At 42.2% G+C, this 202,113-nt stretch overlaps 9 protein-coding genes across 20 annotated transcripts; 4 read left to right on the forward strand and 5 right to left on the reverse strand.

Annotated features, from left to right (window-relative positions):
• The first annotated feature begins 2,679 nt into the window (after positions 1-2,679).
• On the forward strand, positions 2,680-6,110 carry faim2b (Fas apoptotic inhibitory molecule 2b). 2 transcript variants are annotated; one of them, XM_076110973.1, is made up of 12 exons: positions 2,680-2,694; positions 3,211-3,259; positions 3,575-3,642; positions 3,724-3,788; positions 3,880-3,933; positions 4,019-4,069; positions 4,182-4,221; positions 4,314-4,351; positions 4,462-4,549; positions 4,651-4,746; positions 4,949-5,002; positions 5,085-6,110. In XM_076110973.1, exons 1-12 carry the CDS (start codon positions 2,680-2,682, stop codon positions 5,232-5,234), a joined length of 768 nt encoding a protein of 255 aa, XP_075967088.1. In that variant the 3' UTR covers positions 5,235-6,110. The 2 variants fall into 2 exon arrangements, with proteins under 2 accessions (XP_075967088.1, XP_075967089.1); XM_076110974.1 differs by having other exon boundaries at positions 3,214-3,259.
• Positions 6,111-8,617: 2,507 nt separating this feature from the next.
• Positions 8,618-33,063, reverse strand: LOC142970512 (RNA-binding motif, single-stranded-interacting protein 2-like). 2 transcript variants are annotated; one of them, XM_076110803.1, is made up of 14 exons: positions 32,948-33,063; positions 24,503-24,663; positions 20,246-20,304; positions 19,682-19,773; positions 16,518-16,675; positions 16,327-16,406; positions 16,100-16,209; positions 15,871-15,914; positions 15,569-15,662; positions 15,302-15,352; positions 14,893-15,003; positions 14,639-14,719; positions 13,208-13,295; positions 8,618-12,462 (listed from the first exon to the last, which is right to left on the reverse strand). In XM_076110803.1, the coding sequence occupies exons 1-13, from the start codon at positions 33,017-33,019 to the stop codon at positions 13,215-13,217; spliced, it is 1,194 nt and encodes a 397-aa protein (XP_075966918.1). In that variant the 5' UTR covers positions 33,020-33,063; the 3' UTR covers positions 8,618-12,462; positions 13,208-13,214. The 2 variants fall into 2 exon arrangements, with proteins under 2 accessions (XP_075966918.1, XP_075966919.1); XM_076110804.1 differs by lacking the exon at positions 14,639-14,719.
• Positions 33,064-46,533: 13,470 nt separating this feature from the next.
• On the forward strand, positions 46,534-130,600 carry LOC142970245 (low-density lipoprotein receptor-related protein 1-like). 2 transcript variants are annotated; one of them, XM_076110341.1, is made up of 89 exons: positions 46,534-47,152; positions 59,792-59,914; positions 70,799-70,936; positions 75,410-75,529; positions 76,031-76,159; positions 76,275-76,538; positions 83,858-84,020; positions 85,347-85,569; positions 87,478-87,667; positions 87,789-87,932; positions 89,088-89,324; positions 89,803-89,983; positions 90,939-91,161; positions 91,762-91,951; positions 92,111-92,236; positions 93,261-93,401; positions 93,840-93,965; positions 94,058-94,174; positions 94,266-94,358; positions 95,335-95,502; positions 96,830-97,012; positions 97,101-97,298; positions 97,436-97,681; positions 98,589-98,786; positions 100,331-100,535; positions 100,719-100,883; positions 100,997-101,241; positions 101,448-101,579; positions 102,457-102,684; positions 103,030-103,204; positions 104,917-105,011; positions 105,112-105,261; positions 105,452-105,592; positions 105,801-105,926; positions 106,046-106,177; positions 106,309-106,443; positions 106,780-106,909; positions 107,095-107,221; positions 107,329-107,480; positions 107,580-107,704; positions 107,875-108,249; positions 112,209-112,398; positions 112,511-112,715; positions 112,900-113,092; positions 114,200-114,325; positions 114,517-114,645; positions 114,744-114,863; positions 114,970-115,083; positions 115,190-115,339; positions 115,608-115,730; positions 115,835-115,951; positions 116,344-116,472; positions 116,604-116,726; positions 116,850-116,990; positions 117,371-117,558; positions 117,648-117,831; positions 117,913-117,998; positions 118,103-118,222; positions 118,386-118,573; positions 118,825-119,030; positions 119,117-119,305; positions 119,395-119,543; positions 119,635-119,728; positions 119,802-119,918; positions 120,015-120,134; positions 120,525-120,647; positions 121,526-121,651; positions 121,741-121,857; positions 122,571-122,677; positions 122,772-122,904; positions 123,009-123,131; positions 123,229-123,351; positions 123,558-123,698; positions 123,784-123,921; positions 124,043-124,162; positions 124,313-124,578; positions 124,723-124,904; positions 125,031-125,137; positions 125,390-125,509; positions 125,643-125,819; positions 125,954-126,094; positions 126,182-126,355; positions 126,582-126,743; positions 126,879-127,062; positions 127,154-127,261; positions 127,351-127,424; positions 127,533-127,626; positions 128,585-128,729; positions 128,824-130,600. In XM_076110341.1, exons 1-89 carry the CDS (start codon positions 47,056-47,058, stop codon positions 128,962-128,964), a joined length of 13,683 nt encoding a protein of 4,560 aa, XP_075966456.1. In that variant the 5' UTR covers positions 46,534-47,055; the 3' UTR covers positions 128,965-130,600. The 2 variants fall into 2 exon arrangements, with proteins under 2 accessions (XP_075966456.1, XP_075966457.1); XM_076110342.1 differs by having other exon boundaries at positions 94,278-94,358.
• LOC142970251 (somatostatin receptor type 5-like) lies at positions 109,016-110,068 on the reverse strand. The gene has a single exon (XM_076110351.1). It carries the CDS (start codon positions 110,066-110,068, stop codon positions 109,016-109,018), a length of 1,053 nt encoding a protein of 350 aa, XP_075966466.1.
• A 71-nt stretch (positions 130,601-130,671) lies between the features above and the next one.
• Positions 130,672-141,749, reverse strand: dtx3lb.2 (deltex E3 ubiquitin ligase 3L b, tandem duplicate 2). 4 transcript variants are annotated; one of them, XR_012959261.1, is made up of 10 exons: positions 141,648-141,749; positions 141,297-141,343; positions 140,754-140,937; positions 140,553-140,644; positions 139,246-140,397; positions 138,931-139,148; positions 135,046-138,827; positions 134,687-134,893; positions 134,313-134,359; positions 134,116-134,169 (listed from the first exon to the last, which is right to left on the reverse strand). XR_012959261.1 is itself a non-coding variant. In XM_076110345.1 (8 exons), the coding sequence occupies exons 2-8, from the start codon at positions 134,343-134,345 to the stop codon at positions 131,053-131,055; spliced, it is 1,893 nt and encodes a 630-aa protein (XP_075966460.1). In that variant the 5' UTR covers positions 134,346-134,359; positions 134,687-134,788; the 3' UTR covers positions 130,672-131,052. The 4 variants fall into 4 exon arrangements, 1 of the variants encoding a protein (XP_075966460.1); XR_012959260.1 differs by having other exon boundaries at positions 139,246-140,400; XR_012959262.1 differs by lacking the exon at positions 141,648-141,749 and having other exon boundaries at positions 139,246-140,400; positions 141,309-141,343.
• Positions 141,750-142,293: 544 nt separating this feature from the next.
• LOC142970246 (uncharacterized) lies at positions 142,294-159,637 on the reverse strand. Of its 2 annotated transcripts, XM_076110343.1 has the most exons (54): positions 159,457-159,637; positions 159,131-159,282; positions 158,591-158,967; positions 157,584-157,625; positions 156,475-156,609; positions 156,294-156,367; positions 156,112-156,184; positions 155,864-155,953; positions 155,662-155,717; positions 155,356-155,476; positions 155,060-155,236; positions 154,768-154,850; positions 154,486-154,534; positions 154,292-154,381; positions 154,098-154,193; positions 153,532-153,603; positions 153,355-153,441; positions 153,096-153,245; positions 152,805-152,918; positions 152,530-152,706; positions 152,316-152,401; positions 152,182-152,230; positions 151,886-151,975; positions 151,704-151,799; positions 151,531-151,602; positions 151,321-151,407; positions 151,055-151,201; positions 150,627-150,733; positions 150,360-150,537; positions 150,061-150,246; positions 149,852-149,934; positions 149,482-149,530; positions 149,309-149,398; positions 149,031-149,126; positions 148,628-148,699; positions 148,118-148,204; positions 147,875-148,021; positions 147,674-147,792; positions 147,355-147,481; positions 147,175-147,269; positions 146,916-147,039; positions 146,487-146,663; positions 146,308-146,390; positions 145,822-145,870; positions 145,635-145,724; positions 145,346-145,441; positions 145,184-145,255; positions 145,004-145,090; positions 144,766-144,912; positions 144,516-144,658; positions 144,058-144,189; positions 143,832-143,934; positions 143,493-143,542; positions 142,294-143,002 (listed from the first exon to the last, which is right to left on the reverse strand). In XM_076110343.1, exons 3-54 carry the CDS (start codon positions 158,954-158,956, stop codon positions 142,975-142,977), a joined length of 5,496 nt encoding a protein of 1,831 aa, XP_075966458.1. In that variant the 5' UTR covers positions 158,957-158,967; positions 159,131-159,282; positions 159,457-159,637; the 3' UTR covers positions 142,294-142,974. The 2 variants fall into 2 exon arrangements, with proteins under 2 accessions (XP_075966458.1, XP_075966459.1); XM_076110344.1 differs by lacking the exons at positions 159,131-159,282; positions 159,457-159,637 and having other exon boundaries at positions 158,591-158,981.
• A 208-nt stretch (positions 159,638-159,845) lies between these two features.
• zc3h10 (zinc finger CCCH-type containing 10) lies at positions 159,846-164,541 on the reverse strand. Of its 3 annotated transcripts, none has more exons than XM_076110349.1 (3): positions 164,199-164,541; positions 161,831-163,138; positions 159,846-160,764 (listed from the first exon to the last, which is right to left on the reverse strand). In XM_076110349.1, exons 2-3 carry the CDS (start codon positions 162,995-162,997, stop codon positions 160,252-160,254), a joined length of 1,680 nt encoding a protein of 559 aa, XP_075966464.1. In that variant the 5' UTR covers positions 162,998-163,138; positions 164,199-164,541; the 3' UTR covers positions 159,846-160,251. The 3 variants fall into 3 exon arrangements, with proteins under 3 accessions (XP_075966464.1, XP_075966463.1, XP_075966462.1); XM_076110348.1 differs by having other exon boundaries at positions 161,831-163,058; positions 164,199-164,540; XM_076110347.1 differs by having other exon boundaries at positions 161,831-164,541.
• Positions 163,797-165,791, forward strand: LOC142970252 (dnaJ homolog subfamily B member 9-like). 3 transcript variants are annotated; one of them, XM_076110354.1, is made up of 3 exons: positions 163,797-163,899; positions 164,837-165,080; positions 165,380-165,791. In XM_076110354.1, exons 2-3 carry the CDS (start codon positions 164,846-164,848, stop codon positions 165,694-165,696), a joined length of 552 nt encoding a protein of 183 aa, XP_075966469.1. In that variant the 5' UTR covers positions 163,797-163,899; positions 164,837-164,845; the 3' UTR covers positions 165,697-165,791. The 3 variants fall into 3 exon arrangements, with proteins under 3 accessions (XP_075966469.1, XP_075966468.1, XP_075966467.1); XM_076110353.1 differs by having other exon boundaries at positions 163,799-163,949; XM_076110352.1 differs by having other exon boundaries at positions 163,820-164,053.
• A 533-nt stretch (positions 165,792-166,324) lies between these two features.
• On the forward strand, positions 166,325-171,920 carry LOC142970250 (sorting nexin-6). The gene is made up of 14 exons (XM_076110350.1): positions 166,325-166,709; positions 166,897-167,007; positions 167,125-167,232; positions 168,164-168,224; positions 168,384-168,508; positions 169,772-169,855; positions 169,942-170,016; positions 170,149-170,179; positions 170,380-170,467; positions 170,572-170,611; positions 170,710-170,796; positions 170,907-170,996; positions 171,207-171,272; positions 171,376-171,920. The coding sequence occupies exons 1-14, from the start codon at positions 166,704-166,706 to the stop codon at positions 171,511-171,513; spliced, it is 1,110 nt and encodes a 369-aa protein (XP_075966465.1). The 5' UTR covers positions 166,325-166,703; the 3' UTR covers positions 171,514-171,920.
• Positions 171,921-202,113: the final 30,193 nt, after the last annotated feature.

The raw sequence follows: 202,113 nt of genomic DNA on the forward strand, positions 1-202,113 counted from the left end.
ATGCTCCAGACAGCACGAGAAGACGTCACCACTGCTACAGTCTGCTTGAAGGCCTAAGGGAAAAAACCTATTAGTATGAATGTTTGGGAACATTTTGAGTCATTGTTTGCTATGAGATGGACAGATCCAGTCTGTTCACGTCAGTCAGACGTCCGATTTGAGATCTATACATAGATGCCTTAAATTACTGCTAAAATCACACAGACATGTACTATTTGTAATAATAGGGATACGTGCTAAAATAAATATCCGCTCCTCGTAATTATATTGACTAAGGTTCAGGAGAACATGTGACTCATCATATGAATAACAGGAGACACATATCCACCATATGCATATGTATTGTAATTCAGCAATAAGCAATAAATCACCTCTGCATCAGGGGATTCTCTGGCAGTAACACTAACTCTAAGCAGTAGCACCATATGAGTAGCCCTCGGCTCACTGCCCTTCATTTATTTCAACACAGTCAAACTTTTATTCTCAATGCTGCAATAGAAGAAGAAAAAAAACACCGAAAGCCGTCTCTCTGCTGGAGCTGAGACCAAACCAGTGTTCCAGTCTTTTCTATGTTTCGCCCATGTGTCGAGGTCTTCATGTGCCACCTACTGGATAGGATTTTAACAACAGCCCATTTTGGCCATATTATGTTGTTGTTAGTGGACACAGGGATGAGTGAAACCAAAAGTCCATTCTGTCAATCAATATCACCCATCATCGCACAACAAACGTAATGACAACAATGAGTCAGCGTCTCCGCGGTGGATCAAAGTGCATCCCAAAGGACTTAGACCAGGACCCGCATACCTGAGGTTTTAAAGTTCATTCTCAGCTGAGAAAAAAACAATCACATGGTCCATTGAGTAGCTGATCTGGAGCTTTTTATTATATCACATGAGCAGACAGAGTTTGAGCAGTCATTGCAAATCTTCTAATTTCCATTTTTACAGGAATCTCGTTGTATTATTAGGGACCGACATCATTTCTCGGAAGTGAGTGTGGCAGATGTATTGTCACCAAATATCCTTTTGCTCCACTATGAGAAGTAAAAGAGACAGAAGAGGGTCGTATCCCTCTGGTCTGCTTTCTTTCCCGAGTAAAAAAAACAAAGGACAAAGGTATTTGAGTGTAACGGTTCATGCCTACTGTGTGTCTGACACACAAACACTGACCAACATACTCTTGTCTGCTGGTTCCATCTAGTGGCTACAAGAAGGAAGTGGCAGTAAAAGTTTTATGGACTGAGGATTGGAGGAAATACAAAGCAATGGAATAAAAGTCAGTTTGTCTGTATGAATGAATGAAATAAATGAATGAATTATTGAATCAATGAATGGATGGAAACACCGACATTGGTTTCAAACAATGTCTTGCCAGAGTAAAAGATTATTATTATTTCCCGCTAAACATGAAAGGAGCGGTATTTAAAATGATGAGCATTAAAATAGCAGCAAACATCTACAGTCTATGTAAAGACATAGTGGAGTAATGTCTACCTGCATGCATTGCTCTCATAGGCAGTTGTAGCTCAGTCAGCACTTTCGCCGTATTTTGCACTGTTAGTGCTGTTAGCACTGTTAGCTATGAGCCGCCGACCTGCCGTCAACATGTTGAGAGCCGATGAGAGGCATTAGAAATGCTCCAGACATTGTATCACACTGGATATTACAGCACTGTGTCACTACACAGCACACTTTCCACATTCATTTGTATTGGCCGTCAATGAAATGTGATCAGGGGTTGTCTTAGGTCCTCACTCTACGATCTACACTGAGGCAAAACTAATTATGAAATATCACATTTCTTCAGAGCCCTGTATCCTGTCGGAGTTGTTTCTAATTGTCTTCTTGGCAAAGCATAACAAACGTAAAATCCATGAGTAAACGTAGGTCAAAGATGGCCGTATGGTACATCTCATTATTTGTAAAGGCTGTGTGTCTGCTCCATAATGTTCTTAACTTAAATCTCATTAGTCTGATGTGCCTGTTACAAAACTCTTACACAAAAGCATGATGTCACACAGTTCAAGAGATCACTGTTGTGTTGCTAAAAGCCAGTCGACGTGTTATAAGCATCATAAGCTTGTGGGTTGTTGGTTGTGTTTTGATATTATAATCCCACACAATATGAATATATGCAGATTATCAAATATCATCTATGTCTCTGCCCCTCATTTTCCCCCTTAAGTGGAGAAAAATAGTTATGTAATGCATATGTAATTCAGATATATAAGTCCTTTGAGTCTAATAGGATGACTAACTGTCCTGGTACACTGTTGAGGAGGTTTGTGCCAGCAATGGGAGACATAAACGACACCCCCGTTTAGCAGCAGCAGTGGTACGGTCTGGAATTATCTCAATGTTTTGGGACTACCTGGACTTTTCTAGAGTGACCTCATTGGTCCGAGGATAGGGGTGGCGTGGGATCAGGGTTAGAGAGAGATTAACCGCATGGAGGCCTATAAAGCTTCAGTGTAATCCGCACACTGGAGACAAATTCAGAGCAACAACTAATCTACAAAACAACCTTTTGTGGTTGCAGCTCGCAGTGTTTTGGACCACACAAACCCTATTAAACTGAGATCTTCTCATATTTTGGATTTGAAAGACAAGAAAACTATTTTACTTGTGACTTATCTTCCTCATCATCAGCAACTCACAGGTGTAAAAGGGAAAAATCATGAAGAAGGGAAAGGTATGTTCTTAACTTTCTGGCTTTAAAGGTCTACTACAGCTTTGTAATACATACATGTAGTGATTGTTTACAAAGAACAATTACATTTTAATGCAAGTTTGTTTGGCACAAATTATAAAGTCGTGGCTTTGAGTCGGGATAGTGGAGATATGATTCGTCTGTTTCAACCAAATAACGACGTACTGTGTGTGAAAGAGCTCATATAAAGAGCCCTGTACTTACACTATAGTGTTATCTATGCCGGCTACGGAAACATGGAGGCCCATCACATCCGTCCTAATCCTAATACTGGAGGCTGTTTTGTGGACAAATCCGTGATAGAAAATTGTGTGCCGGAAGCTTTAACAGTAAAATCAAATGTGTTAAACAATAAGGTGAAAGCAAAGTCAGCACTGTGCTGGTTTGTGAGAGTACACACATTTATTTTGAACTGCACAGTGAATGCAAAGACCGTGATGCTTATCATGCATCTGACTAAAAATTGTAATGAACCTACAAAGTGTATTTCCATGCCAGCAGGTGTGTGATGATCATGAGCCCCCCAGCTACCAGGAGGCGACTGCAGGTAAAAACTGATCTCTTTACTCACGTCCACCACTTACTACATACAGCATATGCATGTTTGAGTCAAAGGATTCTTCTTTTATTATCATTACATTTATTGTTTCATTTCCAATTTGTAATCTCGACTATATAACCCTAACAACATTGCACTTGTTTAAGTTTAAAAGTTGTGAGAAGTTAGTAGAAGTCAAACCTGCCTTGTGCATAGGGACTTAATATGTCCGACTAATGCTGCAGTATCATTTTAAGGAACCATATGTGAATACTTGCTCCAAAGATAAACCCTCCCGTGTCTCCTCCTTACCTCGTTCTTCAGGCTATGGGGAGATGGAGGCCCAGTTTGCGTGGGACGACAAGAACATCCGGCGGACCTTCATCCGGAAGGTAAACGTGTGACACCAGCACAGAACCAACATCACAGCTACTCTTCCATTGCTCTGATACTATGTGTGTGTCTTCCTGCAGGTCTACGCCATTCTCATGGTCCAGCTGCTAGTGACCGTGGCAATTGTTGCTCTCTTCTCATTTTGGTAACGACTCTTTCGGTAACTCAAAAGTTCTACTTTCCACCACTTTGATTAATATATGAATTGAATCCATATATATTTTTGGTCTCTACAGTGCACCCGTGAGGTTTTATATCCAGACTCATCCAAGCTTGTACATGGCGTCTTAGTAAGTGAAAACACAACTCACATTAGTCTTCTCTATGACCTTATTTACTAAGCTTCATCATCTTCATCTTCCCTTTTTCTGACAGTCTTGTGTTCTTTGCCACCTACATCGCTCTGTCCTGCTGTGGAGAGCTGAGGTAATGTAACGTACCCGACAACCCAAACATTAATCAAAGCGCACACATAATGTTGTGTGGATGTGCATTCGCAAATGAAAGTGGCTTTTCTTTTTTTTTTCTACCTAAACAGGAGGCAGTTTCCTTGGAATATCATTTTGTTAGTTCTCTTTGTGAGTATTCCTCATCATGAAAACAGAATATGTTCTTCTTTACGCACACACTCAACACAACTGTGGTAGTAATCTTCCCTTTTTTCCCTCAGACTTTGAGCATGGCCTTCATGATGGGGTTTGTGTCGAGGTAAATATTGTCGATGTCGGCGTGTGTGTGTGTGTGCGTGAGTGTCTAAGACGTTGAGTGCAACTCATCCGAGGCTTTCCAGAGTAAAACGACTCCTTCTCCTTCTCCAGCTTTTACAACACCAAGTCAGTGGTTCTGTGTCTGGGGATCACATCTCTGGTGTGTCTTTCCGTCACCATCTTCAGCTTCCAGACTAAGGTGAGAAGCAACTGCTTCAACTACACTTCAAACTGCTGTCAGACGACCAAACAAGCGAAATAAATCCATCATCCGTTTATTCTCTCTCTCACCTGCTGCAGATTGACATCACGTCCTGTCAGGGAGTGCTGTTCTCTCTGTGCATGGTCATGCTTCTCTGTGCCATCACCTTCTCCATTGTCGTCCCTTTTGGATACGTAAGTTCACGCGCACCTTTCGAGAGGAAGTCCGAGCTGTGATTTGTGATGAGTTAAACACCAGTTTCAGGTCCTGCTGGCTGTATGTGAGCGTTACTGAGAAGGGATTAGCCTCACGGATAATCTGCTCTGTTTTTCTTAAATTAGCATTCCGGCTGTGCTTCTTAACGGTGTTTTGTAACGCTTTTATTTTGCACCGCAGGTTCCCTGGTTACATGCCCTTTATGCCGTACTCGGAGCCATCGTTTTTACTCTGGTGAGAATCACATTATGAAAACCTCATTATTGTCCATCGGAAGTTTCTACTATTACTTACCTACTCTCCTTGTTTTCTCCAGTTCCTAGCCTTCGACACCCAGTTGTTGTTAGGAAACAAGCGCTACACGATAAGTCCGGAGGAATACGTTTTTGCCACGCTCAGCCTCTACCTGGACATCATCTACCTGTTCAGCTTCCTGCTACAGATCATGGGAGGAGGCCGCGAGTAAAGCATCTCTCCTCTGCTTTTCCCCCTAGAATGTATATTCACACTGTATATATGTCTCTCAGCTCAACTCTTAACCTCAACAATCAACTTGGATTCATTAGCCTCATTAACAAGATGACATCAGGGCATTACATTTCTTCATGAACCACTATTTTAAATGTTTTATTTCCCCCGTCATGTCTCTTAACTCACTGTGCTCTGGCTATTCCTGTGATGTTGTATCGCTCTCGGGTCTACTGTAATTACACCATCCACCATTTAAACAGTCATTAGGCTCATAAGTGGACAGCACATCAAAAACAGAGTTGAGTATGATCAGTTTGTGTGTTTATTCTTCGTTGGGCCAAAAAATAAGGTTCAACTAATCGGCACTTTTAGGTTGAGTTTGCTTTAACAACTGTTTCACAAGCTATGTACAGTAGATACTGTTTGTTTTTATACTGCTTATACTGCTTTTAATGCACATTATCATAGATGAGAAGTTTGAAGATTTACTGTGAGTGTCTATGATATTTCAGTACATTTTAGCATGGGTGTTGTTGTGGGGGAAACACTGTTTGAGTGAAACCTGAAGGATTTCAACTTAGACTTTTAAAGCTAAGATGCAACACCAAACACAAAGGGAAAATGTGTGTGTGTGTGTGTGTGTGTGTGTGTGTGTGTGGCATCAGATACACTTCAACAACATACTTTAGTTACTAGACATCAGTCGCAATTTCTATTGTAACTCTAATGTGGCCTTTGTGATGTGATAGAAAATAATGTAAACAGGTTGATGACGAGAACACGAGTGTTAGAAACGTTCTAACTGTACAGTGACCAAAACACATTGCATGTTGATATTGGTTTTCTAAGAACAATGAGCTGTGTCCGTTTGATTCTGGAAATATTAAAATAAAAGTGAAAAGTTCTGTGTCTTAAATGTGTAAGATGATGAGCGGTGGTAATTAGGATTAAGTGTAATTATAGGATTTACGGATAATTTCCTGCGGCTCAAGTAACCTGTATCGTAAAGAAAAATGTAACGCCTGCACACTACTCCATGACACAGTTGTATTGACTTCATCCACAGTAAAACAGTAATACAAAAACCATACTTCCAAATATCAAATATATGTTCTTTACCAAGTAACCTGAATCCTCATAAACAGCCCTGATACTATACTTCTACCATCTACTCCTCTCGTACAATGTGGTAACTGCTGTCACCTTCCGTGTTAGCCCTCCACACACACCTCTAATCGTCACACTGACATCTAATCTACTCGGCGCTGATGAATCATCGTAGAGCTTCAGCGATCACTGCTGCATCACATAACTTTGCTGAGGATTGGATCTCAGCCTTCACCCAGCGTGGACGGGATGACGGAGAAGTGTTACAAACAGAAACACTCGGCTCCACTGCCTCAGTAAATGTGGAAAGCTCCATGTCAACATGGACTGCAGTCCACACTGTCCCCCAGCCTGTGTGCAAACATGTAGTGTGATGTCAGTTTGTAGGATATATATATATATATATATATAGCTCCAGGTAGCTTATTTATTAGGAGAAAGGAAAATGTGTGCATCGCGATAACATATGAAGATATGAATAAGGGAACATTTTATGGTTGTCCTAAAAAGCTATTATTCAAATGTTCCTCCAAAACTGGACACAGAGGTGACTTGCCAACATCAACTGCTTATATCAAGCTTTTTAACAATGATTAAGTACTGGTAATCCATCATCTTTAAAAACACACACACACCAATGGTCACAGCTCCTATGGATTTATATAAGTTACTAAAACTATTGTTTAAAGAGGTAGAACTACTTGATCTGCGTTCACAATCAACTACAGACCAAACAAACATGCACAGAAACACTCAGCCTTATTATTTCCACTTACTTTCTGTCAAGAATTCATGCAACTTGCCAAGATAAATCCTACATATGATTTTGTGTCTGGTGCAAACACACCTCACACATCAAACACATAAAGTCAGATGTCTTCACGGTGCACCGGTAAACTTCACAAAGGCAAACTTTAACAGCACCTGCACTGTGATTAATAAATGACTTTAAAATGTGATCTATGCACACTGGTAAATCACTGCAGCACCGTGTAGTAGGCTCAATCTGTTGGTGAATTTCTTTGATAAATCATAACAATTTATCAAATCTAAATGACTGTAAAGTTACTTTACCTGGCACCTGTACCCCCTTCAGGCTAGCATTAGCTTTCCAATTAAATTAGCCCAAAGAAAACAAGTAAGCTGTCTGACCTTAAAAGAGTTGTGTGTCTGGTCTTCCTCTCCATGCAGAAGCTCCACCACATAATGTTACAAATATCCAGGGCACAGCTCTGAGTTGCTTGTTTCTTTAGGGGGCAGCTGTCACATTAGCAGGATTAGCTTAGCAGCTATTGTAATGCTAGCTTTCTCACACGGTCTCGCTGTTTTCTGCCCCCGATTTGGCCTCAAAAGCTGTGCTTTCGTCGTCTTCTTTGGTATTCTTGCTGTAGTTGTTTGTTGCTTAAGTTTCTTTTCTTTTGAAAAAGTTTTCAAGTTTCGCTAGTCTTGGTGATGGCTAATCAGTAATCAACCGGTAGGAGCGCAGTGTTCATTACGCCATGTTTGTGCAGCAGCGCCCCCGTGTGGCGGGGAGAGCTACACAGAATAGCACAATAATATGTGAGAGCTAAAGTCTTTAGTTTTCTGCAGTAAGTATCAGGACAGCTCTCTTTTTTTAAACCCAGTGCAGTGACCAGCTTTGATAGATAACAGCATGTGAGCGGACACGTGCCTCTCTGTCACATACTTGAGAATAAGCACTCATCTGTAGTGTCAAATCAATTATTTATATCAATCTGGCAAATAACACATTGTTTTGAAATTGGGCTTTCCAAATTAATCATTATATTTTTATTATTTCAACATGTAAATTGCTGTGATATTTATATTATTATTGATAAAAGAATGTCACTTTGCATTTACCTTTTGTCGCTACAGCCCTCATACTGTATTGCTGATAAATTAATAAAATAAAAATAATAAAATAAAATTAGCATCTTTACTCAGCACAGTCCTTTACTGCCTTATCTTTGACACGTTTTTTTTCTTTTCTTCAAAAACTTAAAATGTGCAGACGAGTTTGCAGTATTTTCCTCTGAGAGGAATTTACACCTTTGGACTTCAGTCCCTCACAATCCGTAACAAAAGGTGGATTTAGAAAATGGACAGTCAGCTTTGACCTATTGAGATACACACGCCCTCTGAGTTATGATGACACATGCCGGCACAGTAACTATCAATACAGCTGAAGCAGCAACAGCAGGTAATGACCCAGATGATGTCAATAGTGCATCTTACAGTTACCGTACATCAAAAACACAGTTCACCGAATCACTGAAACAAGATTTTTATTTAAAAAAAAGGGAAAATGACATATTCAAATTCAAAGAGAAAACCAAAAAGGAAGGAAAATCTTATCTCAATCAATAAAAAAAACACAAGTTACAGACAATTTAGCAACTCTGGCACAGGAAGACAAAAGTAGCCAAGTGGCTTTGCAAAATAACCAAATATCAAAACCTATTTCCTCTTAACAAAACTGTACAAAATGAGTTCTTGTATAAATAAGATAACTGTTCACAAGCAGGGAGCAAGATGAGCCCGTCAGATTCTCAAAATGTCTGGTATTCACACGAACATGGTTCATACAGTGTGGAGCAACACGTTTTTATTATTTTGTATTACAAAATGTCACCATAAGACAACATTCACGAGTTTTAATAATGTCAAATACAACTTTAACTGCTCATTAGTAAAACAGAATTAAAATCATGAAGTTATGACTGAAAATCAAACAAATTAGGGATACTCTATATTAAACAAATTAAAATTAAAAAGGGACATTTTGAAAATTCTGAGTGGGCAACATCAAACCACCTGTTTGGAAATCCTTTTTTTTTAGCAGCAAAACATTTTGAAGCTATGAAATAAGACATCAAATCTACATTAAAATGGACACAAAGAGCATTTTCAAATTGGTAAATAATTGGTATTCAAAAATAATAAGTGCAACTAGATTTTTCTATTTTCAAATATTGTGTGTAGAGCACACCGTTGATCTCAGTATTTCTACAGTTTAACTGTAACTTCTATACTTTTTATGATTCTAATACATTTTGGAGCAACATGACTTCCTGTAATATTATCTTAGCTGACAAGTTTGTAAAAAAATTAGAAATAAAATAAATAAACACGTCATTATAACAAGTGGTCATTTCATAGTTTCAAAATCCTGTTTTTGTATTAACGTGATGGCTAATACATGGAATATCATTTCTCTGAACATATAAACAACATCCATGACATTTCCTTCATGGGGCACTGAATCTGAAAACCTTGCAAGTCACTGTGTTATCTGGACAGGATATAAATCATTAAAAAAATAAAAACACACACAAAGAAACAAACAAGAAAGTGGAAGAAAAAAAAAAAAAGACTATTTACAAAATTAGCTCTCGTGTCTGAGAACTGTCACCATCGTAAAAGCTCTGGAGGTCTCCTGGGTGTCTGCAGAGGCCAATAAAGTTCACAATGAGTCTGTTTACACACGCACCAACACTCCATTACGTCTACGGAGGGAAACTCAGCTTAATTAACTCATGTCAACAAAACCAGATCATTTACATGGACTTTACTATACGACAGATAGAGTAGTGGCAAAAAGTTCTCACAAAACCTTAAACGGTGGTCTTAATGTGGAAAATTGTGTGCACGTCACCACCCTCGTTGTGATATTTCCCTTTCTGAATCTGTCGGAAGCAGAAAAAAAAAGGGCCTTTCATCCAGCAACACACACGACACACGACCGTCTACAAATGAGAGCAGTTTAACTGTGACAGAGAGCTAAAAGACGGGTGGCTACAACATCTTTGGTTGCGGAAATAAACAATAGAAACACACACACAGCAAAAAGTTGACGTGTGGGAAAAAAAAAAAAAAAAAAAAAGAGTTAGAAACAGAATCATCAAACTGCGAGCCTTAAGAAAGACGTTTTCACACTGTGTTTATCACTGGACTCAAACATGGATGGTTGAAGCTCCTCGTAGCCCTACAGCTAACTCCACCGACGTGACGACTAACTCGATGGCATTCAAACGAGCCTATTGCCATTTCTGTAGTATATACAACTTAGTGTCAATCCTATGAGAGGTCAGGCAGTTCATCCAGAGAAAACAATTAAGGCTGAGCTAAAACTTGTTTTTGCAGAATTTTGGATCACTCCTAAAATCATTCAGGCTGTCTCACTAAAGGCTGTAAGAATCGTCTTTAATGGCACTTCCATGGTCTAGTGAGCAGTCCTTTGTTAAACCATTATTTCTATTATCTACATATCTACAGTTTTTGATGTCTGCATAAATTAAAGTTCAACATATTTGGATGCACTGTGACATGGGCTCCACTTGGTAAACTGAAACATATCCGGGGCTTGTGTGCGCGAAGCCTCTTTGAGCATCACCACGGATGCAGCATCAGTTTGAATCTTTTGGATCAGCACTATATGAAGGTATTGTTTGGTTCAACTGTCCACTCTGAAAGGCTTTCTACAAACAGGCCCGACACAGTGCGAGGACAGACGACACAAGGTTTGGAACGGAAATTCGAGTGGAAAAAAAAAAAAAAAGAGAAAAAGTGATGTGCACAAGAAAACAGCATCGATCCCTACGCAGAGACAAAAGAAACTAACGTCTACTCTCTGTAAAAAGCTAAAAACCTACAGCTAAAATCTAATCTACTTCAAAGATAAATTCATCAAAAATAAGGCAAATTAGCTCAAAAAGTTTTCAAGTGACAGACAAAAGAAAAACAGAAACATTTAACTTTCTACAAACTAAAAATCACTGACAGATAATCAAACTCAAGGGACAACAGCAGCATTGAAAAAAGACTTACAGCTCCCTCTCCTTCCAAACTAATTATTCTCAGGGATCGTGTTAGTCTCCTATTTGATTTCCCTCATCGCTTTTGCTAAGCTACATCTTAATTTAGTAACTGCATTGTTCTTTGTACACATAATCTTTCAGTAATCGAACTGCTCAGATCTAAAGCACGCTCATTTCATTCCTCCGACAGAGGATGAATTTAATGACACCTGAAGGTTTGCCAAAGCAAAACCGCTTAAAACCACTTCTCATGGACACGGACGTAACATGGAGTTACATCATAACAAAACAGGACGACTATTAGTTTGAACACTTAATGGTGCATACGGGACTTGAACTGAATTGAAAGTCATCAAAACTGCCAATGAGCCGAATATTAGAGCTCATCGTTAATGCGCAGGGTTAAGTCAGCTTCACCACGTCTTTATAGACTACAGTATTAAATAACTTATTTTCAAGAAATGTTTGTTCCAATGATCTCAAAACTCTCAAAAGAAAGAAATATTACTATAATTCAAATATAAATAGAAATAATTGATTGTCTTTTGTTCACTTATGGAAGAATGTAAAAAAAAAAAAAAGAAGAAGATTTCGACTAAACTATAAACATTGTTATAATCATCTGTGCGTGAATAGAAATCTCTGCAGCAGTTACAGGAAGAAGTAGCTTTAAACGGTTTGCCTCCGACACATCAGACCAGCAAAAAATGTTCTTTTTAAGTTTTTGAATCTGTACAAATGGATTCCTCCGCTGCTGCAAATAGAACGTCAAACAACAGACATCAGGAAATAAAAATAAAAAATTTGCATATTTTACAAAAAAATAAAAAGACACATTGTATTTCAACTCTTCTTTGAATCACCCTGAAATGTCCAGAATGCTTTTTTCGTGTTAAAAATAAGAATTTGTTATATTACGTGCACAAAAATAATGCTCTGTGTCTTTCCTCCTCTCTTAAGGTTTTATTTTCTTAGGTTTCTTTTTAACTTCTTGTTATGTTCCTTTTTTTCCAGATATCAAAATAGATCAAAGCTTCTGTAAAGAAGATTCCCACCTTTGGTTGATCAACTCTTGAGGATGTGAGCAGGAAAGTCCAATGACATAAGTGTTGTCCTTTTTCTTTAAAAAAAAAAAAAATACAGACACACACACACAAACAAACACAGACACACACACACATGTTCCTTTTGTTATCCATGTTCAAGTCCGGGTGCTTGGTGATGTATGGAGCACAGTTCAGCTGAATCCTGTTTGGTTGGATTCATCTCGTGCTCTCAGCCCCACCCTGCTGGGAGCTGCAACACACACACACACACAACTCAGTTCAGATGCAGTTACACCACAGCTGTAATGTTGCTTTCCACACACACACACACACACACACACACACACACACACACACACACACACACACACACACACACACACACACACACACACACACACACACACACACACACACACACACACACACACACACACACACACACAGTGAGCAATTTATTACAGCAGACCATTCTCGGAAACTGTTCAATCTTATATTGGCTAAATGACCTTCGTTTGGAGTTTCCTCAGTTTGTGCAATAATACAATTAAATGCATTTTGTCAATATACTGGATTGAGTTGGACTTGTGTATGTTTTTCACTAAATCTGCTACTGACTCTTACAATAAAGCAGCCATGGCCAGTTTAAGCAAGTAGTTTGACATTTTGCTAATTCGCTTTCCATCGTTGGATTAGAAGATCCACACCACTCTCGTGACTGTCTCCAGCTATCGGCCAGTTAGCTTAGCTTTGCATAAAGACTAAAACACGTGATAACAGCTAGCCTGGCTCTAGCCAAACTAAATCTCAACAATTGTGCCTTCATGTGCGATCGGGCATACATACACACACACACACACACACACACACACACACACACACACCCATCCATGTTATCTTACCCCAACATCACTTTGCAGGTTAGATACTTAAAAAACATCAGCCTACATGTGTGTAATCAGCAGGACAGAGCAGAGAATCCGTTGCTGTCCTACCTTAGCTTCACTTGGTGTGTTGGTACGAGTAGTTTGTGTGTTCTGCGGGAGACTCCATAGCAACCTGTTGCTGTTGACCACCATTCTCCTAAAAAAAGAGGACAAGTCTTTAGAAGAATACTCTACTTGATGGTTAATAATAATGTGTCAATTAAACAGGTTTCTATCAAAGACACAAAGAAGAAGACAGCCTGTATTTTCCCACTGCCCTCCCCACCGTTTCAAAGACATCATACGTCTTTGAGTGGATGAACTAAAGAACATCCAGACTTTACAGGTCTGTTAACTGAAAGCCAGTGCATTCTGCAGGACGCATTTACTAAAAGACATGCTTAACATTGACCCAATTCTACCTTAACACCCGTCACTCTACTCCCCCCTCTCTTCTCCTCTCCCACTTGATCTCATCCATCCAATCACAGCCAGACTTACTGCTGGGCCTCTTCCCATTCATAAACCTGCCCCTTTTTTTTTCTCATTCACCATCTTGCTCATCCTGTAGGCTCCCACCACTATCACAAGAGCTCCACATTCCAACTAATGAGTCAAGACTTCCTGCAGGCTCAGCAGCCCTCCTGCAGAGCGCTCAGTCAGGAACCTGCTTCAGCACTAAAGCACACAGACTGTGGAGCCAAACGTCTCTATGACATGATTGTGACTCTCAAAGGCTCTTCTAGCTGAATAATGGAGGAGCTAATTAAGATCTATTATTTTGGACAGCACGCTGCTATTTGACAAGAGGAAAATGTTATTAACATTGATAAATTTGTAATTAATAGATTATCATAAATTATTAAACGAAAAAGTGAGAATGACAAAGATATATTCTTAAAACAATTCAATACAGCAGGTGCAGTGAGAAACTTTCTATAATACAAATATTTGAATAATTAATTCATAAATATTTGAATGTTTTCTGAAAACAGCGCCTTCTGTTACAGTAAAGAAAAAAGCAAACACGGGAGTGGCGTGACTCTTCCTCGTACTATTTTTGCTCTTTCATCTAACCAAATTAGAAGATGAATAGTTTTTAAACCACATCACTGTCTGGCATCTGAATAATAAAATCCTATCCTTTGATGTAATATTAGTTTTGTATTCATAGAATACTACCGGAGTCATCAATGCCACTACTCCAGCGTCTATCTGTCATAAAATACAACACACACCTCCGAGGCAAATAGATACTGTCCAGCTCAGTAAATCAGTCAGTTGGCAGATTGAATAGTCACCTCCCCTTCATGTGTGCCTTTACTCTGCCCCTCCTTAAAATGCATACCAATGAGACCTGGCATGCTAAAAGCAGAAGCTTTTTTAAGCACACAGATGTGTCAAGTTTTAGCAAATACGTCCCTATGAGAGTTAAATATTATTCATCCCCTTCATGGAAATATAGAATATAACCATCTGAAGTTGAGGCTAGCTTCATACCTCTACTGGGACACTGGAGGGAGGCACTGGGGTGTACTGGGGGATGTAGGTCCCCTGCATAGTTGTGTTGGCCGGAATATACTGTAGGGAAGGCAGAGAGGAAAACACAAATTGCGTGTGGTATTTGACATGAATAATAAATCTGGTAAATTTCAGGACAGTTAGCTATGGGGACAATGTTCTACCTTGCGCATCGTGTGTGTGTGTGTGTGTGTGTGTGTGTGTGTGTGTGAGAGAGAGAGAGGGGTACTGACTGTGCCCGTGCTGCCCATGGACAGGTGGCTTAGCTGCTGGGCGAGAGGTCCCATCATGGACGTAGGCTGAATGGACATGGCGTGATCCATTGTTGGGGTAAGAACTGTACCCTATGGATGCATAGAGACACACACAAGAGAGACACAGAGTCTGATTCACTATCACTAACGGAAGGTGTTTAAAATCCATCACAAGTGAGCAAAACATAAGTCAGGACTGTCACTACAGTTTGGCTATAGGGAAAGGTTAACATCTCAACATTTGGCTTGAATTCAATTCAGACCACCTCCCAAGGTCTTGCATGCTTCATGATCTGCTAATGGATAGCTATCCCATCCGCCCAAGGTACATGGAGTGGCTAATTGGGTATATGAGGGGAGGAGATGGTGGTGAAGGAGGTTTACTCACAGCTGGCTGCATGAGGTATGACTGATGGTGCATCCAGGACGGGCTGTGTACCTAAAGATCAGGAAACATGTCATCAGACTCGTTATTGTAATGTCATTTGTAATGAGTTGCTGTTGCATGCACAGTCCCATCAGAGCCCTTATTATGTAAGTTTGCAGAGAGAGATCCTGAAAAAAAACATGATCAGTCCTGTGGGATGTGGTCCTCCCTCAGTGTCTGTGAACTTACATAATGAATAGTGAAAAAAAACATAATGAAATGCCCCACCTGGTAGGATGAGACAGGAGAATGCATGTAGGGTGAGAGAGAAGTCTGGGCGATCATTCGGTTTGGAGCCAGACTGTAGGGTGAGGAGTAGAAGCTGCCGAACAGATGGAGAAAAGGAAAACGCAAACATGAAGACAGCCACACCATGTCAACAATCTCCAGCATTTCTCCAACTACATCAGCAGCATTTCTGTGTTCCTGCAATGCCCAGCAGAAGGCAGCACTTCACTACAGTTCGAGTACCACTCTTGGTTTACTGGAGGGTTGGGACTGTTTTCAGTCAGTCCACGCATACCACTCACCCATTTTGTAAGGCTGTGGGGTCATACGCAAGCGTCATTCCTCCCTGGGAAAACAATGCAGAGGATTCAGAAACAGTGAGGTCATGCAAACACCGGTGCAGTCTGTGCTAAAACAGTCATCTGGCGCAGAGCGAGAGTGACGCTGTTGCTTTAATTTCCAACAGGAAATGTAACATATTAACACAGGAAGTTCCCTTTAAGACTGACGAGTTAAAAGTGGCCTTCTTACTGCATCTCCATCTCTAGCCCAGGGCCTTCCATTGTGGAGGTATTTCCCCTGGTTCTGCCTCTTCTTCTGACCTCCATCTGCAAACTTACATAATAAGGGCTCTGTGGGCACTGTGGAAGCAACAGATCAAACAAGAGAGTGAGTTCAAAGGTCACAAAAACACTGAGCTCTGGCACCAACAACAACAATATCAGGTTCCTTTAACACCAAACACACATTCCACGCACCAGGCACTCCCGGTGGAGGCTTGATGAATTTGCCATTGAAATGCTGAATTATGGCCTCGCACTTCTCCGTGGATTCCATTCTGAAACACAGTCAAAAGGCAAATTTAATCCTGCTTGTGGAGTGCCGTTTATATTAGGATCGTTTACAGCACAAACTGTACACCACCGTAGGGTAGTGTATTATGTCTGACCTGGCAAAGCCCACACCGCGGCTGGTCCCGTTGGCATCTCGGAGGATGCGTGTGGAAATGACCTGGCCAAAGGACTTGAGCATGCTCTCCAGCTCTTGTTCATCCATAGACACTGGCAGGTTGGAGATGTAGAGGTTGGTGGGGTCCTGCTCCTGTTGCTGTACAGGAAGTGGACGTGAAAGTCAGTTCACATACAGATCTTCTTTGGACTTGCACGAAGAGATGTTGTCGTTTGAGATTGTTTTTGTTTCATTGCCAATTCATACCAATAATTGTTGGTGCAAAAGACATCTAAAACCATTGCTTTATTATTAGCTACTCTTGTTTACAACTTCACTGCTTTTCAGGCGCGACACATGAGCCCAAAGTACTTCAATTAATAACGTACTTTAACTAACTTTTTTCCTCTTTTTTTTTTTTAAAGGCGTAATATCAAATTTAGCATAACACTTTCAAACATATTTGCTGATGCAGTTGCATTTGCAAATGGAATTTGTTTTTAAAAACACTTTCAAAATCTTTTTCCCATTGCAGAAGTTCCCGTGTAGGCAGTAGTGTGACCTGTCTTTACGTCAGCACCTGCCATCGCTCTTGGCTCATTAATACTTCATCATATGCGTGCACCAAGCTTCATTTTGTAACGGGAGCCGGTACGGATAGAATGTTTTTAAGCAATTAGTACCAATCAACTGAAACCTCGGATACTTTGTCACATCCATCATTGCCTCAACTACAGCTGTCTGGTTTTTAAAAATACACACACACACACACACATAAATATACTGACACACGCAAATATGAATTTGTCTGCAAAGATTGCGTCAGATATTTAAGTTTAATTAAGAGATCTGGATAGCGGCAAGTAATGAGTTAATTCAGAGACTTATTTTGTGGCACTAGCTTGCAAGTGAAACCTTGTGTGACTGTGCAGAAGCAGACAGGAAGTCAGCCATGAAGATAAGGAGTTCAGAGAGCAACAGGAGCCTGGCAACCGGGAGAAAAGGGGCTGGGCTAAAGGGAGAGGAAGGGAAAACAGAGAGTGAAGGAAGAGGATAGAGCAGAGGGAGGGTGGGAGAAGTGAGGAGCTTAAAAGGCTGATGTTTTGTACAGAAGAAGGGAACTGACAAGATAGGAAGTAGTGGGAGTCTCGAGTAGTTTGGGTAATAAAAGAGGAGGATGACAGAAAAGAGGATACATGAGTGCCTGCTGATTAACAGGCTCTTCTCTTTCATCAAAATATCTTTTATTGCTATCATTTTCCATTTTGTCCCTTCTTCCTAACACTCACTGCTATCAGAGAGCTCTGCAAACCAGTTTTTCACTTGTGCATGAAATTAACTGTCAGGCGCAAGTCAACGAGCTTTCTCAAATGAAGATTTACTGCCTTTATGATTAGCCTCCGTCCTCAGCCGTGAGCCACCTGGCAAAGAGATCTTCTGCGATTGTCGTCATTTTGGGTGCGGCGATACGTCTGTTATGTAACACAGTGGCACAGTGCAGGGGGTCAAGGGCCAGATGAAACTAATGGAGTTAAAGGCTGCATGACAGAGGAAGAACTCACTCCCTTTTTATACTTGTATTTACCCTCAACCTCAGCTAGCACACATGACATCTCATTTCATATCCAAGCAAATATTCACATCACCTGTTGTTGATATGAAAATGCTGTTGGACCGAGACCAGGCACATGTGAATGGGATTTGCTGAGGCGTCATAGTGCTATTTTTCGATGCCAAACCCTAGGTAAGCCATGTCTGTTGAGGTGTGTCTCTGTGTATTTTCCTGCTTGTATGTTGTGCTGACGTCTGAGTTGGAACAGGGAGGTGCTGGGAAATAAGAAGCGATCTATTTATAACTCTGCCGTGGTTCTCCTACCCCGTGTGCACTCCTCTGGGCCCGCAGCCTCAGGGCTGGGGTGGCCCATTCGGGGACTGAGCATACTCTGAGGACGGCCAGTGCGAGGTGTGGCTGATTCTGTTTGTGAACAACACTCTGCAGCAGCCATGGTGAGGGTGCAAACAGGAGAAACTGCACTTGAGAGTTTGATATTAAGCTAATTTTTGACTAAATTCTTGTTTTTTTCTGACCTAATGTGACTCAGTGACTCTGAAGCAGCTGTGTATATTTAGGTTTTTATAGTAGTTATCAACACCTCTGACTGAGGCCATGTTGTCTGGGTGAGTCAAGTCTTGGTGTCCAGTTGCACAGGTCGGGTAGAGATACACAGGATTGTGTGGCACTCTTACAGAGGAGGTGCAGAGAACTTAGACTCCGGGTTTAGTTGCACTGGACCGGCTCAGGTCAGCTGGCAGCGGGGATCTGTTACAGTTTTCCGGGGCTAGGCTTAGGGAGACCCTGGTGTTACATTGCAGTGGGTCTGTTTGGGTGCAGGACAGGGGAGGAGGGCAGGGACACTGGTGGTGGAGTGTATTAAGTGCTAGTGTCAGCCCCAGGCCTTGGCCCAGACGATGGACAATGCCAGCCCATTGTGCCTGTCCCATTGACAGTGGGTGTAGTGGCACCCTCCCCTGGGTTCCCTCAATAGGGAGCCTGAGAGCCAGAGGGATCAGCTTAATGGGCCGACAAGAGTTGCTTTGACTGCAGACACTTGGACAAAGACCTCAGAACAAGCACTACAACGGGAGCAGGTTAGCAACATACACAGGGACGAGGGTGCGAGGGGAGAAGAGAGAAAAGGTGGCGAGGAAGGCGATGAAGGAGGGCGAGGACGAAAGAGGAGAAGAAATTAGGGATGAAAAGGAAGGCAGTAAAGGATTAACAAAGCAGCAAGAGTAGTGAAATAACAGAAATTGAAAAAGGGAGTCATTTTGAGTTTAACAAAAGTAGTCTTCAATCAAGCCAGACCTTATCCTTCCATCAACTGTCGATTATTGGCACAGGATCACACTACGAACACACGCCTCCCTATAAAGAGCTAATCTTGCACCTTTGCCAACAGGGCACCCGCTGCCAATCTGGCCACTGCATGTAACCTTTTACATGACAGAGAGGGAGAAAGAGACTGTGACTCTCGTTGGTCAAAGTACAGCACGTGGCTCTTTGGAAATCAATACAGTTTTGAGAAGTGCCTGACTAGTTTAACCTGATGGTGATGGGTGACTTTGGGGGCAAATACGAACTTAACAGAGCTGGATAATTCTTACTTTGGCCATCTGAGCCTGGACCCCGCTGGACTTCAGAGCTGTAACAGCTTTCTGTGCTGCTGCTGGACTGTCAAAGTCCACAAAGCCATATCCTGTAAAATAGACAAAAACATATTAAAATAGCTGTTTTGTTTTGGAATTCTGTGCTCCATACCACTCTCATATATGTCTATTAAATATGAAGCTAAAGCCAGACAACAGTTAGCTTTAACAGCCGACTCTGTCCAAAGATTTTTGTACGGTTTAAACAAACGCAATATCACATGTTAATGTGAGAGCTTTTGAGGTGCTGGTGGGAGGATTTTTTGTAACTTTTGACGGAGCTAGGTTAGCTGTTTTGCCTCGTTACCAGTTTTGGAGCTAAACTAAGCTAACCTTTGCGGGCTGTAGCTTCATAGTTTGCATCATATATGAGAAAACAATCTTCTCATCAAGAAAGTGATTAAGTGCATTTGTCAAAATGTTGAAATACTCCTTTAATAACCAAACATCCCAAGCCACGGGGATAAGGGATGGCATCTCAACTCTCAATCAAAAAATAGTTAAAACGACAGTTTAACTCACCTTTACATTTGTTGGTGGTTTTATCCAAGATGGCCTTGGTCGACACAATCTTGCCATACCTGCAGAGATGACAGACAGGACGACAGACAGAAAACAGGGTCAATGACAGGTGAGGTAAATGAAGGGCAACAGGAGGAATCTGCTCCTTCCTCTGCATACCAATCCTACCACACTTCCTCAAGCTGACAGACTACAGGTGTTAACATGAACACGTACTCCTTCGTGCAATCGATTGTGTCTTTTTAACGCGATCTTGAGTGTCACGGAATACTTTGTCTGCCTCCGCCCTTCTGTCTTTGTCCGCTGCTGGTGAAGGATGTACACTAACCCTGCTCCCTGGCGCTGTTTTCGACAGACAGTAGACAGCACCCTGGGGCTAAAGAATATTTGGGCTGGGCTTGTCTGTACCACCCACCCACCCACACACACACACCCACACACACCCACACACACACACCCACACACACACACACACACACACACACACACACACACACACACACACACACACACACACACACACACACACACACACACACACACACACACACACACACACACACACACACACACACACACACACCTCTCTACTAAATTCAGCTCTGCTCTCGCTTATTTTGGGCTCAAATTAGGCTTTAAAGTGTTGTCACTAGCAATGTCTGACTCACAAATAGAAATATTGACTTTCAATAGAACAGAATGTACGTATGCGTGATCCATTTAACACACAGAAGAAGTCAAAAGGGTGTATGAGACATCAGCCAGTGTCTTAACCTGTTATTTCGGTCCACGGGTGTCAATAGAAAAACATGACAAAGGCCGATCAGTAAAAGAGGAGTTTAAATTAAAGCATTGATGCAGTAGCATGAGACATCCGTCCTATATGAAAAAAGCAGTGTATGAGAAGTGCTCATAAGACGTGGAGACTAATGCAGTGTTATAAGTGGCTGCATCAGCTCTACAGTATAATAGACCTGTCCTTGTCTGGTGAATTTAGCCAGTGAGTTGCTCTGTTTGGGCGACATGGCGTCTGGGCGGAATGTACACTGTAACCTGATGCTTCACCCGTCCGCTCGCCTTCCTTCCCCCCACATCCTGCTCCCTCTCTCTGTTTTTCCACCCTCACATTGCAGCGCACCGCTGGGTCCTACACTCCCGCCTAGTTGTTCAGTGTACATCTGCCCAGATGGTCGTGGCAGAAACCTGTGTAACGACTGACACCGGAGTCTGAACTATAACAGCTAAAATGTTGAGGCCTTGTCTCCTCCAGGTCTGTGAAATGTACATATACATTCAGACCATGCATGTTTTTGGGAAAGAAAAACAGTAGCAGATGTATATGTGAACGGCAATCTCGATATCAGCTTTAACAAAACGCCACAGCTGGATTTGTGCATTAATCATTTGTAGGAAGTTAGCACTGGGGTATTTACTGAGCTATTCTATATCGTAGAACAGAAAGTTAAAACCAGACTTTTAACCAAAAACCCATGAAAAAATAAATAAATATAAAGACAAGGAAAGCGGAAGTGCAAAACTAATTTCCATGTTTTCGGACTCATTCCTGCAGCCCTCAATTACCATCAGGACAGATACATTAAAAAGGACAAAAATTTATAATTCATCATCCGCTGCCACATAGCCAGATGACCTTTCCATAAGCTATGTTTATAGTTTCCCACTCCCATATAAACAAGCTTCATGTAATTTAACCCATTCAAGCCCAACTGAAATCTTACATATCCCTGAGCTTCTTGAGCATGTAGAAACATGCACACACAGTGTACTGTTTATTGTTCAAAAACTGTAAAGAATGACAAAATACATTCCTCTTAACTACTATGAGGCATACATTATGTGAAACTGACTTGCACAACTTTGCTAGCAGTGCATTTCAGGAATAATCTCTTTTAAGTGATATTAAGCCTCAGAACGCACTTGAAAGATCTTGTATTGTACACACAAATATTTTTCTCTCTTTTTAGAGACACTGTTCCTTCAAGACCTATCACTTAATGTACTTTGATGAGAAAATTGGCAGAATATTAAAAAATGAAGAAATGAAGGGACCACCTTGGTAGCCTAGTGGTTACATCACATGGCATATACGCGCAACGTCCCCGTTTCAATTCTGGCCGTGGGACCTTTTTCGCATGTCTTGCTCTTCCCCCATTTATACGCCTTCCTATGTTAAATAAAGGCACAAATATGATACAATAGATCTTCTTTGGAAAAAATAAACAAAGAACTGCAGAGCACAAACAAACGTTTGGTTGGTTGTTGACGATATACACAAACAATACATACACTATGAATGCAACTCAAAATATTTAGGTTGAATATATCTCATGGTTATTTTATGATTTTTTTTGTTTATTCCTTTGTCCAATAATCAAAATATCAATAAATGTTTGGAAAGAAAATATATCTCGTCAAAAAACAAAGAAATGTATCAAAGCAAAAGTTTGGCCTGCTGATTTTTCTCAATTTAAGCTCATACCTTCAGATTGAAAAACACTGAAGTCCTATTGATCCGTTTGACTGATTAGAAGCGCGACAAAGAAAAACAGAAGCTGTGTTTCATGATTCACCCAATCGAGACACCGGGAGAGTTCACAGGTCTGATGGCAGCGACTACGTGACCTTCCGCTTACCTCAGTCCCTCTGCAGCAGAACAGCAGCCCACCACACTGTGGAGGCCACAGAGACTTAAAAGACAACTCTGACCCATATACGGCTGTCTGACATTCTTTCCCAGCAGGCCGTGCTACTCTTCCCAGAGGTAGCCCTCCCACCCGCCCTGAAAGCCTCCGTCCTCTCTCATCTTCTCTCTCAGCCCCACAATGACTCCTCTGTCAGTCCCCTGCTTTTACTCTCGAATCGCTGAGGTTCACATTCCAACCGTAAAGTTCAGATTTTCTTTGATTGTTCCTGCTTTGACAATGTGTGTGTACACTCAAATATTATCAGATGCGAGCTGTGTACATTTGCGCTGTGGATTTGATGTCTCTGAGGCTTCCTTGTGTAGGGTCAGAGTGGCTAAACTGGAGAATGACGCAAAAAAACCTCAGAGAGAGGGGCTGTGGTGTTTGTTCTCGTGCTTGTTTAGGGAGGCGTGTTGTTACTGTGAATGACCCGTGGAGATGTATGGCTAAAGTTCACAAATCCCTTCTGTGACATACAGCACAGCCCTGACCTGCGGCAGGCCAAACCAGTTTGTTTGCTTTATTGCTAGTTTTATCAGAGTGTGCGCATGTGGGCCGACATATATAGAGGGTTGACTGTTTGTCTCGGGGTAAGTAAGTCTGAGTTCACTGCTGTGGAGCCGATTCAGCCTGAAAGGTTAGATCAGGACAAGCTGTACCCTTCTCTGGCCCCTTCCTTCCTTCTTTACCGCGTCCTGTCCTTCTCCCAACTCTCTGCATTCGTTCCCTCTTTCCTCTAATTCCCTCTAAGGCTCGACCATTTTGCTGTCAATTTCTAGTGTTTCCTGGGAATGTTAGGATTTAATCAAACGGACTTCAGTTGTGATAATTCAGCATCCTTATACAGAAATCACTTTTCCTTCCTTCCTGACTAAACGGCTCCTTTTTCTGAACATCAAATTCTGTCCTTAAACAATTTAATTTCATGTGTCCAACAGATGAAGAGCATGCTCCAGACAGCACAGATGTTATCTGCTCGCAAGAGGTCAAGTTACTACATGACTCTTTCTACAATTTAACATCAAAGGTAACTTGTTCTAGTTATGCTGGACTAAAAAGTACTACCTGCTATAGTCAGACTTTACTCAGACAATAACATAAGATAATAACTTACAGTGGCTCAACCTGCAGTGTGTAAAATACGCTGTGTGATCTTAACGTTACACTGCGTGACGTTGCGCTGCGTGACGACTCATGACTCACTCCCAACCCGGAGGGAGCAATCCCCCATTTTCCAGCAGAGAACCATGGCCTCAGACTTGGAGGTACTGACTTCAAGCATAACGAGGTTCCAGTCTTTATGCTAAGAGAATTGTCTCCTGGCTCTATCTTCATGCACAGACATGAGAGCGACACAGATTTTCTTATATAACTCTCTGAAAGAGAGCAAATAAGTGTATTTCCCAAAATGTTCCACTAATCACTTCTAAATTAGACTCATGATGCGGAATTCTTGAGGCTCAATCCGCATAATAAAACACGTTTGTGTGACATTAGGTCTGTGTGACATTACATCCTTTCCCATTTCCAATTTTTATTAAAAATAACTCACGGTTGGCAGAGCTTGACCAGGTCTTGGTCCGTGGTCCCAGGATGAAGGCCGCGGATGTACAGGTTCGTTTTACTCAGCTGTTCCCCTCCCACACTGCTGTTGCTGCTACTGTTGTTGTTGGGACTTGGGGGCGCCATCTGATGGCCGGAGGACACATAAGTCTGCAGCAATAAGAAAGAAGCCAAATTAGTTGACCGTGCGTGAACACACAAAAGAAGTCGTTGTGAAAATACATAAAATTCTTTAACACCAACATTCGGACAAGCGCAGCATTGGAAAAGCGTGAAAACTCAAAGGAGCGTTGAGACATTTAGAGACATGGAAAGTAGTCCTGCGCCGAGACTGATGGTTTTGTGGAAGCTGCGAAAAATAATGTCGTACAGCCCTCATGTCAACACTCACCAATAGTGCTTTCTGAGGGGAATGTGGGGCCTACTCCATATAGTGAAAAGAGGCCCCTTATGCTTAAGTAACTCCTTTTTTACTTTTGGAACCACAAACAAAATCTTGCGGTGCAAATCAAAACCAAAGCTCTAAAGATGTAAAACTAACATTTAGTCAGTCTGATGATGCATAATTAAATATAGAGACTAGATGTGAGCAAGTTTTATACTCCAGCTGCTGCTCTCATATTATTTTACTTGTAAAAACAGGTATTTATAAAATCATTTGATCAAGCTTGAATTTCAATCGTCCTTAACGCAGAAGAAGGTTCAATACTGTCCTTCTGACATTTCCCTCTCAAACAGTATCTGAGGTTATCAGCAAACAAGATCACGAGTAGCACAACGGAAAAACAGGGGTGAGTTCAGTCCACATAACATACAAAGTCCATTGATCAAAACAAGGAGAAATTCAAAGAGACGTGTGACAAAAAGCAAACGAGGACTTTGTTACTATGACAATACATAGTAACACGCTCATGTTGCGACCATCCGTCATGATCTGATATAAACCTCTACTACAGAACCTTCTTCTTATTTTCTATTTCAGGTTGTTTAGTTTTAGTTTAGCGCCGGTGAGTACTAGTCGTAAACTATGGCAGTCAACTAATCGATGACTCACCGCTAGGAACATGAAAGGCTGTTGCGCAACAACCTCCTCTCACGATTGGGATTGTGGCTCTGTTTGGAGAAATCAAAGAAAAGGTTGCGTAACCGTGCAGAGGAATATTTTCTTTTAATGGGATAAATTAAAATGAATCTTTCCAGGATTAGATCTACTGGCTGTTTTCCAAAACAAAAAGGACTGAGGCAATAAATAGCAACACTTGAGTGCAGATCAGGCTTGCCAGAACTTGACTTGAATCACAATAACCTAACGTTTTCATTCAGTGTTGCACATGAATTAATAAGAATAAATATATCTGCATAGACGTGAGGACGGAAGAACGTCTCATTTGAGAGAGCGATTGGACGGAGGACAGAAGAGGACAATGGGTTCATTTCAGGGGAGAGGAGAGGGCCACTGAGCAGACTGCTGGTGTTTAGGAAAAGCCCCGCAGGAAGTCAAGGTCACACCAGGACCACCAGCAACGTCAACCAATCCCGCTAATTAGACGCCATCTATAAGGCAGGGAGCCCCTCTCGCACAGCCCCTCTGACCTCCAGCAGCCGCTTCAACAAGAGGCTCTCTAAAGATAATCCCCTCTTCCTCTATTGCTGAAGAAACCACAAAAGTTTGCATGTGTTCGTTTGTGTTAAGTAAGATGGAGACACCTTGAGGAGAGGATATATATATATATATATATATATATATATGTATGTGTGTGTGTGTGTGTGTATACATGATGGTAATGGTTGGATGGATGGTTGGAAACACGACAAACATAGAAATCAACCTATTTTATGACTGCATTATCTTGTGCAAATGTTTCTTCTATCATGTCAGTTGTCCTTGGATTAGCAGATCAGTAGTTGCTGACAGAGCAACAAGAGCTTCGAAACAAAGAAGTCAAGTATCTAATCTAGGACCGCAATAAACTAAGTTCCCACCTCTGGGAAATTATGAGGGGCCAAGGTGATGTCTTCAAATTGATCGTTTGGTCCGAGCAACAGTCCAAAATATAAAAAGATATTAAATTTACAGCGACAGAAACCACAGAGCAGCAAATCCTCACATTCGACAAAATACAAACAGTGAATCTTTGGCGTCTTTGCTTAATAAATGACTTATTGTCTGATTAACCATTAATGATTTAAAGCACTAATCATTGGAGCCTATTTACCAGATGTGTAGATCATTAATCAAACATTCCCTAACCTCAGAAATCTGTTTTAGCCAACTTCATCAAACTAAAAAGAATAAATCTAATGAGTTCCATTAATTCTATATTCTAATGACAACTGATTAAAAGGACTTTCTAATATTAATCGATAGTCAAAGTATTACAATCAGGTATTTCCTACCACTGGCCCATTAGAAACCTGAAGAGACAATATAAGGGTTTTGATGGATGTGTCACTTTCCTCCTCTGCTGAACCGCTCCAGCTTCATAACAAAAGGCTAAATAGAATCTGAGTGGATATTTTTAGGACCAAACTTAAGATAGAAATCAGGAACACTTCTATAAATAAAACCATTTCCTCTACCTTGATGTAAACTTGCATCAATAATCTGAAGCTGCCAGGAAGTGTCTTTCTCAATTACAGCATGTTGCGTTTTCATCTCTCAATACATCAAAAATGTGTTATAATCTTGTGTTAAAAGTTCAAATAAGCTATCAAGAGTAAGTCATTCACACGACCACTTTAAGCGCCTGCTACTGTATCTCTGCACAAATCTGTTTCGCTGTCCCAACCCTCTTTTGAGTCTCACTCCACCTCTGTTTTCATCTCCCTCTCTCCCTGTGGGGGCTTCTCCCGCCGACCCCAGTTTGAACCACAGAATTCCATTGATTTCCTGGATGTTGGGGGGTCTGCTTGCCTTCCCGCGTCCTGGCTGCCCGTCTTCTCCTCAGGCAGTAAAAGAGCCATGGCTGTCTGACCAGCTGACGCACTAATGCACAGATTTATAGCCCTGGCTGAATGAGGGCGCAGCTTCCGGCTTGGATGGAGTTACGACGCTGAGCTGCCGCTTTGCACCGGCTCCACTTTAGGACTGACAAGGAAAATGAGTCATGGGGAAAAACAGTTTGACGCTTTAAAATCTTCACTTCTCAAGCATCGGCAAACATTTTGCAAAAGCTTTTTGAATTCTAAAACCACAGCCTTTCCTGTTTGCAATATTGATAAAAAAAATAATACGGATAACATAATATTAAAACAACGTATTTATCATACTACTAGATATTTTATGGAAAAATGGGAAATAGTCTTTTTACATTAGGCCGAGGGTTAGGTGAGGACTGTGTGTCTAGCAAAGCGGTAAGCTGCGGTACGGCAGCAGGCAGGAAATCCTCTGTATCTGCTCCTGATCTTATCACACAGCCATCTGAATGAGGAGCTCTGCATTCCAACCAGGTGACAGGGACACCCAACTCACGTCCAGACTCGCTCCCCAATCCTCCTTCCTATCCGTCGCCAACACTCCCCCTTCCTTTTGTCTTTTTATAGGCACCTTTTAAATCCTCGAACTGTCTGTCTCTTAAAGTTGCCGATCACACGTTGAGGCACATGCACAGCGCAAATTGCACATGCGTGCCCCGGCTTTTCAAGCTATAGGTCAGGTGGCCAAAGCCGTGGAGCTTGGAAACAGATACCTACAAACAGTGTCCCCTCAGCTCAGCTAGAGGTCTAGCAAACTGTGAGGCACACCGAGTGTCTGGCATCACTGCAGTACTTGGCATCAGATTTCTGACAGCTGTGCTTTCTCCAAGGACTCTGACTCTCTCTCGCTCTACCTGTTCACCTTGGCCGGTGCAGGCGGACCGGACACTATAAACGAAGAGACAGATAAACATATAACTGGCGGAGGGCCAGAAGGACAAAGGTGACTGTATAGGAGAGTTTACTGAGGACAGAGTCACTGCAGCAGAACAGCTGGTTTAATACACACAAACGAAGAAAAGTAGCCCTGTAGACAGCAACTTGTGTGTGTTGTGTATTTCTTGTTGTGCGTTGGTAGAAGCATGCAATTATGAGTTCATAATTTTTTTAAATCTTGGTACGGATCCTTTAAATGTTTTTTTTTTGTATTATTGTGAGCAAGAAACCTCCTGAATGGGACACATTACAGCCTAAAATCATCTCGTCTGTGCTCTCTGGTGGACGCAATGGAGACACTGTTTCTAAATGACCTCAGACATATCGTTGACATTTCTGTATCGCATCTTCTTCTTACTTATCGACCGACATTTCCTTAAGATTCAACTCTATTGTCCAAACTCTAAAGGTCATTTGAGGGGTTGAGATCTTACCTGCAGGGTTGCATGTTATCTGTTACTGCTGGCAGTCGCGCTGCTGTTTGATGCAAACAGCTGCCGGCTGATGCTGGAAATGGGACGAACGAGAGCCGTGAGACTCAACCGTGCTAGAAGTGCACCGCACTGCAAAACCGATAAAGTGACTAAAACGTGTTTTCAAAGCAAGGTGGAACTTAAAAGTGACAGAATATCCGTCTTTAACTTTTAACTTTTAACGCAGCATTGATCTGAACTCTAATGAATTGAAACACACACGTTATTCAAAATAAACCGTTTGTTTCTTTATTCTCCTATTATTTTCATCCCATTTGTTGCAGATGTCATGTTAAATATTGCTCGGGATTTAGCCAACACTCACTTAAGTTCATTTCATTTGATTAACCTGTTTTCAAGTTAAAAGTGAATTAAATGTTAATAAAAAAAAGGAAAATGGCTACACCACTAGCATTCACTTCATTTCTATATTACTGTTTATCACAATGAAATATGATTCAAAAGTCTAAATTCTTCACGCTAAATTTTTATTTAAGTTAACCAAACAATAGGAAAAGATTTATTAATAAATGCAGTTTCACTGTAGGTTGCTTGTGTAGTTAAAATGCTGTTGGCCCCAGTGTTGAGAGCAGAGTGATTCATCGCTGTCAGCTCCAAATAAACCCTTATGATTGGACAGTTTACATGTGAAACATTAAAGTGCATGAATTGATTTACCAAAGCATTTTGTAATTTCTTAGTAAAATTATTCTGGACTTTTTTAGACTCTATTTATCATAATCAAGGTGTTTATGAGATTAGAAAAACCACAGTTCCTAAATGTTTTACCTGTATGTCAATGTGTTTTTAAAAAGCCTTTTTTGTTTGGAAGCATTTTCTAAATTAAATAAATTCCACTGCTACCGCACATAGCAGTCAAACTCTGACGGACAAATTCACAAAGAATGGAACGCGGCCGCTGATAGCACCATGAATTGCGCATCACTTGCAACGGATATATCTGCCCGTGTCTTAAGGTCCGCTTCCCAAAATATATTGGACGGTGTGGGCGTGACACCCTTTATCAATGCGCTTCAGTTACCAATGTCAATAAAGTTAAGAATACTCAGCATTGGCAGGACATCGGAAACACTGGTGACGCCTGAAAGCTTGTGGAGTTGAAAGTGTGAAATCACTGATTTCTGCCATGTTGAACTGGCCTTTTTAGTGAAACCCGTCACACCCGTCGGACAATTTAATGCTCCAGTTGATGTGTTTCTTTCAATTCTTTTTTTTTTATATCTAGCTGTGTTTTGATCCAATAGAGTATATGTGTTGAAGCATCGAGATCTATAAATCCCAGCAGTAAGTTGACATTGAAAAGGACTCCCGCCTCCATGAGAACAAAAGTCTAATTGACGAGTATAAAAAACAAGCCATTGGATGAGCCCTTGAGCCACACGTGCGATACCTCGAGGAGCGACAAGCCTCCTGTTATTTTCCCCTCCAGGAAGCTTTACACGGAGACCGACCAAATTTGATTTGAGGACATTAATTCTATTTATTTGAGGGAGGAAATGAGGTGCTGAGTCAGGGGAGGAGCAGCCGGCTTTAAGCACAACAGAAACCAAAAACGCCTCGGCAATCACGGCGCGTACACCCATCGGCGTGTTCATTTTGTGATCGGCTTCTTATTTTGTGTACTCGTGCAGCTCAGGTATGGCTGAATGTGAGCAAGAGATAAAGAGAATGAGGAGGAGGAGGTGGATGTGGATGTGGGAGGAGGAAATGTTAGGAATCACAACACAGGAACTTGACCTCGCTGTGAACTTCAGCTCCACAAAATAGAGAAGCACTAAAACAGCTGGAGGAGCAATTTTACATTCGTTATGTCAGGCCTTTTTTCCTGCTTCATTTGTATGTAGTGCATGTTCATAACATATATAGTCAGGTCAAGTATTTGTTTTCTTATATAACTCAAATTCACAAATTTCCTTCAAAGTGCATCATCAGTCTTCTCGTCTAACTCGCAGCAAGAAAGCAAATAAATGTATTTTCCAAAATGTCAAACTTTTCTTTTAACTCACCCAACTTCTGAAATAAAAACCAGTGAGTGGCCCTATAGGCTTATCGGGCAGCAACTAACAGTTGTGGTCATTATTGAGTCATCTGCTGATTATTTCCTTTGATTATTCAATTAATCGTTTAGTCGACGAAATATTAAAAGTAGTTTCAAAAAGCGTGCATCACAAACTCCCAAAGCCCGAAGTGGGGTCTTCAGATTGCTTGTCTGGCCATCATTCCAAAACACAAAGATATATTTACGATCATCTACGACAAAGGAAAGCAAGAAATCCGTACATTTAACAAGCTGGAACGAGCTTATGTTTGGCATTATCAAAATAGTTGCAGAATGCTATTTTTTTATCGAATAATAATGGGTTTATCGCCTAAACTTTGCAGCTCTAACACTTATAAAAACGTGGATGATATTGGGAGAGGCGTTGATGCTTAAAATGAGGACAGCTCATTTAACACTTAATAATTCAAGACACTGCCTATATTGAACGGTTACCTGGACAATGGCCACTTTATCTATACTATACATGTATAGTACACATAGTCAGAAACAACAGGGACCAATTCAAAAGAATGAAACCGCAAGTACTGACACTTAAAAGACGGCACTCCTGATTGCTCATACAGTGCACTTCCTTTTACAAAGTGACATTTAGCAGATTATCGGTCCCTCATCAGCTAAAATGGCTTACTCTGATCGTTTAAGGAAGGATGTGTTTGTCAAATAGTCTCCTCATGGCAACATAATGAGGAACTGCACATAAATGTATATTCACTCAAAAATGCAATGAGAGTTCATTCAAATTAATTGCAAATGGTGTATGTGCGCAAGTAAGTGTAAAACAAACAATTCAAACTGTTTTCTCCAGACTGGCACCGGTGTTGACATTAGATCTGGGAGGGATGAGCAGCCAGGCGGTGCCCCAAGATCACAGAAAGACAATATGTCAATATACTTCTTCCAAATGCCAATTAAGAGTTCAGGAGCTCACAGCTTCCCAGATTGAGAGAAGCCGCCCGAGCAGAAGGACAGGAGGAGCTACTGTGAATCCAGTGGATGTGAAATCACAACATGATGCCGACCATGTATAATGAAGGAGCTTTTATCATCACTTCTAAGCCATTGTGGTCCATAGAGAGAAGACACACGATACGGGGCAACCTATCTCATGCACCACTCAGGAAGAAGGATTATGAAGCCTTCTTGAAATGCAGAAAATTCAGCTTTGCCATGTAGCTAATAAAAAAAAAGGGTATTTTATTCGTTTTCCCACTGCTGTAGGTCTACACCACATCTTGTTAAGACGATCCTTCCCTCACGTATCGGTTACAATAGTAACAATGTCAACATTGAATGTAATTCTGAGAATGTAGTCACAATGGGAAGGTGGGATTGTTCCAAGGGGTGGGGCATATTCCGCTTTCGGATGGGAAACGAGGAAAAAAAAAAAAAGAAAAAAAAAAAAAGAAAAAACTTTGCGAACTTACGCGGCAGCGGAGACAATGAAGAGCTGATTAAACAGCAGATACGATTGTCCGGAGGAAGAGGCAGAATTCGTTTTGTACCATGTTCCCCTCAGCCCCACCGCGCACCCTACCCCCACTTCCACAAAAACATCCAGGCCCCGGGACGCGCTGTCCCAACACGGTACAGTTACCCATAAAAGTTGCTCTCCACCATTGACTTTTTTTTTTTTTTTTTTTTTTTTCAAATGAGTGATCAGAGCGGCATCGACATCCTTTACTGTAGTACACACGCACAAATACTACGAAATAAAACCCCAGGCGTCCAACATGACAGGACCGGGCGGTACGTACCGACCCACCTACACAGACCGCGGAGCACGGCGGCTCCATACGCGGCGTTTTCACTCCACGAAGTCTGAAGTTAAATTCAGTACGTTTCGCTTTTCAAGGACACTGCAGCTCACTGTCACAAGCCCCTTTTTTTCCTGCCGCGACAGACACGGGCGTGTTGCCCTGCAGGGCGAAACAAGCCCAAAATGAGGGGGGAACCCGAAAGCGTTTACCTTTTTGCTGTTTCTGCTGTTATAGCCGTTGTAAGGGTTGATTCCTGCCCTTGGCGGTACGGAGAGCAGCATTTTTCTCGGCGCTATGTCCGGAGCGGCGAGCACAGCCCTGGCTGCCAGCTGACGTCAGCAGCTGGGGAAGTGAGTGCCTGGAGTCCCGCTGCTTGACTGCGAGTGGTGCTGCTGCTGCAGCAGGACAGGGGGGGGGCACTGCTGGCCCCTGGGCTCGTTTTAGGGGCCCTCCACACGGCCTACAGGGGGGTCCGCAGAGAAGAGGGGGATTAGCTCGACTTCACTCACCGCACACTGTTGTTTCTCTCGCCGGGGGAGAATGTGGAAGAAGAACTCAAATTTAAAAAAAATGTCTCAAAACTGTGACTCTTAAGCCGAAACCAGGTTATGGCGTGCTGTGTTTTTGTTTGGGGGGTCTTTAATCGGCTCCTTGACCCCACTTCACTTCATTAGAGATATTCATTTTGTCTTGGCTTTGTCGCCTTAAACAAGAAATAAATCATAATCACTTTTATTTGCATTCAAATATCACAGAAAAAACCTTAAACTTTATGCAATATCTTATATGATATGACATCACATTGGGCTATACATTTACAATATCCTATAGCTACTATTTAACTCATTATAGGTATATAGCCCCTGCAAAGATACGTTTTTGTAGCAATCTGTTCGTATAAATAAACCAACTTTGCTTAAACACAGGGCTCAGTCGACGTCATTTTATAAATGTGAATACAAATCTCCCAATGGTTTAAGCCAACATATAAAACTACTAATTTCCAAGAGTGTAAGGACATTCATAATTTAATGCCTCCTATTGGAGGCATTAAATTATTGCATTAAAATATTGGATTTTTGCTAAATGCTAAAAATGCTGATGACAGCATAAGACTCCTTAACTGTGTTAATACTACAACACCTCTACCACCCTTTAACCCAGCCAGAGAGTGTGAAGCTTCTTTGGTTTTGCCACTTTGCTCATAGATATTTGCTACACAAACAATAAACAAGCTGTAACAAGTACTATTCCCAATAAACATATTTGAACATGACATTTCAGGCAGTTCATAAAGCAAAGCCAGTCTTTATTGGAGCACTTCCAATACAAAGATTAATTAATCAGTAACAATTCTCTGCTTTCTATTTAATGGCTTAACAACACAACAGAATAAGATTTATGAACAATCAAACTTTGCCAATGAGCAATGAGTGCCGAAGTGTATATCACAAATCATTCTGGACAGCCAGTATTGTTTTCATACATATCTTCTTCAATCAACAACACATTTGAAAATGCATTTTAATCTTCAGTGTACAGAAGGTATTAAACACTTAGCTGCTCCAAAAAGGAAAGGAAAAGATGTACCGGATGTTTCTATAATGAATGTCCATGAGAAAGCCGCCCCATAATAGACAACATTAGATTAGTGTCCCAGACCTATTCAACAGGCCAAGAAATAACTGAATAGAAACAATGACATCATTAAGGTTTTCCTTCACCACAGCCTCTTCTGCTCCAGTCGTCCCCTCATCAGTACCTTTAACATACAAATGTCGCCCTGGGGATGAATAAATTATCTATCTATCTATCTATCTATCTATCTATCTATCTATCTATCTATCTTAAAATGAAAATCAAGCCAGCTACAAAAAACACATGCAGCAGATTGAGGTCGAGACATATTGAGCAATTTTGGTCATGTGTGGAGAATGCGTGTGGAGATATGACCCACTTCTTGTTTGTGTTGTCATGGTCAACTTGCCTGCAATGGATGACACAGGTTGTTTACGTGACGAGGATGATGAAGATGATGGTAATAACAGGACTAAAACCGCCTGTATTTTCACTTTGTCTGTTGAAAAACTCAAAAAGCTGTATTTTGGTAATCCAAAACCCTCAAATTATATACTTGTTACGTGTAGTGTTTACAAGTATCTTTGTAAATACACTGATTAATTTGGGCTTCCAAGCAGAATAATACTGTAGCTTGGACTTTTCTCTGGGATTTTGCCTCGTCTAACGTACTGCACAGGAGCAACCGCTGATCAAAAGTCCGTCATATAGTTTGGTTTCTGCTGCCCTACATCGGACTTAAACTGCTGGTGATCCTGCTGCCTTCCTACCACACAGACCATTATTTCTTCCATTAACATCGTGTGATTAATTATGCAGTGTCACACTGGTGCAAAGCAACTTCACACAAGATAAAATGAGTCAGAAGTGAAAGCTCTTGAGGTGTAGTCAGAGGCAATCATCAGCCAAGCCAACCTAAAATAAACATCTGCATGATGCAGCGATGTGGACTGGACTCATTGTGTGAAGCAGTTGGTTCAGCACATCTGGTGCCCACACTCAACGTGTCCTGTTCCTCTGAAGGTCACAGACGAAAGTTGTTAAACAGCAGACACACACACACACACACTACGGGTACTAAACGTAAACATTTGCCATCGGAGTGGGAATGAGCTCTGTCCTGAAGTTACCTTTCACTTCTCATCCTCGTCAGTGACTCTGGCTTCTTATCTACTTCTTCTGCATTATATACTGTATAGCCATTGGCTGGGAGATGTTTCCCAACGATGCTGAAACTTGATGCCTAAAATGCAGAGGCATTCAAAGTAATCAGTGCTGGTTACACTACAAAGCACTGGGTATTAATTACACGACAAAGCATTTCTGCTATCTCGGGGTAGCCTGAAGTAACTTACAAGTCATATGCTGTATCAATGCCACGGACTGCTCACTATGAATAGCATTGAATATCATTTCATGAAGTATGCCCAAAGCGTGAATCAGTCTTAACTTGCTCTCAGAATCTACGAGCCTGTAATTCAAATGAACAAATGAGCTGGATGACTTTGCCAAGCCTCAAAACCTAGGTTTGCCTGTAGCTCAATACAGATCAAAACAAGCATTTTATAATGTAGAGGATTAATGAATCCTGTAAAAAGTCCTCAAATGAACAGTGATACTTCACATCATTTGTTGATATTTTTTCAAAAAAATGCAAATTATAGTTTAGGCTAAAAAGTGGAGAAATATCGTCTTCTGCTTAGTAAAATAAACAAAAATTAAACCAGTTGCAGAATTAGCTAAATGTATATGTCTCTGCCCTGTCTCCTATGAGCACAGCTGTCTCAGTTTTTCAAAGACTGATACTTCTTTAGCTGTGAGCACTGCATGCCCTCTGCATGGGCCGTAAAATGACAAATACAGGGGTGGGAACAGCATTTCTATGAATTAGCACTGCAAGCATTTTTGCGTTGGTTTCTGTGTCATTCAGTCCGGCAGCCTGTCTGTTGGCTCTGTTCCTCTGTCTGCGTTTAGGAACACACCGGTGACATTGTTCAACTCAGCAGAACCTCAGTCTGGCACAACCAGCCACTTTGACGACATGAACATTGTTTGGACGTCAACAAGCTCGTTGCTAAGTAACCCCGCCCCCTCCATCCCAAGTGTTCTGGCCTGTGAATCCATACTTATTACCTCTAGGGTAGCAGTGTATATGTGTGTGACGTGTGTGTGTGTGTGTGTGTGTGTGTGTGTGTGTGTGTGTGTGTGTGTGATCACTCTTTTCAACCCATCTTTTCTCTACATATTTTACTAACAAGTTTGTGTGTGTGTGTGTTGGGGGGGGGGGGGGGGGGGGGGGCGCAGACAGACCCACAGACAACAGCGTCAATGCCGTGGGGGTGAACCTCTGTCATCAAAGTGGGCTGTTGTTTGGGAGGAAGGGGAGTCTGTGTGAGGAGGAAAGAGGTTATGAATGGCCTGGAAGGGTTCAGGGAGTTCATGTGTGAGTGAGGGTCTCGGTCATTGAGATTGTTGCTGTAGGGTTCAAGGTCAGCAAGGCTAACAGAGGGGGATGGACGGTAAACGGTGGTTGAACATAAAGGAGCAAAAAGAGGATAAAAGAAACTGGTCAACCGTCATCTGCATATATAAGAACTCTGCACACACATAGTTTGAGTAAAACAAACTATGCATTTTTAACATTATTAGACATTAACCATCTATACTTCTCGCATCATAAACAACAGTAGTTTTGTTTTGCATTTGCTGACTGGTTAGTGTCAGAAATAATAACGTGAATATCACAATAAACTATTTTTAAAGGTAATGGTCATATTGTACGCAATATAACGTATAACATAGGTCTCACAGAAAGTAGCTGAAGATGTACGATAGTTTTAATAGGTTTTTCTTTTTTTATATAACAAACTGCATATGTTTAATTGTAATTGTGCTTGTGCTCAACAGGGATGCAGCAGGGTATTTCAGCACTGTTCACATCCCTGTTATATTTAATGAGAAACGGTCAAATGATTCATGTTCCACAGCGCAGACAGACAGATGTATGTATGTGCTCGCTTTACGCGAGGAAAGTTGCTCTACACGTCTGCTGAACAGACCACACACACAGACACACACCCTCACACACTCAGACAATCAGTCAGGCATTGCCTGTGGTTGGAATGTGTTTTTGAGGGAGAGTGTGAAAGAAGAAGTTTTAGTGAGGAACATTTGATTGAAAACGAATAAATGTGAGTAGCCTATGTGCACATAGATGAATCCCTATTGTATTCATTTCGATTAGGACTGAACCTACAGAGCCTACAAGGTTTATACATCCAGTTTAATGACTTTTGTCTATGAGATCTATATACATTGATTCTCTGAGGGTTCTCTCTTAAAAAATGTCTTTCCATCACGAGACGGTCCCTGTTGCTCAAAAGGTTATGTGGAACCAAACCATCTCAGGATATCATTAACAGGTTGTCACAGAGAAACCATATTTGTAAATAAAAGGCACACAAATTCTGTCCCTAACACCCCTTCTGGCAAAGCGTCGCAATCATTTCTATCAAGTTCAGCAAAACCTGATTGGTAAAAACCTCAAGATTTCTTTTGTTTTCTTTTTGTAAATTGCCTTTCAAGAATCTCTTGAGTGCGCTATTTACTCTATGCTCCAGCTGGAAGTAATCTGAGCAGCAGATTTGAGAGTAAAGAGGCAGAAAGAGAGCTGGGTGATGGAGTAGGAGGGAAGGAAAGAAGGGGACGAGGGCAGGGGGAAGGGGGGGAGAGAGAGCTAAGCGGATGGGGGAAGGGCTGTTTGTGCATGCTTCAAATTCCTTAGGTGTTATCAGCATTGCCCGCTCCATAACTGTTCCTGTCGAAGAGGGAAAAAAGTACAGAAACTGTACGAGATTGTAAAACTTCCTCTCCATTTGAAAACCGAAAGGCGGGCTTTGTTGTTCTTGCATGGTTGGAGATAAAAATCAAAGATAATGTCTGGCTCTTTCTTTTAAAATCATTTTATAATTAATAATGCATTGTCAACAAAATAAATGTTCAAGATTTGAATAGAACCGTGACTATTTGTCATGGCTTTTTTATTTTAATGTTATAGCTGATATAGTTCTCTAAAAGTAAAAAAAATAATACTTATCCACGTTTCTATTTTCAACTTCTTATGGATGTACATAGACTTGCCACAACTTATCTAAATCCTAAATCTTTATAAATGTACTTGTACTTGTCAATTTTTATAGTTTTGAATTATTTTATTAATTTAAGTGGGTTCTTTACAGCAACCGTAAAAGGTTACTGACATCCATAATGTGTCAAGGCCACTCAACGCCCTCAACCCTCCCCCCCCCCCAGACACTTTGATAATGCAATTATCTCAAACAGTGTTACAGAGTCTTTCGTGCAAGAGCGAGATTAGCAGTTTCCTGTGCGACTCCCTCAGAATGAGCAGATGAATAGAAAGGAATGATAAGTGATTACTTGAAACATTTTTTAGGGGGGTTATTAGAAAATGGCTGCAGTGAGTACCTCACACTGTTTTCCTACTGAATGGAGACACTGCATTGGTGGGACACACGCAGGACGTGATTCTGGGAACTTTGATTGATGAGGTAATCCATCTGGCTCTGAAGCAAGGGAGGGGAGGACGAGAGGACCAGCGGAGGGAGGGAGAAAAGCAGTGTAGAAGATGAGTGATGACGGAGGTCCGAATCATGATGTAGTTTAGAGATTTATGAATGTGTGTGTAGGCAGATTTATGTGTGAGTATGTATATATGTGGGTGAGTTTTAAATGAAATGACCAGATATTGATATTAATTCTTTAAATTGCCCATACTTGGGGAGTTTGTATTATTAGAAACATCATGTAGCTTTAAAAAAATTCAGTGTGAGAACCAGCACTGACCTGTTTCTCCTCTCTGGACTTCAACCTGGCTTCCCTCACAGCTGCAGGGATCTGGGCGGAGGGGCATCACGGGCCTTAGCTGTGGATGAAAGAATGACGCATGAAATAGTTGCTCCAGTCATGACACAAACCAGATGAATGGTGTTTTCACTTACTCCGACAGTGAAATCGCTCTGGAAAGAAACTCAGCAGCATCTCAGGAGTGGTCTTTTTATCCGGAGACTAATAACCAGCAGCTCTCTGATCATTTAGACTGAGACGTGAAAATCAATCTCACAAGGAGAGGAATAACTCAGTCAGTGTCTATCTTTTGAGATAGATTGTAAAGAGAAAGTGAGGGATGCTTCGCTGCTGCGCTTTTGCTCAATGATCCCATACTTTAATACATCTTGTCTTAAAAGATATTGGGGATTATTTACATCTCGCAACTGGCTTTATTTTTAGATAGGAATGTTATTTATTTCACCTTTCACATTGTCTCCGTGCTATTCAGTGTTTTTAAATACTTTAATTTGAAGACATCAAGGGAGGTATATCAAAGAAGGCAAGGCTATCACGGTACAATGATCTGACTGGCAGTAGAGACACTCTTCCTGACAAAGAGAATGCATTTTGTCCAATGACGCGTATCTAAATCCTTCAAAACTGCAGCGTAACACTCTCACTCTCTATCGGAGTCATTCAACAGATAGAGTATGATGTTACACCATGATGCTGCAGAGGCACAGATCAATACACCAGAGCTACAGAGAAAAGAGAAAAGTGCCAGAGATGGATGAGTAGAGGCATTAATGCTGCGCAACACGTCAGTATAATGAAAGCTATGTATACATAGTATCAATGAGTCACCTTCGAATGACTGCAGGGTCAAATATCAGCGTACGTCATCAGAGCTGATCTCTCTCCCTATGTCTCTCTTTCAAACACACACACACATACACACACACACACACACATATACACACTTACTTGTTACTAAAACGTGAGGAGAAAATATGGCGTAAAAGAGAGTGATCCTGGGAGGTGGATGAGATAGCCACTTATGATCGAACGTTAACAATCTTCTAACATTCTCAGTTTTCATTGTGAAGAGGCAAGAGGATCATAAGGAGATATTAATGAAAGTATTGTCATCTATAGAAGACATTGCATATAATGGGTAACATTAACATTCGTACAGATGTACACAAAGTACATTTGTAATTTTCATTGCTTTGCTTTTTCTCTTTCATTGCTTTACACATTTTGTGAAGCAAAGAGATTGTGTTTGCCGAAATATATCAAATTGAGACTCAAATTCAGTTTACATATTGTTGGATTATGCACAAGACTGATGCCTGACTGTTGGAAATTAGATTGAAATGAAAGGGACGTTTGTAGGGGCCCTGGACGGCGCTCCATCAGGATGTCTGTTGTCTGTGTTATGCTTCCATCTGCTGGTCGATCGTGTTGAACATTTCTCCATGCCTCATACTCGGATGAACATTTCACTTTCAATGAGCCAAAAAACAAACAAACAGCAGGATCATTGAGTTGTCTTGTGCTCAGTATGTGTTACATAGCTTCACACAATCAATCATTGCTTTAAGTCAGTGGTTCCCAATTCTTTTTTTTTTTTGCATGTGACTCCTTAATATGAAGTCATGTCTACTTGTGACTCCTCGACACAGGCCGTGCTCCATGTCCATGAGTGGTGGACTGTTCAATCAAAGGCTGATTTTCCCCTTTTAGATTTGTTTCATTTGAATAATCGTTGTGAAAAGGCAAACTGACCGAATACCATATTTAAAAAGAAAAAGCAAAGCTTAAAGATTGTTTGAAAGAAAGGTTTTAAAAGAGGGTCTGAGAGGGTTCCAAATGGGATGAAAACTGAACAGTAAACACTACTGATAGTAACGTAATGACATTCTCACTGAATGGTGGAAGTGTTGTGAAAACGGAAATACAGTAAGAAAACAGCGCCACCTTGTGGCAATCAGATCACAGAATTAAGCAAAAGACCTCTGTGCAAATGAGTGTGCATCACACATGTCTGGTGGTGTGTTGTTCGTGTGGGTTTGTATGTTTGATGATGTCTACTCTGTTTCTTTTGAGCAATTATTTTGAAAGTCTTTGTAGTTGTCTTTCCCTTTTCTTCCACTGAATGTCTGTTTTTAGTTTAGTAGGGTTGCGTAAAAGCATTTGGTATGAGGACATTATGAGGACATTTTTGGACTGGAACTCAACATGTGATATGTTAAGAATTAGTGTTGTGGGACTGTTGCTATGTGAGCCATGCTAAAACAACTAAATAAAGCACTTCAAGTCTTGCCAATCAACTCAGTGCAAATAAAAACATTAAAGGATGAAGAGAGAATTGGGGAAATATCTTACAATCCTGATTGAATCGACACAACAAAGCTGTTTCTCTGTACGCTGCCTGCAGTGTGAGCTCAACAGATGTAATGATGGCGAAATAGTTACAATAGCATTCTGTTTCTCAAAACCGCTCTGTAAAGTGTTTTGCTGGATAAAGTCTGTGATCATGACTCATTTTTCTCTTTTGTATTTCACCATAGTAAACAAATCTCTGAGAGAGAACAAACTGAACACATTGCCTTGAGAGATAGAAAACAACAGTGTACTTAGTGGTCCTGTTCACCACAAAGTCAAAATATACATATATTTTCCACTTACCTGTACTGCTTTTTATCAATCTAGATTGTTTTGTTGTGAGTTGCAGATATCACCATTACAATGGGACTATATGGCACATTGGTGGTGCTCAAAATACCAAAAATACATTTGAAAGACTCAACAGCAACGTCTCTTTCCAGAAACCATGCACTGATTAGTCAATAAAATCGACACACATCTTTGTGAGCAGTTTCATGCAGGAACTATGGTTAAAAGAAAATGTTTACCCAAACATTCTAGATTGATAAATAGCACTACTGATACGGGGACAATTTCTGTTTTTGATATAGGGTTGAATTGTCCCTTTAAGACCAAAAATCAATTTGGTGCTTTGTTAAATAAAGGCCTTTTTGACACAAACAACCTATTGTTATTTAAACTGAAATATTGGCAGTGTAGACCCACTAGGTGTCAGTGCTGTGCAGCATTTCTCAGACAGGTCCGGTTGGCCGTGGTGGTTATTCTTACACGACCTGGTATAATCACACTAAACTGATGAATAAATAAATAATATACGTGTTTACATAATAACAGTGTATGTCAAATCTGCAAGACAAGGAGGCTTCTGAATGTATATGTGATGGTGTCTGTGTCTGGAATAGAATTACCTGAAAAAAAAAAGATTTTCACTTGTGCTTTCTTGAACATATTAGAGATGTAGATATGATTTGACTGCTGCCTGTTCTTATTGGCTCAAGAGTTCCAGAAGGGGACAGATTTTGGAAGGTCATAATGGAGTTAAAAGATATAGTCGCGCTTGCTGTGTCACATACTTTCACAGATGATACTATTCAGTACATGGCTTGCAAGATTGCAGATCACAGGCAGCTTCTTCGGGAGGTCTTCCCTAACTTGCTGTTACGGCTGAAGCATCATTTCATCGTGCACTACCCTCACCTCATAAAGTGTTTTGGACCTTTGGTGCATCTTTGGACAATGAGGTTCGAGGGAAAACACAAAGTTTTCAAGAAAATTGTTCGCCACGTGCAGAACTTTAAAAACGTTCATAAAACCATGGCAGAGAAACACCAAAAATGGATGGCATTCTACATGTCATCACCAAGATTTTTAAAGCCAGCAGTCCAGACTTCAAAAGTGGAATCTGTCTTTGTACAGTCTTTGCCCACAGATACACATGCACTTATTTTGAGCATCACAGACAGCAATGGTGTATATACTACAAAGGGGGTAACCATTGATGGCATGGATTTTGTGGCTGGCATGTTTGTATGCACTGTGGTACGCGCAGCCTTGCCTGAGTTTTAAGGAGAGCAAAAACATCTTACTGATTGGCAGTGAGATCTTCTTTGTACTGAAAGCCTTTATACTTGGTATGTTGAGCATTTGCGCTCATATGAATTGGTCGTTAACGAAAGAAGGGGCCATACAGTCAAACCTCTGTATCAGCTGACTGGTCAAATGCCGTTGTTGGCCTACAAAGTGTCAAGCAAACTAATCCTCACGCCTAAACATTTCATTTTTAGGCCGAGTATCCCTATGGTCCTTCCTCCTACCATGGCCCTGCTGACTCCAACTGCTAATATCACTTTTATTATTACTCGCATTACTATTTCATATTACCGATACCATTAATGCACATTATTGACCTGCTTCTTCACCAGAGTCTCTGTGCTTTCTCGCCTCACAGGTTCCTGTGTATCCGGGTTATACCTGGACCAGGTCTTGCCTCCTGCCGTGGTTCTGTCATACATTGAATGTGCTGTAATTACATTGAATGTGTTGTAATTCACTATCCTGTTTGACACATGACATCTATTGCACTTCTGTCCATCCTGGGAGAGGGATCCCTCCTCTATTGCTCTCCCACAGGTTTCTTCCTCTTTTCTCCCCGTTAAAGGTTTTTTTTTGGGGGAGTTTTTCCTGTTCCGATGTGAGGGTCCTGGGACAAGAGGATGTCAAATGTGTACATATTGTATACTCAGAGACTTTAAAGGCTAGTGGTCACTCCAATTACTTTGTTAGTATTTATATTTTAGAAGCGTTTTTTTCAGTGTGGAAAACACATCATGACATCTTTAAGACTCAAGGCGAGGAATTGGGTTGTGACTCAAAGACATAACTAAAAACAGTACAATACAATGGGAGCATTCACTTCCACCATCTCCAGGATGATTTAAAACAATGTTCTTTCAGATGGCTTGTTTATGATTATGTCTTGTCACATAACATGTCAAAGAATAATACAACACAAGGATAAGCGTCTGCTTTTTGTGATAAGTACTATCAAAACTAGCAGTATGTAACCTTGGCCTTTTCTTACAAGCTGTTCGCCAAGGCTTTAAAAGGACCCTCATGTATCTGAGCTTCGAGAGAAATATGATCTCATTTTGGCCTTATGTGTGTAAACAAACCATTTATGTGGAAAGACATAATTTGGTGTCTGCAGCTCTGATCCAGCACTGTTTTACTCTAGATTCATGGTTTGGCTTTAACTCACATCCCCACTTATACTCAGATGGATAATAGACTGTATATAAAACTATAATCAAAGCAATTAGATCAATCAAAGCATTTTAAATTTCCAACTTTATAGCTGTAACTTCATATGCTCTACTGTGCATAATGGTATACCTTTCACAATGATAATTTTTAGTTAGAGACACTTGTGTAAATTAGAAGATCCAGGATCATTTCTAGCACTGGAGGAGACATTTATAGGTGGAAAAGTTTCTTCTCCCCAGAGTGCTCTTTGATAAACTTTTTGCAAATTTGTGTTCCTTAAATCATCCAAGAGTTGCCACCTGCTACCATTTTCTACTCTTTGCACACCAGTGCAGTACAGTATATTGCATGCCATCACTCAGTGGACTGGACTTGCTTCTCTATACTGCACCCTACAACAACAATCAGCTTGTACATGGTAATGTAAAGTGATGGGGAATCTATAATAACATCATTAGGACCCTGAAGAATCTGCAGACTCTGGCCAGGAATCTTAACAGTGCACTGCAGCCGACTTCAGAGGATAGAGAGTATTTCTGGAAATGTCTTTCGGGAGATTTAGTTTGGAGCCTAACCATTTACCAGAATATGTTTGACCAATTTCGAGAGCTGTTCAGAGAAGGGTAAATGGGGTATGGGACGCAATTGTGGAGCTACTTTATTGTACAAACTAGAGAGCCTCAGTCTTTAAGCAGTTCAGTTGGAAGTATCTGCACCTCATTGTAGTTTATATGTATACTTTGGTGTCATCAGCATAGCAGTGGAGAGATAAGATGCATTTGTGGTAGTAGCATCGCTGATTTGATTATATAGTACATTACAAAAATATGTTCGTAGGTGGGAAGCCAGTGAGGGATCCTTGTGATCAGGTGTTGCTGTATTGGTGACTCGTACAGGTTTGTCATGGCACCTACATGGATGAGGGTTAGTATCTGGCACCTTTTGACAGGATATGGACAAAATCAATATGGAGTCCTTATTTTAAGATCATGTGCATCATAATAGGTAAATAAAGTCATTCCTAAAGCTCCTTCAAATGTCATGTATTTGAGCCTTCTTTTGCCAGAATTTGAAAGACATTCCTAGTTATAGTCATCAATATCCAAAATTCTATTTGCATACTGGTCACTATAGTTTTGGTCCTCTTGAGACTGAGGGCAGGATTTTGTGATGATGCCATCTGGAGTCCTCTGTGGACGCTTCACCTCATTTGGGGCGAGGCTTTCCTTCAGCGAGAATAATGTCCTCTGAGGCCCACATGAAGGCTGCATCCTTGGAAGGAGACAGTCCCTGAAATGGGAGCCAGATTGCTGCTTCACATTATAGTGGCCTTTAAAGAATTAATAAGTCATTCAAGCTTAATGGATCCACCACTACCTACAATATTACGGCCAAATGGAAGCGTAAATGGGGATCCAGGTGGTAAATGCATATTGAATGAAGTATGCACCCTTCACTTTTCATTATTAAACGGTGTGGTTGAATTATTTTTGAATGAAGGAACTGGTTGTCCTATTTTTTAGATGTGTACTGAAATTGACTTTGTAAATTTCTACCCTGGGGATCAAGTCTTCTTGATTGGTCTCGATCAAAATATTTCACTGTATCAATTAATGTTCTTTTAATTATTCTTTGAATCGTATGTTTGCATTTATTTTATTATTCATACATCAACTGTTAAATGTAATTTGATTAATTTTGTATTGACAAATCTGATGAACAGCTAATTTGATTAGGCTACCTTTTGTTTTTACATGTTCAATACGTTAATTGCCCCCCCCCCCCCCTTCTAGTGTCTATATGAATACAGATTTTAGATGTCCTCTAACAATTAGCAAAGCTCTGGAGGGGAGAAGCAATCATCATTTATTGTTATTGTCATTATTATTATTATTATTATTATAATTGTCATTGTTGATTAATTATAGTAGGCTGAAATGTAACCATGATCACCATTAGCACAACACACACAGTTGCAAACTACTTGCAAGTTCAATGAAAGAGAAAGAACAATAAATACATAGAGGAATCATTGAATACGCACTTAATAATTAAGCCTGGGGCTGAGGCAGAATCCGGAGCATTGTTGCAGTAAGCTTACAGGAGAGTGTGTGGTTTGATGGGGGTGGATTGGGGGAGTGTGGTGCTGGAGAGAGGGGAGGGCCAGGCGAGCTACCGCCGTTGCGACGTCACTCAGACCGCTGACTGACTGAGCTCCGGCTTCAGCCTCAATCTGCGGCCAGCAGCAGCAGCAGCAGCAGCAGAGGTGGTGGGGAGGAGAGCGACGTCTGATCCACTACTTTGTTTCCTCCTGTGTCTTCCTTCACTCGGGCAGGGAGAACAAAAGACGGACAACTGCATGATTAGAGGCGCCAGCTCTCCTTCATCTCGACTGCAAGCCAGGCTAGCTTGATGCTCAGTTCAGCCTGCTAGCCTTTGTGGCAGGGCTGTCCATGCATCCAAGGAGCCCCTAAGCAACCCCGGGCTGGGAGAAGCCTCGGCTTGTTTTTGCCTTGACAGTCTGCACAAAAAAAAAAAAAAAAAAAAAAAAAAAAAAAATTGTCTGAGTGGGCAGACAGCAGCATCTCTGTCAGCTTCATTGCGCAACCAGAAAGCGGGTTTCCAGTGAGGAGCATCCCCGCCTGGGCACGGTGACACGTCGTCGCCTGTCTGCAACCTCCAGCTTGACAGGACCAAGAGGCGATTGATGACTAATATTCTTTTAAGATAGACTACAATGTTGCGCACCGCGGCCAACGTGTTGGCAACAGGATTGCTCTTCTTGGGATTGTTGCACAGTTTGGAAGTATTCGCTCCGACGCGGGCTATTGATGGTAAGCAGGGCTGACTTAAAGATAAACACAATACTTAAGACAAAAAAAACCCAATAGCCTGTAAGTGTGTGCATGCCGATTGTCACAGGAGTTAATGTGTTTTGTGTCTGCATGCGAGACGAGTAGACTGTGCCCTGAAGGAACCGCCGCTCGGCTGAGTGAAGCAACGTGGAGCGGGTTGAACCCGAGGCGAGACAATTTAAAGCGGTCTTTTGTTTCTGTCTCCAAGTGCCACATGTGAATATTGCAATGTCACAGCTGCGAACGCACATTCCCTCCCGTCCCTCCGCTGTATACGAGCGCTCTCACACATTCACGCTGACATTCAGTGATGAGAATCGTAGCATAGGCCCCAGTACCTGCTTAATAAAGCACTTGTTTACAGATCGATGCGTTCATATATATATTATTTTAAAGCAGCAGCAGCAATCAGATGCGTTACTTTTAATTGCTCCAGTGGCAGAGAGGCAAATACATGATCGGTGTCATGTGTGTTTTTATAAACGTCAGCTTTCTGAGCTGTAGTGTACATAATGTGTCTGTGCTTTTAAGTCGGTTCACGTTCAACAGATCTCACTGAGCGGTGTGCTGATGTGATGACAGCAGTATTCCTTAACAACACAACACTGTGATGTTTACGTCTATCTATATATATATATATATATATATATATATATGTCTGGGGAAGTCAAAAGGGGCTCTGTGCTTTTGATCTCTTGTTGGAAAGTGTATGTGACTGACTGCTGCTTTATTGGATCAACTGCATGATGCTTAATTGGAACAATACACCCATCTATGGGGATTTTATGCAAGTAAGTTTCCTCTATAAGCTCAGATGTTTAGTGCTGCCAGCACTGCGTCATTGTTGTGTGATTGTTCAGTTTATCACCTCCTGGGCTACATAGGACCCCCCCCCCCCCCCCCGAATGCCGACAGTCATACTGTGATCTGCAGTCAGATAGTGAACCTTTCAAAACAGCTCCCTCCTACGACCCCGTGAACACATACCACCACAGACTGGAGCCGCTTCTGGAAACTATTAAGCCTCACAGTCCAACTCACGCGCTCCTCTGTTTGGTAAGAAAGGAAACGGGCGTTATCAAAGGGGGGTTGGTGCAGACAGATTTGTTAAATTCTTTGCAGGTGAAAAGGGAATGTGGGTTTATTTATTTTTGCAGCGATATAATGCCTCTCATTCATCTTGGGAATGTCTGACCTGTGAATGAATGCTAAGAATATTTTTAGACGACTTTTACTGCCAGAAAGAAATGCCTCCAATAGAGCACTAGCTGCTGTAAAGATAATCAGGGTTCTAAATTTGACATTTCATTAGATTCAGTAGGACTCTAACATGCATGACTGACTTAAACCACAAGCTGCATTTTGTGAGATTCATGGTGGAGCCATAAAGGCTTCCCTCTGCCTTTGAAGTCATCTCATTGCACTTGGCAATCCAGTGCTGTGAGGTTCTTAGGGAGCAAAATCCATATAAATTACCACCTTGGAGATAGACTCGGATAACCTGTAGTTTCTCCCTCCTCTTAAATCTACAGCAACTGCTTTAAAGCAAACAGTTTGTGCCTTGACATATACTGCTATTGTTTCAGTGAAATTTTCCTCCCTCTTAGTCTTTAATGCCTTGATTTGATGAGTCAGCCTTGTGCAGTTTACCAGAGGACATCACTAAACCTTAGCTTCACTTGAAAACCCAGTGGGACGCAGAGGCTGCTGTGCTTGTCAGAGCGTCTTGAGGAAACAAACTGAGATTTAGATTAATCAGTGAGACTGAATGCGAAACTTACTCAATTCCTTGGATTTTACTGGGTGCCTGCCTGTAATTGTAACATTTTGAAGCCAAACTCACCAGACCTCAGCCAATATGTCACTTGTTGTGTAGGAAATTAGACTGCATGTTACTCCCCTTCAAACACAGCTAAATTACTTTTTTAAGCCCTCTTTGATTGCCCGTTTTAATTGTTTAGGCCCTTTGAACCACATATGTTGCTAGTAAAGTTTTTTTTCAGACTTGCCCGGAACTCGCCTTTTTCCATTTTCTAGACCTCTAAAGATTTTCTCTCTCTCTGTCTCTGTACTGGAGCCAGAGCAAAGACCCTGGGCCACCAACAAACCCTGAGTTTAATTGGTTCTAAACTGCTCTTTGTTTCCCAGAGGAGACCTCCACGGACAGTCTCAAATTGTTCAGAAGGCGCTGCTAATTGGGGGCCCTGGTGGAAAAAGGCCCTAATGAAAGAATTTGCATCGTTTCTCTTCATGAAAGTCCTGTAACGTCACTACAAAACAAGATCACTAGTCCTCAGAAATGGACAGTGCTGTCCTTCAAGGCTTTAAGTGGTGTTTCCGCGGAAAACGTCTATTTTTCTCATTCAGACAATCATTTAAATGTTTGTTTTTTGAAGTGAGCCATCTCTATCTGAAATTCCTGGCTCCTCACGTTTCCTTAATTTCCCTGCCCTAAATGTTAATCTTATTCATTAAGTAGCACAAGCTCCTTTTTTCTTAATTAACTTGCCATGTAGTGCTTCTGCTGGCACGTTCCCCCTGTGGACGTCTCTGCAGTAGCATTTGGTGGAGGCCTTAGCACTGGCCCAGCATTTGGTTGTTATTGGGGTAATACTGCCATCACAGCGACATCCACATGGCCGAAAAGGTTACCACTTTATTGTTTACTGACAACGGAGGGCAATATGGAAAACAGAGTACATTTGTTTGGTCCTTGTCACTGTTGACCTGAGTTAAAAGCAGTTAATGCAAATAAGTTTCTACAACACTGCTATAGATTCATGGTTTAGATCGGCGCATAACTGAAGGAGTGTTGGTTGCTGCCTAAAAGCCTCATATGACACACTGAAAACCACTGCATAGCTGAGCAGATGTAAAATCCAGTACTTTGGTCAGCAGCTTTTCCTGGGGAAAAGCAACTCGGAGGCTGTAAGTAAAGTTCAGTCACATTGTTACACCGATGGTTTGTGTGGCTGAATAGTAATAATGAAATTGTCTGCAGCCATAGATTTCCAACTGGCACACAAATGAGAATACAACTGCGTCCCACCCGATGTGAAATCTTAGTGCCTTGAAGGTATTTATTTGTAATGATCTTTGAATACTCAAAGCATCGGTAAGTGCTCCTCTTATTCCTTTTTTTTATTCACTTTCTCGTCGAGAGATCTGTTTAATATGTAGCCTGCCAAAAAAAAACCTAATCTCAGCATAAAGACCAGAAACAGCCTGAAGTTATCAAAATCCACCTTCCGGCACCTCTAAAGCAATCCGAGCAGAATACAGGAAGTCACTGCTCACAGCCTAAGAATAGTCCCACACATAACCCAGAGTCAATCCACACATTTTTGTTTGACACTTTGGTTTTTGTACAGACTAAACAATGATATAACATGTTAATCAGTGAAGAGATGCTTTATGCTAAGCTAAGATAACTGTCTCCTGGATCCAGCTTCACGCTGAACGGACAGATTTATTAGATGGATAGGTACAGATCTTCTCAGCTGAACAAGAAAGAGAACTTTAAAAAAATATAGTCCCAACATTTTTTCAAAATGCGCTCTTCATCTCATTGTACTGTATCAAATTGTATTCATAAAAAAAGAGACCTTTTTCATAATTGCCGAAAAACACTGCTGAAGTCTTTAAAAGCTGACGTGTATTATAGCTAAAGTGCTCTGGGTACATGTTGCCAGGCTTTGTCAGAACAGCCCTATAACCCACTCTAGAGTAGTGAGCCACTGACTGAGATACACTATCTAGAATAGATGGAGCTAATTTAGGATTGGAGATAGAACACGGTCTAAGGAGGCCCTCTGAAAGAACATCAGCAGAAACCTCATGAACGTGTATATTCACTATACATTAGCCAGCAACTTCAGACATTGCAGATATCAATACATGAAGGCAAGGACAGGGGGGAAAAAATCACTCACGCAGGCTCAGAGAAATGCTAAGCCCTGTATACCTGCCTGAAGGCTTTGATTTAGCTAAGAGCGAATGCTGAGGTGGAGGCTGTATTGGCTGGAAAATCTGTCTTACTTAGTGGTTATTCTCTCTCTTGGGACAAAACGACAGAAATCCATCCTGCATGATGACTTTAGGTTTAACATTACATATTTAACAACAAGGAAGAGATGCCATTTTTCTTTCTCCATTGTGAAGACTAGAAATAACTGTATAACTGAGTAATGCAGAATACTTCTAGTGAGAATAGAAAAGGAGAGATTAACATTTATGTGCAGTTTTTGCAACTTCCCACCTGCAAACACTGATAATTGTATTTGACAGGCCACAAGGCCAAGCCCGGGATTGAACGCCAATCCCCGTGGGGCCGGGTTCACCCCTGCATCCTCTGGTTGCACCACATTTTTTTAATTCAGAGTTATTATATCTGTCTTTGTGGCACAGTGTGGGGAAACACTAATGATAGCTTTCCATTCTCAGCTGTTCAAAAATGTTTTGTTAAAAAAAAAGAATTGGGTCACGACTTTTTGTTTGACTGTGGAAATGTTGTCTAGCTTCAATAATAACTACAAAAAATCTATATATTTACCTTATTCAGGTTTGTGCTTTCTAGTGAGCAGATGGCATTTTTTTTATTGTTTACCAACAACAACCAGTTGACACGCTCGCACTAATGTGCAAGTTTCAGCTTTTAACCTGCAATAACCGATGTGTTTTTGCCGCTTGGGGAAGCAGAAACCGGCTGTGAATACTACACCGACAGATTGTCCCCTTTTAAGTTAATGTGTCAAACCGTTGCCTGCACGGGCACCTGGTTATGTTTCAAAATTGGGGAGCAAACTTGGAAATTTTGGGGGGGTGTCTAAAAAAACAATAGTAATTTAAGACAAATTTTGTGTGTTTCGATACCACCTTAACTCTTGGATAAACCTTTCACTCCAATCCCAATCATCAGGGCAATGCAAAATATGAATTGCCACATTACACTTAAAAGAGTCGAATCTTTGACTATATATTATACACCTAAAGTAACTATTCTATATTAAAGAATCAGAAACCCGTGTTCACCCTTTAACGCTGAGGCCAGGCAGTGTCGGGGTCAAGTTGCATGATTTGCGTTGAGCCGTTCACACCAACAGCACACATGGGATTAACTCGCTCCACTGTGTCAGTCTGAAAGGGCTGTTTGTGTTGGGAAATGCACAATGGAGGATATATATTGCTCATTGTTGCTGCATTAGATTGAACCTGTCGATTCAAATAATTATTGATTACATGAAAAATCCCAAGCGTCATTTTACTTTCCTGTTGCAAATAACGTTGATTTTCCATCCCAGCTCCAGATATAAATCGTCTTTTGTTTTTTGTTCATAAAATGTTTCCAACATCGGTTCCTCCACCAGATAAAATACAGTCTATTTTCAGCATCAGCCCACACAACAAATACATTCATTCACATCCATTTAAGCCATTGCTACCGGCTTTTCTGGGACAAAAGTGTGTCAGAGCAGACTCGCACCTATTGTAGATTACGTATGAATTCATTCATTGTAGGATGAAAACTCAACATCTTCATTAGGAGTCCCCACATCTGACATTTTCAGATACGTTACACTTGCAAACAATGCGTTTTTAATGACACACACGCTCAGCATCAAGGTCGCTATTCATGCGACCGTGTTTTAGATTCATTCCCAAACTACTAATCCTAAACACAAAGTCCCCGACCATAACCTTAACCTAAGCCTAATTGTAACACTAATCCCTCAAGCAGGCATTCACCCTTCGCTTAGTGGCTGAAATCTCCTCACATGAACCCACAATCATTATTTCGGCCTTCCGCCTGAGCAAAAACACAGCATGGGTGAGAGATTGTTTGTAGTGAATACTTGCCAAGCTTAGCTAACCCGCTGCGGATGAGAGTGCTATCGATCTTCTCATCTTTCACTCGTGCCAGGAAGTGAAACGTTCAAAAAAACTCTTTGACTGAAAGTCTTTAGCAGTGCCCAGGTTACTTTAGCACAAGCGTAGGGAATGTGAGAGAACGTTCCAGAGAATCACTTCTCGTTCCAACCAGCTCCTGCGTCACACTTGAAACTTGTACCGGTCTTATGAAAAGGCACCAGAGAATTTCACATAATCTTCTTTAATATGTTCCCCTCGGCTGCATACTAAGTAGGCTTAATTGTCATTTTTCTCCCTGTGCAGCTATACGTTCAGCGGGTGCTCTGGCAGTGGTGGGGCAAAGGGATTTGTCTAAACTGACTAACTTGATAATGGCGGATCACACCTTGTGGTTATCTGCTTCGTCCCCAACTCTCCTGCTGAATTTGGTAAATCCTTACGTGGAAGTGAAGGAGGTCGTAGCCCCCTCCCTCAGAGCCGCCACACTCCCTCTATACAAATAGCAGTCGTGGTTGATTACCACTCTGGGGCCCGAGACTTGGTGAAATCTCAGCCAGACATCCAAATAGCTCTTCATTAAATTCACATTTGATTACTCTGCTTGGCTTAATAGGTTCTGCCTCTCGCTGCCACGGAGGCTCGTGTAGATTGACTGTGTTTGTGCTCAGATCTGACCGTCAAGATTCAAATAGTTACAGGCAGGACTGTGTTATCCTGCATGACGGAGCCCCATTTTACTTGGCTACTTTCACCAGACATAAGCACATTCCTGATGTTAATTCTCCCCAGGTCACAGTGCAGGTACAACACACACTTACATGGACTTGCAAACACACAGACTGTCTTAGAAACACACAAAATATCTCATAAAAACATGATTGAATTATACAGTCATCCAGAGGGTGAGCAGTCGAGCGGCTATGCACGCAGACAGAAACATCCCCGAACTTTAACTCTTGTAAATAAAATATACGCTTTGTCGTCCATTCTCTGTGGTAATCACGTCGGAATTCTGTCTGCACTTTTGTTTAATTTGTTCACGGCCCGACTGCCTCAGCTCCTCCAAACTCGGCCGGAAAGGTTTATTTACGAGGCACAGCTGGGGCCCCTTTTTCTCTGTTTTGTAAAATGTCAAATTGGAAAACTTTTTTTTCCCTCCCTCATCTTTCTTCTCACTCTCCTGCATTACAAAATCCTGAAGCGTTGGTGCCTGGGCTGTGGAGGAGGATGACGAGGTGGCAGGCCACAGCCAAATAGGCCAATATAGACACTTCACTTGTTTCCTGGCCTTAGCCGGACCCCCTCAGGTCAGCCCAAAGGTCAGCAAAATAGTCCCCCCCCCCCCCCCCCCCCCCCCCCCCCCGCTCTACATCAGTCTCTACCTATATGTCTTCCCTTTTGGCTTTGTTGTGGGAGCTTGCTCTCTGACTACTGGCCAAAAGTGTGTTTTGTTTTGTTTAAATCTAAAAAGAAAGTTAATCAGGACTGTAGTGCTGCTGAACACATCATATTAGAAACATTTCTCACTTGATATTCTTCATGAACTGGTCCAAATTGTTTATTATTAATTTAAACCTACAGCTTTTCTGATGTTTAATTATTTTGCATTCTGTGACGAAATGTAGCTTTGAGTCGATGTTAAACTGGCTGTGTTGCAGTGGTATTCCAGTCTGTGGCCCTCTGAACAGATATAAAGATTTGGCCAAGTGGGCCTCAATGTCGAGATTGATTACACACAATTCAGGTTGTTTATCCTGCCCTTATATAAACCTCCCTTTCCTAAATATTTGAAAAGATAATGAAGCTTTATCATGTCTCACGGTGAAGAATATTTGGGAGAGTGGAATTGTCTTCTCCGCTTGAGTAAAAGTGTTTTATTATTGCGAGTACACGCTATCTTCAGTAGTCTAAACGACTACTTCCCTCAGCAGACATTGCAACAGTCCCTGAAAGCGTCTTGGAAAAAGTTCACGATGCATTTACTTTACCCAACACACCCACCTGGTGCTTTTGTTTGGCCTGCCATCTTTATTATTCTCAATAGTTTTGGATGAATCAGTGCCAGCTACAAAGGATGACCTCTTCACATCTGAGCAGATGTATCCTGAGGAGGTTTTTTCCTGTGTGTGTATGAAGGAAAGCAGCTGCTGTCATGTAAAAGCATTAACTTTATGCATGCGCAATTAAAATTCCATGCCTGCATTGTATTTCTCCACCTCTCAGTCTCTAGACTGACATATACGTACAAGGTGTGCGTGTGAGTGACTTAGGTTCACAAAAGCACTGGGGAAACCCTGAGCCAGGTACTGTAGAGTCCAGGGTTATGAAACGAGGCTTTAGTAACATCTTAACTAAAGACAATCATCCATTGCGCAGCATTCTGCAAAAGACTATTAGATTAGCCTTTGCAGCCGTGCTAGCAGCATGACTCTACGGAGGGCAATGTCTGTCAGTCGGTTCATCCAACACTTTGGTGCAAATATCTCGACTATTTGACGATTTGCTACATACATTCATGGTTTCCAGTGGAAGCATCCGGATGACTTTGATGATTCTCTGACTTCTCCTCTTGCGCACCATGAAGGTGAGCTTTGTGGCTTTAAGTGAAATGTCTTGTCAACTATTGAATGGATTACCATGAAATGTTGTACAGACATTCATGTTCCCATCAGGATGAACTAATTGGATTGTAGTTGACTTGTCATCTAGCTCCATCATCAGGTTAATCAGGTTAATATTTTACTGCTTTGCTTTGTGTTTAGTCCTAATGAGCAAATGTTAGCATGCTAATACGCTAATATGATGTTAGCACTAAGCTCAAAGCACCGTTGTACCTATTTTCAGTCTCACAGAGCTGCTAGAAAGGCTGCAGATTCTTTATCTTGTTATACTGGGACAGATTGATGAACAGGGTTTGCAAGTTCGCAGATATTTTAACTGATCCCTGACATTCTGGTTTGTGGTCTTCCTCTACTGTAAGCACCGGAAAAGGTACGGAACAGCAGCCATGGAGCTGGTGCAGATTGTTTTGCTCAAAGGCACTTGAACAGTGGAGGTCCAGTTGAAGGTGCGATACCTTATGCGGCCGGCTTCGAAGAACGGATTCCATACTGCTCAAGCTCCCTTTCAGCACCACTGTTGACAGCACTTTAAGTCCACCTTCACCCCAACTGCTGTTGAGTGGTGCGTCATGAGGCTCTAGTCTCAGTGTCTGCTGGAGCTTTGTAGTGGCCTGGCTGATCTCAGAGGGCAGGCCTCCAACTTATTTATAGCACTGTTGTGGGTGTCAGAGGAAATGGGGCTGGGGCTGTGGCTGGGGGGGGGGGGGGGGGGGGGGGGCAAGGCTTGTGTTTGCCTTAAAAGAGGACTCTTCCTCCCAACCGGACTGAGCTCATCTTGGAGGACCATCAGACAGCGGCGGGGGCAGAGGGCAGTGGGCATTTGTAATCCGGCCCAAATGGCGATGACCCAAAGCATTTTCACTCAGCCACCACTTTGGTAAACACACAGGCAGTTCATTGATAGCATGTGTGACATTCCTCCATCCCATCTCAGGATCCCAGCCCAGCTCAGTCTGTTCTCAGATCTTCAGGCCTGCCTCCAGCTGTGAGAGCCCTGCCCCCCTTTGACGTTTAGACCCCCACACCCCCCGCCTCTCCATTTGCTCTCATTAGCCGAGTTCACCCGGCTTGTTCTCTTATGCCATCCTGTGTGATACCCATCTGTTTATCATCTTTTTTTCTGCTGCATCCTCTTCCTTCCTGCATCATTTCCTTTTTATAACAAAAGACAGACCTGTTGAAATCGGACGTATTATGCACACAGTTCACAAAAACGTCAGACAGACAACTAAAGCCTTATTTAGATATTTTTAGCGAGATAAATCCTGATTGAGTCGAGCACAGATTGACTTTAAAGTGGCATTAAAATGTTTGTCAACATCTGTTACCAGAGATGTATTGTTGGTGACCTGCTTGACAGGCTTTATAGGCATGAACGTTTCAAGAACAATGGCCAAATTATCATAATACAAAAGTATGTCCACCAACCCAAAGCAATAACATCCATAAGGTATGGATCTGCTCAGGAGCTTTGACCCAAAAGTAATTGTGCCGCTATACGAGGTTGACCTGACATTTTTCAGTAGTCATTGTTGGTGTGCGAGTATATACTTCCAAATTATTTATTTTTATTCATTTGTTTAGAATATCTGGATAAATGTTGACTGTAGGTCTGATTAAAAAGGAAACCATAAACAACTTTAATCATTCATCTTTTTTTCATTATCTGCCATTTCAGTTTTGAACCTGCATTACAGACAATATTAAAGTCATTAAAGGCAGGTGAGCCTTGTTTTGCAGCATAAATACATTTTCACCATAAAGTTGATTATTAAATCTTTTAACAGAATATTAAGAAAAGCAGTAAGCGAGATGCAACTGTTTGCCACCTCGACCACCAGTGTGCTTTGTGCCAAGAAAAATGGCCCGAAAAAGATTTTTATTACTTCTGCCTAACTGATATAAAACAATATTCGACATAAATGCAACTATGCCTCCTGTATATTATTAGAAGTGGTGTTGTGATTGGATGGCCCGAGGCTGACTCTGAACATCGTCTTTGTCTGCTCCCCCTTTGCGTCTCTCTAACCCTCACAGCCAGCTGAGCCAGAGGTAACCCTTGTCGTTGCCTTCCTTCACCCTCAGCTACCTAACCTCCTGACCTACTTCCTATGGCCCCTTCTATGTTTCTGTCAGCAGCATCCATTATCGTAACGCGAGTTAACAGCATGTCGAGTAAAAGCATGTCTCAATAAACAACAGACAGATGCACGCAAAAAGCTGCCTGCTGTGGCTAGTGGTGACACCTCAAAATAAACAAACAAATAAACACGCACAGAAGAAGAAGGATGAGGAACAAAGAGGAAACACTTTAACACAAGCCTGGTTGCATTTCATGAATAATTCAAGTCCTTGTGGTGCCCCTCTAGACACACACACACACATGCACAAAACCCGCCCACCACCCACTCTCTCTCTCTCTCACACACACACACCGATCACAGCGGTACACAGAGGAGGATAAGTGGGGAGTGTGTGTGAATGTGTGCAGCAATATGTCAGGTTGAATTCATGGTATTTGGGTTGAGCTCCATTTCAAGATTACCTTCACCGCTGGAGTCGGAGGCTAGCATTAAATGTAAATACAGTCATCCTGTTTATCCTACTTGATCCCATCATCCACCCCTATCAATGCCATGCTCCCCCCCCTGTCCTATTCATCATGCTATATGCCTAAATAATCGAGAGAGTTACAATAACATCACCGTCTCCAATCTGTGCTTCATATTCTGACCCGAGTAGCTCAGAAAGTATCTGTACAGGGGAGACGTCGACGCCACCACACCTGGTATTCAACGTGATGACAGAAATAAAGGAAAGGGGAGTGCATATAAAAAGATGTTTAGAGAGGCACGGAGAGAAACAAGAGCTCGGATGATACGAAAATCAGTTCAATCACAGCCCGGTGATGAATATTTAAACCCTGAAATATCCAGTGAATTCTTATTGCAGTGTAGTTCGGGATCGCCCGTTGCTCTCTTTTAAATGTCAGCCGGTGAAATGTGAGTTTTGTTTTAATGAATTAATAGTTTTGGAAGAATGTTTTATGAAAGTAGCACTTAAAGAAAAATACTTCATTCGATTTGTTTTGTATTCGGTTGATGCTTTTGTCCTTTAGTGTCCCCGTCTGTTGCTATACACCCACAATATGACAAGATCCTGTGTGTCCTCACTACTGTTAACTCTACGTTACTGTGACATATGACCACACATCGTATAATAAGGCCTCTGTTTGCTTATTAGTTCATTAGACATTTCAATTATTTAGTGCACAATAACTCTGGGGGGTCATGGAAATAAAAGGACAACAGGACAATATACTTTTCAATGACGGCTCAACACCTGCTTACTGAAAGACCGTTACGAGGCTGAGGTCAGCTCTTATATTCTCAAATAGAGTTCGTAGAATCCCGAGTACACAGTTCAATGTACTCATTTACATCCTGGACGTTTGTTTTTCTTACTTTTAGAAATTATTTTAGTTGCACACTAAAATAGTTAAGTACACAAATGTCTTTCATTTTTGCTATGTATTTCCCAATCAGCAGTAATCAACAGTGTATCAACCTCCACTCAGAGCTTCCCCTGAATTCCCCCGGGTGACTCAGCTTTGTCGCTTGTTCGTGTGTGTTGTCAGAGTGTTTATGTGTTGTTCTAAGAGGACTTGAGTTAGTGTGGGTTTGAAAACGCTCCCCCATTTGGCTGTGGGGAGCAGTTCTTCCCCCTCTCTTTTTGAAAGGTTAGAGAGTGAAGGGGAGATGGATGATAGGGGGGCAATTCACAGAACAAGATGTTCTTTTATATCCTCCAGACATGTTGCATCACTGTTAGTGGCCTGGGAACGCTGACCTGGATATTTAGGTGCAGCAAGTTTATGCAAAGCCTGCATGAGTGTGTGTGTGTGTGTGTTTGGGTTTTGGTGTATCCGTTTTCTAACCCCTCCAGCAAGTAGTTACTTTCCAAGACCTAATTAGGGCCAGTGAGGGCCACTATTGACTCTGAATCCAGCAGACCCTGGTTGCTAATGAGACCTCAGGAATAGAATAGAATCACAGACACAAAAGGAGCTGTTTTTTTTTTTTTTCAGAAACCTTTTAATTAATTCACTTTTTTCTTTGTCTCTTTTCAGCTCCAAAGACCTGCAGCCCAAAGCAGTTTGTGTGTAAAGACGGGGTGACTTGCATCTCTAAGGGCTGGCGCTGTGACCGGGAGAAGGACTGCCCAGATGGGTCTGACGAGGAGCCTGATGTTTGTAAGTCTTATAAAGACAGTACACTATATATATATATATATATATATATATATATATATCTTGTATTGACACTTATTATCTTCTTGTGTGTGGGATCCTGCTGCATATGACTTTCACAGCGGAGTGAACTTTGGCTGACATTTAAACCATTCAGGGAAGATAATTGCAGCCTTGAGAGGAAATGCTTTTCAGCTTACTGTATGCAGATCTATAAATGTATGATAAGCACTCCTAGTCAAGTGGGGTTTGGACACTTCTGTTTTATGTGGTAGATTTATTTTTTTGCTCATTTAAGTCTATGAATTGTGTGTCAGTATGTGGGATAAAAGCTCTCAATGCTTATCTTCTCTGATATGAATACAGGAAAATCAAATATTAGCTGAACCTTTCGTTTTATTCATCTGAAAAAATACAAACTTAGTTGGTTGATGTAACATCTTCAACATCTCTGTGAAGATGCTCTTTTGGCAATGTGGGAATTATGTAGATTAATTTGACTTGAATATTATTCAACAGGTGCAGTCCTTATGTAAAACAACCCCAGAAATAGATCAAAAACCTGCTGTCCTGACATTTTTTTTGGTATGCTGATATTTCACTGGAGCATTTGATCCCTCCACACACGTTCTAAATGCAGTCTTCAGACTGAGCTTGTTGGCCTATTCGATTTATTTGGCAAACCACAGCCAGGCTGGAGAAAACAATGGGGTGTTTTATCAGCGAGTGAGAGAGGTCATTCTGCCTTTAAACAGTCCTGTCATGCCCAATTAGGGGATTTACAAAGTTAGTCTTTTATGATAGATGTGATTTCCTTCTGCATTCAGAGCCACAGAGGATGCAGTCATGAGACAAACTGAAAGTAGGACTGGAAAAAAAAGGCAAAAAAAGCTGTCATTTCAAAGTCTTCATTAGAGTGGAGATGCTTTGAGAGGCTGAATCCCTGGGGAGGGGATGAAAGCAGCAGTGTCTTTTTGGTCAGCCCCTCCGACTAACATGCCTGTAGTTTTCAGAGGGCTTAGGGTGGGTAGGGGGGGACAGTACTGTGTGTGTGTGTCTGTGTGTGTGTGTTAGGGGGGGTGTTTGGCTGGAAGAGAGTGAGTGAGGCCAGGGTGCTGTAGCTGCAGTCTAGACGCAGAGACTGTATGAGCGTAGGTCTGGAAGTCATTAGAGACTCGCCCAGAGCAATGGAGAAACCTGCTGTTTTTTCACAACCTGCTCTTTCTCCCCGTTCTCATCTGTGGGCCAGCCTCCTTCCATGTCTCTATCTGGGACAGGAACAACAGTGACTCCGTATTCTGTCTTCTGCTCGCTCGAGCTTATGCCAAACTCCTTCAAAAACAACAGTTATAGGACCTGTGCTGTACAGGGACCTGCCTTTTCACAGTGTCACGGTGGAAAACCCAAGAATGAGTCAGAGAGACAAAAATCCTAATCTTAGCTTCCTGGAATTAACGTGTTTTTTTGAGACGGTTATTAAAGAACGTGGCAGGTAAAAGTGCATTACAAACACTTTTATCTTTTATCTGAAGTTGAAATAGTCTGTCAAGGGGCTATTCATTGGAATTGTGACTTTCTTTTTTATTGGATTGAAATTAAAGGAAAAGTCTGTTGATATTCTGTATAGTTTTGTTTTTTCCAAGAAACCTCTTGAAAAGACCAAAAACAGTCAATAAATCCTATTAACAAGTTTTGCCTAAGTAGCCATAGACCTTTGTTGTAGTGGCATATTACTTCATCACAAGGAACATGGGCGGTGTAGTTTATTTGATTCAGTCCCACGTACACCGTCCCGCAATTTAAAAAGTCTCCAACAAACACACTATTTACTCCTTTTTAATGTTTTTTTTAAATAATTAAACATTTACCTCTCCATCATTCAATTCAGACCTTTGTAGCATGTCTAGCCTCTCTTGCCCATGTTTCCTGAGGATCTCTACTGTCAAATGATCAAAAATTAAAACAAAATGCTATTTGGAAAGCAAAGCTTAAAAATATGATGTCTGGTGCAGAGCAGATGTTGAGTGTTGAAGCTGTGGAGCACTGAATGAATATCAACCCACTTACAAATAGCTGGTTGATTCGCATTTTTGTAACTCATTAAATGTATACAGTATATAGAACAATAAACAGTAATCTACTTTTCTGAGCTGGAGAGGTTGTCACAAGGACTGAAAATGAAAATGGATTTAAATACCATATTGTCATAGGTTTTATGAGCATGTATCCCAAACTGTATGTACACCACCCATACACTGAGTAGTATTTGTAGTTTTATTGTTGAGATAAATGTGCTCTTTAGGTGCTTTTGCAGATGCTTCTGGTTGAAAAGATGCATGAGAGGTTTATTTATTCACTCGTGTGGATGGGGCTTTGTTAGTGTGTTGGCTATTGCCAGTGAAGTCAGTCACTGTCCAGTGCAGCTGCTTTGCCCTGCTGTGTAACCCCCACAATGCTGTTCTTTGTGCCCCGGGGTGCTGGGTCAGACTGGCATAGAGGGATACTGAAAGAGTAAAACAAAAACAAAATGGTTGTTTGGGCATATGACCTTTTCTACAGCGCTTTGATCTCCATTGCTAATCAATGAACAATTGAAACACGGGAGATACATGCGGAGATTATTTGTCTGGAGAGCCCTCAGGTAGGGTGGAGGCTCTGGTAGAGCTGCCATCTCCTCAGGCCGTAGACTTTATTGGGGTCCTGAAATATTCCCAGGTGTAGTGAGTGTGCCCTGGAAACACAGGAAGTGTGTAACGCTGAAATGATGTCCCCCTGCCCCTGGCCTGTAATAAGGGCAGTTTTACAGACAGTTCCCACCTATAGGCTGCAATTAGTTCTTTAGGAGATGAGGACCTTTTGTAACAGCCACTTTCAGAGTGGAAAACACAATCATTCGTGATGTAATGTGCGTCTCGCTGACTCCCATCAAAACAAATGAAAGACGGTCTTGAAAAGAAGTTTTTATATTTTGTACACTTGCTCAGAAGTTTGAGCCACAGCAGTTGTAATGAGATCGAACAGGGATTTATTGTTTGCTGTATATTTGTTCAGTGGTGTCATTTACCAAAAAGTCAGTGTTTATACTGTTCCGATATAGAAGAAGTGATGTGTTTGATCCTGCTGCTGTCTCCTAAAAGCCACCAACGTGACGAGGAAAACAACCTTTGCTGTTGTAGAAGTGTTGCCTTGCAGCACCTTGTCCCTAAAAGAACCTGATGCAGGTGTGAGAGCATGTGCACAGTCTGCTCCCCGTCTACACACACACACACACACACACACACACACACACACACACACACTTCATTTCTCTCACACACATTTTACCTTTCTAAAAAAGTTAAAAGATGCTTCACACTTTGTACTTCAAAAATATTCATGGAAGCAATACATCAGACACTAACAGAAGAGTGTACACTACTCTTAAACCAGCTCCCACTTCATGAGCTAATGTGTCTGCAATACCGAAAAATGCCATACATTTCAGTAGTGAATGTTTTTTGCACTAAATATGATACCATCCCAGTTGGTTATGTGTTGTGATGTTATATGAGCTGATGCAAGGATGTGCTGTAGATTAATTATTATTTCACGTGAAATTTGGGACAAAAGATAAAATGCTGTAAACTGACATATTATCGCGTTGGCTACCTTGTTATCAAACAATTGCCTGCTTACACATCCAGCAGGCACAGAGCAACATTGACTTAATGTCGGGGTCAATGTAACAGTAATATTCACTCTCTGTTTAGCTCTGTTTAGGTCTCCATCAACCTCTGATGAAGATATTTGGCTTAGTTGCTGAATGCTCCACTATATAGTTAGCTAGCATAGTTAGCTAGTTGTGCACTGTCTTTTTGCAGGTAGTGTACAGTTGGTCTATCAAAGGTTTTCCCTTGAAAACAGCCATGTGTTGTGTCTGGAAACAATGCTAATGAGAGCAGTTAGACTGAAATGAAACAATAAGGTTTCAAACTATGACCGGAAAGATGTTAAAACGTTCCATAGAGCTGAGGGGAAATGCAGAGGCAAGGGGATAATTCTCTCTCAGTACACATTTTTTCCATTGTTTGAATTTAGTTTATTATTGATGTTTCCGCCCTCAATTTCAAATTTCAAAACCTATGACTTTTGACAAGGATAGGAGTAAATGAAAACGAAGGTATCCTTCGTTTGAGCACCTATTTCCACCAGTGCAAACCCCTGCAAGGGTCCCAATTTATTCCAGACAGAGTGTGTGCAACAGCAACAGTAAAGACAAATAGAGAAACTGCAGGAATGATCTATACATGTTTTATTTAAGGGTGCGGTGAGGCGGATGTGATCCACAAGCCACCAGTTGGCCATTTTTAGATGAGGACTTGAGGCTGGGGCATTAGAGAGGGCAAAGCTGGCCCCTTGAAGCAGAACGAGAGAGCCGGCCTGTGTTCAGCCAAGAAAAGCGTGTCAGGGGTTTAAATTTTAAAAAGACCATTATGTAATCTCAGCAGGGCTCTCTCAGAAGGGAGTGGGGCGGGACAGAGGGACCCTCGTGGGGGTGGGGGTAAGGGAGGACAGGGAGCATAGCTTAGAGCAGGGTTTATGATGTGGTAGAATGAGGGACATAAACAATAACAATACAATATGATAATTGAAGTGATAATTAGTCGTCTGTCCTTTGAATTGGTCTTCTAATGCCCTACGTAACAAATGAAAACGGCTGTCGGAAGAGGGGCTTGACGCTTAATTTCTGATGAATAAAGCTTGTCTGGCTTTCTGGGTAAGAACTCTAAGCCAAAACAGTCATTGTGGGGCAGCAGCATTGCCCCCTCTCGGCTCTTTACGAGAAAAACTTGCACAATACTAATAGTTTTAAAGTTAATCCTCGGCCCACTGTGAGGAAATAAGAGGCGAATGAATCAAATAATGAGTCTTTTCAATCTGAGAAATAGTCACTACGTAAGAACCTTATTCAGTCCGCAATAGATCTATTTTTCTTCTTTCATCTGTGTGTGTGTGTGTGTGTTTGTGTGAGACAACGGGAGAAAGAGAGACAAAAATAGTTTGTCTGTGTGTGTTATTTGAACTTTCATCTTCCCTTTTATGCACAAGCTTAAGGAAATAGGTGTGCACCAATGGATGATATAACTTCTTGAAACTCCCCCTTTGATTTCCTTTGGGTGTATTTACTTCCTATTTCATAACCAATACCTACATAGGCTCAATCTATTTATTTGGTTGTGCTATCCGGTTGTGTTGTGCTGAATGAATATTGTAATTCACTTTGCTGATAGAACTGTTTGCTTAGTGGGTTCTGTGCCCTTAGGGGCAGCAGTGCTGCTGTGTTTGGAGAAGGCTCAGTTTGTTGTGCTTTCGAGAGCTGGATTTAGACCTTCCTGCTTTGCTTGTCGCCCTGCCAGCCACCCCAGAAGCCCCCCCAGGAAGCAATGAAAATGTGGTGTTGATATCTTGGAAGGAATGGGGTGAGCAGAGAGAGCCAGAGACCATCAAGTGCAGAGAGGGAACACAGTCTGCCACCAGGGTGAACGCCAGAGATGCTTATAATAAAGAGCATTCATGCTGTCAGTTTGTATAAAAACATTGTTGAACTGAGGTGTGAACACCTGGACAAAGGGAATTCATGTAGCTGTAAATAAACCCACTGTAGTAGTTGTAAAGGCCCTCACAGGTGTGGTTGGAGTGGCAGGTTAATGTGGTGTTTTCCACCTGCAGAGTGAAGTGTTTATGGGCTAGCTGTCAGAAATAAACAGTGTTGTTACCAAAAAACAAATGTTGCCCTCTGTGCTCTGCGGGCTAGCCGTGGCTGTGCCTGCTCTTTTGCTGCCTGTGATCTTTTTCACAAGACTGTGTTGAGTAGCAAAATCAAAATAACACACTTCCATGGCAGCCCATAAGCCTCAATGGAGCTCTGGTGCTGTTGCGTCTTGTTTTTTTTTTCGGTGTCCTAGTTGTTTGGAGTTTCGTTTCTTTGGCAGGGCAGACGGCGGATGGAGGTCAAGGGGCGCCTTGGGGCTGCTTGGGCAAGATTCGGGTGCTCTGTCCAAGAAAATGTCATGTTCACAGGGAGGGCCAGCCGGTTTGTGGGGACATCAGTGGTCCGTGAAACCCAGTATTTGTATTAAGAGGTGCTGGTGTGCAACACTATTTATTCATGAGGTATATTTATGGATCAAAATGTTAAATTATTTAGCTATATGTGGATGGTTGATGTCTGTGAAAATGATTATTTTTAATCATCTTGCTTGTTAGCAGGATATGTAAGTGTATTTCTGCCATTGTTTATGCTGAAATAGTAACCTTGTTGCTCTCTGGAGTTGGCCTCATTCTGGCCTACATAGGGTCCCTTTTATGTTTTAGCACTGGCAGTGTCTTGTTATTTCTTTGTGTGTTTGTTATTGGTTGACGAAGCATTGTGTTGACTTGCATATGGAGTGGAGGCATGAGCTAGTGAATGGAAAATCCCCACAGCCTGACAAGCTTTTGGGCACAGGGACAGGCCTGATCCAGACCCAGATCCTGACTCCTTCTCAGTCAGCTGGACCTCCTTTCTACCACTGGAGAAGAAACACAGATCAAGACACCGTTTCCAAGCTGAATAATTCTGAAAAAAAACATTACTCATGAAAGAAAAAAGTCAAGAGTCGTGAAAGTATAAGCGGTCCTAGGCGAGCAAGGAAAGTGTGTCTTAAAATATTAATCCTAAAACAGCACATAATTAGAAAGTGCCAGCTCCCCTTTCATCACTGTGACCCCGTGGCCCTTGCCATGTTGCCGGCTCTCCCCCTCCAGGTGACCGTGCTACAGCACAGATCAGGCTTAGCATGAGACGCTGCTTACAGCACTGCGGCTCAGCCTGCTTTGTAGGGGGTCACAGCCGATTTGTGTGATCCGAACAATGGCCTTAGTTTTCTTGCCCCCCCCCTCCATCGTTCGACACCCCCTCTGCTCTCACTCCCTAGCACTGGAAAAGTGCATGTGATCTACTTCTATGTGTACCGGCTTAAATATTCCACTCGTGCAAGGTGTCTGAAATCCATTACGCTGTCTTGTTTTGATGGATGCTCGGAGAAGAAAAGCTTTGTTTGGCTCTAATGGTGATTTGGTGGACTGCAGAAAAGTATCCATCAGGCGTTCCTATTGAATAGGTTGATATTGAATAGGTTGATATTGAAGGTCGACGCTGTTTGCGTCTGGTTGTACATCCTCAAACAAATTAGTTGCAGCAGACAGGCCTATGGAAGAAGTGAATTCTGTCCTGGTATCTGCTTACGTCTTTATGACGTCTGTAGCGGAGAGAAGTGAAGCCTTGGAACGATCTCAAGCTCTCCATAGGAAAAGAATAGTTAAATCTCCACCCTCGGTTTCACCCACTGCCTCTGACACAGGGATAGCCTGTATGGGTCGATGATGGGAACACCAGGATGATTTTCCTTTTCCTTGGGCACTCTAATTGAGCTACAGAACAGAATAGTTGAAGCTGTACCCGCCAGCTTGTGTCGATCTTTCACTGAACCGTACAACAAGCTGTGTAGAGAAACCGAGCAAATAGAAAGTTCTCAAAGAGAAAACGGTTTGGGCCTGCTAACCTGGCTCACTCACACTAGAGGAATGTTGAATAAAATACCCTGTTTAATTCAAATTAGCAATGCCTTTTCCACCGCCGACCGCTGCCAGCTCGCTTAAGAATGAAGCCTTGTGGGGCTCTGTCCACTTCCTGTGGATGAGGTGTTCCACTCGGTCGTCTATGTCTACTCCCTCACTTTCTCTTTCTCTCTCTTTGTGTCTCACTCTGTTTCGTTTTCCACACACTGCCCTCCCTCTTAAACACTTTACTGTAAATGGGTCAACAGATGTCGGAAGAAAAATTATGGGAGGAGATAGAGAAGGAGAGCGAGTGAAGGCCAACAGTTTGACTTAGCACATGGGCTGAGAAAGATGAGCCCTTTAGAGGAGCGATCTGTTTTCAAAACAAAGTCCATGCATCAAAAAAAAGAAAAAGAAAAGAAAGGAAGACGTTCATGCACTTTGTTTGCATTTTAGCAACTTTTTAGTTATAAAAGAAAGAATTATGCTCATTTGCTTTCCTGCTGAGAGTTGGATGAGAATACCAATACCGCTTTCATTTCTATTCGCTAAACATGAAACTAGAGCTAGCAGGGGATTAGCTTAGTTTATCAGCATAAAGACTGGAAGCAGTGGAAAACAGCTAGCCTGGCTCTCTTTCCAAAGTTCAAAAATACACCTACTTACTCCTCTAAAGAAGACTAATTAACAGGTAATCATGTTGTATATTGGTTGTTTAAACCATCAGCCATTGAGACCATTGGCCAATTTCAGGGACCTCGAGTCTTTCACTGCTAGGTTGCCAGGCAACTGGTCACCAAGAAAGAGTTCAAGCACGCTTTCCACTTGAAAAGAGAAATAATCGTTTGTACATTTCTGTTTGTATATGAAATAAACACACAACATCCAATGAGGTAATAGGGGAGCTTTAGCAGTACCGGTAAGCAGATTATTGAACCAGGGTGGCTGTGTGCTTTATTTGTGCTTATTGGGCCAAAATACAATCACTCATCAGTCATCTCACAGTCCGTAGACTTGGACAGTGTTGACAGCAGTTTGGACATACAGAACTGAGTTGTTGGCAACACATGGACAAGTTGGACTTAAGGACAGAAGTTGTGCTGAGTCATTAGTCTTTTTGTGGATGAAAGACTGGTCAGAGTCACAAGGCAGGGAACCTCATCCAAAAAAAAGAGTTCAGTCAGGCCATGAAGTCAACAAGCCTTTGCTGCTTGTGCAGTGATTTTAGAAGTACATTCACTTCTATATCGAGTTAAAGCTGCATACATTTAGTGTCTTGGAGGGAGCAGTTTTGGATAAACTCATATTCACTCAAGATGAATATGTTTTTTTACCCCCCAGGGATCCCAAAGTCCTCTCTTAGCACATACTACTATAATACCAGGCTGACACGCCACTACACTGGCGTGCTTATTGTTTTGCCTCTGGGATGGTTGTGTGCATGCTGTGAAGGTAGTTATTTAGCCAGTTCCAACTAGGATAATGATGTGTTTGTAGTTCCTGCTAGTTTTCTCTCGTGGCCATCTTTTGCTGCCACAACAATGGTTCTTTGAATTTCTGCCTTGTGGTTTTGCCTGCTAAGTTGGCAAGTGGAAAAGATGAATATAAATCCATGATAGATGAGAAGGGGAATGCTGAGCTGTTGTGAAACAAGGTAAAAGAACAAAACAGCTAGCGTTGGGAAACGGGGGGGGGGGGGGGGGGAACAGAAGCAAACAAACATGCCGGTTTCCTTGAACAAATCATTCAGATACATGCAAATGATTGGGATTTTCTCACAGACACAGTTTATGAACGTTTTCAAAACGTGCTTGCAGACGTGGTACAATAGGAGCTCACACAATCTATAGCGTATAGCGTATTCCCAACATCACGACACGCAGCTTTGATTAATTACTGTAAAGTGAACGTTCTCTGCTGAGTCAGACAGATTTATTTACTAAGTGAAGGTTTATACAATTGCCTTACTCATTAAATATGTGGCCTTCATAGTCCATCTGTTGCTCAGGAATGTCTTTAAGACCATGATCATCTTTGATAGCCACATGGAGAAATGTCCCGTGTTGTTGTCCCGTACTTGACTGATGCTATTTAAAGGTTTTTCCAGTTCATATGCCACTAAATTGGCCTATTTATTTGCAATAACGGTGAGCATGAGGGCTCTTTGTGTGATCTGTGTTTAGTGTGTTGATAGTCTGATTGTTTGCGGCACACCCACTGCAGGTTACCTCTGTCTTGTAACTGGGTGCCTGATGGTTTGTGATGAGGCCCACCACAGTGGTGCCATCCACAAAAATGAAGTAAACAGATTTGCCCTCACAGGGGCAGATGTTATTGAAATATTTCTGTGTTGCTTCAGTCTGAGAAATATGTTGTTAGATGCCCGTAGTCGCGCTGTCTTTCAGAAAATCTGTCATCCACTGGCAGGATGAAAGGGCAGTGTTTTATAAAGACTGATTTGAAAGCATTTCTACTTTACCGATCAGTTTGTAGTCGGGACAAAATGGATGAAAGAGAAAAAGGGAGCTGGCAAGGATCCCAAGGTAAGATCCATCTCAGGAAGTACATGTTGCTGTACTGTACGTGCCGACATGGCTCCAAACAAACCCATTTGTAACTGGGTGTGTGGAGTTGCACAGCTGGAGCTGTGTTCACAGATAAGGTGCTACAGTGCAATTTTGGTATCCATTTTGGCATGACAGTGCACTTGTGTTTCTGCCCGCTGAGAATGGTTCTTATTGCAAATCCACTCAGAAAGAACCATTTTAGTGACACACACAGACCTCTCCAAAGACAAACCAGGGCAAATTAAGTTTTGCATTACTTTGATGTACTGCACAACCTGAATCTAGTACACATCCAATATACATTAATCTAAAGTTAATAATGCTACTGAAAAATACTTTTTGGGTTAGATTAACGGTTGGTTTGAACCAGTAATGTCTTTCTGTTTCAGTTGATTTTATATGTGTAGCCATTTTTGCAAGAATCATACATACATGGACTATCTATAGTCTCTAATTTGATTGGTGCTATGAATACAATTATGCCCAGCTCAAATGGCCTGTGTAAAATGAATAGATAATTATATGATCAATAATGGGAAACAATAACAGAACCAGGGCTAAAGCACATTTTTGAAAAGTTACCACTTTTCTTTAGAAGATAACATATTTGTCTCATCTGTACTGTTTCTGTAGTTTCTGACAAGATATTGAGTTGCAAAACGGACATTTATTCATATATACAAAGGATTATTACACTTCTTCATTTTCAGTCAACCATAATTGTGTGTGTCATCCGCAGGTCCTCACAGTACCATATCACGGTGTCCTGCCAATGAGTACCAGTGTGGAGGAACAGATCTCTGCATCCACATGAGCAAACTTTGCAACGGGGTGCCAGACTGTACTGACGGCTGGGATGAGGGACCACACTGCAGAGGTATCACTGTCGCACACGCACACATTTAAGGGATATGCAATATGAATGTAAAAGAGTGTTCTGGTAAATAATACACTTCTTGCCGTAGTGCATCCTGACTGTGTGAAAGATATGGGTAGTGTGGAGTCTGGCTGGATTTCTCTTCTATTTGTTGCTTTCGTATTGTTCAGTTCTCTCCCCTGGAATCTTCACACTGAAGTCACAGTAACTGATTGATTTATCACACCAATGTGAAAATATTTATTTTGTTCTGTATGCTGTTTGTACAGCCTTGGGCAAAAGTTTTGAGAATGACACAAGTATTGGTTTTCACAAAGTTTGCTGCTTCAGTGTTTTTAGATCTTTTTGTCCGATGTTATGGTATGCTGAAGTATAATTACAAGCATTTCATAAGTGTCAAAGGCTTTTATTGACAATTACATTAAGTTTATGCAAAGAGTCAATATTTGCAGTGTTGACGAGAAGTTGCTCTCGGAGGATGTTTTGGTACCATTCTTTATCCATGGCTGTGTTCTCTGGCGACATTGTGAGTGAGCCCACTCCCTTGGCTGAGAAGTAACCCCACACATGGTCTCAGGATGCTTTACTGTTGGCATCACACAGGACTGATGGTAGCGCTCACCTTTTCTCCTCCGGACAAGATTTTTTCTGGATGCCCCAAAGAATCGGAAAGGGGATTCATCAGAGAAAATGACTTTACCCAAGTCCTCAGCAGTCCAATCCCTGTATCTTTTGCAGAATATCAGTGTGTCCCTGATGTTTTTTCTGGTGAGAAGTGGCTTCTTTGCTGCCCTTCTTGACACCAGGCCATCCTCCAAAAGTCTTTGCCTCACTGTGCGTGCAGATGCACTCACACCTGCCTGCTGCCATTCCTGAGCAAGCTCTGCACTGGTGGTGCCCCGATCCCGCAGCTGAATCAACTTTAGGAGACGGTCCTGGCGCTTGCTGGACTTGTTGGGCGCCCTGAAGCCTTCTTCACAACAATTGAACCTCTCTCCTTGAAGTTCTTGATGATCCGATAAATGGTTGATTTAGGTGCAATCTTACTCGCAATTCATCCGATCACTCTTCATAACATTCTGCAGTATATGCAAATTGCCATCATCAAAACTGAGGCAGCAGACTTTGTGAAAATTAATATTTGTGTCATTCTCAAAACTTTTGGCCAAGGGTGTAGAGACAACCAACTGGCCCGGCAATGTCAACAAAGCAAGGAGAAGCTCGAATTATAACACACAGAGTGAGAGTAACTTCATTCTCATTACTCCACTATATCTTTAATAGCTGTTTGCTGCTGAATGCACTGAATTCATTCTTTTAACAGAGTAAATTAAGGAAGTCATCATTTTGAAATCCTAAACTAGGAAGTAATTTATGATGACCCAAAAGAATGTCATGCCCTTTACCAGAATGTGCTGATCAAGTTGACCACACTGAGTAAAAACAGAACTTGATTAGCAAAAGCCTTAAAATCTTAAAATCTTCACCGGATAGATGGATTATTACAGGAAAGGACGAAGGTCTAAAAGGAACTGAGGACTTCCTCTATTTGGGAGTCATGTCAGTTAAAAGGTTAGCAAAGGAACACCACTGATGATAGACACTCAAATACTGTCCGTCATGCTGCTTTGTGTCCTATGACTGGTATAGCTAGCAGGCATCATTACTGCTGCTTCACTACTAACCCTGAAGTATATATAATGATGGATTTCCAAAACTGCCTTTCCCAACCTGTACAAAATCCAACAACTAAGAATCTTACTGGCCAAAGTAAAATGTTGAATGATAATTTCATCCCTAGACTCTTAGATTTAGATTGGTACAGTGTGCAGAATTAAATATCTAATCTTCCTCTCCTGAGTGTCAATCTTCTCCTTTACTGAGGCAGGCACCTGTATTTTCTCAAAGACCAAATATCTATTGTTTTCATCTCCCCACTACACCTTCAGTTAAAGAATGTGTTAGGATAAAATGTCTATTAAACAAACACAGCGAGAGGCTTGGGAAAGGACATCAAGCTTTCATGTACTTTCAGGCTTGGCTGGACTTTGAGGTGGGAGTGGACTTCTGTGTTTGTGTAGGTGTGTGTGTGTGTGCGTGTGTGCGTGAGTGTGTTTGTTTTGTATTCACCACAAATATCTGTCCACAGGTGGGTCGCGCACCAGCTTTCTGGGGACAAACATGGGGTCCATTAGTGTTTTTGGTTTCAGGGTTAAGGTTAGAACTAGGTTAAACGGTTTGGGGGTTTTGTGTATATATATGTCTGTAATATAAATATCTCTCGTTGACATCTTTTGTTTTCTAAGAGGTCATCTGATTGATGTGAGTGGTGTGCATTCTGAACCAAAACAGAGCAATTTTCTGTACTTTTATTTGCTCGAAATAAATATTTTGTGGTGTGTGTCACTGTTGGTTGTTTACATTGTTGCCCATGTTGGTTTTCTAAACACATCTCAGTTGTTCAGTGCTCAGACTTGTTTTGGAAAATTCCGGGCATGTCTGTAATTTGAACTGTGGTTGTCCCAGCAAGCCTTTGGAGAGCAACAGGAAGACTTGTCTATAATATTCAATGCACTGTATGGATGTTTATTCCCATATAATGCAGATCACTTAAATGTCTGGGATGATAGCTGAAAATGAACAGAGAGAAATTTGCTGATATGAGTGGTTTAGCTTTTTCTTGCTCAGCAGTTATAGCTGTTTGGAGCAAGTTCAAGTTTAATTGTATTATTGATTTAGGAAACTCATTTAGTGCAGAAATACAACATGCACAATACAGTACCGCAGCAAAAGTGTGGTCTTTTGTCTCTTTAATCTTGAAAGTGTGGTGAGCTTCTCTTCTCTCTCCCCGGAGGTGCTGTGTAAGTGTGAATTGTCTGCCAGTGTTTTCTGGGCAAAGTGAATCACTTGTGACTGATAGATCTCCTCCTGGTTTGACATGACTGTGTCTGTTTGACTATGACTCACTGCGTCTTGATTTATATCTCACAGGATGTGCAGTGCACTGTTGAAAACTCTGCTGAGATTCCATTATGTGTCGGTCAGCTGACTGGAGGGTGGGATTGTAGCGGGTTGTGTTTGTGCCCTTCTTTGTTTGATGTGCGTGTAGCCTTGGAGATGGTCTGGGTCAGCGGGGAGGTATTGATTGTTGGTGCAGGGCTGAAGTATTTGTTGATTTCTGTTGTTGCCTTCCATTTACAGACTTTGTATCGAATATTTGTTTTACATAAAGCAACAATCCACCTTAACATCACTTAACAGGATGTCATATTTTGATGATTTAAAATATAAAAGTGAAAAACACATTTGCTGTCACCAACTCAAAATCAAAAAATTGAAAGTATTTCTTTCTAGACTCATATTTCACTTTGCTGAAAAGTCAGCAATTGCACGTGTAACTCATTTAATAATGGAAACAGTGTTATTAGTGGCTATATATAATAAAACTATTTATATAGCACCTTTCAAAACAAGGTTTTAAAGTGTTTTACAGAAAACATTAATAAAAGTAAATAATCCAAAACATATAAAACAATCCAAAATAATTTGAACTATTACAACAAACACCATCACTTACAAAAAAGCAATGAGATTAAAGTGAGTTTTGAGAATAGATTATAAAGGGGCTACTGAGAAATCAGAGAAAAGTCTTGATGAACTGAAGTAAATGAGAGGCGCAACATTTAACAACAGTAAAACTATATCATACTTTACGATATACACATGGTTGCACGGATGTTTGGACATCGTTTTGATTTTGTTAAACGCCACCGTCCCCATTTACTCAAGTTGTTGTGTTTCGGGTGAAGTATTCCTTTAATTGGTGTGATGATGCATTAGCTAGTTTTCCAATTCTGAACTCATCACTCATAAGTGACGCATTCATTCAATAGATGTTTTTTTTGTTTGTTTTCCGGGACAGTTTAAGGAATTCTGAGAGGCGGTTTGTTTCTGAAAGTCACACTACATCCAGCCACACTTACTGTAGATCACATCAGTTCTAATGCTGATGATGAATTGATGGGTAACTAATGTGACGCTAGATGTTTTGTACTTATTATTTATATGCTCCTCATCGTCAGGAGGAGGCCGCAGAGAGTATAGTTCAACAATTTAGCTTGGCGCATCAAGTATTAATGCCCTTCAGCACCCTGCTAAACTGTAAATATTCCACAGAAAGTGTACGATGGCAGTTTAGTACCCAGCAGGGTGAATGAAATGTGTGATCACAGTATAATCTGTGGGTTTATAGTGGCATGTTGAATGGATTATTACAGAATTATGCACAAATACACCTTTTTATTAGAACCACTGATGCAGTGTTTTTAACTGAATAACAATGTCGGTAACAGGAAAGAAATAAACGCCTTATGTCTTAAATCACTCCTTTATACAATGTCTTCTTTTCATGTGCATTCCTCCAAAATCTCACTCCTGTCTTCGGTTTGCCTCGCCTCTTTTGTCTCCCTCCAGAGTTTATTTCCAACTGCTCGCTCATGGATTGTCAGGAAACCTGTGCGGTGACTCCAGCAGGGCCTGCTTGTTACTGCAAGAGTGGTTATGAGATCAGCGCAGATGGAAAGACATGCAAAGGTGAGTTTGTCTAATGGCCACCCTCTGTGATACCTGCAAGTCATAAAAAAAATAGAAAATATTTGTATTTTATTCCTGGCGAAATGAGAGAAATGAACTCGCTTACCTTGTCCGGTAACAATGTTTACTCAGGTTCTGGAGAAGCTGAATTAAGTGCAGAGCACACAATGGGTAGTTCAGGGGCCCTGGGAGTGTGGTGCATTTCCCACAAAAGACTGTTTAGAAACATTCATATCTTAGCAGGCGTTGCGACAACCTCGCTGATACAATGGCTATTTTATGCAACACATGACCTTTAATGAATCACTAACTTGATCGGACAAAAATAAACTTAACAGGAGACACAGAATTGTTGGTTTTTAATAAGTTAAATAAGCATTTTTATGTCTTGTCCGCAGATATGTTTAGGTTTTTATTGTATTTTCAGTTTGTGAAAATTCTGAACTAGAAGTTGTTTTTTGCTATACCCTAATAAGACCATCTGTGGCTTCTGTGGTTCAGATTTTGACGAGTGCGGTTTGTATGGGACCTGCAGTCAGTCCTGTACCAACACTGAAGGCTCCTACGCCTGCTCATGTGTGGAGGGCTACTTGTCGCAGCCAGACAATCGCTCATGCAAGGCCAAGAATGGTAAGTAAGCCGACATCGGCAGCACTGAATGTAATCCAGTTTTGACTGAGACTGTGCGAATGTTCTGTTCATATTCCTCCTGTCAACCGGTAGTTATGTTCATGTCGCGTTTCAGTGCCAGTAGACCGTCTACCTGTCCTGCTGATCGCCAACTCCCAAAACATCCAGGCCACCTCCCTGAGCGGCACCACGGTCCACAGCCTGCTGTCCACCAGCACCAAACAAACCACAGCCATGGACTTCCTTTACGCCCAGGAGACTGTCTGCTGGATCCATGTAGGAGACGCCCCCTCATCCACATACCTCAAATGTGCCAGGATCCCCAATCTGAAGAGCTTCACAGAGGAGAGAGTCATCAACATCTCCCTCAGCCTGCACCGTGAGTACACCACAGCAGCATAGAGCTTCACCCAGGTACATTTAGCACACAGCAGGATGTTACAGCCCCGTTCTCCACACGTAATACTTCACACGACAGCAGAAAATATTGCCTCACTGCTGAATTCATTAGGTTGTGTGGCAAGGCCGGAAGAAAACACTGGACAACACCTGTGGATTCATAGCAATCTGACAAGCATTTTGTCAGAGGAGGAAGCGTGTATTTGTTTAGTATTTCACTCATTCCATACTTGCATGTAGGTCTGGCTAAAATGAGGCAGAGACTTGATAGCACAGATGTGCTATCAGCACAACAGACATCCATTTTTCCCACAGCTTCTTCAGCACATGGACCTTGAAACTATCAAATACGCTGACTAGAAGTTTGTTTCGACACACGCACAATTTAAAAAAAAAACACTAGAAATAGGCCTTTACATAGCCAGGTAAACGCAGTAAAAGCACATTGAAGCAAATGTTTTCAGGTTCGTTTTTTGGTTTAGTTGCTATCTGGAAATGAATGCAATTGGATTTAGATGTCTGCTTGAGTGACGTTCTTCTAGCTAATCCGAATTTTAAGTAATTCTAAATATCCTTTGGCCTTCCAAGGTCTACCCCCACCTATCAGTAGCAAAGCCCAACCTTTGACTACAGGCCTCGGCTGATCCTCACCTTGAATTATTATGTTTGTCTGGTTTGCATCCTTTGAAGATGGCGATTTGGCCGGGCTTGATGGTCTGAATTCCTTCAAATGTGTTTCACTTTAAAGTCAAATTTAAACAGGTGGAGAAAAAATGTCCAGAAATGTGGCCAAAACTGAACTGAGCATCAATACCGACGTGCTTGTGCTCAGCTTGTGAGTCAGAAGTATCGTGGCAGCACATTAAAAGCAGCTGTGTTTTTCCATGGCTTAAGTTTCGTTTCAGAAAGAGTCTGTTCTCCTATAAAAAGGGAACTAAAAGACAGACCTTGGAGATCTAAGGCGCACGAATGAGTGCAGAGGCTTCTGCTGGTCAGAAGCCTCCGCACCCACTTCTCCTCCCTCTGTTTATCTCTTCGTTGCTTCAACTTCCTAGCCGTGTTGCGGCCTGGTTTTCGGGCTCCATGTCTGCACTGCGAAAGGGAAAGAACAGAAACAACACATTAATCCACACAGAGGCAGCAGGAATGCTTCCTTTTAGGAAGTTGGTTGACAGATGGTTTATAACTATCTGCATTGTCATTCTAATCCGCAAACATTCTTTGAATGACTTTGCCTTGAATTAAAACAGCGTTGCCTTTTACTCACTCACTCTGTCATTATGTTCATATTCCCTGCCCACGTGCTTCCTGGTTCTCTCCACAATCCCTTAACTCCACTTTTAAACACTGTACACAGTACTTGGGGTGTAATGCAGACATGCTTTAATTGTCTTGAATCATATAGCTCAGCTTTATTCCTCTCCTTTCTCTGTCTTTGTTGCGTACTTGGGTGCAAGTATTGTGACCTATCGCATTCACTCAGCATGCAGCGGCTCCTCTCTATTGACGTCCTTTTTCCATGCGACTAAAGAATGCATTAACATGACAGAAATGACTTTCTCAGCACAGACCATCGCAGGAAATGAATAAGCCGAATCACGACAGTCGGGCAGCTCTGTCTTGCACATGCTCGCACAGTGCGGTGTAGCTGTCATTTGGAAATATGTTCATTTCAAACCAGATAATATCGGGCAAGCTTCAAATGATGAAAATTATGCATGAGGCATTTCGGTGTCCCTCAGTATTAAGAGGAAGATTGAGCCCGGTGCACTTCTCCGTCTGTTTTGAAGCTTGCTAACGCCACATCTGTTATTAGCAAATTATTTAGTACAACCCTTATTTAATCAGGCTCATACAGGAAAAAAGACATCATAACAGCCTCCTCGAAATTACAGAAACATTGCCACACTGATATGGAGTTTTCCTATAAGGAAAGATATGTATTTGCGCTTAACATTATGCTTTAAGTAGTATTATCACTGTTGCTATAACCATGCAGCTTTAACCAGGACCTCACTTAAGGACCAGAGGAATTTGCAGGAAATTCCAGCAGCTTCAGCTGGTTTCTCCACAGCCGCCCCCCACACACACTGCAGCTTGGACAGGATGTGCATGACTGATGAAGTAGGATTAAAGCTGTATTGCTGAAATAAGGAAGCAATTGAAGGGCACTGCACCTCCTGTAGTGACATTGTTATTACTATTTTTGTGTCGGTATGAGTAACATGAGAAGAACATGTCGTTTGAAGACAAATTGACGGAGAAAGTTAAGTGTTGGGTGTTTCCTGGCGTGACGGTTTTGCACAATAAACCATATCTCAGGTGTAGACAGGTGCTAGATATGACACAACACATAGAAAAGAGAATAAGCCTTTTTATTTGTGATGACTCAGACAAACAATGTCAGCAACAAATCTGACAACGCAGAAGACCCCAAATACTTAACGTCAGCACAAAAAATATACAATGCAAAATGGCCCATTTTTCTCATCTGTTCCAGTCCCTAATCTGGAGCGACTTCCCAGACAGCAGAGTTGCTCTTTTGGACAGGCTGCTGGCGTGTGAGCATGACAGAATAGGAGGAGCAGGTTTATGCTTACAGTCAACAAGTGAATGAGCCAGCATCGACCAATGGCAGGGGTGAACATACAGGAAATGATGCGCGTGTGGTTGGAGTGACTCATGACCTCAGTATGCCACAGATGAGTTGTCCAGATGTGTCCCCCCCAACACACACATACACACACACACACACACACACACACACACACACACACACACACACACACACACACACAGACTCTCTCACTCTCTTCTGTCTCGCTCCTCCTCTTCCAAATTTCATGAAACATACACTTACTCTCATTCTATATTTGTCAGTGTATGTTTCTTGCCATGGCTAATTATACCAGTCACTCACTTCATACAAAAGTCGCAATGTAAGCACCACGTGACTATGACATTTTTTTCCACTACTTTTTAAACAAAAACATGCTCACAATAATAGCGCTAACATGCTGCTGGTTTGCAGGCATCATGTTTACCATAAACTAATTCAGTTTCATGTGTTAGCATGCTAGCATTTGCTAATTAGCACCAAATATAAAGTACAACTGAGGCTGATGGGAACCAAACGCTAGATGAGGGATGAAGGGATCCTCAAAGTGATCGCAGACCATCCTAAAGGGAACATGAATGTCTGTTCAAATTACATGGCAATCCATCCAAAAGCTGTTACGATATTTTAGTCTGGACCATGGATAAAGATCCAGATTAAAATTAGATTATACAAATACCCCTTGTAGAGCAAACACAATGCATCAAAGACATTTGCTGTTGTTTTAAATTCCTTTTAGGGACTCTAGCACATGAACCATATCTATTTTGCATATTTTAATAATTAGTGAAAGCATATTCTGAGCTGCGCTTGTCAGACGTCATTTATTGTAAACTGTGGTGACGAGTCTCTTATTGCAGCAGGAAACAACCATGAAATACCAATAGTACATACAAATATAGGTTTAATCAGTTGTTTCTAACACATGGGTGCTGAGAGCTCTTCCCAATGGGAAACCTAGCAATGAAAGATAGATTAACATTCAGTTGTACTAGATGCTGATGCTCCACACTGTGCACAGGAGGGCTGATCCTAGAGCAGTCACTAAGCTTCCCTTCCCTGCTTGTACTGTAAGAGCTACAGTCCCTGCTCCCCCTGCGCAGTGAGCTACAGTGTGCTGCTTAGCACAGACACTGACCTGAAATCTCCTTAAGAGGTTATGTGCTGTTAAAAGGCAAGTCAGTCAGCACATTTTCAACTCTTCTCTCCATTCAACACTGCTGAGCTTTAAACACCTCTCTCTCTCTCTCTCTCTCTCTCTCTCTCTCTCTCTCTCTCTCTCTCTCTCTCTCTTCACACATTAAAGGTACTATATGGAATTGTCAGAAAATCCTTGTTATTAATGTCCGCAGTGGCCGTTAAGTGAACTGCTGTCAGCATTCTGGTGCATTAGTTAGCCAAATGGGGGGTTTGGCTGGACTGGCTTGGTCTCAAGAACACTTTTTGAAGGTCTCTTCTCAGAATCGGTCCTGTGCTGTCCACCGTCTGATTTATTAGTCAACATCATCACTGAGTTTATTAGGACATTCCTTATATACATACACACATGCAGCATATATGGCATTAAAAGAGGTGAATGGCTCAGTTTTTAGGTTACATTACAGTCCGCTCACACATTGACGTTATAAAGCGATTTTTACCTTGAGCCATGAAATACATTTCAGTCACTCTACACTGTTCAAAATATCCAATTGTATTCCCCCTCTTGCCTTGTGTGGCCTCTGGATCTTAACTGAACCACACTTTGTTTTTTTGTTGTTTTCCGATTCTCCCCCTCGCCTGTGTGTTTCTGGTGTGACGTCGTTGCCAGATGCTTGAGGGAGTGTTTTGGACTGCGGGAGGTTGGCGAGGGGAAGTGGGGGTTGGGGTGTATGAGCGGGTGGTGTTAAAGTTTCAATCACAGTTTAAAAGTGACAGTTCTGAGGTATCAAAACCATTTAAAAGTAATGCCACCGATATAACTACACTATTTATCCCCCTGCGTAGTAAGCGCTGTGGGTGCCTGTGAAGATGCATGCCCCTCACTTGTCCTCCTACACACAGTTGTTGGAGTGAAACTCTGCCTAGCATTGCTCCATTTAGCAATGCACTTTAAATACATTATCTAGACATTCCCTCGGCTGTTGTTTTTCTGAGACCAACAGGGAGCAGAGAAAGGAGACACGTAGAAAACAAGTTGTTTAGAGAGAGTAGGAAAAAAATGAAGAAGGCGGTCGGTTGTGTTTTTTCAATTATGCTGTGTTGTTTTTTATAGCATAGTTTGAGACGGACAGAGCTGCAGTTAATGAATCCAGTCTGTTTTCCCACCTCTGGGAAACAGACAAAGGGGAGGGATAGGGGGATGATGCATTGAGGAGGAGAAGGAGGAGAGAGAGAATGGGAGGAGATTGAAAAGTCTTCATTGGAGCCATTTCTGTTCAGCAGAGGTGGAGGAAAATGGAGAGTGGGTGGTGTCAGAAAGCAGGGGACGGATATTTTTCCAGTTCTTTCAGTAACCCCCCCCCCCCCCCCCCCCCCCCCCCCACCCACCCACCCCCTTTGTTTACCCATTGCTTAATCAGTGAATCAGAGTGTTGTGGGGCAGCTGGAAGCATTTAAACAGAGAACTCTGTGTTAAAAATGAAGAGTACCTTTGGGAATATGGCCCCTGATTCCCATAAACCTCAGAAATGCTGCAGCACAATGGCCAAGTTTCCTTAGTGGAAATCAGATCTCTCTCTCCCTCATTCTTTTCTCTTCTGTCTTCTTTCTTTTCTTCTCACTTTTTTCTTCCTTTGCTCTCCTTCCGTCTGCATTTTCCACTTTTACTTGAACCAAAATATTTGGAAGTGATCCATCTCGCTCCCTTTGCTAGCTGGGCTCTTCAGAAAAATGTGTCAGTTTATCTAAATCCAGAGGGTTCCTCTGGACTTGGTGTCAGATTTATTGGTCCATAGCTGGTAAGCTCTCACTATGCACACTTTTATTACGCTCTTATGCCAAGGAATCTGCTTTGTCATTTCCCCGCACTCAAGCTTTTCTTTCCGGGTTGGAGAAACCGATCCTCTGGTCTGTCTTAAATCATCACAGTGACCTGCTCACCCTGGTAAACATACCCCCATATTAGACCTCCACCCTTAGCTCTGAGCACTGCATGTCCATGGATTCCTGCAGCACGACTTTGGCCCTATATCTGAGGTGTTTGTGTATGTGTGTCAGTAGGTGTGTGTGGATAGTTCTGTGGAGAGCAGAGCTCGTGGCAGCTGTGAAAATACAAGTCTTGTGGTTTGTGGAACCCTCCTCCCAACTCTCTCTCTCTCTCTCTCTCTCTCGCTCTCTCTCTCTCTCTCTCTCTCTCTCTCGCTCTCTCTCTCTCTCTCTCTCTCTCTCTCTCTCTCTAGTCATGCAGACATATAGTTTTCATTCCCCGTGTTAAGAATAATATTTATAGGTCCGACAGTCAGTCCTGGAAGAGGTATTCAAATGTTTACTTATATAAAAGTTGCAATACCACAATGTGGAAATACTCAGTAAGTAAAAGTCTTCATATTCTTCAAAATGCTGCTTAAAGTGGCTATATTCAGTATTTTTGTATTAACAATGGATCACAGGACTACTGTGTGAAAGGGGTCACTTGTAGTGACGAACTAACAGATAATTGTCTCTGACTCTGAATTCTCCTCAGCTTTACGGAGCGTCAGCTTTTAGCGTCTTTCAGCTCTTTGTTTTGGTTTTCCGGCTGCGACTTTACTCTCAGTTTGCAAAGTAACGAGTAACTACAGCTGTTAAATGAATATTGTGGAATTAAAAGTACAATATCTTCCTTTGAAATATAGTGGTGTACAAGAATATAGTTGCGTAGAATTAGCACAGTACAGTAAATGTACTTTCCATCACTCACTGCAGCAAATATCCTCACATTTCCTTTCCTTTAGCTTTAACAATAGCTTTCTGTCTCTGATCCTTGGCTCAGCCTCAGTGTGGCTGAGCTGCTATTTGAGGAGAGGAAGGAAGAGGAGGGAAAGAGGGAACCAGGGAGAGGGGTATATTAGTGTCTCATGTTATTCTTTTTTTACAATTTTTTCTGCTCTCACAGACCCTCGCTGTGTGGTCCTGCACCACATTCAGGACAGTTTGTATAGAGCAGGGGTATTCCAGTGTTTTTCCCTGTAAAACTTCCATAAAGTGTGTGCTGCCATTTGCACGCGTCTAGGTGTTTGATTTTCATCGTCGGGTGGGGCACCGGTCTTCCCCGTGATCTGAGCCTCAGGAAAATAAACGCAGCGGAAACCGCACGCCCACTGTCGCTTAGCTACAGCTACAGCAACATCTCACTCCTCGAAGCAACAAACAGCCTGTCTCATATTCTGTCTGTCTGAGTGACTGACCAAACCTGGACTGAAAATCTGGACCGTGTGTGATGAGAGAGGGAGAGAGGGAGAGGGAGAGAGAGGGAGAGAGAGAGAGAGAGGGAGAGAGCTGTTGAAGCTAACACACAGTATTGCTGACTAATTTACTTCATCACACGACTATGAGTCAAACCCTCTTACCCATCTGCTACAAGTATGCACGACAACAACACATGCTCGAGCTCTTTATGCGTCAAAATGAATCAATTCAGGTACTGAAAACACTGTGTTGGCCTCCCCCTGCACCTCCTGTGTCTGTGCCCCTCCTTACCCCTCCACCCTTTCTCTGTCCAGATGTGGAGCAGATGGCCATCGACTGGCTCACCGGAAACTTCTACTTTGTGGATAACGTGGACGACAGGATCTTCGTGTGTGACAAGGATGGGCAAACATGTGTCACCCTCCTGGACCAGGAGCTGTATAACCCCAAAGGCATTGCCCTAGACCCCACCATGGGGTCAGTTTGATATCTTACTTTCTGTGTAATGCATAAACACACTGCATGCAAATTCATTTTAATCCCATGAGAACAACTGGAGTCAGACTCCTGTCGTGTGCCATTGTTACCCAACTTTAAACAGTGAGGTGAAATGGAGGGAAAAGGCTAAATGGAAGTTTGGACGTTGGAGTAATTGAGTGCAGATGTTCTGTTTGCACTGTGGTATGCTGACTGTATAGGTTTTGAATGTAAAAGCAGCTCTTTTGTTCATGACCAGACTTTCCAACTGAATTCCTGAATGTGTGTGTGTGTGTGTGTGTGTGTGTGTGTGTGTGTGTGTGTGTGTGTGTGTGTGTGTGTGTGTGTGTGTGTGTGTGTGTGTGTGTGTGTGTGTGTGTGTGTGTGTGTGTGTGTGTGTGTGTGTGTGTGTGTGTGTGTGTGTGTGTGTGTGTGTGTGTGTGTGTGTGTGTGTGTGTGTGTGTGTGTGTGTGTGTGTGTGTGCGCTTGTAGCTTCCACGCAATTTCCTTGGCCGTAATTGTTTTTTCCAGTAACAAGGTCAGGTAGATTCACTGTAGCTGCTTTTTTGTTGTTGTTGTGGTCTGCAGTGTCATTAGAGGGGGAGAAAAACACCACTAACAACAATATAACAGCAAAATTCATCCTTTGTGGTGCTGTTAAATTAGTTACCACGAATCTTTCAATATATCCGACAGTCACTGTTTACTGTACTGAACCTCAAAAAAGTTACTGTTTATTTTACTATCACTCCACTATGACGGGATTTTGTGAGGGTTAGTTTTGACAGGGAATCTGACAGGGAAATATGTTTTCCAGCTCATTTAGCACATATTTTACAAAAAGAGATGTTGCTTGCCAGCACCTTTTCAGGGACTGTGAGCGTAATTTGTTATTTGAAGCTTTAAATAAGTCACTATTTTTGCTTTGGCAGCTGTGAAACACTTAAATAATGATTTTACAGTGTAAATGTGTTCCTTCAGAATATAGCTGGTCTTTAAAATTACAGCTATTCAAAAATAAACTCCCAATGTTAGGTCTTGTGGTATAGGAGACTTACTGAATCCAAGACTTCAGACATCTTTGTTTTGTCCAACCAGCAGTCCAAATATATTTCGCAAATATTCAGCATTATATTGCTGTTTAGGGATGTCTCCTGCTTCTTTTACCGTACTGAATCTAGATTAGTATTGTCTCCCTGTGATGGAAATAAGGGCGATCAATCAATTATAACAAAGCCAGATGGGCGGAAAATAATACTATTTTCCGACTCAATTGATCTTTTCATCCGTCTGTCCTCAATCAGGTCTGATCCTTTGTTTACACAGGAAGGTATTCTTCACAGACTACGGTCAAATCCCTAAGGTGGAGCGCTGCGACATGGATGGCCAGAACCGAACCAAGCTTGTGGACAGTAAGATTGTGTTCCCGCACGGCATCACGCTGGATCTCGTCAGCAGGCTGGTGTACTGGGCCGATGCCTACCTGGACTACATTGAGGTGGTGGACTATGAGGGCAAGAACCGGCACACCATCATCCAAGGCCTGCTGGTGAGAACAGCTGCACAGGATGCACCCCACTCCCATTATTATCAATTAGCCGGAAGATAATCTCCCTTAAATTAGCTGTCTTTGTGTATGCTATTCATAATGCTCTAAAAACTCCAGAGTGCTTTATAGTTCCCTATATATCTATAATAAACCTTATGTTTCTCCTGTGTACTCCTGTAATGCGTTCTTGCCCAGTGAGTTATATGCACAGATAAGACCGCGGACATTTGCCTTTTCATTAAAGCCGCTGATTAATAGTGTCTGATGCTGAGGCTGTTGTTGATGTTGCAGAGCTGATGAAGCACAGTGGCTCTTAAACCTGTTACCATGGCTTTTACTGTGATCTGTGGAGAAGTAATAGCTTTCATTTACTCACTGAACCTAAGGGCACACACACAGGTGCACACACACACACACTAGCATGTCTTGCTTTGTGTGTGTGTGTGTGTGTGTGTGAGCACCTGTGATAGGGCAGAAGTACATTCACATCCTCCAGGTAAAGGGTAAACGTGTGTTATCGATGGTGCTGAGTTTGGGCTGTGCGTGTGTGTTTACAAAGGCCTGACATGCTCTCGTAAAGCTGCACGGGAAACTCATTTGTTTAAAAAACAGTTTTTAAAGTGCAGAAAAAATGTCCATGCTTGCTCATAGAAGACCCTTTATATGCATTCGATTTGGAAAAATTCAGTTCTGATGTTGATGTTTTTCTTGGCTGGATCTGTGAGTAAAGGTGACATAGTGCACAGTCATGTTTCCTTACAGTCTGATGCTAATAGGCATCCATTCACTGTATAACCTCAGTGGGCATTGCCCTTCAGCCTATGACAATAACCCTTTTTATCTTTCTGACTGTGTCTGTCTGTGGCCCAGCGGGCTCCACGCAGCCTGAGATAGACCACAATGCCATCTCAGGTTTTATGCTGCTGCTGCTGCTGACGCAGCCTCTTGGGGCACTGAGTCACTGGCCTATGTTTGTCCAGATCTGAAAGCGTTTGCTTTGCTTTTCTTCCTGATTTTGTCAGATAAAAGCTCATTTGTCCACGAGCTCCAGCTATTTTGAGCAGTGGAAGTGTTGCTGGTTCTTCTCAGTCACTGCCGCTGCTGAACACTTCATTTCACATCATTTTATAACACCACTTTGTACCACAGAAAATACTAGTTTCTGAACCAAAGCCAGGTGGCTGTTAGCATTGTGTATCAGGACATCTCAAAAAGAGGGTAAACAGTTTAACCACCACTCAACATCACAGCACATGGTTTACTAAAAGTAACAATTTAAACATCAACTCTACTTTATGCTACATTACCAATTACTCACTCACTAAAACTAACCATGGAGAAAAAATGACTAAAGAGAATCTGCGAAACCTGGAGGATATTTCGGACAGAGCCGTGGTAGAAGCGCGGTAATGGACTCGGAGGTTTTCAGATGTGTCTTACTGAAATAAAATGCCCCGCCACACTGAATCATGGTCAATTATTTTCGTATGCGAAGGCACATCATCATGTATTACTGCTTGCATAAAGACAAGATACTGTATTAAGGTGAGGCAGGGGTGTGCTTCAGGAACATTTGCACATCCAGAGTGAATAAATCAATGAAGAAAAATTTGAAAATAATTGTCACCAGACTTAAACGCAAAACGAATGTGTTTTTGCTTACACAGCCTTCATCAGAGCATTTAAAGCTCTTTACAAGCTCAATAAATATAGCACTGGTACAGTATTTCTGTAGAAGCACATATTTATCTTATTGTCATGAGGCACAGCAAACCAGTGACTGTGTAACTGTTCTTAACTAGACTACATGTGGGATTGTACATTGGAATTAATACCATCTTCCTCTCCTTTACTCTTTCCCTCATCCCTTCTATCATCTCTCCCACTTTCCATTTATTTCTCTTCAAGATTGAGCACCTGTACGGGCTGACTGTGTTTGAAAACTACCTGTATGCCACCAACTCAGACAACGCCAACATGCAGCCTAAAACCAGTGTGATCAGGGTCAACCGCTTCAACAGCACAGACTACCAAGTAGTGACCAGGGTGGACAAGGGAGGAGCGCTGCACGTTTACCACCAGAGACGCCAGCCTCCAGGTAGACTATACACACACACACACACACACATACATACACTTTTATATCATCAGATATCATCTGAACACTGTATTGATGCTTCTAGTTTTGTGACTTTATTTTCCACCTTCTTGGTGTCCAGTACGTAGCCATGCATGTGAGGTGGACCAGTTTGGGAAGGCTGGAGGCTGCTCGGATATCTGTCTGCTGGGGAACGGCCACAAGACCCGAACCTGCCGCTGTCGCTCCGGATTCAGCTTGGGCAGTGATGGCAAGTCCTGCAAAAGTGAGTTGGACTATAAGTGTTATGAAAAAACAATTACGTTTCAGCGGCCGCAAATCAACAAATGATCTAACTAGGAATAACTAGCTCAAGTAATTTGAAAAAAAAAGGAAGTACAATTTAATCTAAATATGTAAATATTGAGTAGGCTGTAACACAACTGAAACTAGTTAGCAATCTTATATTCAGAGAAATGACTCAGCAAGGAAGCAAGGAAGAAAGCGCTGAACCATCAGCTTAGCTAACGGAGCTAAAAGTACTATTTTAAATACAGGGTTGAAACTGATAACGAACTATGAATTCAAAAGCATAGTAGGAATAGTTATCTAAACGCAATGACTAGACAGTTGAAATTGTTAGCGGGGGGTAGCTTAATGGATACATTATTACAATAGACCAAACCGACCTCAACATTGACAGTTCAGATGTATGAAAACATTATTGTAACAATATCTTCTTTTGTATAATTTTAAGTATTAAATACCAGTTTAAAAGTTGGGTGCATTTGTCACATGGCTGGTTGTGTCAATGAGCCCATCAAGCTGTGGAGGTACATCCGACAAAAAAAAGTTTGGTAACCACTGCACTGTAGATTCATTACAACTGTGTGCGTGCAGCCAGCATAACTGTAAGTATTAAGTAAGGAGCCACAGTGATTCAGCTTTATAGACCTAAAGCCAAAGGCAGCCAAGGTTGGACCAGGGATGTGCTTCTCCCCTGGGCAACAGACCGGGGAAGGGCTGAACAAAGTAGCTGAGCAACACATAACTTAGTCTGACTCTCCAGCTCTCTGCTGACCTCCCCATAAAGCTTTGAGCCTGATTCAGCTTGTTGAGAGAAGTGTTTTGATATTCTATTAACCAATAATAGCATTGTATTGATCTGCCTCCTAACATTAGACTGTAGTAAAGACGACCCCCTCCTCCTCCTCCTCCTCTCAGTTAAGATAACTTAATTTTCACTTTGGGCTTTTGCCGATCTTACACCTTATTTACGTGTTTAAATCAATACACATTATTTGGGGAAACAAACAGTCATGAGTCAGCGTCTGTTTAAAAAAAATATTTTTCAACAGAAATTGTAAAAGAACATGATATAAGTGAATTGTGTAGATATAAATTCAGCACTAAGCTACAGACTTGTGTTTTCTTGCTGCAGAACCCGAGCATGAGCTCTTCCTGGTCTATGGTAAAGGTCGCCCAGGAGTCATCAGGGGCATGGACATGAACGTCAAAGTACCAGATGAATACATGATCCCCATAGAGAATCTGATGAACCCGAGAGCTCTGGACTTTCACTCTGAGAGCGAGTTCATTTACTTTGCCGACGCCACCAGCTACATCATCGGGCGACAGAAGATTGATGGAACAGAGAGAGATACCATTGTGAAGGAAGGTAGGGTAATGACAACTAATTTGACAAAGGATTGTGAAAATTAAATTCCATTCCTATGTGATTTCTTTCCCAGGTTACACATGCACACTCACATTCAAGTTATAAGGATTCTGCCCAGGTTTGGGCTGTAAGACGTTGGGCAAACATTTTCTCTTGAACAAAAATGCATGCATGAGATTATATACAGGTTTAAATATAGAGGTGATAAACAACAAGGTTATGCCATTGAGTACGAATGGACTACTTTGAAGTGTTTCCACAAATTTAAGTTGGCAAACATTTAAAGGTCTCCATGATAACAATACTTTTTTCAATGAGCTGTATGAATCAGCAGGCAGCAATCCTGTATCAAATCAAGGCTGACATAAAAAAGATATAAAAAAACGTAAATCCCGGTTTACACTTCTTGAAAGAATATGCAGTCAGTAGTGGTTTTATTGCAGCAGCAATAGGCACCAACAGTCTGTGCTTGTCTCAGGAATCCACACAGTGGAGGGCATAGCTGTGGACTGGATGGCTGACAACTTGTACTGGACAGATGACGGGCCTAAGAAAACCATCAGTGTGGCTCGGCTGGAAAAGGCTTCACAGACACGCAAAACCCTCATCGAGGGAAAAATGACTCACCCTCGAGCCATTGTAGTGGATCCTCTGCACGGGTAAGACAAAGAGATGGGGTGTGGGGGGGGGGGGGGGGGGGATGGAATTGGATGTTTTTGTTCCAAAGAAAAACAATACAGATCGTTGAACAAGGTGAAGAGTTGAGAGGTGATGGCAGCAGTTATAATTTGACTTTGAGGTGGCAGTATGTATGATGCATGCATGTCTGTCTGTGCTTATCTGTGGTCAGGCAACATACGGTGAAGGATAATGATTGGTGGTCATTTCAGATGACTCAAGTGCTTGGTCACTCACGTCTCAGCAAAGTCTCCCCGCTCTCTTTCTGTCACAGCTTCCCTTATCTCTTGTGTATGAGCTGTTTATTGATTTGACAATACACCACTTGCATCACTTTTTTTCCCCTCTTGTCTGTGTCTCTTCACAATTTCCAGCAGAACCACCCTGAAATGTAACGTCCCTTCTGATTTCACTTATCACGCGCTATTTATTAAAACAGATGGTGCATTACATGGTAGATTTCCTCCCCAAGCTTATTAACAGACACCCATATCTGTCTCGTACTGTTTCAAATAGTGCTTAATCTTGCCGTGTATGAATGTGTCCTATTGATAATGACCTCCTGGGCTGTGAGAAGCGCACGCTCATAAACACGCACACACTTTTGGGATTGCAAGCGGCAGGGTGATGTGTGTCCACACACTCCCCAGGGGAAAGCCACTCGCCTCCACTAATGCCTGTAATCAATCAGGCTCAGCGAGTAGAGGGAGGAGAGGGATACATTCACAGAAAGAAAAGGAAGAGAAGCAGACAGATGGAAAACAAACTATGAAATGTTGAAGCTAATGTCAGTCATATTCCTGCGGGGGGGGGGGGGGGTATAGTCTTGCACAGTGTTGTAGACAGTCAGTACTCACAGGATGAGCCTGGAGCAGTCTTACTATCACATTTCATTCAGTGCTTGTACCCATGACAGTTCTCTTGTTGCCTCCTCAGGTGGATGTACTGGACAGACTGGGAGGAGGACCCTAAGGAGAGCAAGCGAGGGAAAATTGAGCGGGCTTGGATGGACGGCTCCAACAGAAACGTGTTCCTGACCAGCAAAACTGTGCTGTGGCCCAACGGCCTCAGCCTGGACATCCCTCAGGGCCTCCTCTACTGGGTGGACGCCTATTACGACCGGATTGAGATGGTTTACCTCAACAGCACCGAGCGCAAGGTCAGCACTCGCTCACCATCATCGGGATTATTTTACTGCAGCGTGGTTCACAGGAATCAAGGTGGAGGATTATTCTGACATAACGAGCTGTGAGCGAGCTGCAGTACAAAGGAATGAGTTTTGCAGCAATGGAGGACTGTGGGTGGTCCATCACAATGCAGTTCATAGTCTGTGGGCTTGAGCCCTTATAATACTGGTCACTCCTTGTGGCCGTATTGATGCTATTTTGTTTTCACTGGCCTGTGTGTTGGCTTGGTGGTGTTTTTTTATAAAGCATTAAAGATTTCTAATGTTATGGTTGACATAAAATTAATGAAATTTAAATATTTATTTGCATACTCTGAATACCACAGAAAAGGTTATTTTAGGGCCACATACTGTAGATTTATGTTCTGCTTTATACTACCACCATTGCTTTGATGCTTATTATTTTTTAGATTTGCAGCATAATTAACTCAAATGTTAATCGGTAGAAAACAAAGAAGTTCCGTCAAATGAATACAAACATGTTTTGGTGCAGTTGTTCTGGATAGACAGTGCTGTAAGTCTGCTTTTTCAAAAGCATACTTTACCATCATGTTGCTTTTCTTACATCATCAGACGGTGTATGAAGGTCAGGAACTGAACCACGCCTTTGGTCTGTGCCACTATAAACACTTCTTGTTCTGGAACGAGTATCGTAGTGGAAGCATTTACAAGTTGGACACCACCACTGGCACCGCCACTCTGCTGCGCAACGAGAGACCGCCCATCTTTGAAATCCGCATGTACGATGCTCAGCAGCAGCAAGGTGACTGGAAATGCATTACAAATAGATAATTCATCCATCAATCCATGTTAATCAAGAAACTATCACTGTCCAATGTGAATATTATTGAGGCATAATTTGTGCTAATTTGTGTTTGCATTAACTTTATGTATCTGCATATTCATGTTTGTTTATTCGCAGGCTCTAATGCGTGTCGTGTGTACAATGGCGGCTGCAGCAGTCTGTGTCTGGCTATACCAGACGGCAGGCAGTGTGCCTGTGCAGAAGACCAAATACTAGACCCAGCTGACAACACCAGCTGCAAAGGTAAATTCAAACATGAATGCTTTGTATGTTCTACTGAGTATGTTGGACAAGATGAGTCAAGCTGTGTGACTCTGACTGTCTGTTTTGTTGGAACTGCTTGACAAAAATATTTGAAGAAATGTAGAAATATAAGCACCTGCATAATGTAACGCAGCCCAATACAAACTATTTTTGAAGCCTAGAATAATCGAGGTGTTCCTAATATTTTGCCCACCCTCAAGTTGCTAAAAAAAATCAATAAAATCCAATCCAATCCAATATAACACCACCAAAGCCCTAGCTATGACCCAGTCTCATTGAAAATCAAACATTAAAAGGCAGGAATCAAACAAAAAATCTGCACACTGTATTACAGATGTTTGCAAATGCTGAAACGCAATCTCTAAACTAGGGCCCTCTTCACACACAAAAACAAAACCAGATATCTTTCATCTTCAAACACTTCATTCAGAACTATTTAGTCTTCTAAAAATGGTATTTTTGCATCACAACTTAACACACAAGCACACAATGAATAGCCCTTTTATTAGATGCCAACTGCACACTGATGTGCTAAGTATAAGACACTAATATCTAAAATCTCATTTATTTGTAAAAAGTGTGTTTTAGAATTCCTGTGTGTCAATGTGCTTTATGGTTTGTCATACCATACTATGGGCTACATGCGGTAGTGGTTTCAATAATTGTGCCACAAGTACCAGGTTTTTGAGTCGTGGCATTCGCATTCATTCTTGCCTTAGTTGTTTTTGTTCCAGCACAAAGTTTACTGGATGTGTGTACCCTACACCCTGTTTATCTTGTTATTTTGTCCACCCCATATACGGCATGTCTTTTTTTCGTTAAGCAATTACTAGTCAGCTCAGCTTCAGTCTACAGTAGGTGAGGTGGATTTTCACTTATGGATTTATACTTTTTTGTTTTCCATGAACCCTCCATTTTTGGTCATTCAAAACTGTATTTTTCTTCATGCAGTCGTATTTCACATTCCTGCTATTCCTCCTTCCCTCTACTTCTCCTTCCACAGCCAACCCGTCTTATGTACCCCCTCCTCAATGCCAGCCTGGGGAGTTTGCTTGTAAAAACAACCGCTGCATCCAGGAGCGCTGGAAGTGTGACGGAGACAACGACTGTCTGGACAACAGCGACGAAGCTCCTGATCTGTGCCGTGAGTTACTGCACACACACACGCACACACACACACACACACGCACACACACACACACACACACACACACACACCTAATCTAACATGGTTTCTAAACAGCTACCCCGCCTGTTGGTACTGAGTCAGATGACCTCAGGCAGTCTGAATTTGACAATCTGGTGATGCCAGAATGAAATGAGAGAGCAGAATCTAGTGAGTGTCTGTTTATATGTAGCAATATCCGTGGATCTGGAAAAGCTCTCTCTCTCTGCTTGTCCGTCTGTCTGTCTGTGTTTGGAGACCAACGGTTGTTCCCGTCCCAGACAAATCAAACACCCGTCCAAAACAGCGAGAATGTTTACTCTCTTTTTCACTCATTTGCAACTGTCATCTCTCCAGTCTACACATTTTCTCTGTTTCCTTCTTCGTGCCCTTTAACGCGTCCTTTCTTCTCTCCAGACCAGCACACCTGCCCTACAGACCGATTTAAGTGCAAGAACAACCGCTGCATCCCTCTGCGTTGGCTGTGTGACGGGGACAATGACTGCGGGAACGATGAGGACGAATCCAACACCACTTGCTCAGGTACACAAACAAGCTTATTCACCCTGCCAATATCTGACGGGTCTTTTTCAGTCGTTCACGTGTGACATGAGCTCCGCTGTGTTGTCTTTTAGCTCGTACCTGTCCGCCTAATCAATACTCGTGTGCCAGTGGGCGCTGCATCCCTATTTCCTGGACATGTGACCTGGATGATGACTGCGGTGATCGGTCAGATGAACCTGCATCATGTGGTTGGTCAACTTCAGTGGTTTGGTCTATAGCTGATGGGTGATTTATAGCTGTTATTAGAGGTTGTTTTAACGTTGAATTTCTAAATTGTAGTTTTGTCCACAGCCTACCCCACGTGTTTCCCCCTCACCCAGTTTACCTGCAACAACGGACGCTGCATCAACATAAACTGGCGCTGTGATAATGGTTAGTGTCTGTCCTGTATCTCTTCTCCTCTTCTCCTGTATGCCCGTTTACAGTGGCGACCACTTGCTTTCCTTTGTCACAGGTTTGCTGTGCATGTTTTACCACCACCCCCATATTAGCGCACACTCTTCTTTTTGTCACCTTGTACGTTTGTGTGTTTTTAGCTTTACTGTTTCTGCTGTCTGTTGTTGGTTTTGTTGTACTGTGTTGTGCTGTTCGCCCACTCTGCTGTCTTCCGTTGGTTCTGTCTTTCAGAAAAGGATTGTGGGGACGGCTCTGATGAGTTGAATTGTCCAAACCTGACCGGTTAGTGCATAGATCAACATGCACCACAACAGCCATGACGCTAGCCTAGTTCTAGGACTCAGTTCAGGAACAGTTAGGGCTGCTTTTCGGCATTGAACATGGCCACACGTGCCAATACTGCTTTCCTTCGTTTACTGTAGTCTTCTGCACATAGGTTCGAAGCTAAATTAGATTTGATATATTGTAATGCATTATTCAGTCAAGCGAAAAGTGTAGTCAAATAATTTATTTGAATGCAATTAAATTTGGTAAAGGTTTAATAGAATGTCAGGCTGAATGGAAAAAAAGTAGTTAAACCACAGAGTATGTTTCCCTGATTACTATGAAATTAAATGCTGTGAAATGTGGTTTTACATCAGGTTGCCCTTTTACATTAGTACGGGCATAAAAGTGCTTAAGTTATGATGCTCTGCTGCCAGGCTCAATGTATCAGTGCTCGGTACATTCCCTCATGGTGCATGGTCTGATCTATGCAGTTTCTGTCATTATTTACTTTCATCTCTCATACTCTTATTTCATTTGTATTTCATTGTTTTCTCTGTCACTGTGTTAATTGTGAAAGAAAAGCAATTACTTTCTGCATATTTATATTTACATTTGTTCCCCTTGAGGCAGTGGGTGCCTCATAATGTGAGAGAGTGGGTGTTGTTTGATTGTGTTTGTTTTTCAGATAACGACTGCGGGGACAACAGCGACGAGGCAGGCTGTAGTCACTCCTGCTCCAGCGCTCAGTTCAAGTGTAACAGCGGCCGCTGCATCCCAGATTACTGGACCTGTGATGGAGATAACGACTGTGGGGACTACAGCGACGAGACGCACGCAAACTGCACCAATCAGGGTCAGTGTTCCAACATTGCCGATCAGGTGGAACAGTGGGGAAACAGTAGTAACATCTAGGAAATAAGGATTTATAGTAAAACAAATTTTAATCAAACCACCATGCTTGCAACAATGCTTTTCCATTTGCCAAGAAACTTCATATCAAAAATACAGTGCTAAATCTTGGTCGTTTTCAAACCTTTTTTATATCAATATGTCAAGAGATGTCAAGAGCAAAATTATGCCTAAATAATAATAATAACTTTTCACTAGTTTTTAATCCACAGCTGCTGTCAAAGAGTGCTGGTTTTGCCTCGGTGTTGACTTTCTGTCCTTGTTCATACAGCACACCTGCAGGACGATTCTATACCCTGTAACTAAGACAACTGAAATAACTTAAACGTGTTCAGTATAAAATCTATAAACACAGTACCCCAGTGTGGTTTATTTGTGCATAAAACCACATCTCAGTAATTATTTGTGGCAAGATTACGTGATCATAAATATGAGTTGCTGCAGCTGATGGGACTGACCGCAGTTGATACCAGCCACTAATGATGCATGTTAATGGCTTTCTCCTGATCCCAACTTGTTTACACGTGTGCCTTGGGTTCGCTATGCACACCTGGACATGGAAATGCCTGAAGAACCTGCACATGATGCAACGAGTACTCTGCGTCCCAGTCACCAAGAAACACCTTTATTAACAAGTCAATATTAAAAGCTGAAGCAGACGTTAAAAGCCACCATTCACAAACAAATAGCCGCTGGTCCTTTTTTAAACAGTATTCAAGGAACACTGCTGAGATGGGTGGTCGTTATTATCATGGATGGATGGTTGCATCTCCACACTGTTTTGTCATTTATTCCCTGGACTGCACTAGGCACTAAAATCATAGCTAGTATTTACAGTGTAGTCAGTAGATGTAACAGGTCCCTGGTCCCCATTAGTCACACTGGCACATAATTAATCTCCCTAGTCGTTTAGTGAGTGATATAATAACTGTGAAGATATACAGTACCTACTTATAATTATCTATTCAGTATTATGCTTGTGCTGTTAAGAGCAACGTTGAAACAATAACACAAATGATTCATTGGCAGCTGGTGTTTATGACTAAAGCAATGACCCTCTGAACGCATCCTTGAATCTGGTCAGTATTTCCCATTGCTAAGACTTGTTGCCATCCAGAGTTCCAACAAACAGCTCATTAGCTTTTGTATTCACAGTCTTTTGATGCTGCACATTGTCTCTGCTCAAGACTGTGTGTCCTGATGTAATTAATCCAGGCAAGGATTGAAGACAATGCCACTTTAGAGTCTTAATGACATCTCTCTCTCCGCAGCCACGCGTCCCCCTGGAGGTTGTCATACAGATGAGTTCCAGTGTCGTATGGACGGCCTGTGCATCCCCCTGCGTTGGCGCTGCGACGGAGACACTGACTGCATGGACCTGAGCGACGAGAAGAACTGTGAGGGCGTCACACACATGTGCGACCCAGCTGTCAAGTTTGGCTGCAGGGACTCTGGTGAGGGGACCATACTTCAAATGAATGAGAAGTACGTGAAGTTAGTTTAAGTAGTTATTTTTAAGGTAACCCCGCCTTTTGTCCCCAGCACGCTGTATCAGCAAAGCCTGGGTGTGCGACGGAGACAGCGACTGTGAGGACAACTCCGACGAGGACAACTGTGAGGCGCTGGTGTGTAAGCTCTCTCACCATGTGTGTGCCAACGACTCCACCATCTGCCTGCCTGCAGAGAAACTTTGTGATGGCACGGATGACTGCCCAGATGGCTCCGATGAGAAACTCTGCGGTAAGAAACAACAGTGCCCAGGCTGCGTTTCAGTACAGGGAACGCCATAACAGCGAGTAAAAGTCTGCATCTTAAAATAAGAGTTCTGTGTAGCTATCCCTTGTGTCAGTCCTGATCTGATTTTCTCTGTTTTACAGACCTGTGTTCACTGGACAATGGCGACTGCAGCCATAACTGCACAGTGGCCCCTGGCGAGGGGATAATCTGTTCGTGCCCACTGGGTATGGAGTTGGGGCTCGACAACAAGACCTGTCAAATCCAGAGCTTCTGTGCCAAACACCTTAAGTGCAGTCAACGCTGCGAACAGGACAAGTTCAGTGTGAAATGTTCTTGTTACGAGGGCTGGGAGCTGGAGCCTGACATGGAGAACTGCAAGAGCACGGGTAAGGGGCCGAGGGAACAGAACAAGAGGGGGAGATGGTGGGCGGGAAGGATCGGGGGAAGGCGAGAGACATCAGTGAAGAATTTAAACATTTGATTGATTGTAGCTGTACTGTTAGGGAGGATGCTAGAGAAGTGACTGGGTTCTGGGCTTGGTCAGGGTTCAAGGCTGCAGAATCCAGAAATGTGGTGTGAGTTTGGGATCAACCGAAGGAGAAGCCGCCCAAGCAGGAAACTGTGGTTAGAGAAGACTCGGTATGCCAAAATGTGATACTCCTTTGGACAATAGACGAAGCACTGGAGACAGAAAAGAGGAAGAGCTTAAATACTGTTCACGTGTGTAAATGACTAAGAAAACGTAAAAAAAAGACTTGGGCATTGGTTCCTAGCTGTCATTGTTATTATTTTATGAAAAGACAGAATCTGAACTATTAAAGAACAAAGTGAAGAACAGATAAGCGTTTTGTTTAAGTCAGAGAGGGGACAAGATGTAAAAAAAAAAATGGAAACTGCTCGGTCACAGGAAATCAGCTTGGAATTTTATTATCCACATATAGAATATAGTTCTCTCCCTGCAGCAACTTGCCAATGAGGCAACATGAATTTATGATTGTGCTCTTCACTGCCAGGTCTTAGAGGCTAGCCGCCAGCACCCTGTCATTCATCTGGCTGCCTGTTAGGTACAGATAACTCCTGTCTTATTTACTCAGTGTTTTAATTACCCAGGATTAGAGCCACTTTCAACACAGCCCCTCTGTCATTGGACAAGTCATTCACTGCAGTGTAACATAGCTGCGATGTTTTCCACGCTGTAAAGCAGAGCTGCTCTGCAGTATTTTGAGTAACAAGGATTTTAACCCTTTACCATCTGCTTTGTTCTTCACTGATATATCTTGTTCATCTCCGCAGATCCTTTCAAGCCCTTTATCATTTTCTCAAACCGCCACGAGATCCGCCGCATTGATCTGAATAAAGGAGAGTTCAGTGTGTTGGTCCCGGGCCTGAGGAACACCATTGCCCTGGACTTCCATCTCAGCGAGAGCGCCCTTTATTGGACCGATGTGGTGGAGGACAAGATCTATCGTGGCAAGCTGTCCGAGAACGGCGGTGAGCATTTTTGACACGTTCAATTTGCTTAAAATACTTTTTTGTACCATCTAGGATTAAATATATGCTACTTACAGATATTTTAGGTTTTGATGTAAAAGGAAGGTCCACCATATAGATTTCTTCCAGAGCTTTCAGCCACATCAAGTGGTCTTCCTCAGATAGAGATTACATCGGTGCACATTGGTTGTGGTTATTAACATTTAATTAAATTAATTTAATTAACAACACCATCAGATAAAGTGAAGATAGATATTTGGAATATTGAATGTCAGAAGCAAGTTACTGGACTCCTATGAGTCATAACATTTGAATCTCTAAATATGGTGTTGCACACTGGGAACATATATTCTAGTTCTGTTGAGGTCAACCATTTGTACTTATCAATTTCAGTGATAACTACTTTGTTGTGATTTAACTGTTTGTGACGAGGCCTAGCAGGCAAGAATATCTGGTAAACTATTCAGGTTTTTTGCATGTTGCTGTCGGTAAGCTGCACTGTCGGTGCTGTTCCAGTGGCTTCTTGTGAGCAGAAAATCCGATGTGGTTTCATAAAGGCCAGACCGGTCGATCATGACCAGTGTGCATAACAAACAACGGCCTATCACCACCACAGCAGTAATAAATGAGCAAATCACGTGTACAAGTCTGCACTTTAGTCGTGTTGCATTTATGTATTTTTCTGTGCATGTAGTTGTTATGTGCCACGTTTCCTTTGCTAAGCTAATGGGCTACATACAGTAGAGTGTGTTGTTTTCATTGCTTCAGACAGGATAATGACTCATCTCAAATAATTAGCCCTGTCCCTTTGATTAGGGACTCAGTGGAAAAATGAAAGGATAGAGAGAGGCTGGAAAATGTGTCTCTTTAGCCCAGCAAGACACCACATATTTAGTTTTCTCTCTCTCTGAAATTGTGGTATCACAACCCCTGCTGAGCCACGACTGTATTTATTTATGTTTTCATTTATCGTACTGACATGTGATTTCTCCCAAACATAGCTTAACAATTTGATTACAGGAATCACAGATTGTGATGCAATGTTAGCTTTGAATCCTAATAGCTTGATTACATTTGCATACGTTTGTAAATACTTGAAGCAAAGCAGATCACTGCTTCGGGTTACAGTGTAATCTGAAATGTTGCCGTCAGCAAATCCCAGCCCTCGGAAGCTTTCATCCATACATATTGAAATACTGTGTGAATTCATTAAGAAAATTAAGCGCCCCGAAGGAATCTTTATTTTACTGAGTAGCAAGTTGAAATATGACTAGATCAGAGTTCTCCAGCAGGTTTAAACAAAGATGGATGATGCCTGGTAATTCTTTCTTTTCCACTATGTTAGATAGAGTTCACAAACAATCAAAGTGTACTGACATTTAGTTGAACTTGTCAAGGATTAAAAACTCAATACGGTTTGAATTTCCATTGTAGTCCTCGTAAAAAAGGGATAAGATGACATATCTTCAAGTCAAGTAAGAAAGTTTAAAAGACACACGAAACAAAACATGTTTACCATTTATCCTTTTCGTCTGTCCTCGTAGCTTTAACCAGCTTCGATGTGGTAATCCAGTATGGGCTGGCTACTCCCGAGGGCTTGGCAGTGGACTGGATAGCAGGAAACATTTACTGGGTGGAAAGCAACCTGGATCAGATAGAGGTGGCCAAGTTGGACGGCACCATGAGGACCACGCTGCTGGCTGGGGAGGTGGAGCACCCTCGAGCTATCGCCCTGGATCCCCGGGATGGGTATGCTTACTGTACCTCCTGCCAACATCAAACAAAACACATTTACAATTAATGATGATGGCATTTAAAGGCGTATTTAAAGGGTAAACATGTTTGTGATTGTGGAGCTGGCTTCACACACTGATCCTGAACCTATTGCAGCATAATCTTTTGATAACTGCATGTTGTGGAATGACGTTGCAGGATCCTCTTCTGGACAGACTGGGATGCCAGCTTGCCCAGGATTGAAGCTGCATCCATGAGTGGGCAAGGCAGGAAGACCATCCATAAGGAAACCGGCAACGGAGGCTGGCCAAATGGACTCACTGTGGATTATCTAGAGCGACGCATCTTCTGGATCGATGCCAGGTCATAAAAAGGGCACAGACATGAACACACTCACACAAACGCCTTCATTTGATGCACATTCGGTGTCCTTCAGATACACCCAGAAACTAACTGAAAAGTTGTGCCGTATGCAGGTCTGATGCCATTTATTCAGCCAAGTACGACGGCTCTGGGCTGATCGAGGTTCTGAGGGGACATGAGTATCTGTCACATCCCTTTGCCGTCACTATGTATGGCGGAGAGGTTTACTGGACGGACTGGAGGACCAACACGCTGGCAAAGGCAAACAAGTGGACGGGAGGCAACGTCACTGTGGTCCAGAGAACCAACACACAACCTTTTGACCTCCAGGTCTACCATCCATCCAGACAGCCGCAGGGTGAGAAACACAGTGTTACACGTGAACATACACATACTGGCGTATATTAAAAGTGTTTGGAAATTAGGGCTACAGAAGCAACTGGTTATTCCTTTAACACTAGTATATTCATTATGAGAGCGACAACTCAATAGTATACATGCTGATTTATGAGATGGTTCAAGTGTACATTCTAAATAATTTTTTCCATACTCGCTTCTCCCTAGCTCCTAACCCATGTGCGGCTAAAGATGGCAAGGAGCCCTGCTCTCATCTATGTCTCATCAACTACAATCAGACGTTCTCGTGTGCCTGCCCTCACCTCATGAAGCTGGGCCCTGACAAACGCAGTTGTTATGGTAAGCGTGAGCACACGTGCATAAATGCAGTTACTGTAGTAAACACACTCTTTGATTCCCCTTTGAGCTAGCGGACAATTTTCCCCTCTGCTTGTCTTGGCAAGTTGAATGCCACAGTGTAGTCCCAGTCCTTACAGAATTGTTTATTTCCGTGTGTGTGTGTGTGTGTGTGTGTGTGAGAGAGAGAGAGAAAGAGAGAGAGAGAGAGAGGATTATTAAACAATCTAGACTTTTTTTCACTTTGAGTTGCTATTGCTTTGACAGCTTTGGAGCGCATTGAAGTGTCTGTCTGTGAAAAGTGACAGCGGGCCTGTTTATTCAGTGTGTGAGTTTAGTATTCAGGGAATCACTTTCTATTATCTTCAGGGGTAATGGAATGGAGAGCCCCTTTCTGTCTGATGGCAGGCATCAGCCACAACCTTCCAAATCCACCACCTAGTCTGGCCTGGCCGATACAGCCCTGACACTGTCATTACTCTCCCCCTCTCTCTGTCTGCTTCCCTCTCGTCCTGTCTATCATTTAAGCTGCACACAGTTGAACGATGATAGGACTGTTGAGACCAACGCAATTGTAACGTCTCTGCGCTGATTGAATTTACTCTCGCTGTCACGGCTGTGCTATTGCGTTAGCCAGCCAGACACAATCATTAGAGTCAAAGATGCAATTGGATTAACTGTTTGTTCGAGTGGCAGGAATAATGCGCCGATGCACCCATCCATGCTGCAACCACCGATCCCAACAACCCTAGCATTTGCGTCCACTCATGCATTTGACTTTTGTCTTGAAGCTGCATTTAACTCCTGATTACCCCCATTGAATGCCGAAGGTTTTGGGAGTTACTGAAGGATGCTTGTCAACATGTTCCCCACCCTACAGAGTCTCGTCAGTTCCTGCTGTATGCTCGCCAGATTGAGATCAGAGGGGTGGACATCGACAACCCTTATTACAACTACATCATCTCCTTCACCGTGCCTGATATCGACAACGTGACTGTGGTGGACTATGATGCTCTGGAGCACCGTATCTACTGGTCAGACGTCCGCACCCAGACCATCAAGAGAGCTTTCATCAATGGCACTGGAGTTGAGACTGTGGTCTCTGCTGGTACGGAGGAGGCAACACAACAAAATACACACCTGACTAGAGGCTCATTGTTTTCAGTATTGACAGCTTTTTTTCAAACAGGCAGATTGGTTTGTATATCATTCACTTGGATATTATGTTCATGTGTTTTAAAGCAGTGTCCTGCTCCAAGAAGACAACTCTTTACAGTTTGCAAATTGAAATTTACCGTTTGTTAAACCCCGCCTCCAAACATGAATTATCCAATCATAGCTTAGTAACTGACACTAGGCACTTGCCAAAGCAGTGCACGTTGCACACAAAGACTTTGGAAGGTAGTGTCTTCTGATTAATGGCTCTGTGTGTATGTCGTATATCTTTCTTCAGATCTGCCCAATGCTCACGGCCTGGCAGTGGACTGGGTGTCCAGGAACCTGTTCTGGACCAGTTATGATGCCAATAAGAAACAGATTAATGTTGCCAGACTGGACGGCTCCTTCAAAAATGCTGTCATCCAGGGCCTAGACAAACCACACTGTCTGGTGCTGCATCCAATACTAGGGTTGGTTGTCCACACACACACACACATACTAAATCTGTCACTTATTCCAAATTAAGCTTTCAGAAATTGTTCTCAGACACCCTCCTGATTTCACCTTTAACCTACTACACATACACACAGAAGTGCGCGCACACAATTATACACACTCAGGCGGTGTCTGGCTGTCAGGCTCCCTTCTGTTTGCAGTCAGCGATGACAGGCAGAGTCGTTTGGTATAGATGGTCGCTGACCTCTGACTGTTACTTCGCTCAGGATGTGGTTCCAATTTTTCTCCCCTCGCGTCATCGTTCTCCTCCGTCGCTCTCTTTCTACATCTTGCTCCATTTCTATTTTTGAAAGATGGCTGCATGCGCTCAGATATACAGTACTATCTGTAAATGATTTACTGGGAGTGTCTCTGTGGCTATCTGTCGCTATTTCTGACCCAGTGTTTATCATACATCCTGTCCCCTCCTGCCTTGTTTAGCAAATGTCCATTTTCCCTCCCTTCTTCTCATTGAAACCTCATCCCCCCTAACTCCCCAAACAGAACCTGGCCTCTGTCCCTCCTCTGTCTCAAGAGCAGAAACAGACTATCTGTATTTATATATTTAGTTCTGTCCTGCATGAATATGTGTGCTTTTGAGTGTTTGAGGTGGATGAAGAAAGGATATTTTCTTAAGAAATGTCCCTGCCTCCTTGTGTTTTTTTGTGTACTCCTTCCTGCTTTCAAAGACTTAGCCGACTTAAGCGGAGGAATGTTTCCGATTTGAGCATTGTTGGCATGGGGGGAAAATGAGAAGCAGATGCTGGATCCATATGCTGGGGCTGTCTCCTCTTTCTGGCACATAAACACACTGCCCAGAATACGTCCAGGAGTGGGTGGGGGCAAAGAGGGACAAACTCAAACTTGTGTGTATGTGTGCAAAAGAATGAGGGCGTTTAAATGCTGCAGAAACTTTATTTAAAGGCATGTTCACAAACAAATGAAGGGTGTGGTGGATGTGGTGGGATTTAACAGGAAGTGGGTGATGGGAGAAGATGGATACCCTTTAAACATAGATTACACACAGTCTAAACACAGTGACACACAATCACATTGTCCTGTATACTCCGCATTCATGTGTGAGGACTTTGACCAGTTTGAGAAGCAACGAAGTTGAAGGCAATGACGAGCCTGAGGTCATTTTTCAGCTGCTGATTTGAAGTGGTTCCCCATGGCTCTATATCGGCTTCATCCAACTTCTTCAGCCTCTGTTGAACTTGAGAGACATCTTTTTTTTTTTTTTTTTTACATTCCTGTTACAGTCACATATGGTATGATTTGCAGACCATATGCTCAATAGATTCTACAGGATTTTTTTGTTGCTATTCCTAACACTATTATAATAATATTATATACTGCTATATATTATACTTACCCATTTATAAGACCATGCAGTCTTTTTTAGATCAATATCACTTTTTCAAGAGAGAAAACCTTTCCTAAGATTCGACACAGAACCACAAAACCAGCATACGAACAATGACCACAGGCAAACGAAAGGCAGCCACCCAGCAATCAACATATTAACCTTTTTGTCAATAAGTGCCACACAATGAGCAATGACTTTTATATGGTGAGACTTGGGAGTCATATTAGGTGGCCTATTGACTATGTTTAGCCTATAAGGTAAGATTTAAAGTATGATTTAAGAATATTTAGAAGTTCTCTCTCTGTCTGACCCTTTCAGGAAACTCTACTGGACAGATGGGGACAATATCAGCATAGCTAACACAGACGGCAACAACCGAAGTGTTCTCTTCACTGGCCAGAAAGGCCCTGTCGGTGAGTGACATACTGTACCTCTTTGTCTGACTGCATGAGAGACAGCACACCCTAGTGAAAGGGCATGTCATTACATATCAGCTCTCTGTTGGTTTTCCAGGTCTCTCCATTGACTTTGACACTGAGCAGTTGTACTGGATCAGCTCAGGAAACAGCACCATCAACCGCTGTAAACTGGACGGCTCTGGACTGGAAGTGCTTGACGGAGTAAAGGGCAAGCTGACCAAGGCTACTGCTCTGGCCATCATGGGTACGTTTCCAGAAAATGTTCATTTTAGCCAGCAATATATGCAGAGAGAGCTCAGCCCTGACATATGATAACGTTCTTGTTTAATGTATGTGTGCCTTTAAATGTTGCTCTTAGTTAAGGTTGAGGGTTCTCCGGGTGTTAGGTTCTTCTGGAGAGTGCTAAGCATCCTGTCCTCTGTTGTATCCTGTAGGAGACAAGTTGTGGTGGGCGGACCAAGGAACAGACCAGATAGGAACCTGTGACAAGAAGGATGGTGGCAACTGGAAAATCCTGAGGAACAGCACGTCCCCCATGATGCACATGAAAATCTACAATGAAACTGTGCAGAAAGGTGCAGAGCTGGTTAAATTACTGTTAAATTACTAAGCAAATACATTTAAAAAAAACGAAGGGAGGAAAATATGTCCTTGTCTCATTGAAGGTCTGTTTTGCTTGCTGCATGTGGCCTGTTTATCTATGCCAAAGCACATCTGTTTATGTCTCTGTAACTCCTCTTTGATATGTTTTCTGTATTTGTTTTCGTGCTTTTGTGTTCCCAGGCGCCAATCTCTGCAGTAATAACAATGGAGACTGTTCCCAGCTGTGTCTCCCCACCTCCCCAACCACCAGAGCCTGCATGTGCACTGCAGGATACAGCCTGCGCACAGGGCAACAGTCTTGTGAGGGTAGGACACATTCATACACGTTTTCTTGATTTAGCCAAATTTGGATCTAAGAATTGATGAAAATGATAAATGTGTGATGTAACTCAAAACATGGAGTTTTATTTGTTTTTTTTCTGTAGGTGTTGGCTCTTTCCTGCTGTACTCTGTGCATGAAGGCATACGTGGTATTCCTTTGGACCCATCAGACAAGTCTGATGCCCTGGTACCAGTGTCGGGCACATCCCTGGCTGTGGGCATAGATTTCCATGCTGGTAAGACTTTTTTACAACAATAAAAATGACTCTGAAATACCAGATTAATTTACCAATGCATTTAGTATGTGTTACTGTATTAGAGTAAAGGAAAGTTCTGATCAGTCCAACTCCTTCACTTGTTTTCACAGACAATGACACGATCTACTGGGTGGACATGGGCCTGAGCACCATTAGCAGGGCCAAGAGAGACCAGACCTGGAGAGAGGACGTGGTCACTAACGGCATCGGCAGGGTGGAGGGCATCGCTGTGGACTGGATAGCAGGTGAGAGACTCCACAGACATGTAAAAAACAGTGTACATGACCAAGATTGTGGAATTCAAACAGCATCAATCATAGATACTGATAAAAACTAAGTTTCACTTTTGCTGTCAGTATATCTATCATCCTTTGTTTTTCTGTTACCACGCAGTAGTAACGGAGATGAATATAAAGCAAGGAGTAAAACCTATTGTACTAGAAAACAGGAAAGAGATACACAAAGAACAGACACAGAAGGGAAAAATAATTTAATTCTGAGGTCATTGAAAGTCACTTTTAGTATCCAGAAGGAGGTTTTACAGGGCCGGAGCATTAATGTTTCTCCTTCATCCTCTACAGGAAACATCTACTGGACGGACCAAGGCTTTGATGTGATCGAGGTGGCCAGACTGAACGGCTCTTTCCGCTATGTGGTGATCTCCCAGGGCCTGGATAAGCCTCGGGCCATCACTGTCCACCCTGCGAAAGGGTGAGAGGAGACAACACTCCAATTACTACTGTAGCTGTCTGTAGCTTCTGCTTCTGTAATCTCTCTCATTATTGATTACTGAGGAAGTTGTCTCTGTGCTTTGCTCTGTGTGTGTGTGTGTGTGTGTGTGTGTGTGTGTGTGTGTGTGTGTGTGTGTGTGTGTGTGTGTGTGTGTGTGTGTGTAGCTACCTGTTCTGGACAGAGTGGGGCCAGTACCCCCGTATTGAACGGTCTCGTTTGGATGGCACTCAGAGGGCTGTCCTGGTCAATGGCAGTATCAGCTGGCCCAACGGTATCTCCATTGACTATGAGGTGCAGTATAACGGGCCAGCCTTGCATTTATATCACTATATTACAGTGCAGACAGGGAACACTGCATCATAACATCATCTCAACCATTCCTGTCCGTGTGCATGTAGGAGAGTCTGCTGTACTGGTGCGATGCCAGGACAGACAAGATTGAGCGCATCAACCTGGAGACTGGAGAGAACAGGGAGGTGGTGCTGGCCAACAACAACATGGATATGTTCTCTGTGTCTGTGTTTGAGAGCTACATCTACTGGAGTGACAGGTAAGACATACCCACCTCATTTGTCACTTATTGGCGAGTCTTAGTATTTCACTCATCTAGCTTAATTTCTGTTTAATTTCTGTTTAACATTTGGACCAGGACACATGCCAATGGCTCCATAAAGAGAGGCAGCAAGGACAACGCCACAGACTCTGTGTCTCTGAGGACTGGTATTGGTGTACAGCTCAAAGACATCAAGGTTTTCAACAGGGCCAGGCAGCAAGGTAAGCACCACGGCGTTAGTTTTAAAACTGTAAAATGTCTATTGTATTTTTACATAATCGTTTAATACTTCATAAATGTCACATCACATTTGTTGTGCAATTCCAGGTTGTTTTGAGCAATTTAGTTGTAGTTGAGGATTATTTCATGGATTTCACGTCTCTGTGTACAGGAACAAATGTGTGCAAAGACAAAAATGGCGGGTGCCAGCAGCTTTGTCTTTTCCGTGGCAATGGACAGCGGACATGTGCCTGCGCTCATGGCATGCTGGCGGAGGACGGCTGCAGCTGCCGTGACTACGACGGCTACCTGCTTTACTCAGAGCGCACCATACTAAAGAGTGTCCACCTGTCGGATGAAAACAACCTGAATGCCCCCATTAAACCATTTGAGGACCCCGAGCATATGAAGAACGTCATCGCACTCACCTTTGATTACAGAGGAGGTGGAGGAAAGGGAGCCAACCGTATCTTTTTCAGCGACATCCACTTCGGCAACATCCAGCGGATCAGTGATGACGGATCCGACCGCAAGACTGTGGTAGAGAGTGAGTATTCCCTCGTTTTAAGTCTAACAGCCACTTGTCTTTTATCAGTCAACCTCCACCAGTTTATGTCCCAGTTTATTCCCCCTCCCAAACCAGATTTTGGACACTGGTCATTAGTCAAGAGTTATTTCTGGTTACTCCACTTTATTGGTGAATAACAAAGAACCTTAGTTGTAAACATCAGACCCCCCCCCCCCCCCCCCCCCCCCCCCCCCAGTGAGAAATCTTCTGGAGGAGAAAACCGCTGTTTTCCAAAACACTCATCCCAGCGAACCTAAACACAACCAGGAAGCTTTTATTCTGAAGTTGTTGCCAAACTAAAAACAAATTGAAAGCTTTGAGAACAGAGTGTATATTAGTATCAACAGGCCTACAGATTCACAGATGACCTTATCTCAGCACAACAAAACACAGGTGCACCGTTAATGTTTTACCAACGTGCCTTTACTGTTTTACAAGGAATGCATGATTCAGGATTGTTTGTCCCACTGTCGCTGGGGAGTGGCAACTCCCAGAGCTACTGGTTTGATCTTCTTTTACAATATCCAGACAACCAGTCTTGTCAAGAGGCAAAGATGTTGAATGTTGCCTGCTGTTGTGAGTGTTGTTGCTTTTCCTTGTTAAGTAGACTTTTCTCATGAGGGTAATGATTGTGTCTTTCAGCAAAGCTGCTCAGCTTATAATGGTTTTACTGTGATTCCCATTAGGATTTGCCCAGTGGCTCAGATGTTTGGGTATATCAAGCTAGTTGTTGATGGTAATACACTCAAGCAGCTACCATAGCCACAGCTGTGGTAGCACTGGCTCTTTGCCCTCCCCTCTTGAACAGCCTTAGTAGGTCTTGTCTGAATTTTTGGGACATCAGTACATATAGGATGGGGTTCATCACCGTAGACGAGGTCGCCATGAGGCGTGCAAATACACTGAAGGGGCCGTTGCGCGGAGATGCACCATTGGCCTCTAAGCTTTCATCCACCAATAAGGCCAGTGTGAGTCCATAGGATGGCAGCCAGCACAGGGTAAAAGCCAGCACCAACATGGCCGATGTCTTGGTCACTTTGCTCTGGTAGCGCTCTACTTGGGGAGCCCTGCCGGTATGCTGCCTCCCCCACAGGAACATGTAGACGCTGCCGTATGCCACCGCAATGGTGACCAGTGGAAGCAAGAAGGCCACGAGGAAGTGAAACAATCCGTAGATCAGCTGGTCTCTGTGGGACAGGAAAGCAAAACAAGCGAGGCCATCAGGGGTTCCGTGTGGGGTTCCCACAAAGCGAAAAACCAGCTGTGGAGTAGCCAGGCAGCAGGCCGGGACCCAGAGGAGCACAGCCGCTATAGACACACGGCGAGGGGAGAGGAGGCTGAAAGCTCTGGCAGGCCGCACCACAGTCAGATATCGAGACGCAGCCAGCATGGCCAGTGTGAAGGCGCTGGCTGAGGAGCAGGCCGATCCCAAGAAGCTCACCAGACGACACATGAAGTCTCCGAACGGCCATCGCTGCATGGCTATGGCAACGGTGTGGAAGGGAAGCATGGAGAGCAAAAGCAAGTCTGCAGCGCTCAGAGCCAGCAGGAGGACGTCAGTTCCTGTGCCTGTCATGGAGCTTTGAGGGGACTGTCCAATATGTCTCCGCCTTCTACACAGGATCATCATCACCATGGTGTGCCCACCAACTCCCAGCGTCAGAATCAGTAGATCTAATACGGGGACGAGGACCTGCTCCACATTGCCCAGCCCCGTGTCGCTGCTGTTCCCCAGCAGATCCCCTGAACCATTAGAGTTCAACAGCAGCATCCTGCCTTCAGTTATGGAGATAGTCATACTGCCACTGTTGGCTTTAGGTTGGGTTAAAATATTCTCAAGCCGGTCATAAAACTACTGATAATACCAGTGGGAATGATTGCTCATACTGTGGGTATGATTAATCAACTAAGTTCCAATAAATTCCTTAAAGGTTGATGGTAAAATCTACCAATAAAAAGGACTGAAGGTGATTCACATGAGTAAATACACACATAGATTACATACATTCATGTCTACATTGTGAAATGACATTCCCTCTAAAATGGATCCAGTAAATGACCATTTTCATAGTAGAAATCAAGCTGCTTCCAAAGTGCTGTATGTAAATCAAGCCAGTCCAGTCCTCGCAATAAGCTCCACCTGTGATTGGCGGGGGGATGGTAAAGTGAGTGAAATAACCTCAGACGCCTCCGTTGAAGTCAAGACACTCCTGATTTCTTAGTTGCTGGGGTGTCCATCCATCTCTTGTTAAAGCGTCCAAGTGTTGAGAGCTAAATGCTGTAGATTGTGTGATTTCCTGTCACCTCAGAGCAGGCGGCTACTCCACATGACATCTCAATCAGGCCCGTGCTCAGCAATCCACATTCAGCCTCGCTCCTGCCTCCAAGGAACGGATCTCCTGAGACGCACAATTCTGGCAGAGGAGGAAATGAAAGGAGGTGAATAGCTCGACAGTAAGAGAGGATGACACGGAGTAAACGGCAGGTGAACTCTGGACTGATTATCCTAGAGCAGGCGAGAGATAGGCTGGCCTGCTCTCTGTGGGAGGGACTAATGAGGCAAAACATAGTTTTTCCCATGGTCAATTGTGTCTGTTTGTTATCTGAAAGGATCTGTACATTTTCTAGGAGTTTTGTTCCTGCACACACGAGAGACAGAGTGAAATCGCTTTTGCCTTCAGAAATCAGGGTAATTCTTGACTGCTGGTCTGATAGAAAACACTGAACTGCTATCACACCTACTGCATATAACTGCAATAAAGAACTATCGGTGTCAGTTTAACCAGCTGAGCTCAAGAGCTGTAAATTCAGCTCGTCTGAATTATTGTAAACAGCAAGAGAAAATCTACAGGAACCCAAATAGGCTTAGGTCAACAATGCAGTGTGAAGATAAACAAAACTGAAAAGCAAGAATTTGAGTAGAGAGAGCTGCAGGCTGGAGCTTTATAATTAATTAACAGCACCAAAGAAAGAGGAAATAGGGGTGAATGGATTTCAAGTTGCTCCTCATCGATTTTTAGCGCATTGATTTACGAGCACGAGAAGCAGTGGGGAGTTGTTTTTGTGTCATTCCTTCGCTCAGCTCTCCAGTTGCTTTGGTTCATTCACAGTGTCCTAGCATGAGCCAGGCAAATGTTGATTCATGTTCGCGGCGTTTCACTGGATATGTTGAGGTGTAGTGTTAAGTGTCCCACCTGGGGGTGAACCTCACTGATCCTCCGGCCCGAGCTGATAGAGTGAGATCATACCCAGCCCTGGAAAAGGCCGCTGCAATCATTAGACCCTCACTGTTCCATTGCAGTAACAGTAACAGGAAGGCAGCTATTATCAAGTATTTGGCATTGGAGCGATCTGGTGTGTTTTCAAATATACTTCTCCTGAAGTTCAGTTGTGTGTGTGTGTGCATGTTTTTTTTCACCAGCAGAGCAGCTGTTCTCTATCTGCGACTGCAGAACTTAGTGTTCCTCCATCTTGGCTGACTCTTGCCTGTCCTCTGGCCTCTGTGCAGGCTAGGAGCTCATAACCTCTTACTCATTTCAAGACTGTGTAGCAGAAAAAAATGACTTTTTACTTCTCATCTGTTGATGAGGTAGTGCGATGGAAAGTAATACGCAAGGCTGCAACTGTTACTGTGACCTTTTTAGTGAGCTATTTGCTGGATAGAAGCCTTGAATCACACTGTGTTCTTGGTCATTAATACCACGCTGTCATGTCCATAGCCCTGACTCTGTGCTGCCCCACAGCAGTCTGCCAACACTGAGCTGCTGCCAGACAGTCCACATTTGGCCTTTTAACACAAAACTGGGATTGACGTGCTTCTTTTCCTTTCCCTCTTTTCTCTTCTGTCTTCTCCCTTTTTGTGGTTCCCTTTCTTGTCCCCCATTTCTCTGTTTTTTTTAATCTCCTGCTCTTCTCTCTATTCTTTCATTCTTCTTCAGATGTTGGCTCGGTGGAGGGCTTGGCGTACCACAGGGGCTGGGATATGCTGTACTGGACCAGCTACACTACCTCAACCATCACCCGCCACACCGTGGATCAGAGCCGCTGGGGTGCCGTTGACAGGCACATCGTGGTCAGCATGTCGGGAGATGACCACCCCAGAGCCTTTGTCCTTGATGAGTGTCAGAGGTTAAAACGAATAAATTAATTCCCACCACACCTCCTTGCATTCAAAACTATTCCTAAATTAGGTCAAAAAAATTCACATGCACATTGCTGTTTTGTTTTTTTCTCTCTGCAGCCTCATGTTTTGGACCAACTGGAATGAGCAGTCTCCCAGTATTATGCGTGCCACACTGGCTGGCTCCAACGTCCTTGTGATCATCGGCAATGATATCCGAACCCCTAACGGCCTGGCCATAGACCACCGCGCTGAAAAACTTTACTTCTCTGACGCCACACTAGACAAGATAGAGCGCTGCGAGTATGACGGCACTCGCCGCTATGTGAGTAAAACATGCTCGCTCACACGCAGACAATCGCGGTGTACACTGTGCTGCGTAATGGAAACATTTATACTACAGCATGATTGTATTATAGGGTTGCCTCATAACAGTTTGTTTATCTGTTGCAAGGCTGAAATTTCCTGAATGCATGAGGTCGTGACTGTGGTTGTGCTTCCCCCTGCAGGTGGTGTTGAAGAATGAGCCGGTCCATCCGTTTGGCCTGTCCGTGTACGGTGACTACATCTTCTGGACTGACTGGGTGAGGAGGGCCGTGCTTCGGGCTGACAAATACACAGGAGGAGACATGAAGGTGCTACGTGCTGACATACCTCAGCAGCCAATGGGTATCGTCGCTGTGGCTAACGACACCAATAGCTGTGAGTTTTTAGTGAGGGATCCAGCTTTGTGTGTGTGTGTGTGTGTGTGTGTGTGTCTCTGAACTGTGTGAAGACATTGTAACAGTGTTTTTGAAGTCCATAATGCCTAGCACTGGGCAATATGGATAAAGTATCACCCAGTGATATTTTCACAAAATCCACTTTCATTCATAGAAATCCTTTGTATGAATGACTATTATGATTTTGTACATTTTTTGTAAAAATCAATTGATAAACTTTAAATACAGAATAAAACATCTAAACAACAATGCCTTTTTTTGGCTAATCGATCAAATTAAATACCTGGCAAGTCAAGATACTTCATCACAATTAAACATTGTAAAAGGAGGTTTGAGTGCATTGCTAAAACATTCATGAGCAGTTAATGAGGTGACAGAAGTAATCTAGGAGTGACAATGGAGAAGATGAGTTCATACATCATTTTATAGGATGGGCCCGCCTGACATTCACAACCCCAACATCAGCTCCATATCACCACAGACACAAACACACAAGTGCCTGCTGAATTGCTGTTTTTCATCTTGTTCTGCATCTCCCATCGTCTGTATCCTTTTAAATCAATGCAGCCTAGCAGATTTTTTTTTTTCTCTACCATATCGTCAGCCATCCTCTCCCTCAAGTTGCCTCATTCAGTAAACTCTCTCGCGCTCCAATACCCACAGCGACCATACAAGCAGAGAGCCTGTGGTAATAGCTGCAAATCCCATTTCGATTGAGTCACATTGAAATATGCATTCGGTGGAGGCAGAGCCATTGCCACATTCATGCACGCATATCTGTCTGTTGATGTGGATGCACACGGGGGAGGATGTGTGTTTGTGTGGGAGGAGGGTGGATGTGGAAATCCTTAGCTGACTCACTCGTGTGTGTGTGTGTGTGTGTGTGTGTGTGTGTGTGTGTGTGTGTGTGTGTGTGTGTGTGTGTGTGTGTGTGTGTGTGTGTGTGTGTGTGTGTGTGTGTGTGTGTGTGTGTGTGTGTGTGTGTGTGTGTGTGTGTGTGTGTGTGTGTGTGTGTGTGTGTGTGTGTGTGTGTATATGTACAGTTTTATGTGGCTAACCTTCCCTAACTTTGCTCATCTCTGCATAGGTGAGTTCTCTATGTGCCGTGTTAACAATGGAGGGTGTCAGGATCTGTGTTTGCTGACCTCTGAGGGGAGGGTCAACTGCAGCTGCCGTGGCGACAGGAAGCTTTTGGAAGACAACACCTGCATAGGTAACACAAGACAGGGAGTGAAAAGGGGTTATAAAAAAGTTATCTTATGCACGCTATTTAAAAAGATATTTTTATCAAAAGACTGAGATCAGGCTTTGAATGGATTTGAATGAGCACTTAAGATTTTGCAAGCTGCATGCCTCGGGGTGGACAACACTTCCTAAGTGCATTTTTCTGTCTTTGTCTCACAGCCCTCAACGCTACATGTAACAACATTGATGAGTTTGAGTGTGGAAATGGAGATTGTGTTAACTACACTCTGACTTGTGATGGCATGGCCCACTGCAAGGACAAGTCCGATGAGAAACAGTCCTACTGTGGTAAGTTGAACCTTTGGCTCAGTAAAAACAGTTTCAACCGTGTTCTTGTTGTCGACATTTGTGGTTTGAGTCTGTATCATTTCCTGTCCGGTCCTCAGCCAACCGCATGTGCAAGAAGGGTTATAGACGGTGCGTAAACAGCCGCTGTGTGGGGCATAGCTCTTGGTGCAACGGGCAGGACGACTGTGGTGACAATTCTGATGAAGTCTTCTGTAACAGTGAGTCAAGTCTTCCGATTAAAACAAGTTCTTCTCTCCTGCAGTCATATGACATTTACAAATTAAACTCCACCAAAACACCGTCTCTTGTTTTTATGTTTGTCAGCTACACTGTGCACAGCCGATCAGTTCCAGTGCAGAGATGGAGGCTGCATCTCCAACTCCAGCAAGTGTAACCAGAAAGTGGACTGTGAGGATGCCAGTGACGAGATGAGCTGCAGTAAGTAAAATGATCCGATTCATTCAGAATGACTAGATGTTATAGAAAAATGGCACGACTGTCTCACAGGCTACGGTATAAAATAGTGCTGCTCTCCTCTTTTAAGCTGCCACGGACTGTTCCAGTTACTTCCACCTGGGAGTGAAAGGAGTGACATTTCAGAAGTGCGAGTTCACTACACTCTGCTATGCCCCTTCATGGCTGTGTGATGGAGCTAATGACTGTGGAGACTTCTCAGATGAAAGAAATTGCCCAGGTATTTTATACTCGCATTTTCTCACAGCATGCAGGGGAAAATGTGAAAGAAATTTGTTGACAGAGAGATTAGAGCCACAAGTCCAAATGGGATTATTCCAAATGGAAGAAAAACAATGAATGCTTTCATCCATTAAATTGTGATTTGGGAGGAAATTCTCCCTAAAAATTATTGCAGTGTAAATTCAATTGTCTATTTCTCTCTTCATACTAACTTAATTCTTTTATGTTTTCTCCATTGACTTGCCACTTTTCTGTCGCTTTGCCAGGAAGCGGGAAAACAAAGTGTCCAACGCCCTTCTTTGCCTGTCCAAGTGGACGCTGTATCCCGATGAGCTGGACTTGTGATAAGGAAAATGACTGTGAGAACGGTGCAGACGAGGCTCACTGTGGTAAGTTTAGATACTCGAGCCCAAACAAGCTGAAGTGCAATAGACAGTCACTTTGTTGTGGCGCTTGTATTTTGCACTTTATACATTCTTTCTGGACCTCCTAGATAAATTCTGCTCAGCCACTCAGTTTGAGTGTGGGAACCACCGCTGCATTCCCAACCGCTGGGTGTGTGACGGAGCCGATGACTGTGGTGACAGCAGCGATGAGGACAGCAAGTGCAGTGAGTGTTGGGCACAAACCTTTAAGGAATACAAATACAAGATGAATTAGAGCTAACATTTCTACCAACAAAGATATTTTGACAGCAGTAGAATCCATGGAAAGTATCAACATACATTATTAAACTTGGAGGATCCTCTCGTTTGTGGATATTGTGATACTCTTAACTAGAGCTTTAATTCATCTGATGACCACTACACAATACTCAAGTGCAGTATGGACTAAAACATTGGCATGTATGCAAATAATTTAGGTTTTTGTGATAGCTTTAAGCAATCATGCTGCCTCTGAAACATTTCCAAAATATAATTATCTGAGTTTGCGGTATATTCTCAAATACTCAGGGCAAAGAAAGGCTTCAAAATCATCTTCAATAACCTCTTTCACACACAGAGACCAAAACCTGCAGTCCTGAGGCGTTCCAGTGTCCTGGATCACATAAGTGTATCCCCCAGCGTTGGAAGTGTGACGGAGATAAAGACTGTCCTGATGGGGCTGACGAGAGCGTCAAAGCTGGCTGTGGTGAGTGCAGGCCGGGGTGGATTTTTGTCAAAATAAGAACATTTTAATTACCCAGAAAAAGAAATACATCAATCTGTATCTTATAGAGGACTATTTGCATCATTCACTCACCAAATATTTCTATGTCTCAGTGTTCAACAACACGTGCAGCAGCAATGAGTTCATGTGCCAGAACCGACAGTGTATCCCCAAACACTTTGTGTGTGACCATGACAACGACTGCAGTGATGGCTCAGACGAGTCCCAGGAGTGTGGTGAGTGGAACCATGACCTGTTACTCCTGATGGGGCGATTTAAAAAAAAAAACCTCCCTTTTCCTCCTCGCTCTCAACAGTGAGTTCAACTGTCCTAAACCCTCGTGCCCTTTCTCGCTTCAGAATATCCGACATGTGGACCCAGCGAGTTCCGCTGTGCTAACGGACGCTGCCTCATCCAGAGTTCATGGGAGTGTGATGGAGACTTTGACTGCCATGACCACTCAGACGAAGCCCCCAAGAACCCACACTGCACTGGCCAAGGTTAGTCCCACACATGCACTCCAAAAGCACTTTACTCTTGGACAAACAACATTATAGCATTTACAGCAGATCAACAGTAAAGAAAGCAAGCACGGAAAAGGCGCATCCAGTATAAGAACATATGAAGTGAATATGGCACCATTGCTTATCTTTTTGGCAACTGGATAGCACTCTCTACAGCTGTGATTTAAATGAATTCCTGAAATGATATCTGCCCCACTAGTTGTAGGGATGCATCTATATTGGGTCGTTGGTGACTCAAATAGCTGGATCAGGTATTGCTGACAAAGGGGCCGATGTATTCAATTCTATGTAAATCTTTATCTGGATTGGAAAAGTCAGATCGGTGCGTGCCCAACTTTCTTTCTTTCTTTCTACAGAGAAGAAATGCAACGACACTGCGTACGCCTGCAATAATGGAAACTGTGTCAATGAGACATTGCTTTGTGACCATAAAGACGACTGTGGCGACGGCTCCGATGAGCTGAACTGTTTTATTAACGAGTGCCTGAACAGCAAACTGAGCGGCTGCTCCCAGCTCTGTGAAGACCTTAAAATAGGCTTCAAGGTAAGTGAACACCATGAAGTTGTGACTTCAGCTTTCCAGTAATAGCATGCGCTGTTGCTTTACCTGCTCTGTACTTTGTCCCCTCACAGTGTAGATGCCACCCTGGTTTCCGTCTGAAAGATGACGGGAAGACGTGTGTCGACATAGATGAGTGCACAACCACCTACCCCTGCACGCAGCGTTGCATCAACACACATGGCAGCTTCCACTGTCTGTGTGTGGAGGGTTTCCAGCTTAGCCCTGAAAACCCCACCATATGCAAATCCACTTCTGGTAAGAAACATGACAAGATTAATAACATCCAGGAAGTGTTTCAGGAAAATCCACTCACATAAGATGTCTCCCTCCCTGCAGATGAAGAACCCTTCCTGATCTTTGCCAACCGCTACTATCTGAGGAAGCTCAACTTGGATGGCTCCAACTACACGCTGCTCAAACAGGTGAGACTTGCAGATAAAGTATGTCCTTTTGAAGTGCTGAGAAATCCTGCAAACAGGGATTTTAATAACTGGCTCAGACTGATGCAGCTACTGTGCTTTGACAGGGATTAAACAATGCTGTGGCTCTGGACTTCGACTATCGCCAGCAGATGATTTATTGGACAGATGTGACCACCCAGGGCAGCATGATCCGCCGCATGCACATCAACGGCAGCGATGTTGAGGTCAGTGTGTATAGCGGACAGAGAAATGTGTGGAAAATATCTCCTGAATAACATAAAGCCTGTATTTAAAATCAATAATTAATCTTGATTTGTATTCATGCATGTGAAGTAAAAACCTAGGAAAAATAATTGAATCGCTGATTGCTGCTTGCTCATTTGTTAGGTGCTTCATCGCACATCACTCAGCAACCCTGATGGCCTGGCAGTCGACTGGGTAGGAGGAAACCTGTATTGGTGTGATAAGGGACGGGACACTATCGAGGTGTCAAAGCTGAACGGAGCGTACCGGACAGTTCTGGTCAACAGCGGCCTGAGGGAGCCACGTGCCGTGGCTGTGGACGTTCGCTATGGGTAAGAGTGAAGATCTGTGTCAAAAAGTAGTAGTTTTGTGAGCAGGGAAACTTTGTTTTATTCTGTTTGAATGCCAGAGGGGGTGCATTTTACCAACACCATCGATCCATGCACTGCTCAGTTGTCGGTTACATTCAATAAATGTATACTGGATTGACTTTTAATTACTGTACTTTTTGCGATTTTGCAATGTGTTTAACTCTGATTTGTTATGACCAATGAACCTAACTAATACAGCACATCCCTGACAGGTACTTATACTGGTCAGACTGGGGTGACACCCCCCACATAGGAAGGATCGGGATGGATGGCTCCAACAGGAGTGCCATTGTGGAGGATAAGATCACCTGGCCCAATGGCCTCACGCTGGACTTCATCAATGACCGCATCTACTGGGCCGATGCTCGAGAGGACTACATCGCATTTGCCAGCCTGGATGGAACCAACAGACACACAGGTAACACACGCATGAACTCAATTGGAGTGGGCACTTCTCCAGTTGTCGTTACTAACTTATTTGTCTTTGTGCCTGTGCGCCTGTAGTTCTTGTTCAGGACATCCCCCACATCTTTGCTATGACTCTGTTTGAGGAGTACATCTACTGGACAGACTGGGAGACAAAGTCTATCAACAGAGCTCATAAGACACTGGGAATCAACAAGACCGTGCTGATCAGCACCTTACACAGACCGATGGATGTCCACATTTACCACCCGTACCGCCAGCCTGAAGGTAAAACAAAGTAACCGTCATTCATAAGTGCCACATGTAAATCTTCATCTGCGTCTTGGACCGTGTCTGATCATTTCCTTGTTCTTCAGTGGCCGGCCACCCGTGCCAAAACAACAATGGAGGATGCAGTAACCTATGTCTGATCTCACCTGGAGGGGGCTACAAGTGTGCCTGCCCCACTAACTTTTACCTTGCAGCTGATGGTAGACAGTGCTTGTCCAACTGCACTGCAAGTCAGGTGAGCTAACCCGATGCTATTGTTTGAGCCTGTATCGACACATTATTCATTTAAAAAGAAATATAAATACTTTTCTCTTCTGTTCCTTCAGTTTGTTTGCAAAAATGACAAGTGCATTCCGTTTTGGTGGAAGTGTGACACTGAGGATGACTGCGGGGACCGCTCAGATGAGCCTGCAGACTGCCGTGAGTGATGATCTGTCTACAAAATGAGTATTGTTTGTTCCAGTTAATAACGATCTGTGTTTTGTCTCCGTAGCTGAGTTTAAGTGCAGACCGGGCCAGTTTCAGTGTGGTACAGGCATCTGCACCAACCCAGCCTACATCTGTGATGGCGACAATGACTGCCAAGACAACTCTGATGAGGCCAATTGTGGTACACGCACCTACTCATACTTACAGAATTTCAATCTTTTTCTTAGATGAACCCATAATAAGCCATATCCTTTTATTGTTGTCTTCCTGTCTCCAGACATCCACGTGTGCCTGCCAAGTCAATTTAAATGCACCCACCCCAGTCGCTGCATTCCTGGCATCTTCCGTTGCAATGGACAGGACAACTGTGGAGAGGGAGAGGATGAGAAAGACTGTCGTGAGTCTCATTGCCCTTTATGTTCCTTGGGCCTTCTGTTGTTTTTCTGTTTTTGCCCCTCTAGTGGCCTAAGGATTCATTGATCTGAACACGTTGGTCCAGAGCAAGGTATCTCTACAATTTCAAGCATGACTACATTTTGTCCCCACCGGCTGAACCCTACTATTTATAGTGAGCCCTTTGATCTTTTCTCTATCACCTTCGTAAGCCACAGTTTCCACTTATACTGTATCTCAAAATCTGATGAGCAGATAGGACGGCTGAGCACAGTCTCTAGGAGCCGCTAGCAGGACTTCAGCATTGTAGTCATTTCAATTTGTGAAATTTGTGATAAGGTAGCAATTCTTCTGTATACCGGTATATTGGAGTATCTGTTTGTTTCTTCTGCAGCGGAAGTGACATGTGCCCCCAATCAGTTCCAGTGTGCCATCACCAAGCGCTGTATCCCACGGGTGTGGGTGTGTGACAGGGACAATGACTGTGTGGATGGATCGGACGAGCCTGCCAACTGCAGTAAGATACAGCTCATTACTGAACAAAATGGCACCGCTGCTTTAGAAATCAGTCTCTACTGCATGAACAGGACCTGACTGATTATATTGATGGGAGGCTCTGGATGTCCGTAATGGATACAAATTTAACATGGGGAATATTGCACTGGCTTTTTGAGTTTAAAAAGGAAGCTTAGGTTGCTTTCACACCTGTAGTTCGGTTCATTATTAGTAGTAATAGACAAAACATGTACAGGTAGAGACAGGACTATACCACAGGCCCTTTGCACGCCCCCAGACGACTGGTGTAAAAGTCGGGAAGCACACAGACACTGGATGAGGCGTCTTATCCAGTAATGATTTTGGGCGTTTTACTCTGGGAATGCGGTCACACACTTTTATTAATGGACTTAATTAACTGACAAAGTACACAGAGTCAGCTTTTGACCTATCAATCAGGGGAAATACCCACACTGACGTGCATATTTGTCAATTTGCATAAATAGGTTACATACAGTACATGGCCTTATACACATTAATTATAAGATCGCTTCCCAACAGGTTTCATGATTAGCGGATAAATTTATTAGTAGTAAAGCTTTTGAAACCATGCTAATTGCTTTCACACCAGCTCAAACTAAATGTAATAACCGGACAAACGGACTTAAGTTTGTTTTAACAAAACCAAACAGGTTATGTGTGAAAGCCCCCGTAGAATTATACATCACAACAGGTTATTCAGCAGTCCATTATTCAGTTTGTCGTTATTATAGCTTAATGATAACAACACTGTTATTTATTTTGTTATCTGTTAATGCTGTTCCAGAAAGAGAGCATAAAAGCGTGTTGAGCCATGTCTAGTGTCAGTGTGCCTAATCCATTAAATCCTTTATATTGCAGCCCAAATGACATGTGGTGTGGATGAATTCCGCTGTAAGGACTCGGGGCGCTGCATCCCGGCACGCTGGAAGTGTGACGGAGAGGATGACTGTGGAGACGCTTCAGATGAACCCAAGGAAGAGTGTGGTAAGGACAGAGTGGCAGATGGAGAAGGGAAAGACAGGAAGTTGTTAACAGGACCACACTTGTACTTATCATGTCTGTTTGGTGCTCAGACGAGCGGACATGTGAGCCATACCAGTTCCGCTGTAAGAACAACCGCTGTGTGCCGGGCCGCTGGCAATGTGACTACGACAATGACTGTGGGGACAACTCTGATGAAGACAAATGTGGTAGGTTCCCCTCTGTTTTTCTGCTTTGCTGCTCGCTCAAACAGCTACAGCCAACAACTCATTGTCTGTATCAAAGCTATCCTTTATAATATGATATGAGTTCTACTGTAAGCACACTGTTCAGATGCAACGGGTTGGAGTGGTAAGCAATGTATCACCTTTCACTGTTTTTGTCCGTTATATTTACACAATTACACGCATGGTTGAAACTTCTTGTTTGCGTTAATTAGTCCTGTGGCCATTTGCACATCTCACGTCATCTCATGTCTATTTTGCATTTCACACTGGCCTGTTGATGTGAGCCAGAGGTAGGTGTTTTCACAGTTTCAGCTCAACCATCCACAACCTCAGCTTCCCAATCCTTCATGTGCCCCCCAGCTTCTCTTTTGATCTGTGAGCCTTTTCTTTCCTTTTCAATCCCACTAGCTCCTTAACTCCTCCACTTCATATAGTAGAGAATGTTGCGCCATCCCCACCTCTGTGCCCCATGAGTCAATCCCTTGATATGAATGATCAGCCTTATTTTATTCTTGTATGTCTGGCTCTCAAGAGAGCACCCTGCGCTCTTTTTCCAGTCTGCTCTATTCCCACCTTTCTCGTCTCTTTTGCCTTCCCTTAAGCCTCTCCTTGCTCCTTGCTCCTCGCCTCTACTCTACTGTTCCTTCTCGATTATCCTCCTTCACCCTTCTAAGCTGTCTTCTCTCTGTCCTCAGTGCCTCGGCAGTGTTCGGAGAGCGAGTTTTCCTGCACAAATGGCCGCTGCATTGCGGGGCGCTGGAAGTGCGATGGGGACCATGACTGTGCTGACGGTTCAGATGAGGTATCGCTCAGCCGTTTCCATTCTAATTGACATTCTGCCTTGAAATCTGACATTCTAGAGGCACTAATGAATATAATCCTTCGGTTTGGTCCAGAATGGCTGTGATGTGAAGTGTGACAGTGATCAGTTCCAGTGCAAAAACGGCCATTGCATCGCCATCCGCTGGCGCTGCGATGCTGATGTTGACTGTTTGGATGGCAGTGATGAGGAGAAATGTGACAGTGGCAGTAAGGAACACACGCTTATTTTCTCCTGGATCTTTATGAATCAGCAGCAGATTTTTCTGTGTCATTCATTCCTCTTTTCTTTTCTGTCATTGCCGTTCTTTCAGTGGGTAGACACTGCCCCCTAGATGAGTTCCAGTGCAACAACACTCTTTGTAAACCCCTGGGCTGGAAGTGTGACGGCGAGGACGACTGTGGAGATAACTCGGATGAGAATCCAGAAGAGTGTGGTGAGAATCACTGCTTTTCGACAGTCGTCAGTATTCTTGAAGACCGCTAAATACCTCCTTCCCTCTTTCTTAATGTTTCTCTCCTTCCGTCCCTTAGTTAACTTCCAGTGCCCACCCACAAGGCAGTTTCGTTGTCATAATGATCGCGTGTGTCTGCCTATATCAAAGCGCTGTGATACTGTCAACAACTGCGGGGACAACAGTGACGAAGTCAACTGCCGTGAGTTTGTTTAGTCTTGTTTCTCAGTCTATTTAATCATTTCAAAGAGAGACAAAGTTAGCTCACTGTGAAGTTACATGAAAAAGTCAAGAATGCATTTTATTTAAATTGCAATAGGATAGAACTCTAAATCATGGATTGGGGTGATTCATGCACATACTATTCATCAGAGTGATGACCTCTCTGTGACACCTGTACTTCTATAGCATCGGCTCCTCCCACAGCAGTGTGTCAAAAAGACGAGTTCCAGTGCTCTAATGGCCGTTGCATCAGCTCTGTCCTGCGCTGCAACTACTTCAATGACTGCGGGGACTATGGTTCTGATGAAATCAACTGCAATAAGAAAGGTGTGGGTCACCGTATAGATGTCTTAATAGACAGTGTAATATTGGTGTCTCTGTGAATTCATGCAACCTTTTGATGTGCTCGCAGACACGGTGCTGAATGACTGCCGCAGTAACAGGACAGTGTGTGGAGATGGAGATGAAGCTCACTGTGTGGCGAACGGCACCGACTCGTTCTGCTCCTGCAAGCCCGGCTTCCAGTCCAATGGACGTAACAGATGTGAAGGTACGGTTTCCTCTGACCTTGCTCCATTTGCGTGTGTCATTTTGTGTTGTGGTTGTAACCTGCTCTGGAAGGCTTAAAACTATGTGTCATGTGTATCATGTGGCCTCCGGGTGTTTCGCAGATAAGAACGAGTGTAAGCAGTTCGGAGCGTGTTCCCACATCTGCAACAACACAAAGGGCTCCCACAAGTGCAGCTGCCACAAGTACTTCACCAGAATCAATGACACCTGCAAGGCTGATGGTGAGTACTTTCACCATAACTGACATTTCTTTCCAAGCGTATGTATGTACTCATTCAGCTTACCAGTCTTCATTTTCTCATGTCCCTGCTCCACTACAATGATCTGTTTGTCCTTTTCCTCGCATGAAATGATTTCCTGTACACACCCAGCTCCTAGACAAGTGCTCTACATCGCTGACGACAGTGAGATACGCAGCCTGGACCCTTCCATGCCAAACTGGCGCTATGAGCAGGTCTTCCAGGGCGATGCTAACGTGCGCATTGATGCCATGGACCTGCATGTCAAGGAGAACCGCATTTACTGGACAAACTGGCACACAGGGCGGATCTCTTCCTATGATTTGCCTTCTTCCTCCTCCTCCCCCAATAGCAACCGCAACCGACGCCAAAGTGACTCAAGGGTCACAAACGTTGAAGTAAGTGTGTGTGTATATATATATATATATATATATATATATATATCTGACTTATTGTACTTATGCATGCATATGATGTAAACACAAGCAAAACAGATGTGTGTCCAACTTTGGAGGGTCTTAGTGCTGTGTCTCTGTGTTCAGATCCCTGATCTGAAGATGCCCCGTGGCATTGCTGTGGACTGGGTGGCAGGGAACTTGTACTGGACCGACTCTGGTAGAGACGTCATCGAGGTGGCCCAGTTAAGTGGAGGACGCCACCGCAAAACACTCATCTCTGGCATGATCGATGAGCCTTATGCCATTGTCGTAGACCCACCGAGAGGGTGAGTGCGTCTTTGGTCACATGGCAGTGAAGTCATAGCTACTTGTAGAAAATCACGAGAATGCAAATGAAGATTTAATTGTGATAACAGCATAGATAAATGCAGCTTTTACATGTTCTTCATTAGAAAAATGTACTGGGCAGACTGGGGGAACCACCCCAAGATTGAAACAGCTGCTATGGACGGTACCATGAGAGAGACGCTGGTGGAGGAAAACATTCAGTGGCCAACTGGTAAAACATACACACACACACATACATAGGTACTTCTCCTTACAAGGTTCATTTATTGGTCACAACACAGGGTTGCGCCATGAAATGTAAGTTGTAGTCCATTCATGCTACACACAAATAGAACATATATACAAATATTTAAAATACAATAAAAATAGAACAAATATATAACAATATATACAGTAACTTATATGCAAATCATTTAAATACATAAAGCTTGTCTAATACTGCTCTCCCCCTCTCTCCGTATAGGTCTAGCGGTGGACTACTTCAACGAGCGTCTATTCTGGGCCGATGCTAAACTCTCCTTGATCTGCAGTGTGAGGCTGAATGGCAGCGATGTGGTTGTGGCTGTAAACAGCATTAAGAACAGTTGAGTGGCACATTCTGTAATCTATACAAGTTGCAATCCACACCAGTGATCAGTCTTTATTAGTCAGGAGTGGGAGCACAATGTAAGAATGTGTATTTTTGCATTTAACATGTCTCCTCTGTTTCCACACAGAGCTCCACCATCCCTTCGGCATCGATGTCTTTGAGGACTACATTTACGGCGTCACCTACATTAACAACTACGTCTTCCGAGTGAATAAGTTTGGCAAAGGCCCCATTGAGAACCTGACAACTGGAATGAACCACGCCACAGATATAGCTTTGTACCACCGCTACAAGCAACCTGAGAGTAAGTAGAAATCAGACACATCTGCCAACAGCAGCAATGCTCACTGAATCTAAGGCGGTGAAGAAGAGATGACGAAGGCAGGCAGTTATTTTTTTCCTATTTTTTAATACTGGTTCTCTTCCTGTCTTTGTCAGTGACCAATCCCTGCGACAGGAAGAAATGTGAATGGCTGTGTCTGCTGAGCCCCAGTGGACCAGTTTGCATCTGTCCCAATGGACGCACGCTGGACAACGGCACATGTGTGGAGCTGCCCACTCCCACTCTGTCTCCTATCTGTGAGTAAACACACACTCCCACATAGAGAACACACACACTGGCAGCTGAACTCATTCTGTATGACTAAAAAACTTCATTGTCTGCAGCTCCTCCCAGTGGTCCCTGCTCGGTCCAGTGTATGAACGGTGGCAGCTGTTTCCTGAATGCCCACAAGCAGCCCAAGTGTCGTTGCCAGCCGAATTATGGAGGAGATCGGTGTGACATTGACCTGTGCAGGGACTACTGCAGGAATGGAGGCACATGTACACCTTCCCCTACAGGTAAGATATGGACTTCCTTTCAAGCTGGTTTTGGCATTTTGTGTGAACTTTCTTTGACTTGTGAAGTATAAGATAAATAATAGTTACATTTAAAGTTGAAATACCGCTTTATAAGCTAAAGTATGGCTTTACAGGCCACATTCATGTTTCCGTTGGTTCTGTAATATGACACATTCTTGTTTAGCCTTCCATTTATTTATCCCTTCATATGTCTTTCCTTCCACAGGTTCTCCTACCTGTCGATGCCCGAAAGGCTTCACAGGGCCAAACTGTAACCTGCACACCTGTAAGGATTACTGCAAAAATGGAGGCAATTGTACAGTCAGCGCCGGAAACCAGCCAACCTGCCGCTGCCCCCTTTCCTTCCTGGGCAACCAGTGCCAGTACAGTGAGTGTTCCTACTATCTAGCACACATGCAAGTTTACAAATGTTCAAATACTTTTTTTGCATTCGCAATACCTCTGATAGATTATGATGTGGGTGGTGAGCAGTGCACTAACATGTTTATGTGTGTGTGAGCAGGAAGCTGTGAAGGCCACTGCCTGAACAAAGGTACATGTCTACAGAGTGAAAATGGCTCCAAAATGTGCCGCTGTCTGCCTCAGTACAGCGGCAGCACATGTGAGATTGACAAGTGTCACTATTGTCGTGACGGCGAGTGTATCCCCAGCAATGGTTTCACATCTACAGGGGACTTCACCTGCCGGTAAGACATATCATTTGCTCAACACAAACAGACGTGCACATGCAAAGATGTCTTTGTCTTTGCTACTCACAATTTGTTCTGTCTTCTACAGCTGCACAAATGGAAGAGTCCAGCCCAGCTGTTACACATGTGACACGAATGAGTACTGTGCAAATGGCCAGTGCTCTATTAACTCCAGCACCCGCCTTCCAGAGTGCAGGTAAGGAGCAGAGTCTGAATAGCTCAGGCGCACTATTGCATACAAGCAGAGAGTGCATATGTCTATTTCCTCTCTTCTTGTGTGTTTAGATGTTCACCTGGCTGGGCAGGGCATCGCTGTGAGTCCGTAGCCACCAGTGACAGTGCCTCAGGTTCAGGTGGACGTAAGTCGACACTTCTCCCATGACATCAATAATAGAAGTTCATTGAATGTGATACAATTCTCCATGCACTATTCTTATGTGTGTGTGTGTGTGTGTGTGTGCACGTAGGAACAGCCTCCATAGCGATCCCTGTGCTGCTGCTGTTGCTGCTGGTTCTGCTGGCTGCAGGAGCGTTGTTCTGGTATAGAAGAAGGATGAGAGGGTGAGTAACACTCTCATTTTAAAACAAGAGACAGTTGAGACCTTTTCGACTTCGTGTTCCCTCTATCCCTCCCTCTTTCTCCCTCTTCCCTTCTTTCCCTTCTTCCGTCTACACTTGTCCTCTCCTCTCTGTAATGGCATCTCTTCTGCTCCTCAGGTCTAGCCGGCCCAACAAAACCGGCTCCAGGCGCTTGCGGTAACGGTTGCCAGCGTTACACATTCCTTTCATAGCTTCATTCAGTTCTGCATCCTGATGCTTTCTCTTTCTGCGTCTCTCCCTTACCCATAAGTCTTGGTTGCTGTGCAGTGTTTGGTCCTGTGTTGAATGTCGCGCCATTCTCTCAGATGTTCGTGGGAGCTATAGCTCATCCCGCTCCTACAGTATCTCTCCTGTATAATTGCCCTCTTCAGAGCGGCTCAAGGGCAGATCTATTGAAAAGATGCATTGAATAGATCTGTCTATGCACTAGCCAGTGCTGTAGATCCGTCATGCTGTTGTCCATCATATTGTGCCATATTGTACTTACTGTGCTGTGCTGTGGTTTGTATTGTGGTAGTGTCTCTCATAGTGAGAGATGGACAGTGTGACAGCATTCTTTCAAACTCAAGATTGGAAAATGCAGTGTGGAAAATCCAGCATTTACTTAGAGGTAGATACCATAGACAATGCAGACATTCATAGCATATTTAGGAGGATTTAATGTGGCTTTAAAAGATAGTCTGTACATTAGCAGTCCTGTATCCAGGTCCTCTGTGTCTGGGTCTTGTCATGGGCTACATGAATGCTGGGTTTGTGTTGGTGCTGTGGCTTAGTTCCCTCAGCCTGGATGGTGGTGAGAGCCATGCGATGCCTCTTCCCTCCCTTCATAATGTGGCTGTCTCCCTGCTTGCACTGTTTAGGCTCTTATAACCTTAAATGAAACACAAAGGTTTGACTGTGCTCGTAATATGTTGTGTAGGGCCAAGGGCTTCCAGCACCAAAGGATGACCAACGGGGCCATGAATGTTGAGATAGGAAACCCTGCCTACAAGATCTACGAGGGCGAGCCGGATGACGATGCCGGGGAGCTGCTAGACGCAGACTTCACGCTGGACCCAGACAAGGTAGAAAGAAATACCAGGCATGCATACATATACACAAATGCTGTAGCCTCTGCTCATACTGTGTGTATGATATCTAATGGATGACCCTTTTCAGCCCACCAACTTCACAAACCCAGTATATGCCACTCTGTACATGGGAGCACACAACAGCCGCAACTCTCTGGCCAGCACAGATGAGAAGAAGGAGTTGCTATCACGTGGAGATGAGGAGCCCCTTGTGGACCCCCTGACATAGACTGTCTATTGACCTGGATCACAATATTCCAAACACACCCCTCTTCTTGCCTTTTAAAGAAAAACAAATTTTAAAAAAATCGATAAAAAGTGTGAGAGAAAATTGATTAAAAAAAAGTGTGAACACTGTATAAAATGTACAAAAATGAAGGACTACTTTTGTATGTGATTGCAGTATTATATTTTGTTCTTTTGAGATTCCTCTGGTCAAAAATGAATAACATTTTCTATGAGAGATTTTTAATTTACACCTTGTCCCTTACCCTTTACCTAAATAGCCACTACCTCTGTGCAAAATGAAATGGAAACAAGAAAATCTGAAAAAAGATACTATCATTGGAGCAATTTTAATTTTTTATTTTTGTATGAATTGTATAGAAAAGAAAAAAACATTGTTCCATTTCACCAGTGCCAACTGTTTGTTGTTTGTGTCGACTTTGAGCGGGAAAGGCAAAACTCAAAGTTTTCTAAATCGGTACATATGTTGTCTTGCTGGAGTGTCTTAGCAAGATTGTGTGAGACAGATTTGTGATAGCACCGTTTGTGTATAGCACATGGAAAATGTCAATACCAGATGGCAACTACAGTATTTCCACATCATTTCTTCTCAGAGAACAATGTTCATGAAATGATTGTGTTGTCTTCCTTGCACAGAATTCATATTTTACGGCATAGTGTATACTGTAGGCTTTATACCGTAAGATGTAAAACAGGTATGTTTGTTTTTATCACATTGTATGACAGTTGGAGCTCATGTGTTGCTGAAGTGAGAGGGTGAGAGGTGCTTTTGGTGTGCGATTATGGAGTCGGAGAGAGAGGAAGTCGGTCATGGGTTAAACATTCCAGCCAGAGTGGTGGGTGGAGATTACAGATGTAAGGAGATGGTAGTTCTCTGTTTATAAGAGTCGTCCTTCACAAGGAAAGGGAGGCTGCAATTATGGTCAAATTGAAAGAAAAGATGGGTCTTTTCTTTGTCTTTTATTTCTTCAGTCCATTTTTTTTGTAAAGACCAGATATCATCCGCCTGGCTTTGTGTGTAGATTTATCTTTCTACCTTTAGAGGATCAAAGTCTGTACGTTCACAGTTTTATAATCACTCAGTCTTAAGTGCATTATGTTCATTTGGTCTTTAGCTCTTTCTAATCTCTCACTCTCCTCTGTGCCCTGCTGCTGCTAATGCTACCATTCTGGTCGCTCTGACACGTCCTTTACGCTCAGCCTCTGTCTCAAAATGCTGCTTTCTGTCAGAAATGTGTCAGCCATATGTTAATGCATGTGAAAAGTAACACCAATCTTTAATGTAACTACAATAACAAGTTTTTATTTTGCTTACCTGTCAGCAAGTGATATTTTACGCTGTTGTATATGTTTTGACTTTAATTGAGAGAGAAGTACAATCATTTTACCGAAAGGACATTTTTGCAAAATCATACATGCATTTTCAGAATTGTTTTTGATTAGTCCTTGTTTTTTTTCTAATGAAGAATGACACATAGCTTTTATAGTACACGATGCATGGAGGCTCAGACTTTCTTCTGGAAAGAGAATAATGTTTAATTTTTGCTGGAGTACTTTACAAACTAAATAACAGATATTGTTATAAATAAAAATTTAAAATAAATTGTACAGAAAACAAACCAATGTGTTTTGTGTTTTTTTCCACAACATGCGTGCTGATACAGTGATGAATACTACGACTCAGTGTGGGTTGATTTAATCATTTATTAGGCAAATTGTAAATCAGATTGTGTACTGTAGACATAAAGTTCAATTAATGTATGAAAATGTCATTGTGATTCTGTTATAAGTTGAGAAACTTTATCAATCAACAAAATAATGAGGAAATCATTCATCAAAGAAAGTTAAGCTCAATAGGTGAAGATAATACATTCTGCTAAATCATAAACTCTTAAGATGTAAATGCTGTCTGACACACCTCAAAACGCCCCATACTGATAATATGAAAAAAGAGAAGAAGAGATACAGCATAAAATACGATATGTGCATTCTAGTAATTGCTTGATCTATATAATCATATTCATGTTCGTGTGTGAAAACATCTCTCCTCTGCTACTTTGTATGGAAGTCTTCACTTGACTCCTTTAGCCTTCAGCTCCTCTTTGACTCTGCTCAGGTAGCCAGGATCAGGATACCCAAAACTGTGGAAGCAGAGTATGTACAGGTGTTAATGCATAACATTAACAGACTTGATGTCAAAAAAGAACACATATTCAAAAGAAAGAAGAGATTTGGCTACTGTACCTCTGTGGTCCTCCTGTAATGCTGGTCTTGTGGTGAATGTCGTTCCAGGTCACTTGGTTGTCCATCCCAGTCGTTCTGGACGTCCCAACAGTGAAAATGAGCTTCTGGTCAAACGCTTTCTTCAACAGGACCAGCACTTCTCTGCCCTCTTTGTTATTTGGCAGATATGCTGTTCTGTGAATACCAGAATAGTACTTCCCAGGATTTGAATGCTTTTCCTGCAGAAGGAAAACAAGAAGTAGAAATAACTTACAACCATATTAGAAATAAACTAATTGACAAAATGTCTCAAAATATTTAAATGAAGGCATTTACCGTCTGTATTCCACCTGTAATATCATAGTTGATATGTATAGTGCCGTAGCCTGGGAATCCAGGGAGGGATGACGAACTTTCATAGCTCGTCATGGTTCCAGCCGGCTGGTCTCCTTCTACCAGACCAAAGACATCTTTGCAAACAGGACATATGTCCCCCATGCTTTTTCTTGCTTTCGCCAGGCATTCTTCACAAAACTCATGTTTACACTTAAGCCGTTTCTTGTTGGTGAATTTGTCCATGCATATAGGACAGTTTTCGTCTTCTGCCGAGTCTCCTGCTGTTGCCCCCCCTCCTGTGGCTGCTTCAGTGTTGTATCCACGTTGTCCATACAACCCAGGTCCACCGGAGGCTCCCTCTGACTCCAGGCCAGTCAACCCAAAGTCACCACGTTGTTGGGTGAAGCTCAGAGGTGATGTGGTAATCTTCTGGTACAGATGAAGAAGAGCTCTGACAGCGTGGCTCTCCATTGACGCGTTCCCTCCAGATTTTTTGTAGCAGGCTTTGACTTCGACTTTGCCCTGACTGGTGCACGATTCTTTAAAGTCCACACCAAACTTAGTTTTGATCTTAGCTACTTGTTCTTCATAGGAAGTAGTCATCAGCTTCCACTGGCGCTCCTCCATGGTGAGTCCAGCATTGACAAGAGGGTCTTTGATGCTCATGCGAATGTTCGGTGATGTGTCTTGAGACGGCCATGTAGACTCTCCAAAAGAAGTGCTGGTATTTGTTGTGGTGGTTAAGGACTTTCTGATGGCATCTTGACTTTGTCTTGGCCCACATACGGTCATTTCTTCAGAGGACACAGTAAGCAGGAGCTTGTTGTCCTTTCTCTGGATGATATTCACTGTGTCCTTCCACTCTTCTGGATTCACTTCCTTGAGAGGAATGATTGAGACATCTGATTTACCCAAGTCCTTCTGGACAAGGCTTGTGAAATCATAGAGAGCTTTTCGTGGGTCTCCATCTTTCTGGTCTCCTTGAAATGTCACATTAACTTCTGCCATGATTTTAACTCCATTCTCTTTCTCTATACGTTTAATTTCCTCCTTGTAGATGTGGTTCACGTACCAGAAATGGTTCACAGAACAAGTGCACTGCTCCCCTCCTGCTGCAGAAGCTGCACTAGGCTGCACCATAGGCTGCACCTTTTCCTGAAGAAAATACAATGAACTAACTTAGTAAAAAGCCTTCATTTTCAATGCAATTCATTTCCTGCAGATTCACTACACAGTACATACATTATTTTGCTCAGACACAGATGAAGGAGGAAGCTTTACTGAAGCTTCCTGTGGTGCTTCCTTTGGTGTCTTAACCTCTCGCGGTGTCAAATAAACAGACATTATTTTGACTGTTTTTCCATCTCTTCCCGTCAGTTGTTGTCCACTTAGTTTCTGAAGCTCACTCAGGGCTTAAAAAGAAAAAAGAAGACAAACACAAAATGAATATATTTCCCAAAAAAATTGAAGAAAATAACTATATACACACATATATATTCAATTTGTAACTTTCATACTATACCTGGAGCGGGTTTAAGACTTATCGCAGCACTCCCATCTTCTGAGAAACTTAACACTGTGCAATCTCCACGGTATTTGTTGCTTTTGTTGTTGGCCCAAGTCTGAAGAATTTTCTCCAGTTGAATTTTACATTTCTGCTGTTGAAAACCCTCTGACCGCTCGACTGAGAGAGTGACTTCAACTTCTTCTTTGTTCTATTATAAAGTCATCAGAGCCAGAAAACATGTTACAGTTAATATGAATGCATTACTAATCAAGACAGTAGGTCTGGTCTGAAAATAACTTTCTCTAGAGAATTGTAAAAATAGTAAATGGAAAGTAAATAGAAAAAAAGCCAATTGATTACTTTTTTTGTCATATTTAGTTTGTGCATGTTCAGCACATGACACTGAGGTCATGTTATTTATATGGTATTGGAGGTATTACTTTTTTATGTAACTTACATTCCTTCAATTACGTTACAGCTATACATCATTGTTGCTGCCCCCTCCCTCTGGAACTCCCTGCCCCAACACCTCAGACATTCTTCGTCACTCGCCACTTTCAAAACTGCACTTAAAACTCACCTATTCAAATCTGCTTTTAACCTCTAAAGTCAGTCATGTATGTTTTCTTTCTTTCTTTTCATGTTTATTTTATTTTTCTTTTTTTCTTTTTTTTCTTACTGTTATGTCGTATATTTTGTTCTTATTATAAATGCTTCTATTGTTTCTGTTTTTAACATGTAAAGTGTCTTTGAGTGCCTTTAAAGCGCTATATAAATAAAATGTATTATTATTATTATTATTATTATTATCATGTTGATGACCTAAGCGGACAGCCTCAATACAGCAAACAGTAACCGCTGTGATAGAACCTGTGACTCATTTACATTCTTTCACTTTCACATACACTTTACAGAACAAACATGCACCTGGTTTAAAATGTATAAAAACTGCTCATGTCTTGGAAATGTCACCACCACCGTGTCCACAAATATAATAACAGGAAACTGGATTTGAAGTTAATGTTATTGAACACCTAAACACACTCACAGGCTCACACAAACACCTACCTCAGCACATCCGGCAGGAGATGTCGAAGCTTCCTGCGGGTTGGTGTCAGAAGTCTACAGGGTATTGAAATAAAAGAGACAACTGCAGCATGTACAATTACATTTATAACTTAACACAGTCACTGTAAATATTCACACAAAATACCACAACTCCCTATCCAGTTGTCTTTCAAACTTTTCTTTATACAGCTACTCACGTCCATGGCCTCCTCTTGGTCATTGTCTGACATTTTGAGTCTTCTTCCTTGAACACAGAGCAGATGACATGAACAGATGACCGCAGTGCGTGTTGTCACACTGCCAGTTCGGACAACCAACAGTGAATTATTTGATGTATCTTCATAAAAAACTGCCAAATGTCAACATTACGTTAAAAATGAATTGTATCGCTCCACTCCACTTTCGTTTACGGACGGCACTTTAAATCTAACTTTAATGCGTTATAAGTTCGCCTTCAACAGTTTTCTATTTCCTACATTTTTCACACGTTTTGTCACAACCTTTACATCAACTTTTAACATACGTACAGCACCTAAAGTATGAGTTTTGTGACTTATATGAGTCGACTTACCTTCACCTCGCTCTGCACTTAAAACGCAGCTTCTTCCTGATAAATGAAAGCGAAAGTATTGCAGCTCCGCGAGACGAGAAGAGTGACGTCACAATGAGGACTCGACACCAGAGCCACAGAAACAACTTTAGGCTCTGCCCCTCGACACAGAGATGCAACTGCGGACTTTTCCGTGTGAGGTCAGATAATATTACAGGATAAACAAGACTGAAACACACAGAGAGAGGGACAAGAAAAACTCAAGCCTTTTTAAAATAGTTTTTGGTTTTGTGTGATGTTTTTTTCTGAAAGGTACATTATAGCCTTGTTATGAAAAGTGGAATATAAATAAAGTTCAATAATATTCTTATTCTTCCAACCTGAGCTCCCCATTGACATCAGGACAGCAGGAACTCACATCTTCCGTTACAGACTGAAGACTTATCTCATCCGACTGCGTCTTGGCCCATAAACTAATATATAATGAAAAAACATCTTTCTCCGTCTCTTATTGTTGCTAAATGTAGCACTTGATTGATCAATTGATTTTTATAACTTTTAATAATATAATAAATCACAACAGGAGTGTTACAGCGTGAAATGGAAGAAACAAAGACACATATTTCAGTTTTGTTCATAGACTTTAAATCAGGGGGCTGTCTGTCTGGACATTTTCAACACTTGGATGAACATACAACTCAAGAGTTTAATCTACAAAACAAAATGTCAGACAGTTTTTGCTTTAAATAGCTAAATAAGCAAATGTAGGCTTCAACTACAATTCTTATACAACACATTTGCATGACGTGTTCAGAGAATAAATTACATGTTTCATAGCCAGCGACAGCGACAAACTGGACTTCTGCACTGGCCCAAGCACTTACAACGTGAAAGGTAAGCAACTTATTTTCAGTTTTATGAGTGGTGGGAACTAATGGCTGAGAGGTTAGAGAGGTCAGTGGATGTGAAACTGAGAGTTCAAATCCTGCCTTCCTCCGTCTTCAAAGCCTTCAGTAGATCTGTTGTCATTTATGTGAACAAGATCAACAAAGAACACCTAACTTTAGACCAGAGAAATGACTCAGTAAGAAAGGCTGAAAACTACAACAAAGGCAGAAGCGAAAAGATCAAATCACAGCTCCCCTGTCTTGCCAAACAAAAGCTCTGTGAAACAGTGGTCTAACTTCTCAGATCAAATAGCTCATGATGATAGAAACCTGGTCTGCAGACTGGAGGAGTGGTGTATCTTGTGGTCCAACACAGATAGTCAAGAAGTCAAATAAACTATTAAACAATCGTCAAGTGTGTCAGATTGGACAGCTCAGATTGATAGAAGACTGGTCTAAAGACTACAGGTTGTGGGATTGATCATTATGTGGTGCAGTGACTTTCTAGGTCTAACAACCCCAATGAAGAGGTCAAAAACACAAGAGAATAGTTGTAAATTGGTGTGACATTGGTGGCGTGGTTGGTTAGTCCCAGGTTAGGAAGGCGCCAAGGCCCGGATTGAGTCCTCAGCGTGAGCACACCAAAGTCCAGAGCACCAACCACCACGGAGGTGGTGAAGGGAGTGACTGCATTTCCTCCTGGTGTTTTGGGTAAATAAAAGGAGGGGGTTATGGAACAGAAAACCACACATTTGAATGATTTGTTTATTATTTTGGAATGTGTGGCAGACATGACCCCTCGTGACCTTCTGAGTACATTCATACAGGAGAAGAAAAAGACATGGATGAAGCGAGTGAAGACATTGTTATCCTCAGTTTTCGTCCATTAACTCTGCACTCATCTGGGGAGAAAAGCAGAGGACACAAGAATTTGCATCACATTTTCATACATGTGTCCTATACTGTGACATTTTTATGACATACTATGACTTTTTTTTAAGAGCTGCAATAATTAGTCAGCTAACTGATTAGTTGATTGAAGAAAAATAATGTATTCATCATGAAGAAAATCTCTCAAAAATGGCAACAAAAAAATGGCAGAATTTTTTTTTCTGCCTCTAAAATATGGAGATTTCCTGTTTTTTCTGTATTAAATTGAGAATTACAACATTTAAACATGTTTTTTTATGGCATACTATATTATGACTTTTTTACAACAAACTATACTATGACCTTTTATTACATACTGTACTATGACATTTTTATCACACGTTCTCATTGCAAACCATAGTTTTACTTTCTTATGACACACTATACTAGATATTTGGGCAGGTGGGACCTTGCGTGGTGCCATCAGTGTATGAATGGGTGAATGACGACATGTACTGTAAAGTGCATTGATTGGTCTGAAGACCAGAAAGGAATTATACAAATGCAAGTCCATTTACCATTACCATTATTATTTTTGTATGACATATTTTATGACATTTTTATGGAATGATACTTTATGACTTTTCATCACATACTGTACTATGACATTTTATGGTATAATATATTATGAGTTTTCTTTATGAAAAGCTACTTTGATAGTTTCATGACATTGTTATGGCATTAGCTACTATAGTATGACATTTTTATGGCATCCTATACTATATCTATACTCTGGTAGAGACGTCATCAAGGTGGTCCAGATAAGTGGAGGACGCCACCGCAAAACACTCATCTCTGGCATGATCGATGAGCCTTATGCCATTGTCGTAGACCCACAGAGAGGGTGAGTGTGTCTTTGGAGACTGGGGGGGTGGTCACATGGTGACGTTATAGCTACTTGTAGAAAATCACGAGAATGCAAATGAAGATTTAATTGTGATAACAGCATAGATAAATGCAGCTTTTACATGTTCTTCATTAGAAAAATGTACTGGGCAGACTGGGGGAACCATCCCAAGATTGAAACAGCTGCTATGGACGGTACCATGAGAGAGACGCTGGTGGAGGAAAACATTCAGTGGCCAACTGGTAAAACATACACACACACACATACATAGGTACTTCTCCTTACAAGGTTCATTTATTGGTCACAACACAGGGTTGCGCCATGAAATGTAAGTTGTAGTCCATTCATTCTACACACATATAGAATATATATACAAATATTTAAAATACAATAAAAATAGATAACATAAAACAATATATAGTCCTTGTTTTTTTTCTAATGAAAAATGACACGTAGCTTTTATAGTACACGATGCATGGAGGCTCAGACTTTCTTCTGGAAAGAGAATGTTTAATTTTTGCTGGATTACTTTACAAACAAATAAAAATAAAAAATGTCAAAATTGTAGAGAAAACAAACCAATGTGTTTTGTGTTTTTTTCCACAACATGTGTGCTGATACAGTGATGAATATTATGACTCAGTGTGGGTTGATTTAATCATTTATTAGGCAAATTGTAAATCAGATTGTCTACTATAAAGTTCAATTTATGTATTCAAATGTCATTGTGATTCTGTAATAAGTTGAGAAACTTTATCAATCAACAAAATAATGAGGAAATCCTTCATCAAAGAAAGTTAAGCTTAATAGGTGAAGATAATACATTCTTTTAAATCATTAACTCTTAAGATGTAAATGCTGTCTGACACACCTCAAAACACCCTGTTGGAGCTATTTATTTGATATTAGTATTTTGTTATTTAATTTATAAGTAGTATTGTTTAATTATTCTAGATGTTTGATATATTAAGATTGTTTTTTCTCTTTAATAGTAATTAATTTAGTTATATTATGTTTTGTTGTTTGGGTAATTACTGTGGGCACCTGTGGCTATATATATGAGTAGAAAGATAGGACCAGCATGCACCGGGGTGGGCTTATATAGTTTTTACCAACACAGCACAGGAGAGACAGCACGACAGGAGTTTTCTTTGTTCTTTTTGTTTGTTTGCTTGTTTTGTTTGCTTTACTAAATAAATACAAAAATCGGAATCCTGCATCGACAATCAACTCTCTTCTGCCTGCGTAAAATAGGTATTTTAGGTATGTCTGACACACCTCAAAACACCCCATACTGATAATATGAAATACTACAAGAGATGAATCATAAAATAAGATATGTGCATTATAGTAATTGCTTGATCTATATAATCATATTCATGTTCGTGTGTGAAAACATCTCTCCTCTGCTACTTTGTACGGAAGTCTTCACTCGACTCCTTTAGCCTTCAGCTCCTCTTTGACTCTGCTCAGGTAGCCAGGATCAGGATACCCAAAACTGTGGAAGCAGAGTATGTACAGGTGTTAATGCATAACATTAACAGACTTGATGTCAAAAAAGAACACATATTCAAAAGAAAGAAGAGATTTGGCTACTGTACCTCTCTGGTCCTCCTGTAGTGCTGGTCTTGTGGTGAATGTCGTTCCAGGTCACTTGGTTGTCCATCCCAGTCGTTCTGGACGTCCCAACAGTGAAAATGAGCTTCTGGTCAAATGCTTTCTTCAACAGGACCAGCACTTCTCTGCCCTCTTTGTTATTTGGCAGATATGCTGTTCTGTGAATACCAGAATAGTGCTTCCCAGGATTTGAATGCTTTTCCTGCAAAAGGAAAACGAGAAGTAAAAATAACTTACAACCATATTAGAAATAAACTAATTGACAAAATGTCTCAAAATATTTAAATGAAGGCATTTACCGTCTGTATTCCACCTGGAATATCATAGTTGATATGTATAGTGCCGTAGCTTGAGAATCCAGGGAGGGATGACGGACTTTCATAGCTCGTCATGGTTCCAGCCGGCTGGTCTCCTTCTATCAGACCAAAGACATCTTCGCAAACAGGACAAATGTCTCCCAAGATTCTTCTTGCTTTCGCCAGGCATTCTTCACAAAACTCATGTTTACACTTAAGCCGTTTCTTGTTGGTGAATTTGTCCATGCATATAGGACAGTTTTCGTCTTCTGCTGAGTCTCCTGCTGTTGCCCCCCCTCCTGTGGCTGCTTCAGTGTTGTATCCACGTTGTCCATACAACCCAGGTCCACCGGAGGCTCCCTCTGACTCCAGGCCAGTCAACCCAAAGGCACCACGTTGTTGGGTGAAGCTCAGAGGTGATGTGGTAATCTTCTGGTACAGATGAAGAAGAGCTCTGACAGCGTGGCTCTCCATTGACGCGTTCCCTCCAGATTTTTTGTAGCAGGCTTTGACTTCGACTTTGCCCTGACTGGTGCACGATTCTTTAAAGTCCACACCAAACTTAGTTTTGATCTTAGCTACTTGTTCTTCATAGGAAGTAGTCATCAGCTTCCAGTAGCCCTCCTCCATGGTGAGTCCAGCATTGACAAGAGGGTCTTTGATGCTCATGCCAATGTTCGGTGATGTGTCTTGAGACGGCCATGTAGTCTCTCCAAAAGAAGTGCTGGTATTTGTTGTGGCGGTTAAGGACTTTCTGATGGCATCTTGACTTTGTCTTGGCCCACATACGGTCATTTCTTCAGAGGACACAGTAAGCAGAAGCTTGTTGTCCTTTCTCTGGATGATATTCACTGTGTCCTTCCACTTTTCTGGATTCACTCCCTTGAGAGGAATGATTGAGACATCTGATTTACCCAAGTCCTTCTGGACAAGGCATACGAACTCAGAGAGAGCTTTTCGTGGGTTTCCATCTTTCTGGTCTCCTTGAAATGTCACATTAACTTCTGCCATGATTTTAACTCCATTCTCTTTCTCTATACGCTTAATTTCCTCCTTGTAGATGTGGTTCACGTACCAGAAATGGTTCACAGAACAAGTGCACTGCTCCCCTCCTGCTGCAGAAGCTGCACTAGGCTGCACCATAGGCTGCACCTTCTCCTGAAGAAAATACAATGAACTAACTTAGTAAAAAGCCTTCATTTTCAATGCAATTCATTTCCTGCAGATTCACTACACAGTATACTATCTTGCTCTGACACAGATGAAGGAGGAAGCTTTACTGAAGCTTCCTCTGGTGCTTGTGTCTTAACCTTTAGCGGTGTAGAAACAGACATTATTCTGACTGTTTGTCCATCTCTTCCCGTCAGTTGTTGTCCACTTAGTTTCTGAAGCCCAATCAGGGCTAAAAAAGAAAAAAGAAGACAAACACAAAATTAATATATTTCCAGAAAAATTGATGAAAAGAACTATATATACGTCTATATATTCAATTTGTAACTTTCCTACTATACCTGAAGCGGGTTTAAGACGTATCGCCGCACTCCCGTCTTCTGAGACATTTAACACTTTGCAGTCTCCACGGTATTTGTTGTTGACCCAACTCTGAAGAACTTTCTCCAGTTCAATTTTACATTTCTGCTGTTGAAAACCCTCTGCCCACGCGACTGAGAGAGTGACTTGAACTTCTTCTTTGTTCTATTATAAAGTCATCAGAGCCAGAAAACATGTTACAGTTAATATGAATGCATTACTAATCAAGACAGTAGGTCTGGTTTGAAAATAACTTTCTCTCCAGAATTGTAAAAATTGATTACTTTTTTTGTCATATTTTGTTTGTGCATGTTCAGCACATGACACTGAGGTCATGTTATTTATATGGTATTAAAGGTAATGTTTTTTGATGACCTAGTTGTAATGCAATATGTTCATTGAATAGAATATGACTATTTTTTTACAGTCACTATAAATATTCACACAAAAATACTACAGCTCCCGAACAGTTGTCTTTGAATTTTCTTTTTGTTCAACATTAGTTTGCTGATACAGCTACTCACGTCCATGCGCACCTCTTGGTCGTAGCCTGACATTTTGAGTCTCCTTCCTTGAACACAGAGCAGATGACATGAACAGATGACCGCAGTGCGTGTTGTCACACTGCCAGTTCGAACAACCAACAGTGAATTATTTGATGTATCTTCATGCCAAATGTCAACATTACGTTAAAAAGGAATTGTATCGCTCCACTCCACTTTTGTTTACGGCACGCTAAAGCTCCCTTTAATGGGTTAGAAGTTCGCCTTCAATCTTTCTTATTTCCTAAATTTGTCACAAACTTTACATCAACTTTTTGAACATACGTACAGCACCTAAAGTATGAATTGTGTGACGCATATGAGTCGACTTACCTTCACCTCGCGCTACACTTAACACGCAGCTTCTTCCTGATTAATGAAAGCGAAAGTATTGCAGCTCCGCGAGACGAGAAGAGTGACTCGACACCAGAGCCATAGAAAAAAAGATATGGCTTTTTTTTTTTAAATTTCATATATTTTAAGAAGTTCATAACAAATCTATAAAGGAGCTTCAGCACAGAGAAGATGTTGTCTCAGTTGGTCTGAATCAGATGTCAACCATTGAGGTCGCATATCTAAAAGTGTGGGACAAATAAACGCACCTATCCACTCTATCTACCTACATATCTTAGCATTCAACACAACTGACAGTTAAAGTAAAAAACATTAATACACTTTTAAAGAAATTGTAGTTATATAGCCTCATGGACATTTATTCTTAATGGCTGTCTCCTACATTTGAAGTTTCTCTATATCATTTTCCTTTTAAATTCATTTTCTATATTCAGTTATCAGTGGCAAGATCTTTTCACCTACAGTATATCTGTCATATAGATGTATAAGTCACCCACTGTCACAGCAGATTAATTTGCTCTATCACACAATTTAACAAAGAAGGGTTAAAAATATAAACGGTAAAACACTTGGTATTAAATGCATTAAAAACAATTAATAAAACTGTTCCACAAAAACAAAAAAGTGAGGTGTGCAAAATCTCTTTATTTCTGTCATACCATCTTTCAACAAACAGCATTGAAACTGATCCAAAATCTTTGCAAATATACACAAAATCAAACATGATATAATTGTGACGTAGGTGTAACTAATACATGTCTTGTAAAAAACAAAATCGTATAAAAATGATTTTCAAAAGCAATTTCAAACACAAACATAAGGTGCTGTGAAATATAGAATAACTTCAATGTAAGCCTGTCATAAAACAGAACCCAAAAAACTGCACTTCAGACAAGATACTCTCAGATCTAAAACATTCTTGCACCAAGAAAAGCAAACAAAACAACAAAATATGACTTCATTCTTTCTGGATCTGTTCATCCTTCACTTGCTCCACTCAATCTTAAAACTATTATCTCTTCATATCGTAAAGTAACCTTCAGTCAATACGAACTTTCCCTCTGTCCTTGTCAACTTCGCTACATCAGCCTACTTATCTTATCGATGTATGTGAATATACTGTGCAGTCCAATTCTATACTATATGGTAACACATGGAGAGCCGGGTGAATGCAGGTAAGGCTGCCACGGTGGTACTGTATGCAGAGGTGGGAAGGAGAAGGCATCATTGTGAGCTGCAGCAGTGGCACAATGCCAGGTTGAGTGGTGACATCATCGTTGTACTTTGACACTAGTGAGCAGAACGACTATTCAGCTTCATCTTTCAGGGTGAACCTGGAATAAATAGAGGAACAAAGACAAATGAAAACTGACTATGAATTAAATCATCAGCAATCAATTCATTTAATGGTCATCATGTAACAATGAAAAAGAAGAAGATGGGAGCACAGTAAAGAGATACTCGACAGAAACGTCTTGAATTTCTCCTGCATTATAACCAAGTTCTCTGGTATCCATACGTACTATACACTCAATATGTTACAAAGCATTCCTTCAAAATAACCTAAATACACTGCTTTGTCCTCCTCAAAGCTCCACAGGAGGCATTGTACTTAGCCTCTTTGGTGAAACACTGTTCAACTGAGCATATGGATGGATAGGGACAGCCGACAAGGGGTTTATGCTTTTGGAGTAGTTCACGTGTTGTCATTAATCCAAGCTGACCACAGCCCCTGTCCTCTTTAAGTGAGGAAACTATGCATTTTTTTGCAGCCACCTTTCAATCCGAGTATCACTTTAACAAACTTGCACACAGTCTGCTCACCATTCTGTGACACCAGAAATCAGGTCAACCTGGGCCAACTCGATCTGCACCTAAAGAATAGGAATGACATGTCAACATCAAGCTGTACATACATCTGTGTTGTCATATTTGCAGTATTTCTGCATGTATTCGGTGCACTTCAGAGTGAAAGAATTTAAAAGCTCAAAACAGTTAAAAATCACGAAGCAGCCTAGCATTAGTGCACAGCTTGGCCACATCTGTATAAGTGTGGATTTAACAAAATGATCTCAATGTGTGCTGTGGAGGAGGCACATACAGTACGACACTCTTTGGATACCCTGATGGTCACTTGTTAGCCTTTAGAAGTCTCAGACTGACCTGTCCAATAATGTCGCGGCTCCTGAACGAGGCTGAGTTATTCTTCACTGACACAATGAGGCGTTTGAACCTCGTCTCATCCACAGACAGATCGTACTCAAACCTTAAAAAAAAAAAAAAATCGACAAAGATGATTCAATGTGAACACTAACAAAGCTCTTAAGAGATTGATAAAAAAACAGCACAGGAATGTAATGATAATACAATTACTTAATTATTTAATTACCTCTCATTGTATTCTGGGTTGAGGTCTCTTTTCTTCACGGCTGTCTTCCTCTTGGTGGCCTTGCTTTTGTCTGGCAGCAGCATGAGGGACACATAGCTGTCTACTCCGTCCTTACTTTGAGACAACAGACCTCTGTACACAGAAAGAGAACGCATATCTTAAATAACTGTGTAGAACCGTAAGAATATTTCAAAGTCCCAGTATATGAGAGCAATATAGCGCCTCTTTGCAAACTAGAGCTGTAATCCACAATGTCCTCCACTGTTTGTTAAGAGGTAGGTTCATAGACCCTTCTCCAATGTTACTATAAACATAAATGAATATCTGGGAAATAAACTTGATGTAAAGCCTGAATTGGAAAGAACGACCTTCACAAAGCCTCAGATACCTGAAATATCAACGGTTTGTCATTGGTGAGAACACAAGCCGACTAAAACACACTATTTGAGGAAGCACACCTGCAGGCATGGACGATGACGATGAGATGTCTCTCCTGCGAGGCGTAAGAAAGAGACAACTTCACCTGCCCAGATCCAGAGGCAGAGGCAGCACACGGCAGAGTCCCTGCACTGATCATATCCACCATTTTGGAATGTAGAACCTATTGAACAGGAAGAACAAGTGTCATTGTTAATTTATTGTTATGTATTACTATACTTGTGTGTGTGTGTGTATGTGTGTGTGTGTGTGGGCAGATGTGTTTGTCACCTTGAGATCAGCCCTCAGCAGGATCTGACTCTCAGGTGCGGCTCCATCCAGATGGAACCACTGGTCCAGGACCAGTTGTGGCTCTGCAAGCAGCTCCTTCACAGGAATCACCAGTGATCCCATTGGCTGGTCCCAACCACTGGACAACTGCAATGCAAGAAAGAAAGGGACTGAAAAAAATCACTACATTGGTGCTGTGAAATGTGAGATGCAGAGTAAATGTAAATAAATGTCTTGCCTTTACTACAAGCATCTGATGTTTCGGGTCGTGGACCAGGAAGTAGAAACACTCATTCCACTGAGGATTGGTGCTGCGCTCACACAGCTGAAAAGATGATGAAAATATGTGATAAGAGTTGTTACAAAAATAATGTATCGATCAGACTGACAATAGAGCAACATGCATCAAAAGTCTCACTTTGGTTTTGTAGGTTGTTTCACCCAAAACAAGTTCAGCTCCTGCTTTGGGTTCCTTTCCACTCTTCTTCAACTATCAACGGAGAGAGAGGCATTCAAGTTTTATCATGTGAGAAATCATTTGTTTATTGCATCGTATGTAAATAAACTAGAGGGGACTTACAGGTAATGAATGTGCTCTCTCCAAGTGGACAAAAAGTAGAGCAGCGGAGGGGACAGCTTTGTTTTGATAAGACTGGAGAGATTGAAGCTCCAGGACCTGTGACATGGAGCAAAGCCAGGAAGGCAGTAGATGATTATTTGCAACGTGCAATGTGTCCTGCGTGCTGTAATGTGACAAGATAGCATTATCTAGGAGGCTGCCTTGCTATGGACACTTAAATAGTGCTTGTTTAAAGAGTGTCAGATTAAACAGTGGGTGATACAGTGGGTAAACACAAGTAAGGACCGACCTCGTCAAGTCTGACTGAATTTGACACTGTAGGAACCCATTCCAGAATCAAGTGGACCCGACCAGACTTCACATCATTCAGAGTGTACCACTACAACAGAGAGAAAGTCATTTAAAGGAAGCAAATGACACAGAACAGAGTTAAGAAATCCCATGGCACGGCTTCAGATCATGAGTTATTGACTAACCTGATCTGTGTACTGGGATCTGATGACCTCATTTAGCTTAATACTGAATCTGTGAACATGAAAACAGGCAAATGATTAACAAGATGGCTTACTTCCAGAAACATGTTGACGTTATGGTGTATATTGATAGAACTTAATGAAAACTGAAGAAAATTAATTAATTAATAAAAAAATGAATAAAGATAATTTCCAGGCATTTGTAAATACCTGTACTCCTGTATACTCCTGTAAATATTTCATGATATATATATATAACATATATACATAATATAAATCCACCCACATCAAATATTAAGTCTATGTTGATGATTGGCAGCTGCTGGACCCCACTGTGAATGGCTATTGCCTTTCAGTGCAAAATGATGTAAAGTCAGAGGCGTATCTCTGTAATAATTCTTATCATGCAGATCAGTGCACTCAGTATTCTACACTTCTTATCTTAAGCACTTATATAAGTGACTGATTAACCAACAATAAGACACATACCTGCCAAGGAAGTCATCAGCATCTAAATCCTTATCAAATGCTTCAAACTTGATCTCCTGAACGCTGCGCCCACTCAAAACCAGCTGTTAAAAACAAACAAAGCACATTTTTGTCCAAAATACTGTACATGCATTGAAATCCAGACAATATGCAAAGCTTAAACTGAGAATACTTCATACCTCATACATTTCCTTCCATGTTGGGTTCAGATTCTCCTTGATGACACGACTTTTAAATGTAACTCCCCCGATGTTGATCTTGACATAGGGGTCGCTCTTGCCCTTCACCATGCCCCCCATCAGGTTATCCTTGGCCACCAGATTCTGGGCCTCCAGCAGGTGAATCCTCAGCAGCCCCTGCAGGAAGAAGACTGTAAATGTTACAAAGCATAAAGCGAATCACTGAACACACAACATAGTAGCTTGGTAATGTGACTCTACTGTATACACATTAAAGAGCAACCCAGATTGCTGCACCTTGCTGTACACTGCGAACGGAAGTGTTTTCTTATTGTTTCAAATAATACAATTATACAGAAAAATCAAAAAGGGGCAGTGACGAAGAACAAATACAAGAGTTCCACTCGGCTAATCAAGGCACGAACCCACCTCTTCACCAAAGTCCTGGCTGGGGGTTGTGTGTGGTTGAAGAACCTCTGTGACCTCTGCTGGCCCCAGGGTGTCAGTGGGAAGACTAGTCACTGTGGCTTGAGCAAGGTTGGCTAAACCAGTACTACACAGACACGGTGCAGAAATGAAAACATGTTTCTTATTAGGTCCATTATAAATATTATATTTATGGATCTTTGACCCAACATTTAAGGGTAAAAGATTCATATTTTCTTATTTGCTGTGACGTGGAGCTCACCCCGCTGTTTGCATTTTCTGCGGTTCAAAGTCTTCTTCAACTGCTGTGTCTGACTGTGTGGGATGCTCTTCTGGATCTGTTGGCTCCTCCACCAGCTGAGCACAATTACGTGAAGGTTATGAAGGTGTAAATAGACTGGTTAAACATGATAACAACTGACTATAATGCGCTATGACTCACTGCAGCAGCAGGGAATGTATCAAGCGCAGTGTGAATGGCAGCTGGTTCAGCGGGAGCAGCATCTTCTGCGGAGGCCGCAGCATCTTCGGCTTCAGAGTATTTAAACGGGCTGGATACGGCAATCGATCTGAAAATACCCACCGCTGTTACAAAACACCACAGCCAGACTCCTGACTGGAACTAACAACGGAGAATATTAGCTTTTATAGGAGCATATTCGCTTGTACATCTGACCGAAAGCCAGGCACTACATTTTTTATTTCATGTTTATGTCTGAAGAGTTGTATGTGTATTATTAAACCAGGCACACGACACTCACTCATCTTTTGTCAGCTCTGAGCTTTTTTTGTCCTCGCTGGCTGTGGAAATAACCGTGTCTTCCTTCTTTGAAACAGTCGCAGAAGGCTGTGGAGCCTCAGTCATCCTTGAGCTCAGGACCTGTCAACATCACATTTGCTGTTGGCTATTCTGTGTATCCATGACAACAGTAACAATGCCCTGTGTGTGTGTCCTCTCTTACCTTGAGTTCAGCCCTCAGTAAGATCTCACTTTCAGGTAAGGCTCCATCCAGAGGCAGCCACTGGTCCAGGACCAGCTGTGGTTCAGAGAGCAGCTCTCTCACAGAGACTACAATAGATCCCATTGGCTGGTCCCACGCGCTCGACAACTACAGAGATAAGGACGGATGAATAATGCCGGTCAGAGCGGGAGATGTTCCTGACACTCGCAGCGGTCTTTAGCTACTTTTGTAGAGTAAACTCACTTTTATTATGAGCATCTCCTCTCTAGGGTTGCGAACCAGGAAGTGGAACGCCTCATCCCACTGAGGTGATCTGGAGCGATCACATACCTTCAGATAAAACAAAAAAAAGAGGAGGGGTAAGTTGGGCAAGGGGTTGTTCTTTGTTTGTACAGTTATTGTAATCTGATTAAGTTGTTACTTCTCTTCTTCTCTTGCCACTGGTATTTTAAACAGCCTAATAAAGGTATTGACAAGTATTACTGTCAAGCTTTATGTCTTCTTCAATACCACCAGTGGGGGGCGGCAATGTCTACATTTTTCAAACTTTAAACATAGTACCAGTTAGTCATCTATCCCATAAAATGTTGAACTATTTGCCAACAAACTGGTTAGGTTTCTTGGAAATTATGATGGGGACTTCATAATGACATTTTATCAATTAATGATTAACAGAAATATGAATTAGTTGCAGTCTATGCTGGTACAGCAAAAGTGTGGGTTTGTTTAATGTCTTTATCATCAGTCTCATACCTTGGTTTTGTAGGTTGTTTTACCAAAGACAAGCTCGGCTCCAGCCTTGGGCTCCTTTCCACTTTTCTTAAACTGAACACAGAAAAACATATATGTGACATTATGTGAGTAGTTTGTATTCTCTCACTGTAATTACGGCAACAACCGTTAGAGTCAACTTCCCTTTTAAAAAGATGAAACCTTCCTGAATAATTGCATCACATAGTCCAACAACAGTGACTGCTGCGCAGGACTTTTTAATCCAGTGAAGACGAAAACATTATCCTAAAGAGTAGGAGTTTTTCACTTCATGCCAATAGAGCATCTGTTCATCAACATGTGCTTTCCAAATAGCTGTCCATCTATAACTCTGAGAGAGCACACTGTTATAGTGTTCTTCAGTACTAAATTACAAGGGACTCACAGGCAATGAGTGTGCTCTGTCAACATAAACAAAGAGCAGGGCTGCAGAGGGAACAGTCTTGTCCTGGTAAGACTGGAGAGACTGCACATGCATCACCTGCAGCAGAGAAACACATGCAAAATACATTAAAATGACTCAGAACTGATGTGCATGGTGAAATAAACAGGGTATCATTATGGAATAGAACTGATGTGGGAAGAATAGGCAACACTATGGACAATGATTATAGATATATGCGTGAATAAGGAGATAAAACAAATAATAAAAACTGCACTAACTTGGTCCAGGGTGTCATTATGCGACACTGCTGGTACCCACTCCAGTATCAGGCGAACACGTCCAGACTTCACGTCATTTAGGGTGTACCACTGAAACAGAGAGGGACACTTACTGAATTAAAGCCATTGATGACACCGCAGCAATGACTAAGATACTGTAAGGCAATACGGACCTGGTCTGTGTACTGGGAACGGATGATGTCTGCCACACTGATTTTGTATCTGCTCAGAATGAAAATTAAGTCAGACCCTTTATTTGCACTAAAATGTTAAATCTAAATTATAAATATTTTCTAATGCTGTGAAAGGTTTGTTTACATAAGAAATGGTAGTAAACACAGAAGAAATAAAACTAGGATGACTTGATAAACACCAAATGCTGATTTCTCCATAACTCAACCCAGGCAGAAATATACCTGTCATTTATGCTTATGGTGAAATAACTACAGTTTGAGCGTGTGCATGTTGGCCCACTGAATACCATGCTGAGGCAATAAAGCGTTCCAGTCATGGGCAACTAGAAACCTCCACATTAGCCCTTACCTGCCCAGGAAGTCATCTTTGTCCATGTCTTTGTCATACAGCTCTACTTGCACCTCTTGTCCTGCCTGAGGCCTCAGCACCACCTTAGAAAACACAAGAGTTAAAACAGATAAATCAGCAAAAAACGAGGTGGATAGCTTCAAGTTTTATCATTGCAATCCTATTTGAAATCATGCTCAGAGCAGATCAGACTGTCACTTCATACACACCTCATACATCTCATTCCAGACTGGGTTGAGATTGTCCTTGATCACATGACTCTTAAACGCAACTCCCTCCAACAACGTGACCCTTATCTTGGCATAAGGGTCACTCTTGCCCTTCACCATACCACCCATCATGTTATCTTTGGCAACCAGACTTTGGGCCTCCAACAGGATGATTCTCAGCAGCCCCTACAGGAAAGGATCATTAAACTGTATGTTGCTAGTTTTTTTGTATTAAATGTGATTGCGTCATGCCGTGGTGCATGTATTTGCTCCTGTAGATCACTATTTTGTGATAGTACCTCACTGGCAAAGCTGAGGTCTGGGGAAGTATGAGGCGGTTGTACTATCGCAGGGCTTGGTAGTTCTTCCACCTTCTCTTCAGTCACAACAGCTGCTGTTTCCTTTACGTCAACATCTTCATGTGAGGTCACTGAGGAGGCAATAGTCTCCACACGAGGAACGTCCACTGAACTTGACCTAAAACCCAAAGAGTAGCAATAAAAAAATGTAAATGATAAAAGGGCCAATGGAAAGTATGGACAGACTTTTTTAATTAACTATCTCACCTAAGCACTGTGTCTATTTCCTGTTTTCTTGGAGCCGGGGAAGGGCCTGATGCTGAAGTGACAATGGCCTTATCAGTGGTACCCGGACATTTGCTGGGAATCAGCATCTGCAGTTGAGTCAAAATTATTATTATTATAATTTTGATTGTATACATCAATATCAGTAGAAGTACAAAATGAACGAACTGCCTCAAAAGCCTCATGACAAAGAAATAAAAGATACAGAGACATATAAATAAGAAAGAAACAGCAAAAACATGATCCAGATATTTACACTGAGTAAAAATAAAATATAGAAAATACAGAGAAAAATAAATGAGAGAAAGGGACTTAAAGTAAAGTGATAAAGAGATAGAGATAAAGAAACCTAATGGACATTTACAAAATATTTAAAATAATTGAAATAGAGAAAATGACAGGGCAACTACCTTGAGTTCAGCCTTCAGAAGAACCTGACTCTCAGGTGAGGCTCCATCCAAATGGAACCACTGGTCCAGGACCAGCTCTGGTTCAGAGAGCAGCTCTCTGATAGGAACCACCAGGGAACCAATGGGCAAAGTCCAGCTGTGGGAGAGCTGGAGAAACACAATGCAGGGTGTTAGCATAGGTAGTATTTATATATCCCACTCTATTTACATCTGTATGACCGACACTCTTTCTGTTCCACTTTGATTGTGCACTGTAGTGAGTGTACCTTAGCAACAAGAATATCTTTTCTGGGGTCTCGAACCAAGAAGCAGAATGCTTCATTCCACTGAGGTGATGTGGTACGATCACACACCTACAGAGACGCAAGAGACAGTTCATATTACTGACAGATCTCATGCCAAAACTTACAATCTTACGAAAGTACCTTAAAACATAGTAATATAAATTCCAAGCAAAATTAAGTTTGCGGTCTTACTGTTGTTTTGCGGGACATTTCTCCAAGAGTAACCTCTGCCCCTACTTTTGGCTCCTTACCGCTCTTCTTAACCTTTAGAGAGACAAACAGGCAATAACAATAGAAGCATGTGTATTCTAAACAATAACTGCAGATCCTGACATCACCCGTAACATCAGTAGAAAAAGACTCACTGGTAAGCCATCCGCTTGCCCCATGAAGACAAACAGTAGGCCTGCTGAGGGAACCGCCTTATTTTGGTAGGACTGCCTGGAATAGAACTGAAGGACCTGAAGACACAGAAAGAACCAGTGAGTATGGATCAAGTTTACCAGCAAATGGCCCATCAATCCATGTCTAGTCTGGGAATACCAACCTGGTCCAATCTGTCTGACTCTGAGGCTGTCATTACCCATTCCAGTATCAGGTGAACTCGACCAGACTTCACATCACTGAGCGTGTACCACTGAGAGAAGAATTTCAAAAATGTTAACACAGGAAAAAGGTTACAGATGTATATCTAGTGGATTAAGGGTCTTATCAAAGCGAGTTGGAGACCTGTGCACCAACGGGAGTTGGACCCGTGATATGGCAGGCTTTCATGTTCGCTTATTCTGACCGCACTCTTTGAGGCTAAACATGCAGCAATGTGTCTGGAAAGGAAGATCCCACCTGATCAGTGAACTGTGAATTGATGATGTCCTTCAGACTGATCTTCAGCCTGCATGTTGGGATATGTGAGATTAGAATTTATCTCTAAAGCCATACATTTTATTTCACAATATGATTATTTATAGCTCTTTTACCTGCCCATGAAATCATCCTTCATGTCCATGTCTTTATCAAACACCTCCATGTGCAGGTCTTGGCCAGGCAGCTGGGTGAGAATCACCTGAGGGGTGAACAAATGTTGCAAATGTAAAAGGAGTGAAACCAATTTACAAATGCATGCGAACTTCGAACCACTTTTTCTTTTCAACAAAACTGTTAACTTTCAATAAATAACCATGTGTTATTTACCTCATACATCTCATTCCACGTGGGGTTAAGATTACTCTTGATAACCTGACTTGTGAATGTTTCGCCCCCGATGTTGATCTTGACATAGGGGTCACTCTTGCCTTTTACCATGCCTCCCATTAGGTTATCTTTCGGAACAAGGTTCTGTCCTGCCAATAGGTGAATTCTAAGCAGTCCCTGAAAAAACAATTGCAAACACATTAGAATAAGCATGTGTGCAATTTCAGAAAACACAACCCTAAAGTCAAAATCATAAGTGTAATGTCCTCCATTACCTCTGTGGCAAAGCTAGGATGAGGGGAGGTCTGCTGGGGCAGCTGTCTGGACATTCCAGACTCCAGATTAGATGACGCATCAGATGGAATACGTTCCTCATCTAACCACAGGACCTATGTTACAAAAGAAAAGAGAAGAGACTGCTAAAATACACAGTTGGGACACCATTATACATTATATCATATTCTATGATTAATAACCTCCAATATTGTGCTTGTTTATTTTGCTCTTTGGTCATTAATTGGTCTAATGCAGCGAAGCATTAGTGAATAGGTCTTGTTGCTATTTACCCTGAGAACTGTTTTGATATAGACGCGACTGGCAGATCCAGAGTTGTCCAACTGGAACCACTGGTCCAGAGACAGATTAGAATTGGACAGCAGACGGGACAACGGGATGGTCAGACTGCCCAATGTCTGCACGCGGTCAGCGTCCTTCACCTGGTTTATTTAACATGGAGGAAAGCCAAAATAAGACCAAAAGAAGTTTGGCTATCAGAATACCAAACACAAAGTTCAGTGCAGAGAAGCTAATCTGTTCAGCTGTTACCTGAATGTCTATGTCCTGCTTGCGAGGATCCTGGATGAAGAAGGTAAAAGCTTCCTCCCACTCTGGATTATTGGTTGTGTAGCAAGTCTGAAGACAAGAATAAAGTGTGCGTATAAAATAGAAATAAATGAAACATAATCTATAGTGTTATAATGTTTTTTTTTCCAATAGATATACCTTGCTCTCTCTGGTGATGTCCTGCACAGACAACTGCACCATGGGATTGGGCTCTTTATATCCCTTCTTCATCTAAAAGATACACAGTTAAGACAAATATGAATAGACAGCAAGGCATGTGAACAACAGCATACCGTAACCAAGAGCAGAGCAATAAATAGACTTTATGCTACACCCTGACAACACGTGGTTGATGTGATTAATAGTGTGCAAAGGGGTTATCATAGCAACAGCACAAATAACTGATAGGAAGTACCACACAGCATGGTACAATCAGGAAGTATAAGCCTGCATCGACAGAAACCACAAAGACAGAGTTTCATTCCAAAGATTCTGTCACTACTGTTGCCGTTTGTATATGAATCGACACAGTAGGAAGTGAGCGTTTAACAGCCTTGGACAAAGTTAGCCACACTCAGCCACACTGAAATGGAGGGCACGGCAACAACTTCGTGGAATGTCATGACAGCTGGCAGTTACAGCTCTGCCCCAGTTTAACCACACACAGGAAGCAGCTCTGCGCAGAGCACGTACGTGGGCAGAGAGGGTAGAGCTATTTGACTCACAGGAAGTGCCTCAGCCTTGTCCAGATATACAACCAAGATGGCTGAGGAAGGTGGATCGGCAGTCTTACTGGTGATGCTTTCATTCCTCTTTATGATCTGAGGGAGAATTGCAAACAGGTGATTCTAGAGTATAAGGGATTTTTGTTAATGCATCGGAGCAATGCATTCGTTGAATGAGTGTGAGTGAGTCAAACCTGCTCTAGTCGATCAGTGCTGGGCAGCAAGGACAACCACTCCAGTTTGAAATGAACCCGTCCCGACGGAGTTTCTTTCAAAGTGAACCACTGGGAAGACAGCCACAGGCACACGTTAACAATCCAAAGATTAAAAAAAAAAAAAAAAAATGCTAATTCAAACTGTGACTGAGACGATAATAGCTGTTACTTACATCATTGACGACTATGGATTTCTTCACAATGCCCAAATCCAATTTGGTCCTATATGGAAGAGGAGTGTAAGACAGAAATAAATAAAAAGAAGAAGAAAATGTATCGCTAAAAACAACAAGGATTACAGCACAGAAAGCAGATGGTGGAACTTTAAAAGTACAGAGACATGCTTCATAAAGAGGTGGTGTACTTTTTCCAAGTGGCCAGGAAAGATGACAAGTGAAAGGTGACGATGCTAAATTGAACGTAGGCACACAAGAGACATGAATATGCATATGTACCTGCCCAGGAAATCATCCTGGTCTGTGTCTTTGTCATATACCTCCACCTCCAACTCTTGACCAGGCACTTCATGGACTATAACCTGATGTACCAGACACACACAAGGACATGAAGACTGACAGAGGGATTTGTATGGAAGCTGGCTGCGCCCTCATGCGACCATGAATGAAAATGAGCATTCCTAGCGCTGTCAGTCTAATCCCTCAGAAGAAAGTGAAATGATACATGATTGAGTCTGTGCAATGATGACACAAATATGAAGCTTTCCATTAAACCTTTCATTCTTTTTACCTCATAAATCTCTTCCCACTTGGGAGAGTCTGTGTTGTCAATGTGTTTGGAGGTGAAGGTCTGAGGGCCAACCCTCAATATGGCATAGGGGTCAGACAAGCCAGCCATAACCCCTTTCACGTAGCTGTCCTTGGCTGCTAGATTCTGTGCCTCCAGTAGGTAGATGCGTACCACACCCTTAGAAATAAAAAGGGAGGGGGGGGGGGGGGACCAAGATGTAATGTACTGGTGTTGATGAGATGTGGAAATTATATAATAGTCTTCCTCTATCTGTTGGTGCATTTTTAGGCTTTTACCCTGGGCAAAGGAGAGCGTAGTTCGGCCACATGCAGGTCTGGAACCAGGGGGACAACCAGGCGGTTGGGCAGCACCAAGAAGGAGGCAATGGCGTCCATAATCATGCTGTCAGACATGACACTGAGACAAAGAAACAGCATTTTAATGGAAATGTACTGCTGTATTGACTTTATCATCTACTATTCACCGTGTAGTAAAACATCAATAAAAATATTGTGAAGTTGGGTGTATTATAAGGTTGTGGCTATAACCAATGTGCAAACCAATGGAAGTTGAAATGAAATGAAAATTTCAGCATGACTCACTTCAGTCCAGGGATGTCCAACAAATTAGTCATTCCAGTCCAATTGATGTCTAGTTTCTGGTAAGAGATAACACAGAGGAATGTGCTGTATATAGCAAATCAATCAGGATAGATGTGAAATCAATAGCATGAGAAGCATACGAGACTCTATCGAGCTACATGATGTTCACAGGACAAAAAGAGGTGAACGTAGATGGACGTACAGGCCGCTGGATGAAAAACATGGTGACCGCACCCACTATGGGCACATCTCCAATCAGGGGCTCCAAAATCACCCGCATCATCCCATGTAGCTGAGGACAGAGGAGCATGACAGAAAACATGGATAAACGCTGACAGAGTGGCACTTTGTCTGTATAATTCAGTTATCCATTTAGACAGGCAACATCTTTGTCTTAATGACTCTGTGATTCAATCGAATACTATTTTTAACCTTGAAGAGAAAACTGACCTGTATTCCTTTGACTCCAGCTTTGCAGAAGTATCTCTTCACCTCAACGTCGATCTCTACATTGCCAACATAGCTGAGGATACAATGAAGAACACAATGTCATCGACAGTCGGGCCTTTTAAAAGTTGTGGTACCAAGGTGACGGTGTTCCCGAATCCAAGGAACAATGGATAAACATTCACCTAATATACAGATCTAGCAGGACTTGTCCTTTGTCATTCTCCGTGTGTGCCTTGATCCCGACAACCTTCATGGCCTGCAGCAAACAGAAAACACATTTTCAGCACAATAAAAACAGCATGCATCATTTGTGTGAATCTTTACGGCAGTGTCATATTATACTTGAGCTATCAGTGGCATTACCTTGTCTCCCATATCCACTTTTGTAAAGCTGAGGGTTTGGAGGTGGGCACTTGAGGCTCGGATAGACGGAGCAATGGTTTCCACCAGCAGCTTCTCAAGGTATTGGCCAACAAATGGCCACACCTGCTGCAGCACCTAGGCAGGCCAACAAGAACGTGGTTATAAGCTGCTTTTATCGGTAAGACGCATACCATGATATGCACTCTACATCCCTGCAACCAGAGACTACTTCTTTAAGAAAACGTTGGCATTAAGCCACACTGTCGCAAAAACGGTCTTCCAACTGCCACAGCTTCCGTAAGCAATAACCAAAGAATGACAAGAGACAGCTGTAGTCTACTTTGAGTCCTTCCATACACCTCAATGAATCCTTTGCTCTTCATGTGTTACACAATGTTAATGTTCCTACGTAAACGTGTTCAGTTGTTAAGTCTTTATTCTTTTGGTGAAAGAACCAAAAGCAGAGGCACTGCTTGTTTGTGTGACTGTGGAAAAAAAAAGAAAAAGACCAGAGTTGGTTTCAGCCTCGCATAAGTGGAGAGTGAGTCATCAGCTGCCTGCTCCTGGGAGGGATGCAGTCTGAGCAACAGGGGAATCTGCTGACCTCCCGTTCAGTAAGCAGTCTCAAATCACTGCTTTGTCTGGCTCTCTGACGCTTAGATCTCGTGGTTCTGTCAGCATGAGTATTTTTGTTACTGTATTATCTTCATTAGATTGTCTGAGCTACAAAAAGCAAAAAGGGGGTGGGGGGGGAGAACAATGGCTGCAGCTTTATTAAGTTTGGGGGCTGGGAAGCTCCTCCTTCCTGTGAGCTAGGCTGTAAAATGAAATGGAAATGTTGAGAGGGTTTGCCTGGCACTGGGCCTGCTCTCTGCAGAACAAACAGAGTGGCTACACTAATGGGGGTGTGGCCTTTTCTGGAACATGGCAGCAACAGCAGCAGTGCTACCAGCTATTAGCCTAGCATGCTGCACAGAGGGTCAATCAGCACAACAGCTGAACAGACAGACGTGCGTTTGCTGCGGGGCTTAACAAAGGAGTAAATAGTGTCTTTGTATAAAGTAAACAGTGAAAACATGAAGCTAAATAGGGAAACACTGATATTTTACCTTATTCAGCCACTCAACCTTCTCGACATCTGGAAAGCTGACCTGAAGGAAATAAAGACAATGAGTGCACATACTTAAATTATGCATAGGGCCCGCTAAATACACAACAGGATACGGAAATGATTCAGTCGTAGCTTATTCAGTTCAGGAAATGTCATCAATAGCACCGTTGGTATTATTGGTTTTAGACTGTATAACTATTACCAAAAGAAAAAAGAAAAGCAGATAAGTGCAGCAACTCTCAAGGTAACGTTGAATGACACAGCTTGCTGTTGTGTGTGGTTTATCTTTCACGAGGGACAACACTTTTACAAGATGAGTGCGCAAACTCAAGAAAATCCTAACACGTAGCCACAGATGGCCCCTTTTTTTTAAAAATACTTTAATGAGGAGTATAGGCATGCTGTCTTGTTATGCAAGCTGAACTGAAATCACTCAAGGAAAACAAGTATCCACAGGAACCTTATTTGGGTGTGGCCAGATGTTCTGTGTCAAAACAGGCCCATGTGGGTTTCAGCGTTTCCATTTTGGGTACATGTACTCTCAGGATGTACAACTATGAAAATCAAAGATATTATACTTCATGCACAACTTCCTGACACCTTTAGTTCATATTGGTTTGAGTGTTGCTCCTGTTTTGGTTTTTGTAATACACTCAGAATTGCATCATTATACTTTCAAACAAGTTTAGTCTAGAAAGCAGAATCTGGCAACTGTCTGGCATGGCAGAAATAATTGGGGGAATAAAGCACTTAATTTAGCCGAAAGGGACGTTTGCACACCTGGTTGCGTGTTTCATTTAACTGCATATTTTATCGGTAACCTGTATCTTAATGTTGTAATATTATGATTTTAGGGTCACTGCTACGTTTTATCGTGCTATACGTAATTTAAGGTTATTCTAGGTCATTATGGGTTCAGGAAGGATAGTGGAAAGCTGATGTAAAGGGAATCGTGTTGATAGATGACAGTAGACACACGCTGACAGTTGTAGGGTCTTTCCTTACCCACGCCGGGAGGCCTCGCTTGCTTTTGGACACTTTCATGGACGTGTACTCCTCCTCGTTGTTGAGCAGCTGCATGGCTGACCTCAGGCGCGTCTCCTTGGCTTCTCGGGCATGTTTCCATCCCGTGTAGACCATCATCCCGAACACCAGCAGGCTGGTGCTGACCCGGTAGTAACCGGCCAGGTAGACGGGCAGCAAAGCGCCCAGACATTTCCCAAACGTCCAGAGCACCGCGACCGCACTTATCCCTTTCGGCTTGGCACCGTCCGTCTCCGCGACGCTCAGCGCTTTCTTCTCCGGGTCGCCTGTGCTCGGACACTCGGCGCCCTTGGCCTCAAAACTGGGCTCGGATTTGTCACTTTGCATTCTGGTATCCTCTAGAAAACGATCACTAATGTGTTACCGTTGGATACACAATATTTAAGAGTTTGAAAAAAGGATTTAATAACGGTTAATTAAGTTAGTCTGACGCCACATTCGTAACGTCAGTTAGCGCCAGTTTGAACTAAACGCACCGCTGTACGCCGCTTGTAACCTTACCGTTAGTTCACCGTTGGTCCGTGTCGCATCTTGAGTACTTTATCGTTGAATTGGAGCAGTTTTAACTGACGAAGCACGGGTCCAGAAAAAGTGTCAGACAATGTCTCCCCCCTCACACGGTCCCGTTATCTGGATGAAAACACGCCCACTCTCTGAAGCAAAAAAAAAAAACCGCATCTTTGACTCTTTCGCTACTGCGGCAAGACACTCATCCAATTTGTAGTCATTACTGCAGCATTACGTTACCGAAAAGCGAGATTCTCCACTTACTTATTCAAATACAACTTAAACTGTACCAGTGGGACAATGCATCATATATAAAATACCTCACTTCTTCCTGTCAAGTCGTTAACCCACCAGCACCCCTGGTCAGTGGTCTTTCTGCTGCTCCGGTCTATTCTAAAAACAGCCGAGTGGACATTCTCCTCGATCCCTTAGATCCGGTGAGACCGCACAAGCACCACCCATGATTCCCATTGTACACCAACACCACACACTCCACTTGTTTAAAGAGCCACACGGATATGAGGCTACTGGAGAAGCAACGGGTATTATATTCAAGTTTACACAGTGTGACTCCACCCAAACAACTCCAGCAATGGGGATGTAAACACGAGCATTTTACCAGAGTATATACAAGTAAATGTGAACTGAAGAGGGCAGCTGTAAAAAAAAAAAATTTAAAATTAAAACAAAGTGACAGATAACGCAGGAGTCATTGTTGAGTTGCTTATTATTTTTGTAAATTGACACCAGAGCAATCCACAACAATGTCAACACAAACTGCTTCCAAAATCGTCATGTCCCCACAAGGACTGCAAAGCAGTGTTGCAGAAATGGTTCAAACAATATGGATGACCTCATACATTTTCAATTTATCGTGCAGGCGTTTGAAAAGATCTCTTTCATACCAAACTGTTCACCGGTAAGTCAAGTCTGTAGGAAAACAAGTCTTTGTAATGTTTCCACACAACACAGACTGAGGGGTCTTCATATCGCCCCCTGGTGGAGAGGTACAAGCGTCTACTACTTCTGTCATCAGTTCAGTACCCTACACATAAAACAAGGCCATCTATGTTAAAAATCACAGTTAAGGATGCTACAGTCCTGGCTTTAATCAGTTAATGAGGCAGAGTGGTGATTCTCATGCTTTGACTCGCGATGGGGTACGACACCATCGGGGTGGTGGCATGACTCATGGTGATGCCGGGCATGGGCTGCGTCATGGACACTGCCACCGGGGCCACAGATACAGCCACTGTCGCCATAGAAACAGGTGGCGCCATCCCTTGGGCAATGGTCTGAGCAAGAGCGGCGGCGAGCGGGGTGATCTCAGGGTTGAGGTGAGGCAGAGGGGCTGGAGGCGGGGCAGCGTTACTCTGGGCAGCCGAAGGGGCGCCGGTAGATGCTACCAGGTCGTGCTGGATGAGAGACCGAGGTTGCAGTCCGGCGCTGCTCAGGGTGGTGTGAGTCTGAGCAATGCTATGATTGTAGGAACTTATTGCACCCAAGGGGGGCACCAGAATCTGCTCAGTGGGTGCAGGAGTGGAAGACATCGTCATCACCTTGGCCTGGCTTCGGAACTGGGCGTTCTGCTCCAGAAGAACCTCATTTGTGGCAATGAGATTTGAAACCTGAGACACACACGAGACATGGATTAGAAAAGGACCGGGCTCAGGGAAAGTCCACTGCCAGAAACCTTGGCTTTGTGTCCGGCAGAAAGAAAGTTCTTATAAAATGATACTTCTAAACCATATAGCTACTTTAAGTCAAAAATAATTGTTTAGACAGCCATCATTTCTTTACCGTGATCACAGCTTTTGCAGTTGCTGATTCTGCAAGTTTGTGCAGAATGATTAAGCACCCTTTACTCTTTAAGGTGTGTGTGTGTCTTATGATGTCACAGAATGTCTTTTCCTATTTTTAAATGTGCCCAAATATGTTCATTGTGGTTTTAGTCGGGTGACTGAAGGTCAGCTGCTCCTCGACCTTAAAACGGGAGTTTGAGAGACTTAAACTACATTGTTTTACTTGGAAAAATGACTTAAACAATAAATAGTTTACTAATATAGTTTCTGGTGACAGACTAATGGATATATTGACAAATTGTTTCAGCTCTACTTCACACTTCTGGCCCTAATAGCAAGTTTTGTTCAGTTCCTTTTTTCCCCATTTCATCTCTCCAAGATGTTCACTTGATATGCTGGTCTTCAGAGGCTGTGGGAACTTTAGATGAGAAGTCTTGTGTTTGATCACAAGGATTTCTTTGTTAAAATCACCTCTCAGCTCCTCAAAGACACTTTACTTTGTGTGTGATTTGTCAATGAGCTATAATAAAACTGTCCTTGTGACTAAAGTTAAATTTGACACTGTTATAAAATAGTCCTTTCACATGACACGATCATGATTCATTCAGTAAAGTTACATTTGACAATATATTTCAATCCGATACAACGGCCTGCGATAAATTCCTTTGTTGTTGTTTGTTGTTAAGACTATGACTTTGTGAACATACTGTATTGCACTACATTATGTAGTCAAATGTGTTATTTTTGCACACCATTGTATCTGGTATTAGTTGTACAAAAAGCTGAATTTGCATTTCAACAAAATTATTTTTAGATTTGAATGAAACACAAGTGCTATTAATGTAAGAAAGGCCTACCAAAATGTTAGTTTTCTACCATCTCTCATTCTGACCTGCTTCTTTAACTCCTCTACTCTCCTCCTCAGTAGGGAGTTCTCCTCCTCCAGGAACCTGAACTCCAGAGAACGTGGTTGCAAGGTGGCTTGAACTCCCAGCTCGTAGTGCGCACCTCCGCTCACATCAGCCAGCCGCAGCCCCTCCAACCGCCGCCTCTTCAAGTGTAGAGCCGTGTGGTCCATGGAGGCCTCTAGGGAGCTTGCATCAAACAGCCCGCTTTCCAGCAGAGGGTCATACACTGAGCATGAGCTCCTGTCAAAGCGCCGTGGCCCTGTAGAACCTATGGACAGACAAGTGCTCATCCCACCTCCACCTACCCCCCCGACTCCTGGGACACCTGGATCTCTGCAACCAGCCAGGCTGGGGCAACCCATCCCCATCCCCATCCCCATCCCCATCATGTTACTTCCACCTCCACCTCCCACAAGTCCTTGCATTCCTCCACAGGCACCTGCTCCTCCCCCACCTATCCCTCCCCCAGCATTCACCATTCCACTGGTACCTGGCCCTATAACACCACCCACTCCAACCCTGGATGGCTCATATTCATAGTCTTTTTGGACATGGCGAAATTTACACTTATTACCCCTCTGGCACTCCCCCTTCAGGAAGTCTCTGCAGATAGGGACTTCCCCACGGCTGTGGGGGAGATCCATTGGGGACAGGCCCAGTCGTGCTGCAACTTTCCCTCTTAGTCTGAGGGGTAGCTCTCCTGTTTTCTTGTAATAGTCCTCATCATCTTTAGATCCATGGACAAAGCGGCAGCTGGAGCGCATACACTCCTTGTTCTGGTGGTCATGACAGAAGACAAATTCATTCTTTTGCACTCCCAAGTCCGGCACCTCATTAAAGTCCGGGTGTCTAAAGCGGCAGCGCTTTCCTCTCTTGCAGACATTGCGTATGAAGTCCCTGCAGACACCGCCCACTTCCAGTCCTGCACCTTGCCCCCCACCTCCACTGTTTCCACTGCTGTTGCCATTTCCGAGCGCCCCTCCACCCCCCATGCTCCCAGAGCCAGAGAGGTTGCCCCCGAGACTTCCTCCTGAACCACCTCTGCCCTCCGCCGTGGCCCCTGCCAAACCAGATCCAGGTCCTCCTTCCTCACCCAGACTACCACCACTCCCACCGCCACCTGACAGGTAGGAGCTGTCCCGGTCAGGCATAACGCTTGGCCCAGCTCAAGGAGAAAACAGCACTCATGTGTGGGAGGGGGGCGGACATGACCTGCCAAACATTCACATACAGAGTTAAACAAGTCATGAATAGCTTTTTCCTTGGATTAGTGCAATTTCCAATTCAAAGATCTGCAAGACAAAAACATAGTTTAGATATTAGCTTTCCAAGTCACGTTACAGGAGAATATGACAGATCCTGGAGGAGCATGTGTGGTTCAACTGGACATGGCTGGCTTTGGCTGAAATGTTAGACTAGTTTGTGATGAGCCAGGCAAGTGCAGAATCAATCACCGGCTATCGCCGCACAATGCATGCCGGTTAGATTTTTGTCCAACTTGATCTCATATTGCTGACATCATGCACAAGTGGGTAACTAAAGCCTCATAAGATAGAGGCAGCCGCAGTTTATAGTGCAAGGCGCTGCAGTTGCTCTACACCTACTGCAAGACCCAGGGCATGATGGGAAATGCCTGGTCAAAGAGCTGATTGGCCCTTGGTTTTGACAACAAACACTATGTTTTATAGAAAATTATAATTATCTATGTAGATGTAATATTCACCACTAGATTGTTTGCTATTAGTCTCATGCTGTGCAATGAGGGTAAATATTGTGTGGTTGATCATAACAATAAAGGTTATTCATATAGCAGCAATGACAAAGAGCTTTACAAGGAAAATAATAAAATATACATTTCCACATATGTCATTACAAATTATCCAAACGTGGTCTGCAAACTACAGGTAGCCTAACAATGACATCTAACAGGATGTAACTATTTCCATAACTTCCTGTCTATCTTTGAAGGTTAGTGGAAACTGTCTGACTTGACAGCAGCTTTTTAATCATCGCCCTCTGCTGCTGCCGCCTCCCGATATCGTACACTTCTTTTGTGAGTCGCAGTTCATCTCCATCTAGCCTTTTAGCACGTGACAAAATCTGGTAAATAATAAGTAACGTCAGCATTGTTGTTGTTGTTGTTGCCACTGGTTTGGTGAAAAAGACGAAACATTGGATTCACACCATGCGACGCTCCATTGTACAGGGTAATGTTAGCTGTCAGTAAATAAAGAGCACTCGTATCATGTAACGTTAGCCTACCTAAATAAGTAGCTAAGCCTTCCCATTTAAGACGTACACTAGCTAGCGAATGCTATCTAGCTAACTGGCTAAATGCTAATGTAGTCTTACCAAATATAAACTAGAAACAGGATCCAGAGAATAGCCGAGGGACTCCCACGCAGAAACGCCCTGCTCTCGTTCACTGAAATGTATATGGCTGCAACGTCAACCAGACATGTGTTTTGTTTTTATGGCAATTCCTCACAGCCCTGGTCTGTTTACTACATTATTGCATATTTTACTACCAACGAAGAAGACGCTCTTCCTCTCCGTTTCCTCCAGGTGTCAACTTAGTGCTCTTCCGCCATCTGGCGGCGATAATGCGGCATTGCACTGAAGTATGATCAACTTAAAAAGTTTTCATCGTATACAGAGGTAGCCTTATCGCGAAACGACGGCGAGCTAAGATAAACAACCGCTGCATATTAACAGCATTTCATTTGATACACTTTCACCACCACGTTTAGTTGGGCTGAAATATGCGGAACATGTTTAAATCTCAAAGGTGTCAGCTGGGTTAAGTTGACTATCCGTGTGTGCGCCTTGGGGTGTGCACAGAGTCGCAGCACTCAGGTATGCCGAGTGCTGCTACGCTGACGTGTAGACAGCAGACAGCCTTAATAACAACATGAGTTGTCAAACCGCAAGACAGCTGTAGCCCACTTCCAGAGAACGCCTTTGTGTAACAGTTCCTCGTCTGTGCTCAGAAGCCCAGCATGGCAGCGCAAGGTGTTTTCCGCTGGATGCAAGCCTACGTGGTGCTGTACTGCTTCACCGAAGCCCTGTCCGCCGCCTCGGAGTCGAGCAGAAGTTACTACGACACTCTCAGTGTTGAGCCATCAGCAAGTGACAGCCACATTAAGAAGGCTTTCCGCAAGCTGGCCATAAAATACCACCCAGATAAGAACAAGAGCGCCGATGCAGAGAAGACGTTCGGAGAGATTGCTGAAGGTAAAACATTACCATAACCTTTTTTTATATATTGTATTTTGTATATGTAATTTACACAAGTGACATGGGTTGCACCACTTCTAAAACAGATGATTGTTTTATTCTCCTGATTGTAGTCAGCTGCTCACAGCTAATACTGATGCCGTCTAAATCAACTTCCATGAAGGTGTTTACTGTTATTATCGAGGCTGTAGTTTGTGGTATTGCAGGATTATCAGACTGTATTCCAGGTGTACCAGATGAACTTTTCATTGTGCTCCACTAAAGATAAAGTAATTCCCCTGTGTCCTCCTCCCTAGCCTACCGAGTGCTCTCCAACAAGGAGAAGAGGAAGCTGTACGACTTTGTGGGCCACGAGGCTTTTCTAAATGACGAGGCCTCTGTTGACCAGGACCATGACCATGAGACAATGAGCTTCCACTTTGGTTTTGAAGACCTCTTCCATGACTTCGATGATGGTCCCTTTGTGGAGGAGCCATTCCTCCACTGGACCTTTGCTCAGGATGGGGAGGATGAGAATGGTCTATATAACCATCACGGCGTAGAAGAGCATGGCCACAGCTTTTATTTTGCAGATGAAGAAGAAGAAGAAGAAGAAGACGAGTACTACTACTAGATGTTTAGCACCTTTGACACTGTATCGTGTGTCTGTTTTAGTGTACTGACTTTTTTTTAAAATAATAATAAAGCCTCCATATTGTTTTCACAGTATCTGTGTCTTGTATTCAGTTTGTAGAAATTCAGCTAAATAGATATTTAATGTGTTTTTAAAGCGCTGCATCGACAGGCACATGGCTCTGAACTGCTTACGTCTATTCCTCTGTGAAACAATCACTCATCTTCACACCACGCACCCAGTTACAAAACAAAGGGGATTGAGTATTTTTAAATTGTGGAATAGTTTGCCAATAAATATGACATCTTTCGCCTCCATCGATACCTTTTAAGCCCATGTCTTTTCTTTAGCCTTTTAATTATCATAATGAAGACATGCTTGACCACGCGCTGGTTTTGATCTGTTAGTATTTTATTTTGTTGTTTGAGCTATGATTCCATCAAGACATTCTATGCCTTGGTTCATTTAGTTTTATACTCTTATTGTTGTCTGTGTTTTTATTTTATCGTCCCAGTGTTTCATTTAATCTCTTTGTAAAGCGCGTTGGCCAACGTTTGTTGTTTTTGAATTTGCTCTATAAATAAACTTGTCTTGACGAAGGAAGCGGTGTGCGTTCTGCCTCTTTTATGAGAAACCTTGTAAGTTGAATGTTTGAGGTTGCAAGCTTGACAGATGGGGGAACCAATCGGACTGCTGGGCCACTTTTCCTGTGTGGGTGTGTCGAAGGTCCTGAGTTACTGACTAACACACAATTTACTCATCTTTCTTTTCCCCTGTGCCAGCACTTTAGATCTGGCACTGTTTTACTCCATTTCTCACAGGATTGTGCACTTTGACCCAGAGGATATCCTGTGCCTTCTCAGCAGTTGGAGCGTGAGCGCACTAAAGCCAACAACAGACCAAAGATCTTTACAGCTTGATGCACTTTTATCGAGATAAACGGAGATTTAAGCATTCTACAAAGCAGATAAAAGACATACTGGAATCATTAACTTACAGGCTTCACAATGATGGTAAGTATGCCTGAAAACCTTTTTTTGACAGCCTCTGAGAGTCATGTGACTTTTTCTCTATGGAGACATTCAGATTTACAGCATGGGCTGTAAGTGAAGTTTTTAATTCCCTTTAACTTTGGCTTGCCTACTAATGTGAATTTACTTCCAGCTGTTGATAAAAATTGTTTGTCACATTTAATTACAGGAAGAAGTAAACGAAGTGAACTCTTCCCTGAGTGTCCATGGTCATAACATCAAGGTTACAGAGGTGTTGAAAGACGGGGACACACTTACCTTCCTAGTTGTGTCTCAAAAGGTGAGTTTGCTGCAAGCTACATTAGATCTAGATTCATGCAGAAAACCAGTTGATGTGTTTGAATTATGGTATTGCAAAAACAGACTCTGATGACATGTTGTCTGTCGTCCGTGCCAGCTGTCTGGGACAGGGGAGTACCATGTGGACCGGACCTATGATGATTTTGAATGGCTGCAGCAGCACCTGTTCTCTCAGGAGGATGTGCCCGGGATACAGGGAGTCATAGTCAGTGCTTCATTTCATCTGCCCACTGTCCCTTATTTCACTTGTAAACTTCTTCCTACTTTTCTGACAATAACAAGACGATTATAGTCCTGGAATATCTATATGTGGAGTCTGTGAAGATGCAAAGCAAAATTTGGATTCTGTTGAAAACGTCCTTTTGGAAGTGTGCTGCTTTATGTTATCTTTCTTTCCCCAATTGCCTACCGTACAATAGAATTTGAGCTAAACTGCAGACTTTGACAAGTGCATAAAAGTATGTGTTCTTGTAACACAGTGCTTTTGTAACTGAGAAAAATCACAAATCAAAATGTTTTCTTCATAATATGACTTAAACACATTGTTAGATTAGGTGCGACAGCCAGCCAAGTTATGTGGAGCAGTTTGCGTCTCTTAACATGCTCCTCCTTTCATTCTTAACCTCCTCCTTTCATTCTTAACCTCCTCCTTTCATTCTTAACCTCCTCCTTTCATTCTTAACCTCCTCCTTTCATTCTTAACCTCCTCCTTTCATTCTTAACCAGGAAGCTACTTTTAGAGCTGCCATTCTGCCAGCTGGCCCAGTACTATTGGAAAATAAGCCACAGCTTTGTGGTCTGATTGGATTCTTTTTTTTTTTGTTTTCAAGAAAATGCAACAGCATCCTATCAGGAAGTACTTTTTGTAGACTACCTCCTAGTATGACCGTGTGTGCAGTGGGCCTGTGTTTGTCATGTATATAAGATCACGCTGTGTCTGCTGCGGGGCATAAAGTCTGCATACTGTAAATCCAAGCACTGCACGTTTCAAACGGAATTAACCTTATTTATGTTCCTCTCCCAAGCCAGGCACCTAATTAAAAAAAAAAGTTTTGTTTTGGGGAAAAAACAATCGAATAAATCTTGCTTTGACAAACAATATCAAGTAATACAATCATGCTCTGTTTTTCTTCCAGTTTCCTTCTCTTCCTGCAAAGCCTCAGGTGAATGCATCTGCCAAGGTTATGAAACAGCTTGGTGAGTGCATCTGACACCACCTCCATCAAATAGAAAGTTAGATTTGAAAGTAAAGTTAACCAATTGTATTCTCCACTCCAGTGTCTATTCTGTTGCATCGTCTGTTGAGTGTGATACGAAGTGATGGTGATGATACGAATGTTGATGCTCTCCCTGCAGGTTTCCTTGGTTTAGGAGAGTGGCTGCCATACTGTAAAGCACTGGAAAGCTTCCTCCGGCAGATTGCTGCACACAGCATACTCAGCAAAAATAAAGCTGTGGAGATCTTACTGACCAGCTCAGACGTAAGTGGACACAAATAAACAGCCTGCTTTTTTTTTATTCTCTTTTTAACGATGAGAATTTCATGTCACAAAAGGGTGCAACGTGATACCTTTTTACGAGAGAGGCAGATAATAAATCATTAGACTTTCCCCGACATTGTTTCAGAAGAGAAAATGGAACGTTTCATGTGACAAATATAGTGTCGTCCACATATAGAGAGAGGACTGAAGGCAGGTTTCTGCCTGTAGTCTCGTAGCAGAACTAATGATTCATTCAGAATGATCCTCTGGACACTTTTAGAGGAGCCTTTTGTATGTGGGCCTGTAATCAGTGTGGACTTTAAAGACGGCAGAGCCTGAAGTGGGATGCAGCTGTAGCGGGACTTTTGTCTGTAGATAAACAAATGGAAGAACAAAACGTTAAACAAGCTGGTGAAGTGTCACAAAATGAGTGCATCAAAAGCGACCAAGTACAAACTCTCAACCTGCTTGATGTGCCTGCAAATAGCATCAAGAGGGTGAAAGAAGATCTCACTTGATGCTTGAATCATGAAAACACATGCTAATAGTTTCCATACATTTTTGTTTTAAAGGTATTCCTGTTGTCAGACTAGATGAGATAAGATAGATACGATATACTTTTGATGTCTCCAATGGGAAAATGTTGTGAACTCAGTCCTGCAATTCTAGAAGATGCAATCATACAACAGCCATACAACAGCACAAAGCTTCCATGTAACAGTTTGCACATACACATACACATACACAAACCTTCTGACAATGTCGACATTTTGTACAACCCCCATGGCCAACATCCTACATTATCTATATACACAGTAGATGAGGAATAGTAAGATATAACACTATTAAGAGTAAATCATAAGGATACAAGTGTCTCTTTACAAAGCAATGCATGATTTGAACTCTGTATCATAAATGTAATACAAACACATGTATGTATGCAGCCACACACACACACACACACACACACACACACACACACACACACACAGTAATAGCAGTAATACGGCCTCTTCACTGTATAAAAGTCAGAGTTTGTGTCAGTGTTGGACGTGTCTCAAGTCCTGCTGATGTGACAGGTTCTATACACGTCCTTTCCTGTCTGATGAGCTTCATCGAATCTGGAATGCTCTTTATCGGGCATCAGCAGCTTTTATAGTGACATGGGTCAAAAAACATCCTTGACTCATTTTGGGAAGATTTCATATACTGTACATACTGTGCTTGAGAAATGTTGAAGCTTGTTTGTGTCTGTGGCTCTAGCCTCCAGGCAGACAGAGAGTAAAGAAAAACATTTTCAACCGGCTGAGTCAAGCTGTGGAAGAACGGAGGAAAGAAGGCCATAAGGTACACAACCGGGACTCGTACGAACAGGCTTGACAGCCTCTACGCCTCTATGTCAGGTTTTACTATCGTAATGTCTGTGTCTGCAGGATGTGGATGAGTTCTTTCAAACTGAACGCGATCGTAACCTTGTTCTAACCGGCTGTGCCAAGACTGCAGCTGAGGTAAGCCAGTTGGTTTTACCTGTTGGTTTTGTGTCTGTGTGTATTTTGTGTCCTCCGCCCTTTTTCTCTTCTCTCACACAACCAGAGACATTGTTCCTGTTTTTTATTTTTGCACTTTTATTTTTCTTGTAGCGATTCCTAGATGTGGTGCAATCTGAGCAAAGTAAGAACACTTCATTTACATTTTCGGAGACAAGAAGTGCTTATCGTTTGGCGTTATTTAGGATTTATTTGTGTTTTGTTTCAACAGTTAAAACCTATGGGAGGATATGTAGTGTATTAGTGTTCATTCACATTGCAACGCAAATTCTTTCTGTCCCAAGTCTGATCTTCGAGTTTGCTCCATGTGCATTTGATTTGCAGAAATAGCAGTGGCCTGTGGGCACTTCTCAGCTTCTCTGCATCTCTGTGTGGAACCAGGGGAGGATCCTGACAAACAGGCTTTCTCTAAGTGAGTAATATCATTGATCCAAGGCCAAAAATCACATGTTCTTAAAATGAATGCGTACAAGTTACAATAAATAAGCATGATAAAAAACAAACACTTTCTTACAGGGTTTGTGTGAAATTATCAGAAGTCTTTGATTCTATGAAGGTAAGTTGTTTGAGCTTTTTTAACAAGAATATATTTACATTGCAACGCACCATTGGGTTGGCAAATACACTGCACATAATGTGCTTGTGTGTGGGCAGAAAAATATGACAAGTGTTGCTGAGAACAACATGAACACTCTTGGGCTCGGCCTGGACATGGAGTCACGCTGCCAGGAGGCAGAAAAGGTGCGTCGTCGTATGTGTATGTTGTCTCTCCATCTACCTTAAATCCTGGCCTTATATTGAAGCGTGAAATGCCAGAATGAAACCTCTGATGTTTATCATGTCCAAAACAGGAGATGCTCTTCAGGAGAACCTGTAAACTAGTGGAGCTAGAGACCGCCAGAAGGAATGCAGAGAAGGCCAAACCTTTAAAGAAGGCTGCTGTGAGTGCCTGTACTCGAGTATCACAATGAACGAACTGCTAGATCAGATGTGCATGCTTTCTTGTGGCCAGCAGGTGTCAGTGACGCTCTGCTGAGTTCATCCAGTAGTAGCCATGGAACCTGGACAGCTGTTGAGAGGATGTCCATTGCAGGTTTAATCCGTATGAAGTATATAACGATAACTAACATCATGCTCCCCCTGATCATCAGATGGAGGAGGCGAAGAAAGCGGCGGAGACAGAGTTTGATCACATATGTGGAGTGGCTAAACAGGAGGTAAAACATCAAATTGGATTCTCCGTTTACACATGGCTTACCCGTGGCAAGTGCATTGTGTAACGTCCTTTTTGTTGACATTCACATACTGTGTTTTTCCCAGGTTGCTCGGTTCAAGGCTGCACGCGTGGAGATGCTGCAGCAGGCTCTGGTTCAGTGGTGCGAGAAGCAGCTTCTTACAGCCAAAGAAAGTGCTGACCAGTTTAACCAGCACCTGCAAACATTCAGGGGGATGGCCTAGTGAACCCACTCTTAATGAAGCATGCTCAGTATGTCTAAACATAGCATGGGATAACCCAAACATGTCCTTCACGCTGCTGTGCCATGGTCTGATGCTTCAGTGGATCCAGTGTAAATAAGGAAATGTAATTGAAAGAGAATGGGGAAACCTTACTGATAATCAAACAGCTCGATAATTTGTACACTCCCTCGGTCTCTCTTCAATCACACTCCACCATTAAAGCCCCTGTAGAAATGAGGGGTTTTGATTTCTTAGCAGTAGACTTGTAGTCGGGCGAGGCCATTGTGTGTGTATTTGTTCTATTCTCCATGCATACGTTTGTGCTGAGAGTGTATTGTGCTGCTCTCCAGCCACCACATCAGCCAGGGTCACACAGAATAAAGTGTGATGAATTGATTCCCAAACTACCTGCTTGCCTTTGTGTGTGTTTCTTACTCCTGGATCATTAATCAGTTGGTTTGACTGCTCCGGCAAGGACGTGGCAACAAGGACGATCTGTGTCGGCTTTTTGAAACTATTCTGGCTTTTTAAATATCTGTTAACGATTCTCCTTACAATCGTTGTGTTTCCCATGTGATCGTATGAAACCTGTAGTGAGGTCTGGCGTAAAACTAACTAGAATAAAACTATGGCGGACTTAGCTGAAACAAATTCTGCACATAAGCACAATGTCACCCCCCCCCCCCCCTTCTGTGTCTGCTGCGGACTGTAGGTCCATATCTCAGCACTGCTGTGCGCTTCATCTCATCTGTTCTGGCCTGTAATGTCTCCGTTGGGTGAAGGAGGAGGAGTGAATCCCATTTGAGGGAATGAGTCAGAGAGAGATAGATGACTGGTCTCATAAGACGAGAGGGTGGAGAGGAAGTTCGGCTTTTTTGATGATGAAGGACTAGATTAGTGCAATCATGCCATGGAGCGCCCATCCAAACAGAATGAATTCATGGATGGAATATTTTGGTGTGGCCTTAGAGCTGCCTGCTCTGAGCAATGGAACATGTTGTCCTTCCTTTGGGACAAATGTTTCATGATCTTTTTAGCTCATATCATTTCTATACCTGTATCCTCCATCCTCACAACTACTGCCAGTCCTCAGCCTGGCATACAGTCATACAATGTTGCCAAACAACAAATAAATGTGTTTAATTTTGTATTTTATCTATTATTAATAAAAAAGAGACTCTTGTTTATGTGGTCTTGGTCCTAGAAAAATACACAGATATATAGAGTTTAAAGGTCGACGGCTCTGTGCTTCATGTTTACAATCAACGCAAACATGCTGGTGTTTTAGCAGGTATAATGTTGACCACATTGACCATCTTAGCCTCAAATCATTATCAATTTTGAAAGCATTTAAAGTATTTCAGTTTTGACCTACTGGAAGCGCTAAAGGAAAAGAGGATCACCAAAGTCATTAGTATTCATCCTCTGGGAGCCATGAATGTTTATGCAGAATTTCATCGCAATGCCATATTATACCAACAATTGCCACATAATACCATATTGCATATATTTCAGTCTGATGGACAGGCACATCAAGAAAGTTCTGTACTTGTAAATGTGTAAAAAAAATGCACAAAAAAAGCTATAGTCCCAAAGCATGCATGCTAACGCTGTAGTCTTAAACTGTTCAAAACAAACAAAAGACAGCTGTTGTAGGAACCTGCTTTGTTTTAGTGCAAGTTGAACCAGAGCAGCTTGAGCTTTTTACAAAAAATAAAGCAAATTTAATATTTATTTCAGATCTTTGTACCCAATTTTGTCTTGTTTAAGTAGCAACAAAAAGACATTCACTCTCCTTAAAGTGCACACATTTATTGATCATTAATCCAGCAATTTCACCATTTAGGTATTGTACTTTTTTGTGGTTCATTGGTTTTAATGAGGTGCAGTAAAAGTTAAATGTAAGAAGTTTATGGACCATTTTTATGATTCTGTGCTTTCAATTTTTTACGTTATCTTCCCGAGAGGAGCACTGTGATACAAACCTGTGAGATGAGTGGGATGACGAACAAAAGGCATTATGCGGTACTTACAGTCAGCAACATAAAATGGAAATCTATGTATTTTTTCACAGGATTCTCTTTATTGTAACATTATTCTCTCTGTTATTATCTGAAGCTGTGATGCTTCCATCCCTGCTGCTTGTAACTGCACTATCAGGAAAGCAACATGTCTGGTGTTTTCATTTTGGGACGGCAGCAGTTAACTATCACACATAATGAGTGCACACACACGCGCGCACATGCCCACACACACACACACACACACACACACACACACACACACACACACACACACACACACTAATAAGAGCTCTTCTCTACTGCTGAGAGCATGACCCAGATCAAGGGTGGAGAGATCATGGCAACGCTCTGTGTCTGTGTGCATCCAATCGACAACATCCACTAAGCGCTGATTTGCTAAAGTAGCTCATTACTGGTGGAAAAGCAGCACTCAGCACACCGCTCTGTGGCCTGACAGAGAGCGTCTTAGTGCCAAGTGAAGGCAATCATTTGTCTGAATACACAGTGTGACAAAAGCCTTATGACTCAGACGTCACAACCGCACCAGTTTGATGAGTATGAAAAAAAGAAATTAAGCCAGGCCACAGTCGATTAGCAGTTTTTAATCAGTGTTTACAAAGGAGGTCTTTTATTGTTGCTTCCACATTTTCTGGTGTCTTGAGTTAGAAATCTGCACTTGGTGATATATATATATGTTGCTGTAGTCAATTAATGAATTCATCTTTTGTAACATAAGTCACAAGAATTGTCATGGGCATGTTTTATCTTGACAAAAATTCAAAAGTGAAATAGGATATTGTCGGATGAGATTATTCATACTTGTTCATCTGGTCATTAAATGTACAAAGGCTGAACTTTGATTCCTGATGAATCAAAAGTTAACAACCAGGATTTAATGCAAAAACAAATTCAACATTCATGGGATATTTGTTAATTTGTCTCATACAACTACTGCATGTGTTAGCCATAATAAATCATAAATCCTGTCTTGTCTTTCCCTGGCTGGTTCGCCCTTCAGACGTCTACATTGCTCTTCTCCATCTTCACAGCCAGCTTTGATATCTTTGAGATTCTCCCACTCCTGGGAAGCTGCAAGGACTCCATTTGACTACAGAATGCTAAAAGCTTTCAACTTTTCAATCGAAACTTGACATCCCTGCCAATTACATGGGTCTTGAAATAAAAAAAAATGAAAAACAAACTTTGAGAGCGTTGATCTTTTAACAACTTGTGTGGTGCTTCTGTCATAAGGTCCGAATCTCTGTCACAAATGAGTGAGACTGTTGCAGCTGAGTTGAGTCAACCCAAGGTTGTTGGGCACCTCATTAAATCGAATCACTGCCGTACACAGATTACGACTCATTCAAAGTTTGTAGGATGGAGAACAAAGCAGGAGGAGAGGGAGAAAAAGAGATGGATGCCAAAATGCAGATGCCCTAACCATCTGTAGTTTATACTGCTTCATAAGGCACAGCCCATTCTGAATGTGCAGCACGGCACAAGGTACTAAAATAAATGCTACAAAATAGAGTCTCTCTGCTCTAAAATCAACCTTAATGGCAGCACTCCACCGATGATTTGGATAGTGTTTACTGTATCAATTTTCTCCCCCTTGCAGTGGATTATAGCGTTGCAAAGCATTAGACTTGCTAATTTACTCCATTTCTCTGTTCACTACTGAATGGATCCATAAATATTAATACGTTCACACTCCCCTCCCGGCTGCTTGTCATGCACTGAAGGGATTGCGGGTGACGGTATGAAAGTGTTAATGAGGTTTGCAGGAATAATGTCAGCAGCGAACCTCTGGACAGGCTGACACGCTGAGGTGATGACTTTCCTGCCATTCTTAATACACAACAGTGTTCTCTGAAAATACCACAACATTGAAAACACTAACAGGAGACATGCGGTGGGGAGAAAAAACTGTCCATCGCCTGATTTCACAACATAATTATTCCTTTTTTTTTTCCTCACATAAACCCAAGAAATATCAAAGAAGGAAACACATTATCTGAGAAATAGTCATTATGTTTTGTCACTCAAAAGGTTACAGTACAGTGAATTTGAACAAGTACAGAATCCAGAGTGCACATGCCCACACAGATACAAATGCACCCATTAGAGTAAGATCAATTATTCATCAATTTTTCCACCACAGCTTTGACCAGAGTACCAGGACACCCACACGCAGTCAGTGCTCTCCACTTCCAGAGGTCATTTTGTCACATGTCTTCAACATGTGGCCTTTTGTTCGGTCTCCATCACCAACAGCTTAACCTACAGCACACTGTGTGCTGCATTGCATTGACACGTGGTTACTTTTAAATACTATTGTAGCAACAGTTGTTCTGCATGACCACTGCAACGTGGCAGAGGTGAAACAATCTGCCACATGGTACATTTTCTGTTTTCCGCAACTGGAAGGAAAGGTCTGTGTTTTGGAAAATCAATGAGGTCTAAGAAGAGACTCTGAACTTTATGTTTTCTGTCATCACACTTGAACTAAAGAAGATGGCCTAGTGATCTGAGTAGGAGGGTTCGTGTTATCTTTGCTGTTCTGCACAACGAAAGCAAGTTTATTTTTGGCTTGATTGTTAAATCTTTGATGAAAATGTTTTCAATGTAAATCTATTGATTTTTTTTTACAGTTTTTTCAATGCATTTATCTACCCATCAGCTACTTTACTGTGCCTCTGGAGCTGCACAGGATTCACAGTTTGGTTCAAGGACACCGCAGCGGGGTGATGCTTGCTGCCAAACTAGGGGCTCAAACCAGGGCCTATAGTTGAAGGACAGACTCTCTGCTCAGTATTTTTCCAAACAAACATACAAGGGCAAAGTAACCAGATGGAAAGTCATCCCCATGGCCAGGCGGCAAACAGAGGTTGAGCATCTGTTGCAGGGATGTATCCAAGCCCACTCCGGAGCTCAAGACAAGTCCCGCCTCACCTTTCCTGCTGCTGTTACCTCTGACTCCAGACTTGGCAAAGAAATACAGATGGGATCTCAAATGCCCCCTGGATACTGCTATTAAATTTCACTTTGAGATAATGCAAGCTAAAGTCTCATTAAATCCCAGTCAGAGATAATGCATGGTAAACTTCCATTATGGTTTGATTAGAAGGCACGGGGCCTGCCGTCGTGCTGATTGTGTTTTTAATCAGATCCTTCCTGCTGCAGAGCAAACAAGAGCGAAGAGGAGGGAAAAAAAGAAGGAACAACGCAGAACAAGCTGAGCAAGCAGAAACTATTGTTCTTACTCTGAGGACACTGGTGAAATTGTTGTGTATTGTTCTTGGCATAATGAAAGTATGGTGGATTTTAAATGCAATTGTTTCTCAGTGTTATTACTGTGTGACTGCAGAAAGGAATAATTTGGTGGAACACAAACCGATGAAGAAGCAAAAAGAGCTTTGCATCGGGTTTAATGCCTCAAGTGCTTTCAAAAGAAAAATGTAATATTTGTATTTTTTTTTTTACACTCTTATAAGAGGCGCGGTTTTAGTTCTCAGGTGCATTCTTAATCAGCAACATCACATTAATCATTTAAAAACCCTTGCTTTATGGGATCGTGTTTCAGGGGATGAATGGCATGTTTCACAACTGCCTGTAATAAATACAGCTACACCTTCTATATATGTCACTGATAATGTCTCTGTATACATCTTAGGCTGTGGAGTGACTTGGAAACAAAAGAAGTAAAGTGAGGGCATGGAAGTGTTAGACGAACTGTTTTAGTTTGTTTGTACAGAACCCTCTCTATAGTTTTGCCAGATATTTAAGTAACTATAGTGTTTGCACGCAGATGGCAACGAGCTTTTTTAAGAATCATGGAGCGGACCAGAGAGCAGTCAGCAGCTGTCTCTGTGCTTCCTGCTTGTTCAGACTCTGGGATTTATCATTGCTTCTACCCTTGGAGGTCACCATGCTCAGCAAAGTCAAACCAAGTTCATTTGTATTGTCCATTGTCTGTTACGATGTCTAATGAGGCTTTAAAAAGAACAATAGCAATGGCTACTATATTAGCTCTCTAAGAAGACAAAGAAATACTTGATAAAGAACCTAAACAAAGAAAGAAAGACATGGAAGAAACCTCAGGAGCGTCAAATCAAGGATACATCTTCTCTGCTCATGCAGCTGGGGGTGCAATAGGAACTAAAGAGGGGTTAAAGGTTAGAAGAAAAAATAAATAAAAAGCACAAATTAAATAGTCCAAATGTTAATATGTACATACTGTATATACTGTTTCCTGAGGAGTTTTCTTAGTTCTTGGAAACCAATAGGCTGAGGTCCTAAAGCATCTAAAGGGACGTGGGAGTTTATAAGAGTTATGACAGAGCACGATTATCCACTATTTCATCTGCTAGGAGCAGCATCTCAAAATCAGGCCTTGCCAGCCTTTCTTGAATAGGAAGACAACGGGGAGATGAACCTGAAGACATTTAGGAAGTCAAAATGTTTTCTTTTTTCATAAAGGTTAGGGCATATTAAACAATGAGAAATAACATTACAGCACAGTCTGGAAGTTAGTGTTAAAGTCTCAGATGAAGAGCCGATGTTCACACCTCCTGTACAGGTGTCTGGAGAGACTGTGCTGCTTCTCTCACCTGCTGCCTGAGCAGCAATTCTTCTTTCTGTCTCTTTCAGCTGAGCCTCCAGGGGAAGCAGAGGGCTTAGTAACTGGACCCGATAAAAAAAATGATTTTCTGCTGATTACAGCAGTTGCAGCACACACAGAAAGGAGGTGCTGAGACAAAGGAGAGGACATGAGACCTATTGAGTTATCCTATTAGGCCTATTTTCTATATAAGATACTATACATGTTTTACTATATATTTTACCCCTCTCCACAACAAACACACACACTGGACAAGTGAGGCATGTGCTGTAGCAGCAGATATAAGTTCAGGAACAAACATACTTTGAAAAGATCTCTCAGAGGATCACGATGTGCCGTTAACCAACTATTATAGAGAACATTATCACTAAGCACAGAGAGAGAGGGAACAAAGTCATTTAATAGGATGAGCACAATTGTACATTTTTAACAAGCTTTACCAGCTGTGCCCCCGTTTTCTCTCCACCATTACACGTGTCTATTGTGTGTGTGTGTGTGTGTGTGTGTGTGTGTATTTATAAGAGACTGCTCTCTCTGCCCTTCTCATAATGTGAAGCAGCCAATTAGAGGCTGATTGTGGTAAAATGGACATTACAGGTGGAAGAAGTATGGGGACATTAGAGGAGAGGTGGTCAGGAGAGACAAAGGGAGGAGAAGGGAAGAGAGAACAATGGATATGTAATTTTTTTTAAAGAACAAAAAACACACATTTCATGAAAACGAGATTAACTGGACCGTCTTTAAAGAATCCAAATCTGTCTTTGTACGTGGCAGTGCTGCTATTAATCAAAGTCAAACAGCTGAGTGAATTGTTCCCAGGGAGTGATAATGAATGATGAGGGAGTGCGTCCAGTCTTTCTCTGTGTTAAGATTAACTCTTCATTTACTCAGAGAGTTACAGAGCACTGGGGAATACAAGAACAGTGGTTCTGCATGAGTCATTGCTACACCCACGAGCAAAAAGATAAAAGATGATGGGTGTTTGGTGTGATAAATCAGCATATACCGACTGTATTCTTAAATGGTGATAGTTAATATTGTTAGTCATTTTTTATATTTCCCGAAACTAAGGGAGGTTTCTTTCTTGGCACGTTAGCGGCATCGAGCTCTCTTGGACAGTTACCACTTTTGCCCAGACTGAAATAACTAACTATTGGATGCATTGCCATTACATTTTGTGCACGTCCATTGAACCCAGAAGATGAATCCTTTGTTGATACCCGGAAATTTCATCGACTGCCACCAGCAAAGGTTTTCACTTATCCAGTACATTTTCTCAACTTCTACTGGCTGGAATGGCAAAAAAGTTCTAATGATTCTCAGACTTTGTGACCTCGTGGTTTTAGTTATTCCCAGACTTTTCATTTAGCATCCAAATGAGTTTGACATTTTTGTTTTTTAGGGAATTTTCTTAAGTGTTTGATGGATTGTCATGGCTTTTGGCAAAGATATTGATGTCCCCCTTGATTGATGAATTGTAATAACCTTTGTGAACATTTTATCCGTCCAATACTTCCATTTATGATTTGTGACCAAATACCTGAAACACTCAGCCTCAACAGTACTTTGTGCTTAGTGGTAATTATCAAATGTTAGCGTTCACATTAAACCGAGATGGTGAACATGGTACTTGTTATGTCTCGGCATGTTATCATGCTGACGTTAGCATTTACCTCAAAACACTGTTGTGCCAAAATAGTCTCACAGAGCCACTAACATGGCTGTACACTATGAGTACTATATCAGCAGAGCTTACACACACACACACACACATACACACACGCACACAAGTTGTTTGTTTTGTTCCCATTCAGACTAACTGATATTCCTTTTGGGTGAATCTAAAACAGATCTTGGCTCTGTTGAAACATAATCAATAGTAGCAATATGGCAAATAGTAAATATACAGGGTGCATTGACTGTTTAGAAACATCTTAAATATACAAAAATACAAAAGAAGTGTCGTTTTATGTGTAAAATGAGTATATGAACTAATGTGATGAACTAAAACAAAACAGCAGCATGTTCAATGCAACCTGCAGACACAGATTGGTGTCTGTGGACAGTAAGAGCATGGCGGTCCTCCACCTCCTCACCTAAAACAGTGATCCACAGAAACACACACAAAGCCCCCTAATCTGCTCTGTGTAACCAGCGATGAATATGAATGAGGATATGAATATAGATGAGTAAAAAAAAAAAATTAATATTGATGAAGGCAGTTTCTCAACACTCAGACTGATGGTGTGGGGCCACTGAGTGGAACCAATCAATTATGAAAGAGCAACCCCATGATTGGCAGGCAGGTCCGTCGCTCTTGAAAGTATATACAATTCCAGCTCAATGTGTGTGTGTGTGTGTGTGTGTGTGTGTGTGTGTGTGTGTGCATATAGATACATGTTTGATGTAAAAGCACAAGGAGTTTTATCAGAGAAGCCGTCGGGCAGCTGAACATTGCTGTGCAGTGTTGTCTCAGAAATCTCTTCACTGCATTTGTAACACTTCACTGTGACCTTGCACTGATTTGTCTGCAGCCTCAGTAATTAATAAGAGCTGGTACTTGTGTTGGTACATTTGAAGCTGTAAACAAAACGTAATGAATGCATCTACTGATGAACTAATGGCATCACGGCAAGATGTTTGTTGGGATGATAAATTACATGCAAAACAAGCGCATGCATTTTCCTTAATGGTTTTATTGTCATTAAACTGATTAAGTCAAGCCAGAGTGCAATGAGGCAAGCCAGTCAGATGGCAGAGGGACTGATGGAAGTTATGGGGGGAGGTCAAGGGTCATAATTTCTTATTGACCTGCTTACTGAGCTACCCTAAGGCACAGTATCACTGAAAGTGGATAGCTGACACTGCTTTGATCTTTTCAGTGTCCCACAGCACTCAATGCTTTAACTTTCCATTGAAACGCTTTCTGCAGGTTGTTGCCTCTTAGTGCTTCATTACAGAGCTAATGCAGCGTCTCCTGTTCCTACCGCTGTGGGATCATTTACCACCTCTTTACCTTGTGTTTTTCCCCATTTACCCCAGGTTTCCCATTCACAGTAATGAGTCAAGAGGCACCAATGGCTGAGTGAATCACATTGTTCCCCCACCATCTGTGGGATGTTGACAGTGCAGCCCTTGATCCCTGTATAAGAGAGAAGTGAGTCTTGAGTCTGAAATGTCTGCATGGACACCGACACATTATTGCTTTCCCGAAGAGTCACAGTGAGTTCAAGGGCTCTTCATTAGAGGACCGAGGTGCATATTTGCTCCCAGAGGAAGTGGCTTTTTACTGATGCTGACCTGATGCTCCAAGTCTTTATGTTAAGCTAAGCTAGCCCGCTGCTGGCCTCACTTTCATATTGAACAGAAAAACACAAGTGGGCAACAGATCTTCTCATCTCAGCAAGAAAACAAAAAGCACATTTCATTTAACAGGGGCCTCTTGTGCAAATTGAATACTTGAAAAATGAAAAGTACTGAGTATTTCCTCATTTAATTAAGAACTTAAGTGTATCAATTTCGACGATGTCATTTTGTGTCACCATATCTCGATATATGATTTCATCACGATACGGTTTCATTGAAAGAAGATCATATTGAAGAGTCGCCTATCATTTAATGAAGCCATTTAAACCATTTGTTAACGTCGTATGTTTAAGATAAATATGATTGAAAAAATATAAGTCTGTGATGAGAAGGCGAGTTGCTAAATTGCGGGTAACTCTAAAAATCTTCTTCCCCTCTGTAATACAGTAAACTGTCACTGTGCTCTGTATTCAGGCTCTAACAATGGTGTGTGTTACAGCAGCCCGTGCAAGAGTAGTTTATGTGAAACAGCTACTGAGGTTCATGTGTCAGCTCAACGGAAGACATGAAGCAAATATTTATGAAAGCTTGCATGTCTTCTGTATGTGAAGGGAAAGGTTTTGTAGTTTCTTTCTCTGTGATCTGACGTGGAACTCTTTTGATTCAATACAGACTCTGTCACATATACATACAAGACTGTCACACAAACTTTCACTTCCCTCAAACTAACTTCCTGGATCTGCTGTGACAAGGATTGTATCGACAGAGGCAAGTATCCCTGTGACAAGTGGGATGGTGGAAATTGTGACATGTTTCCGTGGTGGCGGTGCAGAGGGGTGTGACAGGCATAGACAGGACTGTCGACACCGTGTCATGAGATATATGTCACTATTGTGTGTGACATTCCCGCAGGGGCACAGTTGGTGTGAAAGAGACACTATAACCACCAATGTCCTATCGAGTTTCAGGACAATAACAGAGAGAGAGAGAGTCCGCAAATCATGAATGAATAGTTAATTAGATCCCATTGTGCACATCATTTGTGGATCATTTGTGGCCACCCAAAATAAAGTGTTACTTGATCATCTCTGAGAGGAACATAATCAGCTTATACGGATGAATCTCTCTGTAAAAAAACCCTCTCTGAAGGCTTTTAGCCTGCCAGAGGCTCCAGGGATGCTCATTTTTTCTGCTTTACAATACAGAAGCAGCAAAATGTTCACAATGAGCTTGAGCAGTAGAAGTCTCTATCATGGGAATATATTAACTGGGCATCACAGACAGACAGAATGGCCTAAATCAGATCATTGGAGCAAATTCTTTAATTGGCAAATGGGGTCTAAATTCAGACTTGAGCGTACGCTGATAGAGAAGGATAGATATTTTTAAAGCGAGAAACTGCATTCTCAAGCCCTATAAATCAGAGTTTTTCCCCTCTGGCTGTATTGTAGAGCCAATTAGTCAGATGGATGTGCAATGTTATCTTCACTCTGGCTCATCTCCACTACGCAGGCAGCCCCTGTAAACTACTGCGGCCAAATAGGTCCAGATAAGATCAGTAATAAAGAACCAACATGCTCATATTTCCGCCATCACAGCAGCTAAAATAGGAAAAGCAGAGGTTACCACCGTGTGGTGTCATATATACTCTCATTTAATCAAATCACTTAGTACCATTCATAACTGGAGCATTATTGAATAGGCAATAAACTGCTTCTGTAGCCTCTACACTCTCTTTCACTGTCGTAAAAATAACGTAATTTTTACCCGAGATTTTAGATAAAGTATTTCACATACACACAAGTTATATCGTTGTTTTAATCTTTTCATATCATGGACCATAATGAGAGTGTCTTAGAAACCATATCTTAAAGGGGTACTCCAGCGATTTAGTATTATACTTGTATACATTTGGGGGAATCAAAACAAATTGTTGAACGTGATGTTGAAACCTGACTTTTTTTTTCATGTGTTCAGACAGAACTTGAGGCAAATCTCAAGGCAGCCCAACTAGCATACAAGTCCATGAAGAGGTGCGAGTTGATGTGAACTCACAGAGGAAGGCCCGGACTGAGGGTAAGAGATGAAAATGTTTATTAGATTATCATATATAATATTATTATTTACTATAAATTGATAAAGCCATGGAGTGAGTTGTGAGTTCAGTCAGAGGCTTTGCTGAACATAAGCACACAAAGGCCCATGATTGGTATACGTCCTAGCAGCCAGCTTCTTATCAGTATAGTTAATAAACACAAACAACTTTGTGTGATTGACGAAAGGCAAATATTTGCCTCACATTCTGTTTGTACACACCTTTAGAGTCTCTAGATCATACACGTCCCTCAATGCAGCTACCTAGAACACACCATGTCTCTCAAGCTCCACACCACACTTCATAACACAGGCTTTCTGTTCATTTAATTAATTAAACAAATAGACTTGACAAAGCTCCTTCAGAGCCGCAAAAGACATTACACAAATGTTTTCACATGCAGTGGCCCTTTAATGGGGTGGATTAACATTAACAACACTGTGAAAGAATCTATAAAACTAAAAAAACGATAAAAACACTGTAATCCACTAGTTACTGTACAAGCCTCACTCTTACACTTCTTCTGATTGGTACAGTTGAGGTAACTACTGTCTCTGGGACTCGCACATCGGAAATGCCAAGCGTAATGAATGATACCAGCAGAGCGGCTGCGAATAAACAGACGTTGTCATTAAAACTGGCTTCAGGCTGTGCTTTCGGAATGAAAAACAGAAGCCGCATGTATTTCTTATACATTTATGTTAACAGTTCACTGCCTCCACAGCAGGAGCATCAACGCACAATATGTCTGTGCGGGTTGGCTTTGGCTGAGTTTATGGCAGAGCTTCCACAATGGTGATTTCTGTATAGTATTTAAAGATAAGAGGAATGAAATCTATTTATTGTTTATTCTTATGAGGTTTTGCCTCAATTTTCCAGACCAACACTTTGTTTAGCACAATTTATTGTAATAACTTAATTTTTTAGAATTTCTTAGCAATCAGTATTGATGAAACAGATGCCAGATTTAACAAATGTAAATAATTAGGTAAGATTTACAAAACCACTAAAAACATTTTTTTGTTAAAACTTTATTAAGGGCTTTATTACACCATATGAGAGTGGACATTTTACATGTTAAATCCTTTCAGGTGTAGCGGCTATAATTTGAAATAATTTTCGTACTTTCATAACAATGCAGAGCATGTTCTCTTTGAGAAAAGACAAAGGAGGAATAGAGTCAAAATAGACAAGAAGCCAGCAGGTCATAGCTCAGATTTTTCACTCCAGACGCTGTATTCATCAATCATGCAGGCCTTTGATTTACAGTTTACTTTAGTTGACTGATAAGCCCACTAAATGTTCCCAGAGGTTGGCTGAGCTCATGAAAACATCCTGCAGGGAGGTCAGAGTTCACCGCCACGCTCTTGAAAACTGTTGACATGGTGTGACATCATTAGTTTGATTCCCTGGCTTTGTCTTTGCACTCCCAGCCCCAGCCACCCCTCCCCTCCGTGTGCAGGACTCTGAGTAGTTGGGACAGATGCTCACTTCCAGAGACTTACGCCCCCGTAGGTGCATGAGAACTCGTGTGAAGGCTAGCTTGAGCTCACACATGGTGTTCACACATGACCAATGCCTTCAGTCAGAGGGGTCGGGTGCTCACCCATGGGACTGTGGAAGGGGGTTGGTGTGCCTGGTGCGATGCGTCTCCGTCTGCCCTCTTCCATATCCTATTGATGTCCTAAAGGATCCAGGTTAGAGGTCAGCCCTTGAGAGGTGGCAGGGTCAAACTTCCATCTCATGAATATGGAAGGCCGCTGGGCTCAGGGAACCATCTGGTCGGCTCTATTGGAAGCTGAACAAATGAGCCTGCTCAGAGGGTGCTGTATTAGTGTAATTACTGCGGATTTCCCAGGCCTAAAAAAACAGCACCAGTTCTCTATGGGTCCCCCTTTGCACCCGGCATCAGCCGGTGGATCAAGACTAAACTGAAACAGAGAAGAAATTCACTGCTAATTTGCTAGTTGTTTGGATTTTGTTAATGTACAAAGCCATTGTATTTTTGATTGTTGGATAGAGTTTTGTGTTGGTTTTGGTTTGTTGTTGATGAGGATTATGTTGTTGGGTGTTGAGAAATGTGCATAAGAAATGTATCGTCCCAAGACATCCTGGTGGCCAAGGGCTTTAAGGCATTTCATGTGATCTCAGTGGCTCTGTTTTGAGTCCGATGAGGACCTTTGTTGCATGTCATCTCCCATCTCTCTGCCCTTGTTTCCTGTCACCTCTCAACTATCAGGTGTTTAAAAGAATACTTTTTTTCCAAAGAAACATTTCAACATTTCAGCATAAAGCATAAAGACATTACACAAAGAGACACGGAAATGTGCATATTACCCAAAGGCAGCAAATTCAATTGAAGAGGCCAAAACAAGCCTTTAAGATGAAGCTTATTTAAAGGGAGTAGATATAGATTCAGTATATTTAGGGTGTAATTGTGTTGATTTATCATGATTCTGTATATTTGGGTAGTCTGACACCTTTTGTGCAAGATAGTTTTAGACACAATTTACAAAGAGAAAAGACCTTTCTATAGGCTATGAATGTAAAGCTCAGATGTCACGTGAATTTGATAAGAATCTCATCCTGTTTGTCACACTGTGAGTGTCTTTGTGGCGACCTTCACCGGAGGCGAATCGTGGGTCAACCTCTTGCTGTCATTCTGCTCTCCTTTCCTTTCTCCCTTTCTCCATCATTGACACCTCCCAGGAGTGACAAAAACACAATGCAACTCCGTGTGCCAGTAGCTGGCTGCATGTACGTTTGTCTCAAGAGTATTTTTGAGTTTGAGTGTGCAGTGAACAATGCTCCCATTCTTTTGCTCACTGATACAGGTGATGTAGAGTGAATGAAAGCAGAAGCACCAGCCTGCTGATTTCAAAGGGAGATTGGGAGTGTTTGGATACCTCTCTCATCTGACAGCACTGTCTGAAAGCTTGTTATTGTAGGAAATACAAACATAAGTCCATGAGGGCCAAGGTCTACGGTGCAGGTGCAGTTATGTACATTCTGTTTCATCTCTTTGTTCTGGATCGAGCGTCCTAAGGGTTTGATCTTGGTAAGAATCAAACCCACACTCTCAAAATCATATCGTAGGTGTGTTACATTTTCTTTTGCTTGTTCAGTAAATTATTTTACATGGGAAACAAATTGTTGGCTATTCATTTCCAGTCGATTGACGAATCCAATATTGACTAATCGGTTTATTGTATATCATATATTATGTCAATATGAGTTTTGTGACTCATTATTGATCATTTGTGCACAGAATAAGTAAAGGATTTTTGGAGGAACTTTGACCCTGACAGGCAGTTCAATGAGTATTTTGCCATACCATTTTAATTTAAACACATCCAATTAAAATACTCTGAAAGACCGTATATTTGTATGTACTTTACATAAAGGTGTATCAGGGTAGAAGGGAGAGTTTACGTTCAGAGCGGGTGAGCCTGGATCTTGCCTGTCAGGCTGAGTGGCACTAAAGACCCAGAGCATGAATAAATCACCACAGTTTGACGCATTTAAATACCAAATGGAACCATGCTCTCCACTGGGGAACTACAGGCATGCTTGAACACACTGCTTCATTTCCATGATGGCAGCAGGATGCCACTGGTAGACGGTGCGACTATGGGAGTCATCGTATTATGCAGCAGCCTCAAAAGTACTTCTGGCATGACTGCATTGCCTTTGGCTCAGGGTCAAAGAACAGAGACGTCCCATGACTGCAGCCTGAGGTGGGTGATAGCACAGTAATCTAATGATACTGTAACCCTGATGTGAACTCAACAATTCTCAGCTGCAGTGGCTGAGAGAAAATTCTCAGTCATGCCTTCCTTTTCATTCAGCTTCTCTGCGCCCCACAGCATTACCCTCCAGCCTCCATCTCTTATTGGTCACGGAGCTGCTCAGCAGCAAAGTCATCATAAACTGGCTAGCTGTCTAAAGGCAACCTCTGTTCACTTAAGTCAGCAGTGCTTAAACAATTCCCTTAATGTAAGCCAGAGCACTTTGAATTGGTGAAAGCTCATTAATTTTTCAGTTAAACATGTAGGACTACATTCATCAATTTCCTACACTGATATGCTTTTCTACTCTCTCTGGGGGAACCAAGAATTTCAAGGCTACCCTTTGGCCCTGATAGGTTTATTCATGCCATGTGACTCCAACCACACTGCCGTGTAAGTCTCTAATGAGATTGTTTGACAATTGTATGTGTAAAATGTACCTTGACCGAGCAGGTTTCCACCTGCCGCCACCACTACCACCGTCTGTGCGACTGTCCCAGAGAGAATGTAATTTCTTGTCAGAGGAGCTGGTTAATATTTAAACTTCGTGTTTGCCTAGATGTGATGAGTGACACAAACCACAGCACTGGGAGGGAGGGAGATGGGTAACGGGGCTGTTCCAGGTCAACCCAGTCGTCATAAAAAAAGGTTGGCATTGTACGTCTCTGCAAGCCATGGTATACGATGAATGTCGATGTTTCAGAAGCAAAAACATGTTTCAAATCAGCCCGTATCACGCTTGTAGAAATGTACAATGCCACCTGGTTAACATTGTGAAACCATTGGCAACAACACTACTTGATCAAGGTTAAAAAAAAGATCCTGGCTTGTGTTCAAATAATAACCTAACAACTAACATATCATATTAACAGCACACATATATATATATATATATATATATATATATATATATAGGGTGAAAGAGACTACCAGGAACAGTCCTAGCAGCCCTATAATGTGCTGACGACTTTAAGTTGTTGCTGTGGAAGGTTGTGTTAAAAGGTGCCACTTACTTGAATCAGTCATTGCGGAACCGGATGTCAGGGTTGGAGAGGCAGCAGGGCCATGCGTGTTTACTCAAATGTATATTTAGTAATTAGTCACAAGTAATGAGGCTTGGAAGAGTTGTACCACTGCTTCACTGGGTCCCTTGAAGAGCAGTCTTTATTGATTTACCTAACGAAGCTACTTTTTTCTTAAATCCCAAATGCATTCCAATTACTACCCTGAATCATGCAGCTGCAATTAGTCCAGAAGCTGATGTAGTGCAGTAGGGATGTGTACCTGAAATCCTGTTTTTTTACGCTAAAGTATATGTGTTTGGAAACTGTAAATAGTCCTGAGGCATCTTTATGTATATTTAACGTACATATACAGCAGCTAAGAGTAGCCTAATATTTGATCTCACAGTTTGTCTTATGTCAGGTGGTGTTTTCATAATAGACTACTCTCTATGTGAGACATTGTGTTTGAGTTAAAAAGACTCTTTCAGGAATATTCTCCGGAGTTTTCCTGTCCTTGACACCGTCCACTCCCACCTGCTACTTTATCTCTATCTCCAGCTCTCTCTCTCGCTAGAATCAGCGTGATTTATAAGGGCTAATAGCCACCCACTCCCTTCACGCTCTTTAACTCTCCATCTATTGATATTAGCCAGCCGGGAAATGGAGCTAAATTATCCCATTCACCAGGTGACCTTAACAGTCCATAGGATTTACCCTCTAAGAGAAACTCTTGTAAATTGTAACATTCCTGTACACCCACACATACACACTGACAGATTTCAACCCACTGACATCTGCTTATGCACATGTAGCAATTTAATTATGCAGCCATTATCGTAACGTTATAGAAATAATAATTACGATACAGCTTTTTTCCTCCTAAACTATGGCACAGTGTAGATAACCAGCAAAGCAAACAAGCACAAAAAGGCTCTCAGGGCTTTCAAGATAAGGTGAAAAATAAGGAAAAGGCAGACAAAGAAGTATTTCATATGAGAGCAGACTAGTAAAAGAGGCCACCCAACCCCCTCCCTTTACCCGAATAATACCCTCAGAGAACAGACCGGTAAACCTCTTCATCAGCCCCCAGCCCATCAGTCTTGCCATATATGGACAGAACTGGGTGGGGTAGAAGGGATACAAAATTCCATCTCTCTCCTCACTTTTCCTCACAATGCAAATCCTACCCCCCCCCCCGGGCTTAATCACTCCAACGTGTACTTATTCACCTTGCTTCTTCCCATGTGGAACAACCCGGCCTGTCATTTAACCCAAAGCTAAACCTTGTGCTCACTGGGCATTTTTTGTCTTGCAAACAAGTATTTGTAGGCTGCTGGGATGAAGTGCTTTGGTGGATTGAGGGTAAACAAAAGTGCTGCGCGTGAGTACTGCATCTTTGACAACATCTCATCCTCTGACAGGAAAAGTGCAGCGCTTCTTCTTTGAAAATCTGAGATATTTTCAAGTTGAAGCACCAAGAGCAGCAGAACAAAAAAAAACGTGGATTGTTTTGGACAAGAAAATGTGCTGTGAAAAGCACTTTTACAAAGACAGCTGCTTCAGCGCCACACACATTCTGTCTCCATTGAAAATATCTATAAAAAAGGCGCTGATGCTCTAAACAGAAACCCAGTGGGCACAAGACCTAACATTATCTTCAGGATTATTTCCTCCCCCCATCTCAGCTGCCCATAAACAGGCAAACACAGACACAGACACACAGACACACATCAGCAGCAGTGCCACTATCTCTATACCGGCAGCATCAGTGAAGAGACACATTCTGACTCCAAGTCTCAGACAGAGCATGTAGCTAACAAAGAGCAGTTGTCTTTGTTCAGTGCAGGAGAGGGAGGCGTGAACAAGGAGGGATAAGGATGGAGGATGGGGAGAGACGCCGACTTCTCTTTTTTCTGTTTGAGCTCAAAAAACAGCAGACAAGAAAAATCCCCCCCCACTAATCAAACACATACACAATTCTACCTGTTTCAACCCAGAGTCCTGAGCTGCAAACACTTACTGTGCTTAAGCAGGTGGTTTTAAAAACGATGAAATATATTTTTGATACTTACAGTAGTGGTGTATAATATAATGCAATTTATTGCTTTTAAGCATGCAGTGTATCTCTGCTCTTGAAGAAAGAGTTTAGCTTTATCAATGCTGACAAGACTAGGCCCCAGCAATGCAAGCTGATGTGTGAGACGGTACTTTGATACAGTGGAATAGTAATGGAAGTATCCAAATTGAGACACAACAACAGCTTATTGAGCTAGCATGTTTGTCAATTAGCACAAATGCTCAGCACAAACTACAGCTGAGGCAGATAGCAATGTTGTTCATTTTGCAGATTTAGTCATAATTTAAAAAGGCCATGCAATCATCATAGGTTAATACAATTATGCCCTAGGTATGCTAGTTATACCAGTTATGAAGCACACAGACACACAATAAGCATATCATTTTGTGATCACTACAGACCATTTCTCAAAATAAAACATGATGAAGATTGAGTTTTCCTTTTCGAGGGAATATATTGCAAACGGCATCAAAGTCAATTTAATATGAATTCCTTTTTGAATAAAGGCCCCCCCCATCCCAAGGGCCCCAGTGCAACCGCGCCCGCCTTCACTGTCTATATTTACGCCCCTGCAATTCAAGGATTCATCCTCTGGGTAACGGGAATGTGTGTACATAATGTCATGGCAATCCCTCCTGTAATTGTTGATATTTCAGTCTAAATCAAAGTGATGGACCATGACTGCCATATTGTTATTCCTAGAGCCGCGCTGCTGGCATGGTGAAAACCTGAGCAAGGGAGAAATGTGACCATCAACATTTTAACAACCAACCAACAATCACTTCATGTTCAGTTTCCCAGCAGGAAGTAAAGAGACACTAAGTTGTTGCGACCTAGAGAGAACTGAAAGAGCTAAGTAAACTTCTTTCATTATTGACTCAGAACCTTTCGGTGTTTTCCTGCTTCGTTCTCTGGAGACACAACGCAGTCGGTACGGTTCCATGGTCCTAACATACTGTTGATAATTATTTAATCATGAGAGACAGATGGTAAAGACATCTTTAACTCTGTGCTGTCATACTTTGCAAAAGATTGCATGGAAAATAGTTAAATTCATTGAAGAATATCTTAAATTCATGTTTTCCCAGCTGTGTCTGAAATCTGTAGTTTAAAACCCCCCACAAAATGAGTAGACTAATTAGAGCAATTCTCTTCTCCTCCTTTGCAAACATCAGTGAGCTGCGGATGCCACATGTCAATTAAATATTAATGCTCTGGGTTTCTTTTTGTGAAAGGAAGAAAAGACTTTTCTGATTCATGTTTTTAACATGGGAACATAAGAAAGATGGATTAATAAAATTGATTAACACAAGGCCATTATTGAGTACTATTCTTGCGGCACACCCAAGAACAATTACCTCTATTAATAATTTTAGCATAAAGCGAATAAGTAATAACGGCTTCCTCACATACACACTTATACAGACAGACACACACACACACGCTTCAGAAACTATTTTGATTTCGATTGGGCCAAAACAAATCAAGCAAGGCCTGTGTTTGACAAATCCAAATGAAAGTCAATCCCCAAGAGCCGCTGCTAAATTGCTTTGCTCAGGAGCAATTATAAAGGGATCCCTTGATTTTGTTGTTAAGTGCCTCGTATTGGTTGCGGAGTGGCAGGCTCTAATGTGGACACTAATACAAAGTGACATGTGTAACAGGACTCAGGGCCCCATCACCTCCGTGGCTATTAAGACCAATTCAGATGAGACGTTTCACACTCACGCTCACCTTGAGCCCTTGGCAGTGCCACTAGATGTAAGCAGTCAATGCCAGTGGAAGAGCGCTGCCTTACATTTCTATAATGATTGTTATACAATGATTAACACAGTAAACACATAAAAAAAACGTACTATTCTGGAAAAGTAATCTTTCAAAATTCACATATATGGCTCATCCTGGTTCCAGACCTTCTCAAACCCCTTCCCTCTAAATCTGGCCCGTAGCTGACTCTGTCACCACTGTTTGGGCCAATTTGAAGTTTAACCTCATCTGTTAACAAACCTCTTATCCTAAGACACATATCTTCACACCTTATTGATTTTACTATGCAGGGGAGTTCAAGGCATCTTATTAGAGTGATGTGTAAGAAAATACTTAAAGTAATAGTTTGACGTTTTGGAAACATTTATTCACTTTCTTTTCCGGGAATAAGATGAGAAGAGTTATACCACTGTCATGTTTGACCATTAAATGTGAACTACAACCTGCAGACGGTTAGCTTAGCTCAACATAAGGACTGGAAACAGGTGAAAACAGTTGGCCTTTCAGCACCTCTAAAGATTCCTTACGTACAAAAAAACTTGAAAAAAAGTGTAAAAATGACAAGTTATGGTTTTAATGGGGAATATGTGCGAGATTACGGGAGTCCTCACTGGTTGTCTAGCAGCCTCACAGCGAGGCACACAACCCGCAGATACAACTTGTTGTCAACCAAATGAGATATAACGTGTTAACCAGTGAGCTTTAGAGGAGCTGGGAAGTCGATTTTGTTACATTTGGAAAGAGCAAGACAAGCTGTTTTCAGGCCTTACGCTAATCGTCTCCTGTCTGTAGCTTAGTTAGCGACATGAGAGAAACATTGATTTTCTCATCTCTCGGCAAGAAAGCAAATAAGTGTATTCCCCAAAATGTCTAAAAGCTATTTCTTCCTGAGACATGTGAAAGCTACATGGTAAACAATATAAGTAGCCTACCACCTGAACACTCCGTTGCAATCCAATATAACAGCCCTGCAATAAATTCAACCACAGTGAAGCTCATAATGTTCAATTTGTGTTGAGCATGTGGCTGACTCAACTCAGAGGGGATTTTCTGAGGCTGTAGTTTGTGCTGTTGTTGTGCTGCATTTTGTACCGTGTTTCTGTGTCCACCAACTAGCACATGCTTTATTTGTTTATCATTCTACAGTTGATGAGGGGAGACACAGACAGAGATTTCGACCATGACAAACATGGTATTAGGTTAGCAATAGGAAATTGAAATAAAATTGGAACTGTCACTTTGTTCTTGAGAGTGACAGTGTTTGTTATGTACACACAAGCATGTTGGTGTGTGTGTGTGTGTGTGTGTGTGTGTGTGTGTGTGTGTGTGTGTGTGTGTGTGAACGTGACACATCTGCAGTTTGTCAGCAGTGTTTGCAGTGTTTGATAATGTCACAACAAGGTGACAAATGCGCTACATGTTCAGAGGCATCTGCTCTAGTTACAGCTGTATAGCATCAAGCTGTTCATATTAATGCCAGTTAAGATCAGATTTAATCTAATCACCAAAATCGAATTAAAAACTAAAACATTTATCTTACAAACAAAATCCTCTGTCCTCTTATGCTCTGATAGACATTATTTAACATATCCTAAACTGTGGGTGGACTCAGACAAATGCTTAAAGATAGCGGCATCACCAGTTCACTTTCAGTGAGTGTGTCTGTGTGTGTCTTTGACTACTTCAAACATTCATCTCATCACTCCTCAACACTTCTCATTTAATATTCTACCCATCAATGACCGAAAACAAGCACCAACGTTATGTCAGCACCAAAACTGACATAACGTCTTCTCAGTAGAGCGTAAAGCAGCAAAAGGATAAGAAGACTTGCGAAAGGTAAAACAGGGGGGCATAAATACGTTTCTGTGTGTTTTCCCAGCTGGCCATGTGGAGCCTGCTGTGTGATCAGAGATCTAATAAACCGGTGGATATATGCTGCATCGCCTTTCCTGGGAGGGAGTTGTTGCCATAGCAACCACACCACAAGCACTGCAGGTTAACGGTGGGAAATTAGGTTTTGCCGGGTTGCAACTAACACACGGGGGCGATTGCTGAATCAACGTTGAGCTCTCTGTGGTGGCAGAACGATACAAGAGGCTCCCACAGTGTAGTTTTCGGATACCAAAAGAATTCTTTGAACGAGTTCCAGTTGGCCTCCAGCAACATGAATTACATTTCACTAATGTGTTTGTATTTAGAAAGGCTTTACTCTATATTTGCTCCATGCAGTCAGTCAGCACTAAATCCTTAATTTGAAAGGAGTAAAACATTTAAAATCAGATTACCATAATCTCTCAAACGCTCATAATAATCTCAAAAAAGGAATTCTTCTAACAGGTGGTTTTAAGTATTTTCTAAACTCTGTGTGTACTGTGTGATGAAAACATTTCAGATCATAGAGTGCAGAAGGTTGCAATAACATGATTTCCATTTGTAGTTAAATACTATCGCATACATTACAGATTGGCCCTACTAGACTAAGGCTGAAGGAGCATTTAGTGCAGTTAATGTTATAAACAATCAAAAATGGAAATAAATCAGATACTGTTGCCTACTAAACCCTCTTTTACTCAAAGCTGTCATCCGTCTGTTTTGCTGAACCTTTTAATGTTTGGCTGTTTGTGTTCAGAAGTAACCTTTAGGCTAAAGCTGTTTACTCTTCATGCATTTCATTAATGAGGCGACTGCATAAATGTGTTCAAGCTTCATCGTTTTCTGGATTCATTTCTGCCCGATAAACAACACAAACACACGAGGACTTTTTGTGGAACATCATAGATGAACCTGCGCAGGCCGTCTGAGTAGAATTTACAGAAGAGAGAAACACTGAAATGATGAAAAAATGTTGTTGATCTTCAGTCAAAAATGTAACTTTTCTGCTTCCCACAGGCCGTCACTCTGAACACGTACGATTAGTCATACACTGTCAATAACCCACTAACACCAAAATATCAACCGCTGCCTTTATAGATTATAATGTTAGTTTTAAAAGCACAATGTGTTGCTTAATACGCACATTTAATCTGTCACTGTCAATCTCACACACTCTATATACAGTACATATAAATCTTAATTCATATTATAATCATGTATATTCATTCCTTCAGAATGTATTTGTTCATTTGTTATGTTTACAATTGCTTATCTGTTCAGCTTTGTTGTTCTTGACCCCAGCTGTTATTTCCATTTTTGTGTTAGTACATTATGAGAGATGCAGAAAATGGGTCAAATTCCTTGTTTGTGCATGATAGGCCAATAACACTGATTCTGATTCTGATTAATTCCAGCATGAACAGCCAAAACATGCACGTGGCATCTGCCTGCAACACTTTATTGTCTCAACACAGAGTTGATCACATCTCTTCTTGTAGCTATGGATGATGAACCTGTCAGGCAGCTCCCAAAGCAGCAGCTCAAACAGCAAGTGATGAAACGTTGTCATTTTCACTGCTCCCCCTAGAGAGGGGGGGGGGGGGGGGGGGGGGAGCGAAAGAATCCAAACAAGTGACACTTCTGAGAGAAAAGACTTCTCCCTTCCAACATGACTCCTGTGTGCAAGTGTGTGTATACGTGTGTGACATAGAGAATGAGAGAGACTCACATGATCCACTTTAAAGTCCATTTCATTACCATAATCATATAAATTATTAATTAGCAAGTCATTAAAATTTATATCAACTGTGTCCATGGCACCAAAAAAGTCTTGTGATGTCCTCCCCTCAAACAAGCCTTTTCCTAACTGATGAATACATTTCACTTATGTTGACGTGAGGAGCGACGACAGAAACACATTTTAAAGAGGTCAGCAACAGACACATTCGAACAATGAGCTCTCGGCGGTGCAGTGGGCTGCGTATCGGTTCATTCACCACAGAATTCACCACAGAACTCGCAGCTCGTGGCCGGTAGGGTGGGACTTTTTTTGTTGTTGTTCCCATGGTTTGTGATGATGACAGAACAGATGGCGAGGTTGCCTGTTTGGGCACCACTGTTGGTGTCAGACGCGTTTCAGTTGAGCTGACCTGCACCAGGCAGCTGCTCGTCACTGGAAGCTTTGCGCCGCATGCAGCTTTTCCACTTCTGAAGTACCACCGCGTTTCCAGCGCTGGAGATCAGAGCAGATATTCCAACCACGGGGCTGTTTTCCACTGATAAGATTTCGTCCTCGTTAATAAGGCTGATTGTTTTTCATTAAAATCTTTAACCCCTCGCGCATCATCTTGGAGTTGCGGATACTGCATGGGTCAGATACAGCAGCCTGCAGCAGGAGGATACAGCGCTTCAGAGGTGAGAGCAATGTGTTTATTTTATGCATCTGCTGAGATTGTGATACATATGTTTATGAAATATATCAACTGATCTGTTCTCCATTTCCTGCTCGGTAGAAAGGGGGGGTATATCCGTCCTGTCTAGAAAAGAGTGTTTAAACTCGTAAAGATGAAGTCATCATTTTTACGTTTTAAGAAATGGAACAATAACGCGTTCTCTCTCCGTGGCGTGGGTCCTCCTGCAGCGCGTGTTATCACCGCAAAGAGGAAAGGTAGTGTTAGCTTCAACAAACAAAGATTTTATAAAGACACAAGATTGATCCGAAAAGTTGAGCATATTTATTGATGTATTCTCAGCATTTATCTGCTATGTGTGCGTCGGGTCAGTCTTATCAATACAATGTATAGAAGTATTAGATCTGCAAGGACACTGTGCTCTGCAGTGTATCTATACACAGTATATGATTATTATGAACCTTTCTCAAGTCAAGACAATTTATGAAAAATATGAACTGATGATTAAAGGAAACAAAAACAAAACATATCAACATATACAATCCGTGCACTGCAATCCTGTGATAATATTAGACATTATCTGCTCATACTTGTACTTACTTACTAGCCATGAAAAGCCAATGTCAACTCTGAGCCTCTAAAGGGCTCATTATTAAAACTGCAGTCTTGCCATCAGTCCTGACATTTCACTACGTTGTGACACCAGGTTCAACTAACAGTGAAGTGTAACATTTACACAAACTGCAGCATCACTCGCCAGTGCAGAGTGCTGCTGAAACAGCTGAGTAGCAGCAATGGGCTAATGTGCTCCATCAAAGCTATTTGCATAAGACTCAGGGAATTGGCAGATGTCTCTGAAATGAAGACACAGTAGACAGAGACAGGGTTCCAGGGTTTCTACTCAGAAGTTGGAGAAAGCAGGGGGAGTGTGTATTGTTAGGGTCACCTTTGTCAATGGGCTCTGTTGTTTCAGCTGCTGCACAGCGGCACCTGTTACTAAGACCACTAACACCACAAAGAATCACCAATATAGGTTATCACGTATGTTTGATTAGGAAAGGAAGAGAATTAGGCACTGCATGATTTGCGCGCTTGTTTTCTGGAAACCGCAACCACACAGCTTGTATGTAGTTGACTTTGTCTTGGGAGTAAAAGCAGACAATTGATACAGATGTCACCCAATGAGCCAATGATATAGGAGGCCGTGGCACCTTCCCCCAATCTTCACAAGGCACAGTGACGTATTTCCTCAGCTGGTAATGAGGAGTGTGAGAACCTGCCAAAACAAAGACACGTCTTGGTGTGTCCGTGCGTATTTGGGTACGAGCCATTGTGAGCCACGGGGCCTAACTCTGCAGCATGTGTCAGTGCTGGGGTTCCCACAGCAGTGGAGACGAGGGTATAACAGCTTGACCTTCTCCCTTTGTGAGCGTGATCTGAAGGGAAACATGGAAACAAGACAGGCCATTGTAAGGTTTAGTCAAGATGTTATGACTGAGTCAGCTGTTATGTCAGCCATAAATTGAAAATAAACTTTAATTTTAGATAGACAGGGTGTAAGAAACTTTAACGTGTGGATGTGATCAGGCAATATAAAAGTTAAAGTTGAACAAAAACCTGGTGAAAACTTGTTAAAAAAAATCACATTCCCATTTATGCTATTGTGCCCTTTATGAAAAAAAAAAAGCATTATTAATGACACAATCTTTTTGGGTTTAAAAGCCAGTTTCAACAGTGCAAGTTCATCTTCCTTGACCTCTGCATTGTTTCAAATAGTGATTCCTCTGAGATTAGAGACCTGCCCCGTCAGTGTGATTGATCGATGCTCCAATGACAACAAATTGGCTTTTCACAGACATTGCAACTGTAAGGATAGATGAAGTGGAGGGGGACGATGAGGGCATATAAGCAGGGAGAAACAATTGAGCGGCAGCGAAGAAAAATTGTGTCAAGATCCATCTCAGTTCCACGGGGAAATAAAGCTACCGTATGGATTTGCAGTAAGCAGAAATGCAGAGACAATTTGCCATGCTGCGACTTTTAAACCTTAATGCAGTCTGAAGAGACATTGTAAAAGTGTGCAGCAGACGTTCCTTTAATTCCATACGTTGTTTTGAATTTTCTCATTGCACCTTCAGCTCTGTTGCGTTTTCAGTTCATCCGTTTCCTCCTGTGGCCTTCCAATTAAAGGAAGCAAAGCTCTCCCTCCTTACTTTCTCTCGTCTATCTGACTGAGTGGACAGGCATCCTACTCCTCCTCGACTCTACACCTCTGCCATCAGCAGCTGCAACGGAGCCCTGTGTGATGTGAAGTGAGACACTTGCATACTAATGGAGCAGAAACAGGATGTCTCTGAGGCAGGCCAGCACAGTGGAGACATGGAGAAAACATCAGGCAGCACCACTCAGCTTCCCAGCACCACATGATAGCTCTGGGTTGAAACTGATTGTCTAGAAATACTGCCGCTTCAGTGCAGAAATCTAGAAATACATTATTACAATGTGGTGTACGCTGATACAGACTTCTGAGCATTTGTGCATTTCACGGTTGTGCTTACTGTTGTTTTATCACATGGTTTCAAACCAGTAGCATTTCTCACTGACGTGTTCCTTTAGCTGCCTGATGGCACTGATAGCTCTACTCATGTCTTCTCATTTGGTTATGAAGCAGACATGCCCGTGGCATAGCCGTTGCTATGGGGATGGCATGTCTGAGAGCCTGTTGTGCCGCTGCTGATTCAGAAACACTGCTTACATTTTGCACCCAGTGAAAAGGGCCTTAGAAATAGAGGGGGGTAAAAGCAAAGCCTCCTATGGAAAATGATGCAGTGTGCGCTATCAAGTGAGGTCCCTCCCGGCAGCACCAGTGGCAGATGGTGAAATGTAGTATTAGCAGCATTGCATCTGAACTCTTAGAAGGTGTAAAGTCATGTAGAAGGAAATGTCCTCAGACTAACCTTTGAGACATCCTTTTAACAAGTCTTTCAAAGCAAATCGTCTTTTTTTTTACTTCTTCCTCTGTAAACAATGACTGCCGCCTGCACACACAAACACCAACATTTCACAGATCTAAAGAGGAACGGTCCTCCCATCTGACTGCACTGCAGGCCTGTGTTTCTTAAGTGACTCTGATTGTCTTCATTGCTCCCTGTATTGTGCAGAGATCCTGTCTTATAACTGGATTTATGAGGCCTCAACATGAAGAAGACAAAGCTCATTATGTGCCACAATTATATCTCGCTGTCATGTTGCAAACCTCAGGGTCAGTGGTCCTCCGGTGGAAACATCAGCTATACTAGGTGTGTATTTGGAGATGACGTGTGTGTTTTAAATGTGTAATGTGTGCTTAGATTAAAGCCTCATAAGGATTGGGTGAGCAGAGAGAGTAAATCCCTCCTGCTGGATGCTTCAATTCAGACAGTCAACTGGATAATCCCAAGCTGTTGAGGGATTGTATCTGCCTCCTTCCAGTGGTCTGCATATGCATGCATGTCACAGCGTGTGAGGGGAAACCGAATGTGTATTTTTTGGCATTGTGGAGATGGGAAATGGCTTCAGTGTAAATACATATGTATGTAAAGTAATCAGTTTCCCACCGTTTGCCCTTATCATGTTTTATTTGATCTAAATAATGTAGTCCTTCTAGCACACATACACACAGACATTACCAAATGCATTTACAGTATGCATCAGTTTGTTTGTTCATCTATCGGGAAGTCAGAGGTGCTGTACTGTACTGTAGGAGATGACACTCACAAGGTGAAAAATGAATTGTGAATGAGTTGGGACAATCAATAAATATGTGTGTTGATTCAGATATATGATAGATGCTGTGTAGGAAATGGATGGATGGAGTGTGCTTTAAAAGTGTCTTTAAACACATGGATACGTAGTATGTCAACTGCATGAAAGCTATTTGCTGCACAAAGTAAATCATGTGAGATGGAGATGTCTCGGTATAAGCTATAGAGAAACCTATCCCACACACACTGTAGCAGAGTGGCAAAGCAAACAGGTGGGAAGTCGGTGAGGGGTCATGTATTTGGTTTGCAAAGCTTTCCCGTAAAAACTCAGAGGTATCCTTAAAGGAATACGTTACACAAAAAAATACAATTTGTATCAACTACTCACCTCGTGTTACCTTGAATTCTTGAAGAAACATTGTTTTTCTCACAAGCCTCCAAGGCGAACAAAGAAAAAAAAACTAAGAGTTTCGATGAAATAACTGTAAAACTATTTCAAAACATCCGCTTACAAACTCTCACACAACTCGTGCAGTATAATCCAAGTCTCATTTATCCAGTCGTATGCTCACTACTACCGAACACATGCATCTTCACTGAAACATAACTATTCAAAACACAAATCAGTCTAACGCCTGCGCAGGCTTACTCAGGGTAAGTAATTGATATACAAATGGTCAGGCATTTTGTGGGTTAAACACAGTTAACTACAACCACTTCAGTGGAGCTGATCTCTGGCCAACATTAGGCAATATGTGAGTCTACTGGGCAGCTTGTAAGTATGAATTTCTATACTGCAGTGATTATGAAGAAAGCCATCAGTAAGAAAGAGCATATGTGCTCAGCAGAGCTTCCTTGGGTCAAAAAGGTCAGCACGTACACACAGTGAGAGAAAGGTGGGGACGGATGCAGAGCCCCGTAGTGCTGCCAGTCTGCCAGAAACCTGGTGCCAGGTGTCTGAGTTTTATGGGCTCAGCATGAAAGCAGTGATTACTCCGCCTGTCTCCTCCGATTTAATACCCGAGCAGTGCCACACATGAGGGAAGAGAGAGGACGGACAAATGTATCCCCAAATGAATCTCTATATTCCAAGCCACAGTAGATCGTAGTTTAATTGAAAGACATTTGAATGGATTATTTGAGAAACTGAATGATGGATGGTTAAAGGTAGAAAGAGGAGCCACATGTTCAGCAGTTAGGATCTATCAATAGAGCCAAAAGAAGGTTGAGGTCCCTGCTGCCACACTTCAGTCACACTAAGAGAATCAGTTTGATCAGTTTGAGTGTGACCGGGTCATTGCAAAGACAGGCCACCTGATAGCAGACACCATATGTGTTTTTACTTAAAAAGAAAGACAAATTGGATGAGCTGTCATGCTTAACATTTCTGCTGCATATTTACTGTATTTGAGACAAGCTGATTTTAGCCTGCAGTGCCACTCTTCTGGCATGTTTACATTTCTAGAAACAATCGCATTATGTGTTTTTTCTGCAGAGCATAGTGTTCCATTTTGTATTTGCTGAGGTGCTTTTATACTATTGTACCTGCAAATGTGGAAAAGAAACTGTGAGGTGTCAACACATCGCAGGGCGCGAACAGACAGCACATGAAAGGAGAGGAAAAACATCTGTATCTGTTGTATGTTAATACTGGAGAAACTTGCCAGTTTTTATGTCAAACAAAATACACCCAACTATCGCTCTCTGTTGCACACACACACAAACACAAACACACACACACACACATTGGATGCTCAATGTCACTATATTTATGAGGATAAATGTGAATTTCTAAGAGTGTGAGTCAAGCTAGAAGCCGACACTGGGATGTTTAGTGAGTGAGAGAAAGCCAAGAGTCGCTCTGTCTTTCTCTCTTGCGAATGTAAAGA

Source organism: Anarhichas minor, unplaced genomic scaffold, assembly GCF_050575085.1.
Source record: "Anarhichas minor isolate MPS153535 unplaced genomic scaffold, ASM5057508v1 ptg000043l, whole genome shotgun sequence".
Lineage (NCBI taxonomy): Eukaryota > Metazoa > Chordata > Actinopteri > Perciformes > Anarhichadidae > Anarhichas > Anarhichas minor.

Bases quoted from the DNA above. Each gene is read 5' to 3' on its own strand.
- faim2b (XM_076110973.1), top strand. The intron at 3,934-4,018 runs GTAAGTGAAAAC...TTTTTCTGACAG, and splicing joins AGCTTGTACATGGCGTCTTA to TCTTGTGTTCTTTGCCACCT. The intron at 4,550-4,650 runs GTGAGAAGCAAC...CACCTGCTGCAG, and splicing joins TCTTCAGCTTCCAGACTAAG to ATTGACATCACGTCCTGTCA.
- LOC142970512 (XM_076110803.1), bottom strand. From the start codon at position 33,019: ATGCTGCTCTCCGTACCGCCAAGGGCAGGAATCAACCCTTACAACGGC. The intron at 16,676-19,681 runs GTAAGAATTATC...CTTCCTGTACAG, and splicing joins TCCAGGCTCAGATGGCCAAA to CAACAGGAGCAGGACCCCAC. The intron at 16,210-16,326 runs GTGCGTGGAATG...TTGCTTCCACAG, and splicing joins GCCTCCACCGGGAGTGCCTG to TGCCCACAGAGCCCTTATTA.
- LOC142970245 (XM_076110341.1), top strand. From the start codon at position 47,056: ATGTTGCGCACCGCGGCCAACGTGTTGGCAACAGGATTGCTCTTCTTG. The intron at 93,402-93,839 runs GTGAGTTACTGC...TCTTCTCTCCAG, and splicing joins CGAAGCTCCTGATCTGTGCC to ACCAGCACACCTGCCCTACA. The intron at 100,536-100,718 runs GTATGCTTACTG...ATGACGTTGCAG, and splicing joins GCCCTGGATCCCCGGGATGG to GATCCTCTTCTGGACAGACT.
- LOC142970251 (XM_076110351.1), bottom strand. From the start codon at position 110,068: ATGACTATCTCCATAACTGAAGGCAGGATGCTGCTGTTGAACTCTAAT.
- dtx3lb.2 (XM_076110345.1), bottom strand. From the start codon at position 134,345: ATGTCAGACAATGACCAAGAGGAGGCCATGGAC. The intron at 132,953-133,062 runs GTATAGTATGAA...TTTCTTTTTAAG, and splicing joins AAGTCTTAAACCCGCTCCAG to CCCTGAGTGAGCTTCAGAAA. The intron at 131,123-131,225 runs GTACAGTAGCCA...CTGCTTCCACAG, and splicing joins ATTACAGGAGGACCACAGAG to TTTTGGGTATCCTGATCCTG.
- LOC142970246 (XM_076110343.1), bottom strand. From the start codon at position 158,956: ATGCAAAGTGACAAATCCGAGCCCAGTTTTGAGGCCAAGGGCGCCGAG. The intron at 147,793-147,874 runs GTAAGAGAGGAC...TGATGTTGACAG, and splicing joins TACTGAGGGCTGAACTCAAG to GTCCTGAGCTCAAGGATGAC. The intron at 145,442-145,634 runs GTCGGTCCTTAC...TCCATGTCACAG, and splicing joins ATTCAGTCAGACTTGACGAG to GTCCTGGAGCTTCAATCTCT.
- zc3h10 (XM_076110349.1), bottom strand. From the start codon at position 162,997: ATGCCTGACCGGGACAGCTCCTACCTGTCAGGTGGCGGTGGGAGTGGT. The intron at 160,765-161,830 runs GTCAGAATGAGA...TGTGTGTCTCAG, and splicing joins TAGAGGAGTTAAAGAAGCAG to GTTTCAAATCTCATTGCCAC.
- LOC142970252 (XM_076110354.1), top strand. From the start codon at position 164,846: ATGGCAGCGCAAGGTGTTTTCCGCTGGATGCAAGCCTACGTGGTGCTG. The intron at 165,081-165,379 runs GTAAAACATTAC...CCTCCTCCCTAG, and splicing joins GTTCGGAGAGATTGCTGAAG to CCTACCGAGTGCTCTCCAAC.
- LOC142970250 (XM_076110350.1), top strand. The intron at 170,468-170,571 runs GTGAGTAATATC...ACTTTCTTACAG, and splicing joins GACAAACAGGCTTTCTCTAA to GGTTTGTGTGAAATTATCAG. The intron at 170,612-170,709 runs GTAAGTTGTTTG...GTGTGTGGGCAG, and splicing joins AAGTCTTTGATTCTATGAAG to AAAAATATGACAAGTGTTGC.